This window comes from Perna viridis, chromosome 2 (genome assembly GCF_037379345.1).
Source record: "Perna viridis isolate PV_CMFRI_1.1 ecotype Kerala chromosome 2, ASM3737934v1, whole genome shotgun sequence".
NCBI lineage: Eukaryota > Metazoa > Mollusca > Bivalvia > Mytilida > Mytilidae > Perna > Perna viridis.
The window spans coordinates 20,005,001-20,226,527 of record NC_142446.1 but is presented as its reverse complement, the minus strand read 5'-3'; the positions used below and the strand labels follow the sequence as shown (position 1 = coordinate 20,226,527).

Genomic DNA, 221,527 nt, shown 5'->3' with positions numbered 1-221,527 from the left:
CTCCCAGGTAAAAAATGATATGTCCCTTAGTATATAGCAGTGGCCATTCAAATTCACTATTTTCTACACATGTCTCAATGTATCAGTATGGACTTTATGAAAATAAACATGAATTAGAATTTTCAAATAAGATTCGCATAGAGACATAACGCTAATTGTACATAACTCAGTTCATAGGAATGTCCTAATCACTTGAAAATGTAAATTCGGCGTTAAATTTGAAGTTTTCGAGCCTACATATTGTAAATCGAGAATAAACTAAAACGGATTTTAACAACAAACGATTTTTTTTTCAATTAACAAATTTCTATCACCCGCTTCTCATCTGAGTTATTCTGAAAAAAGGGTGATTGTGAAACGTAACAAATGTCACTTAGTGTCGATTTTCGGATATGGTCCCGGAGTTGGGTTGTATTTTAGACACATTTGTATTCTGTGGTGTTCGACGAAATTCAAGAAAATGGTAAATTATGGCACAGGAGCCTGAAATCTTATCAATTCGTGTGCAAATAATTCTAAAACAAGGGTACACTATCATAATGAAGGGCAATGACAGAATTACCGAACTGATAAAATGTAGGCGGTGGTCAATATGGAATAGTAAAAACATGGCCATGGAAAGTCCGTATACTATAGGAGAGTTCTTCTTGATGTCATCACTTACCAGTGATTTGGTTAAAAATCCATTGAGTGGCGTAGGGTATCAACTTTAAATCATAAGTTTTCATTTTTAAAGAAAATTAAAAAATTCTTTTGGTTCCCAAACATTGCAAATAAAATTCTTTTTTATCCATGGAATTTTTAAATAAATATTCAGTAATTCGACTATATGTACATAAGATTTTAATTATAATTTTACACAAAAATAGAGGTTTACATATAAATATCACTACAAATTTATTTTTTCTAGTAAAATAGTTAAAAATTCACTTACATAAAATGAATTGTTTTTATCTAAATGAAACATTTTACAGAACCAAAATTGGATATAAAATAACAAAGTTATAAAGTTTTGAAAATTGGGATTCTTATGATGAAATTGTCAATTTTTCATTTGTTGTTTATTTGCCAATCAATTTGACACTTAATGATAAGCAAATTAGTGAATATGACATCACTAATGAGATTGGTGAACTCTCTTATAACAAATGGCAATATCCGGGTAACAACCTTGAAGTTGGGAACTACTGCAATGTTCATGACTTGGTATAGGTATTTTCTAAATGAAAGGTGGGTTAAGGCAGGTTTTATATTTTGTTTACCCTCCCTCTTCCATTACAGTTTATTATTTTCATTAATGTTCAATATAAATGGGCAGCATAAAATTGGAATCTGGGTCTTTTGCCACAAAACCTGTTCGCCTACTGAGTCATTTCACCTACTTTCCTGTTTGCCTGAAGTCGTTTTGCCTATATACATGTACCACTTTGCCTTTTGGTTGTTGTCTACATTTCTGTTGTCATTTACAACTCATCAATTACAATTTGAATGATGTTTTAGTTACATTAAATATGGAAAGTGAAAAAATAAGTAGGGGAATTCAGACTGTATCATATCATGTTCAAAATTAATTACTGCACTGACAAATCAAGATTGAAACTTTATTGACACATATTGTAGTGGTCGGTATGAACTTGTTTCAAGCAGAAGAAATGTTCTGTTGAAATGGAGAGTTTACTGTTTATTTATGAAACAAGAAGATCAAATTAAATGTTTTGTGCTTTCTACTGAGTCAAGAGATAAATATACCTCAAGAAACTGCACTACAAGTTTGCAAGTTTTGTAACAAGTATGAACAAAAAGACATCCATTATTGTAATTGGAGTGATGAATGTTAATTCTGTATTCTGTCTTAAACGTTTGTTACGAAAAGCTGATTTTAAATACTTGCTTGTAACCAAATATTCAAAGATTTTGACATTTTTTTTTTTCTCAATTGGATGCCATTTTTGTTTGAATTGTAATCAGAAGACAGAAAACTCTGGTCAACATACCACTGAAAGACTGAGTACAATTCAGATGTTGGGCGAAGTCAGATAATGAAAAAATGTTCTGAATTATCTGTTCAAAAGATTGATTGAAATAAGATTTTTTTTTATTAAAATAGAAGACAGGTGCAAAAGATTTTGAATTAGCTTTCAGGATTCTACATAAGTTAACCAAAGGCAACTGTGAAGTGTCAACTGTCAGCACTTCCTAGATTTTTAAGTGCCTGGATGTATTGAAATGAGAATGGAACTGCTATTGTATGAGAGGAGCTCTTTATGCCCTTTAGCCAAAACTACTACAAATACAATTTTTCCCACAATCTATACATAGTTATATGGAACTTTTAATTTACCACTTATATACATGTACACAAATGCTGGGTCACTGGATAAATTTTAAGAGTTGACCCAGGGTCAGAATATCTTAATCTTATTACTAGCTATCTTCTATATATTTGTGAACTTGTTTTTTTTTTCTTTTGCACTTTTTTGCTTCATGAAGTTACTAATTTATGTAAATTTTTTATTGAATTGATAGTCATCAGTTTTGTGATGGCTCATTGTGTAACAGAAGGTGTTTGGAATATCAAGACACATATTTTCATCTGTATAATATCAATCAATAAAGTCTATTAATACACAACTCCACGAAAATATTTCTTCCCCAACCCCTTGTTAACATGATTGTTCAGATGTTAACACTTGGACCTGAGACTTTGTACCCTCATTGTTGCAGAGGGCTAAATGAGATAAAGCAAAGTCACAACATTTATTAAGAATTTGAAAAGTAGCTATGAAAATTCATGTAGCAGTGCAAAATAAATGAATTTGTAAGATGTCTGTAATAGACACAGACTTTATTATTATGCCTGAAAAGACATTTGTAAAGTTTAACAAGGCAGATGCCTTTTGTTTGAAAGCAGTGTACCATATAAATGTAACATAACCTTAAAATTCAATGTGAACATATCAAATGGTATCATACCATGCTTCAAATTGCAAAATAAATCACCAATACAATATGATAAACATGTAGCATTCAAAACAAAAATATGAAATACTGTCAATAAAAATCTGTATCACAACTGAAATGTCCACAATTTTCACAAATATTGTTCATATGAATAGTTCACAACCAGTAAGGCAGGCAACTCTGTCTAGATGTATGCCTTTGCCACATTTGTATGATGTGGATGCAGATTTGTTCCCTTTTTTTTTGTTGACTATTTGCAGTACTTATCGATAAGATCAATATAAGAGAGGCTCTTTATTTCATTGTCAGAAGATATCCTTGAACAACAAACTCTGCATTTGCTAAGCAATTAAAAAAAAAAGATAATAACCCTATCTTAGAGGCCAGATTTTGATTCTCAGTGTCCAAAGAAACTAGCTTTGCACATGGATTGCCAAAAACAATTTTGTATGTAATCTTCAATGGATATATTGAAATCCCTATTACATTGCTGGCTCTCATAGAAACATTTTCGTATTTTCAAGTTATAAGTAGAATGCTATAATTTCAATGAAAATCAATTAAATTTTATTGGTTCTAATTGAATTCTGTTGGACGAGACTATTTAGTAAATAAAAATGCTTATAGGATAACTTTTATGCTTGCTTTGAAGTTAAATGTTCTTTTATGAACTGACAATACATGTTTTAAAATAACATTTGTAATAGCATGTGAAATAAATCCAACTTTTAGCAAGTACAGAAAACAAAACAAACACAAGTTAGATTTATAATTATCAGAATTCTACCTTTAGGATTTTCTGTTCAAACTGGTTATCACAACTTATGTGTATGAAATGTAGCATGTCTGCATAACTCAAGCTAGTTGTAGGAAATGATGAGAATGTATCAATTTTCACTGTTGATTTATTTTGGTATTTTCACAGTGGACAATTTAAGCCAGAAAAGAGTTCCCACAAATATTTAAAATTTACAGTATCTGGGTTTTCCTTGGATTTCATGTTGATAGGTCAAAGGTGCATTAACATGAAATCCAATGTGCTCTTTAAAAAATAAATGCATTAATTCAGGGATTCCACATACCAGAACTATTCCTGAGTATGATGGACAAACAATATAAGTTATACATTTTGATTTATCATTCTAAATGTATGTTTTCAGTAAATGAAGCAGATGCTCTTTTGAATTGCAAGTACTGTCCTATTTCAAGGAACCTGCACATAGTATGATTTAAAAGGAGAACTGGCAGTAAGATATATTTTACACATCTAAATTATGTTACCACAATTATGAAAATGACGAATAGTAAAGTAAAATATTTATGTTTTGAATGAGGATGTGTCTTTCACCTTAATCTGGTAAGAACTTATTATTTTGACACAATTTCTCATTTGTTAATATGTCATATTTTTGTTTGTTTGTTTGTTGGGGTTTAATGCCCGAGCAGCAATATTTCAGCTATATTCAGGCGATGAACATGAAATGATGATGAAATGACAAATGGGATGGGACATGAGGATAATGGGGTCGAGACATTTTGATTTCCACTGGAAATTGGGAGAGGTGGGTAGGGTCGGGCAATTTAGCCTCCTGTGGCAGAGCCCTATGGTTCCTACTCCGGGAGAATACCACAGTACCACGTACGAGGAACGTGGCATCTTTCCGAACACGGTGCACCACTATGGTTTGCGGTCAGGTTTTCCGTATTATAACCTGACAACCCCAGCATGTAACATGCCAGGGGTACCCCATTCCACCACCTGGGGCACACAACCCAGTTGCTTTGTAGGCAGAGCGCCCTAGCCCCCGGCAAAGGTTCTGAGCACTATTTAGTCGCCTTTTACGACAAGCTTAGCGCTGCTGCAGGCCTATTCTTTTAACACCCGGACCTGCACAGATGTCATATTTAGGTCATGGTTCATAAAATTTATCCTTGGAAGCAAGACTTTTCTGTTCAAAAAAACAGTTTTTCTCATGGTTATTAATACAAATTAACTGTGAATTTCAATTTTCTTTGATAAACAAAAATACTGTCTGCTATCAATAGACAAAATGTAAGTACCCATGTTTAAATTTCAGTGGTAGGCCATGTTGCGCTGGACAGTTGAATTAGAAGGTGGACCTAAAAGGGTTAACCATGCTGCTGTTGCTATAAGGGATAGGGTCTATAGTTTTGGAGGATACTGTACAGGAGAAAACTATGAAAGGACTACTCCAATGGACGTCCATATGTTGGACACAGGTAGGCTGTTTGACTTGTTCATTATGTCATTCTGATGTCTGTCTGATAAATCTAGAATGCATAGAAGTTTTTTTTACAATTTTTGGATAGTATATAAATTTTGCTGAAAGATTTCCTTTAGATTTTACAATCTTATCAAAGAATTTCAAAGTTTGCAGTGGTGTGATTTTATTGCAATGTAGGCAGTGATGGCAATGAAAATTCTAATTGGAAATTTGAAAGTCTATTTTTGAAGTATTCATTGTTCATGTTTTTTTTTCTTTGGATATTGAGGACATATTACAGTAAATTAGATTCAAAATATTTTCTGTTGCAAGCCTGCATGTCTTATGGTTACAGTCATTCATTTCCATTTTGAAGCTGGGGATTACGGTACATGTATGTGATCTTGTTTTCATATGATTTCTTCTAGACTCTTAACTTCCTGTTAACACAACTAAGAATAGAGATTTATATTTTGTGAATGTACTTTATTCATGGGCACTAATTTTCATTGTCTCAAGATTTTGTAAGTTCATGGAATTTGTGTACCGTATTTCTTCAGAGCCTTTGTGTTTTCAATAGAAATTTTGCATTTTGTTGAAACTTTGCATTGTTGCTAGGCAGAACAAAAAAAGACATAATTAGTACCCCACAAAAAAAATTCTTGCACAGTAGATGCTTTAATCAAACTGGTTCATGCCTTATTTATAAGACTGTTGGTTACCTGTATTTGAATTTAGTTAATGCTCCACTAATGGAAGAAGAGCCCAACAAGTATAGGAAAGGTTCTATTGACCCTAATGATGTTAATGGGAGTTTTGTTGATATACTTTTAAGTCTCACTACGATGGAAGCTGATTCCGTTGACTGGACAGGATCCAGATACAGTTCCTTACCAAAGATATGGTCATACTGCTGTAGCTTATGAGAAAAGTGCCTTCATCTGGGGAGGCAGAAATGATAAAGATGGAGCTTGTAATATTCTCTATCAGTTTAACAGTAGTAAGTATGATGTAATGAGGGGTTTTGTTATAGACAAGTTTTATTATAACCTTTATTCATGGTTTTCATACATTATGAAGCTTGACATCACTCTATTTATATGTATGCATTAAATTTATTGTAGATACCCATACTTGGTCTAGACCCTCTGTGGAAGGACCAGTACCTAATGCAAGGGATGGACACTCAGCTTGTGTTATTGGTAACAAAATGTATTTCTTTGGTGGATATGAAGAGGAGGTACATAAAATGCCAAAAATTTAATATTGTTACTTAGAAGCTATTATGTTTTCACAGGACCTACACTACACTCAGCAACTTGTGTTTCTCTAACACTCAAGTCAGAGTTTTAAAGCCGTGTTAGTCCGGGAAACACGGTGTCAGTCAGATTTTTTCACGGTGAATTGTGAGTGTTACACCCACCCAGCTGGAATATCATATATTCCAGTTGTTAATTGTGTACAGAGAACCACCGACATGGGTGAAAAATCACCCAGCACGGTGAAGTTAATCTCATTGATCTTCACCGACAATATGGATGTTAGTACCTGAGCTCCCAGGTCACTGACCTCCAGAATTCATGTGGGACCCCAGAAAATCACAACAAAGGAGTCCAGAGGACATGTGAAAATTCTTAATCCAATCGCCAAAATCGATACTAGTTGATTTGTCCAGCTTTAATCCAAGCCATCGGCACAATAAAGCAGCGGTTGAGACGATTAGCGCATGGGATTAAAGATTTACAAATGTAACGTGAAAATCTTAAAAAAAAGACATTCATTGTTGATACATACTTCACGACTGTCCTGCATTGAGTAATTGTATGAGATGACCAGACACACATCAGAGACATTGTAAACAATTTGTTCATTTAAATTTCTAAAAATAGACTATATATGTGTGAGGTTCGTCCAGGGATTATTTTTATACAGGAGTAAACATCAGATGGCATCAATGAAAGTTAAAAACAGTTGAACAAAACCTATAATTAAAATAAAGACATATGTAGGTTGTATTTGAAACGTACTTTATATCAAAAAAATATTTGAGTTAACTTGAAGCATTTTAGAGGCCGAAAACGACCGGTAGAGGACGCTGTCTCGTCTTGTTTGGACAACATCTTGTAACTTATATATAATTATTATTAACAATGTTCTCAATCCTGATTAATGGCTTCTACATTACAATCCTCATGTACACATTATCTTGGAACCTGTAATTAGTTTCTTTTATTTCTAGAAAAGTCGTTCAATTATTAAAACTATCAGAAACTAAAAGCGTCACCAGATTGTTTTTACAAGTCCGTCACTGGAATCAAATTACAAACATCTATACTTTCAAAGTGTGTTATTTATATTTATAAATAGTAATTATCAATTTACAAATGCACAATTTAAATATCAAAAGATTGCATTATTACTTGATAAAAATATGAAGTAATATTTCTATATGATATCTCCCACTCATTGGACGTAGCTGTAAAAAAACAACATACCAAAATATGATAACCATGTACGAAATATAAAAAAAATGTTGCTGAATTTTTAATGACATGACTAATTTTTTCATCTTAACTGGAGTGCTCCAAATACCTGAGAAACAGAAACACAATATACATCATAACTTACAATGAATTTCCCCATTATGCCTCATTGAATTTTACGATTATTGCAATATACAAATGGTCGGTGTTGGCTAGGTGGAATCTGGGTGGTAAACACTCAAAATGTCGGTGTAACACTGTTTCACTGTTGGAATTGAGTGTTAGAGAAACAAATTCGCTGAGTTTAGTGTATATGACTGCAAAAAAAATAAATAAATGAAATCACAGGATCAATTTTAGAATTTTTACAAGCACATTTTAGTATGAAAAATCAATATATTCTAATCATACTGTCAGAACTATAAATTAATAAAAAGGCATTTTTTACTTAATGCTTTGCATTACAATTGATGATGGAAATTTGGGCACGAAATACTTTCTGTTTTGACTTGAGTACAAATTGTTTTGCCTGACAAAGAATGACCTTGAACATCATGTTGTTTCTTTTTTCTGAATAATTATACCCCTGCAAAAGGAGGTTGCTTTAGTCAGTTTGTCTGACATAATGTTGTCACAACTATTCCATTATTACTTGTTGGATTGTCATGACATTTTATCCAGTTTTAGAGCACTATACATGTTATATGGAGAAATGAATGTTGTCAAGAAATGAGATTTCCACAAGATTTGTGAGAAATACAACTCTCCTGCTGTAGCTGGGGTATTAGTTTTAGGAAGAACTGTTTTTATATTACATGTATGTACTAACGCTTAACTATTTTTCAGACAGAGAGATTTTCCAATGACTTACATGTTTTAGACTTTACAACATTTACATGGTCTCTGGTCATACCAAATCAAGTAAGTGTCTGAGTGGGATATGGGGTTTAGTGACATTTATGTGGTCTCTGGTCATACCAAATCAAGTAAGTGTCTGAGTGTGATATGAGGTTAAGTGACATTTATGTGGTCCCTAGTAATACTAAATCAAGTAAGTGTCTGAGTGTGATATGGGGTTTAGTGACATTTATGTGGTCCCTAATAATACTAAATTGATATCTGGTTGTTTTGATACATGTATACTGCTAAATAAAACGAGTAAAATATTGTTTAACTGTATATTTTTAATCGTTGAAACAATTTGTGTTAATTCAATGCACATGAAAGTTCATCAATTTTTAGCTCGCCATGCCAAAGGCTATGTGAGCTATTGCCATCACTTGGCATCAGTTGTGGTTACTAATTTTTAAATTTTTTTCTCCTCTGACACTATTTTACCAATTTAAACCAAACTTGGTTTGAATGTTTTTTGGGGTATCCTGTGTAGAACTGATGTGGGGATTGATCCATCAAAAAACATGGCTACCGTTATTAAAAATAGAACATAGGTGTCAGACAGTAGTTTTTGACAATGGTAAAAGTGTTCAGCATGATGAGATCTATCTGTGGTAAAATTTATGTTTTAATTTGTTAAGCCATGTTGGAGCTATTGTCCTTTATTGACATATTTTGCGGTTTTAAATGTTATTTCTTTCATAAATCTTCTCCTCTGGCACTACTTGACCAACTGGAACCAAACTTAATATAAATGTTCCTTGGGGGTATCCTGCATAGAACTGATGTGGGGATTTTCGATCCGTCAAAATTCATGGTGGCTGTTACAAAAAATAGAACATAGGGGTCAAACAGTATTTTTTTGCTTATTATTTCTCCAAAACCTTTAGGTTTTGAAATTCTTCCAGTTGCTGAAATGATCCTTATTATAAGGCCTACAAAAATCTTCTAGAGGCAAAATTGTTGGACAACTCCTTGTAAAATTTATTGCCATTGAGAGGCAAAATTTAACCAGGTGAGCGATTCAGGCTCTTGGAAACCTCTTGTTTATTGTCAAAATAGCATCAACAATGGGATCATAAGAAGTATGAAGTATATTTCAAAACAATTTGTTTAAGATGAAATATTCATACAAGAATATAAGTTTTGTAAAGATATAAAAGTTTTTTTTTAGTTTCATTGTATTTAATATAACCAACTATGGTGCAGTGTATCCTTCATGAACACTAAAGCATTTTATGGACAAGTATAAATTGTCCTGGAGTTGTTAACTTAATGCAAGCAGACCTCAGTCAACAGTTACAAACAATCCGTAAGATTTTACCCTTTATCAAAACATTATTTAGCTTTGGATTATTTGAATTGAAGACTGATGACTAATCAATGTTAATAATATGATAGTACCAAAGTAATTATATACATGCACTCCTACTTGCAAACGTTTTTTGTCTTTTGTCTGCTTTTTGTTAGAAATTAATTAAATAAATTGGAAAATACATTTTTTTTTACAGAGTGAACCTGCCAGATGGAGAGATTTCCACACTGCTACTGGCATTGGTCATTACATGTACATTTTTGGTGGGAGGAGTGATCAGGGTGGCAATATATATACAAACAATGAAATTTATTGTAACAAACTACAAATATTTGATACTTTAAATAAAACATGGATTGAACCAGAAACTACAGGTGTTCTGCCTATAGGAAGAAGGAGTCATTCAGCATGTAAGTAATAAATTAAAGATTACAGTGAAACTTCTCCAAACTGGACCCTCAAAGAACCGGTCTTCCCTTCAAACCGACCGTTTTCAAAAGTCCCGGCCGATATACCTTAAAACCTGTGTGTTTTGTCTTCAATAGACCAGCCACTCTCTAAAACCGTTTATTGGCTGTTTTTTTCACAGTTTTAGTTACATAATTCAAGTAAAAACAACCTCTCAATTCCAGCCAATCAGTTAAGGTTCAACTGTAATAAATGTGTCAACAAAACTGTAAATGATTACGTAATTAATAATTCGTTTACTGACTGGTTTGCATTTCATCAGTGGACAGATGATAATTGAAGGGGACAGTTGTTTAAACACTGATTTAATCCAGACATCACATTTTTTCACTGGATGGGTGTTTATTGGTATGTACACACATCAGGCAATCAGGGTCATTTAATAGTGTGATCTTTAAAATGTGATCTGTACCCAAGCCAAACCTATAAAGAGGTGAAAGAGTAATCAAGGGAACCAAGGTTATAGGGGTAATCAAAAGAATGTAATCCAGGGACAAAGACCCGACATGGAAAACAGACATGCACAACAAGGAACATACAGTAACTAAAATCATACATACAAAGTAACAAAAGCAAATGAGCAACGGACTCCACTAAAAACAGAAATTATTAAACTTTGTTGACAGGTAGTTTACTAAAACAGAATAAATGATTAACAACCATCAACAGCTCTGTGATCTTTAATACACATTCTTTCAAAATCATGAACATTATTTTGTCTGCTGTACCATTTGTAAAATCAATCCATTTACAAGTGATGTATGCTCTGAAACATAATAAACGGCTGAAAGTTTTGAATCGGCATTAAACTTGCCCCAAACAGCAAACTGACAACATGTAGGATTATAAAACACATAAAGGGAGACAACTTTATGAATGCATTGTTATTTTTCACAAAACCAGCCACCCCTACAAACCAGCCAATTCTTTTTGCCCCAGAGGTGGCCAGTTTGGTTTCACTGTATTACCTTATTAAGTTTTAATATCTTTAATGACTTTATGTTGTTGTACTAGTATGGTTCCATCCATCTGCCTATGCATCTAACACAATGCAATTCATCATCACAGGTACTTTATGCTTTATTAGAAGTTTCATACCAGTACATGTATGCCATTCAGAGCTTACATAAAAATGTGTTTACACTTGTGGAAGACCTTTTGTGATCTCTGAAAGTACTTGCTATTTTGGACTTGAGTTATATGCTGATGCATTTATTGGGTTATCATATATGTTCTTTTTTTCCATTAAATGAAAAATGATTTTCCAGCTCAATTTTTATATTCTGGTTTGGATGGCAATTTTTTTTAGAACATTTCTCTTCAGCTATTCATCACACTGATAGGGATATGATATTTTTGAATGATTTGATTTATAGACTGGAAATGATCAACTATTTGTTTGACTGCTTATAATGGTTTTAATACAACAAAGAACAAAACAAAACAAAAATTCTATTACAATTTACCTTTATCTGAATGGTGCTAGACAAGAATTTTTTTTTAAATGTTTATAGTATTAAGACAACTAGTTTTCCCAATTCAGGGCAACTTCTATTGTTGCGTTTTATTATTGTTTTCATGTACAATAAGAATGAGGTGTTATTTCTTTACAAAGTTCAAAAGACAAATATTTTTTCTTGAGGTGAGCCATAAATTAAAAAAAAAACAAAATAACAAAAAAACTTTAATTTGTAAACCTTTAGTAAAAACAATATACCTACGCTAAAATGTCTTAGTTAATCTAAAGTTTGTATTACCATACACAATTTTTATACTCTCATCTTAATAGATGAGACATGTTATTGACACCATTGCCGGTCTGTCTGTCTGTCTTCAGTTATTTTATGAAATATGGGTACTTTTGAATTACATGACTTTCTTTTGTTTTATTTTAGTTGTTTATAAAGGTTATCTGTATGTATTTGGTGGATATAATGGCAAGTTCGACTACCACTTCAGAGATGTCCTCAGATTTGATCCTGGTAAGTCTAAGCTTTATAGTGACAAACTGTTTTACACACCTTTTAATTATTGTTTACTTTTCTTTCAAAACATTTCATATCCTTTTAGCTCACCTGGCCCACAGGGCCATGTGAACTAATGCCCTCACTTCCATTGTAGTCATTGTCAGTAATTAACAACTTTTCAAAACTCTTAAAAAACTACTGGACCAATTAGAACCAAATTTTGTATGAGTGTTCCTGAGGGTATTCTGCCTAAAAACATTGTGGGAATCTCTCATCTGTCCACAAATGTGGCTGCCATTACTGAAAATAGAGTATACGGGTCAGACAGCAGTTTTTCACACATTTATCCAAAACTTACATTTAGCCAAATTCTGATCAGGATGAATCTGTATCTGTATAGCCATGTAGGAGTTATTGTCCTTTTGGATGTTTTTTTTTCTTTGTTGCTATTTTTGATATAAATACTTTTCAAAAATATTTTCCTCAAATACTACTGGACCAATTAGAACCAAATTTAGTATGAATGTTCCTTAGTGTATTTTTGACTAGAACTGATGTGGGGATATTTCATTCGTAGACGAGCATTGCATCTATTACTAAAAGTAGATCATAGGGTTAGACATCAGTTTTTCACATTTATCTCAGGAACTGTTTAGTTTAACCAAATTCTGACAGACTTATGTGTTCTGCATGACAATATATATCTGTGGTCAAATATTTTGTGAATATCTGTTCATCCATGTTGGAGTAATTTCCTTTTAGGACCTTTTATATGCTATTTTTGATGTTATTACTTTAAAAAATCTTCTCAGAAACTGGTGGACAGAAATGACTGAAATTTGGTATGGTTGTTTATCAAGTTATCCTGCACAAATAGTCATTGAGATTTTTAAATTGTGAAAAATAAATTGTTACTTAAAATAGAACATGTAGATCAGACAGCAGTTATAAACATGTAACTTTATTCAAACCAAATTTTGGCATTGATACAGATATTCAGCATGACGAGGTCTACCTGTGTTACAATTCTCGTGAAAATCTGTTAACCCATGTTGTAGTTATTGCCCTTTTTGGATGGTTTTTTTTTTTGCTATTTTATTACTTTAACAATCTTCTCAGAAACTGCTGTATAGAATTGATTAAAGTTGATATGATTGTTCCTTAGGGTATCCTGCACAAAATTAGCATTGAAATTTTGTATCCATGAAAAATCATGGCCACTTTATCAAAAAATAGAATATAGCTTGTCAAGTCAGGTGACTGATTCAGGCTCTTTAGAGCTGTAGTAAAAGTTCATTTCAATACAAAACTCTGTACCAAAACTTATAAGTAGATATTCACAATGGGCTTAAATAGTTTTATTCATATTGCAGTGCATTTACACTGGTCTATGGTGAAGATCAAAGGGAAAGGACCATGTGCACGTAGGAGACAATGTTGCTGTGTGATAGGATCCAAAGTCTTTCTTTTTGGTGGTACTAGGTAAGGTATACAAGTTGCCAACTAACTGTTGTGAAGGGAATTTATTGATACAATAATAGTATAGGGACCTGCAAAAAAAAAGTGACAAACATTCTGTTGATGACAGTAAGATGATCTCAGGATTCATCTGGTTTTACTACCATGTTACCCTATGCATATAAAAGTAAATATTAAAATTGGTGAAAAGCATAAAAGGGGCATAGTTTTGTTTTTGTTTTATGTGAATTTTTCTCTTGCACATGTCCAGGCCAATGTTTCTCATCTTTTGCCTTTTATGACACTTCGTTTTCAAGACATCAGCTGAGACAAGTGGGCTGTGCAAAATTTAATTGTGCAGAAGTTTTTTTTTGCAATGACTAGTTTTATGCAAGAACATATAACATATGTTAGCAAAAGTGTTATCATGCTGTGCTCTGCAAAGCTTTTCATTCCTTTTAAAAGTCTTCCAACTTCATAAACCTGCTTCAAAGGCTAAGTATTTATGAATATGACAAAGCAAATCACCTTTGATTATACTTCTAAATCAAAGGATACAAAGATCAGACCTTGCTACAGTATATATCAAACTTATTCATACAGATGCTTTATACAAGTTGGAAGGCAAATGCACACTGAAAAAAAGTATCTAAAATTGCTTAAAAAGTATATTTATGTGTGTTTATTATTGACAATGCATTTCTCACGTATAGATCTTTATTTTTAGTCCTTCAACAAGACCTAACACTTCAAATGGTAGTATGACTGGTAGTATAGACTCTGATCTGACTGACCATTCTGATTTACATGTCTTAGATTTTGGTAAGGATTGAAATTTTAACCTATGCTTCACAATTGTTTTTTTCACAAAGAATTAATCTTTGAGCTGAAAATTAAATACATGTTGAAAGTTAGAATGATGTTAAGCTTGAAGGCAGACACTTGTAGACTTATGATATTGTCTGTGGATTGATTTGCAAATAGAAGATAGTTTTAATCATTGATAAATAGTAGCTGTCTATTGAGGAAATCTGATACTTCTTAAACTTATTTAAAAGAATTCAAAGAAAATACTTGCACAATTAGTTTTGTCCTATATTAATGTGGTTAAGGGAATGTCATAAGATAAACATGAAAAATGTAACCAGCTAGGATTGCCAAAATGACATACAAATGTCTCCTGTTCTTCTTGCTTTTAAAATAATGTTTTCCATCAACATTTTACATAGCACCTACATTGAAGACCCTCTGTCAGATTGCTGTTATTGAAAATATAATCAACATAGATTGTCTACCACAGGTTCTACAGTAAGTTTATTTCATTATCCACCAAAGTGTAATAGAGAATATAGTATGACAGACAAAAGTAATACTGCTGATCTTTATTATACTGCAGGATTAATGCAGTTTGATATACTGTTAATGCTGTAGTAAAGTTTAATCATTATTGCAGTAACTTAAAATTGTATATAGTGCTAGATGCTTTAACGATTGTAATTTAATGAGCCTTATCATTTTATTTTTTTTTTTTATAACATAATACTTTATTGCATTTTGCTGCTAACAATCTTCATAGATGTACAATATTCTCTCTATGAGCCCTAAAGTTATTAGTGCTTCTAAGTTATAGGGAAACTTATAAGAATAAAACATATATCTTAATGTTAGTTTTACAAAGACTATAGTTTTACAATCTGATATATAGAAAACATATTCAAGTTATCATAGGCTAATCAGTTATCAATTCTCTCTAATATTTTATATTTAACTATAATTATTTTGCTAGACTTAACTCTTTTTTGAAGATGTTAAACACATTAACTTCTTTTGTTTTTTGTTCAGAAATATAATATGCTTTATAAATTGAATATCCAAACTAAACATGTAAGGCTAATTTCCATATCAAATTTGACAAGTTTGAGTATTTTATATATCTTTTCCTAAAAGCAGCATAAATATGGACAAGAAGTGAAATAATGCAAGTAGTCCTCTTTTTGTCCACAACAGTTACAGTTGACATTTTTAACCATTCTCCATTGACTGAGAAGTGTCTTTGTTGGAATAATACATTGCAGTAACTTCCATCTAAAAGATTTTAACTTATTCTTTTTCAAAAAGTAAAATATAAATTCAAACAAGTTATTTTTGTCTAATGATGACATGTTCTACAATTTTATCTATTGCATAATTCCAATGGATTTTTCAAACTTTTTTTATATTAATATATTGTATAGCTTTGTGTTTTACAATAGAGAAACTTCAATCAAATTATTGTTCAACAATGTCTTATCTTTACAAACATTTACAATACTTTTCTTTGACTCTTCAGAACGAAGCAATATTAACTATTCTTTTGGTATTGCTTTTTTTCAAAATCATATATTCGGACATCCAATTTCTTTTGGTTTTTAATTTATCTATAATTTTATATTGTGAAATATTACCGTTCTCATCGATAGTGTCATAAATGTAAATAAGTCCACTTTCAATCCAATTGTTTAATATTAAAGTTTTCCTGTTATATTGAATGGATTTATTGTTCCAAATTATTTGTATTCGAACTTCTGTAAAAGTTGTAGGTTTTTTACACTGTCCTCTGCCGATAACATTTTACGATTTCTCTGTAAAATTCTGGTATATGACTTAACTGATTGCTAATTTTGTTTCCTTCCCTGTTTGTTTCAAATATCAACCAGCTTTTACCTAATGCATTGAAATATTTTCTAGGAATCAGTTTCCCATTGGTGCCCGAGTCATTTTTGAATTTGGTCACCCAACTAGCTTTAAGAGCATTAAAGTAACTTTTGATGTCGATCATTTTTAATCCCCTTTGTTCATAGCTTCCGATAATTACATTTTGTTTAACTTTGTCTGGTTTTCCATCCCATATGAAATTAAAACATTTTTTTTCAAGTTCTTTGCTATATTTTTCTGAGACTACACAACATGTACAAAGTCTACGAACACGGCAGCTCCTTTGACTTTGTATAATTCGCAATAATCTATAATATCCTGGATTTGTTGAATTGTTTGAAACCAATAAATCTGTTTTTAGCATATCCTGTTTGATCTTCATTAATCAGTTTTGGAAGAATTTGCATTAGTCTTTATGCTAGAATATATGACAAGAGCTTTAAGTCCACATTTAGAAGTGATACACCTGTTCGTTGTGAGAATGAAAGGTGATCATTTTTGATTCCATTATTTAATATTTTGACAATAAAATGCTTCAATCTATTCCAGTATTTTCTATAGAATTCAACCGTAAGTCTGTCAAGTCCTGGTGAGCGGTTAAGTTTCATTTTAAACATTGCATCTGTACATTCCGGGATTGTAAGTTTACCATCACATTTTGATATGTCTTTATCTGATGCCTTTTTATCTAATCTTCTTCAACTAAATGATCATCTACCGAGGATGAAGTATAAAGGTTTTCATTCAAAGTTTTAATTGTTTTTAATATTTGTCCCTGTTCCATTATTATTTCGCCATTTTCTATTTGTAGTTTGTTGATTGACTTTTTAACTTGCCTTTGTTTTTCAAGTCCTGAAAAATAAGAGTTATTTCTTTCTTTAAGTTCAGTGAATTTTTCCCTTGTGCCCCCTTCGCTTTTCTTTCATATATTTCTTATATATCATTTTCAATTTTTTGTATTTCTTGCTCAATCACATCATCTCTGTTTTCTAAATTTTCTAGTATGTACATTTTGTGATCTAACTCCTTTTCTAAATTTTGTAATTTCACGTTAGTTTTTCTTGCTTTATTTTTACAATAGTTGATCATAGTGTCTCGTATGTCTGCTTTAAACACGTCCCAGAGAACCCCTATATCTTTGTTTTTAATAATTCCTAAATGAATATGATTTTGTTTTCAATCAACATTTCATAGTCACTTTCATCCAATAATGAGTTATTCATTTTCCAATAACCCCTCCCTTTTTTAGCTGCCCTGCATGTATTTTCATGAATTCAGCTTGATGATCTGCAGATCTTATTATTGCTGGCTTTATTTTGCAACATTCTATCAAAGACAGAAAATCATTTCCAATTAATAATAGATCAATTCTACTTGCTTGTGTTTCATCTTTGCGCTGCCAAGTTTATTGTTGTTTGTTTTCATTAAAAGACCTCAAAATATCACAATATTTATTTTTTATAAGAATTTTTTAGCCCATAAACTGGTTTAACATGTTGCGTGTTGCTGATTGAACTTTTTCTATCTATAGCATGTATAACTTCGTTAAAATCCCCACCTATAACCGGAATACCTATCCCATGTTGCTTTATTTTATCATTAAGTTTCTTAAAAAATATGTTTCTATTTGATTTATTGTTAAGCGCATAAATACATTAAGTTTAAATTCACTATTTTCTAATTGTATATTTATCAGAATCATTCTTCCCTCATTATCTGTAAATTTATCAATTAGTTTGTGGTTTAGAGATTTTTTAATTAATACTGCTACTCCTCAGCTAGACATTTTGCCATTACTACATAAAATATCATAACCTGAATCATAATTAATTTCTAATTCATCATCTTCACTGAAATGTGTTTCTTTAAGAAAGCGTTCACACATTTTTGTGTCTTTAGCCATTCAATTACCCTATTCCATTTGGCTTTGCATTGATTCCGTTTGTATTTAAAGAAGATAAATTAATTGTGGATGTCATGAGTTCAGTGAAATAAAATTAAATTGAAGTTAAACTTATTTTTTCTTTGTCTTCTTACTTCAAAAGAAATTTCCTTGCACACATTAAGAGGTACACAAAGAGGCATAGTATATATATTTTTACACTTTTGAAGTTTATACAATGTTCAAACTTTTGTCAATTTATACTTATTTCACATCTTTCAAAAAAAAAAAAAAAAAAAAAAAAAAAAAATTAAAATTAAGTTTAATAGCATATTCATTATCATTTTTGAAACTAATAATTTTTCTTTTAACAATGTATTTTCCACTTTTAAGATTCATATAATTTTCATATTTTTCTAAATCTTCATTGTTCAAACAGAAATTAAACATTAAGTTTATTAACATACAGTCAATCATTTTCCTTTATGAAACATTTCTATTTTGGAACATTTTGCTTCCACCTGTTGGTGTAGGTGGAGTTCTCCCTTTGCTGTTATACCTTTGTTTTTAGATAGATCTTGTTGACCTTTAGAGCTCTGATTCTTGTTGTTATTTATTTGTTCCTGCTTACTGTTCTTTTTCCTTTGTCCAGTTTTCCTCCTTTTCTTTTTGTCTTTTCCTTGTTCATCTCCTTCATTTACTTGTAAGTGAGTTTGGTCATTTACAGTGTTCTGTTTATCATCACTGTTTTCATCTGTTGATTTTCCTTGATTCTTGGATGGTGACATTGATATCTGAGCTTCATTTTCATGTCTATCAGATTCTTTGTTGTCATACTCTGATTCTAAGTCTGCTACATCTGTCTCATTTTCAGACTCAGTCTCATCAGACCTTTCTTTTTCGCTTTCTGATTTTGACCCTTCATCTTTGTTTCTGTCTCTGTTCTTGAACTCTGGGCAGTTCCACATTCTGTATCCAGATTCAGAGCAAAATCTGCATTTCCAATCATTTGGGCATTACTTGGTATTGTGACCTTTTTATAGACATTCATTACATAGCAATACATCAGTGTCCTTGGGTTGCCCCTAATGGTAAATTTTAGCTGTATATTTTCAGATCTTAAAGGTTTTTGGGAGTGGCTCAGCAAATGGCTGACAAATAAACATTCTCATTCCTGTCCAACAGTTTGTAAGTCTGTTGTCTACCCTCGGATACTCTCTTGTGCTAACTCTGATGATCTGACCATCATCAGTGGATAATGGGACATTGTATACTTTGACAAATACAAGGAGGTCCTCATGCTTTCCACTAGCTTTACAATCTTTCCGCGGATAGTGACCCCCTCAGTTAATAACTTTGCCTGTCATCTTCGTTGTCTAGATATATATGCCAGATTTTTATGATTCTCTGAATACCAAGAATGAAACGTGGTTTGATTTTGTTGCCAATTGCTTTGTAAAGTTCTAAATGGGTGAGCCAATCATCTTTGTGTGGTTTTGTATCACCAAACACATCATATTCTCTGAGAAATATCGGTTTTACACCAGATAAGTCAGTATTGTTCTCTGTTTTGTTATAGAGTTTACGTATGACGCCATTTTGCCATTGTTCATATTTTGTTGGTTTGAATTTTTACCACTATTTTGCTCAGAAGAGGTTATTCCTTCTGTCTGCTGAGTTTGCTACTTCTGATCCATATTGAAGCCTATATTGCTTTCTTCAGATGTCCTCTGACAAAAATTTTACATCTCAAATTTTTCTATCACTTTGAGAAATCACCAATACCTTAGCAAAGGTCGATCACTCAATTTATAAATATTTTATTTGTCACTGTTTGCTGTGTCTCCAAACGTAAGATAGATAGTACTTAAAGTCTTTTACATTTTAACATTAAAGCTTTTGTGTAAGTAGATGATTTCAACTTTGACTTTTCACTGTTTGTAGGTGGGAGATAGCTGCAATGACAACAAACAATACGATATCTAGTGCTAGACCTTGTAACTTTAATGGGTAAGAGACAACGGTAATACGTAATACAAACCATTAAACAATGTGATATGATGGCAAAAATATTGTAATGTACAGCCGTTGATGTTTTGTTTTAGACAATGTGATATGATGAGAAAAATATTGTACTAACACGGTTAACTTATTAGAATATATCTATTGTACATTAGTGATAAAATTATGGTTGTTATTCACTGAGATTTACAGGGAAGTAAGATTTATGTATACATTGTAAATAACTAACATAAGATGGCTGAGAGATTTTAAGACTTTGAAAGTATTGATTTTGTAATAAGTAATTGTAATTCATTTGGACATTATTAAAAAATTAAAGGATAGGTTTTTATCGTAGATCAGTTGTAATGAAGAACAACAACAAAATCTTTTTTACAACTGAAACCACATAGTTATGTTAGAAATGTAGGAAACATTGCTTGATGTTTAACAGTTCCTGTCAAATCAATAGTCACTTACCTTAGTTTCTTTTTTTTTTTTCATAACATATGTACAAACATATGTTTTGGAGTTTTGATCCCAGTAAAGTTCTGTTAGGGTTCGAGTTATAAATGCTAATTTTGTTTATAACAGTTATGTAGGAAAACATTGGGCTCAATTTAAATTAGTGTTCCCTGGCCAGGAAGAAAAGAAGGAACATGATTTTGGTAGCTGCCCATTTGTCTTTGTGAATACATCTCCTCTGAAACTACTTGCTTGATTCCATTCATTATCAGTGGATTTATACTTATGAAATGTAGATAAATTATTGTGATTTGACTTTTTTTTTTTTTTTTTGGAAGTTATGAACATTAGATTGTTGTTTTTTTTTTTTTTTTTTTTTTTTTCATTTTGATGGAACAACTTTGTAGGAGTTCTTGGATTAAGGCAACTAAGAGTTGGGGACAGGTTGCTATGTGTAGCAATGTTGTTTTCCACTTAGCTTTGTAAAAAGACATAGATTTTGTTTATTTCCAATTTAAACAAAATGGATAGATAACTGATTATATTTAAAATTGGGGGGACAGTGTGCCTTCTTACATGGTATTGTAACTTTTTTCAAGCAGGTGAGGGTTAAATTACCTTTCATTGACAAAAATATTGGAAAGGTTATACTGTTTTAAATAATACATCTGTTCCACTCTAGTAACATGTTCATAAGAATTATTTTATTGTTAGTACATGTATTTTATTGTGAATTTTTTTCACATATGTTTATATTGAAAATTTGTTGATAAGACATTTAATTCTTTATGAAAACATGTTAGTGCTATGTCTTTTAATAATTAGTGTGTACTTTTTCTGAGATTAATCTAAATAATGTAGTATTTGATTTTTGTTTGCTTACATGGTAATTAACATTAGTTTTTGATTTCCAATTCAGAAGTTTAATATCTGTACTAAAATATCGTGTATTAATGTTGATTTTTTTTATTGTCTCTATATTTCACTTGTTTGATGGAATTGCCTTTATACAATGGTTATAATACAATATTTATATGAAGGGGGTACACAGGAATCACCCTGTCTATTTGTATGCCAATCTATATGTGCATCTATTCATCTAGCATAATTGTTAAACCCCTGGCTGGTTGGTGATTAAATTTGAAAGAAAGGTTAGGCTAGATGTAAATGGGCCAGGGCATAATCTGTGTCTCCTAGACGAAAAGATGTAAATGCGTCAGGGCATGATCTGTGTCTCCTAGACAAAAAAAGGAGTATAAGACAGTTGTACTTACAGTTTTTTTTTGTAAAACACATGCTCTCATTGAAAGCGAAAGTAGCATCACTTTGTCTAGTTACTTCAATATTGATTAAATAGTTGTTCATTAACAGAATTAATTAGGTTCTAGTGACTTTATGGAAAGTCACTTTATATCTTTAGAATTGAAGGTGTTACTCATCTAACATTATTCAATTTTTTTATGCAATGAAAGAATATAGAACTTGATATGCTTGGAATGAACAAAAATGTTTTGTTTCATGTTCAGATTTTGATTCACTTCTTACTTAGTTTTCTGACATGGTAATGATTTGCCAAATAAATTTTATTATGCAATGTCTATTTAAACTGTGATAAATATCATTGATAACTGTAAAAGTACCTTAATTCGTGGATACCAATTTTCATGGTTAAGGGAAAAAACACAAATGCATTGATTATTGAATTTGTGGTTTTGAGGTTTTCAGTATACACATCAATGGAAATCTCCTTTTCATTGGGAATAGAATTTTGTAGTTTGGCCTACGCACAAAAACTACGAAAATTCGTACCCCATGGACAACAGTACTCTTGTAGTAACTTCTATTTATACTTTTCCTATTCACAGTTTATTTTTAATCCTATGTTTACCATAATCAGTAATTTAGCTGATGATTTCAACATGCTTCAATTTTATATGCTGCCTATAATAGTCACTGTTCATCTGTCTGTCCATCTATACAAACAATTGAAAATTCTTCAAAGATATTGATCATTTTTTGGTACAGATATTAAGAATTAAAAAAAAATATTTTTACATTTTGTCTTAATTAAAAAATTGTAAGTATTTTAGAAACATTTCTGACCATGTAATTAAATGTTTGATATAATCAGGAAAAACATTAGCATTATTGTGTGTGGAATACGTAGCATAACCAAGAATTTTAATTTAGTGGGTGTAATGATAAAAACAAGAAAGTGTGAGAATAAATGGATGATTTTTTCTTTATGAGTCTTGTGTAGAAAAATTAAATATTGCATTTTTAGATTTTGAAAATACTTGATAGCTTTTGTTTTGAACTGGTGACAGTGTCCATTTTAAATGTTAATTAAATTTTGATGAAGAAAAGGAAGGATTTACAGTTAAAACTTAATATTTTTTACATTGCATTCTATGCAAATTATCTTCCCTAAAGGTAAACCTACATATTTGGTTTGTTTTATTTCTGAGTTATTGATGGTATCGACTTGTTGGTTTATTATTTTTTTCAACATAAAGTTACTCAGGAGAGATTCTTATATTGTCTTGAGGCACCTTTATTAAAATTTTATGATTTAAGATAGTAAGCATGGCTCCAGACACCCCCCAAAAACAAAAAAAAAACAACAACAAAAAACATTTATTTCTGGAATAGGCCCTAAGTGATTATTCTTATACATGTATATTTTTAATTGTTTTTTTTTCTATTATTTTTTTTTGGAATCCACTGTTTCTTATTATTATGGCTTGAGCAACATATTATTATTCAGTTTACTATTATTTAAAAAAATGTGCTAAACTCATAGGTAAAGAAATTCAGGTGTTTTAGTCAGGTACTTGAAGAAAAGAAGTAATTCCTAGGACAGCACAAACAATGACTTTGTGTATAAAGGGCATGTGAAATTTTATGTAATTAGACTTCTTTTTATTCAATTTAACAGTCAAGAAACTTTTTCTTGGAAATGAATATGCATTTTGTCTCATAAGCATGTGTTCTTTTTTGCCAATGGCAATGAAATAAATTAGTTTTGTCTACTTGTTTTTATTTTATGAAAAATATGTGTAATAATTTTAAGGCCACCGCCATGCTCTTTCATCATCAGTCTGCCTGTGTTATAACTAATTGTGTATGAGTTGTAGCTTTTTTTTTATTCAAGATGGGCTAATTCATACCTGCCACCTTACAAAATTTGATCGTGCTTTCATGAATATGACCATTTGCCCGCTAACATGATTTTTCAGGTCAGATTTGTGCCTAAACCCAATTTTGTCAAAATGACCTATAAAACTGAATTCAAATCTCAATTCTTTGATTAGTAAAGTCATAAATCAGACAAAAGGGGTTAATTACTGTTTAAACAGGTAAGGGTACCTTATATGACTGGTAAATCATTTCGGATGAGCAATCAGCTGATCAGGTTTATCGACAATGACTGACAATTAGAAAATGAATCCTGATTGGATCATGAACAGTCAATAATTTTTTTAAAGATTAATTTGACAAATACTGTCAATTTAACAGGTCTGAAATTTGTACCATTGTTTGTACAAAATGAGTTACCTCCCCTGCAGTCTTCAATTCTTTTTTTCACATTTCCTGTAATTTCAACAGTGCAGTATATTTCCCAAATGTTCTGTTTGTAATAGTTAAAAGAAATACTATTCCTTTTAAATAATGATGGTTTTGGAAAGTTGGTAGCAACATCTTGAATATAGCCACTATTCGCAAAACTTTGTGTTGCCCATCATGGTTAGTGACCTTTGACCTTTTAATTTAACCCCAAGTTTAAATTTGTCCCTATTTCACTGTATCCAGGCTGTGAGACTGAAGTATTACTTTTAGGCATCAATGTTCACATTAAGATTTTGTTTTGAATTTTATGATTAGGTCAGTTTAATAACAGTCTGTCATATTTGTTATGCAATTGGATTATAATGAGGATAGGTATGGTGAATGTGTCAAAGAGACAATAATCCCACCAGAATGAAAATGTCAGCCCAAGGCCATCCATTGGTCTTCAATGAATGACAAGGAAACCCCTACAAAATTTACCAATAATTAAAAATTAGCCATGGTAGAATCTAGGTAAAATAGGAACACAAAAAAAAATAGGTTAAGTAGTTAGGGCTGAGGGACGGTTGGTAAAATGCAGTTGTTTTTATTAGGTTAAGAAATTTATTCCAAACTTTACAGGAAAGGGTAGCTGAAGGCATCTGTCCATTTGGAGCACAAAACTGCATGTTTATCAGTATCAGATATTTCACTGAGGCCTCGAAGTTTACCTACCTGGGTGTGGGGTTGGAACTGTGTAACGCTACTAGGGCTACTTGAAGTTTATGGCACTTCTGAAGGATACATGTATGTGCAAATATCATTAATACTGGCACTGGTCGCTGGCTCAGTATCTGCTAGAACATTTGCTGAAAGCTCATTCTCGATACTGCCTTCCTCTGATCTTTCATCTCTCCCTTTTCCTTTTGGTCGAATGTCAAACTTGTCCATTTTGTGGAAATCACAAATCTCCTTTTATAGAAGTTATCGGAACGTTGGAGCAGTGGTCTCTTCCATGCCGGCACTACTTTTGCCATTCCAGAATACTTCCATTGCTTTTGAAGATTTTAATGTTTTTTTTCTGAATATGTCAGTTTACATTTTATTATTATGGGCTAACATCAGGCTGCTTTACAGAAGAGAATGTTTGTTTATACCTAATTCAGCCTAGAAATTTTTTTTTGGTCATATTATGAATTTACAGGCATCATAATATTTAGATAAGTGCGACTTATTTTGCTTCTTGAATTGCAGAATGTGGTTATGATGTGGAAAATTGGCAAACCTTGCAAATTCCTATGCAGAGTTAATGGCCACATACATTTGCAACAAAATACAACCACAAAACCCTATTGTATCATGACAACTGTTGACAATATTTAGTCAATACATGTGCCAAATATTACCAGACCAAACAACCACTGGCAAACCTCGCAGTTTTTACAAACAAAATTGTCAATAAAAAAATTTATAAGAACAATAACTTGTGATACCAATTTGTTATTTATATAACTCTATGGCCTATAATTTTTTTTTTGGGGGGGGGGGGGGTGGGGGTGGTGTTGTTATCTTTTAAATATAAAACTATGTCAATAAGTCATTAGTTATTACAGTGGGTCTGAATAAATGGATTCCATATCAGTGGTATTTTATTTCATTTATTGCTTCACAAAGTGTCATACTTTATCCTATCTGAAGTAAACTTGTTTTCTTAACTAAAGTTTATAAACGTATACACTGGTAATTACTGCTTTAACTGTGGTTTCTCACATTTTTCTGTTTCAAATGCATTTAATAGGAAAGATGATTTTTTAATTTTTTAATTGGGCCTTTTTAGATCACCTTGCCAAAGGCCATGTGAGCTACTGCCATCACTTGGCGTCCGTCGTCGTCAACAATTATACAAAACTCTTCTCCTCTGAAACTACATGACCAATTAGAACCAAATTTGGTATGAATGTTTCTTGGGGTATCCTACATAGAATTGAAGTGGGGATTTTTGATTCGTCGAAAAACATGGCCGCCATCACTAAAAATAGAACATAGGGGTCAGACAATATTTTTCACATATATCTCCAAAACCTTTAGGTTTATCCAAATTCTTTCAATAGCTCAAATGATCCATATTACTAGGACTACAAAAAAGAAACTTTCAATTGTTGAAAAGATCTTGTGATAAGTCCTACCAAAGACTTCTTGAGTCAAAATTGTTGGACAACTTCTTGTTTAATTTATTGCCTTTGAAAGGCAAAATTCAACAAGGTGAGCGATTCAGACTCCTGGGAGCCTATTGTTTTTACAATCAAAATGAAATTTTTAATGGGTTTGCAGCATTAATGTTTCCCATAGCCCATTGCACCTGCATTTATACAAATGCCATTACCCCAATACTTACAATATACTTGAATCTTACTGAACATTGACCAAAGAAAAATCAAAAGTCACAATTATCTATGCTTCGAGAGGTTTTTTTGTTCAATGCTCAAAAGCAGAAAAATTACTGTCAGCCTGGTCACCCATAAGGTCTTGGGAACACAACTTCTCTGAAACTGCATGTTGACTTTCTTCCCTATTTGTTTTCATTTGTTTTGTTATCAAGTTTAGATGAGCATACTATACTGCCATTTTGTTATTGTAATTTGTTGTTGTTCAGTAAAGATGTTTTTCATTTTGATTTAATGATTTTGGAACTATTTCTCACATTTCTCAACCACAGAAGACCTTGTGAACACAACTCATTTAAAAATAGTTGTCCACATTGACCAGGTGACCACATCCTTTATTCAAATGAAAGATATAAGTTTTGAACATATAAAACCTGTGCTCTTTTACCTGTGAACTTTTTTAAAACACATTCTTTGAGTATATTTCATTTGACTGTATGCATTTCTCAAATTCTACCATGACAGGATCTGAAACTATCTTGTTTTTAGCTCACCTGGCCAAACCGTTGCCTTTAGAAAATTTCTGGCATAAGGAAATAATGTTCAGCATTATGAGATGGACCTATGCTGAAATTTTCAAAATGATTCATCAACTGATGTAGGAGTTACAGCCCCTGAAACAGTGGTTTTTTTTGCATTTTTCGCATGTGCAACTTTGAAAATCTTCTTCTCAAAATCCATTGCACAGAATTCAATGAAATAAGGCATATATCTTCCTTAGGGTATCCCACACAAAATGGTTGTTGGGATTTTTTATTCATGAAAAAATATGGTCGTCTTTACTAAAAATAGAACATAGGAGTCAGAAGGCAGTTTTTTTGCAAATAACTCAAAAACCGTTGTCTTAAGCAAATTTCTGGCACGGGTAAAATTGTTCAGCATTATAAGATGGACCTATGCTGATATTTTCAAAACGATTTGTCAACTGTCTACAAACAAGCTCTAAAACCATTTAAGATCATTGAATGAAAATAAGCATAATAGTTCTTTAATGTATTGTGCTCAAAATGACTGTTGTGATTTTTAATCTGTAAATAGATATGGCTGCCTATACTACAAATGGAACTTAGGGATCGGAAGACAGGTTTTTGAAAATAATTCAAAAATTGTTGCCTTAAGCAAAATTCTGGTTCAGGTCATGAGAATGCTATTAAAAGCATTTCTTGCATTTGAAAATTTAGTTGATTTTAACTTAGCCTGTCTCAATCCTGAAGTTTTTTTTCAAATAAGCAAATGGTTAACCAGGTGAGTGATTCAGGCTCTCTTGAGCCTCTAGTTATCAATTTACCCTGAAATAATTTGGAGCATACAATGCTGATATCATCAGAAGACCTTGGCTTGTTATTGATCTAATTTATTAAATAATATAACAGTACAACATTTAACACTGGTCATATAAATAGTTTAAAGAGTCTAACAGAAGATCACAATACAATACATTACAATCTCTGCAAAGAATAAAATCTTGTAGTATTCTTGGTATAGGAAGACTGTCAATGAAATCTTTACAAAATCTTTTTTGCTGGGCTAAATGAAGAATTGTTTTCCTTCTGCATGCATGCTGTAGTGTGTGGCTAGTTCCTAAAATACAAGTTAACAGCATGTTTAACATATTCTGCTATTATTGAAAATACTTTGTCCCTTTCAAGAATAGGCACAAGTTAAACATTTAAAGAAATTACTAAGTCCATATTATAGTAGACCATGCATAGATAATTGCTTCATTTACTGCTAAAAAATCATGTCAGTTAATACTCCAACAAACACAAAAATATACTCAGAAACACAAGAAATATATTGGGTACTCAGAAACACAAGCAATCTATAGGGTACTCAGAAACAAAAGAAATATATAGGGTACTCAGAAACACTAGAAATACTTTCTAATGATCCCTTAATAAAATGCCCTCAGGGTTTAAAGAATTCCTATCCAGAGTCAATTTTTGTTGAAAATCTAACCCCGGACTTGACTTTTTATGAGCAACTCGGCGGGTGTTTCTAGAAAAGCAGAGGAAGCTTACCCTACCTGTGCACCTGGTCCATGCTCCCAGTTTTTATTGGAGTCCCAGTTGCTCATTTGCTTTTGTTACTTTGTATGTATGATTTTAGATACTTTATGTTCTTTGTTGTGCATGTCTGGTCTTTGACCCTTGATTACATTGCTTTGATTACCTCTATAATCTTGGTTCCCTTGATTACTCTTTGACCCGAATTTGGATTAACTTGAATTGTATACCAGGCCATAATTTCAAAATTCAAATACAGTTATATTCAGCATATTGATTAACTTGAATTTAATATTAAATTTAAAACCCTATTGAAATTGTAAATCCAATACAAATGTACATTGTACATGTACATGTACATGCTTTTAAACCCTTTTTGGCTACTAACTCTTAATTGGTAATGACCATAATCTTCAAAATTAATCCCAACTCAATGGATAGATCAAGGTTTTTTTTCTGATGTATCTGCTTATTGTATATAAACCAATCTCTAAGGACATCCACGTTTGTGCCATACCATTATATGACCACAACAAATCCGGTGTCGTTTTACAGCAGATGTCCAAAAAAATTTAAGCAAATGTTCTAAAATATATAAATATTGGACAATTTAATAATTCACGTTTTTTGCTCTGAGAACATTTAAGTACACACTCACTTTGCAGTGCAGACAGAACTTGAAACACTGGAAAAGATCTATTTATGTTGTTTCCGTTGGTTGCCCAATATAGTAGCCTTAGCTATATAGTGTACAACAGAGTAGACAATTATGGCAGCTGAGGCTCCTATGCAAAAGTTTAAATTCATCTGCACTTCATATCACTGTGTGTTTTGTAAAGGAGTTTTAGCAAAATATTATGAGAATTGGAATTTTAATTATCAATTTAACAATATTTAATTTTACATTATCTCTATCTAAGATTTATCTCAAAATTTACTGTAAGTGCCTTTTAAAAATAACCTTTTACCTTGCAATTTCAAGAGGTATTCACCCTCTTCCCTACTGAAGTGTCGCTGCAAGAATCTGTCCATTTTAGGAATGTTGTTAGTGAAATGCATCAGCAAAACAAATATTGGGTATAGGTTGGTCCCATTAGACTGTCGTACAATATCCAGCAGACTGAACTTAGAGTCATCACTTTCATCATGGCCGTCACTCAAAGACTCAAAACATGTTAATGTATCAGCACCCAGTATCAAAAGAGGAGTCAGATATTTTCCATAAATTTTTCTTTGTGAGTTTCCTTTCACAAACACATGATTAGCAAGATCATTTTGAATGGCTAATAGAATGGTCATATTACCAATATTGTAATCTGTGTAAATATCATATGCTGCTGAATATTTAAGCAGTGTCAAGTAATAGGTATAGGCTGTTCGACATAATGAAGCTAACAAAGGAGGTAACTCATTTTTGTCTCCAGAATTTGGTGACAGCCCTGCTCTAAGAAGGAACTCCACTCCAACACAAGGCCACTTGTATCTGATATGACTAAGTATTCCAGCACACTGTTTGTATCTCAACACAGAAAACAATAAATGAGAATCCCTCTGTTGATCAAAAGGTTCCTCAGTAAATGGTATGAGTGCCTTCACATTCAGTCCAGCAGTAATTAGAATTTCTAAACAAGTAGTATCTTCCAGTTGCAGTGAGAGATATAGTGGATGCATAAACTGTACAGCATTGTGAAATAGATAATCCATATTGGTTACAGGCAATAATAGTTGTAAACATCTACAAAATAAAAACACAACAGAATGTAAAGTAACAGCAATGCATTGACAAAGGTAAATTATTTTTCTGTAACAACAGATCATATATGTAACAAGAGGCTCCCAGGAGTCTGAATTGCTCACCTGCTTAAATTTTTGCCTTTCAAGGGCGATAACTTTAACAAGGATTTGTCTGACAATTTTGACTCAAACACAATTTGGTAGTACTTTTCATAAGGATCATTTCACCAACTGAAAGTTTCTATCTATCATAGTTTTCAAGATATTGGCTGAAAACTTTAAAACATCATTTTTCACCTTTCAAGGGCAATAACTTTTACAAGGAGACATCTGACAACTTTGACCCAATGCAGACTTTTGTAATGAGGATCATTTCAGCAATAAAAAGAAATCGGCTTAACTTATCGATATTGGAGATATATGCGAAAAACTTATGTCTGACCCCTATGTCCTATTTTCAGTAATTGCGGCTATGTTTTTCGACGGATAAAAAAAAATCCCCAATGATTTCCTTGCAGGACACACTAAGGAACATTCATACCAAGTTTGGTTCTGATTGGTCTAGTAGTTTCAAGAAGAAAATTTTTGAAAGAAAGTAAAATAAAAAATAGGAAAAAACGTTGAAAAATGGCAATAACATGGCTTAACATGCCTATTTTGAAAACATCCTACTGACTTGAGAAATATATCCTGTTAATTGCTCACACCCAACACACAGTAAGCAAATTCTTTCAGGATGTACCAGGTATAATAGCCATTGGGTGACTGTCATGTAGCTATGGGAAGACCACTCTTCCAACAGTCAGCATAGCACTTAACAGGTATGTGCTTATGTTAAGATCCTGAGCAAAGGTTAAGGGTCTGCTTTACAAGAGGGCTTCAGAAAGTAACCCTGGTTTAGCCTGTTTCAAACATTCTGTGGAAATTTTGGGCTCTCATGCTTACCATGTTTGTCTCAAAGTGAACATTGTGGAGATACAATTGTTATGGAAATTATGTTGTCTTTTTTTTACAGAATCAGTAAAAATAAGGTTTTCTTCTTTTTTTAAAAACTTACAATGTAGAGTAATTCATAATTTTGAATGTTTATATGAAGAAATTAAAATTAAAATAATTATTCAGCTGTCCAACTCACTATATATACCTTGTACTCTATCTGTTGACATTTTTATACCTCTATAGTATATACAATACCGATAGCTACCAAGCTAGATATACATAGGAATAGAGCATAGCAACGATGGATATTTGTCTTATAATCATATGCATGTACCTTGGTTTATTTTGGTAAATTGCAAAATGAGCAGCTATTGCATTTAGATCTTTGACAGGGATATTAGCATCAGCACCATAGTCTAATAACATTCTTATACAGTCATCATGTCCACCCTGGGCTGCTATCAATACAGGACTGGCATTATCTGATGCTGTCATGTTCACTACCTCCAAAAGACCTACATGAATATGTAAATATACCATACAATCAATCTGATTTAATTAAGTCAGGCCTTGAAGACTTCAAGGAAGAATAAAGGTAATAAAAAACAATGTGATTTCTAAATAACCCCTCAAACTTTGTAGTATGGAGTATCAAACGACAAAAAGTAAAGTACAACAGAAAAAAGTTTCAAACAATTCCAATAAAGGGTGTTAAAAGTTTTAATTGACAAAAATGCATTTCTATAGTGTTTTCAAGTTTTTTCAACTAACATGATGGGACATACATATAACAGCAACACTAGTGCACCTAACAACTAATTGTTAGGTCATAAAATCTAGTATACCTTTATCCTTGGCAACTTTCAACAGAATTCTAAGACAATCTTTATGACCAAACTGTGAAGCCAAGAAAACAGGTGTGAGTTCTTCATCTGCCCGAATATCTAGTCTAGCTCCATGGCCAACTAGATATGCCAAGATAGCAGCATGTCCTTTCTCAGAAGCAGCATGCAGTGCTGTGTAGCCTGTATATATCTGATGATTTATATGGGCACCACTTCTTAGTAACAATCTTACACAGTCTAAGCTGTTGGCATTAACAGCTGAAATTTACAAAACAAAATAGAAAATATAAGGCTAGATCCTATTTGTATGTCAATAATTTTTCACAAAACTTTTTTTAACTTTTTATGAGATTCATCTGCATTTTTTGTATTACTAGTAGTACCATCTCAGTGGTCTTAAGTTAGTGTGCTTTTCTTGAGTACAGAAGGCTGTGATTGAGCCATACCGAAAGACTTTAAAATTGGCAGTCACTGCTTCTTCACAGATCATGCAGCATACAGAAGATAGAGTGACACTCAGAGTAAACTAATGTGTCTGAGTATAGTGACGTCTGTTGGTTCTGCCTCCAAGCACATTCTAAATCTGGCTCAAGAGTTTGTCCAGTGTGGTGGATACGTTTTTTAACAAATGGTCAGCATTCCAATGGAAACAAATTGTGCTCCTCTACTTGCTGATCTATTCCTTCACTCTTATGAGGCTGACTTTATAGCTGATCTGATCCGAAAAACAACATCATTTAGCTAGATCCATTAATCAGTTTCAGCAATATAGATGATGTATTTTTGTTAAACAATCCTAGTTCTGATACATCGCATCTACCCCAAAGAACTTGAGATAAAAGATACTACAGACACTATGAAGCCAGCCTCATATCTTGACTTACACTTAGAGATCGTTGGCAAGGGAAAATTATTGACCAAACTTTACAACAGACGTGATGACTTTTCATTCAGAATTGTCAACTTTCCTTTCATCTGTAGCAACATCCCTTCAGCACCTGCGTATGGAGTTTTTATATCACAACTCATACATTATGCCAGAGCTTGCTGTAACTATACAGACTTTTTGTATCGCTCTTGACTTCTTACAATTAGGCTTCTGGAACAGGGTTATGTTGCAACAAGATTGAAGTTATCACTACAGAAGTTTTATGGATTGTTACGCTACATCCATCTGCACCATGAAAACTGATTTGTTCAACGGGTCATAGTTTTCCTTTCCTCTATCCCAGACTTGACTATTTATGAGCAGCACGGCAGGGGTTTCTAGAAACGCAGAGGACGCTTACTCTACCAGTGCACCTTGTCCATGCTCCCAGTTTTTAGTGGAGTCCAAGTTGCATGTATTATTTTAGTTACTTTATGTTCTTTGTTGTATTTGTCTGTTTTCCATGTCTGGTCTTTGTCCCTGGATTACATTCTTTTGATTTCTGCTAGAATCTTGGTTCCCTTGATTACTCTTTAGAACTTGTATAGAACAGGGTCTGTTTAATTAATCAAATGTTCCCATTCTGAAATGCATAAACTATCTGCCATACGACATTACACCGTAATCAATCAACCAAAGGCAATTTTGGCCATCCAGTTTTCAAAATCTGTAACCAACACATCTATCTGCTCCATGAAAATTTGCTTAACTACAAGTTGATAAAAATAACAAAAAATCTATGATGAACTTAAGTTATAGATATCCAATTGTACGCATTATGTACAAATACATGGATTTTTTCCAAATGAATGTTTCAGAACTTTAGAATCTGAAGTCCTTTAATATGTTTATTGTCATTTTCTTTTGATATTATCAGTAAGTAATGAAGTAAGGTATCAAATAAAAGACTATCATTCAACTATCCCAACACAGATCTGATTTTCTTGGATATTGATGCTTGACCATTTGATCCTATATTCATTGAAATTCTACAAAAATATTGGAAAATATCACTAAAAGAGAGAGTTTATTTGAACAAAAATGATCAAACAGGGCTAAAATTAGAATATGTCTGAGCTAATAAACAAGAGGCACCCAGGAGCCTGAATCGCTCACCTTGTTGAATTTTGCCTTTCAAAGGCAATAAATTAAACAAGAAGTTGTCCAACAATTTTGACTTGAGAAGTCTTTGGTAGGACTTATCACAAGATCTTTTCAACCATTTACAGTTTCTTTTAACCTATCATAGTTTTCAAGATATCGACTGAAAACTATTTAAAAAAAGTCATTTTTCCCCTTTCAAGGGCAATAACTCTTACAAGGAGTCTAAAGACTTTTGTAGTCCTAATAATATGGATCATTTTAACTATTTGAAAGAATTTGGATAAACTCAACGGTCTTGGAGATACATGTGAAAAACTACTGTCTGACCCCTATGTTCTACTTTTAGTAACGGCAGCCATGTTTTTTGATGAATAAAAAATCCCCACAACAATTCTATGCAGGATAGCCCAAGGAACATTCATAACAAGTTTGGTTTCAATTGGTCAAGTAGTGTCAGAGGAGAAGATTTTTGAAAGAAATAACATTAAAAATGGCAATAACTCCAACATGGCTTAACAGATTAAAACCAAAATTTGACCAGAGATAGATCTCATCATGCTAAACACTTTTACTTATACCTTTTCAGAATTCAGCTAAACCTAATGGTTTAGGAGATATATGTGAAAAACTACTGTCTGACCCTGATGTTCTATTTTTAGTAACGGTGGCCATGTTTTTTGACAAATCAAAAATCCCCACGCCAGCTCTATGCAGGATACCCCAAGGAACATTCATACCAAGTTTGGTTCTAATTAGTCAAGTAGTTTCAGAGAAGAGTTTTGTATAATTGTTAACGATGACGACGATGGACGCCAAGTGATGGCAATAGCTCGCATGGCCTTTGGTCAGGTGAGCTGAAAAGTAAGCCTTCTGTTTCTACTTCATGGTTATGTTTATGGAAATGTAGCTAACAGTAGAAACGTGGAATTGCATGTGTTGACATGCTAGGCATATCCCCACTTGTACAGACAGGATCCAAAATCACTTACAACATATGCCCTGTCTATATGAAGCCATACACAAAATTTGCAATCAAATCATCTATTGGGAGCTAAGATCTTTGTGATGAAATTTTAACAGATGGAGGGACAGATGGAATGATATACTGACACGGTTATTGAATGGATGACTTTCATATACATTTTCCATTTCCAAAACAATTACAAGATAGAAAGACAAATGTCTGTCCTTTATTGCTATACCCAATTTAAATCTCCCAAGTTCCATACAGTTTTATCCATTTTTGTTTTTCCCTTGACATACTGGACTTGAAGTATTGTGTAATTGTCTATCATAGATCATTTAAGATTTTAATAGCAACAAAATAAAACATTTACTACCTTCCCAAAGAGGTGCATAGTTCTCTTTGGTTGTTGCATTAATATTGGCATCATAAGCTATTAATGATCTCACACATCCAAAATGTCCATTCCTTGCAGCTAACAATAGTGGAGTTTCTTCTTCAAAAGTCTTCCATTCAACATCCACTTCTGTCAAAAGATACAGATCACTGATTTAAGAAAAACTAAAAACATGTTTTTTTTTCATAAAATAAAATTTAATATCATCCATATTTACTGTTATTAGTTTTTTAAATATTAAAAAAAATTATCCTTAAAATTTATTAAACAATTTTAAAAAGCTTATTGCATTTCGGTCAAACTGTCATAAATGTAACAAAGAAAAATTTTTTACAATGAAAGTGAAGTAAACCCCCATACGTAGTCTGAGTAGAAAATCTAAACATCCTGAATGTCCGTTGGCAGCAGCTTCATGTAAAGGGGTCCAACCTCTGTTGTCTCTAACATCTACTGGTCGACCTACAGCAAAATACAAATAAAAACATACTGCTTTTTTTAAAAATTAATTGCAAAGCACATAAAAGCTGTCATAAAATACCTTAAACGTTTTGTAAAACAGTTTTAATTATAAGCTACCAAATGTACCTTTAACAGAATAAAGACACACCAACTGTTAATATGAAGCCTTGTAACCTTTAAGTCAATTCAATTCAAAATAGACCTTTGTGTCCCAACTGCAGGAAACCACTGCTAATAAATAGGTTTAAATGTGTAAATCACTTTAGTTGTATAAACCCTTTATGCAATGATCCCAAAAGAATCATGTTTTCTGAAGAACATCTTAATAAGATCCCCAACCTTCATATAAAGATGCATCAAATTGAACAATTTATGATGAATTGACAGATGGTCAGTGCTAATCCTATTTAAAATTCCTCGCAAAAAATATCATGTATATATTCTCATTTTGATTTATCCTTTCTGATGATACACACAAAATTAGAAACCAATCCATCCATTGGGACCCAAGATTTTTGTGAAATTTTCTCTGTCATTCAATACTGTAAAAAAATGGCAATGTCCCAAGAAACAGGAAGTTGATATCAGACAGCACACAAACAACTATCTGTATTAAGCCACACACCACATTTGAAATCAATCTATTAATTGGATGAATGGACAGAAGATTCGAATATGCCACCCACCTGTTGAGTAGAGGCTTGATATGTAAGGCTAATGTTCATGTAAACTTACCATGCCATACCAACTGTTGGACAAGCCCAAGGTCTCCATCTCTAGCTGCTGTCCCAACAGTAGAGCATGTGTCTAGATATACCTCTTTAAAGTCCATTCGCTACAATTATGACAATACATGAAATCACAATTGTCATTTTGCTCCAAGCAACCTCAGAATTTCTTCAGAATAATTGTTGAATGACAATGAAACAATGAATTAACATTGTGATGTTATTAGTCTTTGAGTTGAAACAGAATTGGAATAAAACTAATGGAAAAATATATTCCCATATGACAGTTTATTTTTGCAAGTGTAAAATTTTAGGATTTTCAGGTGAAAAAAAAGGTATATGAAATATTTTAGTTAATTTTGCAGATGGTAAGTAGTGTTCTAAGTACTTAAGCCAGGAGTAATTTTTTTTTAAATTTCAGCTTTTAAAATTGACCGCTACTATACGCAAAAATTAGCATCCTGCAAAAATTACACACTATGCAGTATTTTCCTCAATGGTGTCCTCAAGTGTGAATATGTCTTACATAATAAATTATTAAGTTTACTGTACAATACACGATAATTTTGTAACTGAAAACCTATATTAGATGAGCTGCCCCACAAACATGCAAAAATGGGCTCCTTAGCATCTTGCATACTTCACCACCAGGAGTCTAAAGGCACTTTTTTTGATATCATACATGTATATTTATAATCACATTTTAATTTAACTTTTTATTTTTGTTCAAGAAATTAACAGTTCAATTCACGTAAACAGAGTTGGATTAAGCTCAAGACATTATTTTTATTAAGATAAATAAAAAACTAGGCAAAGAGATCCCTCTCAATTTGCAATGAAGCCTGCAATTTACATTGAAAAAAACTTGTATTATCACATTGCCTCAAAAATGTGTTTGTGTCTGCAGACATAAATGGTGACCCAGTGCATATTCATGTATAAGTCAATGTCCTTTATCAAAAATAGGGTATAAATAGGAAATGAAGTGACATTACAAAAAACATGCTATGTCACTCTATAGAATATCTTAAATTATAAAAAAAAATTGTTTACAAAAATAAAATATATATAAATCTTTCAAAAATTCAAATTTATAGCTCAAAATCCATGGACAGTTCTTATACCATCTATTAACCCTATGAAATATTGAAATTTTTTGTTCAACTATCTATAATTTAGCATGATTATTTGAAAATCAAACTCCTTTTGCCCTGCACACCTTCTTTAGGTGTATTAATCTTGAAGCTGTAGTTCAAAAACTGTTGGGAGAGATAGTCAGACAGATCACAAATCCCCTAACAGGAAAATGAACATGTGGAAGGACAAAACTTCTTCTAAAGTTGGGGCATTATAATTCAAAAAGGGTCAACAGATTTTTTTTTCAAACTGGCACCAAAAATAGATATTGAAATACCTGGTACTAAACATTTAATCAATTTACAATTATCATCAATCTGCTTTCGTTTTTAGAATAATAGGCAAAAACTGATAAAAACATCATAAGTGACACTTTCAAAGGCCATAACTCCAAGAAAGGTTTTATGAAATCTGCACCAATAATATATATTCAAATACAGAACATTTTATCAAAAAACTGCCAAAAAAGGTAAAATTAGCAAAAACAAAGGCACTCCAAATAAGTACATCAACTATCTTGAAATCCTCAGGGAAGATTGATCATTTCCAGCTAATGAGACTAAGATTCTCAGATTTCTTCTATCTGCTATGATTTTTGAATATAAATCAAAGACTACAGTCTTCAAAGTCGATAATTGTCAAATACTCTCTGTCACTGATTTTGGGTTACTTTCAACATCCGAAATGGCACGAATGCAATATGCTCTAAAATTGGGTGACTTCTGCAAAAATCTTGGTTCTTTTGATGTAACTGGGTACTCTGTTGACCTGAATGTTTTCAATTACTTGAAACCAGATTAAACAACTGGCAATGGATATATTTAGATATCAGGGTCCTGATTATATAAATGACCTATATATATAGTCAATTGCAACAAGCCTCTTTGTTTGAATTGGAAACTGGGTAATATTAAATAAATTCAATGCTGACACAACATTTCATATTTTAATGTAAACTTCCTGTTCTCATACAAGCAAAAAAAAACACACACAGATATGGGTATGATATTTTTTAAAAGAAGTATGTTGTACTGATCTTTTGGTCACTTATGATATTGACCAGGGAACCAGATTAGGAACCAGATTAAACAACTGGCAATGAATATTCATATATATTGGGGTCCTGCTAATGCATATAACCTATATAGTCCTGTAACAAGCCCCTGTGCCTGAATCGGAAACTGGGTAATGGTTAATGCTAACCGATCATTTCATGTAAACGTCCCGTTCTCATACAAGCAAGAAACACACATAGAGCACACGTGTGATATATAAGAGGTACATTTTTATCTCATAAAAAGCTAGAACTATGATGCTATAGCGGTAAACAAAGCACAGATCTGCAGCAATATGTGGAGTATAAATATATAATTCATCTGCATCATGAAAACTGATTTGTTCAACGTGTCATTGTTTTCCTTTCCTCTTTCATCTACCCTGGGCTTGACGTTTTATGAGCAACTCGACAGGTGTTTCTAGAAAAACAGAGGATGCCTACCCTACCAAGGCACATGGTCCATGCTCCCAGTTTTTAGTGGAATCTGAGTTGCTCATTTATTTATGTTACTTTGTATGTATTATTTTAGTTACTTTATGTTCTTTGTTGTGTTTGTCTGTTTTCCATGTGTAGTCTTCGTCCCTGGATTATATTCTTTTGATTTCTGCTAGAATCTTGGTTCCCTTGATTACTCTTATTCAAATCATATGCGAATATAATTCAAATTCTTTACTGATAATGTTGCCATAATGTTGGCATATATCCTAAACAAACAAACATACATACAATACATGGTAGATATAAAACACATTCAAGTAAACACAATTGGCAATATAAGAATACAAAAGTCATTGCAAGAAAGTTTCAAACATTATTTAAAGATTTAAAATGTCTGTACTGTCCTGACATTTTTTTCTAATATCATTTGCTTCTTTTATAAATTTGCCAATTGATTTAGTAGTAGTATGGTTATTCAGATTAAGCAGTTCCCTGGTCAGTTTTAGATCTGCAGTAACTGTTACATAAATGTTTAAAAAAAGTTCCTCCTCTAAGTGTATCATATTGAGGACATTTCAAAATAAAAATGAATTTCTAAAACTTCTGTTTTGCAATATTTGCAGAAGCGTCTGTCATTTGGTGTCTTATTATAACAACCGACTTCTATTTCTAAAGAATGAGTGCTTATTCTGATTTTTGTTAGTTCTGCTCTTAAAACTCTACGAAAAGAGAATTTGAGGTAATTTTGTAGTTCAAAAATTACTTGTATTATAAATGGTGCTATAAAAGTAGAGTTTTCTTTGTTTGTTTTCTTTAATATTTTCAAAATTTATTCGAATTTTATTTCTGTAATACTCTTCAATTTTTTTCTTTATTTCTTTTTCTGATGTATTTTGGGATGTTAATCCAAATTTTTTTTTTCGGAAATTCAAGTCTTGCATATAGATGGTTTTCAATTTTTATTTTCTAAAAAAGCAGATCTCAAAAGGGAGTTGCCACCATCACCTTTTTTCTCAATATCTAACAAACTGTTGTAATATTTAAACATAAGACAATATGCCCTAAAAGAGACTGGATATATACCCAATTCAGTAATAACACCTATATTTGAAGCTTTACTATGGACACCTAGAATATTTTTCAGGATCATGTTTCGAACTTTTTCAAATGGCAAGTTGTCTAGATTTTCCAGGTTGGTATGAAAATCACTTATCCATATTTCTGAGCCATATATGATTATTGGTAAAATAATACTGTCATAAAGTGTCAGCCAAATCTTAGGTGAAAAATTTTCATTTAATAATAGTTTAGATTTTAGAGCATAAAAAGCTTTGCGTGTTCTGTTTGCTAAGTGTTCTCCAGCTGATCCTAAAGATCCATTGCTTTTTTATAATTATTCCAAGGTATTTGTATTCTTTTACTATTTGTAATTCTTCATTTCCAAAATAGAGTCCCATTGTTTTAGGGTCTATTTCACACTTTGAGAAAACCATAATTTTTGTTTTATTAGAGTTTATTTCAAGTTTCCAGTCATTGCAAAAACGATATAGTGCATCTAGACAGCATTGGAGACCTTTCAGGGATTTTGAAATTAATACTAAGTCATCTGCATATAGCAAATGATTAACTCTATAATTGTTTAGGGTTACTGCATCACAGTTATCCTTAAAGTAAATTTCGATATCATCATAAATATATTAAATAGGGTGGTGCTTCAATTATCTCCTTGTTTTATTCCTGTTTGCTGTGAATGGGTCACTGTATCTAGTTTGGTCTTTGCAGGCATATCTTGTAGAGGAGTAAATATCTTTTATTATGTTATAAAAATTCCCATCTATACCTTTTTGAAGTATTTTAAAAAGTAATCCTTGTCTCCATATGCTGTCAAATGCTTTTTTAAAGTCTGCGAAACATGTATATTATGTATTATTATTTTTTACCAAAGAATATAAAGTAATGAAATTACGAGTGCAAGAAGTCACTAACATTTTTAGGGGCTTATAAAAATATATGGCGATACCCATATGTTCCATTTTCAGTAACAGCAGCCATATTTTTTTTTGGCAAGGGACTATAATGGATACAATTTTGGGAGTAAACATATCAAGGATGGTTGTCAACAAATTTAATCGAAATCCGTCAACGGTTTCAGAGAAGAAGATTTTAAAGAAAATTAACAATGGACGAAGACGGATGTAAGTGATGATAAAAGCTCACATGGCTTTTTGTCCGGGTGAGCTAAAAAAATTGATTTTTTTTTGGGACCCTTTGACCCCTTACAACTCTTAACCATAAGAGATATCTGAAACAATCCATTACTGTTGAGTAACCCTGTAATTTAATGTAACAATAAATTAACTTATTAGGCTCCCTGCAGGAGCGTTTATGATTGTATTATCAACTTGGTTCTGTATACTTATGGCAAGAAAAAGCATCAATATCTGGTTTGTACCTGCATTTTCAGAAAAATGGCTTAATGGCAGCTTAATTAGCGTATACTTGTACAGGTGTGATTGAGAGCCAAATCAGTCTCAGAACATATTTGCTGGTTTCGATAATTAAATACAAATCGAATCATTGCTTTTCAAAGATAGGGTTGTCCTTGTAGTCTGCAGTATGGCGCCCAGATGTTTACAAACATTACGTAGTCAATATTACCCATAATTCTCGGGTCATAAAAATTGCGAAACGAAAACGAACCAAAATGAAACAAAAATAATCGATAAAAGAAAGAATCAACACGAATCAATTTGATAAAATGAATCAAATAGTAATAAAAACATAATTAAACTATACAAAATGAAACAGAATGAAGTGGAACTAAATACAATAAATGATATTATTCAATATGTTTCGCAAATTATAAGAACTATAATGTTAACCAGTGCCGGACAATTCGACCCAAAGACATATCAGACCATGACAATTAGTAACTACAAAAATTTACCATACTTGAAGGTTATAAGTATAATATATCAAATTGAGCTGACAAAATTATCAGTTGTTTTTAATTAAAGTTTCTTCGGGAGCGTTAAAAGGTTTCACCTTCATCATATTATATGTGAGCCATCTTAATTTATGTACAGAACTGTTTAACCGATAAAATTACAAATATCTGAAAAATCTTTTGCCTGCTCCAATACATGAAAAATCCTAAATCAAATTAAGCAAAAGTGGTAAATGACATGAAATCCATGATAAATTTTACTTAAAAGGGAACCTACATGTACTTTATGCTTCCCTCACACTAAAGGCTTATGCCTCCATCATATTATTTGCCAGGTCCCACTAATAAAAATACCATAATCAAACATGACAAAAGTCCAGTTCCTATTGGATGTCCTTGCATAAGTGGTGAATGCCACCAAGTCTACTTTACTCAAAAGAAAACTTCATAGTGCTTTATGTTTCACTCTAACTTAATGCTACAGCCTTTCTTTTAAGAATGTTACAAATACATTCATGCGGAATTGTGTGCACATTTCTTGCCATACATTGTTTATGACCAAAAAAAACCAAATGAAAAATGTAATCAATACCGACAATAGACTGTTATTCCTTTCAAAAATAACCAAATAAGTGATGAGGTAACTGATTTTTTATGATTTTTCACGTAATGTTGAATATTCTACGTTCATTAAGCGGGCTTAGATATACACGACTACCTATATAATAAGCTACAATCTTCTCCTTTGTTTCTTTATTTCCTATTTGGTCATAGGTTATATCTTTAATAAGATGAAGTGTTGATTAGGAAATAGAAGAAACATTTGTAAGAAAGAGATTTGAGTTCTTATTTTGTCTTTAAATCGCCTGCATACTTGTTAATGGTTAAGATATACGGTTTAGAGGCAATACTTACTTTTTTTTATATAATGTTGACATCTTTTAAACTTGTTTACTTTCTATCAAACTCAACACATCAGCTTTAACATGCCACTTCCGGTGTTTTAACGCACACAAATCGTGTATTTTGTTTATTGACATCTCTTATATAGAAAGTTTTCGCTAACATTTTTTTCCAATGGGATCGAAGAAGCATAAAGAAAAAGACCGGGAACACAAAAGGAAACACAGACACCGTTCCCGATCCAGAGAAAGAAAACGACACAAGCATAAACATACACACGAAGATGACTACGACCACGACTACGATGGAAATAATTATGAACAAGACCAAAGTAGGGCACCTCTTCAGAAAGTTTTACAAGATGTTGGTGAGTGGGACAGAGTCCGTTTGATTTCCTGTCTTGGAAGTGAAAAGTAGATGAAAAAAAATAATGTTTAATGGATAATTAAATGCATTCTATTTCCATGATTTCATATCTCAAAATCATTCAAACCAAGAAACATTCACTCATTAAAAAAAAGAAACGTTAACAAGTTTGAGTATTAGCTTATTTCAGCATGTGAATAGGTATGTAAAGCATGAAGAAATGGTGTTAGGAAGATAAATGTTGATTCAATTCAGATAATAAAAAATTTTAAAAAGCAAATAATGTGCACTACAAATATCTCATACCATGAAAAGGCAGTTGTGACCTTTGCCTTGGAAATTCTTCTATTTAAGAATTAAATGATGGCTACTGTTGCCTGTAAATTACTATGAGTATGAATAGATCTTTGTGTCAGAATAATAAAAAATTGACTTGTAAATATACATGTACATTGTACATGTATATTGATGTCAAAGATAAACAGAGCAACCTCAAGATACATATACATGATTTTGTACAATTTTTCAACAAAAATTCAGGATTTGAAATTGACAAAAGTGTGATTGTTGCACAGAGTAACTGTTATTAATTGAATGCATGTTTAAAAATGGTAATCTTTTATCACAAATACATTTTACTGTGAAAATACTATTTTTCGTGGGATACCAATTATCATGGTTTTCGTGGGTAGGCCAAACCACAAATTTCGGTTCCCAATGAACAGGAGATTTCCATTGATGTGTATACTGAAAACCTCCAAACCACGAATTCAGGAATCCATGAACTTTTACCTGGCGTCTAGCATTGATAAAAATTTTTCAAAATTATTCTCCTCAGAAACTACTAGAACCAAACTTGGTATGAATGTTCCTTAGAGTGTTCTGCATAAAAATGGGGTGAGGATTTTTGATCCATCGAAAAACATGTCCACTGTAACTAAAACTAGAACGTACATGTTGGGATCAAACAGAAGTTTTTCACATACAGTATATTTCAAAAACTGTTAGGTTTATTTTAATTCTAACATGGGGATAAAACTAAAAGCATGATAAGTCAAGATCTACATGTATCTCTGGTCAAATTTTTTGTAAACATCTATTGCCTTTTTAAGATATCTTTATGTTCTTTTTAATATTATTACTTTAAAAAGTTTTCTCCTCAGAGACTACTGGACAGAATTCAATAAAAATTGATTTGATTGTTCCTTAGATATGTTGAGAATTTTTATCCCAGAATAAACATGGCCACTTTTAAAAATTTAATGTTGCTTATTAAGACATGTAAGTGATTCAGGCTCTTCAGAGCCTGTTGTTTTTAAACTTTGCAATTTGCTTAGTTGTATTTTTAACCATTTGCCATCCCCCTGTCTTTACCATTTTCGTGGTACAATGTATCATTTAATGTTCCATTAATGCCCTATTTTTGAGGTTTGAATTTCTTTTTTAACACACATTTTTTGAAGGACCAACTCATTTGAATTTTTCCAGGTTTAAATAGGATTTTTAATTTTTTCACCTTTGAAGCAGAAATCTTCCAAAAGCCATTTACAGTGTACATGTCCATCTATTCATAACAATTATGAAATTTGATGTAAAATATTAGAGTTAGAATGACACTTTTGCTGAAAACTAAGTGGTCCCTATCTTGTGGCCAAGTATTGTGGACTTGTTTAGAATTGTCTACTCTTTAGTGTACTGATATTGGTTTTAAGATTATTAGATTTGATTGATAACCTCAAATACATGTAATTGATTATTTAAGCTGAAGAGACATCAGCTGGTGGTGGCAGTGGCTTGGAATTAAGCATTGAAGAGACAAAGTGAGTAGATTAATCAATTGCACATTAAAAAGTTATTTCATACACATGTACATGTATATTAATATGAGGAAGGCATATGCCTTAAGTGCAAATAAAACATTACATACTGGGATCCCTTGTAAACAAAGTAGATTTTATGTCATTTTTATAAGACCACAAAAAAGTGTGTATTACACTGTTGTCCATAGACACTTTGTTTTCATGCAATAATTTTAATATTAGTTGGTTGATTGTGATAAAATTTAATAACAAGGTTCCAAACCATTAATGGAAGGTTGGTATAATTGATTTTTGGTGTTATAGCCCCAATTGTTTTAGAACTTGGAGCCATAAAAAGGTCTAAAACAAGCATTTCATAGAATTCAACTGTATAACTTCAGTAAAAGCATAGAAATGTCAATGATATTGTTCAAAAATATTCTGTAACACATTGGTCTGACTTGGATTGATTTTAGGGGTGAAGACTTGAGCTTTTCATTAATTAGGGACCAAAAAGATGGTCCAGAAATATGCAATTTCCTGATGTCCAAAATATAAACTTGACTATTAAGGAATGAATTTCATTGAAATTGTATTACTGTAGAAGGTCCATATCACATATAATTTTTACTACAAATGCCATACCACAAAAGAAAGACTGGGATTGATTTTTTGTGTTGTGGCTTGAGCCAAGTTAGAATAAGGGGTCACAAAAGGGCTAGAAACAAGTACTTGTTTTTTATTTGAGTGAAAGAGAATGGATTGCGTTGAAATTGTACTGCAAGGTGTCATATCTCCACAGGAACTTTAGGATTGGTTTAGCAGGTTTCTACTTCAACCATTTAAGAATAATGGCCAAAAAGTTACCACCTTGGTTCTGGTCAAATTTTTATCCTGTGTCAAATATCTAATTGTAATCAAAATTCAAAGCTGTATCAAGTTGGAATGATATGTCCATACTTGGCCAACTCTTCAGGGTTTGACCTCTGTGGTCGTATTATGCTGCAGCTTGCAAAGAATTTTATTGAGTTATAAAACTTTCTTTATTAAAAAAGGGGAACTTAGCAGTTTTCAAACTTTAACTATCTATAGTGTTGAATTGTTTTGATAGAGTGACGTTAGCTCCCTTTCGATTGTATAATTTTCTGATTTCTCATTTTTGAGTTATGGGACTTTCATTGACTGATATTTAGTTGGAATGCTCTTGAGACAAGCAATTTTTAAATGCTAATGAGCTGTGCAATGCTAGTAAGCAATTTGCCAGTTCTTCTAAAATTTAATTCCACTTCTTTACTCCTCTCTATGAGTGGATAATATTTTGAATCAGTCATTGTATTATGTAAGTGAAGCAAACATTTTATTAAAGTTAACTATATTTTACACTTAGCGTAAGTATATTTATATGTTTCTCTAAGGAATACTGGTATTGATCTGGGGATATGACCACAACCATCATGGAATTTGGGACCAAATCAAGCATTTTTATTATTTCAGGCAATAATTTGAATAAAATTATATGGTTTTTTTTTAAATTTTGCTTTAAGGTTCCATACCACTAAAGGAAGGTTTAAATGGACTTATAGTGCAACCATTCTATTTGTGCTGCCAGAATGTTTCGACTGTATACTTATAAGTGATATACAATGTACCATCACTGGCAGAATATAACTTTCTGTTGTGACGTCACAAATGTTACATTGCTTTGAAGTTGCCAGGACGTAACCTGCTTTGAACATTGTTTTTCTTGCTTTAAACATCATTTATCTTTTACATTTTTGTTGCAGTACAAAGACAATAATTGCACTGACTTGACAAAAACTTTGATGTACAAATTCGGCTCAAACTGGTGAATATGCTCAGTATTGCCCTTCTTTTTCTTAAGGTTCTAAGTCTCATGTGCATATCAGTTTTATGTCAAGTCATTGCACTGTTATTGTCTATTTAAAAGGTTATGGGTTTTATTTTTACCATAGGTTTCTAGTCAGCTTCTTATGTTGTGACTATACAAATATAGAGCTTTAATAAGTTAAGAGTGTTGTGTCAATATGTTTGAGCTAGCTGTTCAGAGTTCGACCTCTACAGTTGTATTAAGCTGTGCCCTGTGAAACATTTTATTAGCTATTATCTACATAAAGTATTTTAGATTATTTATTACAGCTACATTGGAGAAAGAGAAATTCTGAAATAGATCTTACTGCTTGTAATGCTATGGAAAAAGATCTTCATCTTGTAAGTCTATCCTAAATTTGACCTGAAATAATCAAGTTGCTGCTTGTAAAGACTTCAATTATTTTTTTCTTCTTCAGTCGAATACGTGCCAAGTTAGGACTAAAACCTTTAGAAGTGAATTATGCTCCTCCTGTTCAAGCAGGTAAGTAGAAATTTACATAATGCAGACTTGCATTAATCATCTTTTCCAATACTGCATTTATTAGTTAGAGGGAACTTTATATATGTTTGTGTCCATCTGGTTGTTTTTCAGTCACATACCAGTTTTCCTTTAAAATTGTTTTTATCAATTACCCCTAACCTCAATCAAAAAAGTTTTACTGGCATTCATGTAAAAATTAAGTTAAAGCATAATATTGATAACTTGTTAGATGTTAGGAATTACATGTAAATTGTTTCTAAGTTTTCATATAAATGCAGATTGGTTTGTTTTTTAGCACAATCCCAGTATTAGTTATCCAGTAATTTTGGTTACATTTTTTGCTATCCTTTCTTATAGCTTTGATTTTTGATTTGTACAGTTAATTGCCTCATAGCATGGCAGGAAATCATTTATGTCTATTTTTTTTTTACTTAAAGGAGAAGACTATATTATTGTGCAAGTCATAAGTATCAAATCTAATCTGTCAAATACTCACGAAAATTAAAGTGAAACAAAATAATTTACTTTTCTAAATTAATTAGTCAAGATTTATATTGAAGAAATTAGAATTTCCCGTGCCTATGGGCGCCACCAGGATCAGTTAAACTGTGACATCACGAAGTGGGTTTGTAAAGTGAAAGTAAATAGGTAATTGATTACAATGTCTGAAGAAATTGCAAATTTGGGACTTTTCCCCTATAATTTCAACCCAAAATAAATAGAAGAAGAGATTGAGGCACAACATGTAAGCAAATGTCAGACATCATTGACAAACAATGGGATTTGCAGCCAGATGACTAGTATTAGTAAGAAAAATCTTATGTCTACATCCAAAGAATGTTCTTGTTACTGGTAAAAAAACTTTTAGAACATTTGTCTTGTATCATTCGTGCAATCATAGGCTTGACAAGTCATCATGCTTTGGTGATTATAAAAACAGGATCGTAGAAATATTTACTGAATATTCTTTGTTTACATATAATTTGCAGTACTTGTATCAGTACCAAACCGACTTAGTGATGTCACGAGCCAATTGGATTCTATTGGTAAAAATCAATTAAGTCTGACTATGATCTTCCTTCAGATAGGAGAGTTCTGCAAGATGGCTATCCACTTATATTTCAAGGATTTTGAACTTTGCATGGCCTTGAGCATTTTATAAAAGCGCATTTTGCATTAAAGGTTATTTATTTTTGTTCACGTTGGTATGATTTATCATAAGAGCCTAACTTAATGCAAAGGTGGTCTTTCCCTCTAATATGTAAACTTTTATTGATAAGTTAAGGTCATAATTAACTTATACTGAATTTCTACTTGTCTTTATCATTTTCTGTGTGTTATTATAGATATTTATAAAATGGTAAAGAAATAAAGTGTAACTCCTCACAAGATATTCAGTAGTATACTGTTAATTATAATATGTGTACTTTGCAGAGAATGAGGATGGAGAAGTGACTGAGGATGCACCATTTGTTACTGAAGATGGAGATGTACACAAACCTGCTCCTAATGTCACAAGACAAAAGGAGACTGATAAGTTCAAAGAGAAAGTGGAGAGAGTAAAAGAAAAAAGAAAATTAAATCAGAAATTGAGGTAGCATACTTGTCATTAGTACATTGTCTAGTAGTAAGAGAAAAAAAAGAAAGGTTATATCAGAATCATTTATTGAATTAAAATTGAAATTATCCTATACATTATTAATAATATCTTCAAAGTTAGAGCATTTTGTCTTAACATTATGCATCTATTCTCTCTTCCTTCCAAATTAATTATTTGTTTTTACAGTAAAGTAAAGACCCTTGGTGAAAGTGACTCAGAGGATGATGTCTCTTCTTGGGTAAAGAAAAGCAGAAAAATACAGAAAGATAAAGAGCTAGCAGAAAAAAGGGTAGATATATAGAATCAACTATGATAACAAGTTGATCATGGACATTTCTTACATTGAGATAAATAAATTTACATAGTTTTAATATCTCTGCATGCTTCAATATTATAACTGAAAATTTCATTATTAACGAGCAAAGGTTGTAGATTCTGTTCCATTTAATTTTTCAGAACCAAAAAATAAGACATCTTTATTTTTGGATTACCACCCTAAACTTCTAATTATCATATAAATTTTTTGAAAACTATAAAGAAGCAGTGACATCATTATGACAACTACGACGAAAAAAACTTGTAATTTTTGTATGCTGTGATTTGTATATCATTTCATTTAACTTCAAAATGTGCCAATAGGAAATTAAAGAAATGTTAAAATTTTCAAAAAATGATAGACCTAATTTAAGTCTTAATGAATCTGTCCCTTTTTAGGGGATGTGTCAATCAAATGTAAATATATTTAGCCAATCAAAATTGGTTAAAGATAATATTAATATGGCTAAATGTAAGGTTAATATTTGGCTACACTATTAAAACACATTCTATAGTCAGAGACTGATTTACCTTATCCAAGAACATACCAAATTTTAAAACAATGTTTATTCCATCTGCTAGTATCAGAATTGATAAAAAACAAAATGAGGGGCTATTGTGTAGACATTCATAATTGCAGTGTGACTTTTTGGTCGGAAAATAAATGAAAGAAAATAGTGTTTTAGAACAATTCCTACTAGTTACAGTATATTCACATAGATGTTGGTTGTTACAACTGATTAATTACATGTTAGATTTTATGTTCCAGGCAAAGATGCTTGAAGAAATGGATGAAGAATTTGGAATAGGCAATCTTGTAGAACAGGAGTTTACCCCAAAACAAAGGAAGGTATGTTGAGTTCTGATGAAACATAGTATTCTTGTTCCTTTTAATTAGAATGAAACACCACCAAGTACAGTTTATGCCCTGGCTTTTAATTTCTAGTTAAATTTTAATGGTATGGAAAGAAGAAATTCTAATTAGCTCTGAATCCTTTGACGGAAGTTGGTGTATTTATTTATTGTACTTTCAAAGTTGTTTGTCATTAAACAGACACTAATTCATAGCCTTTAAGAAAAATAAATCAATAAATAACAAATTAATAATGAACAAATAACTAAAAATAATAATTTGTCAGTAAATACTTTAAATAAATAATTTACCTTGTAGAAAATAGAAAATTCAAATAGAATATAGCAATTGGAAAACCCCAGGAAGTCAGTTTTACTCTTAACAAACTAGTGAATGAATAAATCATCTCAACATGTATTTAGAGTAAAACAGTATGGGAAAATCATGATGGTATTTCATCATAGTAAAGTATGTATTTACAAACAAGACAGTTGATTAATTTTGTTTTATTATTTTTTGCAGGAGTATACATCCAAAAATTTAAAGGGTTTGAAAGTTGAACATGGAATAGGCTCATTTAAAGAAGGAAAAACTGTGATATTAACACTGAAAGATAAAGGTATGGTCCTGTATGTTGTCTTATAATGATAAATGAATAAAAGTCTGAGAGGTTTGCTTTCAAATTACTTTCTTTTGAAATTAAACTAACCTGTTTCCCCAACTTGAGTATTTCTCCACAGATTATATAGAATTAAAGCAAGCTTTAAATTAAGAACTAATTTAAGGAGGCTTCTTTTTATCATTGTACTACAATGGGTCAGTAATGTTGATTATTTGACCACAAGTGTCACTGAAGGATTCTACATAGACATAAATGGTAACACTGGGAAAATATGTCTCGTAGACTATCTGCTAATCTGAATACATATCTTGTAAATGCAACTCCTTCCAAACTGCCGAATGGATTTTGATGCAATTATAAATGAACCGAATACATCTTCTGTATACATTTTCATTAAGGAAGTTAATTATCATTTAATACCTACTTTTGGAGATTATCCAATTTTAGGGCTTTAAATTTAAAACTTGTAAAAGCAACTCCTCCAGAACTGTGGAATGGATTTTGATGAAGTATTATATTATGTAAATGTGAATAAAGGAAATTAAATAACGCCAGGTCGTTGTGGGGGTAGATTATCTAATGTAAGGGTTTTAAATGATTGAAATCCTTAACTTCTGGTACAAATTTGGGTATACCTAGTACAACAATTTTGAAATGAAATTTGCATTGGAACACAACATTAGGTTCATTACTTGATAAGCAAATGTTATATGATGAATGTATATGGTATCAGAAATTGAAATAATCACATAGCATGCTCATTTTTTGTGTGTAGTACTTTCAGATGTATTTAAATTTAACCACACCAATGGTCTTATAAAGTCAATGTATTGACTGATTTATTATCAAATTTTCATGAACCAGTCTATGGTATTTATTATTATTCCTTTGCCTGATGTATACAGGTAAATATTTTTCATGTGAAATTCATGTTATTTGAGCTTCAAATGAAATAAACGTGATTTCATGTGAAATTCATTTGACATGAATCGCATTTCGCATGAAGTCTCAATTCAACCGAATTTATGTGATTTCTGTCACAAAGTTAATTTGCTCAGTTCGGGTGAAAATTATGTGAAATTATTTTGCCTGTGTAATACTTAATGAATAATATTTCTAGCGCTGTAAGTTTGTGGATATCCACTTGTCACATTACGTCCATATACACATAAAATCTATTGTAATGAAGTGTAGATGTGGATGTTGTGCACAAATTATGGTTGCATTTAGTGCATTCTTTCTATATTTTTGGTAGAATATATTGTTTTAAAGATATGCATTCAACAGCACCATTTTAATTCATCACATGTTGAAGATGTAAATGGGCTTACTATTTTTTCAAGTATTTGACATTTCATACGCAATGAGGAATATTTTGCTACATGCATCAATCTTGTTTTCATTGGACAGCTAATGTGCTTTACATTGTAACATAAATTTTAAATTTTTCCATTAACAGGTATTTTAGATGATGAAATCGACGATACACTTATGAATGTTAATATGGTTGATGATGAAGCAGCAAAAAAGAATGTAGAAAATAAAAAGAAAAACTTTGATTACAAACCTTATGATGATGCAGAGGAAGATGAATATGGAATGGTTTGTATTAAAGCTTCATGGTTTTTACCTTTGCCAAATTTGGTCAATGGAAATTATGAATAAGGAGCTGAGTGAAAACTATTGGTTCTCTAGCCCACGCCCTATCTAGACATAATGTGTTCACCTGTTATGTCCTATTTATCTGCCAATTTTAGTTTTAACCCAGTTTTCTGAAGGAAAAAAATCAGATATTAATTTGATCATGTATAGGGGGTGCAAAACCTGTCCATACTGTATACTTAGACAGAACCTTTTCGAATCCAGGTATGTTGCATTTTGAAAGATAAGGAAAGTCTGTATGTATTTTTATAATTCTTTCTCATGTTATTAATGACTTATGGACCTTTTAGAGCTTAAAATTAGACTTAGCACATAATTTTTAAATTGTCTTTACTGATAAATTACAAGCTTTTGACATGATCTTTTCAATTTCACATATGTTGTTCCCTGAAATAATAATAAGGTGATGTTTGTTTTTCATAATATATTTTCTTGTTCTTGAGATATGGTCCTTTTTTTAGAGTGAAAATGGAATTTTGTGCATTTTCTGTTTAAAAGGTTGAAAGTTGCTGGAATAATCCTGTCAAATCTGGTTTGCTGTCAATGTGACTGTGTCATGTTTTTTTATTGATTTGATTGATGTAGTATATGATTGTGAAATAAGTGGTAGGTACAAAAATTGGCCAATTTTTTTACCTTTGAATTGAACATTTTACTGTGGTTCCAAGAATACTTATTTTCATACAACTGCAAAAATTAGTTATGGTATAATGGTATGGTGCTGTCATCCATGTTAAAGTCTTCTGTAGACACTTGGTTTTAATGTGATGAATTGAACATAAGTTTGTTGATCTTAATGATATTTTATAACAAAGTTTCAAACCACAAAGGGAAGGTTGGTATTGATTTTGGGGTTATGGCTCTAACTGTTTTAAAGTAAGGGGCCAGTCCTTTCAGTATTGTACTAACTTCTAATCCTCTCACCAACATATAGTTGCCATGAGACAAAATAATACTACCTACTGTAAATGACCAAAACTTGGCATATAATCAGTCCTTTTGAAAATCTTGACCCATATCAAATTTTTAAATTCAGAGACCATCAGTTTATGTTTTGAATTTTGAACTTTTAGTGCTACCTATTTAACTGTCTGAAATGTGGTTACCATTAGTGTTATGAAATCATACCTTATATTTTTAAGGCTTTTGAAAATTAGCAAAATGGATCACTCAATATTCCAATAGATGACTTTCCTTTGTTTAGTTATTTGAATGTTAATTTTCTTTGTTGTACCTGTGACTTTTTCATTATCATTGAATTTGTAGAATTGAAAGATATCTCAATTAGTTTCAATTTATTTGTTAGTTTAAAGCAAAAGAAGTTTTAGAGAAGTATAATGAAGAAATAGAAGGTGCAAAGAAACAGTCGTTTGAACTTGGTGCAGGAGGAAAATATAGAGATGATGAGGATAGACAGATGGAGAGAATCAGACAACAGCTTAGAGAACAAAGTGTAAGTCCTTCAGGTCTACCAGTCCTGAAAAATGTTCACCAGTCTTTAACATAACACTCACTTTAATGACTTGTCATGTAACTCAGAAAAATTGCATGATCAGGAAGTTGTGGGTACCTATCCATCTTCCTGAACCCTTATTTTGTTAGTTTTGGTACAGAGATCTCCTCAGGAAGCATGAGAATCATACCCTGAATCCTTCATTGTTACACTATGCCTGAATCCCTTGTTACACTATGTCTGTTTCCCTCATTGTTACACTATATCTGAATTCTTCATTGTTACACTATGCCTGTTTCCCACATTGTTACACTATACCTGTATCCTTCATTGTTACACTATGCCTGAATCCCTTGTTACACTATGCCTGTTTCCTTCATTGTTACACTATACCTGAATTCTTCATTGTTACACTATGCCTGTTTCCCACATTGTTACACTATACCTGTATCCTTCATTGTTACACTATGCCTGAATCCCTTGTTACACTATGCCTGTTTCCCTCATTGTTACACTATACCTGAATTCTTCATTGTTACACTATGCCTGTTTCCCTCATTGTTACACTATACCTGAATTCTTCATTGTTACACTATGCCTGTTTCTCACATTGTTACACTATACCTGTATCCTTCATTGTTACACTATGCCTGAATCCCTTGTTACACTATGCCTGTTTCCCTCATTGTTACACTATACCTGAATTCTTCATTGTTACACTATGCCTGTTTCCCACATTGTTACACTATACCTGTATCCTTCATTGTTACACTATGCCTGTATCCCTCTTTGTTGTTACACTATGCCTGTATCCTTCATTGTTACACTATGCATGTATCCCTCATTGTTTTACACTATACCTGTATCCTTCATTGTTATGCTATGCCTGAATCCCTCATTGTTACACTATGCCTGTATCCTTCATTGTTACACTATGCCTGTATCCCTCACTGTTACACTATGCCTGAATCCCTTGTTACACTGTGCCTGTATCCTTCTTTGTTACACTATGTGTGTATCCTTCATTGTTACACTATGCCTATATCCTTCATTGTTACACTATGCCTGTATCCCTCATTGTTACACTATGCCTTTATCAATAATCTTCACTGATACTTTATTTCATTGATAGGTACAATTGTGATTAACAAGTTAGTGTATGATAAGTACCATTAATACATCCAAGATATCTGTGAATTTTTTATCATTTGATTTTTCATCATTATGAACATCATTAAAACATATGTTTGTAATAAATAATTTGTATCAACTTTGTCTCTTTGTGATTTCAGCAAACATTATCAATACCCAGTATGTCACTTGCCACAGAATATTATACACAGGAAGAAGCTGTAAGTCACTAGTAATTCTTTGTAGATATGCAGTATATGTTGGATTTATTATTATAATGTAACCCTATTTTACAAATTTATGTGTACAACTAGTTCAGTATTTCATCAAAATAACACTTTACTTGCTATTTTTAATGCCTGCATACATGTATATTGACATGGTTTTTTATTGTGTGAATGTAAGAAATGGAAGAGAAATTTCCTATATTTATTCTTAAAGAAGCTTATAGATTATTTTCACCAAATGAATCATCTTTTCAGTTGTTCCACTGCTTTTATGTAGATAGATAAGACAGAATTTTTTACTCCTAAGAAGGGAACACAGATCTTCAATCCAGATTTGTGTAAAAACCTTTTACTCTGCTTGATGATGTAGTTTTTGTTGTTAAACTTAGTAGGGTATTTGTGATTGACATTGTCAACAACATGCAACAGGTTGCTCTCAATACTGACCTACATGTAATTTTGTAGATCTGACCTGTTAATGCCACATATTACACCTATTGACTTTGTCCTGTTAACAAATAACTCATCACATCTTAATTCATTTTCAGGATGCCAAGTTTAAGAAAGTTAAAAAGAAGAAAAGGAAAATCAGAGGGAAAATACTTAAAGCAGATGACCTTTTACCTATAGGTAAAAACAATGAAGATTTTGGGTCAAGGTAGGTTTGTTAATAATTTAACAGCATACAATTGTTATTACTACATATGTTTATGTAGATTAGTATGTGCTTTTGAATGATAACCATGTTATTTCTATTTTATCCCATAGTAGAAAAAATGTTTTTACTCACGTGTGAGTGTTTTTTCTACACTGCTGATTGGTTGATTTCAGCTACTAAGCACAGCCATAAAACATAATTTGCATGATAATTTGTGTTTAGACATTTATATTTTATGACTAGGAAAGAATATTCACCTGTTAAGAAAAGGTTGTTTTCAAGGTCACTGTTTGTTGTTTCGTTTTTATTGTGCTATAAATGGCCTGCTCTGTGATGTCATGCAAGAAAGGTTAATTTGTAAGAAAATTTAAGAAGACTATTTTAATACCGGGTACTTACAGAACTGGGCAGTTGACTATCATTTCTACAGTTCAGAAAGTTAAACATTGAGATTTTTTGTCATAGCCTTGAAATTTCAATGTTTAACTGTCTTGATTGTAGACATTTGATAATTAATTTCTCATTGAGTAAAATTGTGTATTTATTTGTGAAGATACGTCACTTTTCATACTAACTTCTATGGATGCTTATTGACAATTTGTTGCTCACACATGGGATCAAATACATGTAGATTATATTTTAATATGAATAATTCTTATAATAGAATCACACTAGTATTTTGTCAATTATCATTGTTTTGTGTAGAAATGGAGGGAAAGGTACATCAGTGAAAGAAGAGCCTGTAGAAGAAAATGCAAGCTATGAAGGAGTATATCAAACAGGAATAGCTAATCCATTTGAACCAGACTGGTCTAAGCCACCAGAGATGAGAATGGATATAAATGCTTTAAAAGAGGAAGAGATTGATCCCAGTATGAACCCTTATATCTCTTTATCTGTGGCACCAACAGTAAAAGCTGTCTTTTTTAGGATGTTAATTTTATGGCTATTTGGATCATGACATGGATTAAGCTGTTGGGCACATACTTAAATAATATTTAACTTCATAATGTTTAATTGAAATGAAACACTTACATGTTACGTGTCATGAAAAGCTGTCATGTTTGGTTAATTATAGTCAAGGGCCTAAAATTTTCTTTATTTTATTTTGAAAGCTGACTTATTGGAACCAGATGAAGATCTGACTGGAATGGTTGTAGATGAAGATGAAGCTCAAAATGAACTACACAGTGCTTTGACAAAAGCTCGTAAACTGAATCAGAGAAAATCTAAACCTACTGTTGAACAGGTATTTTACCTATTGAAGAACAAATACACCATTTAGTAGTGTCCAGTCTTTACCTAGACCTATTGTAGAACAAATACACCATTCAGTAGTGTCCAGTCCTTACCTAGACCTATTGAAGAACAAATACACCATTCAGTAATGGTCAGACCTTACCTAGACCTATTGAAGAATAGGTACAAAATCTGGTAGTGCAAGTCAATACGTAGACCTAATGTACTATAGATGCTTCAGTAATTGTCATTTGCTAATTACTGAGACCTAATGTATCGCAGATGCTTCAGTAATTGTCAGTTGCTAGTTACTGTAGACCTAATGTACTGCAGATGCTTGTAGTTGTCAGTTGCTAGTTACTGAAAATGTAGAAATGAGGAGATGTTATTATTTTGTAACTTGCTGGGTCAGCCTAATGTTTATTCACAGTTCAATTTTAATTTTTGTAAAATATTTTTTTAGTTACAAAATAATCTTTGTGGAAAAAAGTTAACAGTATACACACACACTACTGTTTTACAGTTAGCTGAACAGGTTAGGGCTAGACAAGAAAAAATGCAGTCTGAATCAGGCAAGTCAGGAATGAAAATTGTGTTAAATGCTACATCTGAATTCTGTCGAGCCCTCGGTGATATACCTACATACGGTCAGGCTGGAAATAGAGAAGAGGATAAAGATGAGCTAATGGTAGGTATCTTCTTTCTTCGTACATTTATATATTTATTATCATACCCCTGCAAACAAAGTTTGTGTTGAAAACAAGAGTATAGTTATCAGTATATAAACTAGCTTTTAATTATGTGAACCATTCTAAAAAAAAAAAAAAAAAAAAAAAAAGTCACTTTAATTTAATAAAAGTATATGTATTGTATGAAACAAGAAAAGGACAAAGAAGTGCATGTACTTGTATTGTGTTAAACATGATCAGGACACAATTAAGCGATTAACATGGACCAATAACACAAAATTGTATGTTAATTTTACCCCTTTAATCACAGCAATTACTACACAACCAATATTAACCAGTTTATAACTGTAACTTGAATATCTTGCAGGACTTTGAAAGGGAGTTAGCAGAAGAAAGATTAAGAAAACAAGAAGAAGAAGAACAGATATCAGGATGGAACAGGGTAGAAATAGATGAAACACCTGTTGATATTACAGTAAGTTTTATGCTGTTTTTTTACAACCTAAAAAACTGCTGTTGTCATGGTCAAACATTTCATATCCAAGCAATAACTAAAATGATTGTGGACAAACCTGTTTGAAGTTGTACCACAAGGTGCCATATCACAAGTTAGGAGTTCTTACTTGAATAGTTTGGAAATTAGGTGCCAAAATTGGCAAGTATATGCATTTTCCTGATGTCCAGACAATAAATTGACTGTACAGGAAAGCTGGGATCGATAATGGGGGATATGACTTGAATTATTTAGGAAAAGGGCCAAAAATTGGCTAGCAAAATGAAAAACATGAAATCAAGGATTTTTATGATGTCCAGACATTAACTTGTTAAGAAGCTATATTAAGCTTGAATAATGTGTTTATAATAGGGTTTAATCTCTGCATGTTAAATTGTCTGAAGCATTTTACTTACATATAAATTTATTATACCTCACACAATATATATGAAATAAGACAATTTCAATTTTTTGTTGTTGAAATTTTGTTACTGCAGGTGATTAATGTAATGTCCACTAATTAAAATACATGTATGTGATGTTTCATGGCTGTCCTGAATTATTCATGATTGAATCCTGAACTACTAACCAAGGAAAGATACTTAATTTGTAAATCTGTTTCTGTGATGAAGTTCACGGGATAGAATTGGTTTTCGCTTCATTGAAACCTTTTATGGACTACCTTTGGTAGCAAACAGAGGTTCGAACTTTCTATCACTCAGATTTAAGATTTGAATGATAGAAAGTTTAAATTTCCTTTTCTATTGTCCAGTTCACTACTTTAGGAAGTTCATTAGGTTACTGTTAATTAATCAAGGGGAGACTGTCCCCCAACATTATCACTGTATGTGCTATAATGCAGTTCTCTTTCAAATGTGATTTAGTTGTATATGCTGAATGCATCCATTATTTGGTTTCTAGCTGTAAATATGTATTTTAGGTACCAGAAAAGGCTGTATTAGATGATGAACCAGTTGTTGGTACTGGTGTGGCAGCTGCTTTACAACTAGCTAATAAAAAGGGTAAGAAATATAGTAATAATGGAAAAAAATAATAGAGTAAAATGTATCTGGTCATCTGGTCATAGTAAATTGGTTTCCATTCTATAGAAAAAGGAACAGATATGGTGAAGCACAACAAATACACCATCATATAACCTTTATGAAAAATTGTAAATACAGAGATTACCAAAAGGTCTTCAATGAGTGGAAACACACCTTCAAATTTAATTACACTTTCTTCTTTCCTTCCCTCCTTCCTACCTTCCTTCCTTCCATTACATAAAGGGAACCAATCTCTTATCAATGACTCCTCCTACAGCACTGAATGGAATTTGACGAAACTTTCACAAAATCTTTATTACATAGTCCAGTTGTGCTTCTCCTATTTTAGATTTTGTTCCAAATTAATTTTGGGGTTTCACATTGCCAAAATGTACTTTTTCATTTATGAAAATGGGACATTGGGATATCCATCTCTCATCCATCACTCCTTCATCGCCTCTGAATGGAATTTAATGAAACTTTTACGTTGTTCCTTCTACACCACTGATTGAATTTGATTACATGCTCACAAAATCTTTACTACATATTCCCATTGTGCACCTCATATTTTAGACTTATCTTAATTAATTTTGAGGTCAAAAAATGCATGTTATCAAGTTGGGGAGTGGGGGTATCAAGTTAATCAGTGTTGCTCACAGTTTTTCTCATTTTTGTTTCACCTGTGACAAATGTTGCAAAAGATGGGACTAAAGTTTTGTGTTTCTGACTTTCATGTTAAATTTTCTGCTTAGGTCAATCATATTAGGTATACATTTGCATTAGTATCACTCTACTACAATTCTGTATCCATCTCATGCATATGCCCCCTGCAGTCATGGTCCATTGACTTGGAGATTATCACATAGTCACAATAATTCTTTAAATTACCTTTTGTTCAGTAATGATTCATTCCTTTTGTCACAATTTTGAAATATACACTCAGTGTTCTCTCAAGGATTTTTGGATAGCTCTGTATACAGAGCGTGTGACACAACATTAATTGGTCCTGTGTCGAAATGTACCACTGGCATTTAATGTATTATATAAAAATTGATCTGTGTATTCAAAATATACATTTGCACAATGCTGTTTATGGTTATATGAATTATTCGTAGGTCAATATTTTACCTAAATATATTGAAAGTTACAAAAACTGGAAAAAGAGTTTAATAGAGAATGCTCTTATTCAAATGAATATCACATTCAAATGAGCCATTGAGCCCCAAAACAAATGAAAAATTGTAATTTTAAATGGGTCTGCTCTCAGCAAAAATTTGCAGTTAAAACATCAATGAAGAACCCTGGGTGTGTATGAACTAGAGGAAATGTTTGTGAAGAATTACTTATCATAATTTGATAGAATATCTTTTTAATATTTATGTTAAATATAAAAAGGAAAATAAAAAGTGATATTTAAGTTATAACTACTTTAATTGAAGAAAAATGGTAAAATATTGACCTTTGAATAATTCATATATACATAAACAGCATTGTACATTTTAAAAACACAGATCAATTTTTAAATAACACATTAAATACGAAGTGGCATGTTTCCACATGGGACCTGTTAATGTTGTGACACACACATACAGTGCTATCCAAAAATCCTGGGCAGAAGACTGCATATATTGTGAGGCTGATATAAGCTAGATACATGGTATAGACTTCTTGCATATTAAGCATGGTTCTTTGTATAGACTTCTTACATATGTTATTGGGCTGATATGTGCAGGAAACATTGTACAGACTTTTTAATCTTTTCTTGGTTTTGTTATACATTTCAGATTTTATATAAAAAGAACTTTATTATGATTGGTTACATTTTTTATTTCACAATTTGGTAGGTTACATAGATAAAGAGGAAATGAAGCCACGACCATCTGCTAAAAATAGAGAGGATCTAGAGGCCCAAAACTACTCAATAGAAGATAAAAGATATGAGTAAGTATAAAGTCAAAATGCTGGTTTGTTTTTTGCTCACTTAAAAATTTTAAAGGAATAAAGACAACCTCTTCAAAATAAATGTGAAATTTGGTCTTTTACCCAGGATCTCTGTGAATGATTATGTCGAATAAATTATAGAACTCTTTTTTTCTGGTATAATTCACCAAGTTTTTTTATGACCGAAAATTATGGTGGTGTTGTCATCCATGTTGTCTGTAAACACTTGGTTTTCATGTAATAGCATGAATGTTAGTTGGTTGATCTTTATAAAATTTTATAGCATAGTTCTAAACCACAAAATAAAGGTTGGTATTGCTTTTGTGGGTTAAAGCCTGAATCATTATAGAATTTGGGGCCAAAAAGAAGCATTTCATAGAATTTAACTATATAACTCCAGTCAAAGCATATCAATGTCTAATATTGCTCCAAAGTATTATATATCACAAAGGTCTGGCTGGGATTGATTTTGGGAGTTAAGACTAAAACTCACAAAGGAGATCGAAATAAGAACATTTTCTGTTTTCTTGATGATAACTTAAATAAAAGGGAATGGATCTTTTTGAAATTCTACTTCAAAGTACTATGCCCCGTAGGAAGATTGGGATTGATTTTCAAGGTTGAGATTGGAAATAGGCAAAAAAAGGGTCAATTTCTTATCCTGTGCCAGCCCTGTGCTGGTCTGGGTGTCAAAAGAATAGGCCTGCAGCAGCGCTAAGCTTGTCGTAAAAGGAGACTAAATAGTACTCAGAAACCTAGCCGGGGCTAGGCATTCTGCCCACAGAGCAACTGGGTTGTATGCCCCAGGTGGTGGAATGGAGTACCCATGGCGTGTTACATGCTGGGGTTGTCAGGCTATAATACGGAAAACCTGACTGCAAACCATAGTGGTGCACTATGTTGGGAAAGATCCATGTTCCTCGCACATTAAAGAATCCTGCTGTGGTATTTGATAGGAGTAGGAACCTTTGCACTCTGCCACAGGAGGCTAAATTGCCCGACCGTACCCATTCCCCTTTTTCTTCTGGCAATCAAAGTTTGTCAACCCTATTGTCCTTGTGTTCCATCGATTTTTTCATTTCTCATCATCATTTTATATTCATTTTATCATCCATTTCATGTTCATCGCCTGAATATAGCTGAAACATTACTGCTCGGGCGTTAAACCCCAACAATCAATCAGTCATTATCCTGTGCCAAATATCTAATAGCAATAAAAAATTGCAGTTGTATCAAGTTTGAATGGTGTGTCCATATTTGCCCCAACTGTTCAGGGTTAATATCGAAATGCTTCAAAGCTGAATTCTGAAATTGTCTTCATATTCTATAGTTATTCAAGCCAAATTAGTTAATATTGCTAATTCAGGAGCTAAGAAGTTATCATGCATATGTTAAAGTGTTTGATTTCTATTTGTTAGTGATCTTGATGAGAAGTACAGAAAAAGGGATAGATATGGTGGTGGTGGTATTGTAACAGACTTTAAAGAAAAAGACACTTACAAACCTTCTTTCAAATTAGAGTATGTGGATGATTCAGGTCGACATATGAATCAAAAGGAGGCATTTAGACAATTATCACATCGTTTCCATGGTAAAGGCTCAGGGAAGAAAAAGACAGAAAAACGAATGAAAAAAATGGAGGAAGAGCAGGTATTGTAATTTTTCAGCTTTGGTTTGAAAATGTTTTTGTTATTTTATTTACTTTTAACCAAAATATTTTTGTGGAAGTGTTATTTGCTATTTTAATACAACCACTAATGGGCTGTACAGAAATAAGGGGTCAAAGGGGTCAGAAACCAACCTTTTCCAGTTTTCTGGTTAATATAAACTATACCATAGGCAAAGTTATCTCTTGAAATTGTATCACAATGAGCCGTACCCCTAAAGGAAGGCTATGATTGATATTATTACACACTATGATGAACTACCATCAATTTAAAGGTGCATGTAAATTCTTTAGTGTGGACCAGTTCACAATGCAGTACATCTTAATTTTAAAATAAGGAGCAAGAAGATATTTAATAAGTATTCTTCCTAGAGAAACTAAAATTAAAGACCACTTTGCACTATGGGTTGCAGTGATAATACTCGTAGACATGCAGAATTTAAGCTGGTTAAATCAGTTGAGGGACCCACACATTTTGTAGTGGTTTGCAGTAAGAGATTCAGTATGTACAAGTCATGAAAGTTTATTAATTTGCAGCTAATGAAGCAAATGAGTTCTACAGATACCCCCTTGGGTACTCTGAACATGCTACAAGAAAAACAGAAATCAGAAAAATCAGCCTACATTGTCCTGTCAGGAAACAAAGGTCTCACAGGGTATGTCTACATAATCTTAATATATGTATTATATCTTATACACAGAAAAGAATCGTCCTCTTTAAGATTAGTAAAACTTGTCGAGGATAACCATCATTATAGACAGAGGACAAGTAGTCAAAATTTTAAAGGATAATTATGTCAATGGCAGAAAATCCAAATTTCAGATAATATTAAAATCAGAATATTTCATACTTTTACTGTCTACATTGATGAAGGTGAAACTGAAAAATTTGCACATCAGCCTCATTATAAAAGGTTTTAATTTATATTTGGTCTTTCTTTTGATTTATTGTCAATATATGGAATATAATTCTGGTGATTATTGTCAATATATGGAATATAATTCTGGTGATTATTGTCAATATATGCATGGAATATAATTCTGGTGATTATTGTCAATATATGGAATATAATTCTGGTGATTATTGTCAATATATGCATGGAATATAATTCTGGTGATTATTGTTCTTTAGGTACCAATTTTCATGTGTGTGGAATAGCACTAAAATCGGTTCCCTATAAAATAGAAATTTACTATTCTTTTGAAGGAGATGTCAAATGAAGGAATTCACAAATCAACAAAATGATGTCTTTTTTCCTTAACCTCGAAGGTATCCATGAATAAAGATAACGAATCACCTTTTGTAGAATTAGAAGTAGACTATTTTGAGTTATGAAATATTACTTGCCAATGTTTTGTTTTTTTTTTTTTAATTTCAGGGCCAATATAGCCAAAACAAAGTAATGCAATTTACAATTTCTTGGTTATGGAGATATCAGTGTTAAAAATTAAAAGCAGTATTGTCCCCATGATGATGATGAAGAAAGCTGTCACAACTAGCTGTGATAAACGAGAGGACAAAAACATAATCTGTAATTGATGTTGTCATCACAAATCATCAATGTAATCTTATTCATCCCATTAAAGATGATCATTTTTAATTTGGTCTGATTTTATACAACTGACTTATAAACAACACAAATTACTCTTATGATAATGATATTATTGTTGGTGTTCGATATCACAAACAAAAGGTTGGCACTGAGGTTATAGTCTTATGGTTAAGGATTTAGAAATCAAAACAAGCAGTTTAAAATAAACATTTTTTTTATTATATATTCATTTTTTATTTTGTCAAAATTTGTAAAATAGGGCTTTTCATGCAAGTTAGGTGACACAAAATTTTGTTATTAGACAAGTGATGAAAGTCAGTCTAGTGGCCGCTGGACTCTTTTCATCTGTCCAGCACACTTACGGAATACTTACTTTGTGTAATCTTTAACTCAAAAAGTGAAAAAGTATTAAACAGACATTATTTATACTTTTCACAGTTTATATATTTATATTGAAGATATATATAACAAGGTTATTTTTATTTCCATCACTTAGTGTCTGTTGTTGTCGTCATTAACAACTTCTTCAAACTTCTCCTCTGAAACTACTGAATAAATTTGCATGAAACTTATAATGACTGTTCCTTAGAGTATTCTGCACAAAATGACCATTTGGATTTTTGATCGGTTAAAAAACCATGGCCGCCATTACTTAAAATAGAACATAGGGGTCAGACAGCAGATTTTTGCATATATCTCCAAAACCGTAAGGCTTAGCCAAATTCTGACTGGGTAAAAGTATTCAGCATGATGAAATCTATCTGTGGTCAAATTTTGTTGAAAATCTGTTGACCCATGTTGGAGTTATTGCCCTTTTTGGACGTTTTTTGCTGTTTTTGATGTTACTATTTTCAAAAATCTTCTTTTCAAAAACTTCTTCACAGAATTCAATGGAAGTTGGTATTTTTGTTTTGTAGGGCATCCTTAACAAAATGAACATTTGGATTTATGATCAGTTAAAAAACATAGCCGCAGTTACTAAAAATAGAATGTAGGGTAGTACAGTAGTTTTTTGCATATACCGGTATCTCCAAAACTGTTAGGTTTGGCCAATATCTTTCATTTACTGAAATATCGTTATTATAGAGCCTACAAAAGTCTGCAGGGATCAAAGTTATCAGACGACTCCATGTGAGGGTTATTGCCCTTGAGAGGTAAAAAATGACTTTTTTTTAGTTTCCAGCCTATATCTTGAAAACTATGATAGATAGAATGAAACTTTCAATTGCTGAAATGATTCTTATAAGGCGTACAAAAGTCTTCAGGAATCAAAGTTGTCACACGACTCCATATAAGAGTTATTGCCCTTGAAAGGCAAAAAATTGCGTTTTTGCAGTTTTCAGTCAGTATCTTGAAAATTATAATAGATAGAATGAAACTTTCGATTGATGAAATGATCCTTCTGACAAGTCTTACCAAAGTCTTCATGGAGTCAAAATTGTCAGACAATTTCTTGCTAGAGTTATTGCCCTTGAAAAGCAAAAAATTAACCAGGGGAGTGATTTAGGCTCCTGGGAGCCTGTTGTTTTTTATCACATTGCATCTTCAGGATGTCAGTATCAAGTTATGGAACTGCTTTGAATTTTAAGAAAAAGTTTCAAAAAGTAGGAAATCATATGTATGTATAACATTTTCTTTGTTTTTTACCCATTTGATTACATGATCTAGGTCTGTACCATAATTTTCAATAGGGACCATTCTAGCATTTGTCAAGAAAGAAGTATACATATATGTTAAACAATAAAAAAAACATATAATACTCGAGAGCATGACCATAACATACCCCATACTTTAAGTTACTTACTTTCGTATCTGTAGGATATAATGAATTCTTCGAGACACTGAATATTTCACTCTCTATGTCCATGAATTGATAACTAAAATGCTTTTCAGTGGTCAAATTGTTTTGATATTTTGATGGTTTCAGAGTAGAACATTCAGTGGTATGTTCTTTATTTGGAAAACCATACTCTTCCCTATTTTGTACAATAAACACTTTTGCTACAGGACCAGTTTTATATTGGTAGTCCATATAACATGGAATAGTATTGTATAAATAACTCTTAAAATTCTGGTTATTTCCCAACCTTTATACACCATAACTGCTGAACATTCCAGACCTAAAGGATCAATACAATCCTTCCTTAAAATTTTCCTTGTGTTCAAATTTCATACAGATCCATTGACTTACACTAATAACCAATTATATAACCAATTATCTTCTGAAGATGGTAATATAGACCAATCATTTGTGCTTAACTACTATAAAACCTTATGAGATTAATAAAGAGCCATTGCGGAGCACAGCATGATACAACTGCAGCATGGTTAACTCTGTTCATTTGGAGAAATGTGGACACAGTTCAGTGAAACCTGGGTAAACCCTACCCTGAATAACCCGAAAACCCAGTCTAAACCAGACACTTTTCAAAGTCCCTTTATAACAATTTACATATATTGTGAACCTCAGTAAACTGAACACCTGTTTAAACTGATTTTTTTAGTCAATATGGGGTTCGGTTTAAACAGGTATATATTAAGATTCTCCATCAGTCTCCAGGGGATTACAGGATTTCTCCAATTGAGATAGTTAAAATCTAAAATTTAACTATTGAGAGTGGGGAATTCCTTTTATTCCTGAGAGAAATGAGGGAGAATCTGTTTCTCCCATGAATAAAACCATAAAAAATAAATTAAACAACACCCTAAATTCTCCCAACATCAACTATGTCATCAAGGACCTCCCCTCCAGTCATCAAGTCATTGCATCATCGATATCACTACCATTGATTAATTGATACACTACCAACTACTCTTTTAAAATATGAATAACATTCGTAAATCAACAAGTATTTAATTTATCAACAATATGAATAACAACTGCAAACATGGTAAGCAACGGAGTCTTCACACGACATTTTAATTTCCCCTCACGTGGCGGGAAATTACAAATTTTTAATCACTCGCTTATGCGGTGTGAATGGAGCCTATGAATGGGCGAAAAGGTGAAAAATGTTCTGCTTTAAGGGTCCTAATCAGACCTTTGCTTTCAATCCCTGTAACTAAAAAAACATAAGATATAAATGTGATAGAAAAAAATGCAGTCAGGGATTTTCATAACAAATCTAATAAAATAATTTCAAAATCGGACCAAAAATGAAAAAAAAATTGTCATTTTAGGTGTGGCTCCCTTTGGCCCTTCAAAACTCAAAAACTTTAAAGATGTGTGAATTCTGATTGAAAAATGGCAGTCAGGGATTGTCAAAAGAAACCCAATATAAATATTTTTACTCAAAATCTGATAAAAAATTCCCAAGTTGATTTTTGTGTGACTCCTTATAACTCAAAACAAAAACCATAAGAGATATCTGAAATCTGACTGAAAAATGGGCAGGGGTTTGGGCCAAAACCTCCAAAAACCATAGGACCTTCTGCCATGTCCTTTGGAAGGATGTGTTGAAATTTCAAAAAATTTGTACAAGTTTTACACGTTATCAGAAATAGGCGAAAGTTAATGGACGACAATGATGATGCTGCTACAATAACAACAACAAAAGGGTGATACCATTATACAACTAAAAAAAAAATTGGGGTCATATGAAAACAAGAGGCTAACAACAACAGACAGGAATGTACTACCAGAGAAACAAATCTAGCAACAAATTTGGATTGTAAAAAAATATTGACTGTCAACGGCCATTCATCAAAATGGAAAATGTGACAGACAACACAGTTTTGTGATCCAGCTATTAACCTTTGGAATAGTTCATGTGGCAGATTCTCCCCATTGAAACCTCAAATTCCTCCCACAAATTACATTGTTATGTGGGATAATCTTAATTTTTCAAGGCTGTTCTGGGATTCCCCCCCCCACAAAAAAAAAAAAGAAGTAGGTATGCCTACTACATGTATTTTATAAAAATTTCAATTCACTATCTAAAATTTCATATTTGCAAATGTAAAAACTAAAATAATATTTGAATTCTATTTTACGGAAAATACCATCTTGGCTGTATGTATAATGAGGTCACAAATAAGCTATTTCACCACAATTGGACTTAATTTTCCAATTTTTCTGAAGTGAAGTGAAGATCTGTGAATTCTAATATGAGTGTTGAGAAATTCTGTCATTCGCACAAGTGTAAGGAATCTCAGTACATGTATTTCATTAGTGGAAGTACCTAATTCTTCTGTAAAATGCTGCATTTTAAAGGCAATATATCCATAGAAAGTAAAGATTAGAGTGTGTGACATTGTCTTACATTGGTTTCTAAACCTCAAATATAGAAGAAGTTGCATTATTTACCCTACTGATTCACCTGTATCTTGTTTCCATTATTACAGAAGTGTGTCTGTTGCTTATTTACTGAAACTTTTATATGTGTTTTTTGTTTGGCTTTGTACAATATTCATTATCTCTGAATGTTTCTTCTATGAGATAGGACATTGCCATTATTATCTTTGATTTCAGTACAAACTAACCAAACATTCAGCCTAGGAGTAGGACAAACCCGAATTTTAAATTGTAATGTGAAAAGACATTTTTTAAATGCATGTTCAATAAAAATGAAATTGAAGTGTCCCCTTTTATTCATAAAAACATGTTTTTTTAACATAAAAAAATAACTTTCATACAGAAATAAAACTTTTACAACTGATCAGACAAAAAGTAGACATCAATTAATTATTTCTTTTATACAACAACCTCTGACATTTATACAAATATTTCTTTACATTTAAAACTGCAAACTCACTGTCCAACCTCTGACTATCACTCAAATAGCACTAACATTGTAAAGCAACAACATCATTCAATACATTTGTGCAAAGATACTTTTAAGACTCAACTTTAGAGTTATATTTTATCTCACTGTTTCAATTTAACTAAATTACACTATAGTAAAACTTTTATGATGTATTACAAATGTCAAAAATTATAAATTCATGTGATACATATAATCTTTTGGTATATAGTTTTTAATTGAACAATTCAAAATTCAGAAAATATCACTTGCATTATTTATTGTGAACATGTTAACATTTATTATTTTAATTTTCTGATTTCTACAAAAATCATGCTTCTATTTTATAAAATAATTCACACAAATTACGACTGCATTTTTTGCAAAAATAATAAGAAAAATGGCAATACATTCTGACTTTACAATATGTCCTACTACTAATTGTAACATGATTTCTTATTCATGCCGACTGAGTGCAGTATTATCTTTTATAAAATTATTTCATGGGCAAAACGTTCATTGCTACAATCACTCTATTCCAGCATGGCTGAAATTACTTCACAATTGTTAGTTTACGTGTCTCTGTTCAAGATTGTTATGTTAGGAATGCTTCAGGAGGAATCTTGTTCTGCTTCTGTAATAAATATGGTGATAATTAAAAGAAGTAATTCAATCTGGATATTTTTCTGGTTATAGCAAAACATACAAAAGTGTAAACAAATGAAAATTTCATGTAAAAATCCTAGTTCTTTAAATAACAAAGTAAAAGAACACACAGAATTGCAAGATCAAAAGTTATTTCAGGAGGTGCATAATTGGAATTTCAAACTTATCATCAGAGGTTTACATTTTTTTCATTTGAACGAGTACAGTAAAGTATTGTATCTTACTTGTAAGTCCAAAAACACCAGTCCAGACTTCTCATAATCCCATCCATTCTGTTCTAAACACCTGTAAACAGTGATAAAAGTGGATGGTACCTACTTTTAATACTTCAATTCTAACTACTGTATTTTTTTGGACTAAAAGTCAAATTGTCTAATTTTGACCAAAATCGACGAAAAAAACATAGACAAGTCGAATTTTCCAGATAAGTCTAGGATAAGACGTGTGCATTTATATCATAGGTGTCAGCCAAGATCTGAGTTGAGCAGTGTGTTTTTTAAAACATATTATTCCAGCGATGTTACTTGATATAGTAAATGGTACAGCATTTTCAACTTAATATTAATTGTCCTAAATGGACTAAAAACCCTGATGTGGCATATATGGTTCCTAAATCTTTTACAAAACTTACTGACAATATCCAAATCTCTAGCAAGTAATACAGGAGTTGCAGACAGATATTTAGCAATAAGAAAGATGAAACATTCATTGGACTAATATCTTATATATGTATGCCATGTTAAAAAATAATACAATGCTTCAAAAGTTGTACCTTGAAACAACCAAAAAACGCTGAGCCCTGAACAGTTTAGCATTTGATATGACAACAACAGCTAAACCCAGAACAATTTAGCAGTTTTATACTGCAATCATTCTATTTTTATTGATGATTACAGTCACTGACAGTGCATAACACTTTGGCACCTCTTACTTTCCTATCTTTGCATGAATTACATGTTTAACCTAGCGTCACTATAAGGGGCCACCAGTACTGCCATTAGGGTGGAATAGTAATAATCACATCACATAAAAATTAAACTTGATAAAAAATATAAAAAAATAATTGCTTTTAGTTCAAGTCAATACACTATTAATGTTCATATGGACACAATAAACAAGCCTGACATATATATGTTTCTTAATTGAAATGAAAGCAAACATAGAAATTTCTAAACTTTAAACATAATTATTTTTGGTCATCCTAAATGGCATGAAATATCCATGAATAAGTTTCCTTATAACACAATTCATTTTTGACAGTGTTGGTGTGAAATCGATCAGCTGCTAAATTGAATTGACATCCAAAATCAAAAATAAGTATCCACGAAAATATATTGGTTTACACAAGGGCCATTATTTTAAAAATAAATCATAAATTTCTTTTGTGGTATAAAACCCTATAAATTCATACAGAACCATTCATCTTTACTCAAGTTATCCAGAAAACAGCAAAATTTTTGTTTTTTGGAACCTTAAATATATATCACCAGAAAATTTTAGCTTTTTTACTTCTCTTCTGGTCCTTATTCCATCACCGTTAATGTTATTACCCCCAAAATCCACCCCAGTCTGAACTCAGTGAAATGGAACCTTTGGGTAAAATTTCCATATATCATTACTAAAGTCATATAGATAAATTCTATAAAACTGCTGGTTTTGGCGTTTATTCCTACACAGTAATAATCCCTGAATCAATTCTAACCTTCCATTTGTGGTATGGACCTTGCTCTTAAAAACCATCAAAATCAACTAATATTAAGGTTATCACACAAAAAAACAAAAACCAAAAATGATGACAATACGTGGTAATTTCATGTACCATTACAATGTAATACCTTTATACAATTCTTTGTCTATTATTACAATTTACTTACTTTGCAGACCATTCTGGATTCATTCTTGATTCATGACAAAAACTTTGGATTTTCTGTTCCTGCTCTGGTGTAAACTGTGTTCCTCCCTGGGGAGGAAATGGAACTGAAGGTCCTTCGTCAGGCACAGGACTGGATGAAGGAGTTGGAGCCTGAGACTTAAATGCTTTCTGCAAAATATTAATACAACTATAGTAGGGAGTACAGCATATGTTGTCGTCTACTGGCAAAAAGAAATATGAGGGTCACAGCTTTTTCAAAAATTATCAGATCTGACTACAACTTAAGCCTATCCATTGACTTGACAGGATATTACAACAATGAAAATATCAATTATCTCACACTACTTACAGAAACTGGATGACTGAACATCTCATAAAACACATGTTAATGCCAATAATTTTGTAAAATTTCAATGTTTTGAAACATTGTTGAATAAGATTGTCCTTTCATATAGAACATTCACAGAAAATGTTGCCCCTTTCCAATTTTAAATTGAGTACATTCATTAAGTGGGGCTATAATATAAACTGGTACCACAAAAAGGAGAAGAGCACCAATAAATAGATCAAAACTAACCTGAATTTGTTCATGTAAGGCATTTGTGATTGTCAGCATATCATTAACAATGACCATCCTAAAAAAAAACTTCTGACAATAAATTCTGCCATCAACACAAAAAAGATTATTTGCAATCTTTAAAGTGGGTAATAAGACAAAAATATACAAAATTGGAACAACCCCAATAATCAACTCCAGTCTTTCTTTTGTGTTATGGCATCAAGCAGTCAAATTTCATTGAGATCCATTTATTTACCAGTATACTCATTTTATTATCCTGACTCCACATGTCTACAGCGTGAATCTCCTTACAACTCATAAAAAATTATCAGAAATGAAAGTCCCTTGTAAAAGTATGCTATTAATAAATATCCTTCAGTTTTTTTTGTTACATACCGTTTAATAAATACATTACATTCAGAGTAAGAAATGAAATGTCCTCTGAACAAGATGTTTTATGATAATGTGGGAAAAAAATAGCCATTAGACTATCTATACACACTTACCCTGATCCACTAGGAACAGTTATAAACTGTCTACTGAAGGAACGAATAGGTGCCTTATCTGACCGGCTATCTGAAAACAAATACCTTCTATGAAGAATAAGTACATACATATAAGAATCAGGCAAAATCTGAAACCTGCATGTCAAAAAACCCACCAATCTGTCAATACACTAAAGGAATGCTTATCCATCTGAAACATGCATGTCTAAAAACCCACCGATCTGTCAATACATGCATGTCTAAAAACCCACCAATCTGTCAATACACTGAAGGAATGCTTATCCATCTGAAACATGCATGTCTAAAAACCCACCAATCTGTCAATACACTAAAGGAATGCTTATCCATCTGAAACATGCATGTCAAAAACCCCACCAATCTGTCAATACACTAAAGGAATGCTTATCCATCTGAAACATGCATGTCTAAAAACCCACCAATCTGTCAATACACTAAAGGAATGCTTATCCATCTGAAACATGCATGTCTAAAAACTCACCAATCTGTCAATACATACATGTCTAAAAACCCACCAATCTGTCAATACACTAAAGGAATGCTTATCCATCTGAAACATGCATATCTAAAAACCCACCAATCTGTCAATACATGCATGTCTAAAAACCCACCAATCTGTCAATATACTAAAGGAAGTCTTATCCATCTGAAATTACCACTGTTTGACCTCAGCATTATTTCATCAGTTTGGATTTTTTTCATTAGAATGTAACAAAATTCATTTTTTTTAACTGTTGTCTGCCTCTTAAATATTCATGTGCAGTACATTCAAGTGAAATTCAAATTCATTTTACTAAATGATGTGGAAAATCTGTTCTTCATTCCTTGAATCTGATGGTACAAATAGTCAAATGGCACTGTCTAATTCTGAGAGGGCTGAGACTTAAGGTCTGTGAACCTTATGGGAAATACGAGCTTGAGAAAAACACTCTATAAAAACAAACAATTCATATAAAAATCATCAAAACTAATCACCTCCAGTATCTTATAAACAGCTATTTAAAAAAGTAAAAATACAAAAAATATATTGAAGAATCTGGTTAAAATAATCATACATTAAAAAGAACAAGTTAGTACTTAACTTACCTTCTTTAAAAACCCCAAGAACTGTGAAACTTAACAAACTGGACTGAAAAATACCAAAAATAAGATGGAATGAGACTTAAATTGGAACACTATGTTGTAACAAGTATTATACTTGGAGAATATCTGTGGTAATGTGGATGTAGGTACTTTATACAGAACATGGAAAAGTAAGTATAGCAGAGAAGATCTTTGAACAAATTTTATCATTCTGAAATTTCAAACATTTATCAAGTAAGACTCCTGAAAATATCAAATCAACCTTGTAAACAGTAATTTTAGAGTGGACTATTTTTAATGATAAACAGTATTTCAACGGTCACATCTTCAACATTTTTTATTTATATAATTCTGATTTAAATCAGATATTATAGCTGGAATGTGATAAATGGCATATGCTCATGGGGTTTCCACTAGTACAAAATACTGTCTCAGCCTAATGTTGATACTTTTGTAATGTCTCTATCCTCTATAAAATAACAGGAACATCAATATGAGAAATTAATATAAATAATTACTACTTACTGAAGCATGATTTACATCTACAACAAATGAATTGTAGTCATGTGTAGTTTTTGGCAGTTCACACAGCTGGGAGACAATGGCTAGTTTTCCTTTCTTTAAAGATTTTTGTCTTCTTACTATAATCATAATAATAGAAACAAGTGTTGTATGCAACTGGACACAAAAATGAGTGTTGAACCCAACAGTTGGGATATTTTTCCCAAAAACATTATATGCCTTATATTTTGGACAACTATTTCATTTTAGTCACAGTACCTCCTTCTGGCACAATGTGAACATGATGGTATACTAGATAAGATAATTTATAACAAAATTTGCTGTGATGAATATTCAATTATTTGTAAGTTATAAGTTTAAAAAGTAAGGAAAATAAAAAATTAATAAATCAAAAAATTACAACTTTCAAAGACTATCTAAAAAAAATTATGAAAATGTTTCCAAAATTAGCAACCATATTAACAAAATTCTCAATAATAGTTACGGAGAACTATACCTGTGTCTCGGGTTAACCTTGTCAAGTTCCTACTGTCGGACATATAGTCCTGTAACTTCGGTTGGCTGTAAAGTAAAACAACAACTGATGTTAACGTTTACTTGGTTGCAATAGGATATGGAACGTAAAAAATGCAGATTATTGACTGAGAAATTTACAAAATGCCCTACTGTTATTTGTTAATTTGAGATATCAAAAATGTGTTGCCTTTATTCAATCATTTAGTTAAAAAAATTACTGCAGTATAAATATGCTGTCTTTAAAATTTATTAGAATTCATTGTTTAAAAGGAGTCGGGTGCAAATGACCTCAAAGACCAGTACAAATCTTTAGACCAATAATTGACTGACTAAATTTCAAGATTTCAAATTTTCAATGAAAGTAAATTTCTTTATGAAAAATAGTTTAAAATAGCTAAAAAACAAAAACAACAAAAACATTTATATTTCTTAATAAAAAAAATATCCATACCAATTTACAAAGCATGCATTAAATATATACTTTCAAAATACTTAATTCATGTTGTTAGATACATATATACCTGTATTCAATAGCAGGATTAAAAGCTGCACTGAGTGAATAGAGTGCCTACAACACAAGATATATATGACAATAAAATATCCTCAAATCACCAATATTATTAATTTCCAAAAAATATAACAGATATCGTATATATTCAAGTATAAGTCAATTTGCCTATAAGACGGACCCCCTTTTTAGTAAAAAATTTCTGGAACGTAGCCTATAAGTCACTTATGTCAGACTGATTTATGACAGCTGCATCGCTAACATTCCTTAATTACAATTTGTGTACCTGTTTGTTTTGATAACTACAATAAATTAATGTTGAAATAAATAACTACAAGCCAGAGTTGTTTTTATAGTAGTAAGTAATTAATGTGGATTACTTTAATACGGCCATTTTTTCATTCATTCTAATTTTGGTACAACCAAAAACCCAAATTAGATTCATAAATGTAGTGAAAAACAAATAGTAAAACAGAAAGTTTATAATGCTCTAACAGCTTTTTTTTTGAAGATATTTCAGTAAGTGAAGAGGTTTTAACTTAAGGAAAAGGCAATTCAGAAAAAGAATTGCCATAACCAACTAAAATATCGATTACTTTTGTCATGAATTATGGTAAGTTATTGGGTCATGTTTCTATTGCACTTTTGGGTTTATGGCTATATTAGTGTACACAGGTAAAAATTAATACACTAAGTGGATGAGTGGGAAATACGAATAAAATTGTGGCAACATAAAAACTAAACAGTAAATATTCTTTTACTGCATCATATTTTAGCTGTAAAAAGTAGAAGATAAAGACAGTCTTCCTAAAACTGATGCTTACAATTTAAACATTGGGGTAAACAGCACTGGTCTGGCTGTTCAATGTTGGTGTCAAGCTCATGTCAATTATCAAGCTTTTGACATTTTCAAGCTGAAAATTTTAATTCATAAGCTAGATCTGGTCTATAAGTCGGAACCCTTCCCAGCAGTTGAAAATTTAGTCCTAAATATCTGACTTGTAGGCGAGTATGTATGGTACTTAAAGGTTTGTCTACTTCATTTTCAAAGACTATGAATATCAAAAGAAAGGAATATAGAAAGCCCAAAGACTCCATATTCCAGAGAGATCTGTAGAGGGGGAAAACAGCTGATCCAAAACCAATAAGGCCATACAAAAAAATGCCTAGGTTCTCAGGCCATTCTTTAAAAAAACTGATGTGGGAGGGAGTTTTTTTTTTTTTTTTTTTTTTTTTTTTTTCAAGAAATTTCATAGAACTGAACAATTCTGTAAACGTACAGGATGTTGAGAAGTTAAATAAAATACTCCATGACATTAAAACTTTAGTGGAATATGTGATGTGGCAAGAAATAAAAAGGCCATCTCTCCACCTCAAGACAAACTTTCGTTTTTAATGACCAATGATAAATAACAGCCCCAATTGCATCATACTTTTTACTTTTCTGTCAAGAGCGCAGACGATACCATAACTAATTAAAAGTTGATTCCAGACTGGATATGAAAATTTCTGGAACAGATATAAAATTTCCAGATTTTACCTATAAAAAAATCACAGATGCGGGAGGTTTTTTAGGGATGCGTCAGTGACTGAGAACCTAGCATATTCTTTTCAGCCTTAGGATACTAATAGTATAATTAATTGGAAAGATTGAATAACCAAAATATGATCAGGATTGCCGAAGAACGCCTAGATTTAAGTTATATTAATGCATTCATGGCACAAGTGATTATATTTTGGTTACTCACAATAACCAATAGATTATCCTATTTATTATATAGTTTTCCTCCATCATTCATTGCTATTTTCAACATAAATTTAAAATTTTGTGAACAGTGGATCTAGATTTGTGTTATGACATTTTGGCAGGGGAAAGAACGAGACTGAAATTACCAAATTTATTTCATAGTGTGAATTACAGAAATTTTTTACACTGGGATCATTTTGTAAATCACTGCTATCTATATATTTATTCATCTCACCTTCTACAAAAACCCTCTAATTGTGTTCGTGTATAAATTCACATAAACATTAATGGATTTCAAAATCCTTACAAGCCTGAAGTATTTTTTGTTTAATTCTGAGCATTTTTCATCATTTTCTATGGAAATCAAATACAGAATTTTTAACAGATCATCAGCATGGTTAATTTGTGACAGTTTCCTATTTTCCGATTACAATAAATCCATAATGTAAAGTGTTCACATTTTATTAGCTAAAATTCCATTTAATGAAAGGTCAGACATGCTTTATACAGGTTCAGCAGTTTGTTCCAAGTTCATTTAATACCACCTTCCTCCTCTATAACTTTATACCCACACTATGGTGGAAATCACTCTGGCAAATTCTGTTTTTAGATTTCTATGTTTATTGGGTCTAAAAGAGTCTTACCAAGTGTTAGACTTACTTCATCATGATATGCAGGTAACAATGTCTGTCTATCTCCAGAATCATAAATGGTGAAATATTCCTTCAAAAACTTCACTGTTAATTCTTGTAGATCTGAACTTGGGAAAAAACTTCCCTAAAATGAAATTGTAAACTTCTTGTAGTTCAGGAATGTGTACTTTGTATCACTGAGATGTGTATTGTATCACTTAGATATGTACTGTATCACTGAGATGTGCATGGTATCACTGAGATGTGTATCATATCACTGAGATTTATATTGTATCACTGAGATGTGTATTATATTACTAACTTTTTAACTAGTCTTACTATTTCTTCAGAATGCAATAAATAAACTTTTAATTCAAGTATAGCAAGATAGATTCTATCAAGGTCAAAATGAAACTTTATTTCTAAATCAAAGAATAGCAGTAAGAAAAGTGTTTATCACTGAACATAGACATTCAGTAGTAAAAATATACCTTAACAGGAGGCATAGCTGTAGATGACTCTACATCAAAGGTTATAGGGGGTGGCAAATCATGGCCATCCTACAATTGATAAGAAATATAAGTCATATCAGATGACAGATTGCAATGAATAATGGTAACAAACCTTCAAATCTGTCTTTAATGTGAAGTAAAATTCCACTATATTCCCAGGACATAGTTACATGGTATTACATAAAATTTATTAATTCTTATCAAAATAAGGATCATTTCTTCATGGAGTTTATTAAAATAAATCCTTGCTTTTCAAAATTTTAGTTCTATCAAGGGAATAAATCCAATAAGTCAGAAGTACTTTTAACTACAGCCAGATTACTCAGTTTACATCATGAATTCTATTGCATACCTATAATAGATGTATCTACTTTTAAAATATAAAAAAAAAGTTTTTGGTGACTACTATGATACATCATGTAAACAAGGCAACCAAACTTAGTTATTGTATTATTCAAACTAAGACTTCAAAATACTTAAAAGATATAACACTTCCACTTAGTCTCTAAAAATGTAAACATAGAGAGGGATTCTCATCCCTTGCTTACACAAACACATGATACTAAACCTCCATATACCGGTAAAGTTTCATCTAAATAAATAAAAACCAAGTAGAAATTTTCCTTATAACAAGATTATTAGTCAGGCAGAACAATGGAAATAGTGATTCCTATATCAGACACTTTTATGCTACCTTAATACAAACAATATTTTGGCTTTTATTTTATGAATATTTACTGTAAAATCATGATTTCTGTCCTTCCTTAAAGACATACTATGCAGAGATTCACAAATCCCTACAGCCTAATTTGCAGTCAAAATTTGTAGATAATACAGACAAACCATAAAGATAAATACCTCTGCTATATACCTTAAATATGTTACAGATGATAATCTATGAATCTACATAGAGATAAATCTAACGAATTACAGGGTAGGACTAATTCACCTTTTATGAAGGAGGCTACAGTAAATAAGAAAAACTTACCAATTTCACCATTTTTGGGAATCTTTTTCTCACAGCACTACAATAAAACCAAAAATACATTTCATTTGTTTCCAAGTGTTACATCTGCTGAAAAAATAGCATATGAAAAGTTCTAAACAACAGTTCATTAAAGAAAATGATTTTCTTTCAAAAAGGTTTAATCATTACCAACATTGCAACATAGTCTAAAGAACATTTTCCTTCACTACACATTTTTACATATGTCTCTTTTGAACTATAAAAGTATATATCTTCCATTGGAAACAAACAGATTTTATAAGAAAAAATTAAATGTAAAAATATGTTTATCATGTGATAAAAATATGTGCCCATCTAAGAGGGTCTACAGGAAATGAAATCTGCCCACTTTGTTCAGCAGTGAATAGTTATCATAGCTTGATGTCATTAGTCTACCATACTGCCATGTGACCTTACTTGATGAAATCATATAAGATAATGATGTGATGTGCCAGCTGCCCCTGTCTTAGGTTGCCCTCCTTTCTGGAGGATCTTACCCGTCCTTGGAAGCAGACCTGCGTCACATTTCACATACTGTATCTATGTTTATTCTATTACATCAAGTAGTATGATATCAGTTTAGATATTTCTATGATTGTGCCAGAAATACAATACTTCCAACTAAAAATACCATAAGTAAGTAATTACATTCCTGATAGTTCAATCTGATTGCTTCCTTGTACATTGATAGTATATTTAATGAGTTTAAACAACGAATGAAATACATTGCTTTAGTTTATCTGCTTAAATTTCTGATAAACCAGACTGTTCTAGTTAAAAGTAATGAAACTAATTTTGTTTAACTGGTAATGACCAAACCTTATCATATTGTATTTTCATCAATTAATTGTAACTGTTGGTAACATAACAGTGTTTTCAAATATTTGGATTTCTTCCAATTCAAACAATACTATACCATAATTAGTAAAATTTAATACAACAGCCAAAATACTCTTATCGATATACAGACTTCTCAAAACATAATATCAAATGAGACTGTATTACCCAATATCAAATGAGACTGTATTACCCAATGCTTGGTTTATCTGATACATTTTACCTCATTCTACGTTGTTACCATGAATCAGATATACCCAACCAGCATGATGTGGCAGGCAACGCCACCTATTACCTAATATACGCCGTTTGTTCTCTAAACCTATCACACAGATCATTCCCATCTAGAATTAACTCAATAAGTTTCCATGATTTTATCTTGTCAAGGTCATCAATGGACCTAAGCTAAAAAAAAAAAATTATCATTGTTTAAATTGTAGCATATCAGTAATTCAGTACATGAAATATAAAATTTTAAAATCTAAAAGCATTTAAGACTTTCTGAATAAGTATTGATTTACTAAAACATAAAAAGTAGACAGTACATAACACAACTTAAACTGATTTCTTGAACACCAATCAGGTTCATAACATTATATATATATATTTAATAGATTTGAATTTCTCAACAACAACCATTAAATTTTGATAACATTACCATATTTTTTCCTAGATTGAGTCTAGTAAGATTTGGAGATTTCTGTACAAGATCTCTCAGATTATCTAAACCCATCAGCTTATTTTCACTCAAGTCTAATGTTTCCAACTGAAATGAAATATACAATTTAATGTCTCTGGAATATGACCTTATTGCAGTCACAAATCCTTTCTTAAGAACACATAATAACATCTACTTGAAAGTGTACCTTATTGGTGACACTGCATTTTTATCGAAAAAAAGTTATGGGGCACTGGCTTGAACAAAGATAGCCAAAATGGCACAAATTATGGTTTTTCATTAAGTATTGTATTTCGATTCTATGTGAATAGGTTTATGCTTATCTAAATAAAGGTCCATTTTATCCCACATAATGGAAGGAATGTTCAGTGGTAGTCCCTTAAGATTACCTATTCTCATATTTTTCTTCATATAAGGAAACATTTTCTAAAATTATAAATTTTACAATGGACTCGGCCAATGGAACTGGATATATAAATACCATATATATATTTGGTATTTATATACCCAGTTCTATTGGCTTAGGCTACTTTATTTGGATTGACACAGCATAGGTTTATGGACCTTTAAAATGAAATTCGTCATTTATCTTTTATTATAGGTTGGGATACTTGTAGCTCATTTATTTTCTTAACATGATCCCTGACATAGCCATTTTACAAGTTTTTTTAAATGCCTTCATTTTATTACAGTCGAAAATCGTTAAGTTAAAGTCGAAGGTACCATGCAAAAATGTTCGAGTTATCCAAGGTTCAAGTAATCCGAGGTCGAGGACAAACCGGAAATACTAGTAGTTTGGTCCATGATTGTTTCTGTATTTACATCATCTGTTGTGCTTGTACATGTAAATGTACTTCACTTTACACGGTACTTCATAATGTTTTGTGTTTCATATCGGCAGATACTTTTTTTGTATGTTGTATTTCATGTTTGAAATACAGAACAGCACTGAGTGTTTTAGTGAATTTTCCTTTTTATTTTTTCTACATCAAAAAGTCATAGTTCATACCATGCTGCTTTGTTTGATTCACAATCAGGAGTATCGTCAAACAATGTGCTTTACAATATTACTATAAAATTTCAAATTTACTAGCGAAACATGTTTCATTAAATAGTCAGATACCATTACAATTCATCTGTATTTAAAAAAAAAAATTCAAAATATCCGATATCACTGTTAGGGTGATTCCGACATGTTATTAATAAAACATGCACAATTTTAATTTAATTAAATAAACAAATCAAATCATAAAGAGTGTCAACAAATTAATTTTAAAAGCCACGCCAATTATTGTTAAAACACACTTCGATCATGGTTTGTAATAAAAGAATCAGTTTTCCGACTTATTAGTTGACTTCGAGACATCAGGGTTAATTAACCTCAAAGTCCTATTGAGGGTCGAGGGGACTGATTGATTACCTCGAGTTATCAGAAGTTTTGATTCATCCGTGTTCGAGATATCCGAGGTAAAATTGAATTTGAGTAAGAGGAGTTTTGCTGGGACTTTGTAATTAGTTCAAGTTATCCGATATTTCAACTAATCCGAGTTCGACACATCGAGGTTCGACTGTAAATATCAACCTCGGTAATTAATTATTAATACATAGATTTGATTAAGAAATATACAGCTTGATAAAACTTATTACATGTAGGGTGTAATACCTCATAGGACAACCATTCATTGGATTTTTCACCCCATAGTATAAAATTTAAGTGGATTATTTATCCCATGGTAAATGTCTAAAAGACTATCCTTTAGGAAGAACACTATTTCACTATTTCTATATTAACTTCATAGAACTTAATTCTATCATTGGGATACTTTTTTCAAGGGGCAAAATAAAATGTTGCAATTGTTGAAAACAATCTTACCAGGTTTGGGCAGGTCTGGATAAGTATGTCCACTTCAAATAGCAAACTGAAAGCCTTTAAGGCCTCTTGTGCCCATCTTGTTGATTCAAGTGGAATTTTAAGTACATTATCAGTACCATAGTAAAGTTACAGCCGTAGAACTTGCAAGTCTCTTCATGTGAAACTACACATTCATGATAATAGACAAGTTTAAACATAAGTCTTGAGGCTACAGTGATTGGAAACTGTTAACAGAATCCATTCAGTATTTTATGTGATGAAAACAATGATAAGGGTGCCAACAAGTTCTTTGCTACTCTTGTTCCCATTTTTGAAGAAGCAGATTTATCAAAACCAGACCCTGACATGCCAGTGGTGAACACTGGAACAGAGCAAAATCTATGTTATGCTATACCAAGCATCACTTATACTTACTACATGTATAATTCATATTGTTGATTCATTTGTACATATCATGTATTTATGGTATTGATAAAATATTTGAAATCCTCTGTATTATTTAAGTTATAACGTAACAAAATATGTCATTTATCTGGTCACACAAAATCTCTTTCAATTTCATGATGGATTGTAGGTGGTCTCCCACAAATAGGTTAGACTAGATTAGATTCAACATACATGTACTTAGTCAAATGTTTTAATATTTAACAATTATTAGATGTAGAAAGAATTGAAACAACTATTATTCAATAGTGGAATTGTTTGTGCTAAAATCCAAGGTCTTACAAATATCAGAGATGATTTTGTGAGGTCAACAAACAAAGCGAAATTTGCAAAATTGGAAGTAAATATACAGTAGAAAAAGAATCATAACGGTAAAATCAAGGATTGAAATAGCGAAAATCCGCAAAAAAACGGAAAAAAATTATCCCTGAAAAATATAAATCACAAAGAAATGATAATTCCTTATTGCAAGGCAAGAGATGGACATACCTCAGGAATATTTTCTCCAATGATTTTTGTTATTTGGGTCATCACAGCATGCTTGTTCAGTGCCAGTCTAATATTATGTTGAGTCAAATCTGAATGTTAATATATAAAAATAACATGTACATCATTTAAGAACATAAAACAAAATCCCCTTCAATTTGCCATATAAAATGGCTGAAAACCCAGGAGGTCGACACTGTACAGTTGGGATGTTTTGTTTGTTGGGGTTTAACGTCCGAGCAGCAATATTTCAGCTATATTCAGACGATTACAGGATAAATATTGACACAATTCTTAATTTTGATTTTGATTGTTATTAAATTTTATCATGAAAGTGGTTTAAAAACTTTAGACATAGAAAATAATCAATTTATACAAAGTTGAAGAAAATGCTTATTTCTGACCCCTATTTGTCCTTCATTCCTAAATGGCAAGGTCCATCACCCTTTATGTACATCAAAACATTTCTTTTCAGAGCCTTCCAGAGCTTTCTTAAAGGTGTGTTAAAAATTGTTGACCTTTTGGTGATCATAGAAAGTATTTAGGTTATATGCTGGTGCACATCCATTCTTTTTCTATTTTGAAGTGTTAAACCTAATACCAATTTTAAAGAGATCTATATACTTTAACACAAGTTATTTCCCTAAAACAAGAGAAAATGTTGTTTTGGACTCTTTAATCCTTTATAGAATGTAAAACACTCCAAAATTCATCCCTAGCCTAACTTCAGTGGTACAACACCTTGTGATACAATTTCATAGCAATCCATACACATAAAAGTTTTGTTTAAGAGCTCATTTCTGGCCACTATTTGAGCAGTTTTCCTTAATAAGAGTGATACATGAGTAACAAGACAAAGTTTTGCAACTTTTGCACCAATAGTCCACTACTAGCTGCAAAATTCCTATGACTATCATTTTATCCAAACTCATTGAAGCTCAACCAAACACATTTTTATGTCAAAAAATCCTCACCAACTTTAATAAAACAAAAGAGAAAAAAAAAGAATTTTTTATCATTTTAATCTGGAGTTAAATTATACTAAGTTTTGTAATATCTTACCAGCGTCATTATACAGGTTACTGAGATTGAGGGCTTTAGTAGCTGGATCATATCTGTTACTCATACACACCTATAAGTACAGTTACCACATTAACAGGATAATAATATGGAAAATTCTTTGGGAATATAACTCAATGGTTAAATCTTTTAATCATAGGCAGACTCAGGTCATAAAAGGGAGAGCATTTCCCCACTTATAAAATTGACTTTTTTATGTTATAATTTTTACATTGAAGCCTTCAAAATACACAAAAGAAAGCAATATAGTTCAACTAATAATCAAAAGATTTCATTACTTAGCATTGTACTATTAACACAAGTTAATCTGATGCTAATTTTCAAATTTTTTTCTGGAGAAAATTTTGGATCCCAGTTTTGACTCCTCTTTAGTAAATCTCTGTATCAGCTACTTTTAAAATACTTTACTTTTCAAGTGGTCTAAATGCATTGACAAGTGACATTACTGACTATAAAGTATGTAATTTTTAAAGGAGAGTTCACCAAACTAATAAATGATGTCACTACTTTGCATCTCATTAAGTGTGATATTGGTTCAAAAATAAACAGTAAAATTACAAGATATCAATCCCTATCTTTGTTATTTACATCCAATTTTGATTCTGTAAAAGGTTTCATTAAGATAAAGTATTTTATCTTTTGTCTGTGAAATTATCACTTTGTAATCTGAATATTAAATTTGTAGAAATATTTGAAAGGAAACTTCCATTTTTTGCAATCATTTTTTCAAGCTGCCAAAACATTGAAAACTTCCATAACCAATCATTGTTTATGTATTTTAAATCACCGCAAATCAAAACTCTGGGTTGCAGTACAGAGGTAACAACAAAGCTCTGACTAATCATGCTAGGCAGAGCCTCCCATTCTACTTTTGTTATCACCATTCCATCATTTTTATGTCAAAACAATACAGTGCTATGGTCTATAATATATTTTTCAGCACCAAAGAATGGAAGTTTTGATCTTACATAAAAGTTAAAGAAGACAGTGTCCAAAAATTGAAACTGTTATTTAATCAATTGACACACCAGGTTTAGGGGGAAAAGGAGAAATACAATAAGCAAAGCTCACTAAAGGATACTTCAAGTCCCCTTCCAAGAAACCATTCTATCGAAATATGAACCAGACATGGTTTTACAGAGCCAACAAAAAAAGCAGAAATTGTCAAAATCCAATGTAAACATACAGTGAAAAAAAGAACCGTAACGGTAAATTCTGGATTTGAAAATCCGAACTTCCGTTTTAAAGCGGAAAAAAATCATGTCTGATGAACAAATCTGTCAAACAGGAAGTTGAAGAGGCTCCAACAAACAGACAAAAGGAGAGATACAAGGATCCTTATTTACCTCCAACTTTCAAAGCTGGGAGTATAAAGACAGCTGATAGGTACATAATTATCACATTACAGATAACACATCTCAATACCAATAGATGACTTACTTTTAATTTTTCAACACCTTCATCATCAAGTGTGAAAACAGCAGGTGCACTGCTAGGCTTGACAATAATCACCATCTAAAATAAAAGGATATTAAAAGGCTCTAATTAATTAATTGGGAAGTGTATTGTCAATACGAAGATATTTCTTTAATTTCAGAATTGGCATACTTGATCAATTAAGTAGTCTTTTTTACTATCATTCAAACCGTGTTAAAATCACTGTCTATTTTATCTTTTCTAACAAGTTACTAATTTCCACTCAGATTTTTTATATGTAACAAAGCACTTTTTTAAAGAAGTGTTATGAAATTCTGGCTTGGTATTTCTTTTAACCAAGTGTTTTATTGATTGTGCATGATGTGTTTCCACTGCATAGACAAGTATGTTGCACTATATAATAAATTATTACTATAATTCCCCAGTATTATTTTTATTATTATCAATATTATGTACATTAACACTAATATGTTAAAACAAGACTCATGTCATATCTGAACATATCATATGTATGAACACCATGCAAATAAGTTAAATAAAGAATATTTATGGTAGCACATACAGCAAAAAATAATGGCTAAGTTCAACAGGTAAAAAAACATCATACTAAATATCTTGTCAATATGTATATAAAAAATGTGCAAAGTTTGAATAATATAGGTTCAACATAGGAAAATATAGGAAAACATTTGTTAATTTTTCCATTTTGCCAATTTGTGTGGTGGGGTAAAAAAAACTGTGAGCAAAAGTGGCAGCCATAAGATGTCGAAGAAAAAACTGATATGAAAATTTTGTATTCAAATCATATGGTCAAAATATACACAAAATCTAAAAACAAAGAGTTTGAATCTACAGTATCACATACCTAAATAAAGCTTCTGTTAAAACAACAGGAGAAAAACACATTCCTGTATTATCAACCAATGACAAGGTCAATTTTTATGCATCATGAAACCCCCAAAGTAATTCAATTTTAAAGAAAAAAACACACCTGCAGAAACACATCATGCAATGAAGGATGTGTAAAAGTTCTATTCAAAGGTTTTTAAGGAGTTACAGATGGGAACATGGTCTCCCTTTAACAAATGCATTGCATTATGATTCCCCAAAGCCATAAACGGTTTAGGAGAAGATGGTTCTCCTTATTTGACAAATGGCTAAGTCCAAAATCATGAGTCCCAAAAGGTTATTCAGGTGGATTTCCAATTTAAGAGGTGCATATTACATTGTGTGCAAGGGCTCTCGGAGAAAAAATGTGAGAAAACCATCATTGGAAATAAATTAACTGAGCATGGCAGGCAGCACATGATTACAAAGAACAGTTCAAATATCATATTGATCTGTAAGACCTTTGGAAGTCTTTTTTGCTCAGTATGTTCTATTCTAGGAAAAAAATATAAAAGTACATTTTTTCTCAAGTTTATATTTGCTTGGAGATTTATTTTCAACAAGAGACAAAAATTGCATCAAATATGGCTCAGTAATTTGCTACTTCTTGTTTCAGAAAAAAAAATGAAAACTCCAGCTCACTGTTCAAACTAGTGGTATTTCTAGATCTGGTTTATACTGTACCATCTAAAAGTAGAATATGTCATATAAAAAGATATCAAACTATCATTTTAGTTTTAAGTTTTGAGTAAGACTCTACAATTACCTTAAAGCCATTTGGCATTGTGAGTCTATTGCTTAAGCATCTCAATGACTCAGACATTTTTGTGTCTTGTATATGGAATACTGCCTTTTCTTGCTCAAAATGAAACTGAAAAAGAAACAACATCCTTTAAAATTAAATCATAGCAATAGCCATTATTAACTATATTCATAAAAACATGAAAATTTCAAAATAGGAAATTCAATTCTAAGAAATGGTGAATGATATGTATTACACAATCTAGAGTCTCTAAAGAGCTCACCTGGCTCTAAAAGCAACATTCTATTTTTGTTTTTCCTGGCTAAATATTCCTTATGCTCATACCTAAGGACAAATCATATCATTTTTTTATTATTCTGTCCAGTAGTTTCTGAGGAGAAATTTCATTGACGAAATATTAAAAATAGCAAAAAATGTGGAAAAATAGCAGTAACTCCAACATGGCTTAACAAATTTAAACGAAAATTTGACCACAGACAGATCTCAATATTCTGAATACCTTTACCCAAATTCAGAATTTTGCTAAACCTAACAGTTTTTGGAGATAATGGGAAAAACTTCTGTCTGATCCCTATGTCCGATTTTTAGTACCAGTGGCCATGTTTTTCCATCAGATCAAAAATTCCCACAATAGTTCCATGCAGAATATCCTAAGTAATATTCATACTAAGTTTGGTTCTAATTGGTCAAGTAGTTTCAGAGGAGAAAAGTATTGTAAAATTGTTAACGATGTACGACATATGACAAGTCATGACAATGACGACTACAACAGATGCCAAGTGATGGCACTAGCTCACCTGGCCTATGGTATTCAGTTATACAGTACGTCATTCAAATGTGAAAATACTTATTACTTGAATAAATCAGCCTGAAATATTGGCGGTTACACTCACGTAAACATAACATATTGTCTCACATATTAATATTTGCAGGTAACAGTTTATATCCAATTAAAATACACATAGGCATATTTATGAGTTTTTATACCCTGTATACCGTATTTGTAAAAAAAAAATCATAATTACTAATGCACATTAAAGTACATACAGAGACAGGTATGAATGGTCCATTAGTGTTCTCATTCAACATCTTCAACAACCCATCTTTACCTGCCTTCTTTCCAAAGGGAATCTAAAACAAAATGTGAAATATGAGCACATTTACATTTTATACCATGTAGAGGCATAATCCCTTTATATACTGAAAGTGTAAATTCTTAATTTACAAGGCCATAATTAGCACCACCTTCAAATGAAATAATGAAATAATTCACAAGGTGCAGCCAGAAACAACTGAGCAACTGAGCAATTTGGGCAAGTATAGACACACTATTCAAGCTTGGTACAGTTTTGAATTTTGATTTGCAACTAAATACTAGACATAGAGTAAGAATTTGAACAGAATCAAAGAGGTCCTTTTTGGCCCCTTAATCCTAAATGGTTGAAGCCACCACCCCTAAAATCAATCCCAGCCTTCCTTTTGTACTATGGCTTTATGTGGTACATTTCAAAGAGATTCATTCACTTACAAAGTCAAATTATTGTCCATTCTTGTTTTTGGCCCTTAATTCCTGAAAAGTTCAGGTTCAAAATCCAATCTCAGCCTTTCTATTGTGGTATGACACCTAGTGTAACAATGTCATAAAGATCTATACACTTTTGCTCAAGTCATTATCATCAAATAAATATCTTAAACTTATGCATAAACGCTTAGCAAAATGAAACCAGAATAAAGAGCTGCACTTTAAAGGCATGATACGCCAGTTGCCCTTTTAACTTGTCCTTATGCTTTTAATGAAGTTAAATGATCAACTAGATATACTTTGAGCCCCGTAAAATACCCCCCCCCCCACCCATCCCCAAAAAAAGTAAATAAAAAATGCACAAAAGATTTGGCACTATCATATCAAATGGTCCATTTTCAACAATTTTTCAACGAATGAATTTCATTGGGCCTTTCTGCCTTTTTTAAAACTTCATAACATGCAAACATAAAGTTTAACATTTATACAAATTGGAAGGGAGCTTACTTCAAAAGATATGAACCATTCACTAAAGTTTCATATAAGTTAGAGGAAGTGCTTTTGAGTTATAGTCCAAAAACTTAAAAATCCCCCTTTCTGAAATATAAAAATTCATAACATGAAAACGATAAATCTGAAATTTATAAAAATCAAAAGGGAACTTACGTCAATAGATATGAACAATTCACCAAAGTTTCATGAAAATGAACATGTTTTTGAGTTATTGTCCGAAAACTTGAAAATCCCCCTTTTTTTAAGTATAAAAATTCATAACACGGAAACGAAAAATCTGAAATCTATCAAAATCGAAAGGGACCTTACGTCAATAGATATGAACAATTCACTAAAGTTTCATAAAAATTGGTGAAAGTGCTTTTGAGTTATTGACTTTTTTATGTATAAAAATTCATTACACAAAAATGAAAAACCTGAAATTTATAAAAATTGAAAGGGACCTTACGTCAATAGATATGAACAATTCACTAAAGTTTCATAAAAATTGGTGAAAGTGCTTTTGAGTTATTGACTTTTTTAAGTATAAAAATTCATTACACAAAAGTGAAAAACCTGAAATTTATAAAAATCGAAAGGGAGCTTATGTCAATAGATATAGATAATACACCAAAGTTTCATAAAAATTGGTGGAAATGTTTTTGAGTTATTGTCCAAAGTGTTGACGACAGACAGACTGGCAACGGTACACCATAATACGTCTTAGAGGGTTGTATAAAAACTGAGCAATGCTCTCTAACTTAATATTCCCACTCCATTTGATAACATGCACCTTTTAACCTCCAAACTGATTTGTATCAAAATCTAAAATAACAAGTGCACAATGGGAATATGTAATAAAGTTTCTATGAAAGTTTCATTCAATTCTATTCGGTGGTATAGGAGAAGTAACAGACCAGCGATTGGTCCCCCCTTGAAATGGAAAGAAGGATGGATGGAAGGACAGTCGAAAGGATGGACTGACACCCTTTGCAAAGTGGGGGTATAAAAAAACTATAGTGTTGGTTACAAATTAAGTATGTACTGGTGGCATATGTTGCTGAAAAAAGTGGCTATGTTCAACAGGTAATTATCCATATTATTTGTCAAATGTGTCCATGATACAAGGTACACATGTTCAAAAAGTATTTGAAAATTGAGGATAATTTGAATTATATTTGTTCAATACTTATTGAATAATAGACAACACAAACTATGTACCCTTGACAATGTTAAGTGCTTTAAAATGGCTAAGTTTATCATGCTAGAAATGAAGAAAAAAAATTACTTGTCAAATTTTTCCATTAAAGGAGGTGCACAACTGCAATATGTTAAATGTATATTATCAGTGTAAAAAAAAATTGTCCTACAGTTACACGAAGTAGGTACTACAGGAGTATGACGGACTGACAGAATCAATCACCTACTAGTCCTCCTTTTATTAGTAATAAGTCAGAAACAACACTAAATGAAGCAGACTAATGGAAGAATGGAACCTTAGTGCTCTTTGGCTGATATTTATCATTTAAATAAAGAATAACATACTATGACTCTGTACCACTGGTTTTCTGGGTCTCTCATGGGTAAACCTAAGTTTTTATACTTGTCAGAATCTACAAATAAAGATATTTATATATATTTAAAGTGTAAGTTCGTGATTTTTACAAGTAGGGTTATATCGATTCAGATAGTCGAAAAAAGTAACTGTGCAAAGTATAATGTTAAGATAAGGCATAACAAAGATATTGGCTTTTTTCTATCGTATAGAGTATCTGTTTCGACCACCATTTTTTATGTTTATGACATCACAAGGATTCCAAAGAGGAAATAACTCCGATTAGACTCCCGCCAATACTACATACATCTGAAGACTGAATAATTAATTGAACAACATAAGACTGACATTGCCGAAATATACAAGCTGTTGTTATCATGAAAAATATTTTTGCACTTTTTCAATTTTTGTTCTTTTTAAAACAATTTTCACATTGCTATTATACATGTTTATTGATATTTTTTGTATTCATGAAATTTTGAATAAAAAATGCATCTTTTAATATGAAATAAAACCTAAATTAAAAGACGAACAAGCTAATTGAGCGTACTTCTAGAAAAGGTTACCGCTAACAACCCATGTTTTTGTTTGCCTGCATGTTGGAATTAGCTTGTGTATTAGGTTTTTGCTGAAGACCGGTTAATTCCCTGGGGACAAATGCTTTGATCTGCCGAAAATTAACCTGTAAATTGTTATTGATAAAGTATTTGTCTATATGTTATAGAATGGGGGGGGAGTGTGGGGGTTATTTGATGATATATATACTTTTTCTGCGGATTTAAATATACATTTTTATAATCTTTATCAAAATATCAATTAAAATTGTTTTATAAAAAAAAATAAAAATAGTGAACTAAATTTAAATTTTAGTATTTTATTTTTGGTAGAACAAGCATCAAAATTTGCAACGCAATATTTTTTTCTGTTTATCTTTTATTTAAACATGAAGTACTTTTACTGTAAAATTATGATGCAACTTATTTTGCTTTAATATGCTTTCATTCAATGCATTACGACAAAAGCCAAAAAAAAGTAGACTAGACAAATATTATACTAAAAACTAACAAGCTCAATACGATGTAATGGGGCAATGGGACTTTGCTCATTATGGATATTCCGTTTTTGTTATTCAACTACTTGACAGTACTGACCATTTCTTCTGACGATAGAACAAAGTACATTGCCCCCTCCCCTATTTTTATGTAGGATTACAATTGGAATTTCTAGCAGTAATTATACAAATAGTATTTTCTCACAACTTGTAGATTAAATGTCACAGAAAGTTTTTTTTCATACTAGCTCCATACAGGGAGTGAAATATAAGTCCCTGACTAGTGAGACTGTCTTTGGACATAAAATGGGATTTATAATACGAAAAAAAAAACATAGACCTAAATTACTGGTTCTCCAATATTTAGAAGAATAATATATCAATTCTTTGACTTACATTTAAAATAAAATCGAGCATGCACATGCATGATTCAGCCAAATAAATAAGTAAAACAGGAGCAGACCCAGGTTCCTGTTGGGGCGGAAATACATAGCATCATTTAGGCTAGGGGAAGCGCGGCGGGAATTTTGAGGGTGTTGGAGGAAGAGTATAGAATTTGTGAAAAATCAAGATTTCATGCAAAGAAAATTTCTGATCTTAGAGCATTCTCCGGATCCGCCCTCCTATAATACGGGCCCGTAAAACAAAATGTAGTGAGATGTGATATTTCGATCCCTACTATACTATGTATTTTAACAAGATGTGTTGTACTTGTACACATACTTTAGAGCAACATTCTGAAAGACATGTATAAATAAATAAATTAAAAACACAAGAAAATTATGTCCAATTGTTCACCAACTTTCAAGACCCTCTAAATTTCTTTTTTTTTATCTCCTTTTAGTTGCATATCAACATAGTTATTTTCCAAAATATAAAAAACTACTACTTAGGGTTTTTAACGTCTTGGACTTCTCTTATGGAGCTCACACGGAGTGCTTTGTGAGTGCTTTATGGAAAAAAGTAATTTTTAGATTTAAGACTATTTTTAAAAGAATAAAATAATATATGTCCAATGAAGAAACTAGTAAAAAAAATAGAAAAAATATTGAATAATTAAAAATTATTACAATAAAAAATTCGCCTTGAACTGTAAAACAGAAAAAAAAAGCTTGTGAAAATAATAATGTATATAATGTTATATTTAGATTTATAAATATAATTAAACAAAATAAATAAAATAATTATAATAATAGTAATGAAATAATAATTACAATAATATAAATAAATTATTGAATAATTTATTACGCGAAAGATTTAAGTTTTGAACCGTGTAACATGAAAAAAAGCAAAAAAGGAAAAACACGTGACACTGGTAATATAGGTAATATTCTAACGATATACCCATGAAGTAGGACGTTAGACTATACATAGGAAATCGGGCCAATAAACACAGGAGGAAATTGGGAAGGAGGGGGTAATAATTTATGTTGCCGTATGACACGATTGACAGGTAAAAAACATACACAGGAAATAAGGCCAATAAAAACACAGGAAAAGGGGGTAATAATTACCTTTGACGTATGACACCCCGCATAAGACAGAAGTGTGGGAAAGTATTAAGAAATTGATACAAAAAATATTCTATATAATTTTATTATCAATAAAAAGTTTTTTCATAGTTGTGTCAAATGTAAAAAATCAAAGAATTTCCATATCAACTACATTACATTCCGGCAGTCTGAATTCGTTATTACATTGAAGAATAATTAGAAGCATAACAAATATTTCATATAAATTTTGCACATGATGGGTTTAATTTTATTCACAATGTAACCTAGCCGTTTCACAAAACACGAAAAAAATGCACCTTTGTTAGGATAGAAATTAATCAAAAAGTTCATGGTGAATGAAAATACTCCGGAGAAAAATAATAAAAATGGAGGATTTATTTCTTTTTTAACCTTACAAATGTCAAAACCTACTATGATACCTTAGTACCTGAAAATTTTAAATCATAATTAATAACGATTGTTTTAAAGAACAGATTGAAAAATACAAATAAAATTATCATCAGACTTCTTTCAAAGCAGCTTTACAGTGATCTTCGCAAATTAAGTTGTCTCTGCTGTATACATATGTTAAAGCTGTGACAGGGAAATTTATGTTTAACAACCATTGATCACACAGTGAAAACTTCGTCCTTGGGTCATGGATGATAAAAAGACTTTTACCAGAACTACTGACCGAGAAACAACCGGCTACCTTGCACCGCATATTGTAATTGACTTAATCGGTGTATATTGGGTCACTTCAATTTTTGGCCATGCAGTTATTAGACATATCAATGACAACGCCCACATCGAATACAACGCCACCTGTGACCAATCACATGACCTCCGTAGTAAAGGTTCTGATATTTCAATCCCAAATTTTAGACTTATTATAAATATTTGAGATGTTAGAGTTGGTTTTTATTGTCAATATAGTGTTCCAAATGCATATGAAAAATTTGAAAAAATTGTGAACTTACACTTTAAAATAATAGTTTAAATTTAAGCTGCATAGATGCTAAAGATGTTCAAAATTTAATAGGGATGTCCTATTTGTGTTAGGGGTCTGAAATACCAATAGCTCAAAATATTTCTGTCTGCATGAGGAATATAATTCAGAAGTTTCCAATGCAGATGCAAACAGAGCTTTCTAGGAAGTCTCACATATGGTATTTACATTGATCGAAACATTTGTGATATAACAATATAGAGGTGCATCATCAACAAAGTTGCTATTTAAGTACAAATAGTTATGTCCTTTACAGTCAAAGCCTAAATATATATTATCATGTACATGTATATCAAACATGTGCAACAATTTAGTATATAATGTATGAAAAGATTAGTATTACACATGTAATACAGTTCTTCTTGTCTTTTTAAAAGTAAACATATCAGAAAATAATCAAATTATATTTTTATTACTTTAAAATTTACTCCATGCTCTAATAAAATCTCCAGAATGTACAACTTAAAACGACTGCAGAAGTTGAAAACTGAACAGCTGGGACAAGAATGAACACTACATTGACGCTGAATTATTCACTTGCACAGATGCCAATTTTTTTAAGTCTTTGGTATGACTCTACTGGGAATCAAACTCATAAATATCCTGCATTGGAGGCAAAGAGTAATCAAGGGAACCAAGATTAAAGCAGTAATCAAAAGAATGTAATCCAGGGACAAAGACCAGACATGGAAAACAGACATCACAACAAAGAACATAAAGTAACTAAAATCATACATACAAAGTGACAAAAGCAAATGAGCAACTAGGATCCCAAATGCTAATATAAGACCATCTAGGCAGGTTTTTGCTGTACAATTTCATACAAATTTATTCTTATATAAACTTGGTACTTAAACATTAATAAGGAACTCAAATGTCTAGAGATGACAATAGTATTGCCATAACGCCTAAAAAAAAATATGGTGTCGAAAAAAAAAATTCTGGAATTTCGGAGTTTTCCGTCCCAGATTTGCATTTTATTGTATTTAAATCGCTCTCCGGTGTGTAGACCCATTATCACAGTAAGAACGCTATGGTGAATGCCAGTGTGAGTTCAGTATTTGCAATCAAAATTGCGAAATGGCAGCACTTGGAGGCTAAAAACCTACTGATCATAGTTCTTTGATTAACCTCCAATTCACTTATGACCACTATGGCTTATCTGAATTGACGTTTCCCCCGAAAGAAAAACCTACCTACTTACCCAAATTTTGAAAAGGGTGTAACCGGAGACACATTTTTTTTAGGCCTAAATTACAGGACACAACTAAATAAGTATTTAACACTTACTGGAGCCTCTATTCCTTCCATAATTTTTCCTTCTATCATCTCTGCCACCTCTGCCATAGGGAGTACTAAATATTGAAAACAAAAATTGGTCTAGTCAAATACTACCTCAGGCATAATCTTTGAATAACTTGCACATGTACAATGTACTCATTTGAACATGAAAAATAAACAAAATAAAGTGCTTTGCAGGGCACAGCTTGATACGATTGCAGAGGTAAAACCCTGAACAGTTTGAACAAGTATGAACACATCATTCAAACTTGATACAGCTCTGACTTTTGATTGCAATTAAATGTTTGACACAGTATAACCTTCTCTGATACAAGAATAAAGGCGGTCAAAGAACTTTTTATTAGCAAATAAATCAGAAATTTGTACAAAGAAGAAGATATTGATTACTGCTGACCTCCTTTTTCTACCCCTTATTGGTCTTATTCTCAAAAAAATGTTTAGCCTATAACGCTAGCAAAACCGTCCTTCTGTGATATGAAACCAAGTTGATTTCAAAGAGATCCAAATACAAAACTTCTTTTGTTTTTGACATTTTTTGGTTCTAAATTTGCTTACGATAATCAACTCCTTAATAAATCCAAGCCTTCCTTTTGAGGTATAACAAATTGAGATTCAATTTACAGTAAAACAAGACCAATGCATTTCTGTCAGCACATAAGTGTCTTCAGTATGTATATAAATACTAATCAAGTTAAAAATCTAAAGCGTGGGTAACAAATTTCCATATGTAATGTCCTAATAATAGTAAATGTATATAGTGCTGAAAAATGGCTATTAAAGTTCAACATGCTAAAAATGAAGGAAAAGAATTTATCAAATTTCTCCATAATAGGAGGTGCACACCTTCAATACCCAGTATGTATATAATCACTGTGCGGAGTTTGAATAATATTGCTTTCATACTTTTTGAGTTACAAATGACCCAAAGTACACTGTAGGTACATTCCCAACATATATGTAAAGTGACAAAAATGGCTAAGTTCAACATACTAAAAACTTAGGAACAAATTATCAAATTACTCAACAAAAGGAAGCGTACATCTTCAATACGAATATGACACTTTGCAAAGTTGGAATAATTTTTCTGCTAAAATATTTTTTTTAAGGTACAGATTACACAAAATAGGTACCATTCACAACATAATGTGACAAAGAGTAATCAAGGGAACCAAGGTTCTAGTGGAAATCAAACAAAAGTAATCCAGGAACAAAGACAAGACATGGAAAACAGACATACACAACAAAGAATATTAAGTAACTAAAATAATATATACAAAGTAACAAAAGCAAATGAGTAACTTGGACTCCACTAAAAATTGGGAGCATGGACCATGTGCATAAACAATGGCTAATTTCAACATGCTAAAAATGTAGGAAAATATTAATTAAATGTTTCTATAATAAGAGGTGCACTTCTTCCATATTTCTATAATAACTCTGCAAAGTTTGAATAATATTTCTGTTTAAACACATCCTGAGTAACAGATTATACAAATTGAGTACCCATTAATGTGACAGACGAATTGACGTACAGACAGATGGACAGAGTGGAGTGACTACTTGTCCTGCTGTCAAAAAATCAATCTGATACAGCTCAATGAGATACAATTTTATAAAAGAGATTCATTCACTCTCACTCAAGTTATTGTCTGGAAACCAAGAAAATGTTTGTTTCTGTGTACCAGTTGCATGATGATGTCGTCCCATTATCAAGGAAATTATAATTTGTTAAACTGTTAGACAGACCAATGAATCCTTAAATCATAAAAATAATCATCCAAATAAATTGTAATCTTATTATAAAACAAGAAACCAAAGAAAAAAATTTAGAAAAAAAAAGAAAAGCTCACTAAAGGATAACCCTACTCACAATCCCAGTTCCCATTTGGTCAAGATATAACATCGATCAGGCTGAAAATGAATCCCAATATACAGCATCCTATATGAAGCTTAGTGTCAAAATATCAAGCGTCCGTGACAAGAAGCTGTAGAGAACAGAGTAAGGAAAAAAGTTGTGGATTGACCAATGGATGAACAGAAGGAATAATGAATGGACAGCCAGAAACTATGATTACAATATACCTCCCAAAAAAATGTGTATAAAAAGATTTCAACAGACTGACTTACTATCTGGATGTTGATGGTCCTCCTGATCCACCACCCATATCTACATCTCCTTCATCGTCCAGACGACTTCGTGGTCCTGGACCACGGTCATAAGACCCACGACTACTGTCATTTCTACCTAAAATACATTTACAATGTTTTTTTATTCGAAAAGATATTTGTGTAATCTGAAAATTACAATGTTTTGTTTACATAAAAGAACGTCCATATGTGATCGAAACCGAATAAGTCCACTCATTCAAATAATTTGTAAAAGACAGAGTATTAGATGAAATAACACAAATTCCAATATTTAAGAAAAAAATTGTGGAGGGGGTAGATTTGTACACATTTTAACATGGGTACGGCATTTATATTTGATTATTTAACACCGAGCAACATCAAGGTTTAAATGAGAATATAAATGCCATACCCATGTTAAAATGATTACAAATCTACCCCTGGAAGGAATTATTTCTTTTCTAACATGAAAAATACGGTAATTTTTGTGACAAACATTTCCCTAGGTGTAGCCAAAATAACGACTGTTCTGTTTAACTTCCCCTTATTGAAGTTGGATTAAATTTGTATATTTATGTCATCGTATGTGTTTAATGCGTGTATTTACATAATTGATTTCAATTAGATAACCTGTAAGCCTTTAATTCATCACGTAAACGTTTTTAAATGAGTGTTTTGTTTCAAAGCTCAAAGCGACGACGAAAAAAAGAGAAAGTGTGCAGGTGATAAAGGTGGGGTTGTACCGACATACACTGTTTGACGATATGAAGTCGTCATATTAGAATATTATCTTTCAATAAGTACAAAAAAAGTCGGGTTTTTTTTACATTTATTCTTGATCTGAGCATGTAAAAGACTGACAAAAACGTCTGCTGAAATTTGACAGAATGACCAACATGGGCTGTCACAATTTCCAGACCCTTGTGTATTGTATCAAAAAAATAAATATGTAAAAGGATGAATGTGTACATGTAAAAAATAATGAATTACAAAAGACAAAAAAATTAAATGGTAATACTCTGTATTGATACTGCAGAGGTCCTCCCCTGAACAGAGGGGCAGGTTGGGACACTTGGAACATCTTGGCATTTAGATTGCAATTTATCAGGTTTTTGACACAGAATGTAGTCAAACAGTGTAAAATTTGAAATAGGACTTTTTGCTCAAAATTTAAAACAAAACACATCTACACAGTAGTTATACTCACCATATCAAGGAATCCAAATGCTAAGAATTTATTTTTTTGCTTTAAGTTTAACATTTATCCTCTATACCCCAATTTATATCAACTTGAAAACAAAATTAAATGTTGGACCCTTTCAACCCAAAGGAAACCAATTTCAAATTTGGGGCCCAAATCAAAATTCTAAATACATGGTAAGAATCATATTATCAAAGACAAGGTATTAAAAAAATCATAAAATTTTAATTTTTTTCAATGAAATCAAATGTGCAATTTGACTTAAGTGTATGAACCTCTATTATTGTAGCTATTGCCTCCCCTGTTGTAGCTTCCAAAGCCTCTTCTTCCACCTCTTTTCCCATAGGATTTCCTTGGCCCTCCTCCACGTCCTCTTCCTCTGTCTACCCATCTGTCATCATGTTCTTAAATTAAAGTAAAACTCCTTTAGAACTCCTATATTCATGATATTATACATTTGCTGCAATACATTTACGTCGTTCATGGATTTTTCAAAAAATAGTTAAATACAGATTCTCCTTCAGTAATGAGTGGTTTAAATTATTTCTCCACTCCAGACGGTATAATTAAAATTTTCAATATGCACACTTTAGCGAGCATGATAAAATCTTAATTTTACCATAGAGAGTGAAGAATAGAGACACTACAGCAAATCAGAGAGCTTAAATCAGAAATGCGTTTCCACTTCAAAAAATTTAATCGATGATCAACAAAAATTTTGTCCCAATGAAATCAGTTTCATATGCAAAACAACAAAATATTATCCCCATGAAAATAAATGATTGTACAGTATACAAGATAACATTTTTATGTGTATCGTATCAAAACCTTTTGAATTGTCACCTTTGTATCACAATACGTATTGTGAGGAAGATCTATCATTACAGCCCTAGTTAACAGGCCTAAGATTGAAAACTTTGCAAAAGGAGCCATGAGAACGAAAATTTGACTTGATTACTAAAAAGAATATTTAAATGATTCATGTACATATGTATCATAGAACTAATAAGCATTTCAGATATCACATTGCTATGTTTGTTTGGAATGTATTTCTGCATAACTAATACATACTGTTCTTGTAACCATCAAATCAGTTATCCATTCTTTATCAAGTATAAAACCTTAAACCATTTTGAATCTACATAAATGGCAAATGTGAAAGAGTAATCAAGGGAACCAAGGTTATAGTGGTAATAAAAAAATGTAATCCTGGGACAAAGACCAAACATAGAAAACAGACATACACAACAAAGAACATACATGTAAAGTAACTAAAACCATACATAAAAAGTAACAAAAGCAAATGAGCAACTCAGACTCCACTCATGAACCAGGTGCAGCGGTAGGGTAAGGCTCCTCTGCTTTTCTAGAAACACCCGCCAATTAAAAAGTTAAGTCGGTGGAAGACAAAAGAGGAAAGGAAAACTATGACAGGTTGGACAAATCAGTTTTCAAGGTGCAGATGGATACACTGTAATGATCAACGAATTCATGATGACAACCATAAAACTTCTGTGTGATGACTTCAATCTTTTAGCAACATAACCCTGTTCCAGAAGCCTATTTGTTAGAATTCTAGCACAATAAAAAGAAGTCTGCTGTGTATATAACACCAGATGAAAAAAAAGACTTCATCCACCGAGTATGTATGAGCCTAATTGGGAGGATATTTATTAATGCTTTGTCACTTCCATAACATTCAAATGAAAAATGTCTTAGCAAACGTTATTATTATCTGTACTACCGTTGCCGTATGTGGTGGATACACATGTTTCGCAATTCACAATCCTACCAGTAATATGTTTAAATATAGATAATATATACCTCCAAAAGACCTCCTACCATCTCTATTGGTTGTTACTTTAAAGTGACTCATTCTAAGAAACAAAATATCGATATTTAGAGGATAGTATCAAAACTATTCCATGTGACTTCACTTTCAGTTCATACAGCGAGCAGGGCAGCGAGCCTGCAAATGTGCTTTGTGTACTACGTCATTGGAAGGTGTGTTGGTTGGGTATGCAGCGACACAAAGCGGGACAGTCGATGATCTCCGGGGCTTGGTGAATGCTAGGGAATATATATATCAAATATAATATAGCAATGTAAACTCCTGCATTATTTTAGCAAAATATTTTAGAAGTTTTCTTGTTATGCTAAGAGCATACTCTTACCGGTAGGGTAATTAAGCGTCATCTGCTTTTCTAGAAATTAACACCCGCCTATACGTCCCGGAATAGACGAAAGAGGAAAGAAAAACTACATTACACAACGAACAAATCGGTTCTAATGGTGCAGATGGATATATCATGATAACGATCCACGAGTTTACGATGACCATAAAACTTTTCGTTGTGTTTTTTTTTTATGACTTTAATCTTGTAGCAACGTATGCAATCTAGCATGGTATGAAAAGTCCTTGTAGTTTCGGCAAGCTCTGGCATAACATGGGTTAATTGTGACATGAAAATTCATTCCACAGGCCACATATGAAAGGAAAGTTGAAGATAGGGAATGAGAAGTCATCACATTAGTCGTATAAGATGGTCATGAGTTTTCTTTTGTTCTAAGAGTAATTCAAGTATGAGACTGACTGTAATGTCCCTTATCTCAAGTTTTTGGGGCAGATGCGATGCATAAAATCACCGAATGGCGAAAATAGGATTGCTCGAACACGTTATCTATGTGTATAATGGAAACTGGGATAGAATCCCGGGATCAAAGGATCTTTCTTAACGATTTCCCTTCTTTTGTATAAGATCAGATATAAATCAGGGGCAAATCCAGATACTTTGAAAAGGAGGGGTGCGCCGGGGTTCATCAGAAAAAGATGCTAAGACATTATTTGCCATTTTTTGTCAAATTTTTCGATAAAAAGGGGGTACCAACCCTCTGCACCCTCTGTAAATTCAGAATTATAAGAGATGGTGAATGAATAGACAGATAGTAGTTAGGTACAACTTGTTCCTATTGGAATACCGATGTCTGTTGAAAAACTCGTCTACTTTACTGAACAAATACTAGCTAGTATGTTGTCGATAAAAAAGATTCAGCATTTTGACAACATCTAATGATCTGTCTCAATGTATTTTGTAGATGATTTTGAATCGTTTATTACAAGGTATTGAGAATATTTACCAAGCACTCTGCGCCTTTGTTTCATGATCAGCACCTAGGAAGATTGGGATTTTTACGCATTGAGTAGAAAAATCCTGAATCATTTCCCAATAAGTTTCTCGTGGCTAATCCAACTTATACTCGACATAATATGATCATGAGCAAGCTTACGGGGAAAATACCCCCACTGCAAATGTAGTTTGATGTTAAATGTAAACCGCTTTTCTATACCTCCCTTGGAGTACTCCCACAGTAATTATATTTTTCTTATGCACATAGATCTACAATGATGCCCAAACTTCTTATAACAGAGTGCTTTTTGAGGAATTGCTCTTAAGGGAGTTTAATACGCAGAACTCTAATAATGTTATCTTCAATTTTGAGACATCCAACGCTACGCTAACAAATATATTCATTCCCGCTCATCTACATTATGATGCCCGCCCTTCCTATATAATTTCATCAAAATCCATTGAGCGGTTAAGGAGGATTCGCATTTTTAAGAAACGTGGATAGACGGAGGAAGGACAGGTGCGGGTCAATTTTTATTTACCCAAAAACTTTGTAAGGAGGTGGGAGCGGGAATGAAAACCTTTTACTGAATGTTAGAAAATTTCATAAGTAACTGTACAAAAAAACCATTTGTTACTAGAGGCAAACAATCAGATTGAGGAAAAGTAAAAAAAAAATGGAGACAAAAATCGTTGAAAATACATGTTCAGTATTTTGCTTTGAACTGAACCTTTACTACCATTACAATGTTTGGTTTTCGCGTTTTCTGCATTTGCGAAGAAAAAAAAACGTTTTCTGATAACACCCAGATTGACGTGATGATTTTGGATGAGAATTTAACCGGGTTAAAAATAAAACACGTGAACAGTAATATATTTGTAAGACTCGGAAGTGCGTTTGTCGCTCTGATCCAGATGTCGATTATCCTGGTTCCCGGGACTACGTTCCAGGTATAAGCTACTAGCAATACACTCTCACTATATTTGTATATGTGTAACATACTGAATATTGCGATTGGGAACCAGTCTAGATGTCGATGGTCAACGCTTACTTGCCGTAGTACGTTGGGTGCATTTGTAGCGCTATTGCGCGGAAGTGCGTTGGTTTATATTGATCGAAGACGCGAAAATGCGTTAACCAGTATCTGATTTAACGTTGCCGCGAAATTTAACGCGCATTTATATAAGCCCGTATCAATTGGAGATGTTACCGAATCGAATTTCCTACAACCGTTCTACGCCATGACCCCTTGTAGTATAATGTTTTGTTTGTTTGTTGGGGTTTAACGTCCGAGCAGCAATATTTCAGCTATATTCAGACGATGAACATGAAATTGATGATAAAATGAACATGAAATGATGATGAAATGAAAAAGGGATGGGACACAAGGACAATAGGGTCGAGAAATTTTGATTGCCACTGGAAATCGGGAGAGGTGGGTAGGGTCGGGCAATTTAGCCTTCTGTGGCGGAGCCCTATGGTTCCTACTCCGGGAGAATACCACAGTAGGGTTCTTTAACGTGCGAGGAACGTGGCATCTTTCCCAACATGGTGCACCACTATGGTTTGCGGTCAGGTTTTCCGTATTATAGCCTGACAGCCCCAGCATGTAACACGCCAGGGGTACCCCATTCAACCACCTGGAGCACACATTCCAGTTGCTCTGTGGGCAAAGCGCCCTAGCCTCCGGCTAGGGTTCTGAGCACTATTTAGTCGCCTTTTACGACAAGCTTAGCGCTGCTGCAGGCCTATTCTTTTAACACCCGGACCTGCACGGGGGCTTTATAGTACAAAACGATCATTCTTTACTAAAAGAAACATCAGAACATGAAACAAAATTGTCATGGATCGATTATGGATTATTGTTATGGTTATTTTGGCCAATTGAAAGTCCAATTTGGCAGGCAATTTACACAGAATTAACATAAAATCGAAGACTTTTCAGTAACTTTTTTAGTATTCCTTAGTTACAGAGGTTGTGAATATTTCGGTAAATGTTTTGACATTCTTTAGTTTGAAAAACAAGAGGTCTGGAAAAAAAAATAACATAGAAAAGTTTGGGTTTTTTATGCAAACAAAACCGGGATATGATTCTATATAATTATATAGGTCATGGGGAATTTGTCCTGCAGTTTAAAAATATGTTAAAAAATAAGATAAAATTCAAAGGAGCGTTCGATTTCCGATGCCTTTTGTGTCTCTTTCGTGAGTAAAATTGACAAAAAAATGGCAAATGGTGTCCTAGGAACCCTTTTTATGATAACGAAAATGCAGGCATGGAAAATAAATTAACGTAAAAAAGTGTCTATGGACCTCCATATCTGAAATAGGAATAAATCAAAGTGTGCGCATCAAACCTGATTTCAATACCGTTTTCTGTGGAACGTCTGATTTTTTTCTGGCTAAAGAATTTGAGAATATTCTGTCCATAACAACAACTATGACGGCCGTAAATAAGCAATACTATCCATTTTACATTCCAAAAATCGAATGTTGTTGCCCATCTACAAGAAGAATTATTCAACGTGCTTTTATTTTGACGAATTATACAGTATTGTCAGGAATTAACTTAATATATTTGTTTATTTTTCATGTAAACATAAAAAACACAACAAAGGAAGCGCCTATCGAACTTACATACTTTTATTAAATTTTTGGAAGGCTTGTGTATTTTTACTGTCATCAAACAAAGATACAGGACTATACAAACAGGTATTCTGAGATGCTGTCTTCGCATATTCTTTTCTGTCATAAAATCGATTTTATCGCTTGTCAGAGATACAACTGTTGTAACACCAAACCGATATTACTAATAATGTCTTGAAGTTCACATTAATTAATTCTACTCGCTGTCATATTCATCGAATACATTGGTCCATCAAAGCGTTTCCATGGTTACGAATACTATCAAATCAATTAAAATGCCAGGTATAAACTTGTAGTATTCGAAAAGACAATATAATGGAATATAAGACTGTGGATATGAAAAGTAAATCGTTACAAAACAAGAGGTAAGCCTTTTGTTATTATAAAACACGCGAAATATCTAATATTTTACGATAAAAAAAAAAAGAAGATTTTACCCCCAGATTTGTACTTTGCACAATGCCTATTTGTGTAATTCAATAACATGCATCGCAGGGCGCAGCTTGATACGACCGAAGAGGTTGAACCATGAACAAGTGAGACAAGTATGGACACACCATTCAATTTTGAAACAGCTGAATTTTTATTAAATACTGTTAAATATTTGACAAAGGTTGAGGATTTTATCAGAATCGAAGTAGCCCTTTCCCTCTCATTCCTGGATGATTCCAGTCACAAACCCCCAAAATTAACCCCAGTCTTTATTTAGGGGGTAGCATTTGTGGTACAATTTTGAATTTAAGACTTATCTGGACATCTGAAAAATACTTGTTTCTGGTCACTTTTTGGGTTATTCATTCCGAAACGGCTCAAGTCACAACTTCAGAAATCAGTTGAAGCCTGACTTAAAGTGGTGTTGTGGCACCTTGTGTTACAATTTAAAAGTTTTTAGTCATTTTATCACTGTGTAAATGCCCTTATCTTCTTTATCGCCCTTTATTTCATGTCACAACTACCAAAATCAACCCAACCATCATTGTAGTATGACACCATGTGGTATATTTTCAAAGTGAATCATTCTCATTCTCTTCTTGTCAATTTATAGTCCGAACATCATGAAAACCCCTGTTCACGCGTAATTTACGAACAATTCATGTTTCAACCACAGCCTTCAATTCGTGGTATGGCACCTTTTGATATAATATCATAAAGATCTGCACACATATATGAAGCTATTGTCGGACACCAAATGTTCACGGACGACGACAGCATGATAAATACATTTATTTTTGCATTCGTAAATGTTTAAAAGTGATTTAAGATTACTATTAATTGTTTACAAAGAATCTGTTATTTAATGCGTTTTTCTTTATTTTAGCAAGTCAAGCACTTATCAACATGGGAAAAAAAATAGCAGCACAGCCATGTTTGACAAGGAGCAGATGTCTAAACGAGTTAATTTTCCGAGCTATAGAGGTGCTATTAAGTGGATCAAAGACAATAAAGAAACAGTTGAAACGTTTATAGACTTATTAAATATTTACCCCGATTTAATTAGACACAAGGTACTTGACAAATTTGTAAACTTCCTAAAAGCGTACAGACTGCAAACAAACCAAACCGCGAATCGTTTGTTAGAAACAGAACGTCCAACATTTAAAGAGGATAGTATACCAACTATTACCATTACATCTGATGCTTACACCAGAAAAGATGGTAAAGAAAATGTTAAGCTGCTTATTGTTGGAAATGCAATGTTTGGAGATGACGAGAGTAACTGCGAAGAATTTATAACAGCTTTGAACCGGTATTTTACTGTACATTGTCATGATTTCGCCGTTTCCAATGGCTACATTGAAGCTTCTTGTTGCGATGCATGTATCTTTCTTTTATCAAATTCTTGTATGGAAAATGCCGAGTATTTTTCATTGTTTCAGCACGTTAAATTGTCAAGTACTCCAGTATTGATAGTGAAGTCCTCTAAAATAAGTGTTTCTGAACAGATAAAACAAAGCAGATCTTTGTCTATGTGCTCTGTACATTCTAACGACACCATAAACCCAATTTCTTTGCCTTTACCGCCGATATCAAGAACACCAAATCTACTAATGACTGATCATATACCCGCATTAAATTCTAACATCTCTTTGGTGTTAGAAATGAAAAGAGCTGCAGTGGAATATAATAGTTCTGACATACGGATTTCTGTTTTGCAAGTATGTCACTATTTTGGCGTCATAGATCGAGAAAACAATTTTGAACAAAAACAAACACGGTTAATAAAGCAGTCTAAAAACTTACGTACACAAGAAACTGCTTTGAACGAGAACGAGTTGAACATATCTTTCACACACGAATCATCACCAGATTTCCAGTTTCTTAGTATAGCAGATCGTTCCCTGTCTACTCCGCCCTGCACTACGCACTTAACTATTACAGGGACCGATACAAGTATCAGACAGACACAAGATACTGAGAACCCCGCGTTTCAAGACGGGGCTTCTTTGATTGTAAAGGAGCATATGACTGACTGTCGACCATCAAAACCAAATGTAAAACGACGAGATCAAAAAAAATATGAATTGGAAGTACCAAAAGCTTACAAAAGCAAAACGCCGCCTATTTCACCGACGTTACAGAAAAAGAACAGGCAAAAAATAAATAAAGATAAAGTTAGCAAAAAAGATCAGATTTTGTCGCTTCCGGAGAGCCCTATCGACGAAACAATATTCCTTTTATTTTCAACTAAAAAGGATAATTATTCGACAAAAATTGTAAACTGGCCAAAAGATGTAAAATCTATGGTAAATAATGACGACTGTGTATCAGAGGATTCCAGTAGTATTGGGTTTCAGGATGTAGATTTTACATCGTCTCTGTGCTCCTACAATTCTGAGGACGACTGAACTATATACGCTATTTGGGGGGGGGGGCAACTTCATGAAAAAAATGTTAATTTATGCTTAGTATTTCATCTTTGTATAGTTGTTTAAATCATTTAAGTTTACACTCTGGTCGACATGCATAATTATATACGGAATATTATTATATTACAATAATGCAAAATAGTAAAGGAAGCAACATATGACTTTATTAAAACGCAACAGAATTCACTTGATGACCATAATATGATACAACATTCAAAAACAAGAATAAATGTGACATAAATTCACTTCTTATACATGTTTCTTGCTTTAGATTTCTTTAGCATTCTCCTAACTTGATAGTGGGAAGTCTCTACTTCGTGAGTTTCATAATCGTCATCGGTACTGGCCGAGGCTAGAACGGGATCAGTTTCGGCAATGTTTGCTTTGAAAACAGATCGTGCTGCTTTCATGTCCATTTGTGAAGACATCACTTTAGCTTTCGAAGAAATGCCTGCGAGTTCAGCTTTGTTTCTTACTAATTGCTTTGATTTTGCCCCTTTCGATGCAAGTTTCGTGTGTAATACCCTTGTCAATGCGTCATCGTCAATCTCCCTACCTGACGCGATATGTTTTTGCACTTCCTCGTCGACATCTGCCATCCATTGCTCAAGTGAAATTTCTTCCTGTGCACCTCCAATGATGATTTTGGTTAACAATTTTGCTCCGCTTAATGGAGTGTACTGACCGCCAGTCATATATGCTAAAGCCATGAAGAAGTCTCTATATGTTAATATCGCCGGCTCACAACCAACTGAATAAAGTGTTATGCCTTTCTCGGCCATTTTTCGGGTTATGTCTATAGGATCTAAGCCAGATGGGCATCCTTCGGGGAACCCATCACCGCTCTGAGATAGTCCATGTGGTGGGGCGTCTGATATCAGAACACAGATTTTGGTTGCTTCATCTCTCCAACTTAATTTCAAAACATCATGTAAAGCATCGGCAACGGCCTCGGGACTATCTCCGCCACCCTGTGCAGAACATGAATCCAACCAACTTTTCATCTGCGAAACTGACGATGTGAAATCATGAGCTCTTGTCACAAATGTAGAGTCCTGGGGTGGGTGATCCCTGTACTCCACTAAAGCCAAATTCACATTACTTTTTTCGCTTGCCACAATAGTTTCGACTATGTCGCGAATGTTCTGTTGTGCCGTTTTAATATATGAACCCATACTTCCAGTACAATCCATTGCAAAAGCTAAATCCAAAATAGTACTGTCATGTTTAGCTAAAGCTGGCCTTTCAACACTTGGAGCTGCCAATTTATCGGCCATGATAGATAATGTAATGTTGTTTCACAGAATTTCCAACGACCTTCGTCAAAAAATCGTAGCTTAAGAAACGATATGATCTATGAAATATGTAATTCACTGATCACCGACTTTCGATTTGTAAAAGTATGTTATTACGCAGTGGGCGTTTATATACATTTGGATCATTTCTACTTATAGAAATTACGTATTGGAAAACACGGATATTGAATTTAAATATAGCGGTTACTGTGTTGTATAAATAGATTGTACCTGTTGTACAGATATAACTATGATGAAGTTAAAATCCCATTGCTAATGCGACAAAACATAAAACTGTATAACATTTGACAGACTGGTCGAAATGGGACCACGACATAATAATCCATAGGAACTTGAGGTCATGGGCAAAAATATTATACTACAATGCTGTTTCAACGATTTTGTACATACATCAGTGTTTTTAGTGTGTGGCATTGGATAGTAAAATAAAAAAAAATCGTTTAAACATTGGTCGTTTTAAAAGAGCTTGGGCCCAACGCACCAAGATATGACCAGTTAGGACCAGTTATGTTCAGTTAGGACAAGTGTGGACACAATATTAGTTTTTGACACACTTGAACATAGGGACTTACAGATAATTATGGACACAACTACTCATTTGTATGCAAAGGCACATTAAGTTCTGCTTCAGGATGCTAATAAAATTCTGTCAAATATCCTTAAAACATAATTTCATTAGAAACAAGTGAAAAAAGAAAGGTCAAAATTGATTGAGCAGTTTAACCTTCTACATCAATTTTTAAGTGACACCTATTTTGGCCCCTTTTTGCAGAACAATTGGGAAAAAAATCAACAACAAAAACGACGACAGCATCATAACATAATACGACCGCATGTCGCATAAAAATGGGGAACAATCCTTTGACTCAAATATTTCCCACGTGCCTTGAACAGTCGTGATGGTATTTTATTTGCACATTTTTAAATCATTGTAACAATTGTATTATACTTTTTAATCCTGTAAGGGTCCATGATTGGTCTTTTATCCTGCAATGAGTTCATTAAAGAGCAAATAACGGGTGTCAAATAAATATTTGCTTTATTTGTATAGTAGCGAATAACGCAATTAAACACAGCCGACCACCACAATCATGCGTCTCGTCGAATCTCCTCTGTCAATCTGTCAGTAACAGCGTTCCGAAGACATTGTACCATCCTTCTCCCAAACAAACATGTCTAGCCGTGTCAATTCAATGTTTTACGGCGCAACTTTGAACCTTGCCACTTTGAATGTGCAAAAAATCAATAACTTTGTCAAAAGTGAATGTAGATCACGGAAGAATCTATTTCACATCAGAAAAAAAACATGTTAAATGACGGAAATTGTTGTTAAATTTTGAATATTTATGTTATGTTTATTACTCGTTTTAAAAAAAAGTTACAATTTACAATATTTTTGTCAAATAATGTCCATCTTTCAGAACTACTTTTTGTCGGCATATGCTTGGGGGTCCACGGCAGGCTCCTACTTTTGAATTAAATACTCTTAACAACACAAAACCATCAAAATTGACTTATTGCAAGATAAACTCAATATTAGTGTATTACAGAAAATATATAGAAAGTATTGGTATTCGGCTCGGAAGGGGAGTAACTGCTCGGCAGAGCCTCGCAGTTACTTCCCCTTCCTTAGCCCCATACAAATACTTGCTATATTACACTACAATTGTATATATCTTATCTTTTACATAATGACCGTCACTTTATAAATACTTATTTTTGTAACCGGTAGAAAAAGCCAAGAGGTATGGTGAAACGCAACAAATGCACCATCGTATAACCTTTATAAAACTAAATACTTACAGAGATCACCAAACGGTCTTCAACAAGTGTAGACACACCTTTAAGCCCCTACAACAAAAGTAATAAAAATCCACGGAAACAGAACGATGACACATCTTCAAGATAAAAAAAAATAATAGTATAACGACACGAAGACACATTAATGACCAATATATCGTGACTCTCTGCGTTGGGGATAAACTAGTGTTAAAAGGCCTCAACTGTTCCTCTTGAACGCAAGATAAAAAAATGAACTGAAACAATAAATCTGCACACTCAGTGATGTATCCAATTCTCCTTCACGGAATACCTCAACATACACAATATGGACAAAATGAGATATTCAATGTAAGAACGCTCGTAGACACACCGAGCGAAAGCGAGGTGTTAAATGAGAATATAAATGCCGAAACCCAGGTTAAAATGAGTACAAATCTACCCCCTCCACGCATTATTTCTTAAATTTTTAATTTATATTTGAATGATTCTTCAATTTTACATCGATATGCACCTAACATTTGACTCTCTTTGGATTGGAGTTCAAGATCTACGGGATATGAGAAATAAATATGTTCTGCAATGCATGCCATAAATATTTTGATCGTTGAGAATATTCAATGTGACATTTGAAAACTGCAATAAGATTCCATTAAGGAATGTGCCTCGATCCGAGTCATGTACATTTACATGTCAGACAGAATGGGGTACGCCTGAATTCCTGGTGAAGCTATCGCCGAATATTCGGGCCCTATAATAAATAAATGAAAAAGTTTTATTTAGAGTCAGAATGGAGTACATAATAATAAACATAAGCTCTAGCTATTGAGCTTTTGACCGGTCCTGTATATTAACAATACATGATCTTAAATACTACTTTTATTGCATGCTGAAATCATTTGTAAAATACGTACAGGCTCCTGTTTCAGTCGGCTTGCGTCCCGCTTGTCACGCATGTACACCCACTATGAACATGTACATTTTATAAGAAAATTCACTTGACCAGTAAAATTGTAGTATTTTACTTATGGAGGCTCCGAGTACACAAGTTGTGTACGCGGAGACACTGACAATGACTGAATGATTAGAATATAGAAAATTCGAACGTCCCATTTTTTCCTTTTTCAGCGAAAAAATCATTTTGCAAAATCCCAAACAAGTCATCAAAAGGACTCGAAAGTATCATTACTGAAATACTTATCAATAGTAAATACCGTATATATAGGTATACGATATTTCGTAGGGATAAATAGTTTGCATTTTACTCAATAACTGGCCCTAAGTGTGACCGCAACTTTTTTATACCATCAGAAAGCTGATACATTTGGCTATATGATGAAACGTGCGTAATATATAGATATACTTCTTTCAAAAGAACGTAGACGTTTTAAGAATGAAAAAAAAACCAAACATTTTGGAAATTTGCCTTCAATTAGAGACCTATAATTAATTACCGGTCTATGCTTCAACGTGGTATAAAAAAGGCACAAATAATACAAAATAATACAAAATGCTTCTATTTATTTATTTGCCAAGGATTCATATATAGCATATTCTATGCTATGTATTTAACTCCTTGTTTTTGCCACCAAATTGATTCGTAAATGAGAGGAATAAGAATACCCGAAAATCATATTAGAGTTGATGAGTTGGGGTTGGGTTCACGGGGATTATCCCTTTACGATAAAAAGGACATGTTTATCAAGAGTCGAAATGGCTATCTATCATAGATGTAGCATGATCAGCTGTTCTATCCCCTGTCGAGATTAGTCCCTTGAAGCACCATGAGTTTTAAAGAATACAAAGCTTTTATCGAAGAAAATGACACTGTCATTCTATACCTTGGTTTCGAGAATACACATGCTATTAAGATTGTAAAAGGACAGACATTTCAGACCAAATTTGGAGCCCTTAGATTGTCGAATCTAATTGGAGTAAGATACGGCAGTAGAGTTGAATGTCCCAAAGGATATTTGTATGTTTTATATCCAACACCCGAGCTGTGGACACAGAATCTACCACATAGGACACAAATTTTGTACTCAACCGATATAAGTCTTGTTACTCTGCAACTTGACTTGAAGCCAGGATCTGTAGTTGTTGAATCAGGTGAGCTTTTCATAGTCATATATAATATGTGTTCAAGTTGTCAAATAAATTTTACTGTTTCTTTATAGCTTATTTTAGTGCTTTACAAGAAAACAGTGTGTCAACTTTCTGAATAAAAGATTTTGCAATTTTCATGTCCATTAAGTGAGGAAGACATGAGATACATGTAAAAAGAAATTCAACAGTGTAACTGGATAAAAATGCAAGGTACATGTGCATTGCTATGTGTCTGTTGACTGTCGTTATCTGTTAACTTTTTCAAACATCTTCTCCTCTGAAACTTCTGGACAGATTGCAACCAAATATTTTGGGGATTTTTGACCTGGCAAAAAACATGGCTGCCCTTATTAAAAATATACCATAGGGGTCAAATTGCAGAATTATTCAAATAGCTCTAAAACAGTAATTTAAAAGGTTTATAACTAAAATCTGACGGGTAAAATCGTTCAGTATGATAAGTTATATTAGAAATTTTCAGAAAGATCCATTGACAGATGAATGAGTTATGGGTCCTGAAATCGATTTTTCCCAAACTTTACATTTCCAACTGAAAATTTTTTCCTCTGAGACAACTAGTAGGATGGAATGTAGCCGAACATGGCATGGATGTTTGTTAGGATATCCTTAACAATTTTTGATCTGTTGAAAAACAGCCACCATTAATAAAAATTGAGGATTTGTGGAAATAACTTGAAAACCAATGTTCATGGGAGTAAAATTGAATAGCATGGTGAGACAAACCTATGCCGAAATTTTCACAAAGATCTGGATGGATAACTAAGTTGCTCTCTATTGATTAAATGATTCTTTTGACAATTATACAATAAGGTCAAGAGTTGAGCTTTAGAAAGCAAAAAAGACTATTTTTGACAAGGTAAGTGATCTAGGCTCTCTAAAGGCTCTAGTTCCAATTAGGATGAAAAGTAAGAACCAGAGGAAAAGTCTTGACTGGCATACATATTTATTGTTTGAAAAAATCTACTGGCATTGAATATCTGCCCAAAAAAATACCGAAGTGTCAGCACTGGGATGATTCAAATATTCAAATACCTCAAAATCCCAAAACATGGCCTAAACATAAACACATGGAACAAGGATGATCTACATACATACATAACTAAGCGAACTGAATAAAAACAATTACAATAAGGGAAACAAGACATCTTACATTAAACAAAAGTACAGCAATATGAACTCCCACAAAAAAAAAACAGAATTGACATCAGGTGTTCTTGAAGGATAAGCATGTCCTGTTCCACCAATGACACCTGCCATATTGCAAGTAAGCATAATCCTGTAATAATAATTTAGCAATAATAGTCATACTTTGAGACGTGTTTCAAACACTATTTATATATGGGCATAATCATTCATTTTAACTTAGTATCATGATGTAAGGGTAGTAGATAACTTGAAAATAGTGGATATATATATTCGAAATTGACAAACTGAGATTAAGGTGACGTGCCATTATCAATTGTTTTTTTTTTAAATTTGGGAATTTGATCTTGAGCATGAAAGAAAGATCTACATTTCTGGTCCACTAGAAAAACAAAAAAAAACAACAGAATTATACAGTTAAGATGAGTGTAAAATATATAATTATTGTATGGATCCTTATTGTGTTGGAAACCGGTTTTGGTCAACTGCACCAGTCCAGAACAGGTTCTCTATTTAATATGGACAAGAACTATATTTTCTGAATTGTACACTGAACTGTATTATAACAAAATTATTATACAGCTACAAACATTTTGATCATGGCAAACCTGTTAATTATACATCTACCATTGAACTGTTGAAAATATACATTTGTGTAATTGCCCAGATGTCTTATTCAATTTGCTTTAAAATAATCTCTCAAATGTGCAATGTAACATCTTCGGTAATGCTTGTAGGAACTTGGAATCAACATACATGTACATTGTACCAGAAATAAGTGCATTATATTTTCAGGGACTGGAAGTGCTTCTTTATCCCATGCACTTATTCGTACAATTGCTCCAAGTGGACATTTGCATACATTCGAATTCCATGAACAGAGGTCACAGAAAGCTAGAGAGGAGTTCATTGAGCATGGTGTTTCTGACATAGTTACAGTGAAACACAGGGATGTTTGCAAAGATGGTTTTGAATTAGATGGGATTGCTGATGCAGTATTTTTAGATCTACCAAGCCCATGGGATGCATTACCAAGTGCGAAGAAAGCTTTGAAGAAAGAAGGTACATGTTTGAAGCAGTGTCTGGCCATTTTCATTCGTATTAGTCAACAAATGGAAAATTTTGCAGTGTCAGAGATTATGGTTAGGCTTAATCTCAAGGCCTTTGATTATATTAGAAGTTTATAAAACTCTTTTCTTACTTGATACAACCACAAACAATTGGTTGTTGTTGTCCTTTGTGTCGTTGTCCATAGACACTTGGTTTTATGCAATATCTTGAACATTAGTTGGTTGATATTTTAAACAACAAGATTCTAAGCCAAAATAAGAAGGTTAGTATTGATTTTGAGGGTTATGGCCCCAACCGTTGTTGAATTAGGGGCTTAAAAGTGGCCGAAATAAACCTGTCTTAAAATCAAACTACATGTATATACTAAACCCAAAAATAAGCATATGGATCTCTGTTATATTGTATCACAGTGTACAATAGCATTAAGGTCAGACTGGGATTGATTTTTTGCTTTATGACCTGAAGCGTTTATCAGTAATGGGCACAAAAGGGCCAAGAACAAGTGTAATATACATGTTCTTGCTAAACATTAACAGCATTTTAAAAAAAAGTTTCTTCTGAATTTTATAAGACATGTAACACTGAAATTGCATGTGTATTTCTCAGGGTTCTCCATGAGCTGTTTTAGCATGGCAGGCCGCCATGGTTAAAATTTTCTCTGCCATGATTAAGAAATCACCGCCACAGTGAAATTGTTGTCAGCCATGATTAACTATTACCATTGTTATTATCGGCATACCATTATTTTAGAGAAACCTGTCAATTACTGTTTAAATAAACCAGTAAATCACAACAACTTTACTACTGAAGCAGAATTCACGAAAATTGCCTGTTCTGCCAATCCTGACAGGTAAAATTTGGGTACAACCAGCATTTCAACCTCTTGTGCTGGTCCCATGACTGACAGTGGTTAAAAAGATTTTGTGAAGTCTTATTACATGGGACCAGCAAATTTTCAGTTGGACTGACAAAACATTTGCCTTTGTCAGTTCTATGTCCGACAGCAGAAAAATGTTTTCGCGAACTCTGCTGAAGCCAATTTCTAAATAATTATGACATTGCCAATAACATTTGTAATTAGTTACTCCACAAACTAATTCTAAGGGAAGTGTCAATCAAAACTCCCCAAGTCTTAACATAGTAACAAGAGTAGGATGACGAAATATGGACTGTTTAATTTATATGCACTTGCTTTGACCAATTATACTCTGCTTTCATGATTGTAGATTAGGTTTCTGTCATGAACATAATCTTGTTAATAACCATTCTCTATGTCAACTTCTTTGACTCATTCACATTTATTTTATTTTTGTGCCTACATAATGGTTTCATTATAATGACTCTCTGAAAATTGGCATCTGGCAGTATAATTCTTAAGGCCAGAATTAAAATGCATTTACATGTACATGAAATTTGTAAAGCTAAAAAAAAGTTACAAGGTTAGGGAAGAATGCCATTAATGAAATGAAAATCATATTCTGACATAACCCAATAACAATTAAATGAAAAGTTGTTATATCTTGAAACCATCCAGGAAAATATTGTGCTGTAAAATTTTCCTCCATGGAGAACCCTGATTTCTAAATGTGACTTCTAATACAGAGGAGTGCTGGCAGAACCAAGGAAGGTTTTACCTGTACACTCCTGTTGTATATTGGAACCACAGGTGATGCTGGGGTCCAGTTAATTAAAGGATAATGGGCAATACCAGTAATTACCTCTGGGATTGAATTTCAGTATTTTTCCACAAGCTTAATTTAGCAAGTACCAAAAATTTACACTCACTGAATTTAAGTTTTTTGGTTTTTATCTGGACTTTCCTATATGACATATAGAAATCCATTAGCAAATTTTAGCATGTGGAAATAATTTCTATTAGCAAATTTGAATTTCAATGTGCATTTAGCAGGTAATTCCCTTTAAATTCGATCGCTGTACCTGGCATTTAATGCCAGGTATGAGGTATGCCAGGTATTTATCAGACTATGCTGTGAGCTGTACTGTATTGTAAGGCCAAATAAACAAAAATTTGTATGGTTATGTATGGCCCAACCATGTACCATCTAATCATTGATGTAATTGTACACAAATATTAGTTTTTCCCATTGTAGGTGGTAGATTGTGTTCATTTTCACCATGTATAGAACAAGTTCAGAGAACATGTGAAGTTCTACAGCAGCTTGGCTTCAGTGATATTACATCAATGGAGTGTTTAGTGAAGAATTATGATGTAAGAACTGTCAACCTTCCTATAGCTGATCTTGGTCTTAAAGCATCCTGTCAATCAACAGAATCAAAGACATGTGTTGAAGACCCCAGTGTATCTGACACAGAGAACAAAGTTACAAAATGTAATGAGGATTCTTCAGACATTTGTACAGAGAAACAAATAGGTGGCAGTAAAAAGTTTTCTGGAGATAAAAAATCAGATAAAGCTAATGAGAAAGATAGAAGTAAATACAGGACTGACTATGACCTGATTGGAAAGAAAGAGAATCATAGTTTTTTCTTTAAAACTGGAGTTTTTCCTCAAAGCATGCCTGGTCACACTGGTTATTTAACTTTCTGTACATTGTATCCATCTTAGATATGATTTAAAAAAATTAATTATATTCATTATAATTTATGTGACCAGAAGACAGTATGATATATTATATGCATCATAGATAATAAATATTGAAAATCTATAATTATTTAAGGCAAAATAGTCTTCCATAATGAAAATCCCTCGCAAAGTTTGGAGATACATAGGAATCACCTGTCTGCCTTGTAAGCACAGCTTTTCCTAAATCACACAACAGATATTGATGAAATTTTATTGGAAGGCTAGGGGTCATAATATATATTATTGCTTATTGCTAAAAGATAGATTATGTAGTTGTTTGAATCTATTCACACTAGCAACATCCAAATTTCAAAATATATAACATGTTTATTTATTTCACATGAGTTGAAGTTTCCTTCATTGAAGCAAACTGATGCAAAGCTTTTAAAGCAAGGATTTCTGACTACTGCATTTATATGATGACTAACCTCAAGAAATTGTGACTTGAGTAAGGGATGCTAAAATACATCTTTTTATCTTTTTTATAGTAAATAGCAGGATGTAGATAACAAACACAATTTTGTAGACAATATTCACACACTAACATAAAAAGTAGACTCTGACTATAGGTACTTACGATCATCATTCACATCTAGTCTCACCTTGTTTTTTGAACTGTTGAGTAGGAAGGTCGATTGGTTAATTTTCAAAAACAAGTCCAAAAGGACACAACTTTAATAGGACGATAATATTTTATAAGGCAAGAACTATTCAGTAATGAATTATTCACTCAACTAAGTGAACTTGAAGCTGCACATACTGTTGTACTATATATAGGTACCCCCACTCAAACTGGAAGCTGCATGCAATGTTGTGGTAGGTATACCCCAATCTTACTGGAAGCTGTATTCAGTGTTGTGGTAGGAATACCCCACTCATACTGGAAGCTGCACACACTTTTGTGGTAGATATACCCCTACTCATACTGGAAGTTGATAAAGGAGAACAACTGAAATTACATACAAAGTATGCCTCACCTATATGAAGCTACACACCAGGTTTGAAATAAATCCATCCATTGGAAGCTGAGATTTTTGTGACGAAAATTTTCTCTATTAGTTCATTTAGTAAAAAGTGGTATAGTTCCACAAAGCAGGACAAAGTGATTCCATTATACCACCCACTCATTGAGAAGGGGTTTTTAATTCCTGTTCCTTATTAATTTGGTACAATAATTTTTTTGATACTTTGCTTTCAGAATGATAAAAAAAAATATCAACAAAAAACTCCTTTTTAGCTCACCTCGCCGTAGGCCATGTGAGCTATTGCTATCACTTGGCGTCCGTCATCGTCGTTAACAATTTCTCTGACATCTTCTCCTCTGAAACTACTGAATAGATTTGTATGAAACTTATAATGACTGTTCCTTAGAGTATCCTGCAAAAAATGACCGTTTGGATTTTTGATCAGTTAAAAAACATAGCCGCTGTTACTAAAAATAGAACATAAGGGTTGTACAGCAGATTTTTGCATATATCTCCAAAACTTAGGTTTAGCCAAATTGTGACATGGGTAAAAGTATTCAGCATGATGAGATCTATCAGTGGTAAAATCTGTTGACCCATGTCGGAGTTATTGACCTTTTTGGAAGTTTTTTGCTGTTTTTGATGTTTTTACTTTCAAAAATCTTCTCAAAAACTACTGTACAGAATTCAATGACAGTTGTTTTTTTTGTTTTTCAGGGTATCCTTAACAAAATGACCGTTCGGATTTTTGATCGGTTAAAAAACATGGCCATCATGACAAAAAATAGAACATAGGGGTCGTACAGTAGTTTTTGCATATATCTCCAAAACCATTAGGTTTGGCCAATATCTTTCAATTGCTGAAATATCCTTTTTTTGACAGTTTTCAGCCTATATCTTTAAAACTATGATAGCTAGAATGAAACTTTCAATTGCTGAAATTTTTCTTATTATAAAGCCTACAAAAGTCTCCAGGGATCAAAGTTGTCAGACGACTCCATATAAGAGTTATTGCCCTTGAAAGGCAAAAAATTACATTTTTTGCAGTTTTCAGTCAATATCTTGAAAACTATAACAGATAGAATGAAACTTTTGATTGATGAAATGATCCTCATAGTAAGTCCTACCAGGCCTTCATGGAGTCAAAATTGTCAGACAATTTCTTGTCAGAGTTATTGCCCTTGAAAGGCAAAAATTTAACCAGGTGAGCGATTCAGGCTCCTGGGAGCCTCTTGTTTTAATTTCTCATCTATAAAATTTAAATAATTAACATGAGAAGAAGTACTCTGGTTGTTAATGCTGGTAACAAAGCTGTAAGGTTTCATACAAGTGTGATTGTTGTTTCACAGGAGATAAAGTTTAGGGTAATTAAAACCCAAGATGGTCATTAAAGGCCATCTGCTTTATTCAACCAAAATTAAAGTTCATTGACTGAAGAGATTGTTGGTACTTAAAAATGTTTAATATCTCTGAAACTCAAAAAAGGTTGAGTGGACAAACAGTATTACAGTATTAAATTAATTCCAAAAGGGGGAATACTGTTAAAGTACTTACATGAGTGGATACCAATTTTCGTGGTTTAGGGGAAAAAAACCAGTTAGTAGATTCTTGAATTCGTTGATTTAACAACTCTATTACTCAATTAAATGGGAAGTTTCCATTTTGTTGGGAAATAATTTTCCTCGTTTGCCAACCCACGAAACCATGAACAATAATACTTCCACAGTACATGAAAACACTGTGTGGTACACTATCAACAACTGAATCAAAGACTTAATATTATTTATCAGGTAGATAGCCTATGCTACATTCTGAACATAACAACAGAAACAAAACAAATATTGCACCTCTTTATTTGTATAACAAGTAATGAACAACAATTCATAGTTTGTCCTCCAATTATAAAAAAAAAATATTTTAAATTTAAATAATCAATCCTAAAAACAACCAAGGGATTTCATTTTCACATGTTTGTCATAGATACATTTATCAACATTTGTCAATCAAAAACAAAATTATACTCCTTGGAGAAGTTTTTGTGAATGCTACTTTACTTTCAATAGCTACAAACAACAATTTACTAACTGTTCCATTCAGTTACTGCATGTAAGAGTTAGTGGCACTTCATTCTACTTCCTGTTCAGATCATCTTATCGGAATCCTCAGGTTTTTATACAACTGCAAAATCTGTGCTTGTATTATGTTATTTTGCAGTTGTTGTCGTTATTTTTTTAGTTTATGTGTGATAACTGAAGTTGTAGTGAAGCAAATATCATCAAATTTTGAAATATTGTTACTTGTTGCTAGAGGAAGCTTGCTATTTAAAGTAATGTTAAAGAGGTAAAATAGGTGTTTATTTAAAATTCATGTAGTATTTTTATTTCTCATTCAATTTTGACAATACTTTTTTCAATTTGTTTCTTATAAAATTATTTTTTATGAATATGTAACAGATTTTCAATAGCATTCAGCATTTTTAGTTTATAGGGGGCCAAATTGTGCCACATCCTAAAAATCATTTTTTTAATTTCTGTTTAATTTTGAAAATTTTATTTTTTCATTGGATTCCATGTGGAAATCCCTACCTGTCAATCAGTATTAGAACAGCACTCACTGTTTTTGAGTTACTTAGTACCAAATGGGCCAAAAACATAATTTTCTGAAACAGTTTTTTAAATTTTTTCTTAAGATTTTTATTATTTATTTGTAAATTGTTCTCCTTTACAAGGGCTTTAAGAAATATGCTTGCAAACAATCATTTTTGAGATGACTGGGTATAAAGTGATCCATAAAAGCCCCCTGAAAGCAGAACCTTTAACTGAAATTGAATTTCAAAATATTGTGCCATATTGTAACTTATTATAAAAAATTTACTGCTTTTTATTCTTTTGAAAAATATGTCCACTATTGTGAAAGCTGAAATCTGATAAACCCATATTATGGTCATCTGAATAGAAAGTATAATGAAAGTTTGTAAGATCCTTCATGTAGTAATCATGGAGAATAATCATCTGACATTACTTTTTAAAGTGATTGAGTCTTCATGTTAAGAAGAACTAAGAAGAAATGAAAAATGCACTCCAGACTAAATTCTTTTTCTATTTTTTATCTTTCATTTGTGAGCATTGGAAAACTAGAAAAAAGTCCTAGTAAACATATATGGATGCAGTTATAGAAGTCTCTACTTGCACAAAACTCCAAACATATTCATTATTTTTTAACAGGAATATTTTAGCTGAAAAAAAATGCTCACAATACCCCATGTATCCACATTTGCTCTCCTAAAAAGTTCAGTCTCAGTACCCAAAAACAGTGCCCCCACCCCCTTCGACTGATTTCTGTGAAAATGTGCAGGCTTGCTGAAATGGTCCCCCTGACTAATTTCAGCGAAAATCAATCCCATTCAAGCTTTTACAACTACTAACCATTCAGTTTAGATACCTATGCAGGTTACAAGCCTGAATCATGAATTTTTAAATAAGTTGCCCTCCAAATAAAGTGATAAACCTCGACCCATTTCTGTTAAAAAATCAATGCCATCGAAGCTTTTATAGCTAATAACAATTCCCCAAAGAAATTAATCAAAAAAGGACAGATAGACAGATGAATCAAAAACATTTGACCCCTACATGAGGTACAACAACGGAACATGACAACTCAGCAAAACTGCACTTCTTTTATTATAAACAAAACTTCACTTGTGATTTAAGTAGCTCCGGATGATCTTCCCACATTACCAAATAATATTAGAATACTAGCTCAAACTAGGACTCAATGCCCATACTTCTTTTCATTAAAAAATTAAAAAATAATAATACTTGCAAATTTGAATTTCTGTTTGAAATTAGGTGGTGTTTTTATAACAGGTGAAAATATCAGAAATTCATGTAGACCTGGACTATCTCAAAAAGTACAATAACAGTGAAATTTACATAAACAACACCTCTAGAATACTGGCTATTTGAAATATACAATTACTGACAACAAATAAATAAAATCATAATAGAAATGTTTTCACCAAATTCTGACCATAGATGCATTCCCAAAATATACCTACACATGTATCATCTAAAAGTTGATAGATAGATATACAATAGACATACCTTGTATTAACCAGGCCAGATTTGTCAAAACCAAGCCACCTTAGTGTGTACTTCCATTCAAAGTTCTCTACACAAACCAAAACCATTTCATGTGTATTTTTTAAAATTACTTCATTATGTAGAAAACTCACAAAAGAATGCTTAGAAATTGAGCTGCTTGACAATGTATCCTGTCTTAAATTTGTAGTGCCTTTCCATGAAATTTTGAACTCACTTTACCAAATCTAGACTTAATATTGATGTTCTAATGATACCAACAATGAAATAACAGATAGTTCTGAATATCTAGACTTAACACTTGTTTTGTTCTTTTGAAATTGAAAATAAAATTGTATTGTAAAAGTGTACATTCAAAACAACACTAACAATAAAGTCTTGTCCTTCAGAACAATGTAACAGTTTACTAAGGATGATCATAGTAACATTGTATATATTGGTAAATATTGTCACTACTTCAAAAGTTGGGTTGGATAAAAATAAAATAGCAATGTTTGAGAACTTACTGTATATTACTGGTACAAAAGTATTCAGTCACTTGTAAATTTTCCCTTTGTTAAATTATTTGAAAGTTATATGACGTCTTCATATCGTCAAACAGTATATGTCGGTACAACCCCACCTATAGCACCTGAGCACTGTCTCTTGTCTTTTGCTTTCGCTTTGAGACAAAAAACTCATTTAATAACGTTTACACTATGATTTAATGGCTGAGAGGCTATCTAATTGAAATCAATTATATAAATACACACATTTAACATGACATAAATATCCAAATTTAATCCAACTTCCATACGGGGGAAGTTAAATGGAACAGACATTATTTTGGCTATGTCTAGGGAAATGTTGTTACAAAAATTATCGTATTTGTCATATTAGAAAAGAAATAATTCCTTCCAGGGGTAGATTTATACTCATTTTAACATGGGCATTTATTGTCTCATTTAACAGCTATTCTTCTGTAAATTGTACAGTAGATATTTAGGGACATGAGACAACTACTGTAAACATATTTATTTTCACGGTTCTTATTTTCGCGGATTGTCAAATGAACATGCGGGCATCAATTTTTGCTGTTTCAAAAAAATTATTAGCATGATATAGTGTGAAAAATCAATTGCACAGGTACTTTTTTTTTGCTGTTTTCAGTTCATCGTGAAAATAGTGAAAATTAACATGCTTACATTATTTGATTTTAAAAAATATTTACAAAAATTCAGTTCCCCATATCAATATATTTTTAAATTGACTTGTATATTTTGCATATGATATATTAATAAGAATTTTAAAACTATTCATCAAAAACACACAGGAAAGAAAGTAAGAAAAAATAAACATTAAAAAATTTTCATAGCGTATAAAAACAAAATAAAATAGGGGTAAAGACTAGAATAATTAAGTTGATTTAAAATCAGATAGCACTAATCAATTTTTAACAGAAATGGTTTACATACTCTCTTAAGAAATAAATAAATGAAACACAATTCCACTATTGAGCATGACAACACTGCTTTACATGAGGTGAACAAATCTGGGAATAGAATGGAATGCTTCCCTCTGATGTTTGTCTTAGTCTAATTGATGATTTGTAAAACGTAAAATATGAATGACCACAACCAGTGCAAATTTTCTTCCTCTCAAGGGTGTCTACAAATATAAAATGTATAACAAGTTACAGTTAAATTGATTGATTGATTGTATTTAATGGCAAATGGCAGCTTTTTCGTGCACTTCAGAACAAAACATCTGAACAACTGAACTGACCCAATTTGTCCTATACTCTAAGCTGAATTGTAAATATGCTTGCCCATAGAAGCAACAACCTGAATCTCAACCCACATAAGCACATCATTCCGACTCTAAATAAACCAACCAGACATCACTCTAACTTCTAATTGCTGTGTGCTTAGTGGAGAAGCAGTGAATACAAATTGAAATGATTCAGCTAGGGATTGAACATTTAACCTTCCACAAATGTTGCCATTATGATACAACTAGATCACAAAGGCAGTCACCACAGATGAAGGAAAGGAACCTGATTATTACTTAAAACTTCAATGTATATACCACAAGTATTTAATGTAATTATGTTTTACAATGTTTTTACAGATCTATTGTAAAATAAGGAATAAGCAAATTCATTGAAAAAATTAATAATAAAATGTTTTAGACATTAGTACACAGGACTCAATTAGAATCAGTAAATGTAATCAGAGTTCGGTAACTTCAAAAAGAAATTAACAAAACATACCTTGTAAGCTCTTAGGCAATAAATCTGTATGAAAATTTCCATGGCTACAAACATATCTGAGCGCTATCTCCAGTAATGAAGGAAATAAAGAAACTGGAGTATAGGTATCACAGTTAGAATCATGGAATGGGTTATCTGAAACTAGAAAACTCTATTACTTATCAAATATGTCAATTGTAAACCATCAAAAAGGAATTTATCCTCTATTGCTTTCAAACATAATTATAATATACATATATGTATTGCTAACCCATTACAATACCAATTTTGATGAAAGAGTAATCAAGGGAAAAAATCAAAAGAATGTAATCCAGGGACAAAGACCAGACAGGGAAAACAGACATACACACTAAGAACACAAAATAACCAAAATAATATGTACAAAGCAACAAAAGTAAAAGAGCAATTTGGAATCCACTAAAAGCTGAGAACATGGACCAGGTGCACCGATAGGATAAGCGTCCTCTGCTTTTCTAGATTCTAGAGACATCAGCCGGTGTGCTCATAAAAAGTCAAGTCCGGGGTAGACGAAACAGGAAAGAAAAACTGACATGTTGAACAAAACGGTTCTCGTGGTGCTGATGAATACAGCATATCGATCAAGGAGTTCATGATGATGACCACAAAAGTTTTGTAGGAATGACTTCTTATAGCAGCATAACACTGTTCAAGAACCTAATGTAAGAAGTAAATAACAATACAAAAAGTCTGTATAGTTACGGCAAGCTCTAGCATAGCATAGTTGTGATATAAAAACTCCATATGCAGATGCTGAAGGAATGTTGCCGCAGATATAAGGAAAATTGACAATACGGAATGAAAAGTCATGAAAGAGACCAAAAGAAGATAGAACAGATTTATGGTTTTCCACCATGTCTTCTTTGAAAAGTGTGGTAGCAGTATAGGTCTTATTACTGTTATTATTTTCTTTGTCTACTTCTGATAATTAAAATTGATTGTAATGCATTTTGCAGACAAAAACAAAGTTGTGTTGGGCTTTGTCAGCTGGTACAACAACATATTGGCATGTATAGTAGATATTGTTTTTGCTACATCGGGGTCTTTGAAAACTAATGTAGCATTGACACTAAGTGACCTACTTAAAACTTTCATACGTTTCAAAATTAAAGACATCACAGCCTTTACCCACTCTGACAGTGAATCAATGTCTTCTTGTTCTTGTTTTATCAATTTTCTTGCAAAGTCCTCAACGGCACCCACAAGAATTTTAAAGTTATAATTCCAATTTATGGAGCATGGTTCATGGTACTTGGAAAGGACCTAACAGAAAGAATTGTTTTCTATGATGTTTAAGAACGACTATATAATTTGAATGGAGAGTTTTTGCAAGAACAGTAAGGTGGTTTAGCCTGCAAGTCCTCGATCTTGAGGTCCTTTTACAACTGAAATGTACATTGACAGACATAGAAGTTCAATTGTTTTTTTTTTCAATTTATGAGAAATATGACATCCAACATAATTTAGTGAATACCTTGTCCTGCTTAACATAAACCCACATGTGATCATCAAACATTAAAACAATGTCACATAATCAGCAGACAGTAGACGTGCTACAAGGGGGCACAGAACAAGTCACCAAGAAAAAAATTGCATACCAAATATAAAACCATTTGGTCCCCTAAAAACTGAGAATTCTGTACATACATTTGTGTAAAAGTGAAAAGACAAAGAGATGTTAAGGATAATTGAAATACCGGTATAGCCCCACCCCAAGATAGGGAATACACCTTCATACAGAGTTGAAATGTAGATACTAATGCAATAAACCAAACCAGTGGTACAATGGCCAATCAAAAATTACTTTGGGACTTGTCTTCCAAAACTTCTCCAGATTGCCTGTGAGAATGGTTACTCATGAAAAATAAAACCTGCATACATTAATAATAATGTAAATGGCAGCTTAAGTCACTACTGACAGTACTCTGTTTAGGAAGGTGTAAGTTAAGTCACTACTGACAGTAATCTGTTTAGGTAAGGTGTAAGTTAAGTCACTACTGACAGTACTCTGTTTAGGGAAGGTGTAAGTGACTCTCTGTATTAATTTCTCTATCAATATGAAAACATTTCATCTATACCTGTTATGGCTCCTAATTTCTCTATGTCAATAGTTGAAGGGAGACATCTCAGTTTGTTACCATTTACATGCAGTATCTGAAGACAGTGCATAATTCCCATTTCAACGGGTAACCATGATATTCTGAATTTAAAAAAAGAGAATAATAAAATACTTTTAGAAGTCTTTTTGAGTGTTTTTCTGGCCAACCTGTTTCATTTAATTTTTATCATTGTTGATGAAATAGAATTGAATTGACATTGTAAAATAAAAAATGATGTAAGGTATTGCGCTATTAAAGCAATGTGCAAATGGCATATTGGATATGTCAAGTTAGTATATCAAGTTGTAATCCAATAAACAGCTGGATTAAAGCACATGATATGCCAGTTTGTGGTTAACAATCTAAAACACTGAACAAAAAATACAAAAACAAAGAAAACAGAGAATCTACACAAAAAATAATGAAAATTCTTTTAGCTTTTCTGTGTAAAGATACAATACATAGAGAGACAGACTGAGACAGGTAGCTATAAACAGGGCATCATATTAACATTATCATGTCATATTGTAAGGTATATTTAGTTGTCTGATGCCATGCAATGTAAGCTTTACTGTTGTACCAGATTATAAATTAATACAAAGATAATTATACAGTACAATATATAAAGATAAGAGTCTTTGCCATACTTTATGGAAAAGCTTGGCATGTGGCGAGTTCAGTAATGGTATTCAGAACAATATCAGCAGGTATGGAAGAGCTTGGCAGAATAATATCGGCAGGTATTGAAGAGCTTGGCATGTGGCGAGTTCAGTAAGGGTATTCAGAATAATATCAGCAGGTAAAATATATTCTGTCTTGTACAAATTCTTTATTTATTACATGTATACCACTGAAAATATGAGCGAAAGAATTGCCCTGACATATTTTGTGAGTCATTATTATACAATAATATATACACTGAGCAAACTCACAAAGAGAATACCTCTTCTTCAAATGGATTTAAGTCATGTTAAACCTCATAAGTAAAATCATTACCTTTTGCATCCAACAATAATTATTTTCCCTCCTGCACATATGACATCTACCCTTCCTATAACCTTTCATCAAAATCCATTATGTGGTCAAGAAGTTTTTAAAATGTAAACCATTTAAGTTGGATTATCTCCCTTTACAGAATCTGGACAACAAATGCATTCCCGCTAACGCATTTATGTATGACCCATTGACCATTTTAGTAGGGGTTGTGCTGACAAAAATAAGTAGACAGATGGACAGACAGACAGGGTGATTCTCATTTTCTTCAATCTTCAAAGTTTGTCTCCCGTTCAGGAGTTCATATTCCTATTTAAAATTATTAACTGCAACTATTAAGACAAAAACACCTTGGTAAACTGCAATGGAAATTTTTATTAATACATCGACATGTTTCACTGCCTAGGACAGCATCTTCAGGATAAAAAATAACTAAATATTTAAATCGGGGCAAGGAACTATTGATACCTGGGTTCACATCTGACATTATACATGCCAATTAAATTAGCATACCTTTAAATGAGTAATAAACAAGTTTACTGCTTTATATGACTTACAGTATGATTGAGAAATTGATACATGACAGGTTTTTTTTTTTTTTTTTCAATATAGCTTCCGATTAGGACACACATCTAGGGATAAGGCTGATTTAAGTTAAACAGTGTTGTCATAAGACAGAAAGTTTATATGCAGAAAATTAATGTTATAGAAACAGATGATGAAAGTCTAGTTGAGCTATTTAGCCCCAGAGCCATCTTGAAATACATATAAGTAAAGGTATTGTCAAAAAGTCATTATATGTTAAAATTGTCCTGAAATAATCATAAAAAAGTCTGCCATCATTGTCTCAAAAGACAATAATAACAACACAGAAAAACAGGATCAATTTAAACACTACATGATCATCTGGCTTCAATGGTGTAAAAGATAGAAAAATGAATTTCTTCAATCTAAAATACTCAACAAATGTTACAATACTGCATGGTATAAAGACTGAAACTACACCATATCTACTAAATATGAATCATCTGACTGTACATTCAAAAGAAGTAAGTGACAATCATGTGAAGACAATCACAGTTCTTCAGAAGTTGATAATAAAGATGACTTAAATAAAAATGTTTAATCATGTAATTTTGGGTTCATTGAAGCAGTTGAGGTCTAATTTTTCAGTGACAAATTTACCTGTTGTGTGATAGGTCTAACAGCTTAAGTTTAGGACAGTGGCACAGTCCCAGTGGAATCTGATCAATCTGACAACTAGAGACATCTAATACCTGTAAACCAATCATATTTCTTATCTCATCAGGAAGACTAGTCAGTGGGTTATTATGCAGCACCAAAGTCTGAAACAATTCATACAAAATAAGAGAATCTGAAATACAAGTTTATAATTTTATGTGTAAATTCATTAAATAATCTGCTAGGTGTTAACAAAGGTTTAAAATCTGAAGGATTGGAGCAAGTAAAGACTCTAAGCTTAATAATCTCTTAAGTTGTACTGTGATTAAATATAATTGACAAAAGACATGTTCCTAATACAGAATGTACATTGTCATAGCAAATTTGACATTTTACTATTCTGGTCTATAAATAGAAAAATACTAATATATATATGTATCATGTTTTAAATTAAAGTATCTCATTAATTCAACTTTTGTTGAAATTTGGATCCTTTGGACCTTGGTTTTGGGCAAATTACTAATAAAAAGTTGGATCCAAAATCCAAAATCTAGATACATGTACATGGTTAGATTAAAAATACCAAAGAAACCCAAAAGAAAATCAAACTTATCTTTATTTTGGACCCCAATTATAACCAACATGAAAGAACCAAAAACTGAAAACCTATGTACAAAGTAAGATTCAGCATAAATTATGTTTTTGTATGAAACAAATTTTAATTATAGACTTCAATTTGGACCAACTTGAAAAAAAAGTCCATGATGGAAAATCGATGTAGATTAGAACTATAGAAAAAAGAAAGGTTATAGTGAAATGCAACACATGAATTCAATTTTTGTTGAATTCAAACAGGAGTTTGATATTGGACCAAGTGAACCTCAAGGTGGATAAACTAAAACACAGGATTCAGCATATCAAAGAACCAATTATTTCAGTTTCTTAAAAAATAAATAAGTTTGATTTTGGACCCTGTGAACCCTGATGTTAACCAACATAAGAAGAGGGAGCAATTAAAAGATATACACACTGCTCCATTGGATCATGTATTTTATAAACAGGGAAAAATGACATAAGAGTATAAGGGTCTGAAAACTTTCCAGTGATGATGCAAAGCAAATTTCTTTTCCTTTGGCAGGATTGGAACATAGTACCACTTGGACATTTATGGACATCGCTTGCACAAAGTCCAGTGCCCAAGACCACTTAGCCAATTTGGCTATATAAAATATAGCCTAACATTGTTAAAAAGTCTTCACACCCTTATCATATATATATATTTACATATATAGTTTTCAGACACAACTTACCACTAGGGATGTAAGAGATGTACATTGTGTATTCAGACATTTCAAATTGTTGTTTCTGGAAGAAAAAAAATTAAAGTAAAGTGTTTTACAAATATAATGGTTAGAATAAACATCTTTATATGTTTTCCAAAAACTGCTGTTCAACCCTATGTTCTACTGATGGCAACAACATAAGTGAAACTAGGGATTCACATGTTCAATGTCATCTTACAGAACAATAAGGTTTTTTTTAGGGCAACACAGATAATGACATCAATGCCATAACAATAAATAATCACAAATCTTATTAGGTTGTATAATAAAAATGGTTACTATTTACATCAATTTTTTTTTTGTGTTCATATAACTGTTGGTGTCAAAACCCCTGAAATAAATCCCAAACTTCCTTTTTGGGATAAGAAACCTTGTGTTATAGTTTCATACAGATCCATTACTTTCATTGTCCAGGTACCAAAATGACTGACTCCATTATTTCATTTTGATTCATGTGAATATTCCACATTCCACATAAGGCAATGTTCTCAGTTTTAAATTATTTGTTCATACCAATGGACATAGGTTGGCATTACAATGAAAACTTTCGTGACTAACCACATGGTTTTAAATCAAGACATATTTTGGTATAATTATGTATAGTAAATAACAAGAAGTTGTATGTGCTGTCATGTAAGGTATATTCCCACTCACACAGAAAATTGATATTGGACAGCACCCAAAATTACTGTTTGTTTGTTGTTTGTTGGGGTTTAACGTCCGAGCAGCAATATTTCAGCTATATTCAGACGACCAAAATTACTGAAAACGTACACCCAATACGTATAAAGCCACACAACAAATTTTAAATCAATCCATCCATTGAGAGCCAAGATTTTGCTGACGAAATTCTGACACAGAATAACAGACAGATAGTCAAGATGATTCCAATAAGTGGAGGTATAATAGGTCCCTTAACCAAATGAAGATCAAAAGATCTAGTTTAGTCAACTTACTCTATAAACAAACTGAGGAGACAGTGAATTTGTCCGATACATTCAGGTAATGCCACTATACTGTTATGACCAGCTTTTAGAACTTTTAGCTTTGGTAGGTAACACAGTGCATCTGAAACAAAAAAATATAATAATGTCAAAAAAACTAAAAGAATGCATATCTCAAGTTTTTTGTGAAGCTATCAACTAAGTCTTGAGTTCCTGAGAATGATTAGAAAAGCATTTTTTAACACATATATTAGTAATGAAATTAGGACTTAAATCAAATTTATTGGTTATAACTATTTCACCTCTTTATATATAATATAAACTTACAAAGAAGTCATTTACCTACCATATTACTATTCAAATTATCACATGATGATTATCTTTGAGGTTTTTATTTCCTTCTTTAGACAAACAATGACAAATTAAAGATTTCTTGCTCAAATTGTGAGTGGTCCCCTATTTAATAGAGGACAAAGTCCTCATAATGGTAATCAAGGCAAATTTAACCTTTGACATTAGAAGCACTGAGAGCCTGATTTCAGTGTGACAGGAAGTTAACTTGTAATACCAAGAGTAATACAAAGCTAGGATATTTTTTAGTTTTGCATCATTAACAACATTACATGTTTGTAGCTCGCCACTTTTAAGGTTTGCTAAATTAGAAAAAAATAAATCCTAGTTGTAAAACTGAAAAAGGTATTATTATTATTTTTTATAATATCAATATATATTCAACTTTGTCCTCTTACAGGTTACATCTGCTTCATATTATTTTGCTGAAATGAATCTTATAAAGCTTATTAAATCATGGATTAGGATCTGAAAAAAAATTCAAAAATCTAAATAGGACTTATCCAAACAATTATGACTAAGGCATATATAAGTTTAATGCCATAAACTTTGTCTATTAGATAAATAAAAATACTTACCTGGCACATTTGAAATCTGGTTGGAAGAGATGTCAAGAGTTTCTAAATTTTCCAAAGAGCCAAGTGAGTCCTATAAAAAAATAATAATATAAAAAATCACTTTTACTTGTCATGCAATGAAGCTAGCCTGTCATAAACATATAGGCTAAAAACAACTAATTCCACTTCCCATAGGCTTCTATGCTAATTTCACAATATTCAATGGCTTCTCTGGACTTTACCTTAACTTTAACCTGCAGATGACTATATATCAGCATGATTCTACATATGTCAGCTCACAATCCTCAGAATGGCATGTGGGGTTAGCAGACTTGCAGTGCAGTACTGGTCACCGGAAGTGAAGGATCTATAAATAGCATGGGAAATCCCAGTGTTTTCACAAGATAGGGGTATATTTAAAAATCATTATGGAGATTAGGCTTCACATCACAAGAAGCAAAATGCACCTATAAAATGTACAGAAATGTTTTTCCTTTCAGAAACTGTTTGAATTTTTAAAATAAGATGAGAACTTTTTTCACAGCACTATGAGGAACAGGGGTAATTTCTGCGTAGGACTATTTTTGCGTACGTTCCAAATGCTCATTGGTTGAATTGGTGGTCTGTAACCTAAAGAGTCACTTTTTGTCTTAGAAAAAATAAATAACTATACAGGTATCTTCCTACACACATACTGAATGCATTTGCAAAGTTTCAGTGAAATGTGACCAGCACTTTTTTAAATATTTGATTTTTAAATATAGGGTAACCAAGTTGTGCGAGCAAAAAAGTGAAAATATTCTACCATACTGAAATGCATTAAATATTTGCAAAGAACTTTTTCTGACTTTTCAAATAAAAAATATCAATCACAACTTGTTTTTTAACAATATTAATGAAGAAATAGTTTTAAAAGTAATCATTTTCTGAGAAATTGGTCTATTTTTAAAAATTTATTTCTGACATGCCTCCCCCTTTTTCTTGATCACATGTCAAAAATCCTAAATCTTTAAATTTTCACAAAAGGTGATATATTTGGCTTTAAATTTGTAAATACAGTGTTTTCACATTAAAACATGACCAGTAAAGGGCACCTAAAGCAAAAAAAGTGCTCAATAATGGATTTTCCATGTTGCCATAGGGGAATGCTTATATGGCCTTAACCGCAGTAATGAAAGTGAGTTTTTCCTCATTTCTAACCTAATTTTTGCTCAAATCTACACAAAACTTGATTTCAAGTGCTTATTACTACCATATTTAGGTAAATATAGCCCTCAAAGTTTAATATTTGATATTTTTACTAAATTTTCTACACTTTTTACAAGATAGGACATAAAAATCAGCCAAAAAGACCAATTTTCCATAATTTGGACCTATAACTTAAAAAAATGCATATTTTGAAGGATTTTTGTAGTGTATTCCTCTCATGGCAAAGTTAACAAGATCTTCAAGTAGTTTAAAGCTATTTCAAGAAACTTTTCATTTTGCCATGGCTTCATCTTAAGGCTAAAAACCACTAATTCCACTTCCCATAGGCTTCTATGCTAATTTCACAATATTCAATGGCTTCTCTGGACTTTACCTTAACTTTAACCTGCAGATGACTATATATCAGCATGATTCTACATATGTCAGCTCACAATCCTCAGAATGGCATGTGGGGTTAGCAGATTTGCAGTGCAGTACTGGTCACCGGAAGTGAAGGGTCTATAAATAGCATGGGAAATCCCAGTGTTTTCACAAGATAGGGGTATATTTAAAAATCATTATGGAGATTAGGCTTCACATCACAAGAAGCAAAATGCACCTATAAAATGTACAGAAATGTTTTTCCTTTCAGAAACTGTTTGAATTTTTAAAATAAGATGAGAACTTTTTTCACAGCACTATGAGGAACAGGGGTAATTTCTGCGTAGGACTATTTTTGCGTACGTTCCAAATGCTCATTGGTTGAATTGGTGGTCTGTAACCTATACTGTGTACTACTTTCATGAAAACTTTTCTTACACATTATAACTCATGAAAACTAAAGAAGCTAAATGGGGTATATAATACAAAGAAAGAGATCAAAATAATTTATCATTGACGTTTCATTGACAATTTTCACTGGCCACAGGAAAAAAAGGAATGATGTCAGTCATCAACTCTGTCAGGTTTTGTATCATTAATTAACACGTCTTTATTTACATAGGAAAAATTGCAACATACGATTTTCTTTTTTTTTTTGAAAATATGCATAAAAAAAAATATGTTTAGGACTAATAATTTAATATATGAAAAAAAAAGTAAATATAATTCATATGTTCTTCCATAGGATTTAATGTATGAAAAAAATATGGTTTTCTCTCATGGTTTCAATGTGATTTCATGGCACAAAAACATACAGTTCCATATTGGTTCTAAACATATGTTTCAATTATTCCAGTGAAGCTCCCTAAAGTTGAATATTAAATTTCAGCTACACAGATAATAAGATGATCTCGCTCCAAAATACAGGAACCAAAGATTGATTGTTTAAAGTAAGTTGTCTTGTTTTGTACACCATTCCTAGCAATTCATTATTTAATTGCAACTTTATCCGCTGTAAAAAAAGTCAGTCAGACAACTTCCAAGTGGAATCACTTTTAAAATAATATAAGAAAAGTGAATTAGTGAACAATAGTCACGTTTAAAAGGTAAAAAGGGACTAAATACAAATAAAATATGAATCAAACAAAAATATTGAAAAATAAAATAATATAAGTTGGTCATCCATGATTTTTGCAGCTGTCCAAGAAATTCACCATAGCAAACTTTGATACAAATACACTCTGTAAATACTGCCAAAACCTTGGGAGAGATGTAGACAGGAGAGTGCTTTCAAGGTATGAATAGTGGAGGCATGCACTAATGCCTAGCACTTCTTAGCCTCAAATCACATTAAGGTGGGGTCAAAATAATGCTTTTTTCAAATAAATTATTCAGTCATGTTAGTTTATCTGTGTACTTGCTGTTGTTATAAGCAAGTAAAAATTCAATATCATCAGCTTGGCAATTATGAACTACCTTTAGTCACAACAACCATCTCAATTTATCAACAACTACAAAGACATTGTGGGAATAATAGTACATAGTCAAACATTATTTGAAAATAAGAATGGTTAAAATACTACTCACTAGTACCATAGAATACAATGATTTAACAAAGTAGGAGTTAAAACACATTAGTTATTGACTCAAGTGATACCTTTTTATTTCATATTCTTATTGGTTAAAACATGGTCATGTGTTTGTTATTCATTAATGTGTCTTAAAATGTCCAAAAGGCATTACCACTAAGTAATATCACTTTAAATTCTTCAATGAAACAAACACAATAGTTGCTTATCTATAGGGTGCTATTGATACATTGACTACCATTAGGATTTACCATTGCGTGAAGCGTGGATAATAACATCATACTCACTGAGGGGATTTTTAACGTCCCTGACCTGACTACCCCATCAGGTCTTGCATGGATGATAATAACATCATAGATGTCATTGGAATGTTAATAAACCATTTATAGTCTACAAATAGCAAACAAACTCACAGGAATCACAGATATGCTGTTACGGTCAACATAAAGTTCCTTCAATCCCCGTAAACAGCCAATTTCTGTTGGTAAAAATGTTAGTTTGTTTTGAGACAGATTCAGTAAAGTAAGTTGTGCTCCAACAAATCCTAACCTGTCTGGACATTTCTGTATTTCACACTCACTGAAATTATACAATTATTTTACTGTTCATCATTTGAATGATAAATTAAACTCCATAGAATTCTTTTGTTCTTCCCCAAAAGCAATCCATGAGAGATAAAAAAGAAAAATATTGTTTGAGAAGAAAACACTTATAAGGGTTTTACTTTGTTTTTGATACAATCTAACAATGTTGTAATCTTTTTTATTGTATCAGTGAGGTTGCTGATTTATCAAATCATCTCAAACAGAAAAGTGGTATTATTAATTCAGACCAACTCATCGAAAGGACACTCTGACATAATCAATCGTTATAAAAAAAGAAAACTGCAGGTTCTTCCAATAGCATAAAAAAAACAAAGTCTTTTGAAGTTGAGTGCCAATTAAATCTCCGAATAAGTTTTTAGAGATTCTACCAAAACAAGTTTTTTATAGGATTTCAATAAAAACTTGGATTGGTTTGTTCCACCAAAGAAGTCTACCAAGTTGAAAGCAGACTGCAGAAGTTATTGCTGTGCAAAATCTCATGAAATTTCAAAGCAATGCCTTTTCAGCAGGACCCTATTGGAAATAAGCCATATGGCTTTCATGAGTTATCCAAATTGGATATCAACTCATTTATTTCAGTTAACTATTTCTTTCTTTACATTGATTAATGTAAACTATTGTGGTGGAGTGGATATTTTGTATATTACAGTTATTATTTTTATCTTTGTATTTCTGATAAATAAATAAATTTACTTATTTATATAAATTGTGTTCATTCTTGCTATACCTGTATTATAATGTGTATTGCATTCATTGTCATGAATGGTCAGAGATCATTCCATGCCTCAGTGATTCCACTACTAGCTTACTATATGTTGATTTCATGGTTGAGTGCATCTTTATAGCAGGTGCTCTCTATTCCTATACTCTTAGGTTTTATCATTCTATTTTGGGAAAACTCTGATTGTTTGTCTTTTTATTGGTTCATTTTGGTCATGTGTCACATTTGAAGGGAAATTCTATTGTTTCTTTCTCTTGACAGCCAGATTTGTGATCGATTGGCAGACATATTAATTTCTAGTCAACTTTATAAATTTACTTTGGTTTTCTGCATTTATTTCTAGTGGACAACTTTTCAGTATTTAAGGTTAGTTATCCTTTACTTATGTTCTTGTCTATAGTTCCATATTCCAGAGTTTTATGAGTGTTGCATGTAAGTTTGTATAAATGGCCAGTGTGTGTGATTTCTGGGTGAAAGTGCTGTATAAAATAATAAAACACATAAGAGTATAAAAATCATTAATTCTATTGATAAAAACAGTTAAATGTTTAAAATATTTAAAATCATAAAAAGGCTAAATTTAGAGATCAAAGGATTAAAATAACAGATAAGTCATATTTTTCATTATAAACCCGTTAACTTTTGACTACAATATGTTCTAATAGGTAAATGTATATAGTTTTATGTTGAATATTGAAATGATCAGAGAGTACTCTAAATAGACACAGTACTTATGATAGTTATTTTTGTTATAGCTTGTACTTATTGATGAGCTGATGATGTAGATCCCACATTTGTAACTACTTTTTCTGACGAGAAGACCTTTGTACCATATACATAGTAGGTTGTGTTGCATGTTGTTATTTATATGTATTTTTGTGCTAAGTGTAGTGTTTTCAGCATGATTTGCTTATATGTGTATTTTAACAGCTTATTTGTCTTGTCAATGCATGTTTTATTAATAACTTGTATTTTCAAAAGATGTGCATTATTATCTAACAGATGTGCTTATTTTGCTAACCAAATACTTTATGCAGTTTTTATTTGATAATATTGAAAAAAGTAGAGAACTAGCACTATTTTCTATTGACTATGAGACATACATGTAATTTTGGCAGATTTTGCCTATTTGAGTGCTAGAGTTATCTTTCTTAGTACTGATTATATGTATTTTACTTGCAGGGTTACTAGTATATATTTATACATTGTTACTGTTGATATGATTGGTTGGAAATACAATACACATCTTGAATCAACGCCTTGAGTTTTATTTATCCCTAAATGGTGCTATAACCACTAGATTACAGTTTTTAGAGATTCTACCAAAACAAGTTTTTTATAGGATTTCAATAAAAACTTGGATTGGTTTGTTCCACCAAAGAAGTCTACCAAGTTGAAAGCAGACTGCAGAAGTTATTGCTGTGCAAAATCTCATGAAATTTCAAAGCAATGCCTTTTTAGCAGGACCCTATTGGAAATAAGCCATATGGCTTTCATGAGTTATCCCAATTGGATATCAACACATTTATTTCAGTTAACTATTTCTTTCTTTACATTGATTAATGTAACCTATCAACATGGTATTGGTTTTAAATATACTATATCATTTTATTTTGATCATTAATTAATGTTTTATAATATGCAAATTGTACTGTTTGTATATGTTGATATTTAATTGAATAAAAATATCTATCTATATATTTTAGTAATCAAACAATCAGAAACTTATAAAGATTGTGGCAGCCTTCTTATTCACTGAAGCATTACCAACAGTGTACTAGTGGTACCCTGTAGACTTATTCTCAAATTATTTAAAGTTACAATTTGTACAGTAACATCAGAAGTATATATCAAAATATTTTTCATGGCAACTTTGGGCAGTCACAACCACACAGGGTGTCATCTTTTGGGCATTGACAACCACACAGAAAGTCATCTGTTCGGGAGTCAACCACACAGGAAGCCACCTGTTGGGCAGTCACAACCACACAGGAAGTCACCTGTTGGGCAGTCACAACCACACAGGAAGTCACCTGTTGGGCAGTCACAACCACACAGGAAGCCACCTGCTGGGCAGTCACAACCACACAGAAACCATCTGTTGGGCAGTCCCAACCACACAGGAAGCCCTGTTGGGCAGTCCAAACCACACAAAAAAATCACCTGTTGGACATCAAATACAGATGATTACAGGTAGTATAAATATTTGCAGTCAACAACTTTAAATCCTTCCTCCATGTCTGATTTACATTGGCCATGAAGTCTCCAAGTTCATTTGTAGTTGAATGAAATGTTAAGTTAACGGACAGAACAGCGAAGTGATGGATTTCTATGCAATAATGTGGGCTATTATTTTTTAAAAGTGTTTTATTCTTCTTCAAGAAATTTTTACATTCATTTCATACCTTAGATCTATCTCCTGTACTGGCCAATCCTCTCCAATCAAATAAGTGCGACATTTTATGTCTTTATTCTGAAGATGGAAGTTACAAGCAGCAAGAGAGAAACAGCAATTCTTACATGTAACAAATCTACAGCTTGGATCTGCATAAAAATTTCCACATCTATTGAAAAAATGCATAATCACATAAAAGCAAGACCAATAAAAGTCTGGACCTGCGTCACTGTCATATCTTTGTCTGCACCACCACATAAGTGTCTTCAATATGTATATAAATATTGAGCAAGTAAAATAAAGTACAGTGTGGGCTACAAATTTCCATGTGTAATACCCTAATTATAGCAGATACTGTTCCATGTGTAATACCCTTATTATAGCATACACTGTTCTATGTGTAATACCCTTATTATAGCAGATACTGCTAAAAAAAACTGCTAAGTTAAACATGTTCAAAATGTAAGAAACAAAATTATCTATAATAAATGGTGCACATCTTCAATGTGTATATAATCACTAGGCAAAGTTTAAATATCATTGCTTAAATGCAATTTGAGTTGCAGATTACACAAAGAAGTAACCACAAATGGATGGAGTTGAGCAGCTACTAGACCTGCTTTAACTGTTGGAGCCACAGGTTGCAAAAGTGGAAACTGGAGAAATATCTAGACCAAAATTCCAACAATGTACATTGTTAGTCAATTTTACAGAGACATACAAAAGGGAGCTTCCCAAAATTTTTTAATTATTTTCTTTTTAAATCACATTATTCAAAAGATTTACACCATTTGTTTCATTAACAGAATGAACTTTTTTAACTTACCATGTTTATTCAACAATAATTCAATTTCAGAAGTAACACACTTTCTGACTGAATAAAAAAACTGTCCATCATCTCATAGACCAAATTTTGTAATGTGACTGTGACGTCATCAACTTTTTTTGATTTACCGCTATAACCTTGGTTCCCTTGATTACTCTGTCTATTTGAAATGACCTCAATGCCCATGTTGAACACTTGTAAATAGTGTGCACCACATGATTGAAGTTATTTTTTCATAGACATTTTGGTAGTTTATAGCAATAACGACTTCAAATGCAATTCTCAAAATTCTGTTAATAAGGAATGGAGAACTTAAAATATTCAAATTATTCTTTAAATTCATTGTCTTTTTTCTGCTGGGCTTTTAAAGACACAATTTTTTTTCAAACTTGTTGAACTTTTTATTCTTTTCATTCATTTCTGTAATGTTCACACTTCATACCAGTTTGATAAAGCTTTCCCAGGGAAATCCCTGACAATATGGAAAACAACATGCACTAAGTTCAAATAAAACTGGATTCTACAAAAAAATAGAGGAAGCTTAAAAGAAACAAAAAAATGATGTTTCAAACATTACAGTGACTTTCCTACAACCATGACAGTCTTTTGTTACCAATCTGCTGAACAATACAATGGATTGACAAAGCTATTTAGACATTTAAACTGACCAGTTGCTATTGTAAGAGTTGATGAATAGGTAGCCACTCACCCATGAAAATTTACCTGGTCAGGTGTAAGGCAGTCAATACTTACTATATTTCACATCATATGGAATCTTCTCAGCTTGTGAATGTTACTCACAGTGCGTTATGAGGGAATTTAGTGTGTTTTTTTTACACAATTGGTATTTGTGTTGTTTAGTTATTGCATTTAGCAACTGATAGAAACATATTCAATATATTTTTTGTACTACTATTTATTTGAATTGTCCCGTCTCAAAGCTGAATCCATTGAATACAGGTTTTTACATATATGCATTGAAATATACTCCTTCAAAGTATCTACTTTAACAATAGTTCGAATTCTTTTCTTGCACATGTTTTCATATTATTTAAAATATACATGTACAAAATGTATATATAGTTCTCATGAAATTTAATGCATTTCAGCCATAAGTAGAATTCTGATAAGATCATTTTTCACATAAAACACTCAAATCAGAACTGTTAATCATAGCACTTAATCCAGAACAACAATTACAAAAAAAATAAAACTAAGAAATATTCTCCATATAATTCCAGTTACATGTATATCATTGCACATAATCCCAAGCTGTACTTCCAATGAAAAAAAGCAATTAATCCAAATCTTTAATTTAGAAATAACCATTGAACTAGATCCCAAACTACATTTTATGATAATGCAATGTAGTTAAGATAAAATAAATACTTAAATATACTATTCTAAATCATGGTTTTCAACCTTGTCAACAAAATACAATTTATTACAGTAAATTCGAACTCCCCTCACTAATAATAAATAGAATAGCCCAGGTAGCTGCTTCAGATTTAAATAACCAGGAGCAAGATTCATAGGTGATTATTCATCAATTCTTTCAATAGCAACTGGTCAGTTTAAATGTCCAAGTAGCTTTGTCAATCCTTTGTATTGTTCAGCAGATTGGTAACAAGACTGTCATGGTTGTAGGAAAGTCACTGTAAGAAAAAGGCTTCTTTTCTTTGAAAAAGTTATTTATCTAACTTATTTTACCATCTCTTCCTGGAGTCTTGAAATTTACAGTTCAAAGGTCTTGATTAAAAAAATTGGTAGACATTAGCTGTCTTTGTAAGAATCATGCAAAATCTGAAAAAAATGTGATACACCCCACAAAAGGCTACCTATTTTTATTTTTGTAATTAAGTTGTTTTATGGGTCAATACTATGAAATGTGTAATTATTCATTAAAATCTGCCTGCTCTTAGGAGATAATTAACATCGAAAATCCAATAGATTCTATTGTATTTGAGTGTCATTTACAGAGTTATCTCCCTTAATTTTCAAATCTTCAGTGCATTCCATATACTTTTTATCTCCTAAGAACACGGGTTATATGAACAACTGAACGTGAGTTTCTGTTTACTATGGCAATTCAAACAAAATATCAAAAATAAAAATATGTAGGCTTTTTACCCATGAATCACATTTTGCATGATTCTTAGCTGGAGTGCTACTTAAGTTGATATGGTTTTGAAGTTGGACTCATGGATAATCAAATACAAAGGCCAGCCAAGGTGAAACTCACTTGACACAAGGAACATCAACCTCTCCATCATGAAGTACAGGTGTTTTATCATTATACTGCTTCATGTACTGAAATAAAAAATACTGAGATACAACTAAAAGATACTATTTATAGCTTCCTCCCGCAACTTAATACATGTACTTAAAAAAAATCAATGTCTAAAATACTATGAACTGAAATACATTCTCTTTGAATCAAAGTAAGTTAAATAAAGCTAGACCGTACCCCTTAGTATGTTTATCAGAACTTTCAAAACACTTTCATTACTCATTGAAGTTTTCTCCAAATCTTTGCAGTCAAAGAATATTATTCATACTGCAAGCATCCTTTTTGAGTGACCAAGCTGCAATGACAGTTTATTTACTGATGATATATATATATTCATTGACAGTATTTAACACTTTGAGTCTACTTTCCTACCCTAGCATGAACTATCGTGCCACTCTCAGGACCCACTAAAGGGAAGGAAATGTAATAAACATGTCAAATAAATATTTAGCTTGATTTAAATAATAGCTTCCTGAAGCGCAGCTGGATACACCTACATCGGTTGAACACTGAACAGATGGGGAAATACGGACACAAATTTCAAGCTTGATACAGCAATACATTGTAAATTTGACTGTCATTAAATATTTGAAACAAAATATTAAAATCAAAAAGAAACTTACTTTATTCAAATATCCAAAATACAATTCAAGAAAGTTTCATGAAAATTGCTTTGAGTTTATTGTGCAATTATGGAAAATCCCCCTAATTCAATGAATAAAGTCCAAAAGCTTTAAAATGGAAAATAAGAAATTCATAACAAGTGAATTGGGAGCTAACATCTATAGAAATAATTTATTTTCCAAAGTTTCATAAAATTGGTGCAACCATTACTGAGTTGTAGTCCAAAAACTATGAAATCCCCCCTTTTTGTGAACAAATTCCCATAACTCTATAGGATAATACCTGATATTTACAAAACTTGAAAGGGAGCTTACATCAATATAAATTAACAGTTCACTGAAGTTTCATTGACATTGCTACAAGGGCTTTTGAGTTACAGTCTGACAACATAAAATCACCCCATTTTTGTATGAATAAAGCCCTATAACTCAAAAATGGAAAAAGTGAAATTTAAAAAAATGAAATGGGAGCTGACGTCAATAGAAAAATAAACCAAGGTTTCACAAAAACTGGTGGCAGCATTTTTGAGTTATTGTGCCATGTTAGAATCGCTCAAGAAACCCTCGTGGTCTGATCCGTTTCTAAAGCTTGAACAAATAAATTTGATAATTCCTGCAACGAATATGCAATGTATATAGTTGATATTCTGTTAGCCATAATAATAATGGTGACTTTAGATGTTATATAATGCAATAATGCATATTTGTATATGAACGTATGTATCTTTGTTTTGAGAATCATTTTTGTTTGTACTGTTGAATATGCCTCAGGGGACTGTTTGATCCGTTATAAAATAGCCACCAAAAAATTACAACCACTTCATCATTTTTCTGTGGAAAAAGGTCTCACTTAATTTCTAAAATTGAAGCTGTTTTGAAAGGATAATCTTTTTCCTCATTTTATGGCTACACTTTTCTTCTTGTATTTAATATCATTGAGGCCTATTGGAAATGGAATTAGTGGTTAGCTGACTCAGACAATTTCAACTTACTGGTTGTTTTCTGGCGTAGAAATTCTGACCTGTATGTTTTTCATCATAAACAGATATAACATTGGACCTGGCTTTTATAGCAGTTCTAGATGGCCGAGCTACACCAATGATATGAAAAACAGCCCAAACAATAGAACAACAAAGTGAACTGGCAATGGCTACAGCTATGGTGGTTGTTTGAACATCATCACTGAAGAATATCATATCATTGGCCACAAATGATAGGTACTCATATACAATACTTCCCATGCCTGAAAAACAGATAATATGCATGTATATCATGTCAGTTAATAAAAACAACATTCCATTATCAATAAGTTTTAGTGGTGAGGAAAATAACACATATAACCCTTCACATTTTCACAACAAAACAGTACTCCAATACTCCTAATATGTTTTATGTAAATGCACATTGTTTGTTTTTTGGGAATACATGTCAGAAAAGTAAGTTCATCATTTTTTTAGATGTACATGTAACAAAATCCTGAGATAAGACATAAACTACTACTTACCAAAGGTATTTGATCCTTTTATTTCCCATTTACATGTTTATTCAACATGTAAAACTGAAACAGAAACACCATTAAAGTTGATTTTTTTTTTTTGCGAAATGTTATCAGCTTGTAACCATGTATCAGTTGTTATTATAAGAAAGGTATAAGTATGTAGGTAAGTCAATTAACTATTCAGTATATGCCATGAATTTTAGACTATAATCATATAAAAGTGAAAAATTATTGTAAAAACATGTACATGTATATAAATCATAAAATATAAGGAAGGTTTTAAAAGCAGAGAAGCGGTAAATCATGTCTTTAAATGGGCACAATAAATTACCTCAGTATCATATATTCAGCTGTACTTGACAAAAGTATATAACTGAAGATAAATACTTTCCTTATGTATATAAACATTGGATCAATGAAATCAATAGGTTTATTTTAAGAATCATCTCTTATTAAGTATTCATGATGATAAATAATAAAACATACTAAACTGATGGTTGTTTTTGGGGAAAAAGTAGTTCAATACCAAGTTTTCAAAAAGGACACCTTTTGCATATATAACTACATATACATATGACATAAATGCATGTGTAGGTACTTCTACTGTATCACTCATTTGGGTCTTAATTCATTCACTAGGGTTATATTATAAGGAATCTATAAGGAACAAATAGTTTAAACACATCTTGTGTAAAATCATGTCAGTAAATTGTAGAATAAAATCACACTGAAACCTGTTTAAACAAAATCCAGAATCAAATGGAAGCGTAAACCTTGAAAAATTCCTAAAACGAAGTAAAAAAATTCAGTCTGGACATGATTTATTACATTAATTACAAATGCAAAAAAAACATCACAAATTCAAGCCCAGACACAATTATAATGTAGTTACATTAACTAGAGGCACTAAAGGTCCTAAATCACTCACCTGAAACTCATTTCTAAATTCTTTGCCTATTAATAAGGCAAAGAAATGAGTTTCAGGTGATTGATTCAGGTCCTCTAGTGCCTCTAGGTCCTCTAGTGCCTCTAGTTAATATCACAAATAAAAACATTTTCAAAGTTAAAATTTTTCCTTATCTGCTAGGGTTCTTAAAATATAAGCTATTTAAAGCCTTGCCAAATGGAGCATGATACAACCACAGTTAGTTGAACTCTTTTTATTTGGGACAAGAGTGGACAAGATATTAGTTTTTGACATACTAAAATATACAGCCTTTCAGTTCATTATGGACACAACAACTAGTACTATGTTGAAAAAAATTTTGAAATTCATTACTAGTAAAAAATTTTGTTTTCAGAGTGTGTTCATGGAAACTCTGTACCCCATTATCTCAAAAACAGTTAATGATAGTTAACATTAAATTAGTTAGCATACATCTAAAATCCTTGTGAAGAAAATTCATTAAAATCAGATAAAATTTTAAAATACAGTAAAACCCTGTCTTCCAAAAATACACTTTGGCCCATTTGATCCTTGTTAATTAAGAAAGGTGAAAAATGTTCCTATACAGATGGAAAAATGCAGGTTTGGACTTCCAGATGGAATCCAATGAAAAACAATTTTCAAATTGGATCAGAAATAATAAATAAAAAAAAATTGTGGGGGTGTGGCCCCTCTGACCCTGTAAGAGATGTTTGAAATCTGATTTATAAATGTAGGTAGAGATTTTAATAGGGAAAAAAAAAATCTGACAAAAAAAATTAAAAGTTCATTCTTAGGGTGTGGCCCCACTTTTGTCCTCCCCCTCATAGACTGTAAATGCTACATTGTATTTTAAATCTTTTAATATTCTTAACACAGAGCTTTATACAAAACTAATGAAAAAAATATCTGTCAAAGTTGTATGACAGCATCATACATGTAACATAATACAGCCACATTTTTTGCAGTTGCATAAAAACTTCCTCAACATTTTTGAAAGGGAGTAACTCTTACTATGATTTTGTTCTCAACAGTGCCTGGAATGTGTACTGTTAGTTTTTAAGGTGGTTCATTTCACATTTGGTGTTTGGTGTGCTATGCTCAGTTGTCCTCTTTTGGCTGTGTCAATAGTGGGAATTTCTGTAGGTAAACACACAACTTTTTATGGTGCACTAATTCTAACAGAAAAGCAGGAAAAATAGAACTCACAAATTTATTTTAACACTATAAAACATTAATAATTTTTTGAGAACTTGAATACATATATATTTTCATTTGACAGAATTAGCAAAAATTAGCAACTATAAAAATTCATACATTTACAGTATATAGTGGAATAAAATTGAAAAACCACAAGATATTCTGCTATATAAAACTACAATATCGTCCTATAACTTTGACATACAGCAGACTTGCGTAGGCTTTTATCATAAAGATCATTTCAATAATTTATTAATCGAAAGTGTATTTCTATCTATCATGGTTTTCAAGATATATGTACAACATATACATATACATGTGCTGACTACAAATTGAGTCATCCTACAAATTCAACTCAATCATGCCAATGGAGGTTTTTGTTTGAGCTCTTCTAGCCAAAAAAGATGGTCATCATTATTTTTCTTTGTCTCTCATAGAATTGAGATAACCTTGAAACAAGTGATTTTACCTTTATGTTCTATAAACAAACATGGGCCCCATCATACATCTGTAAATACTGACCAGAAACATTCACCACCTTCAAAGAAACAATTAATGAGGAATCTGAAACAAATGGATATCAATCTAGAAAAATCCATTGTAACCCCGTCAACAGTTATTTCAGAAAATAAATCAACTGAACCATCAACAACAGAAGAAAACATTAAAATAAGAGACTACCCTTTTACTGATCCACTTATAAAAAAAAAACAAAATAGCAAGTCCTGAAATATGCTTACAAGAAGAATGTTTAAAACAACACTACATTACATGTAGCACACAGACAGACTGAACACTGCACATCAATTATTGTATTCTTGCTTGCCATTTTGCTTCCAAGAGTAGTGGCATACTTTCAACAAATCAGCAGAATTCAAACCTTAGTCAATTTTTGTTCAAGCTGGTCAATTCCTAAAATTTTTTGCAACAAAACAAAGCCTTTCATCTGTTTTTGGGTGTTATAAACTGGTTTTCCATAGATGCGGTATAACAAAAGATTGTTCAATTTTGGATAACTGGACATAAATTGTTTAAAGGGAAATTCCTGAGATTTATGGGAGCACTTAAAAATCAAGGACTACAGAGGGTTGATATATGCAACAGTCATGAATATGATAAGTCTTTATTGAGGATAAATTTAACCATTGTGGGTACCCGGTAAAGAAATCCCTAGGTGAATACTAGGGTATTATCGACGACACATTGATAGATAATAATACAAAACCATAAATTAGATAAGAAAGCAACAGGTTTTATTCCTATATTACTTGCTACAATCTGCTGCATTTGCTAACTGCATATTGAAAGCACCTCCCTACGACCTGTTTTTCGTTCAAAATACATTCTTTGAAATTCTGTCAATAAAATGAATCCAACACAGTTGAGTCTTACATATATTAAAATAAAACTATATTTGCATGTTTGAAATTGTAAATATATTATCTCAAAAGTATTTAGCATTTTTTCATTATCGTCTCTACATGTAATAACCTACATGTGTGCCCCCAACCTGTACATTTTACTCCTACAACCACTGCCCAGTGTCTAGCTTCCAAGGTAGTGTGTAATGAGTGCTTCTGCATACATGAATTCTTTACATGTTTTATGTGTACATATAACTGTATGCCATGTTTTATTGATTTGTATATATAGTTGTTTAGTTTAAAAAGCACATGAGAGCTTATATTTGTTGTTATTTTGTCTTGATGACTTTAAAAATTAACAAGTAAATGGAAACCAATAACCCTTTAATAATAATTAAAAAAATGACTTGTGGGATTCAGCGGTGGATATTTTTGTCTTGTGTTTGACAGGTCAGTGTGGTAAAAAAATATGTCCAGCGCCGAATCCAAAAAGGGATTACAGTAGATGACTAGCATACTGTAGCTAGTCCGAATTTCCTCTTAATCTACAACCCTCCACTTTTTAATTTGGATATTGATATTTCGGGTTCCAAATAAAAAAGAAGAAGGTTGCAGAGAAAATATTCGGACTAATTATAGCTTGTTAAATTGTAAAACCTGTAAAAAAAAACAGCAATTTGCATGCTATATGCATGGTTTATGGTTAAATAATTTGCTGAAATAAACAATCTTACCTAATTATGCACAGTTCATAGTACGAAAAAACGACAGGTTCATGGAAAACCATTTGTTTACTTTTCGGTCTTCAGACTATTTTAGTAAAAATTATGTAATTCCAAACCGTATCCGTACCCAAATCCCATTTTCGTCGAATCGTTTATTATTGTTGAGAATAATAAAAACTGAAACTTTGCAAAGGTCTATAAAATGGCACATGGATTAATTTTCATAGCTTTTTTTTGTAATTATATCTTTTTGTGAAAAGAATGGTCGGTCTTTAGACATGTTGACAGTAGTTTAGGGAGAGCAGTGTCGAACTTCTTATTAAAGAATGCCTAATCATTGAATGATATTGATATATCTTTAAAAACTATTTGATAAATGAATAAACAACATGTGAAAAATGTCAGAGCACATACATTCAGTCAGCACCTGTTCCAATATAACTAAATTCAAGCCACTGGCACTGTCTGTAAAAAAAACTTGCAAAAGATTATAAGAACTACTTTGATTTTTCTTTCTAATAGTTTTGACATCCCTTCCATGTCTATTCTATATTTTCTCACGGAATGAATGGAAATAAAAAAAATATGTCGAGGAATGAAATTTTAAAAAAAAAGAATAGAAGTAAAATACCACTATTATTCCTGTTACAAGAAGGTACAAAAATTTTGAAAAACTGTTAAGATATATTTTTTGGCAATAAATTCATCTTGTAACTGCTACAAAGCATGTTTTATACACTTGTTACCCCCAGTTGTGCTGTTTTTTTTCTTCATATTAGTTGTTGACGCAAAATGTGCCAATTTTGTCAATTAAAAAAAAATTAAATGTAATTTCAAATGTTTGCTTTTAGGGAGGAACCATTTGGTTTTCTTAAGGGTGCTGTCGATTTTATTGAAAAACACTTTGTTTCCAAATTTTGTAGATAAAAAATAATCACCAGCAATGTGGAAAATAAATTGTGTATTTCACTCACTGCTTTTATAGCTTTAAGTGAATATATTTGAAAAACAAATTTTATAACTGAAAAAAAATGGTTTTCACCCAAATCCCACCCCCCAAATTCACATCTTACATCCTTATATATAAATAATAATGAATATGAATTAATGTACAATTTAAATAAATAGCAAATAGCAAACTACAAACAAATTTTTGTTCATCCCAATATGGGAATTAAAACCCCATCCAGTTTCATAACAATCCTACAAGTCGTTGAAGAGGCGTTGCGGACAACCCATGAGAATATTGCTGAAAAACGCCGAAGTCCAACAGCTGTCATTTCTATAGTTTTGACCCAAACATAAATTCCTGACAGTATTCTCATCCCAATATGGGAATTTTCACTCCATCAAGCTACAAGTCGTTGAGTAGTTGCCGACAACCCATGAGCCTAAATTTGGCTGAAAAAAAAAACGGATAAGTCCATCAGCCGTCAATCTACAATATGCACAACTCCATGTGGTTATATTACACACCACAAAGTTTCATAACTGTGCTGCTTAGAAAATAGTTCGTACAGACGATCAGACAGGAGGAAACCTATTTGCGTGGAGCATCTAAAGAGAGTCAAGCGATAAAAAGGAAGGATGCACCTGCAAAAATAGGCAACAAAATTGAATTTTCTGTCTCCTTGATGTAGGGTATTCATATATGAAACCTGCAAGGCGAAACCTATGTAATTTAGGTTCCATGGCATTTGATATATATATATATATATATATAGGTTCCCACAAGCAAACCATGTTTCTTTGATGTTGAGGACGCATATGAAATCTGCAAGGCGGAACCTGTATAATATAATTCAGGTTCCGAGGTATTTGATATATATGAAATCTATAGGTCCCCACAAGCAAAAAAAAATAAACACAATCATCAAAAGCCCAAGACTTCACATTCAGAGACTACTATTTTGACTCTCCTATTTTACTTTTTTTTATAATGTGCTTTTGTCCAGCATTAAAGCTTCCAGTTGTATAGCTGTAGACTCTCTATAGTTATAGTCTTTGCCTTTATTATTAATTTAACAGAATCTCTGATGTAACAGTTGTCGGCCTTTTGAGAAATAACATTCTTGTTTTTGCTTTTTTTTTGCTTTTGTTTTGTGTTTTTGTTGTTATTTTTATTATTTTTGCCTATTTGTTTGATTGTTTTTGTTTTTATTCGTTTGTTTTAATTAGTTGGAGTCATTATAGGTCTGTCGAGCTTTCCGCCAACATCACGGTATCATCTGCATATAAGATAATGAAGAACTTATAATTGGATAATCGAGTTTATCTTTGAATTATGCACTTATATTTGTCAATCCATTTAGATTAATCTTGTAAATCATTCAGAAATAACGAAAAAAGGACGGGACATGAAATTCACTTTGTCTAAACGCCGCAGTGACACGCGATTAATTCCCCCTCGTATAATATATACGACTCAATATTGAGATACATATTACAACCAATATTGTAAATATTACCATTTATATTGGATTAAGACAGTTAATAGAGCATTCCTTGACATAATGTCAAATCTCAAAATAAAATGACAAAAGTCGAGACTCGTTTTCGGAAGCCGAACTGGTTTGGTTTAGTCTGAAAATTAGGTACGTCTTTTGATATTGCGGTAAATAATTTTATCATGACTGTCTGATTGTTGGGGTTAAACGCCCGAGCAGCAATATTTCAGCTATATTCAGGCGATTTATCATGACAACTTACTATTGTAATAGGGCGATAGATTTTTTGTGTCTTTTTGTCAGGAAATTCATTTTAAATAGTTGTTTCGTACAAGATCGAGATTTGTTGATTTTATTTCATCATTTTAACTGGCCTTGGCATTTTTTTTTTAAATTACTCGCTTTATTTCGACATGAGTCTATTCAAATATTCGGGTTTTTTTTTTCAGTAAATACCTTGCTGTATTTTTTTTTATGTAAATTGAACATGTACCTTTCTGCTATTTAAGTTTTGTTTTTATTTAAGTCTACTAAATTATCAGATATCATTTCCGATTTTTTTCAAAAGTTTTTAATATTTATGTATTATTTAATAGTATTTAATAATTTACAATAATCTTTCGGGACATTATTTCTTAACTTATTCAAGTCTCCATTTGGTTTCTCTGAAAATTCTCTGTGCTTTGTTAATTGTCTATTTGTATTCTTTTTCGGCTTTTCTTGCCTGGATTTTTTAAATAATTTTCAAACTATTTACTGTAAAACGGCTTACGCTTTGTTAATGTTTACATTGAATGAAAACATGGAGCGTCACACATAGAGTCGTTAAAAACAATAAAAATGGACACTGATTCGCCCAACAGCGTACTTTCCTGGATGTGAATTACCTGATAAGCGTAATAATTATCACAGGTCAAAGGCTACACACACATTTATGACACCCCTACCTGGGATTTGGAAATAATCTACACGAGCATATAATTACTACGTATTTACTAAATAAAATTTTCAAATTTTCTTTGTCTATTCAAAGGAGAGGAAAACAACCTCGTATAACATATTTCTAATTTATTCATTTTATCTATTTAAAAAAAATGTTTTATAGATATAAACACAGGTAAACTACAGAAAAAAATGTCACCTCACTGAAAGATAATCTGCTTTCCCTATTTCATTGACTCCAACATCACTCAATTCATTTTAACGAACAAATATTTGGGGCGGAACCTCTATTATAGAAGGTTACAGACCACAGTCAACCAATGAGCATTTGGAACGTAGGCAAAAATAGTCCTACGCAGAAATTACCCCTGTTCCTCAAAGTGCCGTGAAAAAAGTTCTCATCTTATTAAAAAAAAATTAAACAGTTTCTGAAAGGAAAAACATTTCTGTACAAATTATAGGTGCATTTTGCTTCTTGTGATGTGAAGCCCAATCTCCATAATGATTTCTATATATACCCCTATCTTGTGAAAACACTGGGATTTCCCATGCTATTTATAGACCCTTCACTTCCGGAGACCAGTACTGCACTGCAAGTCTGCTAACCCCACATGCCATTCTGAGGATTGTGAGCTGACATATGTAGAATCATGCTGATATATAGTCCTCTGCAGGTTAAAGTTAAGGTAAAGTCCAGAGAAGCCCTTGAATATTGTGAAATTAGCATAGAAGCCTATGGGAAGTGGAATTAGTGGTTTCTAGCCTAGAATACAGGTTCCTATCGGAACCGCTAACGGGCCAGAACTTATATTATGCGACACCGTACCCAGACGCAGAGTCTTTTGGGGGAGTTCGCCAATCTCGTTAATGATGTCACTAATTTGCATATCATTAAGTGTCAAATTGATTAACAAATAAACAACCAAATTAAACAATTGACAATTTCGTGAATAAAATCCCAATTTTCAAAACTCCATAATATTGTTATTTTATATCCTATTTTAATTCTGTCCAGGAGTTAAATATATATAAATCCTTGATTCTGTAAAATGTTTCATTTAGTCAAGGATTTATATTTTACTCCTTGTCTTTTACTTTTAAAAAAATGTATATTAGTGTTATATTAAGTCCCTGTTATATGTAAACTTCTATTACTGCTAAACCACCTGACTGTTCTTGCAAAAACTCTCCATTCAAATATGGTCCTTCAGGTCACGTTGTTACAGGAGATTTAACCATCATCGAAAACGAATCTCTGCGTAATATCCTTTCTAAAGGTCCAAAGTACCGTGAACCACGCTCCATAAATTGGAATTATAACTTTAAAAGTTCTTATGGATGCCGTCGAGGACTATGCAAGAAAATAAAACGAGAACAAGACATTGATTCTCTGTCAGAGTGGTTATAGGCCGTGAGGTCTTTAATTTTGAAACGAATGAAAGTTTTAAGTAGGTTAATGAGTGCCAAGGCTACATCGGTTTTCAAAGACCCCGATGTAGCAAAAACATTGTCTACTATACATGACAAATATTTGTCGTACCAACAGACAAAGCCCAAAACAACATTCTTTTGTCTGCAAAACGTTTTACATCCACTGTTTATTGTCAGAGGTAGACGTAGAAAATAAGAGCAGTGATAAGACCTATACTGCTACCACTCTCTCCAAAGAAGAGATTGTGGAAAACAATAAATCTGTGAAATCCTTTTTTGGTCTCTCTACCAAGAACGATGATTGTGATTTATCGTCTATGTACTGGATTCCTAAACTCCACAAGAATCCATACAAACAACGTTTCATAGCTGGATCTGCAAAATGTACCACCAAACCTCTTTCAAAACCTTTAATTTCTATACTAACAACTGTCAAAGAGGGTCTACAGTCCCACCACAATACTTCTTACTCCCGTAGTGGTATTAATTCAATGTGGATTCTGAAAAATTCGAAAGATCTTTTGGAGACAATCAGTTCAAGACTATTATCTGAATATAATAACATTAAAACCTATGATTTTTCTACACTGTATACTTCTATTCCCCATATTCAGGTAAAATCCCGACTTAAAAACATTATACATCGTTGTTTTTCCAAAAAAGATGGTACACCTAGATACAAATATATAGTTCTTGGTAGAGATTCCTCATACTTTGTAAGAAATAATTCCAAATCATCTTCCAAATATACAGAGGAAGATGTTTACAAAATGCTGGAATTTTTAATCGACAACATATTTATCCAGTGTGGTGGACGTGTTTTTCAAAAAAACGGTCAGCATTCCAATGGGAACAAATTGTGCTCCTTTACTTGCTGACCTTTTTCTTCGCTCTTATGAGGCTGACTTTATAGCTGATCTGATCCGAAAGAAAGAATATCGTTTAGCTAGATCCTTTAATCTCAGTTTCCGCTATAAAGATGACGTATTATCTTTATTATCTTTTTAGTAGAGTCCGAGTTGCTCATTTACTTTTGTTACTTTGTATATATATGATTTTAGTTACTTTGTTGTGTATGTCTGTTTTCCATGTCTGGTCTTTGTCCCCGGATTACATTCTTTTGATTACCGCTATAACATCGGTTCCCTTGATTACTCTTTAAACAATCCTGATTTCGGGGATTTGATACATTGCATCTACCCCAAAGAATTTGAGATAAAGGATACTACAGACACTGTGAAGTCGGCCTCATATCTTGACTTACACTTAGAAATCGATGGTAAAGGGAAATTATTGACCAAACTTTACGACAAACGTGATGACTTTTCATTCAAAATTGTCAACTTTTCTTTCATCTGTGGCAACATTCCTTCAGCACCTGCGTATGGAGTGTTCATATCACAACTCATACGTTATGCCAGAGCTTGCCGAAACTACGCCGACTTTTTGTATCGCGCTAGAACTCTAACAAATAGGCTTCTGAAACAGGGTTATGTTGCTACAACATTGAAGTCATCACTACAGAAGTTTTATGGTCGTCATCATAAACTCGTGGATCGATACGGTGTATCCATCTGCACCATGAAAACTGATTTATTCAACGGGTCATAGTTTTCCTTTTCTCGTTTGTCTACCTCGGACTTGACTTTTTATGAGCAACTCGGTGGGTGTTTCTAGAAAAGCAGAGGACGCTTACCCTACTGGTGCACCTGGTCCATGCTCCCTGTTTTTAGTAGAGCCCGAGTTGCTCATTTGCTTTTGTTACTTTGTATGTATGATTTTAGTTACTTTATGTTCTTTGTTGTGTATGTCTGTTTTTCAATGTCTGGTCTTTGTCCCTGGATAACATTCTTTTGATTACCGCTATAACCTTGGTTCCCTTGATTGCTCTTTCATATGAAATTACTATAAATTATATGCTGATGTAGTCTATTTATTTAATATTTATTTAAAAATTCCATGGATAAAAAGAGTTTTATTTGCAGTTTAGGAAACCAAACTAATTGTGCGATTATTTTAATTATTTTCTAAGTTAATTAATTGATGCCACTCAATGGATTTTCCTCATAAAAAAACCTGCCTGCATTTTTCAATCAGATTTCAGATATCCCTCACGGTTTTCTAGTTATAAAAATCGACCTTTTTGTTTTAATTTTTGGTCCGATTTAAAAAATGTTTCAACAAAAACTATTTTGGCAGTGTTTGTACAGCTTATTATAGCTTATAGCTAAAATAATTGTAAAGAGGTAATTAAGAAAATCATGAAATACGTTGATTTTACAATATTTCACTAGCGAATGTACGACCGCGTGTCTACACATTTCAAAATATTTTGATGCAGGCGTGCTGATCCCAATTTCACCAGGACATCATTGCATATGAACAGGCAGAAGTACGGACCGGGTGGGGAGGGAGTAGCTTTCTGTTTCCTGTTTTCTTTTCAATGTCATTTTCAGCATTTTCTCAGATTAGCTAAAATCGTATTTTTTTAATTTATTACATCCACATTCTTGTTAATTTAATCTAATCTTATAGCATTTCAATAATTTTTGTTTTTTTTTTTAAATTGACGTTTGAAGAGTTTTAACGTCGCAAAACACAACTTACTTGGAAACGTCGAAACTGCTCTTTGTGACATGTTTGTTAGACACGGATTTTATACATAGATTTTGTTAAGCCAAAGAAAAAATGAAATGATAAAATTAAAGAGGAGGATGGATACATTTCTTAGTATATGAAGTAATAGACTCAATACCATTTGCCTTTTTGAACAATTCATGCGAATTTGGCATGGTGTATGCGTGAATAAATAAAATATACAAATTTTAGATGTTGTGACATTTTGGTTAGACACAGACAAAATGCTGCGCTTAGATAATACTCAACCAAGTACCAATATTTCTAGAATATACTATCTGCAGCATATATACATGTACAATTTCAAAATTTGATAGTTATTGGTTCATTCAAAGTTAACAAAAAAGGTTTTCTTTCAATATTTGCAATGTCCACATCAAAGAGGAGATATTTGTAATATTGTAGTACATGTACGCATTGATCTTATCATTACGTCATGAAAAATATGATGCCATCTGCAACAAAAACTGCTCTTTCCAGAAAATTTTGTTTTATCATGAATTTCATACGCAAGTACATTCCTATCAGAAATTAAAGATGATTATAATATCCAACAATCGCATATTTAATTGTGCCTTCCATGGGCAATTTAACTAGCTCAGTGCGACATTGGAGGTTGTACAAATGATGTACCCCGAGTTTTTTTTATAATTAAAACATGAAATTTTTCAAGTGAATTTGATAAATCTTTAAAAGACAAGTCTATACCCCAAACCTCACTACAATTAAGTAGAATAAGAGAGATTAGAGTGTTAATTTTTTTCTATGAGTCTACAGGAATTATTCAAACCAACGTTTTTCTTAGTTTTAAAATATGCGTTTCTGTCGGATTAACAGCTATATTAAAATACCAGTAAATTGCATGCATGATTATTATACTCGGTGACAAAACTTCTGCATTGTTAAAAAGGAACGCTTTCTTATATGTTTTGCCATTTGAATTGAATAGTATTATTTTTGGTATATATTTGTATTGACTTGTGGTTGCCATGATTCGCAATAAGAATTCAAGTTACTTATAAAAATAGGAGACGTGATATTATTGTCAATGAGATAGTCATCCACCAAAAGCCAAGCAACGGACAATTTAACTTCTACAGGTCACCACACGGTCTTCATCGATGGGCATAACGCATAGCATTAAGCAAGCTGTAAAAGGCCCAGAAGTTAATGAAGTGAAACTATTCATAAAAGACGAAAATTAACCTTTTTCTATAGATAAAAATGTAAAATGAATAACAATGAACATTAAAGGGTCAATTGTTCCAGAACAAATGAAAGGCCTTTCCCATCGAGTCTCTTCTGACAGCAATCATGTTCACAAGAAATTACCTTTGCCTCACGACAAATGGGTCATTGTATGAAAGCCTGTAGCGACGAACTAACTAAGTGGATTTTTAACGTCCCTGACTACCCGGTCGGGTCTGGCATGGCCAGTAGCGATGTTTCGAACGACACTACTTATTTCTTGCATATATTTTAAAAGGCGAGGTGTTTGACAATTATTACATTTGCAAAATAGTTCTGATTCTTAGAAGAAAGATGAATTCAGTAGGAACTGTTTAGTATAAACTATTTTCTCCTGTCAATTTCATCAATACAATTAGTTGAGAAAAAAAATGAAGTTGTGATTTTCATGAAAGTAGAAAAAAAATCAAATGGAGATAATTATAAACTATTCCAAAGCAAAAGGTCTCAAATGTCACTTCCAGGTCAAATGGCGACCCTGCTATGTAGTACTAAAATGCACTCTGGAAGTAGATCTATGCATTGGAAATTGATAAGCTGTCTGTGATATTCAAAAGTAGTCAAAATAAATCACATGATATGTACTTTTGAATCATAATTGTAATTTATTAGATAAGTGTATGAATAGTGTTAACATGCGTCAGTAATTTGCGATCATTATGTCAGTTGACACAACAATGTTGAAACAATGTGGCATTTCAGTATAACGGCATGACAGATGGTTTTAAAGTTAAGCGACCAACCAAATTGTACGTCGCGAAATCGCGTAACCAGGAAAACCTCAAATTTTTTCGAAACATTTAAGAAAATTTCCCCAAAATTAGTTTTTCCGCTATGGGGCAGATAACTCTGGAACGACAAATGATCACGTTTCTCAGGGTGAATTCCAAAGTCTTATCTCAGATTGCAAAAGATGGTCAAAATCTTGTCGCGATATGATTTAATGAGAAGCGGGGAAATTGGGTGACAGAGATAAAAAAGAATAATAATAATCAGAAGAAATACAAGAAGGTCTTCCCATTGAAATCGTCAAATTTGACCGGAAGTATGCATTGTGGCATATCATTGGATGTGGAACCATGCTTCTAAATTCATTGGAAATAGTTTGAGTTGTCTATCTTGAACCATATTGGCAAAAATGGCAAAAAAGATTTTTTGACCCAGTTTTTGACCATTAAAACAAATTACCTTGACCTTTGACCTTGGTACTTTTAAGTAGCATTTATGCTCCTTTTCAAGAATATATATTGTTTGTAGGTACTTTTATTTGAAATCAATTGAAAAAATTGACCGATCCTATCAAAATAGCATTAAAAAACAGTTTTTGGGCCACAGCTCTTACAATTTTGAAAATGTTGAATGGACATTAATACTGTTTTTGAAGAGCTCATTATTTTTAACATTTTTGTCATTTACAGTAGACCTCTATCTGTAACGGTTTGTGACATATTCGCAAAAAACTGCAAAAAAAATCACCAAAAATACCTGTTTTGGGGCTATAACATTAAAATGCTACATCAAAACGATTAGTTTTCTGATACCAAATGTAGATCTTATTTAGATACACATTTTATGTGTCCATCATTTTCTTCTATCTGTAACGGTTTCGGAGTCCATCTCATAACAAGGCCACCCCGTGCAGATCCGGGTGTTAAAATAATAGGCCTGCAGCAGCGCTCAGCTTGTCGTATAAGGCGACTAAATAGTGCTCAGAAACCTAGCCGGGGGCTAGGCGCTCTGCCCACAGAGCAACTGGGATGTGTGCCCCAGGTGGTGGAATGGGTACTCCTGGCGTGTTACATGCTGGGGTTGTCAGGCTATAATACGGAAAACCTGACCGCAAACCATAGTGGTGCACCGTGTTGGGAAAGATGCCACGTTCCTCGCACGTTAAAGAACCCTGCTGTGGTATTCGATAGGAGAAGGAACCTTTGCGCTCCGCCACAGGAGGCTAAATTGCCCGACCTTACCCATCCCCCCCCTTTTCCAGTGGCAATCAGAATTTGTGGACCCTATTATCCTTGTGTCCCATCCTTTTTTTTCCTTTTTTTTTTCATTTCATGTTCATTTTATCATCCTTTTCATGTTCATCGTCTGAATATAGCTGAAATATTGCTGCTCGGACGTTAAACCCCAACAAACAAACAAACATACATAACAAGGCCAATGTCAAATTTCAAAGTGACCTTTGACCTTTAACCCTTGACATTTTTAACATACAATATATCATCTAAGATCAACAGTGAAGGTCCCAATTCTGTACGACTTACGGTTTTAAAGTTAGGTGACCAACCCACTTATAAGTCGCGAAATCACGTAACCAGGGAAACCTCAAATCTTTATGAAATCTTGTCAAATAGTACTGCCCCTTGTTTTTGAACAAGTGGAGCTTTCGGTTTGTGTGTATCTAAAACGGTTTAAGAAATTTTCCCAAAATTAGTTTTTTTTCGCTACGGGGCAGATAACTCTGGAACGACAAATGATCACGTCTCTCAGGGTGAATTCCAAAGTCTTATCTCAGATTGCAAAAGATGGTCAAAATCTTGTCGCGATGTGATTTAAATGAGAAGCGTGGGAATTGGGTGGCAGAAATAAAAAAGAATAATAATAATCAGAAGAAATACAAGGTCTTCCCACTGAAATGGGAAAGACCTTAATAACCAATAACGACAATCAACCACTGGACTACAGGTTACTTGCTTGGGTACATTAAGTATATGTCGGGGTTAAAAATGTTTGAGGGCGCTCAACCCTCCCCTAAGCTGGGACAGTGGTGGGAAATTACAACAATGAAACGAACTATACAAATCTGTTGAATTTGGATTCAACTCTTGAGATCGATACAAAATACAAACACTTTTTACTAATAGGACAAAGACAAGATGTATCCACATCGAAAGAGTACTCGCTTTTTTCTGTAAGCTAGTTCAAAACCCAAAAGCAACTGATAAGCACACTTTGTTCGCTCAAACGCGCCCAACATGATTTAGTGAAAATATATCATATAATGTCTAAGTAAAACACTGTAAATGCCAAGACAAAAAGCAATGTCGTTCACACGACACATTAATATAATAATGTTACGTGGGATTCGTTAATCTTGAACTTTGTGAAAGAACTATTATACGCCACCTGCATACTAAAAACATGGAATAGAGTACCCTCGTAAAGAACTTATCAATTCATCATACATTGTCTGTATGTTAAAAAAAAAACAGGAAAAATGTTTATAATGCCAAAACTGTAAAAGTAATGACAGGGAGTAAGACGAAATTGAATAGAGTTAATTTATATTTAATTTATTAACAAGAGAGTCAATGTTAGAACCAATAAAAACATAATGCAATAATACGGTGAAGAAAACACTTACGGATAAGTTTATTTAAATATTTTCCATGACTAAAAGGATTCTGTTTTAAAGTTTTATTTATTACATAACCATAAAAACTAGGATTTGCAATTCTTTTTTTTTTATTTATTTAATTACGATAAGTACAACCAAATTTCAACATCAAATCTTGATATTTATGGAAGACTTTAGTAAAACTCGTTAATTTATGGAAACGAAAACCTTGACTCGACGATTTACCGGCAATACAGATATTTCGTTCATTAAAATCTAAAACATCGCTATAAACACGGACATATCGAACTAGTTGAGAATTATACACACCATATGAAGGAGTCAAAGGAACGTCCCTGTAAAGGAAGGGAAAATTAACAATTGGAAACGAAAAATCGTGTGGTAAATTTTAGTTTTGAGTTGACCTTGTGACATTTGAAACATCCAAATTCAGAAAAGGACAATTGAAACGGTCCTTATCAGTTTTAGTTTAAGTCTATTTCAGCAGTGTATTTAAAACAAGTGCTATCTTTAAAAAAAAAAAGAGATAGCCGACGAAGTAAAATTTGTTCTTTTTACTTATAATTTTATACATTTCATTCTTGAAATAACACATGGTACGCAATTTCAATTTCCGTTGCAGTTTTTTTTCGAATGCCACTAAATTATCAGTATTTTTTCAATCGGGAAATTGAATTTCGATCAGGTGACTTGCGTTTCCATGGGAGAGCGTCTTTAAGGTCAAAGGGTAAAAAGCGAAACTATACCGACTACGTCGGAAAAAAAGTCAGGAGCGGGTTTCAGTAGTAATTAAGCAGAAATCATTTGGTTTAATGTAGGTCAGATTTCTACCAAGGAGGCTATTCAAATTATTCAATAGCCTACCTAGATTTGTATTGAAATTTCAACGAGCTGTAATCTATCTCATTGCTTTACATCATGTTCTGAGAATGAGCATTTTCAAACTTTATTCTATAAGACTTTGAGATAAAGGGGATGGGTTGTCTTCAAGAATTGTTTTAAATAGTCCTGTTCTCCAAACAGTGTCGAATACTAACCTGGGATCAATGACTGCAAAGACTTTCTTGCGACTCACTTTCTTATTATTAAAGTGAAGATATTATCAGCAGTTCGACTTTCCTTTTGTTTGTTTGTTTGTTTTTTTTTTTCATTAATGAAATTTAGTATTCTGCTAAAGATTACTTGATGAAAGAATTGAAAAAAGTAAAAAAAATAAATAAAAATAGTGATTCTATGTTTTCCTCACTACAAGGCAGATTTTTATATAAAAATATTGATTTCGGTTTCTGCTGAATAAATAAAAAAAAAATGCCCTTGTGCAAAAAAAATCAACCATCAAATCCCAGCCCCTCAGTAAACAAATGGCCGGTGCCTTATAATTTGAGCAGCGTCATTTATACTGCCAGTACAAGCCAGCATATTAAATACTAAATAAGTACTATGTAAAAAAGAAAGACAACTCCGGTATTGTATACATTAAGACATTCTTGTTGGTATATAAGTATAGGCATCCTCCCAAGTCAGGGTTTTGAGTCCACCTTCGCTCTCGATGGTGGACTTGGGAGGATGAAATATAGTAGTATTTTTATAAACACTAATATGATTGGTTTAGTAGACTGGAATCAGAATCAGAACTTATTTTTGGTTCAAAATCCGCGCAACTGAATTACAATAAATCAATACGTAATAACAAAGCATGTTTGAATAATACTAATAATATACACAAATATAAAATTATATACACAAATATAAAATTACACGCCTAAAAAATCCTCATAAATTTCAAATGAAATATTATAAATTAACTCTCATATTCATCACAAGTGAATATAAAAGATGAATTCATTATTTAATTGACTAAATGAAGGGTCAATTCATATTTCTTACAATTAGATACTGGTAATTTTAAACGTACTATGACAAAATGATACTCATCTTTAACACTCAAAGTACATACATGTTCGACTCTACACGTTATAGATCAAGGAAAACGTCTCAAATTCGATATAATTCAGTTATTAATGTTATTTTCTACATAAATAAATCACGAAAAACTAATAATAGTGTCGGTAAGGTTTGAGAGATTTCTGTTTGATATTGAAACCAGTTTTCTAGAGGTAGGGGTAATATTTTTCGCTTTTTTAACATTCCTTCTTGAAAATTAGTTTTTCATAGTTTATTTATGTAGAAAATTAAATTATATATCGAATGATATCAAATTTTGTATAGGGGAAAATCAAAATCCGATATTTATGACTACGAAAATCGCCACAAGTCATCAAAAGAACCCCATAAGTATTAATTGTGATGAAATCTAAATAGAAAATGCCAAATAAGTCATTCTTAAGTGAAGCATATATATACTGTAGATGTATTGAAATTGAAAAATATGTCAATTTAATTGTTTTTTTTTGGTGGGGTATGGTTACATTTTTTTTATTTTACTCCAAAACCCGAAGCCTTGGTACCATTTTAAAGCTGAGACATTAGGCTACATGATGATACCTGCATGTATTTAGTTTCTTCCTACATACTGTCCTAGGAAGACTTGGACGCTTGAACAATTGAGTCACAAAATTCTTGGCTTTTTGACCCAGTGGATACAAATATAGGCTTATACTGAAAAAGAATCCGAGGATATTCTTTGGCGACACATTGATTTGTAAATGGGAGGTATGAAGGTACCTGAAAATCACCATGAAGTTAATGAGCGGGTGTGGACCTTACAACCCATGGACTAATGTTTTTTTTATTGAAAAAAAAATGAGTTGAAGAGAGTTACCCCTAAATCTGAAAATGCCAAGTTGGAGAAGAGTCACGGACAACCAGTCGGACCCAGAGGGCGGAAGACCTGTGTGATTTAGTTTGCCAAATAGTGTATGCGTTTTAAAGTCAAATGGGTGTGGTTTGGTGAAAATCCAAAGGTGAAGTGCAAATTTAATAATTGATAATGTTAGAGTTTTAGTTACCAAAGGTGTATGCTTTTTTTGAATGCCGAAAAGTTTACGCCAGGCCAAAAAGTGTGTGTAAATTTAAACTGCCTTGTCTAGCCGGGCGTATTTCCCGGATTTTACCGTGCTAGCACACGACGTTAGTACGCAGTTGTAATAACGCCACACGAGACCGTTTCAGCTCATGCTTCTGGTGAATAGTTAGACCAAATTTTTTTAATAAGTTTGGAAACGCGGATCAGCGTATGAATGAATACGAGATAGTAAGGTCTCCAGTATAGGTGTTTATAATATATCCTGTGTTATTTTAACACCAATAAACAAACCCATTAAACATTTTTTACTGTGAACTTACATGTTGATAAATTTGGTTTGAATTAACAACGATATATAATTAAGCCGAAAAATTCAGTCTTTATATTACGTTCCCTACGATCACTCCTCGAGAGTAGAAGAGAAACGGATATGGAGAGAGACTGGATTATTCGGGTTATGATCAAATTAAAAATAGTTCAGCTCTAACCTCTTATCAGTACATATCGTTCATTTCTATGCAGTCATTCACTGTCGATTATTCAAGTTGCTTACAAACGCTTTATTCTTCGACGAACAATGAACCATTTGATGATGAGTACCAACTGAAAGGGTTGTCTTCAGATAAGTCATGCAAGCCCGAGCTTATCAAATATTTACCAAAATGGGGTAGTGCATCCGATCAAGAAACTCATATTAGAAAAGGGATTCCAGGCTATTATTTGCCTCACGTTTTTTTTGCCATATTTTTAAACAAAAGGGTAGCACACGCCCGGACCCATCCTGATGTATTACCCATTCTTTGTATTAGACCAACATGCTGGTCAACAGTTTGACCTCAATAACGGAGAATGTTTAACCTGGTTCCTAATGTAGTTCCCTGGTCAATATCATAAGCGACCGGTCGCTACTTAAAACAAACAAAAAAAAAAAAAAAAAACCATACACGTTTTTTTTTGCTTGTATAAGAAGTCTACATTAAAAGATAAAACGGTCGGTTAGCATTAAATTTATGTCATATTACCCAGTTTCCGATTCAAACAGAGGGGCTCATTACAATTGATTGACTACATGTAGGTCATAAACATTATCAGGACCCTGATATCTTTATATAGCCATTGCTAGTTGTTTAATCTAGTTCCGGGTAATTGCAAACATTTGGGTCATCCCGGTTCCGAAAGAGAACGCAATCATAACGAGGGGACCAAGATTTTAGCAGAAGTCACCCGATTTTAGAGCATATCGCATTCGTGCCATTTCGGATGTTGAAAGTAAGCCAAAACCAAAGACAGAGAATATTTGACGATTAGCGACTTCGAAAACTTCAGTCTTTGATTTTCCGAGGAACCCCTGCTGCCAGCACTCCTTTTCACTGTGTCTGGATCCCCCTGAATACAAATGTATAGTACATTCTCTGAATAGTTGTTGATGTGCTATTTGAAAGAACATTTATTATAGATAAAGTGATAAGTTTCATAAATCCAGGGATTAATTATTTTCTTTTGTATTCATTAGATTTTGTGTGCATCTAATAACATATTTATGTGTAATTGCAACCCCCTTCAAATTAACAAAAATAATAGTTTCAGGACCGTTATTCATCATGCATCATTTTGCTGTTCATATTTGACTGATAGTTTTGAGTAAGGAATAAAGGTTAGAACACGCAATTATCATTTCTGTAATTTTCCGGCTGTTATCTCTTAATTGAGAATAAAAAGGATGAGAGAAAAAGGCTATTTGTTGCCAGTTCACATTAAGAAAATGATAAAAAGACAGGGAATCCCAGAATAGCACAAGACAAGTAAAATATTGTAGTACTTTCATATCCCGAAAAATCACCATGCACTAAGGGTTGACCATGTTTTTTCATTCACCATCTGAAAATTGAAAGTAAAGGAAGTTATGCATTTGATTTTGTTCCGCATTCAGTGGATTTTGAAGTATTTTAAAAATTTTATTGACTATGTATTTTCAAGAATAAAAAAAAATTAAACTTCATATTTAAAAAACTTTAATCCTTTAATAATCTGAGAGAGAAAAATCATCATAACAAATTTTGTCAGTAAACCAATATATGAATATTGGGTACATGATTGGTCAACCTAATGCAGGAAAATAGAAAACTACTATTTTCCTTATAAGGGCAAAGTGGCCGAATTTCCCGACCGTCCGAACATCTTCGGTTTTAACGTGCGCACGAAATTGTTAAAATATATAAGGGATGAAATGTGTTCTGGCATTTTCATAAAATCAATGACACATTACTCGATATCCTTTGCAAATGACATTTACTTTCTAACGTCTGAGCATCAATCAAGTACTGGTGTAAAATTTCAGTATGTATGCTATATAGAAATGCAGGTGCAGAAAAGTGTCTATTTGGTTGAAAATAATTTCCTGATTTGCTTAAATTGTTGAAATACTAACAAGCAGTTGTTGTTGCCGATCCTCCGGTATGCAACCATTACCATCGATATCGATCATTTCCATCGCTTGACGGAGGTGACATTGATAGTCACTACTTCTCTGCTGAACAAATTCAGTTGACTACTGATTGTCTCGGAGTCCGAATAATGTGTCGGATTTAAGTGACAGGCTTAAATCGACGGGGCCGTCGTTTCTACAGGCTACATTACACCCGTCGGACTTGTAAACAAATCCATGACATTGAACTGATGTTACAGAAGTATTGTTTGGAAGTGTTTCAACTCAAGTCCTGCAAAAAAGGCAGGACTTGAACTAGTGTCAATTTGACTTACCATACGGCCATGTCATACAGTATGGTTTACCAAATTTCACACAAAAGGAAAAGCCACTTTACATTTCTTTGACGACCGTTACCATTTCAAATACTTAATTAGCAATCAAGAAATTAAAGATCAGTTGTTAAATATTTGTTGTGTGCAGATGTCTGATACTATACTTAGTTACTTAAATAAATAACAAACCAGATGATCACCAGGACATGTTTATTATAAATTCCAGCACATAAATAAAGAATCGGTACAAGAAACGGAAGCGTTTTACTCTGTCAGTTTGCTGTTTTTTTGCTGCTCAATCAATAAAAACAGCTAAGATAGACATGATAAGAGCACAGAAGACAAACAGTAGTTGTAATATTCATCACTGTCGAACAAATCTCAATAATTCCGCCCCTTGAGTGAGAACTAATTGACGGTATAGTAAAGGCAGTTTTTGGTAATTATTTGTCAAACTCTGTCAGACCCGTGGTAGTTATACAGCTTTACATCATAGTTGTGTTAAAGTAATGGGTAAATTTACTTAACCCTGGTGTTATATCTATCACTTTGTATTCTATAATAATAGGAATTTCAATAGATAAAAGTTAATAATGATGGAATGGATTTATTTGAAGTGCACTTATCACTGTAATTATCCAGCGAAGCCATTTGGTTACCATCATTAGGGAACAACGGCCAGCGAACAGAATGACCACAAAGGATTTTTATAAGAGGGGTAATTACGAAGAAAAATATTCGGCTAATCATGCTCCTTTGAGATACACATTCAAAGAACTAGTGGATTAAAGTTCTCGTATTATCTGGCACCTGTTGATCTCATGTATATTTAGTAAGCAAACTTGAACTGTAAAATTAAGATGCACTTGTTTTTGAAAAGGACTAGAAAAAGATTAGAAACACGTGGCTAAAAAAATATCTGGTCACTAATTAACTGCTAATCTGTTCTTATGAGCTCTGACGTGTGTGAACCATCTACCTCGACAGATCAGCCAGATGTACAATATAGCAGGAAAACACCAAAACAAATCTGTTTATGTATCGTGGAAAAATTAAATATGATATTCCTTGTATTCTTCATTTGTTATCTGTCTTGGAGTATACCTGCTAATTACGGATTATTTACATCTGGACCTTCCCACTTCAATATTTCTACAGAATATGACAGTAAGAGATACAAGGTAAGCATCCTTGTTCCGAACACTCAACTTTTATAGAACATTTTTATCATATATGCCAGATTTAGTAATTATAACTGTATGCATATGATGAAAATTCGTACGGGTGAAATATCAGTGTCTGGCCAGGAAAATATGGTACTGTCAAAATCTGTTAGGTGGCAATACCCAGGTACAAATACAAAGCAGTAAGACCATGCAGGAATCCCAAATGACCAAGACACATGTAATATCAGTAGTATAGAGGATACCGTTACAATATTAGCTAAGTTATGACTTCAATATTCCCGAGCATATATTCCTTAACCAAGTGCATTTACAGACATACTCGGGGTTATATTAAAAAAGGAAAAATGTTTCTCTCCGAAAATCGACATGATAATAAAAACATAACTTTATAACTTGAATTAATTATTAGTAATATACTGGAATGTTAGTCATTTACTTCGAATGCCTTGTGCAACCTAAACATATATTAGAAGGTATGTTCGGTATATCTTGCAGAGCATGTAAACTGTAAACAGAAGATAAAAAAGGGACACAGAGCTGTCAAATATGATGTGCATGAACAAGTCTTAAAGCTTTTCCCTTAAATTTTATTTTGAAAAAAAAATAATGATGAAATTAGTTAAAAAGCCTGATATACATCTTGTTTATACAATTTTCATGCTAGGAAGTCGAGGGCGATATTCTTTCTTGAGTGTAGTGAATCCAGTATACACTTTCAACTGTAGGCAATATGTATATAATACTAGGGGGTTACAATCTCAATTAAAAAAAGAAAACACGCGTTGAAGCAACTTATCCCTAGTCCGAAACGTATTTGTGGCCGTACTTTGTTTTCTTTAAGACGCGTTTGTATTCAATTTGTATAATAACTAAATTGTCTTATTGGTTAAATTTTGAAAATAAAGTTTTAGTTTCCCAAATACATTACTATCATAACTTATTGTAACTTTTTTTATTAGATCTTTCACTGCTCTTTACATGTACATTGTATTATATCAACTATTAGCGGATTATTGATTTTTGTAACACATAAAGTTAACTATATATGTAATAAAAATCCATCTTTTCATTAAATAGGACTGCATGAAATAAATGTTCGGGTCGCTCTGTTATGTGTCATTAGTTGCCTGTTTTTAATTCCTGGATCCACCCCGCCAACAATGATATATACATTTGTTCACACATCATATACATATTCGTCTAATAGTGGATTTACGCGAAATGTGCTTCTTTCGTTTATCACAACTTTTCTTTGCCCTCCATACACTTAATTTGATTAATTTTCGGTGGGAATTGATTATTGTGAATTCTACTTGTATAAGCTTGACTTTACCTTCTTGTTAAGCTTCTTTCAGCCAGAGGGGGGGGGGGGCGGCATGGGTGCAAGTTGCACCCACCATTAGCTTAAAATATTCAAAATTCCCAAAGAAAATCAGCTAAAATTGGATGTGCATTCACTTTGAAAGATGGAACTGTTACAGTATACAAGTACAACCCCTTTCAAAATATCTGGCTACGGCATTGTTTCTATATATACTGCACTTTCAGTCGATGTCCGACTTGCCGAGACTTCCAGCAGCCTATATGTGATTAAAGTATTTGATGTCGAGGGAAATGTCACATTCTAAAGTCTTTGTATGAAACAACATCCATTTCTAAACCGCTGAATAGTTTTCAGATATGTAGCGATGCACGTGTTCGCTTCCTAATAACTTCGTGAGATTTTGTTTTAAAAGGAAATAGACATTAGTACAGAAAATATAATTTCATTTCACAAAAAAGCAAACAATGAATGCAGGAAGAAGCAGTTATTATCAACTTTTTTTAAAAAAAATTTTCGAACGTTATTCTATAACTTACCATGATGTTTAGAGATGCAGCATGGAATCTATTGTTGTTTGACATTCAGAGCGGATATTAAATCAAAAGTCTTTTGATTGATATGATTGGAAACCTAAGCACCGTAAAATAAATAGCTGTAACATTCAATTTGAAAATGAAAAATGCGTGTAACTATGACCAAGAACTATAAAGTAAAGGAAAGATTCGTGTATTTTCTTAGAAGCTCTAGCTACTTAAAAATAGATCGAAAGGTATTATTTTTTTTAATTTCAATATTGAGATCACGTCGATTAGAGAAAAATGGTGCACGAAAGCACTCACTCTTCCTTTCGTCCAACAACCCTGGTTTGTAATGCATACTGATTTTAAATAGAAAATGAACTTGTTTGATGAAACATTAATTTATTATGTCTCGGAAAAGACGGAATGACTATTTTCATCAATATTAAAGCGGCTTCGAAAAAAAATGTACTATTGATTAAAGCTTACGCTTCCCCGGGACGTGGAACAAGTTTTCCGTGCGCTTTTTGTTAATCGCCAAGAAATACAAGTTTTTGTCTTTTTTAACCACGAAGAGGACCATTTTACCGAAAGTGTTAGCAGAAACGAACTCAATCTCTCCCTAAATTTGCCCCTCCTTTACATACATGTATTCAAAATCCCGATCAGCAGTTTTCGTGAAGATCTGTTCCATTTTGTTTTACTTTGAAAAAAAAGAAATCTTCTAAGTTTGGTTGACCATATTTGTTAAAATGGCGACATTTCACGAAATAAAATATGAATCTCTGTTAAATACAACAGCAAATCTGTCAGTCTGCTATAGAAATGCAATCCAATCAGGCCCAGCGGTTTTGTCGATTCCGCGCGGACATTTTCATGATACATTAAGAGCAGGAGAGATTAATATGTATGCTATAGACTCTTAGTTGCCCGACACCTCTTCGTCAGCGACCCAATTTATGTCTCAACTCTGTGTAAATATGTTTATGGCACAACCTTACTTAACAGACCACTGATTATCATAAAACACCTACCTACTACAAGATCATCTTGTGTGGTTCCTGGAGACCGTCTGTTGAGATATAGAATCAAAAAAACGCATATCATTCTTTATTGATAGCTACCTAATCACAAATAACACTAACTTCTTTTTTATCAAAACAAATGATAAAAAAGAATTAGAAAGTTCAATCCGGTAATTGCAGACAAAAAGAATCATTTTCTTGAGTTTGTATATCATGATCAAATAACTCGACGTGATTCATCAATGTATTACAAACTAGAACATTTAATCATAATTAATGGCTATGCACCTTTGTTATAGGGAAGAGCAACAAGTAGGTTCGATTTATCTTAGTATGGTTATGAGCAAGGATGGGATATAACAATCAGATCTGGTGTTACACTCGAATAGAGACGCAATCTGTTTTACGATGCTGCAGCGAGGGATGGCCATTCATCTTCGTTTTGGTATTAAAGAGTGGGAATATGTTTAATGCCTTGTTGTCTGGTACTGTACCACATACACCTGCACACCCAAATACAATTCATCAACGGCAAACTTTTTTGTACCTTAGCTCTAAAATAAATAACCTATGAATTTAATTTTCAACATTACATTAGTCTTTTTTATTTCTTAGTTACTCTTTCACTACTTATTTAAAGGGTGTTTTTTTCACAATTTTTTCAAAGCAAACGAACAGTGAAAAGTTGTTGCAGGTTCAAAAATGCAGTCAGCATTCAAAGTTGTCGCGTCTAATTTGTACCATGCGGACAGATTGATTTCTCTTGTTGAACTCTGTAACTTACTAGCAAAAGAAATACATAAAGAAAAACAGTGGACGAGTATTCTTCCCAATAACAAAAATAATGTTCACATGATATCATTGTATAAAAAGTGGCTATGAAATATTGAGAGCAATTTGATATGATCTCTTGTCACTCATCAGAGATGCTCTCTCAGCTTGTCTTGGTCTTATCTGTATGAATCTTTTGATATTTCTATAAAACACTGAACTGTTGATACTATCAAGATTCGCATGTGGAGGCGCGTGTCATTCGGAACACTTATTTCTCTTTGAAGTATATCGTTGATATAGGTTTCTACGATGCCAACATCAATCTCGCTTGTTTTAGACGGAAAAGAGCACGTGAAAATGTTTGATAAGAAATTGGCGTAATGATTCATGTGTATTCTAACATCCTGATTGTTAATATAGATAATTGCAAAGAATGATAGTAATTAGAAATTAGCCGAATATTTAACATGTCTTTGTCTTATTCCGTGGGGTGTTCGAAACTTATAACGTGAAGCCAAACTCTACTTTAAGCAAACTGTGATGAACGTTACCAGTATTGGGATATGACAACAGAATTATAATTCATGCTATGTATGTTGATTTCATTTCGATACATTTTAGAAGGATTGGATAAGTCTAACAGAATCGTTAGACTTTGATAGGTAACTGGATCCAAAGAAATGTGATGACAGAATAAACTCTTCCATAGGATCAAATAACCGGGGCAATGGTTTGTTATTCAAGCCAAGCCGAGTACATCCGTAACATAATTCCCTTTTTACGTAGGAAACATGAAGAGTAAATATATATGATACAAGCAAAGCAACAATCAAATTTCCTTGAGTGATGGATGTGTAACTTTTGTATATATATATATATATAGAGAGAGAGAGAGAGAGAGAGAGAGAGAGAGAGGTCTGAAAAATTCCCAACGTTGTTAGAACTGTCAAATTTGCGATGCAAATTTTTGGTCGTTCCCTCCGCGGGACTCGAACTCGTACCGCTGTGACATCTATGGCAACACCGCCTGCACAAAGTCCAGCGCCCTAGACACTCGGCCAGCTAGGCTATATTAAAATCTAGCTTTCGCTGGCCAGGTCATTCCTCCTCGTAGGATTAATCTAGGGCTGTAACTTAGTACACGATGTATGGTAGTACGGGACAGTTCATTTAGATGTTATTATGTATGATAAAGGATCAAATACATATATATAAACGTCTCAGAATGTGACGACTCTATTCGCTACACTGCTCCATCGGATCAAATTGATGCAGGGAAGAAAAAGTAAACGTGGACTTTGTTCAGGCGGTGTTGCCATAGATGTCACAGCGGTACAAGTTCGAGTCCCGCGGAGGGAACGACCAAAAATTTGCATCGCAAATTTGACAGTTCTAACATCGTTGGGAATTTTTCAGACCTTTCTATAATTCTAGGCAGTTCATCCAATATCATGTGTAACATGATTGTTTCTTTTTTGTTGGGGCGATTACATCTCCTATAATTTCTCTGTGTGATACAGAACTTGAACCATACTATATCTTTAGTTTTTTAGTTACTCCTTTTTAATTTGTAAAACCAGTTAGAAGTAACATTTTGGTAATGTCAGTACTATTTTAAAGCTTTGTAATATAAGGTTGTTTAATTTATGATAATTCGCTTTCTGGTTTTGAATGGTACCTTGAAAGATAATATTATATCCCGGTATATCTTAGTCTATTGTCTATACCTTTTGCTAGAACATACTAGTGTGATTGATGATTTTTCGGATCAATTAGAGACTGTTGGTTTTCGGTTACTACACTATTTTTGCCACATTATAAAAATAAAGCTGGGGATGTTCGCTATCCATTAAATTTTACCTACTGTCTGTTGAATAATCATAGTTTATTCTGCTTTGGTACTTATAAAGAAACATTAAAAACGTGTTAATGTCCTTTTATGTTTCAGACTGAGGATGCCAATTCAACTGAGAAGAAAACAAATGGACGATTGCTATTTAATTTAACGGGATTTTCATACGATTATTCAAGAAATTTAGACAATATGACTGCGGATAGCATTAAATATGATAATTACAGGAAAAGACACCATGGAAGAAAGAAGAAGAGTAAAAAACGGAGGAAGATGAAGAAATCGAAAGAAAGTTCACATGAAAGTATAAAATCTAATAAGAATAAGAAACGGCGTAAGAATAAGAAATGTAAAAGTTGTCCGCGACGGAAGAAAATAAGACAGAAAATGCTTAAATTAGAACCTACAACAATAAGACATATAATAGAACGCGTAGCAGAGGAGGCATTACAGAAAGGAGCAGGGTCAATGGATTTTGGTTTGGAATACAACCCATTCGACACGAGTAAAGGTAGTTTTCAATAATGACCAACATTGTGAGCATAGCTAATTTGAAACTAGTTTATATACATTAGCAGCCATCAAAAGAAACGCACCGAAACAAGTTAATATTTCTTATGTTTGGATTGGTGCGTTTGGTATGAACAACATTATATTCTGTCGAAATGAAACAATTTTGGATTTTCATTCATGACATTTTTGAAAAAAAAATCACTCAAAATTAAAATTGCTTCATTATGTACAATTTCATGAAAGGTATATACACGTAGGAGAATGGAAGAGTTTGTATGTCAAAGTTCAAGGTCACACACACTTTATTTGAAGATAATAGTTTGGGGGGTTTTCGTGGAGCACTAACTACCAATTTTCTGTTTTCAAGGATTGATTTAAATTGCTTTGTGCTCCAATGATTACTTTATGCATAATAAAATTTATGGTTTTGTATTTTCATCCCAGTGTGATTTAAAAGCTTTTCCATATTTTCAGGCGAAAATATGTATTAAGTTCTTAGTTAGATCAAGAATTCCACCATAGTAAAAATTTCAATATTTTTGAAGAAACATTGGTATCGAGAGTTCTTTCTAATTGTATTTTGTTGCAAAGATAATAAAGTTTGATATGAAGAAAACATCAAAGAAGTAAGATCTATCAAAATATTTGTTGTAACTTTTAAACTGATAAGATATCATATATCATGGTACAATATACCAAGACAGACTGGTTCTGTTTGTACTGCCATGCAACAACTTTTGGTTTTTATTATTTTTTTTAAATGAAATAGCATACAATTTCTTCTTGTGTTTTGTTCATTAGTTGATAAGGATGGTGATCCACCAGCATTTTCGTACATTTTTGTCTTAATATGTATCATATTGATCTATGTTACGGATTGTAAATATTTTTTTCTGAATAAAAATCGGATTAATTGGTAACATTAAGAATAGAATTTGATAAAACTTCTTTCCAGGCATAATTCATGAACAAGTTATGTTAAAACTCCGTTAATTTCATTTTTGTCGAATTTTTACCTAATGTGATTTGGGTGCTCGTTCACATTCCAGTCAGGGGAGTTAACCTTTTCTCATTTCCAGTCAGGAAGCTTACTTTTTAGCTCACATGGCCAAGCCATGTAAGCTTTTGCCATCACTTGGCGTCCGTCGTCAAAACTCTCTGAAACTGCGTGACCTATTAGAACCAAACTTGGCGTAAATGTTCCTTGGGGTATCCTGCATAGAAATGATGTGGGGATTTTTTATTCGTCGAAAAACAAGGCCGCCGTTACTAAAAATAGAACATAGGGGTCAGACAGTAGTTTTTCACATATATCTCCAAAACCGATAGGTTTAGCTAAGTCTGACACAGGTAAAAGTGTTCAGCATAATGAAATCCATCATTGGTCAAATTTTGGTTTTAATCCGTTAAGCCATGTTAGAGTTATTGCCCTTTTTCAACGATTTTTGCTATTTTTAATGTTTTTCTTTCAAAAATCTTCTCCTCTGACATTATTTGATCAATTGGAAACAATTTGGTATGGATGATCATTGGTGTATCCTGCATAGAACTGATGTGGGAATTTTTGATCTCACGAAAAACATGGCCGCTGTTATTAAAAGTAGAACATAGGGGTCAGACAGTAATTTTTCGCATATATCTCCAAAACCGTTAGTTTAGCCAAATACTTTCAATAGCTGAAATGATCCTTATTTTTAGGACCACAAAAATCTTCAGGGATAAAAGTTGTCAGACGACTCCTTCTAAGAGTTTTTGCCACTGAAAGGGGAAAAATAATGAAAACAGTGATAGATTAAAAGAAACTTTCAATTGTTGAAATGATCCTTATTATAAGTCCTACCAAAAACTTCAAAATTGTTGGACAACTTCTTGTTAAATTTATTGCCTTTGAAAGGCAAAATTTAACTAGGTGAGCCATTCAGGCTCCAGTGAGCCTCTTGTTCTCATTAGTCGGAGCTAATTTTTTTGTTTTTTCCAGTCGGAGGAGCTTTTGTCCTTCTTTTTAAATAGTTATTGGGTTTGTAAGACTATGTGTTTCTCTATAACTTCAAATATGGGCTGTTGTAAAACTGGTGAATACAAATTGGATTTTGTCTTCATTCTATACTGAAGAGAGAAACTTCGCTAGATACACATTCTACAAATGATATGTGTGATAAAATCCCCAAAACTGATTGATTTTTGTTTGTAACCCAGAAGAAGAAAAAAATAAGAGTGGCGCAACTGTTACTGTTACTTTTTAACTGTTACTTAAGTCGTGAAGTATTGGATATATATATACTGTAATGCAGCGGTTATACACATTAGAGGATTAAGCTGTACATTTCTCTTCAGGTAACCTTGGTCAGTGGTCATATTGGGGAGAATGTAGTGTCACCTGTAATAGAGGACAAAAAAGTAGGTCAAGAGATTGTGGAATGTCATGCAGAGAGACAGAAACAATGGCTTGCTTTATGCCACAATGCAGGAAAGGTACAAATGCACACTTCCTTACACTGTACGCTATACGTATTATATATATATAATAGGATGTTGTTGCTAGCGCATTACTACATAGACACATAGTATGCGTGGCTAAGATCAACATAAAATGTTGATGCAAAGATGCACACACACACACACACACACACACACATATATATATATATATATATATATATATATATATATATATATATTTAACTCTGTCGAGAAAAAATCCACACTATCCAAAATCTTTCCTGAACCACCTATGCTTGCTTTCAGACAGCCAGTTTGCGTAATCTGTTAGTACTGGCAGAAATATCTATGCCCAGATTGACTCGAGGTGCAAGTCGATCCTTTTTTCATTGATCTCCATAATGTAAGAATTTTGAAAAATATATACTTAATAGCTGATCTGATCCGAAAGAAAGAACATCGTTTAGCTAGATCCTTTGATCTTAGTTTCCGCTATTTAGATGACGTATTGTCGTTAAAAATCCTGGTTTCGGGGATTTGATATATCGCAACTATCCCAAAGAACATGAGATAAAAGATACTACAGACACTGTGAAGTCAGCCTCATATCTAGACATACACTTAGAGATCGATGGTAAAGGAAAAATATTGACCAAACTTTACGACAAATGTGATGACTTTTCATTCAGAATTGTCAACTTTCCTTTCATCTGTGGCAACATCCCTTCAGCACCTGTATATGGAGTTTTCATATCACAACTCGTACGTTATGCCACAGCTTGCCGTAACCAAGCAGACTTTTTTGTATCGCGCTAGATTTCTCTCAATTAGGCTTCTGGATCAGAGTTATGTTGCTACAAGATTGAAGTCTCACTACAGAAGTTTTATGGTCTTCATCATGAACTCGTGGATCGTTACGTACGGTGTATCCATCTACACCTTGAAAACAGATTTGTTCAACGTGTCATAGCTTTCCTTTCCTCTACCCCGGACTTGACATTTTATGAGCAACTCGGCGAGTGTTTCTAGAAAAGCAGAGGACGCTTATGCTACCGGTGCACTTGGTCTATGCCCCAGTTTTTAATGGAACCCGAGTTGCTCATTTACGTTCGTTACTTTGTATGTATTATTTTAGTTACTTTATGTTCTTGCTTTGTTGTCTGTTTTCCATGTCTGGTCTTTGTCCTTGGATTATGTTCTTTTGATTTCCGATAGAATCTTGGTTCCCTTGGTTACTCTTTTACAGGAAAAAAATGTTGGATTTGCTTGTTTTAGTGTCTCAACATAGCTTTACTTCCACAGATTGTCATAAAGTTATGTGCAATGACTTATCTATATAGTGGAACCTAACCAGCACCGCCTATCCTCGTCTCGTGCCACTTCACATGTATTACAATTCAAAATGTCAACAAAGCAGGGTCTCTCGTAAAAACTGATCACAACTTCAATAACAAATATAATTTTTGTAGCAAATATGGTATCAACATACAGGAAAATGATTCCGGAATCGTTAGAAGCGGTTGAATAGCGGTACTCTGCGGTACCGCTGAGTCTCCAACTTTTTGTATGGCACATTGTCCTGACCCTAACCCGACATATCCATATCCAAATAAGAAAGAGGAGGATTGCAGGGTCAGAGGAAATTCGGACTAGATCATAAAATGCTCGTTAAATTTTCTTATGACATCTTTATCGGTATCGTTGTACAATCTTTGACTTCACATATAGATTTTTATATATACACTTGGTGTGGCTGTGTTTATATGCCATTGCAGATCCTCTACTATATGTTACCCGATCAGAGGTTGTCCTATCGAAAGAAAAGCTATCCAGTTTCATCATGTGCTAATGTTCACGCTCTAAATTTCTGAATTTACTTACGAGGAAGTATCACTCGGCTATATTTCTATATAGCCTAGTTGGCCGAGAGGTCTAGAGTGTTGTACGTAATGTACCCGATGTTGCCATAGAAAGGGTTCAAATCCCGCTCAGGGAGCGAATAAACCTACATCGCAAACTTTAAGCCTCGCATCGATTCCTTAGTTGGGGTGTAGCTTAGACTTGATTATAGATACATTTATATATGCATCCTTGTATAAACATTCTATGTCGATCCTCGCTGTGCATGCTATCTATACAGTAATGCAAATGCAGAAAGATGAGTTCGTTAATGAAAACTTTATATTTGTAAAAATAAGTGGTCTATCTAGAGCATCGGACTTGGTGCAAGCGGTGTTGCTAAAGCAAGGGCAGATCTAGATACTTTGAAAGGGTGTGGTGACAGCCGAGATTCCTCAGAAAAAAGGGGGTGCTAGGACATTATTTGCCATTTTTTTTTGTCAATTTAACACGTGGAAATGACAAATTTTCTAATAAAAAGGGGGATGCCAACCTCCTGCACTCCTCCGGATTCGCCACTGCATGATGTCAGATCAGAGAAGGGGTTCGAATCCCGCTGAGGGAGCGACTAAATTTGCATCGTGAATTTGCAGCCATGAGTCGATTCAAGAGTTTGAGTGTAGCTTAGACTCGAGAAATAAATCATCGAAACTTCATATTATCATTGTTTTACCGCCGGCTGGCCATTTATGTCACATTGTTTTACTCCGACCGATAGCAATTGGATTTGAGGGAGACTTGGTCGTCCGTTCACAATTAAAAGCTCTCAGTTCTGCAATGATATTGCCATCGCTGTAAATTCTCTACCGTTACCATTCTGAAAAATATGCGGTGAATCTATCAATATCAGACTATGCACAAACTAAATCCTCAATTTTAACTCAATGACAAATTTGTGAATGAAATTTATGTTCGCCAATAAAATACTAACTTGAGTTAAAGGAATGAGAAAGGTGTTAATTACTTGTACCATAAAGTCATTTAATAAACGTATATATTTTATTAGTCTATAGATATAATTCTGTACAAGTTGAAAGTGATTGTGGTCGATTTTTGTTCAAGTTATAATTTGTCAAACGTATTTTGGACAAATCATGATTTGTGGAGTCAAAATACAAATTTTAATTTGTATGAAATGACGATTGTACACAACCTATGCTACAGTTTTTTATCTGATACCGATAGTCAGTTACTATGATATAGATCAACGACCTGCGCTTGACCATTGGATAATGTTCACCATTGCCAAAAATTTTATATTTTACTCTATTTTGTAGAGACCAAGAAGAACGGAGATAAAGATCCTATGTATTTTAACAGATATCTACCACCATCCACTTCAGTAGAGTACATAAATGAAGGTTTGTATACCTAGTCCTTTATCTGTATCATAGGCAGAAAATTGTCAACAATTTCGTCCTGTTTTGGAATGGTAACTTTCGTGCACTCTATGTGGTGAGCTTCATTTTATCTTATTTTATTTTTTTTTTTTGCAAAATCGCTTCCCGGCTTCTTTAAATTTTTGTTAAGATAATATTAGAGAATGGTAATAGATTACACTATATATGAGCATAAATCTAGCACTTTATAGATCTAGATAAATAAAAGATCAATTATACATTATATGAACTAAAAATGCAAAAAAGTATCAAATACTTGTAAGTGAAGAAAAGAAATACTAAAATGTCAGTAACTCTATAATAAGAACTCAACTCTTCGGGACTTTTGTTGGCCTTAATTGCTGTTAGGGCCATTTCACCATCAATTTAAATTATTATTACTGTTTTAAAGTTATAATACGAACACTACAAAATTCATTATTTTTTGTCTTTCAAGGGCAATAACTTTAATAGGGGGTCATCACACAACCTGGACCCTGCAAAACTTTTGTAGGTCTTGTAATGAAGATCATTCTTGCAATTGAAAGTTTCTTTCTATCTATGACTGTTTTCAAGTACGAAGCTAAAAACCACACAATTCTTCAAGTGCAATACTTCTAATAACGAGTCATCACACAACCTGGACCCCATGACGACTCTTGTAGGCTTTGTTACAAGGATCATCTCAACAAATGAAAAATTGTATCTACGACGGTTTTCAAGTAAGAAATTACAGTGACTTTCCTACAACCATGACACTCTTTTGTTAGCAATCTGCTGAACAATACAAAGGACTGACAAAGCTACTGGGACATTTAAACTGACCAGTGCTATTGAAAGAGTTGATGAATACTCACCTACGAGTCTTTTCATAGCTAGCTCCTATGTTATTTAAAGCTGAAGCAGCTGCTACCTGGGCTATGCTATTTTTCATTGGTGAGGGGAGTTCAAATTTAATAAATTATATTTTGTTTATCGACAACTATTATATAAATACCTCATGGTTTTTGTAGGAATAGGCTACTTGACCCATGTGGTCTAAGTAGCGACAGCGGCCGTTTTGCGCATGATCTGCATATATAATCACAATTTTTGAAGTAGATCAATAAGCCAAGGACGCCGGTGATAATCCATACGGAACTTTGGACAATGTGAGCTAGAAGCTATAACAATTCAACCAATTTCATTAATTTCAAAAGTTTCAAAAGAACAGGCCTGCAGCAGGGCTAAGCTTGTCGTAAAAGGCAACTAAATAGTGCTCAGAACCTTAGCCGGGGGGTAGGGTACTCTACCCATAGAGCAACTGGGATGTGTGCCCCAGATTGTGGAATGGGGTACCCCTGGCGTGTAACATGCTTGGGTTGTCAGGCTATAATACAGAAAACCTGACTGCAAACCATAGTGGTGCACCGTGTTGGGAAAGATGCCACGTTCTTCGCACGTTAAAAAACCCTACTGTGGTATTCTCCCGGAGTAGGAACCATAGGGCTCCGCCACAGGAGGCTAAATTGCCCGACCCTACCCACCTCTCCCTGTTTCCAGTGGCACTAAAAATTTCTCGACCCCACTGTCCTTATGTCCCGTCCCATTTTTCATTTCATCATCATTTCATGTTCATTTTATCATCCACTTCATGTTCATCGCCTGAATATAGCTGAAATGTTGCTGCTCGGGCGTTAAATCCCAATAAACAAAACAAACAAACATTCTTACAGTTTCTATGTCTTTGTTCCTGTCGAATTGTTTTTAGTGTTGCCATTTCTATAATGAACATTTCATGTTCCAAAAATGCACCAAATAACTGTTGTGGTTGCATTTTTCGGAATAATTTCTCAGAATTTCTTCTATCCACAATAATTTCCAAGACTTTCAGTTATTCGGAAACACTTCTTAAGTGCAGTTAAAAAATTAATACCAGCATATTCTCTCAGCTGTTGGTGTTTATTTTTTATCAGAGAAGGGACAGACGCGGATGCACAATTCATTTGAAAAAAAAATCTGTCTTTGAAATTTTGAAATTCTTAAAAACGTGTTAATCTCGGTAGAAGCACTCATCAGTACATATATAAATCCATACTTGGCAAGATGTTTCGATAGTGATACATGTATATCCATCTTATAACTGGAATAGATAACTTGTATACCGACAACTTTTGAAGAAGGGATCTATTTTGAATTTAGCAAGTACATTTTCAGATTGCACATTTTCTTACTAGTGACTTACGTGTATTAGGATACTAAACACATGCAGTTTCTTCTGTGTTTCTGTTAATGATGCAATATTTGACATTTCAGACGTGGACACATGTGAAGAGTGGATAGATTGTAACAATCAGACTATCAAGGCATACCTCAACAAATCCTACCTCCCAGCATGTCCTTGTTACTATCCTCTACATCTAGACTATAACAGTAAAGTTTGGGACAGACAGATACAGAAACATTTCCAGTGGCAAAATATTATCATAACTAATGAGAACATTCAGGCATATAAACCTCAAGCTCAGTATTGCATTAGGTCCAAATTGTACCGAGGAACTAAAACACTTGCTGCTCAATTTTGTTGCTACGACAACACAATGAGACTGATTACTAGAGGGAAAAGTGCTGGCACTCCTAACCTTATATCTCCGGAAATTTCGGAGGAACTTCATCAAAAATTGGATATTAGTCCGTGGATTATTTGTAAAGGAGATTGGACTAAGTATGTGATGTGTTTTTCTCCTGAATTATTTACTCATTTGTTTTATATGTATCATAAATAAATATTTATGTGGACTTTGTTGTCGGCTGTCATCAAATTTGGAAAAAAAATGTCATAGTGACGGCAGCACTTTGCAAACCTTTCCCCCGCAAATATCATACATAAGGCTCTATTTACACGTATTACATAAAAATGGCCCCGGATCTTTAGTATTGTGCTTAGAACGCTTCTTAATCTAACTTTATTTTATGTTACAGATACAATGAAGTTATACGTCCAAACAATGAACTGAGCTGTAGAGATAATCCAAATGAGGAGGAGTTGAAACTTCAAATTTTTCAGGCACAAAACTATTAGTTGATGGTTTATCTGAATTATAGGACAGATAACGTTTTTATTTCACGAGGTTTGCAATTGAAACGTGCCAATACATTTTTCTCTCTCACGCTGAATATGTTGTCTTAATATTTCAAGAAATATCTTGATAAATGAAAATCATTTTATATTGTAATCACCTTGTCCGCCCGTTTGTGATTCTGTCCCTCTGATTTTTTTGCAATTTTCACGGCTTTAAATGAATAGATTGATTTCAAATTTAGTGTGGCTTAATATAGATGAGGCATACATTGCAATCGATTTTTCTGGCCGATACCATCTTTCTGTACGAGTGGGGATATATCTAGCACGACGATACGTACGACGTCATGTATAATTTTAATGTACTGTTTGCCAAAGCAATGAAAATGAAATGGTTTCTCCAGTACGCCGAGTCTGGTATCTTTATGTGGCAATACGGGTAGGCCTCAGTCCGGTCAATGTTTCATTAATAAATTATTGAATTGATCGCTTAACTGGTTTCATTTGCCAGTGCCTTGACCAATTATATTGTTTTATTATTCTTTAATAAATCTGTGTGTTCTGCAGAAATAACATTTAACGGACAGGAATGTATAAAATGACAAATTTGTTTTTGCATAGGGCTTATCATTTTTAGAGTTCTTAATCAATTCTTCTCGTAATGTCTTTCATTAGTTTTAAGCTTTGTTTAAAGGACCCAATGCCCTGTTTAATGTATAGAAGGCAACTTGTGTTTGTATTGTATCAAAACAATTTTAAAAAGTCGTTAGCCATTGTTTTAGATATTTTAAAGATGAATCATTTTTGTTCATGGTATTTATTTTTTTGTGCACATGGCGAGATACATCGACAACATATTTATCTATTCGACATTAAAAAAGTTAATACGAAAGTCCTTTAATTTAATTTTCGTTAATTATTTTTTTTCGCGAACGCGAATTGATGCGAAACGTTTGTCTTGTTTGTAGATATAAAAGAAGAAAACGTATTATTTGTTCACCTGTATTTTCACACTTGGCCTTTCATTTTTTTTTCTAGAATTTTTAATTTTTCTTTTTATGTGTTGGGGGTAAAATGGAGATATTTATTTAACTGTTTTGTTCTTTGTATAAAGTAGTACTTATATTTTGTTTGGTCAAACGAAGTCATTTATATGAAACTTTTATAAATTATCAAGAATGAAAATGGGGCGAAAAGAAACCAAAAACATCAAACAATTTTAATTTTGCCGCAAAAGGAAAATCTAAGCGACTAAATTGATCAGATATGTTAGGTACATCATTATTTTAATTATGAATGACTAAAATATGAGTTCTACATTGTCAGTATGCTGTGAATGAGAATTCTGTTTGACACTCAGACCAGTTTTCTAGGGGTAAGGGAAATGTCTTTAACATTTTTTGAAAATTCTTTTTTGAAAATTAGTTTTTCGTGGTTTATTTATGTAGAAAAGTAAATTATCTATCGAATGATACCAAATTTGAGACATTTTAGTGGAGTAATAACTTGTAGAGTCGAATCTATTTGACTTTTGTCCGAAAAATCGAAAATTCCATTTTTCGCATTTTTTGATAAATTCAGACAACGAAAATCGCCAAAATTCATCAAAAGAACCCCAGAAATATAAATTGTGATAATACTAAACAGAAAATAGCAAAAGCCATTTTTACAGAAGCATTAATACTCTAAGGGTTTATTCATGACCAACATGGCAGCGAGGGAACTCACTGCTACGTATGTTTCAACTAAATGATAGACATTTGAAAAAAAATATAAAAACCTTGGGTCTCCATAATGGTTGTTTTTAAAACAAATATAAAATACTTCGCGTTATTACGCGATTTCAAGTACATGTATTGCGTTGTTACGCGTAAAGTACGCGTTTTTTCGCGAAAGAGTCGCGTTATTACGCGTAAGTTTCGCGTTATAACGCTATTTTTTTTATTTTATTCTACCAAAATGATCTTAATGGGATTCCGTAAATTAATACAATATCTATTAATGCTCACATTAATTAATGGTATTATATGACACCGTTTACTATATTCTATTCCAGTTCTACTCCAGCTCTTTTAATTAGTGAGTTAATATTTGTAAAGTCATATCATCCGTTTTGTGTACTAACATCTGTCAATACTTTACAGTTTTACTTATTGCATGCGATACCAGTTATAAAACAAGTACTTTATTTCGTCCAAATAACCGAAGCAGCAATATGCAAATGAAGACCACACATAGAAAAGGAAAATTCATCCACCAATGATAACAAAAGTTGATTGTCAGTCAATTATTTAAAAAAAAAAAATCACCTTGACGATGACACGAAGACGACGCACGCTAAGATTCGGTTGTTAATCTAAAACTTACATTTATTTGTACGAGCAATAACTATTTTAAAGATTTGACATCCAACTATGACCCAGAGGATGTTCCTACACTCCTGTACATCTATTAATTTATCTGCTAGAGGAGCATGACAAGGAGATAGCTTTTTTTATATATATATAAAAAGGACAGCTCCAGGAGGTTTCTCCACCATGAAAAAAAACAACAATAAAAAAATGGTCTTATATTAAGTGTAAGAAAACATATTTTGTGAGAGTTATATCACTGAAGAAAAATTGCCCGCTAATTACAGAAGATAAACAAATCTGATGAATTGGATAGCCAATTTGAATCCGTCTTCTCAACACCAAGTAATATTTCAGAATCTGAATTCGATGGTCAAAACTACATGACAGATGAACCAACTTATTTTGTAATGGATGATATGAAAATTACAGTCCCAGGCATATCCAAGCTCTTACAGAGTCTAAACCCAACAGCACGAACCACTAAGAACCATGTGCTCTGGAAGGGTAAGATGTTCGTGTTTTTTTAAGACATCAGCCGTTCTTCTAGTTGAAGGACAAGTATGTTGGAAAAAAGCAGAGACTCTCTGACAGGTCTCTGATCATATTAAAGAAATGGTGTGTAATCAATGAGATTATTCACATAAATATGAATGCTTCTAGGATAAGACAGTTCAGCACCGAAATTGTCCGAGTTAGACAACATTCAAAACATGGTCAGATCAGGTGTCTATAATCCAGACTCGACGTCAACTTCGTAAAACAATCGGATTTCAGTGTTTAAATACTCCTAGCTTTCAAAGAACAAACTGCACTATCTTCTGTTAAGTTCAAAGACATTTTGTATTCAATGACAATGAGCGACATTGTTTTATTTCAAAATGTAATATAAAGCATAGTTAAACCTGTGCAATTTTAGTTGTTGATAGATTATTTACATGTAACTTATAACACCAGGAGTTATAAAAGTTCAAAGCAAATATCCCTAAATTCTTTATATCCAGTTCCTTATCATTATTTAGTCAGGTTCACCACCGAATTTTTTTTTCTCCGGTTTGAGTTTATCATTCGTTGAATTCTTGACAAAGCCTGCTTCTAGGGAATTTGGCATTAGCCTATTCGAGCCCGGAATCTCATCTCCCATCAATCTACTTTACCTAATCAATTATAATTCCAAAACGAATTGATGGGCAATCATATTTACTCAAACTGTAAAATACAATGGGTATGTCTTAGGAGTTAGAAATTACAGTGCTAGTTTGCTGCACCACGAAAATTGCCAATAAGTGATCGTTTCTCTAGAGTATGAGTAACCAAGAGAACCAAGATTCAAACGGTAAGCAATAAAGTATAATCCGGGATAAAAACAATACAGGTAAAATAGACAAACACAACAATGAACGTGAAATAAATAAAATTACATATACAAAGAAACAAAATATAATGAGCTACCCGGACGTCACTAAAAACTGCGAACTTGGAGCCAGAAGAACCGGTAGGGTAAGCGTACTCTGTTTTTCTAGAAACACATGTCGTGTTGTTCTTCAAAAATAACGTCAGGGGTAGATGGAAAGGGTAAGGAAAACTATGAAACGTGAACAAATCCATTCTCGTGATGCAGATGGATACACTATAACGATCCATGAGCTCATGAAGACGACCATTAAACTTTTGTTGTGATGATTTTACTCTTGTAGCAACATAACCCGACGCTAGACGCCTAATTTTTGTAAGTCGAGCACGGTACAAAAATACCAAGAAGTTATGGCAAGCTCTGGTATAACGTACGAGTTGTGATATGAACACTGTATGCGCTGGTTCTGAAAGGATATTGCAACATATAAAAAGGAAGTTGACAATAAGGATGAAAATTCATCGTAGTAATTAATTTCGAAAAAGGCTTGGTGGTACATTTTGCAGAACCAGCTATGAAGCGTTGTTTGTATGTACTCCAATACATGGAGGGAACATCACATCATCGTCTTTTGTAGAGAGACCAAATGAGGATAGAACGGGTTTATGGTTTTCAACAACTAGTATTTCTTTTTTGGAAAGTGTGGTAGCAGTATAGGTCCTATAACCACTATAATTTTCTATATCTACGTACGAAAATAAATATTGGAGTAATGCGTCTTTGAGACTAAACAATTTTATTTTGGCCTTTGTTTGTTAATACAACATTCGGCATGGTAATGTATAGCTAAATCATGATATATGAAAACTGATGTTGCACTGACAGTTATAGGCTTACTTAGAACTCCCATACGTTTCAAGATTGCAATGCATGCTCACTGCAACTGCTTTCTTTTTGTTTTCATCCGTCATTAACCATTAACAGTGGTTTCTTGTCTCTCGATTTTAGAGATCTCCTGTACTCTCTATTGCACAAACAGCTTGGTCACAACTTCTCTCGTCTTCTCCATCCCGCTGTTCTCATATTAATAAAAGTTGCCGTTGATGCTTGGATTCTGTCTTTCAAATACAAGTTTGCAGTTGTCTTGGGTGAAACCGGGGTTTGGATTCAATGAATTTAAGCACATCTTCACATTTTTTCTTTTAATTCAGACAGTATCTATAGCTATTATCAACCTCGTCTTGATGACACGCTGCTAACACCGCCCATTGGAAACATCTCTTATCATCATTTCTCACATTAGAACAGTGGTTTTGTTTTGCGGGCTGCGGGTGGTCTATGGACTATTTGAATTTACTTGTATTTACATTGATTTCTAGTTGTTCGGTGTGCACGAATGTCCATTCACTACCCTCGCGCATGAATAGCTTCTCCGTTATAAAGGAAATGCAATCTAAAATTGAAGATATATTGAAAAGGGGCAGTTGTGGTGGTGAATCTGAATTAAGTATAGTGTAACTATCCGGTTTCGGGGTTTGTTTTTACCAAACTTCGGTTACTTTATCCTTTGACATCCTACTATGTCCCTCAGGCACTCATCCTTAGCCCTTTTATCAAATCCGTTCATTGTCTCTTCCTCCCTATTTATATACATAGCACTTAAGTGACATTCTTTCATATTGCAAAGAGAAAATTTGCTCAACGTATTCTTTTAATATCAAAAAACTAAAATTCCCATTACATTTCTATAAAACATTTTCCTCCAATTACCTCCCCATGAAAAAAAATTCCTGCCAGTTATCCGCCATTGAAAGTAGCTCTTTGAAATGGATGTTTGCAATTTCATTGTAGTCTCTTCTTGAACTTTATATATCGATTTTTAAGTAATATTAATATAATGTAAAGAACTCAAGTGAGCAAATTTGAAACAAGGTTTAGATATGATTTTCAAACTAATAATTCCATATGTAAACACTTGAAGATATAAATCCTAATGGCCGTGTTATTGTTTTTGTGATTTAGAGGTTAATGTTTTTCATGAGATTGTTTTCATGTCTATATATGTAGAAAATACATCTAATTCAAGAGTTACTTGTTTAAATTCTCGTCTGTATCTGTAATGAGTCTTGAGAGAGCGCTGCTGATAATCTATACAGTTTAATTACCATCTGGGTTCTTTGGCGACCCATACAGTACAAAGTCAAGATCCACGAGCAATCTATACAGTACATCGACTCTGTTCCATGACGATCAATATATCATTTGCCAATCCAAACAATAGATCGTCTGGGTTCATTGACAAATCGTACAGTATATCGTTTCGGTTCCTTGACGATGCATGTAGTACTATTCATACACTAAATTGCAAGGGTTCTATGGCGATACAAACGTAATACCCATCCGTCTGAGTTTTTTGACGATCCATTCACTATTTTGTTTGCGTTGCTTGATGAGTAATATAGTAAATTGTTAAATTACAAGGTTCTAATGCGATCCAAACAGTATACAGTCTGAGTTCTTTGACGATCCATACACTATTTTGTTTGCGTTGCTTGAAGATCTATACAATATTTTGTTGGCGTTGCCTGACGATCTATAAATTGTCAGGATTTCTTGGTCCTCTTTGTCGACCATCTTACATATAACTCATTCATTATCATTAATTTGTACGATTTTTGTAAATCACGTACAGAAAACGATGGGTCTCTGTGTACGATTGTAGTCAATCACGTACAGAAAACGATGGGTCTGTGTAACTGGTAGTTATATGATTATCGAACAGTTCTTTGGAGTTTTTGCTGTGTTATTACCCGCACGAACAACGAAACTCACCATTTCGGAGCACATGACTTTGTTATGTTTTCGTACGCGTTTTTGTCTATCGATTTACCCTCCTTATATCCAAAATTTTCATCGGCATTTCGGTCTTTTTTATTTACCTTTCTTGCAAGGTCTTTTCAAGGTCAGGAAAATTTTTCAGACTAACTAATTTTTTCGGGTTCAAATTAACAAATTCTCCTAGCTAATTTAGAAGTGTATCAAATTACAAAGGTGGTGTTAAATTGAATTATCCACAACACTGGTGTAATTAATCAGAACGTTTTACTTGAACCGTGATATATTGTCTTACTCGTGATTTCAATTAACGACTTTCAATTGCCAACTAATTCTAATTTTCGTTTTTGTCACTATTGTTCCTATTATAAACCTATCAAGCAGTGACATTTAAAGCCCTGTGTATCTGATTTTCCATTCCGACACATTATTACACAGACATGCAAACCGATTTGGTATTAAGTCGGTGTTTGGAAGCCCGTCAAACACGTAAAATACAAATCATGGTAAAGTTTAAAGGTATGATTAATATGTATATATATTTTATCAGTCACATTTACCAAGCGCTGTTAGTATAAAGATATTCTGACGTGTTGGTTGACCATTTAAAATGATTCAAAAGAAACGGTGATAGCTTATGAAACTTTCAAGTGAATGGTATCTTAGCTTTTGTCGCACCACTGAAGTACTTTAAATACATCTATAATGGATTTCACCATGCTTTACGACCTTTTGAGGCTAAAGGTAATTATTTTAACATAAACACCGCCTATAGTGTGTATTGGGTATAGCTAATCCGATCACAAATATACCTGAATATATCCATGAATATTTAAACATCAACAATGTACAGATTTCATATGCAAGTGATTAATTTGAATGGCAACTTGATGCGTGACATAACAAAATACGGAGACAACTTCGATTCGCCAACATTCAGTCATTACAAGGTGGAGTAGACTTGAACAAGGTAAGTTAATGAGAAACTCGACATTTTTAAAACGATATTTACTTGCCTAATTTATCATTATTGCAAGCATAAATTGTTTAACGGCTATCTTAATAAGAAAAAAATGATAGAATGATGGGGGATTATGACCTCCTGGTACTCATTTCAGGGAGGGTCAAAATATTTTCCCCAAACAGTGTGGCTGACAGTTTCCCCTTTTCATAAATATGAGAGTCAGGTATTTCGTTTTTCTTTAAAATTATATAGTTTTGATCGCGTCGATCGCTAAATAATATCACTACGTACTTTAATCGTACGTTTTTTTTTCTCATTCTGCTTTATTATAACTTGACATACAATTTATGCAGTCCACTTGTGTTGAAATATTGCTGCTCGGACGTTAAACCCCAACAAACAAAACAAAACACTTGTGTTGTAATATACCGGAAAAAAGTAACCGTAAAGGAAGGGGAGATTTAGCGCGCAATAAAACCTGATTTAACCCACATTTCCTTCGAAAATGTCTGTACCAAGTTAGCCCTTTCGGTGGTTAACGATTCCTCTGTGTTTACCTTGAAGTGATTTTCAGAAGAAAATAATGCTTAATATTTCAATTTTAGTTGATAGCCTTCAAAATCTTACTGTGCGATTCGTTCCGGTCAGGCTCGCGTGTGGGTATACATGTTTATGCATTGCAAATATAATAATAATAATAATAATAATAATAATAATAATAATAATAATAAGCCAACGATTTTGATTCATTTGAATTGAAATTGTTCTTTATTTACCAATAGTTGCACAATATGAATGTTGGTTCACTAGAACGAAAACGAACAATGAATTCACATGAATACGAATGTAATTTAACACATCATCACACTCTCTAATTTTCAGTTAAGTTTATGAATCAGTAAATTTTTAACCTATTTATCTATTTCAGGCCAGTGTTGAAATGCTTAAGTTGAATGTGGAATATACATATGTACCATAATGAGAACGAATCATAATTTTGGGAATATCAGCAACACGGTATTCATGGAAACTGTACCTAAGATTTCGAAACCCAGAATCTTGAAGCAAAATGATGGAATTACGACCAAACCTAAAGCAAGAGACACTTGTCTGGTTAGCCGTGGTAGAAGATATAGTGTTGATATTGTATCTTCTAAACCAATTATCAATCACGTGAGGAGCAGCAAAAATTCAATTTCAAACCGTCGGTTTTCTTTGGGAACAAACAAAACGGACTCAGACGTGACTGGTACATCTGAGGATAAACAATCGGAAGTAAGGTCTATACTCAAATCGGGATTTAATACGACTCGGTCAATCTCAGTTCATTCGTCGGGAACCGAATCTACCGTATCCGAAGATACTAAAGGTGACGTAAAGTGTTCATACAGACTTCCAAAAACAAAAGAACCGTCAAAGCTACGAAAATGTGTGTCTTTTAAAGAAGAAGACTTAACCGAAAGTATTTCAAGGAGGAGATACTCTTCTCCAGCCCTAGACATGTCCACAAATTATTTGATTTCAACATAGATCATGATATTTTATGTCATGATTTATCTTATTATTTTTATAGAGAAGTACAATTCATATATTATACTTTGCTGATCTTCGAAGATAATTTGGCTATACTTAAAACGCTCAGCACACTTGCCAGATTAAAACACAGGGTAAACACTTGTCATAGATCTCTTTTAACATTTTTTGTTAAGTTTATGCTTTGCGTCAGAATCTGTTATTTATTCATTAGATATCTGCTTCTTTAGTTTTATGACTATATCATGCACAAAATGTCGAATGTCAGTTTTTACACCGGCAAATATTTATTGTACTTAACGTTTAATGTGAATTATTTTTGTCTGTGGATATTTGAACCGTGTACTGTATGTCAGGAATGGTATACAACTCTGGATATACAGTAATTATGTCATTGTAATTTGTTATTTCATAATGATCGATTAAAGTGCTATTGAGAAAAGTAGTATTTCTTAACGTCTAACCAATATAATACGGAACTAATTAAAGGACGGTTCATTGCTCTTGTTTTGAATTAAATCAACAATTCATTTATCGTCTCCTAACGTAAACTAGTAGGTCAAGTTAGGTTTATCCATCACAGTAAACCCGGCTGGTTACAAGCACAGCACTCTTCTAAAGCTATATATATATATATTCTTACACAAGAAGGCACTAGTGTGTCGATTTCCAAAACCTCTATTTTTTATTCCGCATCTGTTTATTTTTCTGTATATCTACCCGCTAAGTAGATTTATGGGGTTTCTATACCTTTTCAAATGGCACGTGTGGTAATTATGTGGTATCAGTGCTAAAAACCATTCTCAGGATTTTACTATGAGTCAAAATATTTTTTCGAAGTGTTTACACCCAACCAAAAAAAAAATTAATGATAATAAAAGTTGTTTCCGTACCTTAGATCCAGTGGTCCTTTTAACAAAAATTCGTAAGTTATGACGTCATAGTAAATAAAAGTATTGTGACGTCATAACTTACGACTAATTTTACTCTTACGATTTTTTTGTGAAAAGGGCCACTGGATTCGTGGAATGTAATCTAATATATAACCAAATGTTGGTTTAGTACAGACTGGCGTAGACTCACTTAATTTAGTTCGACCGGTCTTTTTGGACCAATGATGACAGAACAAATCGCTCTTAGGTTATTGTTTTGTGGCTGGTATCTTTTTTTTTATAATCATTGGTTGCAGTTTATACCTTCTTTCCTTCCGTTACAGAGAAGTGTGCCCATCTTTATAGGGTCTGATTTCACCCTTAACTTTGCGATCATTGGTTACCAATTTGTGGTTTGATGTTGTGTCATTTGAATTTTATCGACTATGGCTATTGGTATTACTTTATTTTTCGAAAACTGGAGTTTCTTAGCCGTTGGTGGATATATGACTGCAAATAAATAATTTGTTGTTTCCCTTTGAGTAATGCAAATTATTTTGTACAAAGGAATTTTTGGCGTTGTTTTAATATGTACAGTCTACCCTGTGAAGCACCCCACGCATCATCACACTCAGAACTGTGATGTCAATGACATTATTGCAGAGCAATCAACTTGCTGAATGGGTAGACAACAGTTGCTAAGCCTATATATAGGCTTTTGGCAGAATACGGGAGTATGAAAAGCCTAGTTATAGACTCTTTGGCATAGTAAGAGTTAAAATGACGAGCCAAATCTTGATATTTGAAGTTTTTGTATTTGTACCTTTAATATTGGAAATTAAGTTACAAGTCATGTTTAAAATTTTTGGATCAGTTTAAACTCAATAACCTGGTTTTGGCCAGTTTACATTTTTTATAAGTGTAAACTGCCGCAAACCATGTTACTTCGTATAACCTATTGAAAAAATAAGAAACGTTCCTTCAATAATAAAGTTCACACTAAATTGTATTAGTTGAAATTGCCTTTATCGGAATTTCCTTTGTATATAAATAAAAACAATGTGGGGAAATACCTGTAAGATTACAAGCCAAATGTATATGGATAATAAAAGCAGGACTTTGTCTTCCAAGGTCAAGTAGGACTAACACTCAATGTTAATTTTTTCCCGCCAAATTTTGTTGAGACCGACAGTTTGGTCCCAATAAAGTTTGTCGAAATGTGATGAAACTAAATAGCTGTTGTCTGTTTCATACTAATAGTATACTGTACGAGACGACACATTGAGATAATTGCCAGTAGTGTAGGTAAGAATTAAACGTGGGTTGATGTATTATTTACTTTTAAGGAAACACTATTCTGTCGCAGATTCTTTAATAAAGGAAAAGAATTTGATTAAATCAATTGCAATCCCATTAACTGACGTCTATTCACAGTTTTGCCTGACTTTCATGCCACTTACTTCTGTTAGTTATACTGGAGTACTTAAATTAGAATTGAAGATCTATATCTTTAATCCTATTAAGCTGGATTCTAATTATACCGAAAACGAGTGTAAAAACTTCCCAATATTTACCATGTACAATACCCAGGTTGCACGGCAAGGTGAAATAATTATATCATGAAAGCTAAAGCGATTATAAGATTTAAGTACAACGATGGATTATTGGACATGACGTGTAATAGCATGATAAGAACTCAACAGTTACGGTAATGCATAGAAGAGTGTTTGAACACACGAACGATCTCGGTTGTAGAAGAATTGAACAGCAATTGTTTAATAGTGTTACTTCTTGTGTATTTTGAAAGAATGTGTTAGATATCTATTTTCAAACGGGTCCATGAATTGTTTGAACTTTTTATCAACGACATAATATTTACTTCCAGCTAATTTATTCATAGTTTTTATAAGCAACACTCTGTATTATAAACACATTTAAGAAATATATATATATATATATATATTTAGATCACAACAAATATCCAAACTTATCTGTCCATCGAATCGGAACATTGACTACACCCATCAATGTCATCTACATGTAACAACAAAGATAGAATTCAATAGTCTCATTATAAATTGAATTCAAGCAATTGCACAACAACCGTTAGATATATTTTCCCAGTTCATAAATCACAGCTATACAGGAAAGGATTGTTGTCATGATCAACAAGTGACGGCATCGGATATTAGAAAGAAATAGTTAATTGTTAAGTGTCATTTACCGTCGATCTTTAGCTTGGTGATATTGTAGATTTCAGTCATTCGCAACGGCAGCCTGAATACAAAGGTCATATCATGAGCACTGGGGCATGGTAATGTTTTTGTCACTTCATCTTTTTATCAAAAGCAAGAACAACAAATGAAAAGCTTTTAAGCACTATAAATTTTAATCATCGGAATTATTAACATTTTTTTTGTGAACAAAATCTGGCTTTTTATTTAGTTAAAACACCCTGAGAAAACACCACAAGTTGCTTTTCAAAAATATATATTGAAAATAAGCCGATGAGTAAACTTGTGTGTATGTTTAGTACCTTCATTTTCTGAAAACTGTTACAATTAGTAACAAAACAGTCTGAGAATATCTTGAACAATATAACATTTTTTCCCCTGATATTCACCATAGTTTGTATTTGAAATATCTAGTATACAGAAATCCGTTAGGGTCAGTGGTAATATTTTGGACCATATGGGCAGCCATTCGGGGAAAAATGAACAAAATTTTAGAAACAGACGTTAAAACAGACATAAAAGTTGTAAACAGACGTTTTAAAAAACCACAAACAGACATCTAAAGCGAAAACAGACAAAAACAGACGTTAAATTCTTAAACAGATATCAAATTAAATTTTATAAACAGAGTTCGATAACACGCAAAACGCAGGAGATTTTTTTTCAAAGAAGGCGAGAAAGAAATAACCGAAGTAGATCAAGTAGGTAGACCTAGGGTAAGGGACACAACTCTTACAAATCATTCTAACGTTTGTATTCAGAAATCTCACGTAAGCATCAAAGTAACTTGGACTGATTTCATTCTCTTTCAAATGAAAGCTTGATAGGCTTTGGTGAAATTGAATATGATACAAATATATCACTGATTTCAAGAGTTATGACACTTTCCATAGGTCTACCTTCTTAAATTAAGGAACGATACCAGTTGAGAAGGTACAATGACAAGAGACAGCAACATATGTAGCATTGTCAGCAGATATACAGTTGTAAAATAAATGTTTTATCATGAATTCAGAAAAAATCATCGAAGCAAAGCCCATATTTGGACCATCTTATAACCAGCTTTTGAAAAAAAATGAGATTATTTCAAATTTGAGCAAAAAAATATTTTTACTCAGCTACGAACAGTAAAAAAAATGTTATTCAATACTTCCTCCATTAATTCACAATGTAGATTTTCAATTTTAACTACGGCTAGCTGTAGCTGAAGAAAATATTTTCGGGCTTGCGCGATAAAAAAAAAAACTCATTAAAATCCCAGGTCCCTCGCCATCATTTTTGCGCATTATGACGTATAATATGAAACACGCATATATTAACTCGTATTTAAAGAACTTGTACATGTCTTTAAACTTTGAACTTCGCGATTCAAGACACGCCAGATTTAATTCTCATTTCAAAACTATTTGTTTTCCATTATATGATTTAACATATTTTATTGCTAAAATTCAGCACATGATAGGACAGCATTTATCACAACTTACAGAGGTCCTCTTCGAAAATTACATACAGTTTACATACACCAACAAAAATATGTACATATATACAATCGGATAGCAATATAGCACTCAAAAAATAATGAATAGCGTCTTCATTTACCCACCTACAAGCATAAGGGTCATTTACGAAATTAACTCGATCGATGGCGAAGTCTTGTGTGAATTATGTTAAAAAAACGATTTCTAACAGAGTTTTGGATATAAATCAATAACATTTGCTTTGAGGGCACTTATAAAAGATGTTGAAGTCAAAGGAGTCCTATAACCGAAGTTTCTTCGTAAACTTTATTCGTCATTACCTCTAAAAAATTCTCAATCATATAGATATGTGTAAAGTAAACCTTTCTCCTTCGTCTTCTTGAATGTTAAGGTTCCAAACCATGTTCAAAGCATAAGTAGTCTATACCAGAAAATTTAGGTAATGCTGTAACTATTCTAGCTGCTTCCTGATGTATCTGTTTAATTTTATTGAAATTTTGTATATTACACCCATCCCTTAATTCACAAGTATATTCAAGTAACGGAACTATATAAGTACAGTACATCTTTTTTCAGGTTTTGCCCTTTTAATGTAAACTTGAATTTTCTTTAAACAAATATTTGTACGGACGCATTTCCTACTACATTTTGTACATGAGTTGACCATTTACAATTAGAACTACACAATTGAAATGTTAAAAATTAACATTTGTTGGCTTATTAATAGTGCACATTGACGTGAAAAACATGTACTCTGTCTTTTGAGGATCAAAGTTTCATAGCCATTTTTTGGACACGCGAAAAGTATGGTCCCAATCTGTGTTTAGTTGTGTTTCTATGTTGCCTACAATTCTAGACGAATAAGAAAGCGACGTATCAGAAGCAAATGAACGCGTTAAACTTAAACAGTTATCGGATGTATCACTGATATAGTCTAAGAGCAAAAATAATTAAGGTCCTAAAACCGACGCTTGTAGTACACATCCTTTGATGCTCTATGTAATTTTCTAGCCATTTAATTAAATTTCCTTATACCTCATATGTATGGCAAGCCGTTGTGGAATTTATTCCCCATTTACTGATATCAATAAATATTTTTAAAAATAACATTTTAATGAATATTTTTCAACGTGTTAATAAATATTTAATAACATGTTTATGAATATTTATCAACATGTGCATAAATGATTTATAAATATCAATAAATAGATGAATTAGTTGTTGATAAATATTTATTAACATGTTGTTAAATCATTTATTGATATCAATAAATTAAACGAATTATTAACATGTTAATAAATATTAGTTCACGTGTTTAAAAATCTTATTCCAGATTATGCATGCTGGGCAATATCCAATAAAATAAGCAATTACAAACACTTTTCTGACCACGATTAAACCACCTATAGTGGCACCCTCTTTATCAACACGTTAATAACTCATCTATTTATCGATATCAATAAAGGATTTAATAACATGTTAATAAATATTTATTAACGTGTTGATAAATCATTTATTGATATCAATATTTATTTATAAACGTTTGAAAATGTTATATTTATTGACATCAATAAATGACAATTTATTGATATCAGTAATTTATCCTTAATATCAATAATTCATTTAATATCAATAATTTATCCTTAATATCAATAATTCATTTATTGATATCAATAAATGATTTATTGATACTAATAAATAGGTAATAAATTCCACAGCGGCTTGCCATACATATGCTTTTAGCCTTGTTATTAATCCTTTGTGCCAAACAATGTCAAAGGCCTTTGAAATATCACAGAACATATTTCACATTACCTATTGTCTCTCGAAAGCTGTAGAGATATTGTGATGAATGTCTATTAATTGGTGCACTACTTGTGCAGTAATGTGCTACAAAGTAAATAATTATATATGTTTGAAGACAACTCGCTCGAACACCTTTCCAATACAGCTATATAAGTAAGGAAATAAGTCTATAATTTGATTAATCACTTTTGCCTTGGAGCTACAAGACTCCAGTATGATTTCAAAATTTTCTTACTTTTCTTTATCAAAAAGGTCATTTGCATTGATATAATATTGTCTGCGAGTGATTCATGTTATTGATTTTGTTTTTTCTTACTTTGATCTAAGATTTCTATCTTTACTCTTTTTATCAATTTAGATCGAAGATCAGAATTGATGTAGCAGTCGCCAGAACCTTACTCCATTATGGTACAAATGCAGATAATTAGGTCCACTTTATAGGTAATTTTAATATAGCAAATTGAATTCTTTGTAATTTAGGACAACAAGCAAACCCAATAAACAACTTTTACTGCGAATTTAATTTACTGATTAAATTCATTTGTATTAACAACGATCCAATTAAAAATAGCTGACCTCTAAATTCTGACCAATGCATGTTTATTGCTATGTATTTACTTGAATTAACTAGTCGTTCACTTATATAAAGAAAGAAATTGCAGGCTATTATTTGCCGCTCATTTTTTGCCCAATTATTTAATAAAATGGTGGCATGACCCTCGAAACCATCCTGATCTATCACCAACTGTATCGTGTATTTTTATTACGGTAACCGCCTCATGGCATCTCAATCGGAAGCCTGGAAATGACAAATAAAAATAAAACTTTGCTTAGACGATGACATATGAATTTCGAAAAAGCATTTCTCGGAAATGGAGTCAGTCTTTGGTCTGGTGATATTGCTTTTTGTAATAATCATTCTATTTGGATATTTTGGCCGTGTGTTATGATAATAGAGCTGTAGGCGCCAGACATAATTGTTGAAATTACATTCTAGGACTTTGACGTTCGTGTTAATGTACGTGTCTCTGGAACTAAGTACCCGAAACGAAGCGCTTTTACATGACACATAGGTGTCTATGAATAACTTTTATCACTTGAGCTATAAACCGTATCAACTGAGAAATGTAGTTAATTGAGAGAGACGTGTATCTTAGAACGATTTATTTCAATGATGAATGGTTTCAGCTTGGAGGTCGATAAATGGCCAACTAGTAGTTAGTGGCGTAGTACCACTGTCGCCTCCATATATAAGAAAGTAGTTCGGAATGACACGAAGTAGTCCCAATATTGCACTGTATCTTTCTTATAGTTTATTAGAGGTGTACAAACTTTGTATCTACTGAAAATTGAATAAAACAGCAGTAGTCTCAAACGTCAGTTTCTGTTTTTTTTTTCAGTGTAGGGTAAAATAATTCTGAACAAAAAACCTAGGCCCTCGATATGGCTGAATTTCAAAACGAAAGTAGTGATTTCTGCATATGGTTTCTTTCACCGTATAGTTCTTACATAGAAGACACATGAAGTATGTTGATATTTTAAGAGTTAAGGTAAAGGGTGCCCTTCGTAATGAAATCACTCCTGAACCATCTGTACTCATGCAATTGAAATAGTAGTATGACACGCTTTAATTCAATTATGCAGTATGTCGGAGAATTTTGTCTTCATTCATCTGGGTGTTCAATGGAAACCGATATCGAACCCAATTATTACACAAACTGGCGCACTGCTACGATGCATCATAAATTTTGATGTGTGCGGGTTTTCTTTTTCTAAATGTCCTTCGTAATCAGAATTGTGAATTTAAAAAAAAAATAAATCAAAGAGTTCAATAATAACCATTTACAACAATAAGCTTGTGTTAAAATACGTTTGAATTCGATTCCTGAACTTTTCATTTTATACACTATTTTTGCAATTTTACGAATATTCGAGGCTTAAAAATTCAAACGATCGATATAAATTGATTCAGTACATGAGTACTTTGTTTTTTAATCTTTTGTGCAAACGATCGCCAATGCTAAGCTCTTTTCGAATTTCTGTGTTAAATAAACCAGGACTTATCACTTGGTCTCACAATAACCGATTTTCCTGGGATATAATCCTTAGCAAGACGGAGATATTTACTATTGAATTCATCAGTCATAAGGTCTACATCTAAAGTGTGAAAGTGATTTTCCCAATAAAAGTTTTCAATACTCGAGTGTAACCCATTGAAATCCGCTCGTTTTATGATGATACCGAAAAGTGTAATCTGCTGAACGAATATTTTTCATTAATTTCGTCCTTTGATGACGGAAACTGCCCTCTGCCTGAATTCGATCTAAAATCGAATTATGCATTAAACCACTTTATCATATTAGAAAGTGAAATATTAGATGTAATTAAAATACTAAATCTAAATAAGGCTACAGGACCAGACAAGATAAGTCATCGTCTGCGTAAAATATCTCCGAGGTTATAGCAAATTCCCTTCCTTTAATATTTAATAAGTCTCTTGAAATGCACAGATATCTAACTGTTTGGTGGGTCATGTTATGCCTATAATTAATCAAAGTACTGAAGTACTGAGTCAATGAAGGCTCTCTTAGTTTGCTCTATTCACACTTCAAATTACAATGTATAAAAATGGATTTATAATATTAAAATAGGAAAAAATAATTTCCGTAGGAGAGGGGTATACAGTTTTACCTTTGTCCGTATTTCCGTGTTTCCGTAACGCTTTTTTCCGTCACAGTTTTCTTAGTAACTACTCATCACAGCGGCTTAAAATTCTAAGACATTCTGCCCGTAGGCATGCCATTTGGTGGTATTCGTATTCGAAAAAATCGACAACAACTTTGTGTTTACCGAAGACTTTGTCATTTTTGAAAATGTATTTTTGTAACACTTTTCTCAGCAACTACTCATCACAACTGCTTGAAATTTTAACCTATTCTTCATGAAGTTATGCCATGTAGTGGGATCTATTTTTGGAAAAAAAATCCTCAACAAACTTTCTGTTTACCGATGACTTTGCCATTTTTTTTATCTGATTTTACTAGTTCAAATTTTCGTCACATTTTTCTCAACAATTGCTCATTACAGTACAATGGAGACTACAATTATTGTAGCTCCGTGCAGGTCCGGGTGTCAAAAGACTAGGCCTGGGGCAGCGCTAAGCTTGTCGTAAAATGCAACTAAATAGTGCTCAGAACCCTAGCCGGGGACTAGGGCGCTTGCCCACAGAGCAACTGGGTTGTGTGCGGCAGGTGGTGGAATGGGGTGCCCCTGGCGTGTTACATGCTGGGATTGTCAGACTATAATACGGAAAACCTGACCACAAACCATAGTTGTGCGCCGTGTTGGGAAAGATGCCACGTTCCTTGCACGTTAAAGAACCCTGCTGTGGTATTCGCTAGGAGTAGGAACTTTTGCGCTCCGCCACAGGAGGCTAAATTGCCCGAGCCTGCCCATCCTTCCCTTTCTCTAGTGGTAATCAAGTTTGTAGACCTTGTTGTTCTTTTGTCCCATTTTTTTTTTTCATTTCATCATCATCATTTCATGTTCATTTTATCATCCATTTCATGTTCATCGCCTGACTATAGCTGAAATATTGCTGCTCTGGCGTTAAACTCCAATAATCAATCAACAATTATTGCACATTACTAATTCAAAAAGTTTTCAATAATTACAATATTTTAAAAAATTAAATCTGACTTAAAATATGAAATGACTAAAATGATTCATATACTTCAAATTATAGCATATGAATTTAAGTTGATGTTCTCTTTCCAAAAAAACGAAATTGCACATACTTTTTTTTCAATAGTATCAAATAACAGATGATAGATTACTATTAATGCGTTTAGTGAGAGTTTAGTGAGCGTTTAGTGAGAGTTTAGTGAGCGTTTAGCGTGCTTTTAGGTATTGTGCGTGCGGGAAGCCTAAACGTCTCAAGGAGTGTATCAAAATTTGACATGATGCCCACCTTGTTAAGGGTGACGCAAAGGTACTATTTAACGGGGGCCACAGATGCAGAATAAAACTTTAGATAATAAAACCTTTTTCGCAAATCAGGGTCTCTGAAGAAAGAAAGATGTCTACAATAGGGGGTGCTTTGTGAAGTTACCCACCTTTCCAAAATTAGTAAAACTGTTTCCCGAATGGTGTTCCCTTCAAATTCAGCAACTTTTCTCCCAAGGTCACTTGAGAAATTAATACGCATGGGATGGCATGGGTCTGTTCAACTGTCACCACACAATCAAACAGTCCGATGAAGTCATCAAGTAGTGTTTATAACTTATAATACGGACTTCTAAATAAAAAGAAAGATGCAACATTTTCTTCTGCATTCTGGTTTGGATAAACTATGAATTTTATTTTTAATCATTTCCATTTCACGTTTTACTCTTCTCCATTGACTATGGTCTGTGCATAGAAACTTGATCGTGGATGTTTGTGAGTGCTACTGTAAAATATGATATCTGCTTTACAACGAACCAAGATTTCATGTGATGCCTAGGTCAATTTCAGCCACCGACATGGCTTTATTGACAAAAGGGGGATATTGAATTACCATCAAATTATCGTCTTATTTCGTTAATTGGCTCTTTGAGAAAGGTAATGGGATAGGCCACAGGAGCTTGAATCGCTCAGCTGGTTAATTTTTGTCTTTCAAGGGCAATAACTCTAGCAATGGAGCTGGCTGACAATTTTGACTCAATGAAGACTTCAGTAGAATTTATCATCAACTGAAAGTTTCATTCTATCTATCATGGTTGTCAAGTTATTGGCTGAAAATTGCTAAAATAATTCACCTTTAAAGGGCAATAATCATTGTTTTCAAGATATTGACTGCAACCTGTAAAAAATGTCACCTTTAAAGGGCAATAACTCTAACAAGTAGTCGTCTCACAACTTTGATCCCTGAGAACTTTTGTAGGCTTTATAATAAGGACCATTTCAGCAATAAAAGTATTTCGCTAAACCTAAGGATTTTGGAGATATATGCGAAAAACTACTCTCCGACCACTATGTTCTATTTTAGTAACGGTGGCCATGTTTTTCCACGAATACAAAATTGCCACATCAGTTCTATGCAAGATACCCCAAGGAACATTCATACTAAGTGTGGTTTCAATTGGTTAAGTAGTGTCAGAGGAGAAAAGTTTTGAAAAATTGTTAGCGACGACGACGGACGCCAAGTGATGGCAATAGCTCACATGGTCTTTGTATAGGTGAGCTAATAAAGCATGGAATAAACTCGACCCGCCCGTTCGCGATCTCGATTCTTTCAAAATTTAAGGCAGCACTGAAAGACACATCTTCAAAAGCAACTACACATTCTTATTATTCCCATGGCCCACTAAAACTTAACATATTACTCTCGCAATTCCGTTGTTCGGCTTCGTTTCTAAATGGAGATCTTGCTAAATTTAAGATAGCGTCAAGCCCAGGATGAAATTGTGGAGCTAAAACCGAGGATACACATCATTTCTCCTTTGTATGTCCGTTTTACAATATCCGAAACGGTCATATTCATAAACTGAATTGCCTACCCATGGAAATAGAAAGTAGTATTCTTTTAAATGGGCATCAAGATCTTACAAACAAAATGAATGTAGCAATAGTAGAAGAATTTCTAACATTTATTAAGAAATCGGAGGTTGATGGTCACTAAAATTCTATTAACTTCAATAAGTTCTGAAATTTTCACGTTTATTAATCCGAGGCTATAGCTGGATCTAATAGACGGTAGTGCTCCATACCTAGTAGGATCAGATATGCAATTTTTTAGATTGAAAGTAGCCATAATTTCAGGTGTAAAATCTTGACAAATATAGTGCCAACCCATGTTAAAATAAGCATAAAACCCGGCACCTAGCATTTATTTCTTTTCTAGCATGATAAAAAGTCATTTTTTTCGGTGAGGCGCTCCTTAGGCAAACGAAATAGTAGACACTTCCACCTGCCTATGTTATTTTTTTAACAATAAAGTACAAGTATTTAAACTGTTTTCATCAAAATATTTTAAGTACATGTATACAATTATAATAAGAAGTAACAAAAATAATTAGAAAACGAGAATTGATCCGTATTTATAAAAATACGGATGAAAAAAAAAAAGAAACAAAAAAACAAAAACAAAAACAAAACAAAACTAAACTAAAAAACAAACCAATGGAATCATGTCATGACGTCACACCATTTCCCCCAAATCCTTCATCAACTAAGTTGAGACCAATCAGATCACTTGTAATTGAAGATTTGAGAAAATTCTAATTTTTTTTAATGAAACCCAGTGTGTTTTGACAGCATTAAGTACTTCGAAGAAAATTGTAAAGGAAGTTATTCTTATATGGAGAATTGGTATTCAGGGATGTTACATTTGTATATAGTTCAATAATTGGAACATTATACGATAACAAATACACGTGGGTTATATACATGAGAAATATATCTTAATGTAATACTATGCTTTTTTTGTAGTACCTGTAAAAAAAGACCGATAGTCTGATCACAGTCATGTCAGTTATTTGAAACCAATTCAAAACATGTAATCCGGAAGGATGTAGAATTTGAAGTGTTAATGCACTTTTGAGTATCATCTAATTGTCCTTCCCTTGTTTCACTTCATATACATTCTAATAAAACTGTCTAATATCCAATTAAAACGATTCTAATGCTGTGACAAAATCAATGAAATTGATGGATATGTATGATATTGGCATGGTTACCTTTTATATGCTTCTAAATAGCAAACACTTCTTAGGAAATCCGATGAGTATGCTGAAATTATTGGTTTTAATGAAACTTTGAGCAGAAATTTGTATTGAGTTTCTATGTATTACTGACGATTTAATCATCTCAATGTTGTAGCTGATTAATAAGATTATTTCACAGTTAACTTCTTTTCAGAAAACATTTGTCCGATTATAAACATCGATTTTTGAAACCAATCACTAGTAAGTAATGATAACAACGATAATAATACGCGTATATTTTTATTCCGATCTGCCTGGAACATTATACATGAGCACATTACAATTTTGATATGCCACTACACCAAATGTAAATCCTTCAAAAAACTTATGCACGGATGGAATGCAGCTAAGATACAAAGAACTTTTTCACGTACTGAAAAACCAGTCGTCCTTCTGAAAGATCTAAGAGATTTTGCACTCAACAATTTTTCTATGAAATACAGATTGTCTAGCATTACATCTGATATGGCTCACTTTCGTCTTTCAAAATTTTCAATCTGAGCATCTTCACGATGAGAACTAAATTTGTATCCATAAATCATTTTCCAATAAAGGAAAATATGCTATTAACATCAGCAATATTCTTCATCATGAAGAGGAAGTTTCCAAAATTTCACCATATTTTTCTAAATCATCTCAGAAATGTAAAGTGTGCTACACGGAAAAGCAAGATTGTAGCATGCGTGATTTCCACATTGACAACATAATTATTTTTCGCATTTAGAGGAACCCTTTTTTTTTCAGCAACAAGTTGGCATTCCAATGGTCACTTATTGTGCCCCACTCCCAGTCGACTTGTTTTTTTAATCATACGAAACTGAGTTTCTACAGAATCTCGCTCAGAATAAAAATATATAAGATGCGAAATATTTTAATTTCACATACAGATATATTGATGATGTATGGTCCATGAACAAAATGGTTACCTTCAATCCATGAAGGCTTTAGATAAAGGAGATTAAGAAACAGCTTACCCAGCATCTTTTTGTATTTACATCTCGAATTCGACATCAGTGGTCATTTCAGTACTAAGATTTTGGAAAAAAAGATGGCTTTAGTTTTCAATTATAAATTTTCCTTACCTGTGCAGAAATATACCTCCATCTCCTGCACATGGTGTTTATATTTCACAATTAATTCGCTATGCAAGAACAAGTATAACAACTGCTCTGATTTCCTTGAACTCCATAAATATCTGAGTAACAGGATATGAGGAATGCGCCTCAAAAGGTCGCTTACCTACTTTTTTTCAGATATCAGTCCTTAGTTGAAAAATACTCAGTTTCTTCTGAAACAATGCGTAATGACTGCTTTTTGTAAATTATTCTTTGTACCGATATGACCACTGATTTACAAATTATGACACGATAATATGCAAATGCTATTTAATCACCACCGGTATATTCACGCCGAAATGGAAGATGGAAGTTTGGCGCTAAACACTTGCTCATTGAGCAGTTTGCGAATTTCATTCAGAAGGCGTAAGAAATCTGGAGATGTTGATTTGATTTTCGTTCACAGGAAAATCTAAGTCGTGCCCACGGAATACAATGTAAATGCCATTAAGTCGTGCGACTTAATTTTAAAATGTGTGAATAAAATACTAAGTCATGCACACGAAATTCGTGCTCACAAACATCATTAATTCGTGATAGTTGATATCGAGAATCAAAGGTAGTGTATCTAAATTGCTTTTCAATTAATCAATCGACAAATATTTTTTAAAAATTGGAACGTTATGATATCTTCATAATCCTTATCTTTGAAGGAAGAAAGTCATGTGCCCATAATTGACAATCGGAACTCCTTACACAAAAGAAAAGCCTCAAAGGCACTATGCGGTTTTGGTTGCATACCACTAATAAAACCAAAAACTTTTAGAACGTACGCAAAAATAGTCCTACACAAGTTTTAGTGCACTGGTGCACATGTGTTATGTTGCTGTGGAAAAAAAATGCATATCAAATGTGCACAAGTGAGCTTATGTTTGGCAGGGAATTATATTTTCTTTATTTCTACATAAAATGGTCACTGTAACTTACTGAATTAAATACTTTTTTATGAGTTCTGCATGATGATCCCTTTTTGTGAAATGTAGGGGAATTCCCATTGTATTTTAAGCTCATTGTCTTCTAGGAGCCGGTGCCACTGCAAGGTAGTTAACTCAACATAATATTTTCAGGGCTATTAGTGTACACATGAAGCTTTTAGGTGATGAATAGTCTTCTTCAGGTTAAACTTAAGGTAGAAGCTCCATAACTCATTGAACTCAGTGAAATTAACATTGAAGCCTGTGGGAAGTGACATTAGTGGTTTGTAGCCTGAGTCTGTCCAGAATTTAATCGATCCGATTTTAAAATTATAGTTAAACTGTTTGATTTTATTTTACCATTACTCTAACTCCGCTTCGCGTCAAAATTGTTAAAAGAGATTCTAGTGAAATCTAACTATTTTTTTAGCGCCACCTAGTGGATAAAATTAGTTTTTTTCGAGTATGACTACAATTCTGGCAAATGTTTCAAGAAGAAATTTAAGGTTATTTTTAGTGTTGAGGAAATGGTCGAGTAGTTCCCATCGTGACTTATCGTACGATAACCGTGTTCAACGACAAGCCCGAGAACACATGACCTTTGCTTACCAAATATACAAAACCGCGAAATTAAGTATGGCAGAAAAAATCCAACAAACAAACAAACAAAATACAAATCACTGGGGCAAGTGGACACATTAGTCGATTATTGATTGAAACCATTCATTATCAATAAGTTCCATATTAACTTTTCTTTTATAGGTGTAGATTTGTATTTCAATTAAAATTCATAGACTTGTTTCGAGAGTAAAAACATGTGACCAGTTACCTACGAAAGACAATGACTTCTTTCACATTTATCGATTGGTGCGAAACATTTTTTCAATTCCAACTTGACACTTCTCACTTCCAGCTTGATATTTCTCACTTCCAAGTTGACATTTCGCAGTTCCAAGTTCACATTTCTCAATTACATGTTTTGGAACTGAGAAACGTCTCGCATCAATCGGGAAATGTGAAAGAAGTCATGGCACTACCGGTCTTTCCCCACGCATTGGGGCAAGCGGAAGATTTGACAATCGTTGCAATGCAAATTTAAGATCGTTTAATTTCATAGACTCGGCCTCAACACAAAAAGGGGATTGAAAACCCAGTATTTTTACGGAATGCAGTCAATGTTTATTCATTGCATCGGAACTCAACACAACGCTTCTCAGTAACGAGTCAGTATACAGTATACGGAACTCCGCAAAAATAAAAATAATAATAAAAAAAAAAAATAAAATAAAAACAAAAACAAAAACAAAAAACGTGTAGGACTATTCATATATGTACCGTTCATTTTCAGTTAAGTGTTTTCAACATGTGTATGAGTTTAAGGAATTAATTAACCAAAAAAATGAGTCTGACCCCTATGGATTGTCCGACATGTTTGTTAATGCGTGGCATAAACTCGCGAACTACAGATGGAATCAGTTCTAACCTCTCACGAAACTGTCCAAAAACTGCCAGAAGAACAGTTCTGTAACAGATTTAGAACCGTTCTAGAGCCGGCTCTAGTAGAACTGTTCTCATAGAGACGACTCTGCAAGAACTATCAGAAGACCTTATTCTAGTAGCAGAACTGTCAGAAGAGCTGGCTTTAGAACGGTTCTATGACACTTTTAGAACTGTCCTAGAGGGGCTCTACTAACATATCACCTGAGAGGTTAGAACTGTCCTAGAGGGGCTCTTCTAACAGATCACCTGAGAGGTTAGAACTGTCCTAGAGGGCCTCTTCTAACAGTTCACCTGAGAGGTTAGAACATTCCTAGAGAGGCTCTACTAACAGATCACCTGAGAGGTTAGAACTGGTCTTATCTGTATAATCTAAATATCTTGCAGGTTAATTGTATGAAGTTTGATAAAAATCTATATAAAAGCAGAAAAACTTTGAGAAAAAGTTTAACGATGGATGACGACAATAGCTCACTTTCACTTTTAGTCGAGTGTGAGAAAAAACAAACATAACAAATAAAAAAGCTCCATCTTCAGCATCATGTGTAAGAGTAATCAAGGGAACCAAGGCTATAGCGGTAATCAAAAGAATGTCCTCTTGTTAAAACCATTAATTTTAAAAATTGTATTACTCATAAAAAACGCTGGACTTTTACAAGTAAAACCAAGTAAACACATGGAACTTTCACTTCCTCAAAACTGGAGAATAAACGCTATCATTTATCACAAGCTTTGTTACACAAGAATTCAACCGTACTTATTATATCATATTGGTATGCCTCTTTCAGCAAAGAAATTAACACCGCGGGGATTTTGTAAAACTGGTTATCAAGGCTAAACTTGCGTTTTAAAAATCATTAATGATGTATAATTTAGAATTAACAAAGCAGATTTATTTTCACTGGTGGCCTATTTAAATTACATTGAAGTTTATTGAAATAAATGCTGCAAATACAGACAAGAAAATAATAAGATATATACATTTTCTATTTCAAAACAATTTTATAAATATTTTACTTTTGTCTCTTTTTTCATATTTGAAATGTAAATCGAGCAAGTTAATTCCCTCCCCAGCAATGTCCCATTGTACTGATTTAAAGAGACATCAAATTACAGCTCTGTCGTATTTTAAAATATGTTAATACAAATATATAGAGAGCTTTCGACGAGAAAAACACAAAACTTCTCGTCTTATATATTGGCCATTGTATTGGTGATGAATTCACTCAGATATAAAAAGAATGGGTATGGTGAGTATATCAAAGAGACAACAACTCCGTCGGGATGAAAAATGTTAAGGCCAAAGCTAAAGGCCAACCATAGGTCTTCAATGACCTCATACCACTGGGCAGGCTGCAGCTGGCCAAAAAAAAAAGGAAGAAAAGAACATTATACATAGTTGCCTCTATATACTCCAGCAACATAAAGTAAACTGAAAGCTAAAACGAAACAAGACTCAAAACTGGCCAATGTGGAAAATATTACGCAAATAAACATACCTAAAATTCATTTCAAAGAGGTCTGACGGACCTTTGTTAAAATAGAAATAAAAAAAAAAAAAAAAAAGAAAATGAAATGCACAAAGAAAGGACTACTAGCAGTTAACTGACATATCAGTTCCAGACCAGTTTAAACCTACAAAAAGTTATGTCCGAATCGTTTGTAATGTAAATCCCTATTTTTAGCATGCGGGATTAAGAACCACGATACATCATTAGGTATACAACAACTACACAACCCATGTCATCCCGAAAACTGCTTTTAAATATTAGTGTGTTAGTTTCTATGTTATGAGCAAATCAATGATAATACAAAATTAAATGCAATCTTGAACGATTTGAAAACAATATCATTTCCTATATCCCTAACGAATTAGCCTATTCAACGGTTTAGTTAACTTACAGGGTAAGTATTGAGATTTCTTAGCTTTGTGAAGAATATTTCCACAAAATATAGGGTGGGAGATACCCGCATGCATCAATAGTTTACAAGTATATCTGTTTTTGAGAATGAGTTTTTTTGTATCGGTTTAAATTTTACGAGCTTGTAAAATGATCGAAAACCTTGATGTAGTAATTTCTCGGTTATATAAAGATTTCTAAAGGCCAACCATAGGTCTTCAATGACCTCATACCACTAGACAAGGTGCGTTGCCATCTAAAAATGGATAGTTAACGATAGGAAATGACAAATCATTTCTTTTGTTGTTATAAAGCTAAATCTGCTCGAGTGGCATCGAAATATCAGAACCTTTACTACGGAGGTCACGTGATTGGTCACAGGTGGCGCTGTATTCGATGCGGGCGTTGTCATCGATATGTCTAATAACCGCATGGCCAAAAAATTCATATTAAAAGATGCATTTTTTATTCAATATTTCATGAATACAAAAATATCAATAAACATGTATAATATCAATGTAAAAATTATTTTAAAAAGAACAAAAATAGAAAAAGTACAAAAATATTTTCACGATAATGCGCAGCTTGTATATTTTGGCAACTGCGTTGGCTATCAATTTTGTTTAAGTTAGTACTGTTTTCTCCGTAAAACGACAGTTGGTCAGCTTATCATTGAATATAGTTTATATACTGTTACAGTAACTTTTCTATCCAATAATATGGACTTTTTTAAAAAAAAAAGCATTTTCAGATGCAACCGTAATTTTAAAAATTGCCATGTAAAGGATTTCTGATACAATTCCTTTCACAAGAAAATGCAAAACGAAAAAAAAACAAAATTAAAAACAAAAAACAAAAAAACAAAAAAAAAAAAAAAAAAAAGAAGAAGAAAAACGAATTGTATCTTGACAGTAAATGGAACATGAGTAATTTCAGATCTTCAAAAAAGATGCAATGATACAATTTCAGCAGACAGTCGACCCCTCTCCAAAATAAAAAAAACATGAGATAAAGATACTCTGACAATTCATTTGGGATGATTCTTGAACTCAAACAGATACATTATGTCTCTGTAACACAAACTTAATCAAAATTCAATCACTTTTACAATTAACCCTACTGAAAATCAAACTGAAATATAAAGAATATACCAAAGGTTGAAGTCTTCAAACATTAATCGTCAAGTATTCTCTCCAACTGATTTTTGCTTACTTTCAACATTCGAAATGGCTTGAGTGCGATATGCTCTAAAATCGGGTGACTTTCTCTAGAATCTTGGTTCCCTTGATTACCTTGATATGATTGTGTTCTCTTTCGTAACTGTGATGATCCTATTGTTTTCATCAAAACAACTGGATACCCGGAACCAGATTAAACAACTGGCAATGGCTATCAATAGATATCGGGGTCCTGATAATGTATCTGACCTATATAGTCAATTGTAACAAGCTCCTGTGTTTGAATCGGAAACTGAGTAATATTACATGAATTCAATGCTATCTGACCGATCATTTCATCTTTTACAAGCACAAAACACACCGAACATACATGTGTATGATATTTTTTAAAAGAGGTATATTTTAGCGATCTTTGGGTCGCTTATGATGTTGACCAAGGAACCAGATTAAACAACTGGCAATGAATATTCATAGATACCGGACCCTGCTGTATATGACATATACAGTCTTGTAACGACCCCCTGTGCCTAAGCGGAAACTGGGTAATGTTCTTCCCGTTCTCATACAAGCAAACACATGTAAAACACACATGTATGATATTATAAAATAAAAAAAATATGTAAAAAAATGTAATCTGGGGACAAAACCAGACATGAAAAAAACCAGAAAAACACAATTGCAAAGAATATAAAATAACCAAAAATAATACGTACAAAGTAACAGAAGTAAATAAGCAACTCGGACTCCACTAAAAACTGGGAGCATGGACTAGGTGCACTGGTACGGAAAGCGTCATCTGCTTTTCTAGAAACCCCCAACCAGTTGCTCATAAAAAGTCAAGTCCAGGGTAGACTATTGTATCATGTTGTTTTAGGGTTAGTTGTGTCATGTTGTTTTAGGGTTAATTGCAGCCTGCCCAGTGGTGTTAAGAGTTTCTTCGTTGTTGATTGAAGACCCATGGACCCATGGGTAACCTAAAGCTGACATTTCTCACCCCAGTTGGGTTGTTGTCTTTTTGACATACTCGCCATATCTATTCTCCTAATAGTTGCTACTCTATGTGCAACCTCCAAATTGATTCGGATTAAAATGCACAATGGGAACTTATGTAAAGATTCAGTATAAGTTTCATTCAATTCCATTAAGTGGTATAGGAGGAATAACAGATAAGAGATCCCCCATTTCCCCATTTCCACAATGACAAAGTCCATGTTTCGCTTTGAATATCTATAAATTGTACGTAAACGTTATCGGAAATGATTGAAAAGTTGTTAACAACGTTTTATTTTGGCATGTAGGAGTGTATTAGCGTGAATACATACCATATAACAATATAAATTCAAATAAAATTTGGAGTTAAAAACTTTCATATGTAGTTTTCATTAACTTTTTTTACTTAACCTTTTATGTTGGAATGTAAGGGGTATGACACAAGTTTCCTAGAGACTTGTTAGCGAAATTCAGATATTTATTAATCCACTTAAAATATAAGAACAATGTATATTTTGTAAGAAATCGGTAAAGATTTTCATATTGTTTTTTTAGCGATTCAAAGAGGTTGAGGAGGTACTGTCGGGTATACAACACCATACAAAGAGGTTCGAGAGGTACTGTCGGGTATACAACACGATACAAAGAGGTTGAGGAGGTACTGTCGGGTATACAACACGATACAAAGAGGTTCGAGAGGTATTGTCGGGTATACAACACGATACAAAGAGGTTGAGGAGGTACTGTCGGGTATACAACACCATACAAAGAGGTTGAGGAGGTACTGTCGGGTATACAACAATTTGTCTAATCTGTTAAATAATTAAATAACACTATTACAATAAAGTTGAAAACGATAGCACGTTCCGTATATCCGTTACACCCTTCGTGCATTATAAAGCTAGAACATTATTGCTTTGAGCTGATAATTCGACTATCTTTGTGGAAATGAACCACAGAAATCCCTAAAAATCTTTCGTAACACAGTGTTAGCCAATCATTTTCACGATATGAGTGACGCCGACCATCAGCTGACTGTTCCTAAAATTGGTTTAATTTTCGTTTTCGTGCTAACATATATACACAATACTGTTAGACACGGTTTGCACTCATAATACATGGTAATACATGACGGGCAGTGGGGTTTCTTAACGCCATTGGCTATCATTTGGGGTCTCTCACAGACGGTGTAAAGCACTGAAGCGTTTACGCAGCCCTCGGGCATAGTCATACCCATGAATGTGGGTCATGGTGTATTCTGGGAAATTAGTTCTCATGTGACCACATTCATTCTTTAAATGCATTATCACGTGATTTAATGTTGATCCGTGACCTAGTGTTTCAATTTGTTATCTGTACGCTACATATTGTACAGCCTACACCTGCATTCGATACAGAAAGGTAGGTCAACTTAATGGTGCACATCAATTGATGAGAAATCTCCAAGGCCGAAAAAATAATGTTATGTTTCCGATCACCATTCTAAAATTTTGTCGGATCGGTAGGTAGGGATTTATTTTTATTTAAAATTTTTAAAATGGAATAAGTCATAGTGTCACCAAACTTAAAAAACAATGAACCAAGTATGCAAAAACTAATAGACTTAGTCCACGGCCTAATCCCTTTTGGGATTGGCGCTTGAGATATTTTTTTGTTTTGTCGGTGGTGGTAAAAAAATAAATAAATAAATTCAATTGCCGAATCCCAAAAGGTATTATCCATCACCAAGAGCAAACTCACGGCATGTGTGTTTACAATCGAATCTAAATATAAACAACCAATATTTCTCTTTGTTTTTCCATCTAGGATAGAAAAAAAAATCTATGGCATTATTTTCTACTTTTTTTTCTGAAAGACAATCGGCAGACTTATTAATTATTTTTTTTTAAAATAACAAATAAAAAACTTTAGGGTAGGGGGTCTGAAGGAGGTACGGTAGGGTGACCGGAAACATAACACATTTTTAGGCCTAATAGGATGGTCTATTTATTACTCCAGCAGATCCTGAGGTTGCCTGGCAAGCTATTTTGTTGCAAAATACGTGGCACTGAGGAATCTGTTGAGTTGGGATAGTCCAATTAGCTGCCCATTACTGTAACATGAAGTTTCGGGGACTCTACATTATACATATAAATATTATGTACACGTAAAAGTACAGTGTACATGTAAGTACATTCCCGAGGAGCTCCAACGATTTTTAGTTTTGCTATATCATGTGTATATGTCTGACTGCATGAACTAACAACTCTAGATATGATTTTTAATTAAACCATTTTTATATATGACTTCATGCCAATAAAGTAAAGTTTGTACATGTACATAAAAATATAATTTTAGTCACGTTCATATTTGAACATTTGTTAAAAGGTGAGGATGTTATTAAGTATCAAGACATTAATACTACACATGAAAAAATAACTAAGTTTTGTTATTTTGTGAAGAAGATTTACAGGATTTAATGAAATAGAGATTCTAAAGTTAATGACAGTTTTGTGAAGTACTGAATGTACATACACGTTATGTTGGTTTTGAAACCAAATAATACTGGCAGTGCCTCTGGATATATTTCATGAAGCTGTAAAACAAGTACTAAAGTATAGGAACCATTTTTCAGGCTATTTAGAAGTTTCGATGGATTTTGTCTTAACGTCCTTCATATACCGATATTGTAATTTTGATTCATAAGAATTTTGAATGTTTTCTGTTTAGTACATGACTGTAAGTGGGAAAACTTTACAGTTTTGCAGTTTTATTCTCTTTTGATAGAGAACCGTTTAACTGGGACTAATGTAAAAACAAAGACCGTATATATGTAAAAAATATGCGGTCGTATATTGGTATGGTGGTGACAGCGGCGATGACTTTAGTTATAGAGGATCAATTGTTTTGAAATTTTGATATGATTTTACTACTAAAGGAATGCTCCTATTTAATGTTTAGTTTATGACCCCTACCGTTTTCAAATTAGGACCACCCATGTAACTGACAGATACCACACTTTTGGTTTCTGTTGATTTAAAAAAAAAAAAACAAAAAACTGAGAGCCCAGAATTTTACCAAGCTAACGTACTTAAAGTGAAATGATCAATCCTGAACATGACATATCAAGTTCAACACATCCATGCAAGTACACCTTCAAGAAAGAACCATTGTTATATGCATATGACTTGTCTTATGGTTGTGGCAAGCCATTGTGGAATTTGTTCCTCATTTATTGATGTCAGTAGATATGGTAACATATGTTAATGGATATTTATCAACATAAGCATAATTCAATGATTGATATCAATAAATGGAAGAGTTTTCTATACAATGCTAACACATTCAAGACAAAACGTATGTATTTAAAATTTGCTCTTCCGTCATTACCAGTCTTCGTCCATACTTGCCCATCGGGCAATACCAGTCTATGTCCACACTACCAGATTTTTGACTAATGTATACCCATAGTTATGATGATTGTCCTTTTGAATATTCTGATTGTTTTCCACTGACTACGTCATTCTGTCTACGAATTCTGAAGTGGTAAAAAGCAGACAATTTTGAATATTTCGTGTTGTAACACAAACGACATGCATGCACTGTAACGAGTGGTTTGCACATGGCAGCCGATCCCTCCACGGCTGTTTGGATAATTTTGGTTTTGACTAAACAAAAATAAATAAAAAATATAGAAATAAACTTACGTTTATCCAAAATGTCAGACAAAAATTAATCAAGGCCTGGCCAGATTAGAAGATGGTCGCTTTGTCATGCAAATTAAAAAAATGTAGATATACTATATCATATTAAAATAAATGAATAATAATTTTATGCAATTAAACATCTTAGAAATTACATCTGACATTTGAATGAAAGATGTCAAAATTCTGTTAAAAAAAACGCAAAAAAAACCCCCACAAAAACAAACAAACAAAATACAATATTATTATTAGGCAAATGTATTTGTCGAACATTCGAATATTAAATAGCAAGAGAAGCAAATGCCGGAGGTTTAATTATAGAAATACATGTGAACATCAAACTAAACTGACAAGAATCATGCATGTCCTAGCATGTGGTAATAAATGTCAAACCAAAACTAGTTTGTTTTCGTCAATGTTTGTTATCAAATTCTGATCCAGTCTTAAATATCTACACTCTTTAAGTTTTTCTACTTCTTTCTGACTTAATTCTTTAACTGTTTTCGCAGTGCGCTTAAACCCTAGCTTCATCTCTTCAGTCGTCTCCATGATACGGTCTTTGCGTTCTTTCTTCTTCTCTGCCACAGTCTGTGCTTTCTTAGGATTTGTTCTAAATGGATCAGGCATTTTCATATTACTGTAATATGTTGTTTTCTTTGCCGGATCTATCCTTTTCCGGAGTAAACGTTTTTCAATACTTTGAACAGTTTCACATATTGCGATGTTTTGTTTGTGAGCAGTTTTTACTAAGTCTCCAAATATTTTTCCTTTGTTAAGCTCCATATTTGTTTTTGAATAGCAAACCTGCAAATTGCGAAGACCTGGCTTGGCCGGTGCCAAATACTGACTAGCTTTACTGAAAACTTTGCTCTGTCCATGAAGGAATGTCTTAGAGCGTTCAAGTCGAGAATCGTACATAGAGCTTAGTCTGCTTATCATTTTCATCCTCTTTTGGTAAGAATCACAACTTGACTTTTCATCCGTTTCAGGAGTTTTAATACTAACCATTGCTTTTAACGGAACTGATTTGCACCTTACCTCGTCGTTTGACTTTTTATGAAAAGATTCACTTTGCTGGTATGAATCTCTCTTTTCATGAATTGCACTTTTCACTCTAGACTTGATTGCACTTTTATTGCAGTAATCCCCATGTCTCGTCTTGTAAGGCGATGCTTGCCTCAGTGTAGAGCGTCGTTCTTCTGACTGATTAGACGAACATGATACAAGAGACTCGGAAGAGTCAGAGGACTCTCCACACCTAAACCCAATGTGACTGTTTCTCATAAGGTTTGCAATATCATCAACCGTACACTGTGGTTTATACTCGATGAACTCACCGAAATCATTCTCACGCTGTACGCCATCCTCCAAAAAACCAGAATCGGAATGAATATCTTCTGAATTTACAGACATTTGTCACATTTCCACGTTTACCTACTCCAAAACCTCGTAGATTTACGGCATGTCTGATAAACTATAAAGAAAGCACGAATCGTAGCGAAATGTCCATATACATACCACTGAAAACCTTGCTTATGTTTGTCAACTAACTTTTAAGACCTTTGTTTCAACGTAACAGGCTTTGTACGAAGAGAAATAAACTAAATTATCAGTAAATAAAGACACGATGATTTCAATGTGGAAGCCGAGTACTTATCCGTAACATAGATATTCAGACCCTTCCTTCTGATTAATCAGCTCTCTATAGTAAATTATTGCCACTTCAGAAACTTAATTTCTCCCTTTAAAGCAGTAAATCAAACGACAGTCCATAAAACACCTGATATTTATTTGAACTTGCAATATATTGCATACTTGAAAGTTATTCGACCCTCTTTAAACAGAATGTGACTTACTGACTGACCGTATTGAACAAATCATCACTGGCGTCACGTTTTAACAATATCTAGCGGAAGAAATATACTTATTTTGTGATGCAGAAAAATTCATGTTTAAATTACTTTTTATTAAGTTTAAACTTTATAATAATATTAATTATCTACTTCGTCGAGGCTTTCTGAATTGTTTTATTAAATTCACTCCAGAGACGAAAAATGCTTTTCCAATCAAATAATGTTACTAGTTTTGGAATCTTTTCAGGTGGAAATTTCTTTAAGACCATCAGGGAAATTCAATAAATATAAACTATTAACTGCAAAATGAACATTCCCATGTGCAACTTATCAGCGTTATACCATAGGAAAAAAGACAAAAGAGCTGCTGTGTTCAAGTTTTAAGTTATTGATACAAGCAATTCGATAACTTTTAATTCTCGCTGAAATTCAATGGAGAAGCCTGGAATGATGGTGAATGTCATCGAGTTCTTCTGGTGAGAAACATGTGTATTTAATTTCATTGCATTCACCGTACCGCGTCTAAAGCTGGTTGTTTATTAATGAATGCTTGGAAGTTTGTCTCTAACATTCCCCTAGATACTTACTAAATTCACTGTATAACGAACCCATATCGTATTCCCGTTTAAGGAAAATTGAATTGAATATCGCTCCCCAAAATTCAAACCAGTTTTTTTACAATTGGGGTGACACAACTTACAAAGCAGCTGCTTTTCGGCTTAGAAAAAGTTTCATAATACGCAATATTTTCAAAACTCAACTACACTTCGCTGCATCAAAAATACAGGGTTATATAAGGTATACAAATCCAATAGAAAGTTTTTGAGGTCTATATTATCCTAAGCATAGTTGTTTTTCGCATTAAAGGTTTACATTACAGATTGATATAAAACCTAAGATAAATGAAGGGAAAACGACAACGCTAAGATAGACAACTCAGATTGCCGGTAAGTACAACTTGTTTACATATCTCAGCCTGGATGGCATTCGAATAATATTTAAAAAAAAAAACTTAACATGTTACATGTACTAGAGGAGGAGACATTGATTTGGATCAGATAAATATGATTCTTCTTAAGTAAAACTGAAGCCCTCAAGTTGTAAAAAAGGAGAACTAGGCTTGGGCTTTTACTTTTATTGTAACAGAGCTGGCTTGAGCTTGGTGGTTCAAATTAGAGAATGACTGTAGTATATATCTTGTTAATGACAACGACCAACAATACTTACAGGATTGCATCAATAAATAAAATAACTAATTTGATAAGAAACTTTTTTCAGGAGTAATTTTGATGAAAAGCTAAAACTTTCTACAACGAGCCTGAATAGTGGCGCAAAATGAACATATCATGATCCATACATGTATGAACTTTCAAAATTCACAAGACGTCTTCATATGGCGAAATGATAACTCGCCATGGCAAGATAGTACCGAGGCGAGATAATAAGTTGCCTTGGCGAGATAATTTTTCCCTGGATATCCCTAATACGCTTCCGTAAGAAATGGACCGGTTGGTTCATAATTGACATATGACTCTTAGCACTATAACATCGACAAAAAAAAAAAAAAATAGATTCCGAAACGTCAGCAGTGGGGTGATTCAAACACGTCAAAATACTAATAATAAAAACATGGCCAAAATGTGAACATATAAAACACAGACGATTTGTAGCGACCCGAATAAAACAATACTTGTCCGCATTTGGAGGCAAGGAACCCGATGTGAGACACCTAGTAAATGCGAAAATCTACCTGAAGACTGATAATGGCTAAAAAGTTGAAATCAAAGCACTGATAGTACCGACCATAGCTAAGCCGATGAAAAACCACATGCGTAACATTGACTGAAAGTTTGGTTGTTAGCGAAGTTTTTCGCCAAGTTGCAATGGAAACCAAATCACGATGAGTTGCATACAAATTTTGTTATCACTAAGAAACGAACGGAAAACGTAAGAAGAAAACTTAGCCAGACACAAGAAGCGACGAGGCTTTATCAAGAAGGTAGATGAAACGACAACAACATCAGAGAAGATACATTCTATTCCGAATTAACCGGTACATTCTAGTACAACGCCTATAAGAATCGTATATTGTTGCAGTTGCTGCTAGTCAAATAATGCATCAGCCATAAACGATTTAGAAGGCCCTTCTTAACGTTGGCTTACACGAAGACGACAGAAACTCTATGGCTGAGCAACCCTACCAATCCATCGAGTCATTTGCAAACATACCGATATTAATCAGTATCAGTCTTACTTGGAGCATCGAGTTGGTCCTTCTTTCTCAATGCCGCTGTACTGAAACACCTAGAATTAACGAAAACTATATCAAATCTGATGGTCAGAGACCTATGTATGGATAACATACTTACCAGGGTACAAAGCTAGGCTGATGGCGAGAAGTATTTCCGTGAATCGAGAC

At 32.7% G+C, this 221,527-nt stretch overlaps 10 protein-coding genes and 2 long non-coding RNA genes across 23 annotated transcripts; 7 read left to right on the top strand and 5 right to left on the bottom strand.

The window, feature by feature from the left end:
• The first annotated feature begins 382 nt into the window (after positions 1 to 382).
• Positions 383 to 23,845, top strand: LOC148623990 (kelch domain-containing protein 3-like). 3 transcript variants are annotated; one of them, XM_088566380.1, is made up of 12 exons: positions 383 to 463; positions 4,122 to 4,208; positions 5,040 to 5,202; positions 6,022 to 6,186; positions 6,311 to 6,426; positions 8,516 to 8,590; positions 10,075 to 10,288; positions 12,242 to 12,328; positions 13,687 to 13,795; positions 14,499 to 14,593; positions 15,001 to 15,079; positions 20,292 to 23,845. In XM_088566380.1, exons 3-12 carry the CDS (start codon positions 5,049 to 5,051, stop codon positions 20,359 to 20,361), a joined length of 1,164 nt encoding a protein of 387 aa, XP_088422506.1. In that variant the 5' UTR covers positions 383 to 463; positions 4,122 to 4,208; positions 5,040 to 5,048; the 3' UTR covers positions 20,362 to 23,845. The 3 variants fall into 3 exon arrangements, with proteins under 3 accessions (XP_088422506.1, XP_088422508.1, XP_088422507.1); XM_088566381.1 differs by having other exon boundaries at positions 443 to 526; positions 20,292 to 20,507; XM_088566382.1 differs by lacking the exon at positions 6,022 to 6,186 and having other exon boundaries at positions 20,292 to 21,764.
• Positions 23,846 to 28,144: 4,299 nt separating this feature from the next.
• On the bottom strand, positions 28,145 to 43,482 carry LOC148623989 (uncharacterized). 3 transcript variants are annotated; one of them, XM_088566378.1, is made up of 8 exons: positions 43,405 to 43,482; positions 36,918 to 37,017; positions 36,084 to 36,182; positions 35,703 to 35,852; positions 32,331 to 32,588; positions 31,820 to 32,000; positions 29,781 to 30,547; positions 28,145 to 28,387 (listed from the first exon to the last, which is right to left on the bottom strand). In XM_088566378.1, the coding sequence occupies exons 2-8, from the start codon at positions 37,012 to 37,014 to the stop codon at positions 28,188 to 28,190; spliced, it is 1,752 nt and encodes a 583-aa protein (XP_088422504.1). In that variant the 5' UTR covers positions 37,015 to 37,017; positions 43,405 to 43,482; the 3' UTR covers positions 28,145 to 28,187. The 3 variants fall into 3 exon arrangements, with proteins under 3 accessions (XP_088422504.1, XP_088422503.1, XP_088422505.1); XM_088566377.1 differs by lacking the exon at positions 43,405 to 43,482 and adding an exon at positions 43,208 to 43,263; XM_088566379.1 differs by lacking the exon at positions 43,405 to 43,482 and adding an exon at positions 42,767 to 42,878.
• On the top strand, positions 43,461 to 65,121 carry LOC148623988 (U4/U6.U5 tri-snRNP-associated protein 1-like). The gene is made up of 20 exons (XM_088566375.1): positions 43,461 to 43,759; positions 45,521 to 45,578; positions 47,864 to 47,928; positions 49,363 to 49,522; positions 49,715 to 49,817; positions 50,613 to 50,693; positions 51,219 to 51,315; positions 52,778 to 52,920; positions 54,287 to 54,433; positions 55,726 to 55,785; positions 56,340 to 56,449; positions 57,155 to 57,321; positions 57,565 to 57,698; positions 58,212 to 58,376; positions 58,745 to 58,852; positions 59,811 to 59,892; positions 61,758 to 61,854; positions 63,273 to 63,504; positions 64,058 to 64,176; positions 64,900 to 65,121. The coding sequence occupies exons 1-20, from the start codon at positions 43,567 to 43,569 to the stop codon at positions 64,922 to 64,924; spliced, it is 2,346 nt and encodes a 781-aa protein (XP_088422501.1). The 5' UTR covers positions 43,461 to 43,566; the 3' UTR covers positions 64,925 to 65,121.
• A 4,524-nt stretch (positions 65,122 to 69,645) lies between these two features.
• On the bottom strand, positions 69,646 to 102,211 carry LOC148623987 (nuclear RNA export factor 1-like). Its single transcript, XM_088566376.1, has 24 exons — positions 102,027 to 102,211; positions 100,478 to 100,606; positions 99,002 to 99,119; positions 96,863 to 96,927; positions 92,010 to 92,077; positions 89,498 to 89,581; positions 88,454 to 88,558; positions 86,803 to 86,877; positions 85,345 to 85,414; positions 84,286 to 84,374; positions 81,459 to 81,566; positions 81,096 to 81,205; positions 79,946 to 79,982; positions 78,937 to 79,005; positions 78,474 to 78,590; positions 76,080 to 76,126; positions 75,539 to 75,603; positions 75,046 to 75,161; positions 74,524 to 74,566; positions 73,420 to 73,489; positions 72,932 to 72,989; positions 72,356 to 72,522; positions 70,706 to 70,766; positions 69,646 to 70,449 (listed from the first exon to the last, which is right to left on the bottom strand). Exons 1-24 carry the CDS (start codon positions 102,076 to 102,078, stop codon positions 70,411 to 70,413), a joined length of 1,962 nt encoding a protein of 653 aa, XP_088422502.1. The 5' UTR covers positions 102,079 to 102,211; the 3' UTR covers positions 69,646 to 70,410.
• A 5,101-nt stretch (positions 102,212 to 107,312) lies between these two features.
• On the top strand, positions 107,313 to 110,244 carry LOC148623986 (uncharacterized). The gene has a single exon (XM_088566373.1). The coding sequence runs from the start codon at positions 107,342 to 107,344 to the stop codon at positions 108,821 to 108,823; it is 1,482 nt and encodes a 493-aa protein (XP_088422499.1). The 5' UTR covers positions 107,313 to 107,341; the 3' UTR covers positions 108,824 to 110,244.
• Positions 108,987 to 110,266, bottom strand: LOC148623985 (uncharacterized). Its single transcript, XM_088566374.1, has one exon. It carries the CDS (start codon positions 110,119 to 110,121, stop codon positions 109,087 to 109,089), a length of 1,035 nt encoding a protein of 344 aa, XP_088422500.1. The 5' UTR covers positions 110,122 to 110,266; the 3' UTR covers positions 108,987 to 109,086.
• A 3,416-nt stretch (positions 110,267 to 113,682) lies between these two features.
• Positions 113,683 to 118,965, top strand: LOC148623984 (tRNA (adenine(58)-N(1))-methyltransferase catalytic subunit TRMT61A-like). The gene is made up of 3 exons (XM_088566371.1): positions 113,683 to 114,048; positions 116,005 to 116,271; positions 118,392 to 118,965. The coding sequence occupies exons 1-3, from the start codon at positions 113,724 to 113,726 to the stop codon at positions 118,865 to 118,867; spliced, it is 1,068 nt and encodes a 355-aa protein (XP_088422497.1). The 5' UTR covers positions 113,683 to 113,723; the 3' UTR covers positions 118,868 to 118,965.
• Positions 118,966 to 121,687: 2,722 nt separating this feature from the next.
• On the bottom strand, positions 121,688 to 150,128 carry LOC148623982 (uncharacterized). Of its 8 annotated transcripts, none has more exons than XM_088566365.1 (15): positions 150,028 to 150,128; positions 148,399 to 148,467; positions 147,744 to 147,907; positions 145,811 to 145,864; positions 145,299 to 145,549; positions 143,636 to 143,703; positions 140,578 to 140,736; positions 137,260 to 137,425; positions 133,710 to 133,779; positions 132,793 to 132,904; positions 131,804 to 131,858; positions 130,497 to 130,657; positions 128,298 to 128,419; positions 126,202 to 126,342; positions 121,688 to 125,597 (listed from the first exon to the last, which is right to left on the bottom strand). In XM_088566365.1, the coding sequence occupies exons 5-15, from the start codon at positions 145,545 to 145,547 to the stop codon at positions 125,440 to 125,442; spliced, it is 1,461 nt and encodes a 486-aa protein (XP_088422491.1). In that variant the 5' UTR covers positions 145,548 to 145,549; positions 145,811 to 145,864; positions 147,744 to 147,907; positions 148,399 to 148,467; positions 150,028 to 150,128; the 3' UTR covers positions 121,688 to 125,439. The 8 variants fall into 8 exon arrangements, with proteins under 8 accessions (XP_088422491.1, XP_088422489.1, XP_088422490.1 ...); XM_088566363.1 differs by having other exon boundaries at positions 147,744 to 147,869; XM_088566364.1 differs by having other exon boundaries at positions 147,744 to 147,869; positions 148,399 to 148,493; positions 150,028 to 150,096.
• Positions 138,432 to 139,864, top strand: LOC148623983 (uncharacterized). The gene is made up of 3 exons (XR_015919589.1): positions 138,432 to 138,538; positions 138,928 to 139,012; positions 139,355 to 139,864. It is a non-coding gene; the product is annotated as an uncharacterized LOC148623983 (long non-coding RNA).
• Positions 150,129 to 168,078: 17,950 nt separating the features above from the next.
• On the top strand, positions 168,079 to 184,210 carry LOC148623981 (isthmin-like). Its single transcript, XM_088566362.1, has 6 exons — positions 168,079 to 169,014; positions 174,610 to 175,024; positions 177,361 to 177,498; positions 180,642 to 180,725; positions 183,039 to 183,447; positions 183,705 to 184,210. The coding sequence occupies exons 1-6, from the start codon at positions 168,784 to 168,786 to the stop codon at positions 183,802 to 183,804; spliced, it is 1,377 nt and encodes a 458-aa protein (XP_088422488.1). The 5' UTR covers positions 168,079 to 168,783; the 3' UTR covers positions 183,805 to 184,210.
• Positions 184,211 to 190,869: 6,659 nt separating this feature from the next.
• Positions 190,870 to 192,389, top strand: LOC148623980 (uncharacterized). The gene is made up of 2 exons (XR_015919588.1): positions 190,870 to 191,314; positions 192,237 to 192,389. It is a non-coding gene; the product is annotated as an uncharacterized LOC148623980 (long non-coding RNA).
• A 25,108-nt stretch (positions 192,390 to 217,497) lies between these two features.
• On the bottom strand, positions 217,498 to 218,860 carry LOC148623979 (uncharacterized). Its single transcript, XM_088566361.1, has one exon. It carries the CDS (start codon positions 218,666 to 218,668, stop codon positions 217,643 to 217,645), a length of 1,026 nt encoding a protein of 341 aa, XP_088422487.1. The 5' UTR covers positions 218,669 to 218,860; the 3' UTR covers positions 217,498 to 217,642.
• Between the last annotated feature and the right edge of the window lie 2,667 nt (positions 218,861 to 221,527).

Excerpts from the sequence above, each read along its gene's own strand:
- LOC148623990 (XM_088566380.1), top strand. The coding sequence starts at position 5,049 with ATGTTGCGCTGGACAGTTGAATTAGAAGGTGGACCTAAAAGGGTTAAC. Across the intron at positions 5,203-6,021 it reads CGTCCATATGTTGGACACAG|TCTCACTACGATGGAAGCTG; the intron begins GTAGGCTGTTTG and ends TATACTTTTAAG. Across the intron at positions 13,796-14,498 it reads TTTCTTTTTGGTGGTACTAG|TCCTTCAACAAGACCTAACA; the intron begins GTAAGGTATACA and ends CTTTATTTTTAG.
- LOC148623989 (XM_088566378.1), bottom strand. The coding sequence starts at position 37,014 with ATGGACTTTAAAGAGGTATATCTAGACACATGCTCTACTGTTGGGACA. Across the intron at positions 36,183-36,917 it reads CCAACAGTTGGTATGGCATG|GTCGACCAGTAGATGTTAGA; the intron begins GTAAGTTTACAT and ends ATTTTGCTGTAG. Across the intron at positions 35,853-36,083 it reads AGATTTTCTACTCAGACTAC|AAGTGGATGTTGAATGGAAG; the intron begins GTATGGGGGTTT and ends ATCTTTTGACAG.
- LOC148623988 (XM_088566375.1), top strand. The coding sequence starts at position 43,567 with ATGGGATCGAAGAAGCATAAAGAAAAAGACCGGGAACACAAAAGGAAA. Across the intron at positions 43,760-45,520 it reads GAAAGTTTTACAAGATGTTG|CTGAAGAGACATCAGCTGGT; the intron begins GTGAGTGGGACA and ends TGATTATTTAAG. Across the intron at positions 64,177-64,899 it reads GGAAACAAAGGTCTCACAGG|GGCCAATATAGCCAAAACAA; the intron begins GTATGTCTACAT and ends TTTTAATTTCAG.
- LOC148623987 (XM_088566376.1), bottom strand. The coding sequence starts at position 102,078 with ATGAGTCACTTTAAAGTAACAACCAATAGAGATGGTAGGAGGTCTTTT. Across the intron at positions 86,878-88,453 it reads CAATGCCAAATGGCTTTAAG|ATGGTGATTATTGTCAAGCC; the intron begins GTAATTGTAGAG and ends CTTTTATTTTAG. Across the intron at positions 78,591-78,936 it reads CAGCTATGCCTCCTGTTAAG|GGAAGTTTTTTCCCAAGTTC; the intron begins GTATATTTTTAC and ends ATTTCATTTTAG.
- LOC148623986 (XM_088566373.1), top strand. The coding sequence starts at position 107,342 with ATGTTTGACAAGGAGCAGATGTCTAAACGAGTTAATTTTCCGAGCTAT.
- LOC148623985 (XM_088566374.1), bottom strand. The coding sequence starts at position 110,121 with ATGGCCGATAAATTGGCAGCTCCAAGTGTTGAAAGGCCAGCTTTAGCT.
- LOC148623984 (XM_088566371.1), top strand. The coding sequence starts at position 113,724 with ATGAGTTTTAAAGAATACAAAGCTTTTATCGAAGAAAATGACACTGTC. Across the intron at positions 114,049-116,004 it reads ATCTGTAGTTGTTGAATCAG|GGACTGGAAGTGCTTCTTTA; the intron begins GTGAGCTTTTCA and ends TTATATTTTCAG. Across the intron at positions 116,272-118,391 it reads GAAAGCTTTGAAGAAAGAAG|GTGGTAGATTGTGTTCATTT; the intron begins GTACATGTTTGA and ends TTCCCATTGTAG.
- LOC148623982 (XM_088566365.1), bottom strand. The coding sequence starts at position 145,547 with ATGGGAAGTATTGTATATGAGTACCTATCATTTGTGGCCAATGATATG. Across the intron at positions 143,704-145,298 it reads TCTACGCCAGAAAACAACCA|TACATGAAGCAGTATAATGA; the intron begins GTAAGTTGAAAT and ends TTTTTATTTCAG. Across the intron at positions 126,343-128,297 it reads GAAATTAGGAGCCATAACAG|TTTCAGATAACCCATTCCAT; the intron begins GTATAGATGAAA and ends AGAGTTTTCTAG.
- LOC148623981 (XM_088566362.1), top strand. The coding sequence starts at position 168,784 with ATGAGCTCTGACGTGTGTGAACCATCTACCTCGACAGATCAGCCAGAT. Across the intron at positions 177,499-180,641 it reads TATGCCACAATGCAGGAAAG|AGACCAAGAAGAACGGAGAT; the intron begins GTACAAATGCAC and ends TCTATTTTGTAG. Across the intron at positions 183,448-183,704 it reads TGTAAAGGAGATTGGACTAA|ATACAATGAAGTTATACGTC; the intron begins GTATGTGATGTG and ends TTTATGTTACAG.
- LOC148623979 (XM_088566361.1), bottom strand. The coding sequence starts at position 218,668 with ATGTCTGTAAATTCAGAAGATATTCATTCCGATTCTGGTTTTTTGGAG.